At 34.1% G+C, this 288,358-nt stretch overlaps 1 protein-coding gene across 1 annotated transcript; it reads left to right on the forward strand.

Annotated features, from left to right (window-relative positions):
* Positions 1 to 6,854: 6,854 nt before the first annotated feature.
* On the forward strand, positions 6,855 to 141,847 carry LOC125939115 (glutamate receptor ionotropic, kainate 2-like). The gene is made up of 6 exons (XM_049654648.1): positions 6,855 to 6,906; positions 13,142 to 13,359; positions 103,789 to 104,014; positions 126,224 to 126,474; positions 137,642 to 137,776; positions 140,134 to 141,847. The coding sequence occupies exons 1-5, from the start codon at positions 6,855 to 6,857 to the stop codon at positions 137,759 to 137,761; spliced, it is 867 nt and encodes a 288-aa protein (XP_049510605.1). The 3' UTR covers positions 137,762 to 137,776; positions 140,134 to 141,847.
* The last annotated feature ends 146,511 nt before the right edge of the window (positions 141,848 to 288,358 follow it).

Consider the following 288,358-nt stretch of genomic DNA (forward strand, 5'->3'; position numbering starts at 1 on the left):
AATGTCTACTCATTTTTTTCTATGCATAAGCTTAGAGTCATTCTAGTGTTTTGCTCATTGTTCAGAGAAAGTTAACTGAATAAAATAGAGAAGTGATATGATTTTAAACACATATTATTATCTCTGGATTTAAGGCAGTAGGAGTAATTCCATCAAGTAGTTTAAATGTGATGCAATCTGGTTCAGGAAGTATATCACAAAAGAGACAGGTAGGGAGAGTAAACAGGGAATTAAGACAAATACTGTTTTTCCAAAGTTGCTACTAACTGTTACTATTACCGCATTGCACCTTGCTTGATAAAATGGAGATTGAAGACCAGATAAATCTTAGCAATTGTTTTGTAAACTCCAGAATACCTTTATACTACAACTAAGAAATTTCTTTGTGCTATCAACTGAGAAACATTGTTGTGATAATTTATTCACTAAGAAAGCAACCCTGTACTGTATCTTCTACATCCAGTTATATCACACATTCTAATAACATTGAACAAAGTGCTAAAGGATCTTATTTCTCTCTATATGCAGACAATAAAATGATAATATTTACTGAGCATTTATTTCATTTCCAGTATTGTTTTAATGCTATAGGGGATATACAATTAAAATGACATACTTGCATCCTTTAAGGAGTCTCTTATCTCAATAAGTGAATTTGGCTTTGAAAGATGACAGAAATTATATTAAATAGAGGAAAATGGAAAGAGCATTTTGAATGGAGGAGGTTAAAATAAATATGGTATATTGCTTCCTATCAAAGGACTTATCATCCAAGAAGTAAATTATGCTTTAAAATATAAATATTATATTAATTAACGGACTGTAATGGGGGGGAATATTGCAACTGTAAAGAACAGTATTAACAAAAGTGTGGAAATGTTAATATGAATGCCATGTATGAGGTATTTATTGGTCTATTTGCATAGATTATAAGATTTTGGGGGGCACTGTAGGAAACATGGTGACATGACTCACTTTTCTAAAGCTTTGAAAATGAGATAGAGGAGAGAGTAGTTTATTTGGAAAGAAATGCTGTTTTCTTGCAGGTAGTTGATGAAGGAACAACATTACAGTTATGGGAAGACTTGCCTAATAATTATATGTAGGAGGGACAAAAGAGATAGGGTTCAGAGAACCAAAAACAGACCTATTGGGTTAGAGATAAAGAAAACCTAAGCTAAAATTATAATAAGGGATTGTGAAATGGTAACGAAGAGGAAAATCCAATAATTATTTTGAAGAAAAAAATCCAGTAAATCTTGGTAATATATTGGATACAGACATTGAAAGAGAGGCGAACACAGGTGACTTCAAGAATTTGTATCTCAGTCATTGGAAAATGCCTAGATTATCTGGAAAATTGATCATTTGTAGACACAGGGTCAATTTGGTATGGGGTGGATAACCAGTTTGGCTTTGGTCATGCTGAGTTTGACCAGCTGTACATCCAAGTGGAAATCTCTTGTAGGCAACTAGAAATTCAAGATGGGGGCACTGGTGAGAGTCAGATGAGATTTAAATAAATAAATATTCAAGTTAATTAAGTGTCAGCAAGAGACTACACTAAAAAAAGAGCACAGAACTAGTTTTACAGTGGTAAGAGTAATGATAACTGCATGAAGAGTCTATTGATACTATAGTTCTTGCAGTATGGGCATTACTTTGATTTAGAGTGTGAAGTCATGTTATTTCAATGATTTTTTTTCAATTGTTACTCTATTTGGACATCTTTTGACATAGTGGTAACTAGCTAATATGTTGCATTAGAGTTTCTGTACTCATCGATTGGGGTAATAAGTGTATGAAAGATAGATTATTCTTAAGCCTTGACCTATATTTAATTGAATTAAGTATATTTATGTTTAATTATGTTTGTTTTTTTTAATTATCTTTCTAAATTGCAAACTCATGTATTATTTCCGAGTTTATATAATAATTTTTCCAAGTGTTTTATTCCTTTCATTTCTTTCTTAACCACAGTTTAACTTCATCCACCTTCAAAACCTCACCCATTATTTTTACATTATGAAGCCTTTTACATCTGAGCATAGAAAGCACAATACAGCCTTAACTAATATCCTGCTCATTAATTTTTTGGAAGGTAATAAAATTGACTATAGCTAAGGAAGTCTTTTTCTTAGAAACCAATTCTTAACGTACTTAATATATGCTCAATTCAAAGAATTCCAGTGTGGGCTGGTGTGAATCATATTCTCATACACACACAATTACTTTTTAAGTATAGCAAATTTAATTTACTGAATAATTAAAATTATTTTGGGGGTATAAGTTTTTTATTGATAACTAGCAACATATAATAACTGCTACAGAATATCAATTATCTTTATCTGAAAAAAATGTTACTTAAATTATAGAAGCTGTTTATTTTAAATGATCACAATACTAATTTTCTGGCTAAGGATCGTTGTTAGCATTAATTATGCACCATAAGTGTTCTGTTTGGTAGTATGGATTCAGAAAGGAAAAAAAAAAAAAACAAGAAAAAAACAAAAAGAAAAAAAAAACAAAAACAAATAAAGAAAAACTAAAAGTTAAATGATACTTGTTAAATATAAATAGGTCAAATCCCATAAAGCAATTGCTGAGAATCAGGTTTTGTATGTTGGTGGAGTCTGCTGCTGAAGACAGCACTGTTTTATTTGCTATAGAGTAAAAGTATTGGAGGAATTGTCTCCATTTCTTGGACTTTTAGTAATATCATAAAAGATAATTGGACAGACCCAACTTTGGAATGTCAAGGGCTTTTACAGAAATTTCTCGTCATGAACCCCTGTGTCTTATATGGGTGTTAGGAAGATAACTGAACAGCACTGTGTTTGACATTGTGCATTTCCCAAAGTCATATGGCATTATCTTTGATCATTGTTTTTAATAGGCCCCCCCCAAAAATTTTAATGTTACTTCTTGATATTTCCTTTTCTGAAATCAAAGATAATTAAAAACAAACAGTTTTGAAAAATAAGCAGTGTACCTTAGAAAGGTTTTTTTTTTTTTTTCCTTTTTCTAATACATTGAGTTAAATTCCTTTACCTTGATTTATTCTGTCTCAAAGATACTGTGATGGTTCACAAAAAAATGCTGAGGCTCTTGCTTTTTAGCCTTTCTTCATGGATTCAAAGAGATAACTTTTCCTGACAGTGTAAGAGAAGCAGTATTATATTCCATGTGCAAAAGTTAAAATTAAAGTGGCAATAGCAAAATATAGAGCAAAGATAATAGTGTAAAAAACTGTTCAGACTTCAGATAAATTTGAACATCCTTTTAGGATTTTATATCTACACATATATTTATTATTTAATTTTGACATTTAAATATTTATATTACTAGCCTTGGTATTGTGGTACATAGAAAAACAACATTAATTTTGCAATATTTCTGAATAGAGAAATCATATGGCAGTTAATGCATTCGTTAACTAAAACATCTTTTGTTGAACATTTGTAAATATTATTTTTGTGCTCCAATGACATCAAGTCATTACGACCAAATATTAATTTTTCAATGCTTTCAGTGTGCAAAACTTTACAGAGCACAGGGTATAAATGTGCTAAAAACAAAAGTGATGAAAAAAAGAGTATTTTTTTATTCTGCATGAGAATCAAGCAGTTTCTCATTGACCAGAGAGCAGGCAAACTAGAAATAGTATTCTTCTATCATTGGGAACTGAATTAGATCCTAGGAATTCCCTTTTCTTTTTTTATGGGAAATGATGAAGACTGAGCACTGACTGAAATAGGCAGTAGCAATAAGAGGGCAGGGATTTGCTTGTAGGACACCTTCATTGCACAGGGGGCCCCAGCCTTCCGTGCACTCTTGGGCAGATCCCTATTGTTATTTTTAATAATAACAATTTTGATCTTTTCTTGGGTTATTTGTTGCAGTTCAAAATTAGATCTTACAACTGGGTTTGTTTTTATAATCGTCAGGTATGACGCAAACATAAGGAAATATTGTAATTATTCATTGTATGCCTCATTTTCAATAGGCTATTATTTAAGCTGGTCTTATCTAAAATACCTCAACTGGTCTTTTCATGCCTTGTTTTAACTCTTCCTTTAGTAGAAGGCAACCCTGCTTTTTTAAAGGCCTGAGAAGTTCCCACTTTATGTCTGCTCCCACCAGGGATGTCATCAATATGGCATCATTTTAGCAGAACACGCACACTTTATCCTTTCTCCTTCTGAATTTTAATCTATTTTTCTATCTAAGTATGATAGTTCTTATAGCTAGTTCTGTTCAGGGTATTCCTGAATTAAACTCATAGTAACTTTACTTCTGGAATTAGAGTAACCCTTGTGACTCTTTAGATCCAATTTATAGAAATACTCTCCCATTTCAAGCTATCTGCTTTCATGCTGAAGTTGTTGATAGTAGCCACTTCTATGTTCTGTTTCTCAAAAAAATCCAGAATTAGATCAGCAATTTGTCACCAAGTACAAAACATACTTGTAGCTGGAACTCAAGTCTTCTAGTCCCCAAACCTGTAGTCATTTTATTATGCCATTTATAGGCATGGAGGTAATACAAATATATTAATAATGATAATAAAGTTAATAAAAATTCCATCTCTCAATGACCTCATAAAACTTTGGGAATACAAAATTGGTACATAAAATATCAATAAATATTCCTTTCGAGCATAAGGGAGTAGATAATATATAGGGATTTGAAACAAGCAACCTTTGCAGAAAAAGTAAATACTATGGAATTTCAGAAAGGCATAGGATAGTAGCTAGCTGGGTGAAATAGCTGAAGAGATGACTTTCCACTGAGGAACAGCATAAACAAAGACATAATGAAACAATTGGCCAGTCTACATAAGAGTCTGAATAAGGTTAAAAATACTGAATCATATTATGTAGAATTTGGAAATTCAGAAACTTAGAATGTTAAAAGCATTCAATAGCTAATAGAAATTGACTGATTCTAGAGAAGGGAAGTTACATAGTGCAAAACTAACTATGAAGATGATTTGCAAGACAAAATGGAGAAAGGGGAACTGAGTAGGAATTGATTTTGAAAATCCATGATTCAGAACTGAAATGAAAGCGCACTTGAATTTGACAGGATAAAGCAAAGAAGCATATAACACAAAAGTTGATATGACTTAAGCATATTTGTTAGTATTTAAGGAAAGAGATTAAAAGAAGGTGGAAACCAACCTTAAGACTTAAGAACTCAAAGAAGCACCATAATATTTCAGAAACAGAGACTATGGGAAGGAGAGCTAGTATGAGAGAAGTTGTCAGGTTCAGTGTTAAAGCCTTTGAAGTATGAGGTAATAGTGAGCTGCCCAAGTAGGAATATACAAAGATGGATGGAAAGACTTCGAGTAACTATTGATGGCTATAAGCTGAGAGCGTTTTGAAATGATCGGCTAAAGCTAAAGCCATAAGTGTGTTAGGTCATCAAAAAGGTAGGAAGAATCTGAGAGCCAAGACTTAGCCAAAGGGGCTCTCCCATTAGTGGCACATAGGGTAGAGAAGAGAAATGCATGTCACAGAAGTTAAAAGGAAGGTATCATAAAGTTGGTATTCAATAATAGTTTTATTCGAACCTGCAAAATAGTTAAAAGATCTTAAAAAAAAAGACAGTGGGTCCATCCTAAGGGGAAAAGACAGTGGGAAAGGGAGGAGAAATAGAAAGAGCATCAGAACAATTTAAAATGCTTTAAATGCTAACCAGGTTTGAAATCATGTGCTAGATATTGTAGGAGACACAGGGTAAATCAGAAACTGTATTTGAATGTATGCATTTACAATCTAATAGAAGAAGGGAGATATGCATGCATTAATTTGTAGTGAAGTCGGGCTATGTAGGTATAACTTGAAGCTCTTAGTGTTTTAGACATGAAGAAAAGAGAGAGTAACCTGAGTCATTCAAATACAGGTTAAGCTTCTTTTTCAAAGATAACCAAAACACAGTGCTTTGAGTCAGAAAGCATTTTATAACTCTTACTTCACAGTCCAGAGGAGTACATTCAAGTCTGGTGGCACAGCCCTGTCATTCTCAACATAGGGCTTCTAATTCATCTCTAGTCATCACCATCTCCTAAAATTTGGAGAGGGAAAAGAAAGTTCAAAGCAAACATCCTTATGGAGGATTCTGAGAAGTTGTACACATCATTTCTGCTCAGATCCCAGTGACTCAAATTTAGTTGCATTCAAGGGAAGATGAGAGGTATAGTTTTATTAGCTGAACAGCAATGTTCCTGGTAAAATTCAGGACAGTAAATACTGAGGGGTAGTCACCAGTCACTACCTTAGATATCCTCCATGAAACAACCAATTAAGACTATAACTAGATGATGGTATTGTGTTGGAATTGAAGGGTTGGGTGTAGGATTTAAATATCTATGGACTGGAGGATAGAGAATTATAGGCTGAAGGACAATATGAAGAAATAAGTAATTAAAAACCAATATTGAATTTTTTATGTAAAGTGACCCATAGCCTAGGTGGTAAGAGAAAAAGTAATGGAACATAATCATGAAATAGTATTTGGATTGTGATGCAGAGGATCTTGAATTCCATGCTTAAAAGTCTGGATATTTTATATATAGACTGTGGACATGATTGAAGGGTTTTTTTTTTTTTCACCTTTTATGAAGTTTACTTGTTTTGAGAGAGACAGTGACAGCATGGGTGGGGGAGGAGCAGAGACAGAGGGGGAGAGAGATTAAACAGTGCAAGGCCTGTAAGTGAGTGAGTGAGTGAGTGAGTGTGTATGTGTGTTTGGGAGTGAGTATGTTGTTTGGAAGTAGGAATTTAAGGAAGAAAGGAGTAATTTACATTAGGATCCACCATTAGGATATGCTAATGAATCAATTGGAGATGGAGGAAAAGCCTCCTGAATGCCACTATGAGGAGCAAATTGTGAATTCAAGTTAGCATTTTACTTGGCTAGATTTGCATTTTGGAGACTTTGTCCATCCTAAGGGGAAAAGCAGAGGACGTGGAGGATGTGAAAAGTGTACATCATTCAAATTTAAGTATCAGTTTACCATACATTTTTCCCCTCTTTCAGATAAATTATGTGAGGCTCCCTCACTGAAGTAGATATTAGTCATTTGAAATCAGTGCCAGAGATTCTAGATTATTTCTATACCTTTCATTTTCTCCTTTCTTCTTTTCCTCTTCCCTTGCTTCCTTTCTTCCTTCCTTCCTTCCCTCCCTCCTTCCCTCCTTTCTTCCTTCCTTCCTTCCTTCCTTCCTTCCTCCCTTTTCTTATTTTTCTTCTTTATTTCCTTCTCAGAGTTAAAAAAATGTATATATAAATTTGGAATGGGAGGGAAAGAATTGCATATTTATACTTTTACTTCTCCAATCTTTATCACCACATCTTTCTTCTGTCCTTTCATGGAATCCATTGAAGCACCTGTATAAAACTCAGCGGCTCGTGGAATCTATGTAAAAACTATTGATCTTAATCAGCCAAATTATGTGTCTCACTAGCTATGTTTCTATGATTTGCCACGTGTGTAAACTAAATCCAGTTTTTACAGGCTAGCTTTGTGTTTATAGGTAATACACTTTCAGGAGTGGGGAAAGAATAGTTAAATTATGAAGAAGTAAAGACAGCAGTAAGAGTATATAACAACAGGCAAAGTCACAACATTTAACAGTATTTAATAACAGTATTTAGTAATACTCCACTGTGTCAAACTGTGGAGTAATTGCTGTTACTAGGACTATGAAATCATGCAGTCCTCACAACACCTATATAAACGAGCTCTTACTACCATCCTTCTTGTTCAGATAAAAGAACAGCACAGGGAGGTTATGCAATCTGTCAAGGGCATGGAACTGTGCAATGTGGCTAGATCACATTTCTTCCGATGAGCAATGCATTCATTCGATGGTTAATTAAAATTGGTGATATTGTTAAAGAAGACATTCTTGTGTAAAGACTGATGGTCAAAATCCTGATACTTGAGAATACTTTTAAAGATGCATATAATTATTTTCACTAGAGTAAAAGTAATAAGGGAATTTAAATAAAAATAAAATGTTTACAACCAGAGCTAGCTCTACTTCAGTCAGAAACAACAAATCAGATCAGAACATTTAATTACTATCCAATCAACCTTTCTGTTCAGTGTGTCAGTTTAACTTAGAGAACCAAACAAAACATTTCTTTGTTTGTCAAGGATAGGCCATTAAAACAGGGGTGTTCTAAAATTGCATTAGAAAGATGAAAATGGTTTGTTTGATCTTCTGAATTTTAATATGTCAGAAAGATTATTGTGAAGAAAATTGGGCTCTCTGAAGTGACAGATACATTATTCAAATAACTTTGATTGAATGTAAGATTTTTTAATGCTTTCATAAAGGGCATGCACACTAATTTGGTTTATAAAAGAGTGGCTTTAAAATTTGAGATATTAGGGGAAATATTTTGTTAGTTTAGTAATTATACTAAGTATTTTTAATTAGGTTGGTGATATTTTTGGATAATACCATTAATTAATAAATATATCTGGATTATAATTAGAATAAATTACTTTATGTGTACAATGTAGCAAGTCCTCAGTTTGAATTATTTGAGAGGTATTGCCAACATTTCTAAAACCATCTAGAACTAGCCTCAAAGGTTAGATTTGATTTTCTTTGTCTTAAAACAGTCATTCAAATGAATTATAGACTTGAAACCAAATAATAAGTGGAAACCAATCAGCCTCAATACATAGTTCTGCTTCTAACGCTGCTTTGATATCATGCATTTGCCATAACCTCTGAAACCTATAATTATGTCAGAAGCACGTATTAGAATGCAGTTCATTCTGATTTGGTTTTCTGTTTAGAGTGGAGTATGTTAACACAGAAAGATACATTGTACTATTTTCTTATATATAATTATTCATTGATCATTTTAATCTCGGTCACTTAAGTAATTTCTATTATAAAAAATCTTAAGCTGACTTCATATTGTTTCTTCTGTCTTTCAAAATTTTTCTGCAGTTTTAAAAATGTTTATTTTATAACTAAATTTGTTTTCTTCTTTAATGATTTTTTAGTCTTATTTATTTATTGAGTTTTATTCTGTGCATGAAAAAGCCTAAGTCTTAAAAAATGTTCTTGGTTTACTGATATACAGATTTTCCTCTCACAAGTAGTCTATAGTAAAGAAATGCCATTTATCGTTGTGGTATGGGAATTAGCTGATAAGGATAGGGATCCTTAAAATTAGCACTTGCTGTCATGTATATGAAACTGTACTATAGGAATGCTTATTTCTGGTTTCTACTTAATCTTACTTGTCTTTCTGTTTCTCTTGCAGCAAAAATGCTGGATAGAATTTCTTCTCACTGCCATTTAAATATATTCTCTTCTCTGTCAATTACCACAGGTTTAGTCCCTATGAGTGGTATAATCCACACCCATGCAATCCTGACTCAGACGTGGTGGAAAACAATTTTACCTTGCTAAATAGTTTCTGGTTTGGAGTTGGAGCTCTCATGCAGCAAGGTATACGATTCAGCCTGCTATTTTCCTTGGGCACCATGTCCCACTCTTTGCTGGGGGTGACAGCTCTCGCTGGCACAAGTCGCTTGCATGGGTGCCTCTGTGCATGTAACCATAATCCAGCTTCTCCATCTACCTAATGCATTTAGGTGTTCTCAAATCCCGTCCAAGAGAGATTCTGAGAAAATAACTAGCTTTTGCAAGTGCACATACAGTATACTCATTTAATTTTTTTTCTTAACCCACAGTAGGCACATTATTTCATAGATGACCAAGCTAACCTGATCCATTAGCTAGTAGCTGCATTTACAGTACTACTAAGATTACATCTTCTTGAGACAAGAATACAGTGTACTGCTCCTGTTTCCTGACTCATTTGGATGTAAAAAATTATTTCGTATTAATTCTTGATGGTTAGATGCATTTGTACTGCATGACTAATAAATCTACTGCATATAAATGTGCAAAATCAAAATATTTAACCATTTAGAGTTTCCTTTATGAGTAAAATAGTAGCTGCATCTGATAGCATATGAGAATATAAAATAATGCATGCTCAGAAGTGCATGCAAAATTACTCGTTCATAATTATTTAAAATTTATAACATTAATGTTAAAAGTAAAAGGCTCTATTTCTTAGAAAATGACATAATACATGTAATATATCTTAAGGGTTTTTATATCACTATGACTTCATTATTTTAGTCTCAGTTTTCCCAAGTTGAAATTATTTTTATTTTTGCTGCTATGTTTTTTAAATTAATCTTTTAATATTTACATAAAGTTCAATAAAGTGATATTTCAGACCTACTACTCACAAGATTCTGTTAGCCAAGATCTAAGAATATTTTATGCATTTAAAAAATGTAATGTTTTTTAAGTTGTAAAATTAGCAAGTAAAGCAAAATGCCCCAAATTTGAACAAATGACAATAACTGGATTAAGGAGAAAACATACTCCTTCATAAGAGTTACTGTACCTATTGTAAGTTTACCCTAAGTTTCAGTGGTGTACTTACTGTCCACTTTGAAGAAATGATTTTGGTAATTGCATTACAGATCTGAAGTGAAAATTAATTGTTAAATTATAAAACGCTGTTTATAAGTAGATACTTTGCTCTTGCATGTTTAATATTATGCATAAATCTCTTAATTCATTACTGTTTCATTTACAAACTATTTCCTAAAGTGAGAATAAATAACTACATATCAAAGAAAAAATTAATTTAACAAATACATGTTGTAAGCAAGGTCTACTAACTTGAAACAAATTTTTCTTTTAAAGACATGAGCATCCGTATATATAACTTTATAGATATTTAAATCTAAAACTTGAAACTTCAGCAAAAACCTTACATGAACTAACTTAAATTTGTGGCATCTATTTCTAAATAAAATGAATAGTCAGTAGTTATATTTTCCCTTTCCTACATTTTGGGCCCAATGTTTTTCTTTCCTTAGGCTTACTCGACAGTTGATAGACAATATGGGAGTTCTTACGAAATATTAGAAGTTCATAAAAGCCTGTCTTATGAGATAGACATCTCTTACAAGTAATACTGAGTAATACGGTTCACCCAGGCAAACTCCTAGTCACATGCTAATAACTAACCCTAATAGCCTGGAGTAATTTATCCTGATAATAAAGGCACAAACGTAACAAAGAATATTAAAAATTATGTTTGCTATTACTTTGAAAAAAAATTTTTTTTCACTTATCTTTTCTGAAATATTTGGAGTTTTTTGAGAATCCGCATACTGATTAGATTAACTTGATAGCTAAAAAATCTAGCCATTAGAATTCAGACTATATTTGATAGCTCTGAAAATGATAAGTAATCCAAGCAATGAAAAATTCAAATATACATTTGCTTTGCCACATAACTACTTCACTGCTGGTGGATACATGAAAGAGGAACCCATACTAAACTGGCTGATGCCCAGCTCCCCAGGAATTAGTGGGATATAGTGCTGGACATGACGTTACCTTGAGTACATGACAGTCAGCCCCTAACCAGGCTCTGATTCACAAACCTAGGAGGTACTCTCTTTAAGTCCTTGGGTAAGATACGAACTTGTGGTAATTGGGCCTTTTTTGTCGAATGTCTCCACTGTTCTTTTCCTTCCCGGTCTTGTTTGACTTTACTGGTGCTGTTGTTAAGGAAAAAAAAAAAAAAAGGTAGAATGGGCAGCCAAAGCTGCTGCTGATCATCTTGGGAATATTTTAGTATTTCAGTGTTCGAGTGTGTGTCTGACAGGGCCTAGGAGCAACTACATCAGAAAGGTACTTTTCTGTTTTGTTTTGTTTTTTGTTATTTTTTTCCCCTCCCACAGAATGGTAGGCAGAGTCTGGAGCTGGAGTTGGCTGTCATGTCCAAGTCTGTCTGCTTTTTAAAATTTTGTTCGTTTGTTTGAAATTACAAGGGTAAGATGAACTGCAGTGTAAGATGGGCTGTTTTGATCTATTCTGGTCACGATACCGCTTTTTTTTCAATGTTAACATGAATGATTTGTTGCATTTTTCATTCCATCCAAAGATGTGTTGCCTTACTGCATCAGTGATTATATGAAAGATCTGACTGTCAACAAATCAACAAATGGAGTCCATCTTTGCTTCATTCCATTTTACTCAAACCCTATTAAAAATTAATTTGTAGCCAATGCTTTCTTGATTTTGGATTTAAAATGATTAAAAGTGCATAGTAATATATTACATATATTCATAAATTTAGTATACTTTTCTTATTAAAAAAATCATGCATGCTGATATGTATTCATTTACACATTAAGACTGTAAATAGTGTACATAATTTAAACAATGTTGTAAAGCTATAAGGCTTGATTTTAAAATTGTCAGGATTTTATTTTAAAATCTAAATTAATTAAATTAATAATAATCAAAAGTAAAATAGAATTCTTGGATCCCGTTCTCTTATTAATAGCATGAGCAGGCAACTCCAGCCATGTTTGTAATATATTTATGAAATATCTATATATATGTAAAAATAAATTTGTGACAATATGTTTATTCTGATTCTGATTCTTCTCATTGAGGATAACTATAGTGATGGGAGACATTTGTTTGTACATAAGGAAATAATTTACTACCTTATTTCAAAATAAACCTGGACTAAAACCTCATATCTCAAGGAATATAGGTAATTGAAATTTATTTTTGTAACACATAATTTTTTTAAATGGCAAAATAGACAAAATTTATGCTTTCATGCACATCAAAAAATGAAACTTTATATAAAGCGTGTTAAGAAATGGGTTTGAATGTGTGTTAAATCATTTCTTCTAAAACCAAAGTAATTAACAAGAATATGAAAAGCCATACAAGTAGTTTATAAACTAGAGATATTTTTTTTCTCCCTTCTAATGCTGTTTTTATAAGGGTTATTACTAATGTCCTGTCTCAGATAGAACTTAAGTCTCCTGCCACTATACTTAACAAGTGTCCTAAGAGACGGTTTATTATCTGAAATTAGCCTCTGCTCTCCCAGTGGTTGTTGCTTGCTTCCTAAAGCAATATGTGAACCTATGATTTAAGCTTTTATTACACAGTGATTCCATTCTGCCACTGTGACCAAAAGTACCTGACTGCTGATCAAATTCTCTGTATTCGTTTCACCTTTTCCCCCCAATCTCTGTTAGGTTCTGAGCTCATGCCCAAAGCGCTCTCCACCAGGATAGTGGGAGGCATTTGGTGGTTTTTCACACTTATCATCATTTCTTCGTACACTGCTAACTTAGCCGCCTTTCTGACAGTGGAGCGCATGGAATCCCCTATTGACTCTGCTGATGATTTAGCTAAACAAACCAAGATAGAGTATGGTGCGGTGGAGGATGGTGCAACCATGACTTTTTTCAAGGTAAGTCCTACTGATTGTCTACAATTTACATATTAAAATGAGAGAGTGCAAACAAATCTCCCTCTCTTAATGGATGTAAGGATGTAGCGACACTGTAATTTGTGAAGAATAATCAATAGTCAATAATCCTCAATAATCAACAATCAATAATAATCAATAGTAAAAAATAATCAGGAATCCTCAGGGGATGGAGGGGTATGTGTACAACTAAATACAGGGTCATTAAGGCAAAACATTTTAATACTTGCAAATGGCAAGGAGTTCTTGCTTTGCAAGTATTCCCTTTTTGTTCGAAGGCAATTCTGCCCACGGCAACATTTTTTTTTCTCAACAAGGTTTTATCTTCGAATGTAAATGTCTGTACATTTATTAGTATATATTACTATATTAGTATATTAATTACATTAAATATAATATAGTTAATATATAATATATATCAATATATGCCTAATGTAATAAATATATTAACACAATGTATTGATTATATATTAATATATATTGGTTAATATATATTAAATAGTATTAGATTCAGACTCTACCAGGCTTAGCTGTTCCAGAGGAATAGAATGATTACATACATACATAATATTCTTATATACACATTTCTTTCTGTTAAGGTGAAACAAGGCTTGTTTACAAGCCTACAGAAAAAGAAGGAAAATAAATGATAGAAATAAGCCAAAACAATTCTTGTTGATGCACATTCATCTAATGTTCTGTAAGGCACAGAGTTTGAAAATGAGCTATAACACTGAACTCATAATGGTTTCCAGAGGGACAGCCCTGTGGAACACTTGAATGGAAAAGTGCTTGAACCAGGTTCCAGGCATATAGAGTATCTTACCCTCTTTATTTTCCCTTTCTTCTTACTCCAGCTGATCTCATTGGGCCAAAATACTATACTCTAAATCGGGTGATTTCACTTCAGGGAGTCAATATCACTCCGTAATTTCTTTTATATTGTACCAAGTCTTTTTGTTTTGTTTTGATGTTGTTATTGTTGTTGTTGTTTTAATATGCAATTTATTGTCAAATTGGTTTCCGTACAACACCCAGTGCTCATCCCAACAGGTGCCCTCCTCAATGCCCCTCACCCACCCTCTCCTCCCTCCCATCCCCCATCAACCCTCAGTTTGTTCTCAGTTTTTAAGAGACTCTTATGTTTTGGCTCCCTCCCTCTCTAACCTTTGTTTTTTTTCTTCCCCTCCCCCATGGTCTTCTGTTGAGTTTCTCAGGATCCACATAAGAGTGAAAACATGTGGTATCTGTCTTTCTCTGTATGACTTATGCTAAGCGTACTAAGTCTTTTTAAATTCCTTGTATGTCAGGCAAAATTTTAAGCATTGGTATTTTCCGTCACTGTTCATACAAATGTAATAGGAAGTTTAAGTATGCAGAAGTGGTAACTTTTTTAAATAGTTGAATCAAACTATAAAATAAATTCTCTCATCAAACATTCATCACGTACCTGTTGAGTACCAGAAATTGCATTACATATTGGTCTTCTAGAGCAAATAACATCTATTTCTCACTTTTAAGGAGATCATAGTTTAGTTGGATGACTATATCAACAATCATGGAACTGGGTTTTATGCTACTTAAAACACAAACTTTGCCAAAAATTATATAATTTTTGTTGTAAAAATTCTCACAAAACTAAATCATCTCTTTTTCTAGAGTTCTGGAGGACATAAATATCCAAAGAATGAGATAGATTGATTGTTTAGTCAAATCTATATAATTCTTAAAATGTAATTATTTTCAGAGTGAATATCTCATATGGCTAGATGAAAGCTTAAAATGTGTATTTTACATTTATTTGGAAAATCATTATTATTTAATCAAATTTGTTGAGTAACCAAAAATGAGCAAAATATTATGATCAGTAAGTGCCATTTGACTATATTAATTACAACTGATCAATTTTCCCCATTGAATATTCAGAATTAATAAAGATAGCTTTTCTTATATAACGTTTTTTTGTTTTGTTTTTTGTTTTTGTTTTTTTTTTTGTTTTGTTTTATTTTTGTTTTTTTTTAGAAAAGGAAATCATCTGTTGAAATGCTAAATGCACATTGTATGTGTCAGTAACTTTGTAGGGAGTGAATGTGGGATGCATTAAAATTATTATAGTATTCAAGAGACTTTTGAATAGAGTTTGTTAAAAAACACCAAGTATCTAAACCAAGTGATTTGATTGACATCAGAAGTTACTATTTCTGTTTCAAAAATACATCAGAGTTTTCATTTTATTTTTTTTATTCCAGAAGACTCAAATATCTTGTTTCAAATTTCTTTTATACCATGAGCAAGGTTTATCTCTAGAAAATCAACTTAAAAAAATTATTTTTTTCTTATCTTTCAGCTTATTCTCTTCCCCTTTATTTTGTCTTTTCAGTCTTTTCAATTTTCTCTTTCTTTTTAAAAATTATTAAATAATTTTTTTTAATTTTAATTTTTTTTAGGTAAATTATGCAGTATTAGTTTCTCTTTTTTTTGCCTACCTTCACTTTTCTTTGCTATTGACTTTTCTTCTTACTCTTTCAGCCCTTGTTTTCTCTCTCGCATGCAAGGGTACCTCTAGCACCAAGAGAAAATTGGCATAGAACAATTTTCTGTTTCCAACAGCACAGACATTCTTTCTGTAGAATTAAGGCCTTCTGGAATCCATACTAGTCACAGTAAAAACCACACAGTGATAATCACTAAGTTGACAATTACCTTATGTTGATAACCTTATCAGATGCTGAATTCTTACTTTAAAATTAGAAAAAAAAATTAGAATTTAAAAGAATACATTAAATATTGACTTCTCTTTAGTTATTTTAGTGTACCCCTAAATGATACTAATTTCAACTTCATATTTTAGTTTGTTAAATTATACACTTATACCAGCCATGGGTGTAAAATTTAAAAATATATATATTCCTTAACAATCTGGAATTAAAGTAATTGCATGCTCATTTTTCAACTTCACAATGAACCAGGGACTAGTGTGTGTATTCTATTTACATTTGATACCATTCTTTTATTTCTTAATTAACAGCAATGCATACAAACACTCTAGGAAGCACCCTTAAGGCATTGATTTCTAAAGGAATTTCCATCTTGTTTTTACAAATTTAACAAGACCCTGCTGTTAGTTAATTGTTCTGGAATGCTCAGTTCCAGAAAATTATTTTAAAGAATGGTATAATTTTGTTACCACAAGCTAGAAGAGCTGGCTCAAGATACCTGACCTTAAAGGGGTAAGTCCTCAGTATTGCAAAAACACAGAGTTATGCCATTCTATAATATTAAATAATCCTTTTTCCAAAGAACATGCTTGACTTTGTTTATTGAGCTTACGTGTATATTGTCTTCAAGAAGAGTTCTTTCTTCTCTTCTTTTATATCCATTACACTCCATGCGCATTCTTCCCAGGGATAAATGTAAAGTCATGACTGGTAAAGTAACTCAAAATTGAGCAGATGGTAGTTCTTCAGAGTTATTCTTTATAAACAGCAGAAAACTGTATGACATCACCAATATATATTCTTAATCATATTTTAATGATAAAATAGCTGAAGGCCCAGGGATTTCATTGAAAAACAATAAAGGAGTTGTCAAAACCTTCTCGGAATCTGGGGACTTGGTGTAGTACAACTGAAATCTCACCCCAGAGCGGAACACTACACAGAATGTTACTAAGCAACAAGCACATTCTTTTCTCCCGAAGTATAAAGATTAGGAGAATGAATACATATAGATTACATGTTCAAAAATAACTCAGTGAGAGCCTGTAGGTGTTATGGTTTCTTTTGAGAATCCCTGTATTTTCAAAGTGAGTCCTATGTTTTACAAAGTGGTGCTGAATCACTTTGCTTCTATGCAACGCATGACTCAGGTTTTCCAATTCCTGATAATTCTCTCTCTGGGTTTGGTCTACCTGAAATCTCAAGCTTGCTATGTATACAAATACAGTCTGTCCTTCCAAAAAAGATGGTATCAAAGGAGATACTTTTTTATGGTTATTTTAAAAAGTTCTGCCATATATTGTAAGAAATTTAAATAGTATCAAACATACAATGCATATCACCTAATGCTTCTGAAAATAAAATCTAAAATTCAGAATAGTTGTTATGAATGAAAAAAAAAAAACTGAAATCAGAGAAACTGGGGCTTGATTCCTGGCTCCACCACGTATTGGCTGTATTTAGGTAAGATACTATTACTTGTAAACCTCTGACGCCTCATTTCTACATTGGAATGACTAACAGGACCATTCTGAAACTATTATTTGAATATTAAATGAAAGCTGTACACGTTTGCTAACCATCTAGTAAATGCTTGACGGAGGTTATATATTAGGATCACTAAAATATATGGCTAATTAAAAATATTCAGAAGTTAGGATGATTTTAAACATAGTCAAGTAAATTATGTCTCTATGGCCCACAGTAGGATAAATAATTTTGAAATAGATTTAAGAAGAGATCACATCATGTTTATCTAATTGAAATTGCTTCAGTCTTCTGATAATTATTGTCATGAAGAGGATGTAATTTGGTAAGTGAAATAAAAAGAAACTATGAGAGCTCTTTTCTAGACTGTGTAGTTTGAAACGGTATATTGAGGTGCATTTAACAATTCTTTGGGGAATTTATTGCAAACCATAGGTAAAGGGGACTATAAAAATATTTAATATAAAAAATATTTATCCTTAACTTTAACTTTTTTTTAACCTAATGACCAAGATGTCTTATTTTAGGCAGTATTGCCATTCACCTTATGTTCTCAATTACATGTTCATTTGTAAGATATCAAATTTTTATTCAAGAAATAATTACCGATCATCTCTTATGTGGTAAGAACTGTGTTAAATCTTAAACATATTTCCTATATCTCCAAGCACTGCCTGCACCTGTCCATTCTATCTCCTATATATCTATTTCCTTTACTGTTTCCTTTACAGTTTACTGTTTACTGTTTACTGTCCTGGTTATGAAAACTAGTGTCATCTCTGTCTAGGGTTTTGTAGTAACCATTTAACTTTTCTTTCTCCCAATTTTGTCTGTATTGTTCTCTATGCTGCTACCAGAGTGACTTAAAGTCCTCCAAAATTGCCCTCTCCCCTTTGCTTTAGGGTATAAACCTGGCTTCTCAGTGTGTTTGTAGACACCTCATTGTTGAGAGTCTTGAGCGAATGGTGAAAAAGGAATCCTTGAGACGTCTTTGGTGCAAAAAGATGATTTTATTAAATATGGGGACAGGACCTATGGGCAGAAAGAGCTGCCCTGGGGTTGATTATATACTTTTAAGTTAGAGGGAGTTAGGGATAGTATAAGTCTCTAAGGAATTTGAAAGCAAGGCTTTCAGAACCTTGAGGGGCTAGCTCTTGTTAAGATTAGGTTACTTCTGGTCTTCAATAAAACAAACATGAAGTAGGGCATGAAGTAGGGCAGCCATGAGTTCTTTGAGGAAGGTCACGCTCTACATGTTTCAGGTAAGTGTCAGTGGGCTGCAAGCTGTAAGGAGATTTAATTTATGTTACATTTTTCTTGCCTTTGTTTGCCTCATCATCATGGTCTGGCTTCTTTTATAGCCACTTGCTCTCACACTTGCAGCTACTCCCAGGTTTGTCACAAGTAAATGATGCACCTCCTTCTCCAATGCCTGTTACACATTTTTTTTCCCATCCCTGTCCCTTCTTATAACCAAATTGGTTATATTCTCTTTATTCCTTAGATACTAATTCATGCCTCACTTATCAAATTTTCACGATCCTTCCCCTACCTGTTCTACTCAGTTTGGGTGAGGTACTCCTTTATATTCTCTGAGCACCTTTTACTTCGGTCCTTATTGAATTTTCAACCCAAGCTGTCTTCTTGGTTCCTGTGTTTCTATACCACACTGCATAGCAGGGATTGAACCTATATCATTCACGTTTGAATCTCTAGTTCCCTGCACAGGCTTTGCATATGGTTTGGGCTTTATTAGTTATCGACTGCCACAATGATGTTGCTTGACAAACAGCAAAAATCTCTTAGTGGCATGTAACATAAACCTTTATTTAGCTTACAAGTCAGCAGTCCTATTTCTAGAAACTTGGAAGGCCAGAGACTTTAGTACATTTTGAACAGACTCTGTTTCTCTTACACCAGGGTGACAGTGCTTTTGCCAATACCATTTTGGCTAAACATTTGTGGCCTTCAAATGTATCCAAGTGAGTCCATTTATAATCTAAAACCACAGGGACAGTACTTTTTCAAATGTGCCTCTCTCTAAACTAATTGTTACTTTGGAATAGAAGCTCTTTGCTGGAGGAGAAAATCTACAAGGCATTGCCTTAACTTTTTCAGAGGGCTGAACGAAGTACCTTGAGCAACGTGCATAATTTGTTCTTTAGTTACGAAATGGTGCCATGTTGGAACAATTCAGAGAACTTTTACTGACTTGAGACACTGAAGACTAGGAATGCTTAAAATTACCCAACCATGCAAATTCTAACTCTACAATATCACCTCTAAGTACTGGTTGCAAACAGCCCAGTTCTTTTAAATTATTTCTTCCCTCTCCTCCTTCTCTTTGTTGTTCTTCTGATGAGTGATCTCTTTCTTGTACTACCTTATCCCATGTAGCTGGAAGTAACTAGCTGATTCCTTGAATATTTTGTCATTTTGTGTAGACATTTCTTTGGCCAAGTCCAAAAGATTATTACTGCATTTCAATCTTTTAACTTACTACAAGGCACACTTTAAAAATATTATTTCCCCTTATTTCATTGATTCCTATTTCCCAATTTTCTCTCTAATGATTTCATTGTAATTTAGTATGTGACCCTAAATTAGTGTTTCATATTTAGGTTCTCTTTATGGCACCAACTCACTTCTTTTACCTAATTCTGTACAGTTATCCCATGGCACAATGACTATACCATCCATTGATGGAAAACCTATGACAGAGAGTTTTAGGTAGATTGTGTGATTATTTTCAAATTTTGCTAATCTGTAGAACTAAAAAAGTTTTTTTTTTTTTTTTCAAAATATGTAGCTCTCTATGGCATTTCCATTTTTAACTTTTGGTTAAAAGTCAGTTTATTTGGAAGTATAGGTTGTAGTGTTAGGAATATAAGCAAGTGGATTAATCCATCTGGAGGAAAAGTTTTATGTTTTGGTACTTAGCCACAGAGGATTTTGTTTTATTTTTCTTTGTGCATAGTCTCCCTCTTTAGGAGAACTCAAAGTACTTTCTAAATGCCAACTCATTAATCTTTACTGCAACCCCTGAGGAAGGTAGGAAGCAATTATCATTATGCTCATTTAACAGATGAGGAAACTGGGCCATGGAGAGGTTAAGTGACTTATTAATTATGAAAGCAATAACCAAGGGACTCGTAGTATCAACAATAAAAGTAATAGCTAAAGATATGATGGCATAACCATCATTACTCAGAAGAATTAAGTGCATTAGTCATTTTGGCTCACCCACATGACCCCAACTGTTTGATCATATTAAATTTCTAAAACATTTGCTTTAAGCCACTGGGGCAGATATAGTTATAACATGTTCTTTATAATCTGCTCCTTATTCTGAGCTTATCAGTTCAATGGTCTTCTAAAATTAAATTATGCTGGGATGGCAGTATAGGTTTTTAAGCCTGAATTGCTTGTGTGGCATGCCTGTAATGATTTTTCAAAAGCTTGAGTGAGTTTTGCTTCTTAAATGCCAGAACAGAAGTAGTTTTTGAGTTGAGAGATAGAATGTAAAAAAATTTGGCAGTTTACTGCATGTACTTAATAAATGGATTTAGAAACATATACCATTCATTAGACATTTTTCATATTATTCTTTATTTCTCAAAAACATAATTTTTGTTTGTTGTTTTTATTTAAAGCAGCAGTAGCAATGAAAGTATAATATATTTACCATGAAAAGATTTATACATTGCAGAAGTAAATTTTCAAAATGGCATCTGTAGTGTACTTTTCACATTGCAAAGGGGTTTTTCTGAAATGAGTCTTTAGTTTCCTTTTGCTATATTGGTGGTACAATATTTTGAAAATTTCATTTTGTATATGCATAAAATTGACCTAAAATAGTTACAACGACGAGAAAGACAATCTAAAATGACTTTTGAATTCATTTTATTTTTTATTGAGATATAATTGACTTATCTTGTTTAAGTTTAAGGTGTATAATGTGTTGATTTGATGAATTTATATATTGTAGTATGATTATCACTGTAGCATTAGCTAACATCTACCATCAAATCATTATCACAATTGAAATCTAGTCTGTTAGCAACTTTGAAGTTTATAATACAGTATTCCTAACTTTAATCACAATGCTGTATATTAGATCTCCAGAACTTATTCTTTAAATGCCTTTCATAGTTTATGTAGTATATTCCCAGTTAAGTATGGTCATCACAAAGAAAGGGTTCAATAACTATTTATCTGCATGTGGATAGAAACTGGATATGTCTTTCACTGCATACCAAATTTACTACTATATGTATTTTAATTATTTTCCACCACTATCCAGGAGGGATTCTTTGACAATATAATAATTAGAAATTCATTATCGTACCTCAGTAAGTACAGGGATTATTTCTTACATATTTGCTTGTAAAAGAGTTGTCCCGTTTATACAGGTGTTACTAACTTGCCACCTAGTTTTGCTTTCAAGTCATTTTTCTTTACTTGGAGTCAATTTATGCTTAGCAATGACACTGCCCTTTTCTCCTCAATAATTTAGATCTCAAATTTCAGCTTTGGGTTTCACATGGGGGCTATAGTCTCTGTGCCTAGAAACTAGTTTAAAACTGGAATATTAATATGAGCACATGTATATTGGCATCAAAGTTTTATGACTTAACAGTTTTTATTTGTTGATAAATAAAGTTAGCGATACTGACTACTTATCCGTGTCCTCAGTTAAAGCACTACTTCAGCTTATGGGGCCAGTCTTTTATCTATCAAAATAGTAGATGTGGGTGGGCTGCAAGCATTGGGACTGGACAGCATGGATGTCATATAGGAATATGGTCTTATCTGTGGTAGGCGATCACGTTATTCTGACAAGCAAGAAGATAGTCTTGATTTTTACGTCAATTTTTCTTTTTCAAGGGATAGTTATTATTTTGTCCTATTTGGGTATATTGTTCACTAAGTTTCAAAAATCCTTAAAACATCCCTTTGTTCAAATCAGTACTCTCAACCTGCTTGCACATTAGAACATTAGAATGATTCTTAGAGAATACTGAGGCCCAGACCCATCTCCAAGCCAAGGAATTAAAAATATTTGGAGGTGAGATTCTTGGTATCTGAGTTTTTTTATAACTTCTTTTGGTGATTCCAGTGTGCAGGAAGGGTTAAATTAACCCTGTCTGAAATATAAATAATCCCTTCATTATTGGCATCTGTATTTAATAACTAATTGCATTTACTTCATTTCTTTCATATTAGTTTGGGTATTCTTTTGTTCTGAAACCCAGAATTCACAAAATATCAGACAGAAGCATGAAATGATGATAAATCTGTTGAATGTACTCTTACTTCTTTCAAATTATTTATCTTTTGTTCAAAAGAGATTTGCTGAGAGTGAATAATCTAATTACATCATTTCTGACACTGTTCCTGGAAGTCCCCAGTTGGTAGGCATAAGGATTGACTTGTAGCAGGATGAAGACAGCTAGAGCTTTCTCCTTTCTCGGGGAATTATGGTGGAGTAAATCCTGACCTTCGTTGTGTCTCTGAGTAAAAGTAGAGAAAATATATATTCTGTGGTAACTAGGGAGTGAATACATTCACCTTTTCTTTGTAAGTCTTATTGCAGGTTCGTCCACTGTGCGGGAGGGAGGAGAAATTAGAGACCAGTAAGCAGGCACATTAAAGTCTTGGAAGGATTATTATATATGTGACTTTTGTGTTTATAATTGGGACCAGATTAAGAAGCAGTGAAGTACCTTACTTCGTAATTATATATCGAGTTAGATTCTGCACAACAGTTTGAGATTTGGGCTCCTGTAGTTTTGTTTCCTGAGCTGACAGGACTATTCTGTAGTATTTGGTGAACTACTGTCACTCCTTCCTTGTGGAAAAAATGCACCTATGTTAACTGATGGGGACAAATTATTACGCAATTCTAATTGATATCTTTTTTTGTGTTCCTTTGGAATTCCTCATTATCTCTCTGCATATCTATACTGAAACCAAATACTCATCACACATGGCTCTAATGTGGGTGATGGAAAACCAGATATACTTAAGTTTCCAAGCCAAAACTGTTCTTGCCAACTTGCTTGCAAGTTACTAATTAAGTAATGACTCAATGATTACATAGAAAAAATAGAAACTTTATTTTGAATTCTTTGTTTCATGTATTCAAGTTCACGTATAATCTGGTTTATTTGATTTCTCTGCATATTTAATGAAATATGAAATCTAAAAGAAATATCTTAGCAAAGATTTTTGTAGCCATACCATTTCTCTTTTCTCCCAAATATTTTTTTTCTTCATTATTGCTTTTAAGATATGAGTTATAGGTAATGGATCAATGTTAACATTAGGTTAAATAGCAAAATTTTGTTTAAAAAAGCAAAGTTGGTATTTTAAAAGTGTTGTTATATTTTTATTAGTATCTAATATGGTTTTGATATTAGTCATGTTTGAAATTAATATTAAACCAATTTTTTATAATACATTTAAATTATTGGCATAATAAGGGGGTTACTTTCACCCAGGGAGATTGTCTCTCTCCCCCATCCTCACTAACACACAATTTATTGTATGTGAGGCCTGATCCTATGTTTATTACAGGGATTTGCATAAGGCCTACAGGAAACCAACACCATTTTACTATGTTCCCATTGCAAGAAATAAAATGGTGCCTTTGAGTAAAGCTGCTTCATCAGACACTAGTTTAGCATGCCAAGTTACAGCTATCAATGGTGAAACAGCAGATGTGAAGGCTAGTTGGCATCAAAGCATATGAGTTGAAGACTTTCCTATGGGAAAGAAAGTGCTTCATTACACTTTATCTATACTAAGAACATTGGTTCTATCAAGCTGTTTGGGAAAATTAGACGATGATGGGTTTTATTACCTTAGCTCTGCCAGAGTGAATTCAATAGTTAAAAAGTAAGCGATAACACCATTTGGGGAATTATAAGAAGTTATTAGAGTTTCAGTGTATTTAAACTTCGAAAGAGCAGCAACTTTTATCTCCGCTTCTCTAAAATGTCTGAGGGACAAAAGTTTAATCCCTCTCTAATTTTCAATATGTACCAATGAAGCTTTGGGACTCTAATTGAAGAAAGAAGTTTTGTGTTTGAAGTGTAAAATCTGAGAAACAATGTTTTAATTGCCTTGAAAGGCAAGTGCATGAGGCTGTTGTCATTCCAGGATACACTGTGGTTCTGTCTCTCTTCTGCCCTCCCTCCTCCACTCTGTGCAGGGACCACTCTTGCTGTTTGTCAAGTCAGCATGGCAGCTCAAACACCACATTGCACCTCATCAATCTTAGCCTAGAGGGCCCCACAGGGAGTGAGAAAACTCAAAGTCAGTTAATAGAGCAACGTAGAGCTGGCCTGTCAAGTACTGCATAATGGATAATTGTCACTGTAAGAGTTTATAGCCACCGGTTAGGCAACAATTTGCAAGGGACTTGGAAAGGCATATTTTTGGACGTAAAAATGTAGGCTTAGATAAATATAAAAATTGTCACTTAAAACTTGTAATGTTTTATTTGTTAGTTAAAAAATTAAGATGAAAACTTCTCTTCTATGTAAGTTGCAGCATAAAAGCATCATTCGGTATTTCTAAAACAAATGTACAAACAAACAAAACACCCAGTTTCTCTGCTTTGTAAATTATTTGAGGAAATTATTTTAATTGGGATTGTGGCTAAGAAAGATCTATTAATCATGTTTAGTGTGTGTGTGTGTGTGTGTGTGTGTGTGTGTGTTTGTAGGGGGGAATCAAACTTTAGAGTATCAACAAAAACATATTATCCTTTTAGATTATCCATTAGCTAAAGTGAATACTGTGAAACTTGTACTTAATCCAGAATACCCTATGCCCTTGGCAGTTAATGTTCTTGATTTTTCATGCACCATGATGTCTTTTTCTTTTTTTTTTTGGTGGGGGTGTGTGTGCTATTTTCTGTTGTTGCAAATACACTTTAAGCTAATTATCACATTTGGTCAGCTGAACATTCTTTTGTTCATTTGTTTTCCTATCTCTTTTCCAAAAGTCCTAATAGCAAAAATACCACTTTGTTCTTTGATATTAAGAGCTGATTAAAGACATTATATGTAGTTAAGTAGGTTCTCTCATTATATCATAAAGAAAAATGAGGTTTACTGTTACTACTGCTTCCATCTTTGCTGTATAGACTTTCATTTAAAGACAAAATAGAACTGCTTTCTCCCCTTGGAAGTGTGCAAAATGTAGGATCATCAGCCCTTCGATAGTGAATCATCTTATTACTTCATCACTCATATTCACCAATAGCAAACACAGCTCATAAAGCACCCTTTCTTTTTTATACCCTTTTTCTACCCCAATAGATCGGAAAAAAGACAAAATAAATTTTAGAGGTGTTGATAGTTGCAAACTGAATATAATAGATTCCTCAAAAATATTGCTTTTCAAAAAGCAATATTGACTAGATTAAACATTAATGCTAAATGACTTCGTCATAAAGAGGTCAGATTCTGAAGTAATTCAAGTTCTTTTGCTGGGATATTATTGACTTTGACAGTGCCTAGAGTTGTAAATATCTAATGGATACTGTTAAGCACTTTCATTGACCTCCTGTGTTCAGAGAGAGTCCTTAACATTTTCATAAGTAAAGAACTTTACAGATGAGGGAATGTGTCTGCATGTGTATGCACATGCATGAGTGAGTGTGTTCTATAGGAATAAGATATGCTACCTTAATTGGAATTAAATTATGAATGGTTACATGATTTATTTTTCTTATATCCAGTTTCCATATTTTTTTTTTTTTAAATTTTTTTTTTCAACGTTTTTTATTTATTTTTGGGACAGAGAGAGACAGAGCATGAACGGGGGAGGGGCAGAGAGAGAGGGAGACACAGAATCGGAAACAGGCTCCAGGCTCCGAGCCATCAGCCCAGAGCCTGACGCGGGGCTCGAACTCACGGACCGCGAGATCGTGACCTGGCTGAAGTCGGACGCTTAACCGACTGCGCCACCCAGGCGCCCCTATCCAGTTTCCATATTAAATCTGTTTTAGTGGAATAATAGTTCAGGGCTGGCAATAAATTGTAATTTTATTTTTCCTGATAGCATTTGAATAATACTTTTGATTATCATTAGCCTATTGTATATACCACAACACTAGTGGAGTTCAGTGAAAAGATTTGATTGTCTCTAAAGGTAGGTGTTTCCTTTATTAAATATTGTAATTACAACTAATTAGAGGTTACACAATAAATTAGTTTGCTTTGTAGGTCCCTTGACTGCTTTCAGAACACTGTGAGTTTATGCTTCATTATAATTTATTACAAAAACAATTAAATAAAGACCAAATAATTAGAAAGTAGCATTAATAGTGGATATAAATGATTGTTGAATCAATACAATGCAGTTTAACAAAATGATTAAATGCATAAACTAGGTTGTGTCATGAAATCATATATCTATCACTTGTTAGGAATTTACTTAACCTAGGGCTTCTGTCTTTTTATAGCTAAACTGGGGGTTTAATTACCTGTTTTATAGATTGTTTACATAAAGCACTAAACATGTAATAAACTCCCAGTGTGTACTTACTGCTATTCTTATTTTAAGGCGCTTAATAGTTGAACTGATAAACTCTGTAGCAGATAAAACCATTTCCCTCCAAATGAATGCTTGCATTCCTGGAAATACATCCAGTTTACCTATGCTTAATGCCAAAAGCTGGTACTCAATTACATTTATGTTTGCTTTGTGATTTAATCTTGATTGTAGATTATTAAAAAATATTCTAGATTACTCTCTTGCACTGCTGAAAAGATAAACGCATCATGAATCCAGTTCCATCCATACGTCCAATTTTAATTAATGATCTTTTTATTAATGGTTTTTTAATTAACGGTCTTTTTATTAATGTGTGAGATTTACTTTGACAAACAATTCATGCTCAGAATTAATGCTTAAATAGAAGAAGAACTCCCATTTTTAATTGCTCTTCCTCTCCATAAATATTAACCATTGTAATTTTAGCAAGTTTCTTTTTCTCTTATAAAAATAATGCATATGACTCATGATAACTATAGAATTTTAGGAAAACAAAGGAAAAAATGTCAAAGTCCAACCTACAAAGACAAATCCTAATATCCTGTAAAAAAAGCCTCCAGTATTTTCTCACTATATTTTGTTTTTCTCTTGTTTCAGTGTTAAAGACTTTTAGCCTGTATATAGCTTTACATATCTCATATTTCCACTGAACACAGGTAGTGATGCTCTTTTCAGGAATATGCTTTAAAAATTCATTATCAGCATGCTCACTTTGGCAGCACATATACTGAGATTCATTATCAGTAAAATAGGGTTATAAGAATGTGCTCATGATACTTTCAGAAATATTTTTTTCTTGAGATAAAGTCTAAAACAAAAAGCCACTTGCTAATTTCCAAACCCATTCACCTAGTCATTGCAAACTTCTTTTTATTGTTTATTTTATCTAACTTTCAAAATATGTTTGTATATAAACACACATGCATAGCAAAGAAATCATTTATATCCTAAATACCTAAGATAACAATTGAGATATTGATTTTCAATGTTTGTTGCATTAAACTATCAGAAATTTAATGCTTTCATATATTAAATTTAATAAATGCTTTTAATCAAACCTTGAAGGAAAATTGGTAGAGAGATAGTTTTAAGGTTGTCTGTTTAGACTTCTTAATATAATTTTTTCTTCAAGTGAAAAAGAAAAAAAATCTTGGAATAGAAATATATAGGAGTAGTTGTTAACCTTTTTCTGTTGAGCCATATTAACTTATATTTAGAAGAATGATTATAGAAATATCTTTCTTTATCTACATTAGCTGTAGTTTATTCAGTCTTTCCATGTCTATAAATGAAAAAGAACACTTGCATGGCTGTACTGTCACATAGAGTTGACATTGAATGCATGTAGTCTGGAATTCCATTCCTCAGTTATTCCAGGATGCCCAAGATACACTAGTGTCAGGGGAGTCTATGTTAGCTCATATTTTTTAGGTATTCACATACAGATATTTTTATCGTATCAGCCTTTTCTTCCAACACTAGAAGAAACTAACCCAGCCTAACTCCAGCAAATATAATTTAGTGGAGTAAATTAGGAATCCATATTGTTGGGTGTGAAGACTGTCTGGCTGCGACATGTCACCCCATTGATCCCTGGAGTTGATTCAGCTGATCTGACTGGCTAGGCAGGTATCTCTCTCCCTCACCGCTCCATATGCACCCCTCCCAAAGCTGTGTGCCGGGTACAAGAGGAAACGAGGGCGACTTTCCCCAATAGAGGAGGACTTTCTTTGGTCGAGGGTAAACGAGCAGCTGCACTCCCCTGCTAGAACCTCCAAACAGGCTCTCAAGGTCCATTAGTAGGAGAACATAGGGTGGTCAAGCTTCCAAGACCCCAGACACATCCAAATGAGGTGCTGCACGTGGCAGTCTGCCTTTCTTTAAAAATAAAATACAAAAACAACAACAACAGCGGCAGCAGCAGCAGCAACAACAACAAGGTATCCATATTGTCAAAATAGAAGAAAATGACTTAAGAGGCCATGACTAAGAAAGGAACATGTCTAAAAATAACAATTTTTAGATCTACCTGATACATCCTAATCTTTAGGAAGATGTTTCATAAAGGACTACCCAAATTTGATGACAATGATGATGATGAAGATGATGATGTTGATGATGTTGAAGAAGATGTTGATGTTCCTGATAGAGATCTGCCTTGGAATCCAGGGAAAACACTAGAGCAATTTATGTTTATGAATTAAAATAATAGAGGTGACTTTAAGAAAACCAGCAAAATTTATTCTAAAGAAGTCAAGTAAACTAGCATTAGCAGGAGGGTAACTTCCAAAGTCAGAAAGACATCTTTATTTAAAGGTGTCTGAGAAGTAATTTTTTGAAAACAGGAGTCCTGAGATCATGGGATGTAACCTTCATAATAATGAAGGAGCTTGTGCATGGGCATCAGCCTGCTGGGCTTCACTTTCAGAGCTGCTTTTTCTCCGGGGCCCAATCATTGCAAGTTGCCACTTCCATTTATTTCTACACTGGTGCCCTAAAGATGTAGTTCTTAGAGTAAAACTCTTATGGGCAGAAGAACAAAATTAATTGTATTTTGAAAATAAAAATGGTAGCTAAACTCTTCCTTTATCTTTTTATGTGTGTTGTCAGTAGACAGGCAATAGCTACCTTACCATCCTTCTCACTCCTCCTTATTAACCATTGTTTCTTTCCAAATCTCAGGCCTAAGTTATTATACCTGCTATCTCTTAAAAATAAGTGTGCAGTGATTTACTGTTACTAGCTCAAAAGAAACACTTGAGTGTTTTGCCTGACCTCCTTTCTTTGAATTTGGGAATACTTTTAACAGTGTCCGTATCAGTAGTTCGCTACAAAACGCTTCAAAGAAATTTCACTATCTCAGGCTAACAAATAGGACCGGAGTTGTGTTTTGTTATGGCTTTTACTAAAATGTGAATGTCTCTTAATACATGAAATGTGGCTAGTGCAACCAAGGAACAAAATTTCTTGTTTTAAATTGAAGTATAGTTGATATATAATATTACATTAGTTTCAGGTGGCCAACATGGTGATTAGATAAGTCCATACGTTATGCCGTGCTCTCCCCAAGTCCAGCTACCATCTGCCACCACACAACACTATTACAACACCATTAACTATATTCCCTATGCTGTACTTTTCACCCCCATTACTTATTCATTCTGTAATTGGAACAGAATTTTAAATTTTATCTAATTTTAATTGATTTAATTGGGAAAATTTGAACCTGAGGCAGTGTAAGACATTTTCCCATTAAACACAAAATTATATTTTTGTTTTCAATTTTGTGTCATGTTGGATATTGTATTATAGAGCATGTGATCAGTGCCTGTGTCATTTGTAGTATTGCTCATAAACACATCATTGATATCAGTGGCAGTGGATTGATTCAGTTCAAATTATTTCTTCTGTGTACCGATGTAACATTGTAATGCGTTTGTTTAGCAGTCTATGCATATGACACAAGTTACAATAACTATGTAAGCCTTAACTGGCAATTCAATTGAAATATATACTATTATTTTAAACAAAGTATAATTAAATTATTTTTCTAGTTTAAAAAGTACATATGGGCGAGTTTTCAAATTTAAAATGAAGGTATAGTATTGAAGCAGAATTGAGTAGAAATGGAGAAGCAAATACAACTGGAACAGTAAAGAATAAAAGTCTGGGTGAAGGCATGTTACAGATTTCACCATAAATGGCAATTGCAACTTACTGAGGCAGAGCTAAGTGGAAAAGCTGTTTGTTGCATAAAAAGATTTTTAACAACAACAAAGTCATTATCAAGAAACATTCTCAGGAAAAGCATAGTGAATTTGACAGTTTCTCTTAACAGTAACAAGATAATCAATGAAATTAGTTGCTTGAAATCAGAGTCAAATGTTCTAAGAATTTAAAAAGATTGTTAGATGTTTATAGCAGAATTACCAACAATAGCCAAATTTGGAAAGAACCCAAATGTCCATCGATTGATGAATGGATAAAGAAGATGTGATATATAGGTACAATGGAATATTACTCAGCCATCTAAAAGTAATGATGTCTTACCATTTGCAATGACGTGGATGGAGCTAGAGTGTATTATGCTAAGTGAAATAAGTCAGGCAGAGAAATAAATATACGATATGATTTCACTCATGTGTGGAAATTAAGAAATGAAATAGATGAACATAGGGGAAGGGGGGAAAAGAGAGGGAGGCAAAACATAAAAGACTTTTAACTATAGAGAACAAACTGAAGATTGATGGAGGGGAGGCAGGTGGGGGATGGGCTAAATACGTGATGGGTATTAAGGAGGGCACTTATAAGGGTTGCCTGGGTGGCTCAGTTGGTTAAGCGCCTGACTTCTGCTCAGGTCACAATCCCACAGTTTGTGGGTTCAAGCCCCATGTGGGATTCTGTGCTGACAGCTCAGAGCCTGGAGCCTGCTTCTGATTCTGTGCCTCCCTCTCTCTTTGCCCGTCCCTAACTCGTGTTCTGTCTCTCTCTCTCTCTCAAAAATAAACATAATTTTTTTTTAAATTTACTGAACTGTTAACTCTACTCAAAATTCTCATAAAAGAAATGGTTGCCATATTTTTAATAACCAAAGATTAAAAATGGTCATATGTTTTAGTTTTTTTCACTAATATCTCACATTGTAAAAACTTAAATTCCCAACCTGTTTCACTTTATGAGTTTTCAGCTGTTTTATAAATCTTAGTCTTACATCACATTGGGACTGAAAAATATGTTCCCACATTTTTCTCCTGTCGCTACTGATAAGTCATTTTCAGAAATATGTTTTTTTTCTTTGAATTACCAAGATGACACTTCTTTCTATATTAATTGATCCTACTTGAACGGTTTTTGGTTTTCCTCAATCTAAGTGAGAAGAATTTGATGGTGATTTGATCTCGACCACAAACCAGTTGAACAAATCTCTGTATCCACTACAGCTTGAAAGCAGGATTGCATGCATAGTTTGTAGTCCAATTTTCAGTATCCAAAAGTGTTTTGTTTTTGTTTTTGTTTTTTCTTTTTTTCTTACAGAGTTCTCCTACTGTCAGAGTCTCTAGCTTTCTAGCATTCTGAACAGAGAAGAAACTCTGCTTCTGCTTTTCTAGTGGGCCCAACATTTCCATGACAAATGAGGACTACTCAATCACCTGCCTCCCTCCCACCCCTATCTCTGGCAGATAATCCCCTCTTATCACTGCTTGCCCAGTTATTTTCTAGCATTTGTAGCCCCTAAATTAACACAGAAGTCCAGACAATAGTGAGAACGAGGAAACATACTCTGCCTCTCAAAATTAGTATCCACAAAAACAAAGAATGGCTGTTTACTGGACAAAGAGAATTTACAAGGAGTATCGTGTACAGGTTGAAACAATGTTGTGCCTATATCCTTTCAACTCGGCAGCAGCATTTTATTCTAATAAGCGTGGGCCATTAATTTATTTTTAATACAATTGAAGCATCTTTGTAGTTAAAAGAAATTTCTCTCAGGGATGCCTAGGTGGCTCCGTTTGTTGAGCGTCCAGCTCTAGATTTCAGCTTAGATCATGATCCCAGGGTCACTGGATCAAGCCCCATATTAGGCTTGCTGAGCATGGAGTCTGCTTGAGATTCTCTCTCTCTCTCTCTCTCTCTCTCTCTCTCACCCTTCCTCTGCCCCTCTCCCCGGCTCATGCTCTCTCTCCCTCTCTCTTTCTCTCTAAAATAAAAATAAAAATAAAAACAAAAAAAAAAAAACAATTTAAAATTAAAAAAAGAAAAAGAAAAAGAAATTTCTCTCAGACTCCAGCAATAAGATGTCTGTGTTAATTTTCCATGTTGGGATACATCTTTTGGTGTATCTTAGCATATTAATATAATGTACTGTGATGTGACTAGAGAAATTATTGGGCATAGTTATTCAAATGCTTTTTAACTGGAAATCCATAATCTTTATTTACTTCTAAATGTACTCTGTATATACATGAAACTGTCTTCTAAAGTATCGTTATTATAACTCTTGAATTGTGAAGGAAAACTTCTGCATCTTCTGTTCACTCATTAACATGGTGGATATAAGGCATTTAAAAGAATCGAATACATAATTAACATCATAATTAATAGTACTATAATATGTACTTAAAGTTGCTAAAGGTGGAGATCTTACATGTTCTTACCACACTTTTTGAATATGATAAATAGTGCTGCTATGAATATTTATGTACATGTTTTTGAATGGACATATGTTTTCATATTTCTTGGGTACGTATCTAGAAATACAATTGCTGAATCATGATAACTCTATGTTTGGCTCACTGAGGAATTCCTAGACAGATTTCCAAATGGATGCATGAATTAACATTACCATCAACAGTGTATAGAGGATTCTAGTTTTCTTCACATCCTCACCAACACTTTTTATCTTTTTAATAATAACCATTCTGTTGAGGATGAAGTGGTGTCTCATTGTGGTTTTGATTTGTGTTTCCCTGATACTAATGATATTGAGCATTTTTATATGTGCTCATTGGCCATCTGTATATCTTTGGAGAAATATGTAGTCAGCTTGTTTGCTCAATTTTAAATTGGATTATTTATCTTTTTATTGAATTTTAAAAGTTCTTTACACTTCTTAGGTACAAATAGCTCATCAGAAATATGCTATGTAAATGCTTTCTTTCACTCTTGGGTTGTCTTTCAACTATCTTAATTATGTCCGTTGATGCACAAAAATTTTTAATTTTGATGAAATCTGATTTAAATATTTTTCTTTAGTTGCTTGTGATACTACTAGTACATCTAATACATCTAAGAAGACTTTTTTTTTTTTACCTAAGAGCCTAAAGATTTAATACTACATTTTCTTCTGAGGCCTTTATAATTTTAACTCTTACATGTAGGTCTGTGATCCACCTTGAGTTAAGTATTGTGTATGATGTGAGTAACAGGGACAACTTACTCCTTTGCATGTCAATATCCAGGTGTCTCAGCACCATTTGTTGAAAACACAATTCTTTCTCCATTGAATAGTTTTGAAACTCTTGTGAAAAGCCAAATGTTCATAAACATAAGGATTTACTTCTGGAATCTTAAGTCTATTCCACTAATCTATATACCACACAAATTTGAATGCTCTAGTAAGCTTTGAAATTAGGAGATGTGAGTCCATTATTTTTTTTTTTTCTTTTTAAGATTGTTTTGACTGTTCTGGGCCTCTTGTATTTCTATATACATTTTAGGATAACTGGTCAATATTTGCAAAAAGCCAGGTAGAACATTAATAGAGATTGAGTTAAATTTGTATATCTATTTGGGAATAATTATTATCTTAACAGTGTTAAGTCTTCTGATCCTTGAACATGGAATGCTTTTCCATTTATTTAGGTCTTTAATTTCAGAAATGTTATAAAGTTTTATTATATAAATGTTGTGCCTCTTTTAAAAATGTATTTTTACATAAGTGTATTTTATTCTTTTTAATGCTAGTATAAATAGAATTGTTTTTATAATTTTATTTTCAGATTGTTCATTGCCAGTTTGCAGAAATAGAATTAATTTTTTATATTGATCTGATATACTGCAACTTGCCTAAACTCATTTATTAGTTCTAATAGTTTTTTAGTAGATCGCTTTGAATTTTTTCATATAAGATTATGTCTCAAAAAAAGAGATAGTTTTAATTCTTCCTTTCTAGTCCAAATGTATTTAATTTCTTTTTCTTGCATTATTCCCCTGACAATACAAGAAATTCCAGTATAATGTTAACTAGAAGTGGTAAGAGTATACATTTTGTCTTGTTTCTGATCTTAGGGATAAAACATTGTCTTTCACTCTTATTGTGATATTAGGTATAGTTTTTTTTTTAATAGCTGTCCCATATCAGAATGAAGACAATCTACAATAGTTAATTTTATGTTTCAACTTGACTGGGAAACTGGGTGCCCAGATTTCTAGTTACATATTATTTCTGGGAGTGTCTGTGAAGGTGTTTCGGGAAGAGATTAGTATTTTAGTATTTGAATTGGGGGACTGAGTGAAGCAATCACCTTCCCCACAGTGGGTGGATATAATCCAATCTGTTGGGGGCCCAAATAAAGCAAAAAAGGCAGAGGTAGGTTGAATTCTATCTCCTCCTAGATGCTCAAGCTGAGACATTTGTCTTTTAACCTCAGACTAGGATTTACATCATCAGCCCCCCTTGTTCTCAGACCTTCAGACTCAAACTGAATTATACCACTGGCTTTCATGGATCTCCAGCTTGCAGATGGCAGATCATGGGAGTTCTCAGAATCCATAACCATGTGTGCCTATATATATTTTTTTCATAGTTTTGAATGTTTTTATCTTGATGAGGTACTAGATTTGTCAAATGCTTTTTCTGAGTCTTTGAGGTGGTCATGTTGCTTTTATCCTTTATTCTGCTGATAAGATGTACTACAGTAATTGTTTTTTTGCATTTTAAAACAACCTTGTATTCCTGGAATGGGGAAGAATTAGAAAAATACCATAAAGAAGTGATGCCCCAATAGATTTTTAGATTGACAGAATGAATAGGGATTTGAAAAGACTGAAGGGAATTTGTAGAAGAAGATAAGCACACTACTAAATCCACTCTATTTTAATTTTTTGTTTGGCTCCTAACTCCTCTAACAAGACATTTTGAGGATGTGGATGTTTAGTCATCTCATTTTCCTGAGCACATAATGTAATGAATGGCATATCATAGGTGCTCAAGAAACTGCCAATACATAACTGATTCAGTGAAGGAGAGAATGAGATGAATGATTTATAACTAATACTTAACTGAGTCAGATAAGCAAGTGAAATAGTAAAAACATTGAAGAGCTTAATTCAGTACTTTATCCATTGAATAAGTCTTTTGCTCAGTGAGTTTGTTTACATATTTATAAAAGAAAAACACATTGCAGTACTCAATCAGTGTTCTAATATACTTCTTTGTTCTTTCATCCACTATATTACAGGGATGTGACAATTTTTGCCTATATGAGCTCTCCTACTGACTTTGTATTTTATATACATTTTCAGGATGGAATATGACACTATGGGTTGAGGAAGGAGACTTCTAGATGTAGAGAATATGACCCTGATATTATCAAAATATATATTGTTGTGATAGGAAGTCGTGTTGGGGCACCTGGGTGGCTCAGTCGGTTAAGCGTCGGACTTCGGCTCAGGTCATGATCTCACGGTTCGTGGGTTTGAGCCCCGCGTCAGTCTCTTTGCTGACAGCTCAGAGCCTGGAGCCTGCTTTGGATTCTGTGTCTCCCTCTTTCTCTGCTCTTCCACTGCTCATGCTCTGTCTTTGTCTCTGTCTTTCAAAAATAAATAAACATTAAAAAAATAAAAAAAAAAGAAAGTAGTGTTATAAGCAATATACATGCAAGATAAACTGTTAGGAGATATCAAGAAAAATTAAATGTTGGGGGTACATAGACACTTTCCTAAATATTGTAGTCCTAAAGAATATTTTTTAAAAGTTAAAAATATGACATTTATGAGAATATAAATGAACATGTATCAAATATTTTATTTTTAAGATTTATTCAAAAAAGAATTTGAAGCAATTGGAAATATAAAAATGAATTTGCTAATATATGTAAAATTGGTTGATTTCTTATAGTTTATAAAATATAATGTTTGAAGTAAACTTTTCTATAGGTTTTAAATCATTGTAACTCTAACATATAAACTTAATTTGCATTGTTATAGACAAGAACTATTTATACCACTATCAGTTTTGTCTAAGATAATGTTTATGTCTACAGGGTTCTTAATATCTTAGTATAAAATCAGACAATGCATACTCTTATAGAATCAGATAATCCCTAGATAATCCACTAGACAGTATCTAACCCTCCACTGGAAGAACACCCAGGAATCCTTCTATCCATTTCTAAGTCTTGGGCAATATTTTCTGAGTGTCTCCCCCTTTGTTATACTACATAGCTTCTAAATATTATTTTATCACAAAAACACTAGTCTCTTCAGTTAGGCCAGATTACTTACATAGGTGTAGCAAAAGTCTTAATTAACTATGTAGGCTTCCTTGAATTTGCTTTATAAATCTAAAGCTAGGAATCATTTTCCAGCTGCTAAGTCATAGAATTAACTTTTAACTGCAAGTTTTTCTATGTAACCTTGTATCACAGTTTTAAAACCTGATGTTATTTGACCAAATTAGGAAAACTTCCCTCCAAATTTCTCCTGTGTCAATGAGTTTAGGTAAATTCCTCTATTCTTAAGGTTCTCTGAATTTTTTTTAGGTTTCTTGCCCTAGGAGGAAGTTATTTTCCTTTCTACTGGTAAGGCTAGAACTTTTAAGCCAAATAACAGGCCTGTTTTCCTACAAGGGTTTTGTAGGTATAGCTTTCATGTATGAAGTCAACTCTTATTTTATTTTTATTTCATTTTTTTAAAAAATATCTATTTTGAGAGAGAGAGAGAGTGTAAGTGGTGGGGGGAGAGAAAGAGAGAGAGAGAGAGAGAATAAAAATCCCAAACAGGCTCTGTGCTGACAGATGCAGGACTCGAACTCATGAACCGTTAGATCATGACCTGAGCCAAAATCAAGACTTGGCCACTTAACCAACTGAGACACCCAGGCACCCCAACCCTTATTTTTAAATAATAGGCTTGTCATACCTGATTAAATGAGAATTATTATTAAATGTGACACTCCAGATATGTCTTGATTGCAAAATTGATTTGTCCAATTATTTGCTAGTAAAAATGAAAATATATTCTTTTAGAACCTATGCAAATAATTTATTGCCATGAAGAATAAGAGGACTTAATAAGAGTTTCTGAATTTCACAGAATGAGTCAGAACCATTTAAATATGTTCATTTCCATTTACAAAACCAAAGTCTACAAAATTGAATGTTTGCAATACTCATGAAGGAAAATAAAGAATTTCTATGTATGGCCATGAAAACAATATAAAAAACAAAGTCGACAATATTCTGAACAGACACGATTAAATTCCTTCATTCATCTATAATTAATTCTTGTTCTTTTAGTCATGGAAGAGGAATCTGTTTCCATGAAGTATGCCTGTTTTGGGGTGAAGAGACCTGGAAATCCTGATTCAGTCTGTTGTTAACAGTCTGAATATTTTCTAAGTAATGTCACTTTGAAACCTAGACTTTATTCTTTAAAGTATGAGGAATTCAAAGTACTTGGTACAGCCCTTCCATAAGGCTTCAAGAAGCTCCTTTGTTAAAGATACAAACCCTTGGGACACCTGGGTGGCTCAGTCAGTTAAGCATCTGACTCATCTGATCTAAGCTCAGGTCATGATCTCACAGTTGGTGAGTTCTAGTCCCATGTTGGGCTCAGCGCTGATGGTGCAGAGCTTGTTTGGGATTCTCTTTCTCTGCCCTCTCTCTCCGTGTCTCTCTCTCTCTCTCAAAATAAATAAATAAAGTTTTAAAAAAAAATTTAAAAAGATACCAATCCTGTCCTTTAACATAGTAAGGGGCTTTAGACAAGCATTAGAGTCTAAGTAATTTGTTCTAGTTAACCGATAATATAAAAAAGGAGAAGTATGAAATTCTCTATTATGTAATACATAACTATTCCTAAAAATTTGATCAATATTTCCCTTGAAGGTAAGAATATTATGTAGATAATGAGGGTACTGTAAAACTTCCAGGGCTTTTAGTCAAACTTTAAATTACTTTGGTAGTTATCCTAATAATAGGTAATCTGTACAACCTAAGTAAGGAAGAGTGTCTCTAATTTGAAAACCCTCCATTCAGCTCTTCCCAGTTAACTCAGTGCTTAATAATCAAGTAATATGGAGTATACAGGTGAACCTAATCATTCTTCACATTTTTTAAAAATAATGTGAAAGGACAAATCTGTCAGGTTTTCTAGGAACCATTTGGTAACTCCCAAAGATAGTTTTCTTATAAAATATATTCTGATAATTTATTTATTAAAACATTTTATTAAGTTTCAATCTGTTCTTGTAAAGTCAAAATTAAAAGAGTTGTCAGAGAAGATTTGGTCTCTTGATAAAGATAAGGTCATAGACATCTGAGGAACAATACCTAATTATCAATTAAAATTTTTTTTTAATTTTATTTATTTTTGAGAGAGAGAGATAGAGCACAAGTGGGGAGAGGCAGAGAGAGAGGGAGACACAGACTCTGAAGCAGGCTCCAGGCTCTGAGCTGTCAGCACAGAGCCCGACACGGGGCTCGAACTCACAAACCTTGAGATCGTGACCTGAGCCAAAGTCAAACGCTTAACCAACTGAGCCACCCAGGAGCCACCCTCCCCATTATCAATTTAATAAAAGTGGCAATAACTTATTTTAAGTGAACCTAAAGATGTATCATTGTATCTTCACTTTTCAATAAGAACTTTTTTCTATTTTTAAAAATAAGGACATGATAAAATAAAAATAAAGCTAAGAAAGTTATTCTTGTAAGGTATAGAATCTCTGCTACTTACGCAAATTATACATCTGCAGAATAATCTTTTATATCTTTATTTAGAACTATAAAACCAAATTATGTTCATTGGACATCTGTGTGTCTTCTTTGGAAAAATGTCTATTCAGGTTCTCTGTCCATTTTTTAATTGGATTATTTATTTTTTTGTTATTGAGTTATATGAGTTCTTTATATCATTTGAGTATTAACCCCTTATCGGATATATGATTTACAAATATTTCCTCTCATTTAGTAGGTAGACTTCTCATCTTGTTGATGGTTTCCTTCACTGTGTAGAAGCTTTTTAGTTTGATGTAGTGCCATTTGTTTATTTTCATTTTGTCACCCTTGCCTTTGGAGTCAGGTACAAAAAGTCATTGCCACCAAATTTGAGCTTTCCATCTACATTTTCTTCTATGAATTTTATGATTTCAAGCCTTAATATCAAACTCTTAGTCCAATTTGAGCTAATTTTTGTGTATGGTATAAGGTAGTGGCCCAAGTCTGATTCCTTTGCATGTGGCAGTCTCATTTTCCCAACACTATTTATTAAAAAGACTATTTCCCCATTATATATTCTTTCCTCCTTTGTTATAATTTAAAAGACCATATATGCATAGGTTTATTTGGGGGCTCTCTATTCTATTCCATTGATCGCTGTGTCTCTTTTTATGAGAATACTGTCTTGTTTTGAGTACTATGGTCTTGTAGTGTAATTTGAAATCAGGGAACATTATGCTTCCAACTTTGTTGTTATTTCTCAAAACTGCTTTGGCTATTTGAGATATTTTGTGAATCTATATAAATTTTAATTGTTCATCTTGTGAAAAATGCTATTGGAATTTTGATAGGGATTGAATTAAATTTGTAGATTACTCTATGTCATGTAGGTATTTGAATAATATTAATTTTCTCAATACATGAGCATACAATATCTTTCCATTTATTTGTGTATTCAGTTTTTTTCCTTGATCCTTATAGTTTTCAGTGCACAGATCTGTCACCTCCTTTGTTAAATTTATCTCTAGATATTTTATTCTTTCTGATGCAATACATGGGATTGTTTTCTTAACTTTTTTTTCTGATAGTTTATTGTTAAGATATAAAAATACAACAGAATTTTGTACATTGATTTTATCTGGAAAATTTACTAAATTCATTTGTTAGTTCTATTAGTTCTATTAGGTGGAGTCTTTAGGATTTTCTACAGTTTTACTTATTTCTTTCCAATTTAGATGTCTTTTATTTCTTTTTTTTTATTTAATCATTCTGGCTAGGACTTCTAATACTATGTTGAATAAAAGTAGTGAGAATGGGTATACTTGTCTTGTTCCTGATCTTAAAGGAAAAGCTTAACTTTTCACTGTTGAGTATGTTAGCTGTGGGACTATCATATATGACTTTTATTATTTTTAGGTACTCTCTATGTGCACCCACTTTATTGAGAGTTTTCATCATAAACAGAAACTGAATTTTGTCAAGTACTTTTTCTGCATCTATTGAGATGATCATATGATTTTTATCCTTTATTTTGTTAATATAGTGTATCATGATTTGCAGATGTTGAACCATGCTCACTTCCCTGGAATATATCCCCCTTGATGATGATGATGTATGATCCTTTTAATGCATTGTTGGATTATGTTTGGTAAAATTTTGTTGAGGACTTTTACATCTATGTACATCAGGACATTGGCCTGTAATATTGAGTGTGTGTGTGTGTGTGTGTGTGTGTGTGTGGTGTCCTTGCCTACTTTTGGTATTAGTGTATATACTGGCTTCATAAAATGAGTTTGGAACATTCCCTCCTCTATAATTTTTGGAAGAGTTTGAGAAGGATGAGTATTATATCTTTGAATGGTTGGTAGAATTCACCTGTAAAGCTGTCTGGTCCTAGACATCTGCTTTTGTTTTGTTGTTTTTGTTTTTGTTGTTTTTTTTTTTTGTTTGTTTGTTTGTTTTTGGAGATTTTTGATTAAACTTCTTCATTCTCCTTACTAGTGATCACTCTATTTAGATTTTCTAGTTTTTCATAATTTAGTCTTGGAAGATTGTGTGTTTCTAGGTATTTGTTCAGTTCTAGGTTGTCCAATTTGTTGGTATGTAATTGATCATAGTAGTCTCTTATGATCCTTTGTATTTATTTGGCATCAGTTGTAACTTTTCTCTCATTTTTAAATTTTATTTATTGGAGTCTTTTATCTTTTTTTTGGTGAATCTAGTTAAAGAATTGTCAATTTTGTTTCACTTTTAGAAGAACCAGCTTTTAGTTTTATTGGTATTTTATTTTGTCTTTTCATTCTCTATTCCAGTTATTTCTTTTCTGTTTTTTCTTATTTCCTTCTTCATACTATCTTTGGGTTCTCCTATGTTGGGTGCATAAATATTTACAGATGTTATACCCTCTTTTTGGATTGACCCCTTTATTATTTTGTAATGCCCATCTTGGATTTTATTAGTATTTTTTTAAAGTTTCTTTTGTCTGATATGAGTATAGCTACACCAGCTCTCTTTTGGTTTCCATTTGAAGGAAACATTTTTTCCCATCCTTTTAATTTCTGTCTGCATGTCCTTACTTCTTATGCGAGTCTCTTGTAGACAGCATATAGATGGATTTTATTTTTTAGCATTTATCCATTCTGTGTTTTGATTGGAGAATTTAGTCCATCTGTATTTAAAGTAATCATTGATAGCTATGGACTTAGACTGCCATTGTGTTAATGGCTTGCTGACTCTTGTAGTTCCTTTATGTTCTTTTCTTTCTCTTGCTCTTTTCCTGGTGGTTTGTTCACTTCCTGTAGTGTCTTGTTAAGATCTCTTTCTCATTATCTTTTGTATGTCTAGTACAGGTTTTTGCTTTGTGATTACCATGAGGCTCACATGTAATAGTGTATATATATACATATATATGTGTATATATATATAGTATATGTATAGTATACATATGTATACATACACACATATGCATATATGTCTATTATAAGTTGATAGCAAGTTAAATATGATTGCATTCTAAAACTCTACATGTTTACTCCCAGCATCCCCCTTTTCTGTTTTTGTTGTCATATTTTTCATCTTTTTCTTTTGTGTATACTTGATGTACTTATAGCTATTTTCACTTTTGTTTTTAATAGCTTCACAATAGCTTTATAAGTAATCTATCTTTACTATATATTTACCAGTGAGATTTTTACTTTCATATGTTTTTTGTTGTTGCTGTTGTTGTTGCTAATTAGTACCCTTTTCTTTCAGCTTAAAGAACATTTAATGTTTTCTGTAAGACCTGTTTAGTTGTGATGAACTCCTTTAACTTTTGCTGATCTGGAAAAACTCTTTATTCTTCCTTCAATTTTGAATGATAACCTCACCAAGTAGAGTCTTCTTGGTTGAAATTTTAACAGTCACACTTTGAATATATCATACCACTCAATTCTGGCCTGCAAAGTTTCTGCTGAGCAATCTGCTGATAGTCTTACGGGGGTTTCCTTGTACATAACAAGTTTTTTGTTTGTTTTGTTTTTATTGTCTTTAAGATTCTCTATCTTCATCTTTTGACATTTTAACTAAAGTGTGCCCTGTTGTGGATCTTTTGGGTTTCATCTTCTTTAGAACTCTCTGAGGTTCCTGGATCTGGATGTCTGTTTGTTTCCTCAGTTTTAGGAACTTTCTAGCCATTATGTCTTCAAATAAATTTTCTGCCTTTTTTTCCCCTCTCTTCTCTTTCTGGAACCCTATGAATGTTTTGCCATTTTATGTCATTCTGTTGGTCCTTTAAGCTATCTTCACTTTTTAAAATTCTTTTTCCTTTTTGCCACTCTGTATGGGTAAATTCCACTGACCTGTCTTCCAGCCCTCTAATTATTTCTTTTGCTTCATCTAGTCTATTGTTAAAACCCTTAGTGTATTTTTTTTAGTTCAGTTATTGTATTCTTTTTTTTTTTTTAACGTTTATTTATTTTTGAGACAGAGAGAGACAGAGCATGAATGGGGGAGGGTCAGAGAGAGAGGGAGACACAGAATCGGAAGCAGGCTCCAGGCTCTGAGCCATCAGCACAGAGCCCGACGCGGGGCTCGAACTCACGGACCGTGAGATCGCGACCTGAGCCGAAGTCAGCCGCTTAACCGACTGAGCCACCCAGGCGCCCCAGTTATTGTATTCTTCAGCTCTATGACCTCTGTGTGGTATTTTTTTTTATGTTTTTATCTCTTTATTGAATTTCTTACTGTGTTTATCCATTTTTCTGAGTTCCGTGAGCATGTTTATGACCATCACTTTGAATTTTTTAACAGGTGAAGAGTTTCATTAGCTCTGAAAAATATCAGAGTTTAGTGTACCATGACTATGTAAAATGTTACATTAAGGGGCACCAAGTGAAGGGTTTACTGAAACCTTCACAGTGCATAACTATATGAATAGGTATTGTTTTGTAACACTTGTTTCAGTTTTATATATGTGTGTATGTATTTCTTCTGGTGAGTATCAGTAAAAAACAATTTAAAAATTAAAACCCCAAATTATGTTGAACTCTTTTAATCCTCCAGATAGTTATTTGAGGAGTTATTATAATCTCCATTTTTCAGATGAAAAAACTAAGGCAGGATGAGCTTAAATACCTGTTTAGGGTCACACAAATTCTTCTAGAACCAGGGTTGGCAAATTTTTATGTAATAGACCAGACAAATATTTTAGGCTTTCTGGGCCACATGGTTTCTGTTACTAATATTCGACTCTGCTATTATAGCATGAAAGCAACCACAGACAATACATAAATGAATAAGCATGACTGAGTTACAACAGAACTTAATAGACTGAAATTTGAATTTTATATAATTTTTGGGTGTCATGAGAATGTATCCAATGGCTAACCATTCTTAGCTAGTGGGTTATTAAAAAAACAACAACAACAAAACAACAAAACAAACAAAACAAAACAAAACAAAACAAAAACAGGAGCTCACCATGACTATAGGACAAACCAGTTCTGGGCTGGGTCCTGGTATGTTTTTAGATTGCAGAGTCCCTTCTGTGGTTATTTGTAAATGCATCATAGATATCATTTTAAATGGTTTTGTGCTCTTCTAAACTTATTCCTTCATGCTAATCTGCTTGTACTTAATGTACTTATGCAAACTTTTAGATTTCAGTTTCAAGCACAGTAAGCTGGCTTAAACAAAACAAAACAGGAAACAGTATTGCTGTAGTTGTTTTGAACTGGCTGAAGGTGCTGCTTGCTGTCCAAACTGTAGGATTGCCTAATGAATATAATCTGAGGCTTAACTACTGAAAGCCAAAACAACTAGAATGTTGGTTATATATATATATATATATATATATATATATATATATGTATATGGTAGGTTATATTCATATGTCTTTCTAATTACAATCTATTTATAATTAGTTTTGTAGTTATTCTCTGCCCCAGAATTCCCAATATCTGGTTCTGGAAAATAAGAAATTTACAAAGTATTTGAAATCCTGCCAGATCTAAGGATCAATATCAGGATGTAAATGTGCTTTCTGTAGATACAGATTATTCAATAATAAAATGCTTTTAGGATTCTGTTTGTTTGTTTGTTTGTTTGTTAAGAGTTCCATTATCTCCATTAATTAAGGTTCCATACCCCACCCCCTTCCAGGGTTTTATCTTGTTTTTTAATTTGGAACATATTCTTCTGTTTTCTCTATTTGTTTGACTCTCTGTGTCTGTTTCTACATATGAAGCTAAATAGCTACCTCTTCCAGTCTTGAAAGAGTGGCCTTGTGTAGGAGATAGGCCTTATCAAACCTTGGCCTAGCTGTTGGTTGTTTCTTGGACCTTTGTGATTGTCTAGGAAGCCTAATTTATTCTTGATGCATCTCAATTCAGGGTGTGCCAAGTCCTGTTAGTGTTCCAGATAGAAGGGTCCCAATCAGCACTTACTTTTAGGCTGCCTAATCCCTCATACAGCAGTTTTTAAGATATGAAAATATATACAGTCCTTTGGGGACACAATCATAAGCTGTGTTGGCTTCCAGACCTAATGATCTGGGGCTATCCCTTTGGTGAGTGTTACAAGAATTGGGTTTCCAGATGAATGTATTAGCTTCTTTCCATGAGGTAACAGTGAGCTATAGTGAGGCCAAGAGAGAACGCAAAGATGGTGTACCCTGACCTCTGTTCCCTGAGAGCACTTCCCTGAGAGACTCTAGATGTATGGTAAATCTGAAGCCTGCTTCTCAGAAGAAGCTAAAGAACAAGTAAAGAGGCCTTTTCACAGGAAGACTGGGGTGTGTTTTATACTGTCTATTCAGTATCTTTGGGGTGGTAGCCTGCCACATACTGTCTCTGATTGTTTCATACTTTTGGGGCCTAGAAATGCACCCCCCCCCCACCCCGACTACCATACCCAGGCACTCAAGAGGCTTCCCTGGTGCAGGCTGTGTGTATCACTGGCTTTGGTGGGACTTTGGGGGTGGCACAGGAGCAAGACACTTGACCACTGACTTTACACAGGTTGCAGGAATGGTGTAGTGTTGAGGTACGCCCACTGGCATTAGCAGGTTAGAGAGTGAAAAATGGCCCTCACCAACACTGTCACTAACAAGGTAGACTGTAGCTGATGCACTACACATTACAAAACAAAATTATTATTGATATAAAATGCTTGAGAAAATTATAATTCAACTTATTTTAAAAATTGTTCTTTATAAAGCTAATATTTATATAGAAGTATTTTTAGTTTATTAGTAAACCAGTATAGTAAACTTTCATAAATTTAGATTAAATAAATTTTTCATGACAAACCAAATCTAAATCTTATAAAAATGAAATTTTTATATGCTGTTGCATACAACATAACATTGATAATTTGTATAAAGTCATATAGTTACTTTTTGTTCTTTAAATAATAACTATTAATCCAGGATGATTATTATTTTTATAAAAAATGTACTTTGTGCAAGCGTCTTTTAGTGGTTATCATAATTCATGCATTAGAAATTTTATTTGTGTTTTCTGAGTATTTGAGATTATTTAGTTTATATAAACATGTATGGATTTCTATAAACTAATAAGAACAGTGATTTTTTTAAATTTAAAAGATGCTATAATTTATTAATATCCTCTGGAAGGAGAAGTAAAGACTTTTCTCAGTTGGAGTTGCAGAGATACATAGTCAGAAGGTACCTTATAGCTACTGTCCTACTACTTCAGCCAAGGGTCAAAAGTAAACTCAGAAAAAAATAAAAACTTCCAGATTCAGATATCAGATAAATGTTGTTCTTCTCAGTGGGCATGAAAAATTTTCCTAATGAACTTTAACTCATAAGCAAACAAATAAAAACACTTATAAACCAGATTCTCAATAATCTTTCATCCAATACAGATTTCCATTATCCATATGACAGAGATCATCAAGTGGACAGAGCAGAAAACCAAATCCTCAATCATGGCTGTCATCAGTGGGGGATAATTTACATGTCAGGCAAGATCTAGAAACAGAAACAAGACATAAAAACAGTAGAGGGAAAGGAATAAACAAAATTGAGAATCAGAGAATCAGAAAAGTTAAAATTCTATTGACACACAATTAACTGGTAACCAAGAAAAGATGTGCCTTAGTTTAAGTAGCCCCATAGGTACTCTTCTCCAGCAATGCAATTTATTTGGGTCTGTCAGGTAAATCTACTTGGATATCATGATAAGTGAAACAAAAATGCTGAAGTATAATTTCCAAAAAGTTAAAAAGGTGAATCTCATATAAATAGAAACTGAATGCATGATGAAGACTTTATTCAATTATTAATTATTCAGAGGAGAATTTGAAGAACATACACACATAGGTACACACAATTAGGAATGCTGAAATGAAGTTGCTAATAGATGTAAAGCTAGTTAAAATCCATTGAAGCAATACATTTAAATGTTTGGGGTTCATTTATCTATAGAGTTGACACCAATTTTTTCTCTACTATATAAAATAAATTTGTGTTGATATGGGTACTAATAATTTGAATTACCATTAGTTTTTTACAAGATAACTTTTTTCCTACAACATTGCTAATCGTGTGGTCAATAAAAATGTCTGCCAGGGGCACCAGGGTGGCTCAGTCGGTTAAGCATCTGACTTCACCTCAGGTCATGATCTCACGGTTCGTGAGTTCAAGCCCCACGTCGGGCTCTGTGCTGACACCTCAGAGTCTGGAGCCTGCTTCAGATTCTGTGCCTCCCTCTGTCTCTGCCCATCCCCTGCTCACAGTCTGCCTGTCTGTCTGTCTCTCTCAAAAATAAATAAACATTAAAAAAAAAAAAAGTCTGCCAAAGGAGGATGCCAGATAGAATCAGATAATCCTCAAAGGGTCTGCTAGATAACACCCAGTCCACCTCAATATGAAAAAAAAATAATTTTAATATTTCTAGCTCCTCAACTTCAATATGTGTGTTTCCTAACACTGATTTACCTGAAAAGAAACCTATAGGTACAAGCTCTATGTTTATTCTTTCTTCTTACTTCCCTTTCATACATATGCTTTTAGAACTTAGTACCAAAAGAAACAACAGATAAAAATAAAACTAGTCTCATGGAAAATATAGATGAAAAACTTAGAGAAGCAGCCAGAGAATTGGGATACTCACCGGAACAGAGAACCATGAAGATGAAATGAGAAAGGCATGACAAAGATTTTTCATGGTGCCTACATGGTTGTTTCAGTATAAAATGGTATTGGGTAGAGAGAGCTCCCTGAAACACATGCCAGCCTCAAGGGAATTTGCAATGAAATTGTTGAGGCACCAAGTAATTAGGAGACACTAAAAGCTTTTGTTCCTATTTGGGAAATGATGACTTTTGGGTTTATTTTTGTGTATGGTGTAAGAAAGTGGTCCAGTTTCATTTTCTGCATGTTGCTGTCCAGCTTCCTAACACCATTTACTGAAGAGACTATCTTCTTTCCATTGGATATTCTTTCCTGCTTTGGCCAAAGATTAGTTGGCTATACATTTGTGGATCTATTTCTGGGTTTTCCATTCTGTTCCATTGGTCTATGTGTCTGTTTTTGTGTCAGTACCATACTGTCTTGATGATTGTAGCTTTGTAACACAACTCGAAGGCCAGAATTGTGGTGCCTCCACTTTGGTTTTCTTTCCAAACATTACTTTGACTATTCAGGGTCTTTTCTGGTTCCATACAAATTTTAGAATTGTTTGTTCTAGCTCTGTGAAGAATGCTGGTGTTATTTTGATAGGGATTGTACTGAATGTGTTGATTGCTTTGGGTACTATCAACATTTTAAAAATATTTGTTCTTCCAATCCATGAGCATAGAATGTTTTTCCATTTCTTTGTGTCTTCTTCAATTTCTTGCATGAGATTTCTATCGTTTTCAATGTACAGATCTTTTATCTCTTTGGTTAGGTTTATTCCTAGGTATTTTATAGTTTTTGATGCAGTTGTAAATAGGATAGATTCCTAAATTCTCTCTGTTGCTTTCTTATTGGTATATAGAAATGCAACTGATTTCTGTATGTTGATTTTGTATCCTGCGACTTTGCTGAATTCATATATCAGTTCTAGCAGTTTTTTGGTGGAGTCTTTCCAGTTTTCCACATAGAGTATCATGTTGTCTGTGAAGAGTGAAAGTTTGACTTCTTCTTTGCCTATCTGAATGCCTTTTATTTCTTTTTGTTGTCTGGTTGATGAGGCTAGGACTTCCAGTACTATGTTGAACATAGTGGTGAGAGTGGACATCCTTGTAGTGTTCCTGACCTTAGGGGGAAAGCTCTCAGTTTTTCCCATTGAGGATTATATGAGCTATGTGTCTTTTGTACATGGCTTTTATGATGTTGAAGTATATTCCTTCTATCTCTATTTTCTTGAGGGTTTTATTAAGAAAGGATGCTTTATGGGGCACCTGGATGGCTCAGTCAGTTAAGCGTCCACTTTGGCTCAGGTCATGATCTCACAGTCTTTGAGTTTGAGCCCCACATTGGGCTCTGTGCTGACAGCTCAGAGCCTGAAGCCTGTGTCAGATTCTGTGGCTCCCTCTCTCTCTGCCCCTCCCCCCTCATACTCTGTCTTTGTGTCTCTCAAAAATAAACATTAAAAAAATTTTTTTAAAAGAATGCTTTATTTTGTCAAATGGTTTTTCTGCATCTGTTGGGAGGATCATGTGATTCTTATTCTTTTTAATTTTTTATTAATGTCATGGTTCACATTGATTGATTTGCAGATATTGAACCAGTCCTGCAGCCCAGGAATAAATCCCACTTGATTGTGATGGATAATTCTTTTAATGTATTGTTGGATTCGATTTGCTAGTATCTTGTTAAGAATTTCTGCATCAATATTCTTCAGGGATATTGGCTGTACTTCTTTTTAGTGGGGTCTTGGTCTGGTTTTGGAATCAAGGTAATGATGGCTTTACAGAATGAGTTTGGAAGTTTTCCTTCCATTTTTCTATTTTTTGGAACAGCTTCAAAAGTATAGGCATTAACTCTTCTTTAAATGTTTGGTAGAATTCCCTTGGGAAGCATTCAGCCCTGCACTCTTGTTTGTTAGATTTTTGATTACTGATTGCAGATAAAACTTTAATGTGTATATCAGATAAACCCAAATGAAGTATAAATTAGAGTAATGGCAAACAGCAACACAAAAGGTTTGGCCAGCAACTGCTTGGTTTGAGAATGGCAAGAGGGAGACTGGGAGTTATAACAATACCTCTGTGCTTATAATTTCCTGATTAGGTCATAAAAAAGCTTCATCATCCACAATATTACCTGGAAATTTTGTTAAAAATGTAAACATTTGGGCCTTTTCCCCAGTTTACCGATTCAGAAACTCTACCATTTGTCTCAAGCCTCCACCTTTAGCAAACACTCCAAGCAGTGTTTATGAATGCTATATTTTAAAGCCAGAACTCTTTAACAGTTGACACCTACTTTTAAATAGTTATGTTTATAGTTGCAAATATGCATGACAGAGTAAGCATTCAATCTCACTAATAATCTAAAAATCCAAAATCCATGTTTTTTTTTTTAATAATAAAACATATATTGTCAATAATATTCCTACTATCATCACCTTTCTGGAAAAGGTTTTTTGTTGATTTTTCCTTAGAAATTTAGAATCATTAAGGTTAAAAGATTTTTTAATTTATTTGTTTTTGAAAGAAAGAGAGAGAGAGAGAGAATGAGCAGGGGAGGGTCAGAGAGAGAGGGAGACACAGAATCCAAAGAAGGCTCCAGTTTCCCAGCTGTCAGCACAGTGCCCAACACAGGGCTTCAACCTATGAACCATGAGCTCATGACCTGAGCTGAAATCGGATGCTTAACCGACTGAGCCACCCAGGTACCCCAGACTCATTAAGATTTTTCAGAATCTTTGGGAGCCTCAAAATGTGTCCTTTTTGATCTCTTTTTGAACATATTTACCAATTGTACAGTTATTTGTATTGAATAATAATTTTAAAGGACCAGGAATGTGTTAATATTTGCATATATAACATCATCTCCCAATGGCTTCTAAATCATCAAATTATCAATGTTACCCAAAGAAAATTCTTGGAACACTATTCCTTAGGATACAGTATGAACCAAAAGCTTTAGAAGGATTAAGTAAATTTTAGAAATGTTGCATTATACAGCACATCTGAGTACAGTGAGTCACAACGCATATTAACATATCAAGGCTCTGAGAAATCTCAGAGTGCTGCATTATGTTCCGGTACTGTTTAATTTAACTAAGATATTTGTTAGTAATATGGTATATAATGAAGAAGTATACTTTTGGATGCACTAAATTATGTGAATCATAGAAGTAGTGTTTCTTCATTGACACTCAGCATATGCCATATTAAATTGTACTAATTCAAATTCAGAAAGTTATCATTAGTAATTGAATATGTATATATGTAACAGTTATCTATCAGTCTGGGAGGTTTAGGGTAGGCTTGCTTTATAAATAGGCATTTAAAATGAAACTTGAAATAAAAATAAAGTTTGCTAAGAAAAAAAATATTGGTAAAATGTAAGAGAAGGTTGGTTCAAGAGGAAAGGAAATTTAGGTGGAAATAGTCCAAAATTGAAAGAATAGTACTGATTATATCATTTGTTTTTTTGTAGAAGTTAGGGGAAAGGAAGGAGACAAGGATTATATCTTGGTTCTATACACTAATTTATAAAGCCCCAAAGAGATGGAATAGAGAAAAATCATAATTTAAGCGTGGATTCTATTAACTTTGAAGTGTTTTTTGAGACCTCCATATGGAGACGTATAGAAAGAACATAAGAATGGGGGTCCGGAGAGCCCAGGTGTGACAGTTATTAACTAATGTAATTAAAACATTGGGAATAGATAATATCACCTAGAGAGTTGTAGGGTAAAGAGACAGGTGTTTAGGCAATGATATGTGGCACTTTATCAGCCGATGTTTCAGAGAACAATGAACCAAAAAAAAAAAAAAAAAAGAAAATTTGAGAAAGAACAGTCAGAGAGGTAGGAATATAATGTGGAATGTATGGTGTTGGGGAAACCAAAAGGGCTTGTCCTGAGAAGGAAGTTGTGATCAACAATATTAAGTGCTGCTTAGAGATCAAACAAGGTAGAGATAGGGAAGAATCCATTGGACTTCATCACATGGAGCCCATTTCAGAAGCACAATTGGAGGGAGGGAGGAAAAAATGGAGCTGAGAAAACGAGACAGTATGAGTGGAGAAATGGTTTGGTTAACTGCCAAATAGTGAGAAAAGAGTGTCAAAGATAAAGGGGAAGAGGAATTAGTGGGGTCAAGTAGTTATTCGATTATAATTTCACTTTATGTATTTATCTGCTGCATTTATTTTTTTCTCTTGGGTTAAATTATAAAAGAGAAAGTATAAAAGAGATTGAAGAAAATAGAGACACAGGGAATATTTGATAACATCCTTGAAAATGTTGAAGAGGATGCTATATAGAACAGATGAATTATTTAGCTTTGAATGGAGGGCAGAGGTAGGGATGTCTCTCACTGTATTGAAAACAGAGGAGGGAAAGAGGTCAAGGTGAATTGGAAGGTGGGAAGGTCCGAGACTTCAGGGAAATGGAAATGGGGTTAAGATTAACTGTGAGGAATTACAGAAGAACTGGTTGAGTAATGGTAAATAAGCAATATTAAACACTGTGAAGGTTGGTGATATTGAAGGTATCTATCTTGTTCGGCTCTGGGACACTTTTTTCCCACAGTGGAATTAAGCAGCCTAAATAGAGTCGCGAAATAAATAGTCATGGATTTATGTGGGATTTTTAGATAGGTGTGTGAAAAGATAATGAAGCAGAGGGGTTTTAGGTTTCTCTAAAAAAGATTGTTTCCAAAGTGGTCTGTGGAATCTGAGTTTGGAGTAGAGGTAAGGGATCTTAGAAGATAGAGAAGACACAGGGTATAAAAGAAAGGCTGGTGGGCAGACTGACCTCCTCTCCAAAACAAAAGTGCACTGGAATAAACTAGTAGCTAACCAAGAAGGATAAGAGTTTGTAGTTATACAGTGGGATGACTTCCCAAAGGAGTGGGGAGTGCTGCAGAATAGCAGAGGATATTTGTAGAAAACAGAGGGGTTTTATAAGCCTTTAGTTGTCTATATGGACATAAAACTGCCAGTGTTGTATCAAGAATTGGAATGGAAAACACTGTGGCACAGTTGTTAATGTCTTACGTAAGTGAAGGGGTTATAAATTAGATAGTGATAGTAATGAGGTGACAGAGGAACATGTAAACCATATGGTGTGAACTAAATAGGAAAGGGACTTTTTATAAGAGAGGGTGTAATGGGGGGTGAGTAGAACATAGTGTGTTCCTATTCGTGCATGTATTATGTGGATGAGTTTGAGTCCTCTGTGAAAGACACCAAGATGAAATTAGAGGTACCAAGATTTGTTTGGCAATGTCTGTGAGGGATAAAAGAGAAGAGGAGGAGCAAAAGCAGGCCAGAAATGCCTTCAGACAGCAGTTCAGTCCTGACGTGTGTAAAGGGATAAGAGAAAGGAATTAGGATTGGGTAAAGAGAGTTTAGGACTGTGCAGCAATTCTGCAAAAGCCATAGCCCAGCCAGTGGAGAGTCCTCAAGCAAATGTCACTCATTGGAAGAGTCCACATCAGGCAGGCATGATCCTGACATAGAAGCCACACAAAATTTAGTCATTGGTTGTGAGCAAAGCATAGGAAATGTGGCTTTGGCGTGAAACCATGGTGGGTGCAAATATGCAGCAGCTGGAGGCTGTCAGCCAACTCTGCTCCCACAGAATTTTCTCGAAAAGAGATCTGAGCAGAAGACTTTGTCTATATACCTTGTGTTCTTGGGCGTCCTATTGCTTCCACACAGACCTTTAGATCTTCTTTCTTCATTGCATTTATTTTGTTTGATTTTTTTTTTACCTTCCTTCCTAGAAATAAATCTATCCAGAAAAAAATATCTGCTAAACAAAGGTCTTTGAATACCTTTCCTAGAGGTGGACTACATGATTAACACACTCGAAATGGCTCAAACAGTTATTCTTGTGAGTTAGATGTAGCAATATATCTGGTTGTTTGTAGAAGAAAGTGATTTTAAATACATTCTAGATATAAACATCTTTTAAAAAATGATGACAGTTACATTCCTGCTGATGTAAGGTTTTCCTGAATTCTAAATATTTTTGTCTCAGAGACTTAAGACCATAAGCCTAACTACCAGTTAGCTTATTATCTTCATGTCGAGGATGGCTTAGGTGTCAGTGTGTTAAGGATCAAATCTGATGGGTTAAAATTCTGAATATCCAGGTGTTTCAAGATTAAAGTGGGGAGGGGATTCCTAATTAGAGAAATGCTGATTGATGATTGTACATTTCCACCCCAGTTTTGAGGAGTTTAAGAAGTGTATATCCATATTTCTATCATGCATTACCTGGATTTTTTTTTTAAATGGCATTTGTGGGCACCTGGGTGGCTCAGTTGGTTGAGTGTCCGACTTTAGGTCAGGTCATGATCTCGTGGTTTCTGCGTTTCAGCCCCGCAATCAGGCTCTGTGCTGACAGCTCAGAGCCTGGAGACTGCTTTGGATTCTGTGTCTCCCTCTCTGTCTGCCCCTCCCCAGCTCGCACTCTGTCTCTCTCTTTCTCAAACGTAAATAAACATTAATAATTTTTTTTTAAAAATGGCATTTGTTACAAAATGACTGAATATAGAATTATTGGTGTTGAGTTGTCCTTTTTTGATTGTCAGATAGTAACCCCATGGTATTTTTTTTTAATTCTGATTGGCAGCTGTTGTGTACTTACACTCATCTTACTTTTTCTCTTTGAATATTGCTCACTTTAAGCTCATTATATCTTCAGTATCTTTATGTCGAAGAATTGAATCAATCGGGCAGTTTCTGACAGAAAGAAGTTAGAATATAAAAGCAAATTTCCCTCAGTTTTTTCTAGTACTATTGCTGATACTTCTACAACTATATAAAACGTTATGAAAGAGTGGTTGAATTAAACATACCAATGGAGCATAAATATTAATAATCAGTTCACTTGTATGGAAAATATGTACATAACATTTAGAATCATTTACTAACAGCCGGTTTTGCATTCATTAGGAAAAATGTATTTATTTACCCTTTGTAAATAAATGACAAATATTTTACAGCATTAGCTGCTGACTCTAAATCTCTCCTCCCTTCTAGTTTCTCACACTGCTTAGTGGTATAACTATGGATATGTCTCAAGTGCTATTTTGTTCTTGCTTCTGTATGTTAATCATGAGCCAGAACATCTCTTTCCCTGTTGTCAGTTTTGGGTAACATCATATTTTCAACCAATTGGTTGTATCCAGTAGTCATGTCAGCAGGTATTTGCATAGTAAAAAAACAAAAACAAAAACAAAAACAAACCCAGCAATACTCTTCCAAATTCAAGCAGTTATACTCTCCAAATTCAGTTAGCATGGGGAAAAACTTACTCCTCCTAAATACCATTTGGGAATTATGAAGTTGAATAAAGTGTAGTTTAAATTAAAATTTATTCTATTGAAACAGAATTTACACTCTGAAAAGTCTTGTGATCAAAAGTATCAATTAAATCCATTGGACAACACCTCCCTGCCCCCCTAAACCCATGGCTCTTATTTCCTTATATACCATTCCCTCTATTCTCTCCACATTTCTCCCACTTTGTGTTATCTGTACTTAGAATATCAATAAATTCAGAACAGAAAATTTGAGAGATGATTGAGATGAGACCCAGTAGCCAGCACAGAAAGAACTGTTTTATATTTTGTTTTGTTTTGTTTTGTTTTGTTTTGTTTTGTTTGGGGGTAGGGCGGACAAGGTTGTGTTGGTTAGAAATAACACGGAATTTTTTTTTTTTTCCTTAATGGTGAGGAGGGGTTAAGAGAAAGACACATATACACATACCCACCATAGCTGGATACCTAAATTTCAGTGAAGTCACAAACAAGTTGTCTTGTGTTAATGTGACTTATTGGCATAACATTACATAACTTATTAGCACAGTAGAGATAAGGATAGTTTTATTTTGTTATGTTTTGCTTTGCATATGGGAGAAATAGAATGTGTATGCTAATGGAAATAATCTAGTAGAAGGAAAAGGTAATGTAGAAGGGGGAGGAACTTCTGAAATAATGTCCTTGAGTAGGTGATGATATCTAGAAAAAGTAGAGTGTCTGACTTTGTGAGCCAGTAAAGGAAGAGAATGCAGAATGTGTTGGTAGATACAAGTAGGTGGGTGGCAGTAAGTAAGATTCACCTGAGGTTTTTGGTTATTAATTTAAAATGAGAAATGCTCTTGTGGTGGTGAATTTTTATCTAACCATGTTCAGCTGTGTGGGTGCAAGCAGTTAGGCAGAAAGCCAGGTATAACCTGGGTTATGGTTTTGCTAAGATAGATGAAGTATAAAAAGGGTAAGTCAACTGTGGTCTACAAATGGGTAATGACTTTTATAACTAAGCAGAAAATTTAAGCAGTGTAAGGAAGAAAGAGAGGGTATTAAAGGATAAGACACAGTAATAAAGTGTTAGAGTTGAAGGATTGTTAGAAAAATTAAAAGTATCAATATGAGAGCAGCATGCAGGAATCTGATTATGAAAGGATTGCATTTTTTAGTGATGGTAATGTTTATGGTATGATTGTGGGAGAGAGACTGGCTAAGTTGCAGAGCAAAAAAAAAAAAAAACACAAAGGCAAGTTCAAGAACTTTGAGTAGAGGATATTGGAATTATCATCGATGAGTGAATATACCAAGACTTAAGGGAGAGTGGCTTAGAACAAGGAGGCCAACTCATTGAAAAGTGGGTGTGGGTAAAAGGCAGCTCTGAGACAGAAAAGGTGAGATGATTTGGTGATATGAGATTTTAAAGCATGGCACAATTAGGGAAGAATAACAGAAAATGGTGTGGAAAGGGCAATGACAGGAAAAGAAAGACTCAGAAGCACAAGGATTGTTGGGAAGAACAGCTACCACTGGAGAGATCCATGAGGGAAGCACACCTTTAGGAGAGAACTAGACATCTGTTAAAGCTAGAAGATGAACAGAATGTTCACTGAAGAAGTGGAGCATGGAGTGGCATGTGCTGAGTGCCTGAAGGCACACTGGAAGACTTTTGAGTGTTGGGGTATAAGAAGATCTGGGTATGAAGAAGTGGCTCCCTCTTTGTCCCTCTTGATAAAGTTGCCCAGGATTCACATTTGCTGTGGGAAGGGATGGATTTATACTGCATGTGAGGTCCTGGTGGAGCTGGTTTTTACTTCTAGCGGGTGAGCTCCCTCTTCACCTTGGTGAAGGTGAAGGATCCTAAAGAGTATAATTTATTTTTTAAGCTAATGTTCTCTATGTCTTAAGCCCCTAAGTAACTTTCCTTCTCCTTATTCTCTCAGTAGATGTTCATTGAATCTTTCCTAAGCATCAGGTGCTGTAGTGAGTGCTTAGTCTCTTCCCTATTCTAACCAAGAGCATAGGAAAGAGACAAAGGCCGTTATTTCACAAATAATGACCAATTAAAACTTTGGGGATTTCCACAGAGGAAAACTGCATTTGTCAGCAAAACATATAACTGGGGATCTGGGTTTGTTTTTGTTGTCAGAGGGGCTTCTTTGAAGAAGTGGCATTTAACATTTTTTGAAAGGATGATGGTGAGCTGAGCAAGCATGTCAGGAAGAAGAATATCCATAGAGAAGGAACTTTGGTAGCTCTGACTTGATGCTTTTTATGCATTCTGCAAAATATCCCTTCATTTCCCATTAAATCTCATACCCTCCCCAATACACATAGCTTCTGAGATTATCAAAAAAAGCACAATCCATTTGAAAGTTTTTAAGAGAACTTGACCAAGTAGAAATGATTATTTTCAGAAGGATGAAGGGAGAAGGTTTTACCATTGTTCACATTTCTCCTACTGTTTTTCTTGAATCTGAAGAAAAAGGATAATTCTTTCTGAATGAAGTAGTACCTCAGATGTCCCTGGGTAGAACTGGAGATTGCTATATTTCTAAAGTAATTTGTATTGTTAGTGGTAGAAGAATTGAAGAGAATGGAAGGAATGTAAGAGCAGTAGTATGACTTACTCAAAGCCTTTTCAAAACCATTTCCTCTTTTTTAGAAGAGACATTGTACAGTAAAAAGCAATATTTACTAATTCCTTACTGTGTGCCACCATTGCTTTGTTCGGTGTCACTTTTTAAAAGATATATGTATGCCTAAATAATGTCAGGATTTCTGGATTTACCTCATTTGGATTCCTAAGTTTATAAACACAAACTTCATGTCTCTGATACAGATTATTGATGTTTCTCTGAAATAATTATCGCACTTGGATTTGTTTAAAATCTTTGGATGAGTTAAAAGAAAGTAAGCAGAGTATCTTATCTTGGGATACTGTAACAGAATACCACAGACTAGGTGGCTTAAATACCAGACATTTATTTCTCACAGTTATGAAGGCTGGGAAGTCCAAGATCAAAGTGCTGGTCAGTTGAGTTCCTGGTGAAAGCTCTTTTCCTGCCTTCTAGATGGCTGTCTTCTTGCTGTGTCCTCATATAGAGGAGAGAAAAAGAGAAAGCTCTGACATCTCTTTCTTCTTATAAGGGCACTAGTCCTGTCATGGGGGGGCCTCACTTGCATGATGTCATTTAAACCTAATTACCTCCCATAGGTCCTAACTCCAAATGCCATCACACTGGGACTCAGGGCTTCAACATATGAACTTTAGAGGGACACAAACATTTAGTCCATAATGCAGAACATGTAGTAAATAAATTAAAATTAATTTTCTTTGAAATAGAAGATGAGAAGCAGCAAATTAATCATGACTCACCCCCACCCCCCACCCCCCTTTTTTAAATCCAGAACAGGCAGCTTGATTCTGTTCCTGGTCAGTCAGTTGTCTCTATGCCTGAGTCCCCACTCAGGCAATTTTTTATAAACCATATCTCCAGGCAATAGAATTCTGCTTCAATCTGTCATGTTAAACAGTGAGCCAGGCTCCATTCTGCCACCTGTCTGGAACACATGTGTTCTGTTTACAATATGAGTCTGAATTCTCAGCTATCCATGCTTGATTCCTGATGCAGACCCAGGCAGGTTGTTCTCTATCCACCTTTTCTACTTTGTTTTGTTTTATTTTGTTTGTTTTGAGTTCATAAATATATTTGTCTTTTCTTAGCATCATCATGGATTTAAAATTTTCTTTTTTCATATAATGTTGCCTTTACCAGAAAATTCTGACATATTTACTAACTTATGAATTAGTCTAAAGAAAATACATGATATAAGGCAAGTTGACTAAAGTTTAACATCTTAGATGCCTGGGAAAGGCTAGCCCAGACATTTACTTGAAAGCCCAGGGATATGGAAAGTTAAAAGGTCATATGGTTCATTGTCCATATCATCAACATCATTCAACTCAAAAATCATCAGCTAGGCATCTTTAATGTTCAAAATCTGTTGGACATTAATAGTCAATTTAAAGAGGTGAATGATCCTTGACTTCAAAGATTTTACAGTTTATAGAGGTGTCATCCATATAAGTTACAATACCATGAAGGAAAAAAATAGTTACTACAATGATGATACACGCAAAGTTTTCTAGGAATCCAAAGAAACAGTGATTAATTCTAGCATGGGAAGTCAGAAAAAGAGGGAGATTGGAGTAGATTTACACAGTAGTTACCATTTGAACAATGCCTTGAAAGGAGAGAAAATTTCCTTGGGAACACTGAAAAAGAAAATGCTTTCTTATTCCTCTGAGATGAAATGGGAAGAGGAGAAGTAAAGTTGAAGTTAAAAAGTATTTTAAAATGGCAATGCGACAGTAAAATTCACTTAGTTAGCCCTGGTTTTATTATGTGAGCAGATGGAAGGCAGAGTTATATGGTCAGTGAGATTGAGGTAGGGAATCTAAGATGGGAAGGTAGTTTAGTGGATGCAAAGGTTGTTGGACACACGGAAGGAAAGAAGTATAGAAAATCTGGAAACAAACATTTATTGAATTCTTAATCTCTGCGAGGCAGTATATTTTCACATATGCTATTTCAAGCCAAATTGAAGATAAAAGACTGAAATCTTAGAATTTTGGACGAGTCAGGAAGATCCATTTATATTCATTTGTCATCAAATTCCAGCAAAAAGAATTAGTTGGTGTTCTTTTTGATATTTAACCTTGACCAAATATTTTAGGCCTAGTCTTCTCCTATTTTAGAAGGAAAATAATTCTCATGTTATTCCCCTCTATCTTTCTCTAATTACTCTGTTTTCTGAATGGTTTCTTCAGAAATAACTTTTTCTGGAGTGTAGTTAAGCTACAACACAATGATGTTTGCATTTACGGTCACTCTACCATGATATATGGTAGTTAAGTTGTTCAGTTTTAACCTGGGTGGTAGACTGAATAATCAGCCATTTAATCTGAAAGTGAAAGAAGACAAACTCAAGGGTCCTTCTCTTCAGTTTCATCTAAATCATAGATGTAATTAAAAAAAATTTTAATGTTTATTTGTTTTTGAGAGACAGAACAAGTAGGGGAGGGGCAGAGAGACATAGAATCTAAAGCAGGCTCCAGGCTCCAAGCTCTCAGCACAGAGCTGGATGCGGGGCTCGAACTCACAAACTACGGGGCTCAAACCACTGTGAGATTGTTACCTGAGCTGAAGTCAGATGCTTAACTGACTGAGCCACCCAGGTGCCCCAGTCACAGATGTAGTTTAAAGCAGAAAGGAGGAAAGCCTTTCTGATCCAGCGTAGTAAAATTTAAGAAAATTAAAAAGCAGGAATGGAAATGCAAAAGCCTTGGCTATTTTCTCATCATTAACTGCTGCAACCCCCTCTTGTGTTGTATATTAGGAACCCAGAACTTTTTCAATGACACATCAGGGATAAAAGGTGACTGGATTAGACAAAAACTGCAGGTTATAGCAAATGCTTCAGAAGGTCCAAATGGCACCATTTGCACATACCCCAACTTAAATGAATAGCATCTCAATGGTGGCCTGTAAGAATGGAGAAACAGCATGGAAATCAGACCTCTAACTTCATTCTCACAGACATAAATTTGCTTCCTCTACATTCAAATGCTAGATTTGGAAACAGAAGGAAGAGGAAAGATCCCTTGAGGGGGGAGAAGCATCTTTAAAAGGTGGAGTCCAAATATCCAGTTTTCCGACGATAGTCCTGATCTTCACCTGTTTAAATCAGTTAAGTCCTTTCAATTATTTTAGCACCCTTTCTTCATTCTCAAAACTGTTCTAATTTGGACAATAAATGGCCACCTTGATAACAAGGAGATTGATCTTATAATTGATTTAATATGTACACTAGAGTCACAGTTCTATCCTAGAAAAGAGTAAAATTGGCACATTTAGTCAGCTGTTGGCTTGTGTTGTTTTGTTTTTCCTTCCTCCAAAATTTCCCGTATACCCACTGTTACTGGAAACTCACACTGCACAGCATAATGAAGTTCATTGAAGAAAATCATGGCAGGGGCGCCTGGGTGGCTCGGTCGGTTAAGCGTCCGACTTCGGCTCAGGTCACGATCTCAGGGTCCGTGAGTTCGAGCCCCGCGTCGGGCTCTGTGCTGACAGCTCAGAGCCGGAGCCTGTTTCGGATTCTGTGTCTCCCTCTCTCTCTGCCCCTCCCCTGTTCATGCTCTGTCTCTCTCTGTCTCAAAAATAAATAAACGTTTAAAAAAATTAAAAAAAAAGAAAATCATGGTGATTTTTGCACATTAGTTTAAGTGTTTACATTCATACCTGCTGCATCAATCTTAGGGTCAGTGTGAGGGGAAAAACAGTACTGCTGCTATGTCTCTGATTGCTGTTTTCTTGTCATCATCTTTTAGGGGATCCACAGAAAATTTCTAGTGCAACCATAAACCCAGAGTTTCCCTCTATTGCTAAACCCACTTGTGCACTAATAAGTGTCCTGTCAAAATCTTACTGATTTTCAATATTACATGACACATTGGCTTAAATTACTATATTATATGTTAATGTAATTGTTGGTTTAATGATCAAAATATTTTACTTGATGGGAAATTTACTTAAGATCACTCTTTCATTTCATATGAGGTATGTGCACACAGAGATATTAATTTCTTTCACCTGAGAGTACCCTACAATTTCCTATCAATCTCAAAGAGAATATGTTGTGTTTGAATAAAGCTGTCTTAGCAATGTATAGTTATCATTTATCTACAATCCCTTAAACTAGGTTTGTTGATTATTTTTAAACCTTAGGGTTTGAATTCATGAAATCCATATCCTGGTTTTATTTTGGGAGGATAAGCTTGAGAATTACCATACTTTTTGAAAATTTGGAATTTTTGTTTGTTAGATTGCTTACAACAGACATCTGTTGTCATCATTCTGAGCAAAATAAAAGCAAGCTAAATATTTTTGCAGACAGAACAAGGCAAAGCTTAAAAAAATCTTATATGTTCTACATATGGTACCGTTACATGAAAGTAACACTTCATAAGTTGAATTTAATATACATATATCAACTGGGTAAAATTACTAAAAAGTCCCAAAATGTTTGTTTAAAGTTATTAATTAATCGATAGGTGTTTATGTAATGGGGAAACAACAGAAACTGGGAACCCAGAGCTTTGGCTCATATTCAAGTTTAAATGATAATCATTATAGACTGGAGTGTTTACCATCCCCAATAGAAAATTCATTTGGAAATGTATGGAATGAGGTTTATTGTTTAGCTATCATCACAGCACAGAGATGATAAACCAAGGGTGCTAAACTCCCTGTACCTGTATGTGGAATAGTGCCTGGCCAACAAAGAATTGTCCCACACAAAATGTATCTTTAATAGCATTTCACTTGACTGGAACATTAGAATTCAAATTCATTTATTTTCTCTGGGCCTCCAGAAATCTTCAAAGATATTAGCAGTTCTGCAGTCCCTCAGCAGTTATTTAGAAAGAATTAAACTGAAACAGTTACCCTCATAGAATCACAGATATATTTGTGGTTTATGCATATACGAATATATGTCAAACACACGCACATGCACACATACACACGTCTTCATTTTTAACAGTACTTTTTCTGTGATGGAATTTGATAAAAGGCTGTTCCATTTCAGAATCAATCTAAGGACAATTAGTTATGGAAGCATAGAAGGGCCTTCTCATAAGATTATTTTCAGGAAGATGATTTATAAATCAGACCCCAGTAATGAAATTAAACTACATTTTTAGAGCAGTAATTTTAAAACATACTTTTTTTCTTTAAAGAAACAAAATACTCTTCCCAAATAAAATAATATATGGATATCCAATATATAAAATATATGGAAGTTGAGCTCTTCAATTGTCCCATCGTCTATACTTTCTCCACACCCTGTCTTCCTCTCCAGAAATTCTAGAGATTTCTCTATTAAAATCCTGGGACTCCATAGAATACTGTAGAAATGTATTGCTGTGAATTAGAGGTTCTCAAACTCAGTGAATGGTCAGATAACAAGCAAATGAAGTCAATATGCCAGTCCTGGATAATCAAAGTGGTAAGATTGAAGAGGCTTTGTACCATCCTGGAAAGCATGCAAATTCAGTGTAAAAAGTGTGGTTCAGAGAACATACTTTAGTAAACCATATTTTGTCCTTGAGGGGTGCTTTTTTGCTAGACCAGACATTTTACACCATTAGAAGAACCTTGTTCATTCACTGTAAGTGGGGGCATATAGCCAAAAAGCCATCATGCTCTTAAATATTTCAGATCCAGTAATACAATAAAGCCCTAACACCTTTCATCTATCTAGAGAAATAGTTCCACATCTCTCTGTGACGTTCTGGCTTTTTTGTATGCCCTCTGAACACAGAGTATAAAATCTCCCATGGATTTTGGAAAGTGTTTACTTTCTGATATAAATCTGCATGTTTTGGACCTTATCATGAATATGTGTTTGTTAGCTACATTTTGTGGAGGCGAGAGGTGGTCAATCAGTAAAGTTCATTTCTATCAGACAAACTCTAGGACTGTAAATTTTCATTATATTTTTAGCCCTTAATAAAGGAAGCCAAAATGTAATCATGAGGTAATAAAAAATATAAAGTAATAGCTCAGGATGGCCTTGAAAGGAAGTTCTTAGGATTTATCAGAGAGCATACATTGGAATAGAAGAGTGTGGAAGAGAGGAAAAAAAGAAAGTGGTAATGAGATAGAATGGAGAACTTAATTTATAACAAATTGTGTGGTATATGTAATACTTTGCCCCTCATTATGTAGTTACGTCATTTTTTTTCCTGTCAAAAAAGAGAAGATATGAAACCTATGGTGTATTTTATACTCATGCTATTGAGAAAATGTGTCTCTCTTAAAAGTTCATGCCATATGCATTTTATAGTATGAAGAACTGTATTTGAATATGAATTTATGCACTTTTATCTCAATATCTGGATTTCAATCTCTTTAAAATTAGCAATTAAATTGAACTAAATGCACTTTTGATATGATTTAAATGCCATTTGATTCTTTTTCAGAGCACTCATAAATATGATGATTTTATTTTAGTGAGTTACAATTACAAATTCAAAAAAAAATGAAGACTTATTATTTTTATTTCTTCAAGTGACAAAGAAATACTGAACTCAGAATCAGAATGATGGAGATTTATCCTTAAATTATTCTTTTAATTTTAAATTCATTATATTTTAGTGTATGCATGAAAGTTGTGTCTCACACTCAGAAAGAGAAGAGTGCTTTAGCAATTGGTGAATATGTTAGTGTGGATTGACTGAATACCTTACCTGAGCTGATCATATGTTTGTCAGTTTTCTTATTTTCTTCTGCATAGTTTGACCTTGTCAATTCTCTTTTCTCATTGCAATAGCCCTGATAAAAGTCATAAGAAGATAAAAGCATCTTAAATGATATTGCAATGAAAAATTTGGGAGATTATTTGCTTTTTCTATTAGGTAACCTTGAGCATGGATGCCCCTATTTTCCATCTTGTTTTGGTGCATTGGTATTTCACTTCTGGCATGAGTTTGTGAGTCTGTGGTAGAATATTATGTCTAAACATGATTATGATATTGCACCAAACCATTAACAAAGAATCATTCTATTATAATTCATGCCTGAAACAGTGCCTATAATTCATTGAATGAATGGATTTGTCAAATAAAATCTATTATATATACAACAAAATTTAAAATCCACCAGGCTTAATAACTATATAGTCTGCATATCACTATGTGAGAAGTATATTGTTACTCATTTTATACTAATTTTTTGGAACACTTTTATATGTAAAAGGCATTAATGAAGGCATAGATGGCTACAGAATGCCTACATTTTAGTGGTTCTTTAGAATTACAGCAAATGAAGTCCCAATAGTAAGCAAACAAAACAAAACCAAAAATTTAGGTGGTAAACCTTTAGTAATTCCATAAGTAATTACCTTATTTTGTTTTAGTAATTGTATTATGTCTAAATTTTAAAGCCTAATGCTGATGGATCTTTGACTATTTTTAACAGTAACCTTACCTTGTGTATAAATGTAATGAAAATGTAATTGCTTGTTAATTTCTATTAGATATGTGATAGCTAATATAAGACATATGAGATTAATTAAATATGTGCTAAGTCCAATTAATGAATTCCAATTAAGCATCATTAGTTTCTTCTATTATGATTAGTTATATATATATATATATTAATTATTAGCATAAATAAATATATAAGTAATAATGTATAGTTATATTTCATTGTATAAATATATTTATAGTGATCAGATGATACTTAGGTTTAATTTTAATACTTTCATTTTTCTAAATTCCAATGCATGTAAGTTGGTGAAGTATATAATGTCCATATATAATCAACATAAATCCATTTTCCATAAATTCTTTTTTTCTGTTTTTTACAGACTTAATGCTTCCTTTCATTTGATTTGCATTCATTTTTATGAAATGGTAGCATTAATTTCCTTTTTTTATCTGGGGCTTAAAATCTTCTGTACCTCTATTTATATATTCCAAGTCCATAACCAGTTACCTTGGAAACTATTTAAAGAACATCTTCTCTTTACTATTTGTTTTATCAGATCATAAAACTGCCTTCTCTCTCCTTCATCTGCTGCTTCGAATAACTCAGTGCTCTGGGAACTGATAAGCTTAGGGTTTATGCCAGTGTTAGGTCTGAGTGTATATGTGTATGTGCATGTTTATGTTTTGTGAGTGATTAATAAAAACTTAATCATAATGATCTTGTACATTGCTCCATATCATTATTATTTGGGGGAGGGGCTACCTGAGTGACTAAAAACTGGATTCTGAGATAATTTATTTTATGAGTATTCCAACATTTGAATCTGTAGTATGTTCTATTTCACCAGTAAGATAAAAACAATATTATAATAGTTTACATTAGGTAGACAGTTTTACCTCTAATCTGTTCTATGAGGGAATGCAGACTAAAATCACAGATTGCAAAACAATATATTAACAAAGAATGGAGTTTCTGGGGCTGCACTGCCTAAATTTGAAACCCATTTCTACCACATAGTAGCTGTTTGACCTAGAACAAGCTATTTAATGCTTTGTAACTTATCTACAAAATGGGGATAATAAAAGAACCCACCTTATAGAGTTATTATGACTTAATTATTGTAAGCACCTAGAATATATGGCACATGCACATTATAGATCAAACCAACCGACTTGAAAATAATTGATCTTAAACTAAAACCTACGGTAACACATTGTTGATGATCTGAAATTTAATTTATATCTCTAAATTTATAATCTGGGTCTTAAGTGTCAGTGAAATCTGATACTGAACTGCATATATACCATGCATTTATTTTTCAGCCCCAATTTCAAAGTCAAAGTATATTGAATGTATATACTTTTATAAAGGAACCCTAAGGAGCTTGTTAATTATTTTTGGATGTCCTTGCAAACATTCCATTTCTATTGCACACCTCAAAGCTTTTTGTACAGAAATACTTCACAGTGGTTTTGATGTTTTCAGATTCTTATTTTATCAAAGACATTTATTAATTAAGTTAGAGTCTTGAAGTATGTTAACTACCTTATGCATTGAGACACATATGCTTAGATAGAACATTAGATTTTTAACTCATCATATCATTTAGGACTTTTTTTTTATATTACATCTAGTCAATTCATTTGGAATAAATGAATTATGAGTTGGAAAAATCAATAGGTAATAAAATTTGGGATTAGCAATGAGTTTGTCCAAATAAAAAGAAAATTCAGTTACTTTAAGAAAGTACTCTTTATTTTATGAGAACTCACAAATCTTTATTTATCACTTGTGCTACCTTAAAAACATTGATTCACCTGGGCCTCAGCTTCCTCAGTACGCCACAGGGCTCAGAATGTCTGCCTTTCAGGATTCTTTATACCTGGCAGTTATAAATAAACACAACAACAAAAGGCCAAGTTCCTCATTGGTACACAATAAATGTTAGTTCCTTTATTTCTTTAGTGGAAACCATGAAGTTTAAAGAAAAATAAAGTGTTTTACTATTTTGGGGCATTTTCATAATATTAGATTGTGAAAGCTGATGTTTACTAAATATGATTACAACAGGCAGAGGACTTAATACAGTCTTAAATTTTGCTTCATGAATGCTCCTAAATCAATAGAAGAAATGTGAGATTGATTCAAAGAAATAAACCATTTTCCAAGAATATTTTTCTAAATATATAGATGTCTATTCCTCTCTATATTTGTTAATATAGATATAGCAAAACGTATTACCTTTGATTTTATCGTGTATAGTACATTAAGTAATGACAATATTTTTAATTATATGGGGTCACCAACATGCGAATTTCCCTTTATTTGGAGGAAAGATTTGTTCCTGCCACTCTAATATAGCAGTGAGTAGCACTATTTTATTTTATTCACTGAGTGTTCACTGTACATCAGGCACCATGTTAGACACTTTTCATGCATTTTTGTTATATAGTCCCCACAACCAAGCTATAATATGATATTCCTTTTACCTACATATAAAGGTAAGGCAATTAAAATCTGTAGAATGAAAAGACTTGCTGAAAGATATAGATGTAAAGTGCCAAGCCAAGAATTTGATTTATAGTATTAATACAATATATTTAGTGTAAATATGAACATATTTATTTATGAAAACATTTATTTACTAATAGATTTTTAAAATAAATATATTTAATATGATATATGCCATGTATACCATATTTCTATATACAATGTTACATTTATTAGTAGAAATTTTGCTGCCTTTGAATTTGTAGAATTAGTAACTTTTTTCAGTTAAATCAGTGCCGGTGTCCTTATAGTTAATAGTGTTAATATTTATGTTAATTAAGAGATAAATATAAGGAGATCAGTCAGTTGCATAAATCAGCTGTAAACAGCGTTTACACAGAAATTCAGGATGTTGTTCTTAAGGAAAGATACAGTTACATGACCTCAGATTAGTCTCTTCCCTATTATTTGATTTTTTTGAATAAATAGGTTGCTCTATGTTCTCAAAGTAAAAGGGGTGATACATTCTAATGTTGCTGTAGCATTTGAAATAGTGTAGATAAAAGCCTATTTAGGGGGGCATAAGATCACCATAAGCCTCTTGTCAGTTTCCAGTGAATTCATACATATCAAAAAGGACTCAAAGAAAAATAACAAAGAGGAAGGATAATGAGCCCGTCAAAGCAAATGCTTAATGCAGTTCCACTTTGGTATTAATCATACTGTATGTGGGTGAGGGTCAAAGCAGCTGAGGTCAATAGAGAGGATTTTGGTAAAGGCAAAAAGAAAAACTAAGCTAGTGATTTCAGACAGATTGAAATTTTAAAAGTGGGACATAAAGGTCACAAAATCAGATTCAGTTTGCAGAAGCACAGTGGGCAAGTTTTAATGACTTTTTTAGCAGAGCTTTTTAAGAAAAGCACTCAAGTTTGAATTATTCAGACAAACTAAACTTTTTTTTTAATTGACAAGAGATGGAATATTCTAAAGATTAAATGAAATTATAAAAGTTGCTTTTATTGAGGGAATGTTACTACTGTAGGTGGTTAAAGTAGTTTCTTTAAAAAAATAATTTAAAATGTGTACAGGATTTATTCAGAACACATAATTTAGACATTGTTTTATATCTCAGAGGAGCAATATATATGTATACATATACATATATATGTATATATGTGCATATATAATTTTAAAGATGTATTTATAAGATACTTTCCATAATTAAATTAGGAACTTTTCATATTTATAAGGATTTTTAAATATTTCTGTAAATTGTATCCTCTGAGCTTGCTAAATCCCTTTTTGACAAATACTGAGAGAGCCAATGTAGTTCTTTCCTGAACCCCATCCACTCCATTTGCACTCTACCTTTAAAGACAAGAAGAAGGAGGACCAGGAGGATCAGGAGGAAAACGGAACAGAACACAAAATCCTGTTGTGTATAATACAAATAGTTGTTAATTCTCTTGCTGAGTACTAAACAAGTTCAGTTTTTCTCAGAATTTCTTTTCAAATATTTTTACTATTATTCAATTCAGTTGTTTATTGAAAGTTTACCTGGTAAGGTATCTTTCAAGGACTAGAGAAGGCTCAAAGATCATAAAATATATATTCTATGTTTTACAGTCTAAGGTAATTTTCACAAGTAGTCATAAACTTGGACATTTTGCGTATGTAGAATAAAATAGCACTTATGCAAATTGTACTTAAAGGTTAATACCATAGTCCTGTGCTAATATAACTTTCACTATTCCTGGTTCTTGTGCTTTAGAAATGGAAACACATTTATCTATCTATACATGTATAGTATTTTGTTTGTTTGTTTGTTTTTAGTATTTCCTGAATTTTAATTGAATCTATTGATGGTGGCATGTGTTTGAATCATATTAGGCACTACTACATAGATATTTATTGTTTTATTTTACTAAGCTAATGTTGCAGTCTGAACTTCTCAGTGATCTTAGGTTAAATATCCGGTTTTTACATTTAATTACATTTCTAGCCTCAGTTATTTGCTTTTGCATTTTTGTGCATAACATTTTATATAGCACTGCTTATTAGATGAGATAAGTCATAAAGAATGAAAAGATGTCTTGTTCTTCTTCATGCATATCTATAGTTTTTAACTAATAATGATGAAATTATCCATTGTTCTCTTATTCCAGAATCACACAAAATTACAGTAAAAAATGAACTAATTTTTAAACATATCTTTGATTAGTTTGGCGTATAGAAAGTTCTCAATATGTATTAAGTCTTCACAATCCTCTTGAAAATTAGACACAGGAGGAGTAAGTATTCTAATTTATAGAGGGGAAACTATGATAAGGAGACTTACCCAAGATTTCTTCCCTAGTGAATGATGAACTAGTAATGTCATCTGATACACCTGACCATGAATCCTTCATCTTTTTCCATTAGAGATAGGATGTACATAAGCCCCAATCTTTCTAGGAAAGTCTCAACAAAATACTTGGTATCATGAATCAATCATTAATTGTGCCTTTTTAAACTCTCTGTAGTATCAATAAATGATATGGTCACCATAACTATGGTTCACAGTGAGAAACAAGGAAAAAAATCAGAAATAGACTGTACCAAAGAAAAGTATTTTGATGTCAATGTTGATCAGATCATATTTGTTTATGACTATTAATGATGTAAAAATCTTCTTTAAATGACGCATGGGATAGAAAACTTATAATTGTTGTGACATAGATCCTTATTATTTTATCTATTGTTTGGAAATGACTTATCTATGAGTATTTGTAAGTGTTGTCTAAACAATTTTAAGATGTTACAATATGTGAAAGTGGACACATGGCAGATCCAAACTAGTCAAGTTCGACATGCCACCCAGCAGACAGGATGGGGAAATTGAGTCACTTGCTTTATGACAACTGAGTCAGGTTGAGTTAGATGAGAGAGCCCACATCTGGTTCATCAGAATGCAAGTCGGATTATGAGAACACAAGTCATAATGGGCATTAAGCTGTGTTCCTATATAAATTTATAACTGACTACCAAGACAACTAACATTTTTCCAGTTTTCTTTGATCTAATAACTTTAAAACTGGCGGTGTGAAAACTAAGTGTATTTGGATAGATGCTTATTTTCTTTTATAATTCATTTATATCTCTTCAGAAATAAACTCTCAATATTAACAATATTATTTCTTTTGTCCAGTTTCAAAAATCTATTTTGTTAAGAAAGTTATAATTATTATTACTATTCCACAGCAAATAGACTGCATTGATGCTCCTTCATATCTTTTCAAAATAGGCCATTTTAAAAATCTATTTCCAAATGTGGAAAGATTTGACAGAGATTGAGATTTGTTCCAATTTATTAAGCCCACAATATGTGTATGATGTATATGTGAGAACTGAGAGGAGCGTGTGTGTGTGTGTGTGTGTGTGTGTGTGTGTGTGTGTGTGAAGGAAACATAACCCCTCCAAAGAACCTAAAGAAAATTGTTCCTGACAATCCTATTATGGAGAGCACAGGACAGGAATGAAAAATCCATGAACATGTCTATTCATTTAAGTTTGGTTTGAAACAAGACACTGACATAACTATTCTTTTTATATCATCCCAGATAACTATTTTGGCTTAAAATACATACATCTATTTAGATAACTTTGTAGTATTTTTAAACTGGAGATATTTCAAGGAGAATATGTAAACTATAGGGTCCATGTAGCATTACTGAACGTGACTAGAGTGAAAATCCACAATGAGCTACCTAAATAAATCTTTTTCAGCATTGATTCTTTCAACTATTATTAGAGATGCTGCCACATATAATATTATAATATTACTTGATTAATTGCATTCTTAAAATTATGGGAAATTTCTCACTGTGCTGAAGTTAAAAATCCAAAGTAATAGAAGTGAAAAGTTTGGTAAAAATTACTTTAAAGATTGTCCTCATTCTCTCCTTTTTATTACATTAGATTTTCTATCAGGAAGGGTCATTTAGTTTGAGGGAGAATGCTTGACAACAGAGTGGTTAAGGCTGATTATTTCAAATAGTGAAAAGTAATTTTTCCCAACTACTACAATCAGGTTTCTTTCTTTCTTATTGTATTTGATAATTGTGGTCCAGTTATTCACTAGTTATTTTTGTACACGTCTAAAAAATGCTCTATTTCCACTAAAATCTTTCAGCAGGACAATATTCATGTGCAGGATGTGCACAAAGCTATTTTCATTTGCTTTGAGTGTTAACTTGACAGTGCTATTTTTTGTAATTGCCAATATAAAATGGAGCCTCACCAGTGACAAGAAAGAGTTTATTATTGCTGAAGATTAGGCATCGTAATTTACATCTGCTTATGCCTGCATGAGAATGCCCTTGCTTCAGAAAGCAGACACAGAGGAATAGAGTTCTTTAGTTGGTCCTAGTGTTCTTTTGGTTGCTTGGATATGCTCCCCCAGAGATCTGTGCACCTTACACTTATTCATCAAGGCATGACCATGGATTGTTTGCGTTGAATCAGTACTTAGAAACTCAGTTTCCTCCATCATTGGTCTATTTTGATGAGTATTGCCAATGGTAGAATTTCTCAAATTTTCAAGTATCTTGAATTATTTTAATCCTTAGATTTAATTCTGTTAAAAACATTACTTTTAGATATATTTTTGTGTGTCCATAGTTGAGCTCCATGAATAACAAGCTAAGCATAGTTAATAGCGCTTTCCTTTCCATACTATTTCATAGAAATGTTTATCACTTGCTAAAATTATTAGCGGTTCCGTTCTTTTATCTATGTAAAAGGCAAGAATTCTAAAGGAAAACTATACTAACCAACTAGGGTAAGAAATAGTTCAGTTTGTCTTGTGTCTTTTGTTTAGGAGGATGGTGAGTTAGATCAATCTTACTTCTTGGTGATGCTACCATTATGCTATGCAAGGATTCTATTTTATTTTGATGTTTTAAAAATATGTATGTTTTAAAATTTACATTTTAAGTTTCTATCATTTTGTCTTATCTTTCACTCAATATGATTATTGTGCATTGTTTTACAATTTCTACATTATTTTATATAGTATGTATCCATCACATATTATTTATTCTGCTAATGACAGAAGCTACATTGTCTTCAAACTGTCTTGGTATCACAAACTATTCTTCAGTAATCATCTTCATACATTGATATATGTTTTCTGACTGATTTATGGTGCCACTTATATCATATATCAAAGTATCTGTCTGTATCTATCTGTCTCTACCTATCTATCATCTATCTATCATCTATCCATCTATCTATGTGCCTATCATCTATCTTCTATTATCTATGTGTAATCCAAATAGATTTATTTTTGAAGATTTAATTATATTTCATTGATATTTTGATGTGTTTTCCCAAGTTATTTTTACTAATATATATTAATGATACCATTGGCCTGTGAACAATATAGGTTTGAGCTGTGTGGGTCCACTTCTATGCAGAGTTTTTGATAAGTAAAGTGCAGTTCTGTAAATGTATTTTCTCTTACATTTTTAAATGGCATTTTCTTTTCTCTGACTTATTTTATTGTAAGAATAAGGTATATAATACATATGACATACAAAATATGTATCAATTGGCTATGTTATCAGAAAGCTTCCAGTCAACAGTAGACTATTAGTAGTTAAGTTTTGGGGGAGTCAAAAGTTATATGTGGATTTTTGACTGCACAGAGGTCAGGAACCCTAACTGCCACATTGTTTAAGGGTCAACTGTATATAATAATGTTTGATAGGGTGAATAGTTTCTTCTTCCTTTCTTGTTAAAAATTAGCCTTTCAATAGAAGTTTTTTATGATATATAAACTTTGGAATAAGTCTGCTGAAGAAATTTTAAAAAAACACACAACAAAGCCTGCCTGATTTTGTCTTTATTGAGCCAAAATTAACATACAGCAGAGTGTGTTTAAAATGTAAATTTGATATTTTTGACAAATGAATATACCCATGATACAATATCATAGTTAGCATAAAACTTAGTTTTCACTCCCAAAAGTTCCCTCGTTCTGCTTGGTAAATTGTTCTCCCTACCTCTCCTCAATAACAAGCCAAACTCCTGGCAACTACTGATTTTCTTTCTTTCAATACAGATTAGTTTATATTTTCTAGAATTTTATATAAATGTAATTGAGAGTATGTGCTATTTTTTAGTCTTCTTTCTTGAATTCTGTGTAATTATTTTGAGATTCATTCATGTTGTTTTCTCCTACTCTGTGACTTGTCTTTTTACCCATGTTTAGTGGTGGTATCTTTTTTACCCATGTTTTAGTGGTGTTTGGTATTCTTTTAAAGAAATCTGTGCCAAATTTAAAGTTACAAATTTTTTCTGCTATGTCTTCTTTCAGAAGTTTTTGTAGGTTTAGGTTTAAAATTAAATCTACAATTCATTTAAGTTAATTTTTATCCATGGTATAAAGTATAACATGTCAATGCTTTTTTTTTCTTTCTACATATGAATATTCAATTATTGCATCACCATTTATTGAAAAGTCTATTCTTTTTTCATGGAATTTATTTGCATAGTCTAAAAATCAGTTAACCATATATGTTGGATTTTTTTCTGTGGTCTTCAGTCTGTTCCATTTGTTAATGAGTCTATGTTGATGCTGCACTGTCTTGAACAGCATAGGTTTATAGTAAATCTTGACATAAGGTAGTATAAATCTTTAAACTTTGTTTATTTCAAAACCATTTTGATTATTTTAAGTCCTTACCTTTATATATAAATTTTAGAATCAGCATGTCAAATTCTACAAAAATGCCTACTGACAGTTTCTTTGGGATAACATTGAATCTATAGTTAATTTGGTTGGGATTGGGAAAAATCGATGTCAAAATACTGAGACTTCTAATAAACACAGAATATTTTTCCATTTATTAATGTTTAGTTTCTCTTAGCAGTGCTTTTTAGTTTTAGTGTCTAGATCTTACATACATTTTCTCAAAATTATACCTAAGTATTTAATAATTTTAATAATGTTATAAATGATATTTAAAAATTATATTTTCCATTGTTATCATGTAGAAAAAATTGATTATTTTATAGTGGCTCTGTATTCCAAGATATTTACTAAACTCACTTATTAGGTCTAGCATATTTTTTGTAGAGTCCATAGAATTTTCTACATAGACAACCATGTAGTCTGTGAATAAAGAGTTTTAGTTTTTCCTTTCTAATCCAGATGATTAAACATTATTTTTTTGTGCTTTAATGTATTGACTGAAATATTCACTAAAATGTTGACTAGGAGTAATGAGACCAGGTCACTTTTTCTTGTTCCTCTCTTTAGGGGGAAACATTTTGTCTTTCATCAAATGTGACATTAGCTTCAAGGTTTTATAGAAGCCTTTTATTAGGGTGGGGAATTTACCTTTTTCCTAATTTACTGAAATTTTATTTTTAAAATCGGAAATGGAAGTTGAATTTTTCCAAATGAGTTTTTCATCTGTTGAAACGATCACATGTATATATGGTAAATGACATTGTTTTTTACTTTCATTCTTGGAATAAACTCTATCCTTTTTATATATTATTGGATTCTATTTGCTAAAACACTTGAAGAACTTTTGCATATATGTTCATGAGGTATTTGGTCTACAATTTTCATCTTATGTTTTCTCTCATTTTAGTATCAGAGTAATGATGACCTCATAGAAAGTTATGAGTATAACATTTTGAAATTTCTGAAGAGTTTGTTTAGAATTGGTATTAATTCTTTCTTAAATGCTTGGTAGAATTCACGAGTGAAGTTACCTAGGCATAGAGTTTTCTTTATGGAAAGGTATTTAATGACAAATTCTATTTTTTCATAGGTACAGATTTACTCAGGTTATCTATTTTATTTTTAGCGAGGTTTGGTAGTTTATGTCTTTCATGAAATGTATCCATTTTATATGTTTTTGGATTTATTGACATAAATTTCTTCGTGATACTGTTTTTTGTTATTTTTTTTATAGCTATAAAAACTGTAGTGATGCCAATTTTCTCATTCCTGATACTGGTGATTTATCTCTTCTCTCTTTTACTCTGATCAGCTGGCTTGAAGATTAGAAATTTTAGTGACCTTTGAAAGAGGTAGATTTGATTTCATTGACTTTCTCTGTTGTTTTTCTGTTATAGTTCACTGATTTCCCCTCTCATCTGTATTGTTTCCTTCCTCTGCTTACTGTTGGTTTCATTTGCTCTTCTTTATCTAGTTCTTAGGGTGGAAGTTGCAGTAATTGATTTGATTCTTTTTTTATTTTGTAAAATATGTAGATGTAGTTCTACTTAATCTCTAACCAATACATTTTGATACATTTTATTTTCCTTTTTCATTCAGATTAATATACTTTTCTCCATTGATTTCTTCCTTCATTCATGGGCTATATGGAGTTGATACTTTTTAAATATTTGATGATTTTATTATCTCTGTTAATTTGATTTCTAATTTAATTGCATTTATCAGGGATTGCTTTTGGAGATTTTCACCTTACATTTTACTTTTATGATATGGTAGCATTTAATATTTCTTTTATGTGATATAATAAAAGTTCTATTTCTGTATATATATAGATAATTCTATCAGCTTTTCCTTTATATGCAAGATACATTTTTCTTTTTATTTATGTTTCTTTTTCAGAGAGAGAGAGAGAGAGAGCGACTGACAGAGTGCAAGTGGGGGAGGGGCAGAGAGAGAGGGAGACACAAGAATCTGAGGCAGGCTCCAGGCTCTGAGCTTTCAATACAGAGCCTGACACGGGGCTCGAACTCACAGACTGTGAGCTCATGACCTGAGCTGAAGTCGAATGCTTAACCAAATGAGCCACCCAGGCATTCCCTGCAGGATACATTTTTGGGTACATGTAGAGAATGTATAGATTTATACTTGTTATATTCTTTTGATCTATTTTTCTCTTTACTACATAGCATCCAAGTTCCTATTTTATCATTTGCATACTAAAATTCTTCTTTCTTTCTTTCTTTCTTTCTTTCTTTCTTTCTCTTTCTAATGTTTGTTTATTTTTGAGAGACAGAGCACTTTGGGAGAGGGACACAGAGAAGGGGACAGAGGATCTGAAGCAAGCCCAATGTGGGGCTCGAACTCATGAACATGAGATCATTACCTAAGCCAAAGTTGGATGTTCAACCGACTGAGCCACCCAGGCACCCCCTTAATTGTCTTATATTTGAATTGCTATCTCCTTATTTTTAATCTTTCCTTGTAGACAATATACACCTAGAATTTGTTTTCTTATCCAATCTGATGTTAGTGCCTTGATCATAACTTTAGCCTAGTTAGATTTATCATAATTACTGTTAACTTATGATTTACCATTGCTTTTTCATTTTATATTCATCTATAACTGTTATCTTTTTCCCTTCAGCTTTTAATCCTTATATGGAAAGTGTAAAGAGGTTTTTAATTGACTTGAAACATATGTATTCTATATTTATTCATGCATGTATATATTTTCATGGTTATGTACTTCATTTATTCATTACTTGGCATCATATTAGAACTCTCTGGTTCTTAAATGCCACACCATTAAATACACATATCTTATTGATGCTATATAAAATGTAATTTTCTATGGTAATTATCGTACTATTTTATATTTTATTTTTTTTAAGTTTATTTATTTTTTTGAGAAGGTGGGGCAGAGAGAGAGGAAGAGAGAGAGAACCCCAAGCAGGCTCTGCACTGCCAGCACAGAGCCCAGTGCAAAGCTGGAGCCCATGAACTAGGTGATCAGGACCTGAGCCAAAATCAAGAGTCAGACACTCAACCATCTGAGCCACCCAGGCACGCCTGTTGTACTATATTTTAAAATATTGTTTCTTACTTTCTGTTAATTTTGTCAGCATTAATCTCTGCCATAATTTATGGATCCTTATTGTTCATATTCCAAATCTATATGAAATACTGAAATTACTTTCTATAGTACATTGTTCACATGCATTAACAAAGAGTGTCCTTATATAACAAAGACTTTTATTTTCTCATTGCATTTATCTGCTAACTTTGGACAAAAATTTTTAGGTTATAATTTTTTTCCTGTCAACTATTTAACATTTTACTCGTTTGGCTTCTCATATTTAAGGTTGTTTTCATGAAGACTCATAAACCTACAATACTTGTTCCTTTCAATTGATTTGATTTTCTTTTTGGAAATCTACACAGGGCAACTAGAAGTAGATTTTTAAACTTTTATACTGCTTAGCATTCTAAAAGCTCTATTAATCTGATTTACTACATTATCCAATGACTAGGAATTAAAGTTTTGTTTTTGTTTCTCTTATTTCCGCCCCAACTTTTTTTAGATCAACCAACTTGTTCTAGATTACTTCTAATCATGTAAGCTTTCTTTAGTTGTAGGTATACATTTATTTTATCCATTATTTTAGTTATCATGTTTTATGATATAGGACATCCAATCTTCTTTATATTTTCATTATACTTGATTAATCTTCCATTTGCTTTTTGCAAATCAACAATTACTTAGTTCTATGCACAACTCAAAGGAAAAAAATCTCTTCATTGACCCAGCCTTTTCAGATAAATAAGTTTTATTATTGATGTATTAGACACTTCTCTGGTGCATTAATTTTTCTATTGTATCATTTCTTAGAATGCTAAAGCATAACATTTTGTCCCATAAATTGACTTTAAAGCTTCAGATATTAATAAATAAAAATATGTTTTTTATCTTACCCAATTATATTAGTTTGTATGGCTATTACAATAAAATGACACAGACTGGGTGGCTTAAAGATTAGAAATATATTTTCTCACAGTTCTGGAGGCTTATGTCCAAGATCAAGATGATAGTAAGGCTGTTTTTTTTCTGAAACCTTTCTCCATGGCTGCCTTCTTGTTCTATTCATGTGGTCTTCCTTCTGTGCCTGTGATCCCTGGTGTTTCTATGTCCAGATTTCCTCTTATAAGGATGATAGTCATTAAATTAGGGCCCATTTGAATGGTCTCAATTTAATCAACTGCATAAAAGCACCTATCTCCAAATACATTCACATTTTGAGGGTTAGCATATAGATTTTGAAAGGACATAATTCAGTTCATAATATCAAAGTTTCTACTAAGTAAAGATTTTGCATAACATTAATATAAAAATTAGAATTGTGTCATCAAGAATAGCACAAAACTTAAAAATTATTTATTTTTGATATTGAATACTCCATTAAAATAGAGGAATCTATCTTCAATTATTTTTTTGGTGCAATCAGTCAGGAGATTTTGGTAGAAAGACTGTCTGATTTGACACAGATAATATGGCTTCTAGACTCAGTATCATTTCTATACATTAGTGATCCTTATTAAGATCCTTGACATCTCTAAGTCTTATCATTCTTTTTCATATTTAATAGAGAGCAATGTATGAGAAGATCAAATGAGTTATGGATGTGCAAGTTGTATTATAATTGTAAATAATTATATATTATCATTTGATATGACTATCATAATTACAATTATCTCATGTTTATGCAACATATTTTTGATAAAATAATGAATATGTTTTGTGGGTCATTTTTAAAAACTTTTTTTTAATGTGTATTTATTTATTTTTGAAACACAGAGAGCGCAAGCAAGGGAGAGGCAGAGAGAGGGAGACACAGAATCTGAAGCAGGCTCCAGGCTCTGAGCTGTCAGCACAGATAGAGCCTGGTGCAGGGCTTGAACCCACAAACTGCGAGATCATGACCTGAGCTGAAGTTGGATGCTTAGCCAACTGAGCCACCCAGAAGCCCCTGTTTTGTGTGCCATTTTAAATGAAAATAATTAGTATTAATTTTGTTGGAAAAATTTATAGGAATTTTCAATAATTTGAAAATTTTACAGTATCTGAATTCTGTGGAAATCAATGAATATTTGCCAAGTACCTATTATGTATAAAATGCTACCTTGGGTGATGTGCATGGCACAAATGTGAACAAAACTTACCTTCAGCTTTTAAAATAATTGTTTCTAGCAAGACTTGCATATCAATTTGAATATGGAAATTTCCTTAAAGGTAACACTCCATGGAGTGTGGTTATAGCCCATGAAGTTTTGTAGAAACGCATGGTTTTATCTGTTTGGGGCAGTGTGGGGATGATCAGGAAATATATTTTAAGAAGGTAATTGAAAAGGAAAGACATTAGAGGAAACTAGATCCATTTAAGAATTCATAGGGGCACCTAGGTGGCTCAGTCCACTGAGCATCGTGATCTCCTGGTTCACGAGTTTGAGCCCCGCATTGGGCTCTGTGTTGACAGCTCAGAGCCCGGAGTCTGATTTGGATTTTGTGTCTCCCTCTCTCTCTACCCCTCCCCTGCTCTCTCTCTCTCTCTCTCTGAAATAAATAAACATTAAAATTTTTAAAAATATTTAAAAGAATTCATAGTATGAGTTTGAGTGAGAATTAATCTCCCTCTCTCTCTACCCCTCCCCTGCTCTCTCTCTCTCTCTCTACATCTCTCTGAAATTAATAAACATTAAATTTTTAAAAATATTTAAAAGAATTCATAGTATGAGTTTGAGTGAGAATTAATAAGGTCCTGAAATAAAGTAGCAATTCAGGAATATATAAGGGAAAAGTAAATGGCAGAAACACTTAGAAACAGGGTTTGTAATCTGTTAGAATGTTATTTTCCTGCCCTTTCAATCTGTGGATCTGCACAATCTACTTTGTATAACCCATATTTGCATTTCTCTTTGGACCTTCCTCTTAGAACTTAAACTACATGGAGGCAGAACATTGTACTACATTTATTTTTGTCATATAAATAGCATGAAATAATTTACGTAAGACATTCTTACAAAACTTTAAAAATTAAATTGTATTGAAATGGACAGAATCCACAGTTTTGCTTTCAGGTGATAGGGAGAAAAGAAGAAAGAGGTAATACCATTTATAAACACAAGTTGGGAACACAAAATTTTCTTGGGGAAGATGAATTCACTCTGAGCCAGTCCAAGTTTAAGAGGCTAGAATTACGGGTAGATGGTGATGTTAAATAAATTATTAGACATGTTTTGTTGACTCATAAGGGAGACATAGATGAGAAAAACAATGCCATTGGCATATTACTTTTCAAATTTTAAATTAGTAGTTTCACCACAGGTGAAGTCAAGAAAAAAAAAAAAAAGCATTAGAGACATGAGAAAAACCAAATGTCAGAAGGCAGGAAAAAAGAAAAGAACACCTTAAAGTGGATTAGGAAGGAGGAACCAGGAAAGTAAAGTGTTATATAATTCCAGAGAGGCGTGCACAAGTCAAGAAGACATGCTGAAGAACGTGAGAGAACTATTTGCGACTTTTAAGGTTCAGTGTGCAAAACGAAAGGAGACACTTGAAAGAAAGAGACAGAAAATACAAGGAAGAGAAAGCATACTTGTTGAAATGAAGACTTGGAGAGGTAGAAGAACACATGAGCAACAGCACAGCTGGATAAAACATCCAGGAGGGAATAGTTCTGGTAACGTACAAGGAGGACATAAGGAATTTGAGGAGACTGACTTAAATGGCTTCAGCAAGGTTGGAGGCAAGGTGATCTGATGACAGAAAACAAGTAAAGTATATCAGAAGAATGAATTCTCTACTAATGCAAATTACAGAAGAGCAGATTTAGATCAAATTATTTAAAATCAACATCACAAGTGGTTATTTGTTTCAATTAAATAGAACAGTCTGACCAGTTATTTTGAAGAATTTCTATCTATGTATTACATCAGTTTTTGTTTTGATTATTTCACAATTATGTAGATACATATACTCTATATTCTCTAAACACAAAGAAATGAAAAAGAATTGGCAGATTCACCTAATGAAATCTTTTTTTAAAATTATTGTGTAGTTTAGTACCATAAACTTACTTTTATTTGACCCATTGTGAATAGTGTCCCACTTTACCTTCATTGAAATGGCTATTTTGGCAGGGCTTTTATATAAACTCCAAATTTATTCAGTCTCTGCTTACAGTTGTTTAAATTTAAGAGATTGTGTATTTCTATAATCTTATACTATTACTATTTCTGGCTTACTAAATATTAGGTCAATGCGATTTTTTTAAGATAGATTTCTTCATTTATTTACATTTCGCTGTCTGTGAAATTCCTTCAACAGACATTGTGAAAGAGTAGAAATTTCTCTTTCCCCACCGGCGGCAGTAAAGGAAACTTCTAGATTGATGAGGCCTTTGAATGGAAAACAATGCCTTCAGATTACTACCTAAAACATCACATACAGAAAAGTTCATAAGTCTTTGATGTCCTAAGTTCCTTTGTTGAATTAATGAGCATTCTCTTGCTTACACATATACCCCTGCCCTTGGCTTCACTTCTGTGAACTTTTTCTGTATAACTGTCTAACGTCTGTTATGTACTGGCCACATGGGCACACTGAAGGACACTAAATACTATTTTAGGTAGAGAATAATGTCCCTATGTGTCAGATGCCTAGTCAAATAGTTGCATGCAATCTCTGAAGACGAAACTACTAAAAAATCCAATACTTTATTTAGAAGACTTCGGAAATCATGAAATGTAAGAGCAAGGCCCATGAATGCATATTTGCTTAACTTGAGTGCAATAAATAACTAAGCTTTATGACAGCTAAAGCAATATATTTTTAAATGGCAACATTTCCAGGAAAGATTTTGAAGAAAACTTTATTTCAATTAATTATTTGAATAATAATGCAACTTATTTTCTAAAAGTAAGCAACACTTAAAATTATTCAGTGAATCATTGCAATAGTATTTTCTGTTGCTCAAAATAAATTTTCAAACATTTTGGTGGTTTTTCTTATAAAAGGACTTTAAGAAATATTTTTTACTGTTTTCAGTTGGCTATATACCTAAATTTTGCAAAAAAAAAAAAATTTGACTTGGCTTCATTTACACTTGATCTTAGCCGAAAGGCCGAGAAGCGACTGACTTGGCTTCTTTTAAATAGATATTTTGTTAGTAGCACTTACTTAGGCAAATTAATTGGTTATGCGAGCAGTTTTGCTTACTTTAATCAAGTCAAAAAGATGTTATCAGTCAAAATTTAGGGCTGGAGTTCGTCAGACTGCCATCTCAAAACTTGTCTTTACCATCTGGTTTGATGCCTTCTTGACATAATATCTTTTTGATGGATGGTGTAACAAGAAACTCTCCATCAGCAAAGACAGCATTCCTCAACATCTGCGACTTTTTTAGAATCAACAGGATTCTGGTGAAATAGCTGTGACATCTACCTCAGAAATGCTGAATTTGTGCTAACTGGAAAGCAAACTGCCTCTTCCCATGGCAACCGCTTTCATGGGCAAACTTGCTATCACACTGGCTCCAGACTGACATTCTTACTCAGATGCCTGCATTTCACCCTGGGGTTTTAGATGCCTCTCTGCCACCCTGGAAATGGATGCCATTACTTCTCAAATGTAGGCTTTTACTCCTTAGCTTTCCTAAGTGTGTGAGGGGCACCGGTGCTCTGTGTCAACCAGTGAAGGGGATTTGGATCAATCTCTTCAAATTCTTGCCTCACAACCAGTTTGGAACTATTAGGTACATGCTATATGTACACCCCAACCTGAACCAAAGCAAAAGACTATTGAGAATCGCAGCCGGAGAATAGCTCTTTCTTAAACAACCTGGCCTTAAAATACCCATTCTTAATCTTTCATTATCTTTCTATATCCCCTTGTGGAGCAATCATCAATTGCTTCTAGATCTACTATGAAATGTCCTCATGGTTGTCTATTTCACACTTTACGTATTGTTTTATGTCAATTTTTTCTTAGTGCCTCAAGTGAAATGTCCTAAAATTTATCATTCTGTTACGCATACAGATGTTATAGAGATACAGGAAGATCTACTTTTTTTATAAACATATTTTTTGCTAGATAAATCAAAATGTTCACAGTAAAAAACTTTTTGTTAAAAAGACCACATTGTGTACCAATCCTGTAGATTGTGTGTAGGAAATGAATACCGTCACACTAAGGGAACAACTCAGGAGGCTGCCTTTATGTTGTGACTGCTAAGACAATTTTTAGAACTTCCATTTTGGAATTGGTTTTAGGATACACTTACATACAACACAAAAAAAACCCAACTCCTTTACTTTATTGTTATCTCTGCTTTTAGAACAACAAGAAAAATAGTGTATGGCTTACACATACATATTTCACTCCAAATGTTTTGACTTATTTTCAAAAAGAAAATCTACCCTTATAATTAAGATTGTTAATAAGGATATTCAAAAGTATATGGTGTAACACCTGAAGGCAATTCCAAAAAAGAATTTTAAAAATGCGAGCAAATTTAAAATAAAGTGACTGTTCTGAAGATGCAAAAATCATTTGCATGTGTTAATTTGACAATATCCATATAAAAAGTTATTGTTTCATTTTCTCTTTAAAGAGAAGTATGTGCTTTCTGGACAAGGTCAGGAGCAGTCACATGAGAAGTAAATGCATTTTTACAAATACATTCTAGTGAAAAGATGAATATTTTTTAAGAAAGACTTCTCCTTTTTTGTTTGTTATCTTAGTCAAGATAGAAAATCTGGCAGGGAGAGATAGATAACTAAATCGTAAAAGTTGAAATAACATTGCATGATAATACTGTTATTGTTATTATTATCTCCCTGGCTACCAAGTATCAGAGTAGAGAAGTACTTTGTTTTCATAAAATCCTTAAATGCAAAAGTGAATACCAAATTATTATTACATATAAATACTGAGGGTAAAATAACCATTCATCTTTACTTTCTCAGATAGTAATTAAATGGTTAGAATTATACTATTTACAAGATGAATACTTATGTAAATATATTACAAATAAAAAGTTCATCTATGTTATGTTTACTGAATTTTAGTTTCTTTGGAGATGGTTTTTATATCATTTATAATGTAATTTTCACTAATGCTATTCATTAGCTTTCACTTACAAATTGGTTCATGTATATTTTTATAGAATTATAATGTTCATTAATAATAGCGGAAGTGATGACCTAGAATTTCAGTTTTATCTTTTTAGAGATTTATTCGTGTTTTTACTCCTATTCCTAAGTTAGTTTTAATTTTTCGTTTTGTTTTTAAAAAATTTTTTTTTAACGTTTATTTATTTTTGAGACAGAGAGAGACAGAGCATGAATGGGGGAGGGTCAGAGAGAGGGAGACACAGAATCTGAAACAGGCTCCAGGCTCTGAGCTGTCAGCACAGAGCCCGACGTGGGGCTCGAACTCACGGACCGTGAGATCATGACCTGAGCCAAAGTCAGCCGTTTAACTGACTGAGCCACCCAGGCGCCCCTTAATTTTTCGTTTTGTACCATATTTGCAGTTGATGTTTCTCTTATATAACTAAATTCATCCATATCTAATTTAATGCATTTTGAGTCACAACTGAGCTCCTCTGGTATTAAGAAGGTTGAATTATGGTTATAATTTCTTTGAAGCGATCTTGAAAGTTCAACCTAATCTGAAATGAATTTTGAGTTGTAAAATGGTAATTTTGTGAGTGTGAATTAGTTTAGTTTGTGTTTTAAATAGTAGATTATACTTTTCTTCATTTCTTTCAACCACAATATAGCCAGACTGATGCCAACACATTTAAAGATAAAAGTTATGGATATAGGTATGTCAGAAAATTATCTTGATTTTTATAAGTATAAGTAGATTTGGATATTTATCCAAGCAATCCATATGGTTTTTTAAGTTCATTGGCATTGTCAAGAATCATTCTCCTCACTTAGCTCTACCTCTTACTTGCCATATGATCTTTGACAAGTCAGTTTACTCAGCTTTAATGAGAGGTAAAATTTTATCCTGCTTATTGCATTGTTGTGAGGATGGAGACAGAGAGAGAGAATGATTCTCCTCTCTAGTTTTTAAAATTAATATTTCTTTTCCTTTCCCCCTTAATTTTTTTTTGTTTTTGTTTTAATTTGACAAGTCAGTTATCACATAGGTAGGTAACATTTCAAAATAAAGTCCATTAAAGTATGATACAAAGCTTTATGTACTTTGTTAAATGAATTATAGGAAAGATGGATTTTTTGGTTAAGTAGTTATTTTCCATTCCAAAATTTGATAAAATTGGCTGATTAAATAACACACAAACATCACACATATATTCACTGAACTCTACTTTGGAACCCTTGTTTATTTGTTTTATTTTTCTCTCAATATTTTGTACCTTGTACTTTGATAATTCATTCTAAAAATGTAAGCACTCCATCCAGAAGAGAAGTTGAAAATTCAATGGATTATGTAGAAGGTTATCTATGATCAAATCAAGTTCAAGGTTGGACATATTTGGAAAACAACATAGGTCCCTGGTATAAAAACTTTGGGTTGGTTTATTCTTCTTGAGTGACTGTGGTGTGGTGAAAGAGATATCTGGCACAGAAATCCCTATTATAGAACCTACTGAACAAAAATAAAGCTTGAGATATGCAAACAGAAATGAAATTGAATCAAACTCATAGTTACTCAAGTTATGGGACTCTAACTCGGAGATGAGGAGTTATTTTTGTTTGTTTGTTCATTTGTTTTTAAATAGGTATATGTTAAATTGAATACCTGTATAGAAGAAGAAGCAAAATTAATTGCCAGTGTGATTGACACAGTGCAGAAAAAGACAACATAAAAGTCTATAGTTTACTAAATTGTAATGACTATTGGAGGATAGGATGTGAATACTAATTAGAGGCATCACTGCAAAAAGCCTGGCAATTTCTACTCAGAGGTATAGAAGGAGAAGATTCTAGTAGTCTAGTTTGTGTCAAAAGAAAGGATGAAGTCATGAGGAAAGTAATTTTAGTTAAATATAAAAGTGTTGAGTAGAATGCATGAAAATTGTTTCTCCTGCTGTCTTTAATGGATGGCAGTGTAAAGTGATAAACCATATAAACCACTTTGCCTCACCTGTTGTTGTTGGCATTGCTGCCTGGGAGAAACCCCGTGCTGGAAAAAGGTGGATATTTTTTCATGTTCCTTGTAAACTGGCCTGGGATTAAATCATTTTTAGCCTCTAGCTTCCTAAAATGGTCCTCATGTACTCTCCAGTGGATTTAATCCTGCTCAGTGGATATAAAGGGAGTTGAACAGGTTGTCAACATATCACACACACACTTACACACCCACTCGCACAACCAAACTATTCTTACCATGCTCTAAAGATTAAAGTTAGCTTTATTTAGAAATCACTTAACACATACTAGGAATTATCATTTTTGGAATTAACTTCAAAGGATGGTTTTTAAAAGCTACCAACTTAGTTGTACTATGCATATAGTTCTGGGTTTTGTTTTTGTCATTCGTATTTCTACTAGATTTTTTTCTTTTGGCATTTCTTTAGCTTTCTTTACATATTTTATTCTTCTGCCTAATTATTTAAGGTATCTGTTTTTTAAAAAAAATTTAATGTTGATTTATTTTTGAGAGAGAAAGAGAGAGAGAGAGCAGAGGAGGGGCAGAGAGAGAGAGGGAGACAGAATCTGAAGCAGGCTCCAGGCTCTGAGCTGTCAGCACAGAGCCTGACATGGCGCTTAAATTCACAAGCTGTGAAATGATGACCTGAGCCGAAGTCAGACTCAACCAACTGAGCCATGGGGTGTCTTTTTAAAAACTTACTCTTGTTTACTCTGTTAGCCTGAATCTATTGTTTTGCGTCTATTTTACTTCATCTTATGGTAGCTATGTTGGAAAGTGTATGTTAGCTTATCTGTGAATCACCTTAAATAATCACCTTAAATAATCACCTTAAAAAATCACCTTAAATAATACCAAAGACTACAGAAAGGCAATTTCAACAAAATTATGCCTATTATTGTAACTCACAGCAACTTGCTTTTGCATACAAGTTAGGAATCTACCTTAAGCCTTGGACTAGATGTCTAATTACCCTCATGTCACTTTTCTTGTTTTCGTTATGAGTCTCACAAAATGTATCTCACAGGAATATGAGAGTTTAAATAACATCATGTTCTTAAAATGATCAACATAACATTTTGTATGCAAATTCTCGGCTAAAAAGTTTTAAGAAAAGCAGCTAAGAATATGTAAATATATATATATATATTATACACACACACATATATATGTACACACACACACACACATATACATACATACATATATATATATATATATATATGTATGTATATTGTCAGCAATATTGACCCATCTTCTTTTAATGCATTCTAATGTTGGTGGTGATTAGTGTATTATTTAAATTTATCTGCATGAAAATGAGATTTAATAAATTCTCACAATTGATCTGAATATTTCCTTCAATTATTCTATAACAACATTATGATAGCTAATAACATTTAGACTTTATATAATTAAATTTTAGAATTAAGAAAATTCTAATTATGGTGCATGTTTCCTTATGGTGTATTTTTTATGAATTTCATACCTAATTGCCTATCACTTCATTAAGTGCATTTTTTTTCGTTCTTTCAAATATTTATGGAGAGTCTTTCTGTCAGTACCTGTAATAGGTGTAGAGATGTACCTTCACACCATAACCCGGTAAGAGTCATGAAAAACACAGCTAATCACTAAATTGAATGTATAATTAAAATCTACAGATGTTGGCTTCAATGTGCTGAGAACACAGAGTTAGTCTAGAAAGACCTGGGGAGCATGCCTATTGAATCAGCCTTATAGAGAAGATTTCACCAGAAGCTCCATTAACAACTTCTGATTATATCACTGGGCAAAAATGGGTCACATGATTAAATTACAATGAATGAGAGGATAGCAAATGTATTTCCTGTTAGAAAGAGGTTTGTCAGAAAAGAATAAGGAGAAAATATGTAGACAAATGGTTTTGTCTGTTAGAGCTTTATAGCTTCAGTTATTATCATCTTTTCAGCTTAGGAGTAACAGAGAGCCTTATCACTGAATTAATAAAGTGTGGGTTGACATGACCAAGCTTGAGATTCAGAAAGATCATTCTGGCTCAGTGTAAAGAACAGGCTGAAAGGGGCAGCAGTGGATATGAAGAGAGCTGTTGATAGAGGATGTCAGGTGCACGAACAGTTAAGAGCATTGCATGTTGGAGGGTGACAGGTAGCCTGAAAACAACAACAACAAAATTTAAATTTTAAAATATGGAGGTCATTGGTATAGTTACTCAGATTTATTAAAAAGAATGTAACTGGAAGACATATTGGGGTGGGTAGAGGACTAGGTAGGAAAATCAGGAAACTGAATAATGAAGGCAACTCTGTTGTAAAGAGAAGGAAAGAAAAAATATAGTACTGTCAGGTGAAAGAATGTCAACAAGACAAAGGGAAGTTAAGATCTAAAAGACTCAAGCAAGCTTAAATGTTGTCAGTTGAAGGGCAGTAATACAAGAGAAATAATTATGTAAGATTCCTGTAAAAGACAAAAAGGATGTGGCAGAATCCAAACCACAAAATGAAGGATTCACTGTGGGAACAAGGGGAACAGAACAGAAAGAGAAGAGGAGAGCTTGCAATATATGATATAAGGAGATTTTTACCAGAAGGTTTTTGGATTGGTTCTTGAGTTTGTTCCTATAAGTGATTTCATTTTTCACTGTGAAGTAAAGGCAAGGTCAATTGCCGACAGGTGAGTGAGTCCACAAAATGTTTGGAGTTTCAGAAAAGGAGAGAAAGTTGAAATAGGCATCATGGAGAATAAGTTGAGATAAGTATTATACTTTGGATAGTACTGAGCACCTACTTTAGCTTTACTTTTTGTAGTATGACTTTTTCTAGCAACACTGTGCTGCTTTGCTACAGACTTAGAGGAGGTGGATAGTTGGTTTTATTCAGGATTGAGGTTAAGTTAGCTTTCCCAAAGAAGAGAGAGAGGTTGGTGAATTTAGGATATTAGCAACATTAATTTTGGAATTACAGGTCATGAGAGTTCACTTGAACAAAGTGGACTATAAAGAAGTAGGGAGTATTGATGAATTGGAATATAGCCCATCAATGGGCATGAAGAAACAACGAGCTTGGAAAATGTAGACAGTAAAAAAAAAAAAAAAGAAATGAATAGGCACTCTAGAAAAGAAAGAGCTGATAATCATGCAGTAGGATATTTGAGAAATTGATTCTGAAAGTAAAGAAAATGTAGGTGTTGATAAATAACCTATATGACCATGGATATGGGTGGCTAAGGCTCTACTAAGAAAGTCTGTTGAAATGATTGTCAAATAACATGAAGTCACTCAGGACTTCCAGTGAGGGCTATGCAGTGCTGTTATTGGAGCTGGCTTATACTGACTTGCAGGAATTAAATTTTCAAGAATTTTATAATTTGGTTTATATCATGTCCATAGCTTAAAATGGCAATAGTAGGGATATTTAAACTATAAAAACCAGGAAACTTTACAAATCCAGGCCTTTTCCCCTTTTGCAGAAAGCCAATTGTTAAACATTTACTAGTCCATTACTAATAGAAACAAACATCTGGGTACTACAATATACTAAGAATTATAGAAATATCCAGAAATGAGTAGAAGACTATAGTAAGAGGAATTCGATAGTCAGATTGAATGGTATGGGTCTTAAAAGTGTAGGGTTTTATACCTTGGTTTGTTTTCAAAGGGGTTAGGACAGTGATGATTTGGAACTGGGGAAAGAACAGAGAAGACGGTAATCCTACTGCACATATCTTCCTTGAGATGTGTGGAATGTGAAATACATTATAGTATTTTTATTAATATGTATAAACTACATTTTAACATTGAAATGAAACTTAAAATTATTTATGCAGTGCAATAATGTGGATTTCTTTATGCTTTGCTTTAAAACTAGGCCAGTGGTATTCTTTTCCTTATTAAATTAAACCATGAACAGAACAGAAAGAAAGAAGTAAATGTACCTAGTTATTCTGCTAAATATGCATAGTTATACAGACCTACTCTGATGAAAGATATCTTAGCATTTATATGGTCTAACCCATTTGTTTTGCATATGAGCAAATTGAGTTCCAGCGAGATGAAATTACTCACCAAATACCACTTAGCTTGGTAATACCAGAGCTGAGACTAATACCTCTGTCTTCTATTTATTTTTACTTTATTTTTTTAATGTTTATTTATTTCTGAGAGACACAGAGAATGAGCAGGGGAGGGGCAGAGGGAGAGGGAGACACAGAATCTGAAGCAGGCTCCATGCTCCAAACTGTCAGCACAGAGCCCAAGGCGGGGCTCAAACTCAAGAACCATAAGATCATGACCTGAGCTGAAGTCAGATGCTTAACCAACTGAGCCACCCAGGCTGCCCTGTCTTTTAAATTTTAGAACAATTGAAATAATTCCATTGTGTGCATTTATTCATATATCTATGCATCTTTGGGGCTCATTTACTCAATAAATACCTATTGGTATTATGAGGCACTGTTCCTGGTATAGAGGCCGTTTTGTCCAGACTAAACAAGAAAAACATGTCCATTTTCATAGTTTATCTCATAGTGGATGGAGATAGAAACTGAACAGATGCATAGATAAAAATAGGAAATATACTACCTAGTTATTAAGAGCTATGGATAAAAGTAAAGCAGGAGGCATATCTATGGTAAGTCGGGAGTTGGAATTATTAAATAATATAAAAAGTGGAAGTTTTCCTTGAGAAGGTGGATTTTGAGCAAAGACTGGAAGGAAGTGAAGAGTGAGGCACACAAATATTCAAGGAAAGTGGGTTCCAGTCAGAGAAAACAACAAGTTCAAGCCCCTACGTTAGAATGTGGCTCTTCTAATTAAAAGGTGCCTCAGGTTAAAGATTCAGGTAGTCATTAATACAGTTACCTTATACATATTAAATTCATGAATATTGTGATCAAGTAGGCTTGTCCAGTCAGTGGATGGAGATGTTAATAAGGCTGTTCATGTCTTCGCCCTTAAGTCCCTGGGACTCAACTAAGGCCATTTATTTACTATTTATAAACAAAGCATTCATTTTATGTATAGTTTAATGTAATAAGGTTATAACAATACAGATATTATGTATCTTTAAAATACTTTGGTGAGATTTGTATAATCTCCTAATAAAATTATGAAACCCTAGAAAAGGTACTGGCTGAAAATGAGAATGATGACTCTTTTAAAAAGAGTTTCCAATGTTGAGGGGTACCTGGGTGGCCCAGTCAGTTAAGGGACTGACTCTTGGTTTGGCTCAGGCCATGATCTCATGGTTCGTTGAGTCCAGCCCCATGACCAGCTCTCTGCTGACAGCATGAAGCCTGCTTGGGATTCTCCCTCTGCCTCTCTCAAAAGGCAGATTCTCTCTCTACCCTTCCCTTGCTTGTGCAGGCTCTCTAAATAAATAAATAAATAAATAAACACATAAATAAATAACAAACATTAAAAAAAGTTTCAAATGTTGAGGTTTTTATTTTGGAGTGTGTGTGTGTGTGTGTGTGTGTGTGCGTGCGTTTCCTACATCTATTCATAGAGCTCAAGCAGGGGAGCGGCAGAGAGAGAGAGAGGGAGACACAGAATCTGAAGCAGGCTCCAGGCTCTGAGCTGTCAGCACAGAGCCAGATGTAGGGCTCCAACCATGGGATTATGACCTGAGCTGAGGTCTGATGCTTAACTGAGTCACCCAGGCACCCCATTAGTGATTTGAATCTTAAAGGAAAGAAACTTACTTCCTCTGACTTTCTGTCATGTCTTTGGTTCCACCTTATCTGTCATTTGTCATGGCACCTATCGCACAAAGTAAATTCTTAGTTTACTTGTCATGTACTATGAGACTTAAAGCTTTGCTACGACAGGGGCCATGCTTTGTTTTTGGCTAGTCTCTGCATACACATCCTGGCATGAGCAGTTCCACCTGGCTGGTGCTCAATATATATTAGATTGAAAAAATAACTGAGTAAATGACTAAGCAAGTGAATGCTTCCATATTTCTAAAAATCATAAATTGTTCTACAGGTAAAGGCATATATAGGGTAACACAGTGGGCAAATGCTTCAGTCATAGTATAGAGTTACTGTTTCTCCATTGATTGATTACATAAAACTTGAGATAAGAATACAATCTGATACCTTTAGAGAGCTTGATAGCTTGTCAAAGTGACTTCATATTTTTTTCATCTATTCATCATAACATTTCTGTGAGATTTGTAGGGAAGCTTTTTATTAGATATAGCTAAGAAATTGGGGCTTATTCAAGGTTTTCCATTGACTTGGTGAAGTTGTTTCCTAATTTTATTTAAAATTGGCCAAATGATAGTAAAATATATTGTTGATTACTATTATTTATGAGAAGAGAAAGCATTTGACCAGGAAAGTTCAGGATACCTCATTTAAAGAATAAAATGCTATAACAGAAGACTCATTATATCAGGGATTCTCAATAGTGCAGAATGAGTTATCAAATACTGGTTAACCACCTAAAAATAATAACTGCCTTTAACTGCACAAGATCATTTTAAGTTTGCTGCCCATCATATCATGCTTGCTCAAAATGTCATCTCTTATTCCTCTATTAACTCTCAGTAACACAAGAAAAACATTGTTTCATTGTCCTTCTCTTCAAATTTCCTGTTTTAAGAGATTGCAGATGCTTTGAGATAAAACTGCCAGAATTATTCCAAGGACTGACAGGTTTGCTAACAACCAAATGCTTTCAGATCACTGCACTAGCCTCAGATCCATCTTTGATATGAACCACATATGGCTTCAGTCCTGTTTTCCTGAATTAACTCTAATTTCCTAGTGACCAAGGTCAGATGAGTCCAGATAGGGCTCAGCTGTTCTTACCTAGCACATATGTTCCAGTATTGTTGGTAATTTATTTACTGTAATAAAAAATTAAAATGCAAATCTCAGCCAAATTCTCCTTTACCAAGGGAAACCTTGAAATAGGCTATTTCCAAACCTTGTATTAGGGACTATTACATGTGACTTTTTCATAACAAATAAGAAATATTATGATAGCACTTTTGCCCAAATATTTAGGTTAATATTAGAAACAAAATTGGTTATGTGGAATTTATTGAGAAGGAAAAACTTGAGTAAGTGTCCAGTACGACAAATTTACTTTGCTAATGATAAAAATTGGTGAGAAATAATTGCCTCTTTTTTTAGTAATTTCACCATATTCATCCATACACCAAAGTCCAACTAATGCTGCCAGACATAATGGTTTAGAAGATAAAACATTTTTCCTGAATGTTTTTTTAAATCAAAATAAGTGGATTCTTAATAGAAAGTGTTCTTTAGATTGTTTCAAGGTGTTTTGGGTCTTGTACCACTTGATTAACGCTGTTAAAGAATCTGAGTTGTAGTCAACACTTCTAATATTATGTATAATAGACCATCTCAAAAATAGTATGGGATTGTCTTTGTGATCCTGATACTTTGTGGTTATGAAAGTTCAAAGAAGATTAATGTTAAGGAGTTGGAGTTTTATTCATGAAAATAAAGTTTAACCTAGAACATACTTAGAAGTTAATTTTAAATTCTTGCTTCTGGAGGTCACACAAATATTGATAATGATATTTTCTTATCATTTTTAGGCTGACAGGTTTAATGAGCACAATAGGGTTTCCAAGTTATAATTTGTACTTGACAGCAAGCAAAACGAATGAAGGTGAAGAATTTGTTTGTGGGAAAAAAATTCATTTGTGTACTAAAGAATTTAAGCCAAATATTTTTTTTAAGAAAAGAAGGTGGCTTTGTATTTGTACAATGTGTTGCTCCCAGTAAGAAAAGTTCTATGCAAATGGTACAAGAGTAATTCTTGCTTTATTAGCTTTCATAACATTTTATAAGAGATAGAAACAAAACTTCAAATCACTATCCTTATAGTAATCTTACCACTTCTAAAAGTCTCTCTAAAAATGCTCAGGAAACACTGCCTAAAATCATTAGTTATTTGAGATCTGCAAAGAGCCAAATAATTTCAAGTTGTAAACTTTGAGTTCTGTCAGAAACTAAAACAAATATATTCTTAAATTGTAAATCATTAGCTAGCTCTATGTTTAAAATATTTTAAGTATTTATACCGAAATCTGTTCTTAAAGCACAAATCATTTGGCATCTTCGAGTTTTTAAAAGTATTGTATCTCTTACTCTTTGTAAGTTTATTCTTGACAAGAATATTTTCTTTTATCCTTCTGTTGATGTTTCATAGCCCATAAAACTATTATAAAAAGACAGTGCCTTATGAACTAGTTTCATTGGTTTTGTGCTGATGTAGCAGAAACCAAATCAGCTTACAGACCTCAGCATTTTGATAAAACAAACACGGCTAAACATTGACATCCTAAATGCATCCGATTTAACATAGAAGAAAAAGTGTCTTTAAGTGGGGCACAAAAACAACAACAAAGAAATGGATTCCATTGTTCGGAATCACAAGGTAAGTTGCTTGAGAAAATAAGAAAATTTTAAATGTGCTTTCCTCTGTAGTGCTTTGACTTTCGTATGCATTTCCAGAAATCTCTTTGAGTCATGATTTAATTTATTTGCTTAACTTTATCTAAATTATTATGTACAACATAACTATAAGGATAATACTTAGCAATGTTTCTCATTTTTGCCAAAGAATTAATTACCTTGTTATGTAATTAAAATTCTTCTGTAAAATTATGATGTCATAAATCCTATCATCACTTTTCTCTTTCCAAATCTATGTTCACTGGTAATTGTTTTTTTTCTTATGAATTAGCCTTAGTTCTCTCATCTGTGTTAAGTAAAGGAGTAAAACAAGATTTTTCCCCCACTAATTCAATATTTCTTTTACTTGGCTAAACTCTATCTGAACAGCTTTTCTCTTATGCTCAATTTGTCATTATCTCAATGCTTTCCTTAAAGAGAATTACATTATTTCATGCTTAGCTTATTACCTGACTTTCATTTTTCATATTGCTTTAAATAATACATTCTTCTTGAAAGTCTTTCCTAATCAGTTAGCAGCAGTAATGCACAGGGCCAAGCTATGTCTCAAGTCCTGAATCATTCCTGGTGTCCTACATTGATCCTTTCCTCTCTGTAACACCAAAGCTAGGAAACCTGCAGAGACTGTACATTTTCTTCGTTCCTATCCATGATTTTATCCTGTCCCTTGACAATAGTTGGTAATGACTTCATTGAAAAAAACCAATCTTAATCATAGTAGATTAAACAAAACATGGTACACTTGGTTCTTTCAATGTGTCCCATCTTTCACCTACAGTCTTATGTGCAACTTGGTATGTCCTTTCTTCTGAGTTTACATACAACTTTCACACTCAGTGTACAATATTTTATTGATTGTTAATTTAATTTTTAATTATTTATTTAGAGAAAGAGATCATGGGAGGGGCAGAGAGAGAGAGAGAGAGAGAATCCGAAGCAGGCTCCACACTGTCAGCACTGAACCTGGTGAGGGGGTCAAACTCACAGACTGTAAGATCATAACCTGAGACAAAATCAAGTCACACCCAGGCGCCCCAATCTATTTTTATTCCTAATGTTTAATTTGTACAGCTTCTATCTATTGATTTTGACCTTAAAGTTTCCATAGTATATTTTACTTTTAAAATGTTCAACACTTTTCTATCTTACTATAAATAAATCTGGCTGAGGCTTCTTATTTCCTCGTTACATAATACGTCTCAGAGTGTCAGTATAATTCCACATATGTTTAACACAAATATTTTGAAATCACAGGTCAAGCCAATTGCAGTGTTTTAAATCCTCTTTTATTCTACTAGAGATTCACCGTACTAAAACTAGGCATTATTAATTGTCTTTCTTTTTCTGGCTTTTTAAACCTCTCTTTTCTCCTGAAACCTCCTTATTGGCATTTAAACATGCTTCAATCTCTTTAATCTTTGAAAATCTTACCTAAACCAAAATATTCTTCTATCTACTGCCATGGATCTCCTGTTCTTTAGAGGCCTAGTTACTGATATACTTTTAGTTTTCTTTTTTGGCACTTTCTGGCTCTACTTTACTTCCTCCAAATCCTTCCTTAATCCACTTCTATGTGTTTTCTAAATACTTCACTATATTAGCTCTTGCTAAAATAACTAAGGAAGTCTTTCTTGCCAAATCCAAAGGAAATTATTTCATTCTCATTGTATGCATTTTTTTCTTTTTTTGGCAAATCACTACAGGTAAGCATTCCCTCACTAAGTATCCTCTTGCCTTCATTTCTGCAGCACCACAGTTTCCAGATTTTCTTTCTTAATCTTTGTTCACTTTTTTTTTCTTTTTGCGTCTCATTTTCAGGCTCACTCGTCTCTGCCAGCCTCTGAAATTCAAATTTTCACTAAGTTTGATCTTGGTATTCTATAATTTTTTTTTTTTCTCATCTATCCACTACTTGGTCTTCTGTATCCAAGAAGACTCCAAAATCTTTATCTTTAGCTTGACCTTTTCCTGTACTCCAACTTCACATGACCAATTTATTTAGATGTTTCTTAGGTACCTCCAACCAACCTACTAGGTATAATCCTTTCTGTCAGCCTTCTTTTGATGTTTTTGTTTGTTTGTTTTCTTTCTCGGTGCCTCTCTAGTTTAAGCCAGAGACTAATGATTCATTCAACCTAAACATCATCTTACTTCCTAGTCCAATAATGACCAAACATTATTCGTAACACACACACACACACACACACACACACACACACACACCTTGAAGTCTTGGTTTTTCTATCTCCAACAGTACTTCCCCAGTGCAAGTACTGTTACATAGACTTCTGCTGTATGCTCCTAAGAGTTGTGGTATTGGCATCATAGCCGTCTGTGTTTGTTAATTGGCCTTACCCAAAGGAAATATAAACTTTTAGTGTCTTCATGACAGGAGGTAGTTTTATAACTTAAAGTGCCCACATAAATTAAGATCTTTGCTTCCCAGAGAGACTGGACGGTAGAGGTGCTTATCTTCTTTGATGATTATATTTCAAGGATGGCTTCTGGGTCCTTGAGAAAGATAGCCCTGGACTATAAAACTGATGAGAGGCTTTTAAAAAGATTTGCATGTCAAAGATTCAAAATAAGAATTTACAATGACATAACTTTCTGAAGTGAATAATCTAAGAAAGAAGAGTGAAGGGACTTCAGTGGTTAGTCCATCTGAATTCTGGAAAGGCCAGGATAAAAGTGAGGTCAGTGGACTGTATACAGAAAGAAAGTCATCTAAAGTTGAGAAAGCTGAGGGATCCCTTATCTTTTTCTCTATCATCGCTAGCCTCTTCTAGTACCATGTTCCTTGACTCTGTGTGCCACAGCCAAAGTGTACTTCCTTCAATTATGTCAACCCATCAAATTCATGTCCAAGATAGCATCTCTTAACTGATTTTCCCTTGTCTAGAAAGTTCACCTCTCATTATGTAGTTGACATGGACTCAGCCTTCAGGTATCACTTCTTTCCTTCTTTCTGTCTTTTTAACTTTTTTTTTTTTTTTTTACTACTTTTCTGGAGATTTCTTTAAACTTTATTTTCTAAAATTTTCCTTGAGGTTTTCATTTTTGATATCAGATTTCTATTTTTTTAATTTTTAAAATGTTTATTTTATTTTTGAGAGAGAGAGAGAGTATGCACACAAGTTGGGGGAGGAGCAGAGAGAGAGAGGGAGACAGAGAATCCGAAGCAGGCTCTGTGCTGACAGCAGAGATCCTGACATGGGGCTCAAACTCATGAACTGTGAGATCACAGCCTGAGCCGAAGTCCAATGCTCAACCAACTGAACTACCCAAGCACCCCTTGATATCAGAAAATTGGTAATTTTCTTTCAACAGAGTCCATTCAATTTTTTTTTTGTTTATATTTAACTCTCTGAGAACACTTATGCTATATTGCTTGTTTTATTCTTTATATTTCATGTTAGAGGCTCCCTTCAACTATCTTGTTATCCTTGGTTGTTTGATGATATATAACAGACTCTACAAAGCTCACTGGAAACTCTGGATGATTGCTCAAAGCTGAAAAACTGTGAGCCTTGCTAGAGGGTGATGTGGTAGATCATTTTGTTGGAAATCCATGATATGTACCCTAGATAGAATTGATGTAGTGCAATGATTAAGAACATAAACTCAGTAACTAATATGCCAATGTTTGACTCCTGGCTTTGGCATAAAGTAGCCACATCAATTTGGGCAAATTATTAACCTATCCATGTTTCAGTTTTCTCATTTGTAAGATGACAGAAAAGATACTTATCACCTAATCAAAATCTTGTAAAATTTGAATTATTTAATATTTATAGATAATTTAGAATAATACATCACACATGCTGAACTTTATCTGAGTTAACTGATATTATGATGATGATCATCATCATCATCATTATTATATTTCTGGTGCAGTCAGTTTTGCTTGAAAAAATCTTCTGTGGTCTCTTCTGGAAGAATTCTAAGAACCAGGACAGAAAAAGACCTGACATTGGTTGTAGACTCCAACTTAAATTTCTTCTGGTTTCAATATGTCCTCCCTGGATCACCTGTGTCCAGTGTGTTCTTGTTTCCTCTCCAGGGAATAAAACCTCTAGTCTTCTGCTTGGGTGAGATGGAGCAGTCACCATGATGCTCAGAGAAAGGGAAGGGGGAGGAATGGATCAAGGATCAAGGATCTAACATTTTTAAAGACATTCTTTCAATAAATTTTACTTTTTTTAGAACTTTGGTCATCTGGGTTTGAGAAGCATATAGAAATTCCAATTTGAGGGTTGATGGGGGTGAGGGAGAGGGGGAAGTGGGTGATGGGCATGGAGGAGGGCACTTGTTGGGATGAGCACTGGGTGTTGTATGGAAACCAATTTGACAATAAATTATATTAAAAAATAAAATGTTCACAAAAACTAAATAAAAAATATAAATATAAATAAAAAATTAGAAAAGGAAAAAAAAAGAAATTCCAATCTCTGAGACTTCTGTGGGAGAAATAGCGTTATAAAAGTTACTTAACTGAGTTACAATTCACCTTTCTGCTTTCCAGCTTCCAAAAATTAATTTCTGTTGTACATTCTTCTATTGTTTTGTGCCTTGTGGATTCATGCCATAGGAGAGAACATGTACTCAAAGGCGATAGTCAACCTGCCATCTTTGCCATACTTTTGACATTTTTTAGGAAAATTAACATATAAGCATTTGGTGGTAGTATGCTCTCTTTTGGAAAAATAATCAGAATTATAAAAATATCATACTATTGCACAGTGTGCTCACATGTAGTGTCTTATTTGAGCCTCACAAGAACACTGCAAAGTTGGCAGAGATATTTGACTATTATGCACATTGAAATTCAAAGAGATTAAATAGCTTGTATAAGAACATAGATTCCATTAATAAGAGACATACAGCTAGTGATCATTACTCCTGTCTCAGTCTGAGTATATTCAGAATCTACATGTTACTTAAGTATAGGTAACCGATTATTTCCGAGTGGTTAGGTCTGTAGAGAAAAAAGCATGCTAAGCTTCCTATTCAGCTTATGAATTTGTTCAGATACTTTGTTCAAATGCGTTGCAAGCTGTCTTAGCTGCTTTAAATTTGAAGGTTTCAGTAAAATTCATGTTGTGGAGTCCTTTTGTTTTTAAACCAGTGATGCACTGGATCCTCTTTGCTACTCAATATAATAGAAGTAATAAAATTGCCGGGAGGTGCTAAAGATTAGTCTGCCTTTTCAACTTGCTGTAGAAATAGGTGAGAATTGAAAGGCATCTCCACCCTTACCACACACACACACAGAGTCTGCAGGCGCAGTGATGATTTTTAATCACACTTTGGGTTTTACAGTTGTGTTTTACAGCCATCAATGGGAGGTGCAAAGAAGTGACTGTGCTAAACTAGAAATTGTGATCAAAGAATGACAACAAATCAAGCAAACAAGCCATATAGAATGTATATTTCTAAACTGAAATATCTCTTCTTTGGGTTTTTATTTTTATTAAGAGAAACAAAAAAAATTTGGGTGACTTCTGTATCTAAACCTATTCTACAATTCTAAGAATAAAAGAAATACTTATATCTTCTGCCGACAGGAAAAATGAGTAAAGCTATACAAAAATTATAGACAATAGATTTCTGGAAATCAGAAGTAAATCAATGAGAGATCTTATATAGCAATGGAAGATTGGAAATGATTAGTTTCAAAATGATTATCAATAGTAATTTCTAAGAAGTGCTCATAAGAATAAAATATAAGTGCAGGAAAACATTCAAAGAATTTTACATGAAAATACATTTTGTAAAATTCATACTTGGTCAATTAAAGTTTCATTTTATAGATTAGATATTTCAAATGTAAAATAATACTACATTCACATTAATTTAAAATTAAACTATATATATCCATAAAGGATAGATTAGAAATAGTCTTTAGTTTCTTGGTTTTCAGTTGTTAAAAAAAGTTTGATCTGTTTACACAGCAACATATTAACTGTTAAAATAGAATTTTATACTGTTATTATACTGTTAAAAAAGAATTTCTCTTTTTTAAGTTGTTTGTGTTGTATAATTTTTAAATTTGAAAGTACTATTAATATTTTAAAATTTATATTGCATATTATAACATATATAATACTATAAAAAGTGGAAGATATAATGATGTATGATTTTATAAATATATAGACATATTTAAATGATTATTGCTATTATAAACAATCTGAGTCCTCCTCTATTTGGGACAAAAATACTACTTTTCAAGTTCTTTTTAAATTAACTTGTGTCAATGGATGGAATGTGTTATCACTAATTGGAAATCATGTAACTAAAGCAATAAAACATTAATTGTTAACGTTCTTATAACTGAAACAAAGGAGAGAATTTAGGCAATTTATGACCACATTAGGTAAAAATAACTTTTTGTATACTTTCTTATCTCTGCTTGGTTTAGGCCTCAGAGAGTATGCCCATGTTATGATACTACACGGTAATATCATATTACCATGATATTTCATTATCACTCCTTGATAAAGAGTTACTTTTTAAATTATCAAGTCATGAGAGTGCAGTTGATGACCTACATTTTAGAATTATCATTTATGGGATTTTATATCTATTTGTTATCAGCCACAGATTTACTAAATCAAAAAATATGTCCAACTTAATTTTTTATTAAAAATCTCCTTAATCTGCAGGTGAGCTTTAATTTTGATTTTATTTTGTATTTAGGTCTCGTTTGATGCAAAACATTAGGAGAAAAACTTTTTATCTTTGAAAGGAAGTGAGTTTGTTCTGGCTATTGTCATTATGTAGTAACATTTGGGAAGCCAAATGAATCTATGCAAAATCTCACTATTGGTGGGGTGCCTGGGTGGCTCAGTTGGTTAAGCATTTGACTCTTGAATTCAGCTCAGGATATGATCTCATGGTTTGTTGGTCTGAGCCCCGAGTTGGGCTCTGCACTGACAAAGCAGGGCCTACTTGGGATTCTCTCTCTCCCTTACTCTCTGCCCCTCCCCTGCATGCATGTGTGCAATCCCTCCCTCCGTCTCTCTCAAAAGAAAAGAAAAAATATCACTATTGGTCTTAACTATTCCAATAAGGATTTCATCATAACCTTAAATATTCCTTTCATTTTTCTTTTCTACTTCCAACATATGATCATGTTATTTTAAAATAATTGACATGCCACCAAAGCTGCTCAAATTTGTAATCCTATCAATCTTATTCTAGACTTTTTAGCTGCAGTCTTTCAAACTTTGAGCCACTGGCCTTTTGGCATGCCTTAGTGTTTCATTGAAGAGCAAAGGTTTGAATTTTTACCCTCTCTTAGCCCTAATGCTATACTTGTTTTTAGAAAACACTCATTATTTTGTTCCCCCAGCAAATTTAAGGGTTTTCTTCCTATTTCATCATTGAAATAATGCCATAAGTTTTCTAAATATTATTGTGCACCTGCTTTTAGTGGAAGAAGTAGTAATATCTCATTTATGACCTGGCATATGTAGGACTAAATACATGCTTAAGCTGTAAAAAGATTGCATATTTATGCACTTGAAAATAGTTTCAACTTTTTATGACAGTGCTACCAATATAGTGAATATCCTCCTTGTGTTTATAGCTTCAGTATTATTTTTTGTATTTGTGTAAGAGTTTAAGTGACATAAGGGCTTACAGCTGAGCTTTCCATAAGCAGATGCTAACCTTTTCATGTTTATGTTTTTACCAGTGCCCTCTGAACAAAACCCATTTCATTCCTTTACTAATAAAACCCTAGTAAAGCCTTACTGAGAATTTTCATTTGGATATAAAAACTATTCAATTTTATTGGTCCAGGAAACTTTAGTTAGTTTGTAGATCTTAATCACAGCTTTCCTGAAGCAGGCTACCAGAGGTTCTGTGGCGTCTGGATTGCGTTTCAGTGGAGAATTTTACTTGTAACAAACTCCTTATATTTGTTCAACCTATCTATATATATCCTTGTGTATTCTTGGAGGATGATGTGACTTTGGGTGTCACAGTCAACCAAACGAGGAAAAAGAAAAAAAGAAAAAGAAAAACCTCAAGGTTGTTACAGTGTCAGTTGGTGTCCAGTGTCTGTCTCTTCCAAATTTGATGTTATAGTAATGTTGAAAGATAAAATTATACACATGAGATACTCATATGAGATACAAGCACAAAAGTTCCTCCTTATTAATATTATTTTCTCTTTTTTTATTGGCTTCTATGATTTACTAGCTGTACATTTTTTAACATGATTTTTGATATGTCTGTTAAATAAATTTAAATGAAATATAGTAAGTTCCATCTAAATATTGTAGGATCACATGGAAACTAAGGAATATATATTCTTACCTGTTTCATTTCTCCCTAGAAATCAAAAATATCTACATATGACAAAATGTGGGCCTTTATGAGTAGCAGGAGGCAGTCAGTACTCGTCAAAAGTAATGAAGAAGGAATCCAGAGAGTCCTCACCTCTGATTATGCTTTCCTAATGGAGTCAACGACCATTGAGTTTGTTACCCAGCGGAATTGTAACCTGACACAGATTGGCGGCCTTATAGACTCCAAAGGTTATGGCGTTGGCACCCCCATGGGTAGGTTTTATGTCAGTCACTTTTCTTTGTTCTTGAGTCTTAGTTGCTGTGAGGAGGAGGAAAAACAAAGCCTCCATATGCCTTTGGGAATTTTCTTTTTAATAAATCTATCTTGCTATGTTCGCTTACTGTATAAAATCAGGAAGCAATTTGGACATCCGCTTCTAAATAGGTAAGTAACAAAAGAAAAACTGATTTCCACCAAAATGGTTGGTAGACATTTTTACTGAATCGGTGTTGAAAAAACCCGCAACGTCAATGTAAAAGACCTTCTCAATTCTACATTATAAATGTTTTATGAATCAAATAGTTTTTGCATTTTATTTTTTTCAGATTTTTGGCTTAATGAGTATAGTATTTGAGTAGTATTTGAGTTAGAAAGTTAGTTAAACGAATGAGCCACAAATAGTTCATTTTTTCCTGTGGATATTCGCTTTATTGTTTAATTTTAGAGAAAATATTTTTTTAATTTATTTTTTTAAATATAATTTATTGTCAGATTGGTTTCCATACAACACCCAGTGCTCATCCCATGTGCTCTCCTCCCTGCCCATCACCTACTTTGCATTCTCCCCTAACCCCCATCTACCCTTAGTTTGTTCTCAGTCCTTAAAAGTCAATTATGGTTTGCCTCCCTCCCTCTCTGTAACTTTTTTTTTTCTCCCCATCTCCTCCCCCATGGTCTTCAGTTAAGTTTCTCAAGATCCACACATGAGTGAAAACATACGGTATCTGTCTTTCTCTGCCTGGCTGATTTCACTTAACATAATACCTTCCAGTTCCATCCACATTGCTGCAAATGGCCAGATTTCATTCTTTCTCATTGCCAAGTAGTATTCCACTGTGTATATAAACCACAGAGAAGATATTTGTTTTAAGAGAAATAGCAGACTGTTTTCCAGTAACATATCTAGATCATTTGACATCTGGTTTAATTATTTATGACATCCTTTTGCTTTCATATGACAAAATTATTCTCTATAATAGTCATGAAATGAAATAAAGGATAATAATTGCCAGAAAAGGCAAACAATGGACATTTTGATTTATTGGACTTCATGTATGTGTATAATATATATGAATATGTATATTCATCTGATAAATAAGTGTATTAACATGCAGTATTACAGTACATGTGTATATGTGGTGGGCTTAATAACGGATCCCCCAAAATATCCACAGTCTAATCCACAAAATATGTGAACATGTGACCTTATATGACAAAGGAGATCTTACAGATGTGATTAGTTAAGGATATTGAGATAGGGAGATTATTTTGGATTAACTAGGTGGATCCCTATAAAAAAGTAGCAAGGGTCAGAGTCACAGTTAAGGAGACATGACAATAGAAGAAGGGAAAGGAAGAATGTCTTAGTCCATTCCAGCACATGTGACAAAATACCAGAGATTGAGTAAAGAGTAGAACTTTATTTTTCACAGTTCTGTAAACTGGAAGTCCAAGATCTAGGTGCCAGCTGACTCCTTGTCTGGTGAGACCTGCTTTCTGTGTAATAGATGGGTATCACATGACAGAATAGTCAGGGATTTCTCTGGAGTCCCTTTTATAAGCTCATTCATGACAGCCACATCTAATAATGAATTTCCTCCCAAGAACCCCACTTCCAAATGCCATCCTATTGAAGATTGGTTTCAACATAAGAATTTGGGTGGTCACAAACCTTCAGACCATGGTGTTGGGAAGTTGAGGGGGAAAAGAGATGGAGAGAAATTTGAGAATGCTACCTGCTGAACTAAATATGGAGTAAAGGACCTGTAAGAATTAGTTTAGAATGCAAGAAAACATACTTTCTTAGAGGCTGAAGAAGGAATGCAGTCCTGCAGACACATCACTTTTAGGACTTGTGACCTTCGAAATATTAGGCAATACATTGGTGTTGTTTTAAGCCAATAAATTTATGGTAATTTGTTACAGCAGAAACAGAAAACTAATATTATATAAAAGGGAAAAAATAACAGGTTAACATGTTTTAATTAGCAACAGTGTAATTTTTGAAATAAAGGGGAAAACAGCTATTCACTGGCCCATCACAATAGCAAATAATAACTTTAAATTTTTCCTTAGCCTTAACTTCTGCAAATTTGTCAATGACCAGGCCAAAACTGATCTTCATGTATTCATGTTTAATAAATAGCATAGTCACATTTGTCAATTTATCTTCACTCATAAATTTAAGTTAATTTTGAAAATTTTCTTTGAAATGAACTAACATGTATACAATAGTTACAAAGTGGGGCATAGATTTATAAAATCCAATTTCAAAATAAATTCCAGAAATTACAATACTATAAAGAGTCTTTGCTTCTTTGAGATCATTTCTAGCAGCTTTCAAATGTCTGGTAAATCCAAAACCTTTCCACCTTATATAATGACTTCACACACAAAAAAATTCTACACTAAATTCTATCATATTAGATGAAGTTTTCTCTAATTTGTTATGTAATTCAAAATAGTTTGAACTAGCTTTGAGAGAATTTTGAGATACTATCTCCTGTAATACTACAAATTGCTATATTAATATAGTAGACCCCAAATAATGCTTCCATAGTAACTATAGAAATGAAAACAAGAAAACAAAAAAACCCTCAAAATCTTGGATTCTTATTCCCAAAGTATGCAAGCGTAGCTGAAATCAGATGTGTTGGAAGTAAATTGTATACTGGGAATTCTCCAAATTAAGTAGAATGTTATTAAAGAATAAAAAATTAAATGTATGTTAATTCAAACCTTAATAGAAGTTGGGCTATTAAAACTCAACAGTAATTGTTTAGAACTTAGATGCACAGAAAATATTTTTGAGGTGGAATATTTTATTTTTAATGTGTTTTGACTACCTAGTGTGCGGTGATAGTTGATATTATTGTTGTTTATAAATTCTGCACATAGAACTAACCACTTTTTTGCCTGAAACAGAAAAAAAAAACCTCCCAAAGCCTTGCTGTTGTTATGCCAATGTATGTATTAATTCCAAAGTTTTATAATTAACTCTAATATATGATAAATGTTTATTAATGATTGAATTTTCATAATTCCTGCTTGAGGAGCAAAGTTTTTGTGTTGATGGAGTCCTCAAACTGTGGCATTCACCATAGTTAGATCTGGTATGATTCTTTCCCTTGGTAAGAATTATATAATGAACTCACCAACTTCATGAGTTCGTGTACCATTTATCTGGAATTTGTAATGAGTGATTTCTTTGCTAACTTTTCAAGTATACTTTCATTCATTTATGAAAAGGTGTATAAGCAAATTTATATTTTCGGCAATAGACCAATAATGTGCTATTAGAAAGTATCGTCATTTGCAACAACCTTGCAATACGTGAGAGGGGTATTATGCTAAGTGAAGTAAGCCAGAGAAAGACAAATACTGTGTGATTTCCCTTATATCTGGAATCTAAATAACAAAATGAACAAAGAAATAAAAACAGAAACAGACTCATAGATACAGGAAACAAACTGTTGCTTACCAGAGGAGGGAGAGGTAGAAAGGCAGGTGGAATAGGTGAAGGGGATTAAGAAATAGTAACTTCTAGTAATAAAATAAATATCATTAAGATGCAATGTCCAGCATAGGGAATCGAGTCAATAATTGTAATAGTTGTGTATGGTGTCAGATGATAACTAGACTTAACATGGAAATCATTTTGTAATGTATAAAAATACTGAATCGCTATGATGTACAACTAAAGCTAATAAGATTTATGTCAATTATACTTCAATTAAAAAATGTCATCATATAGTATTATGCCCAATGATACTCTTTTTTTCCCCCAATGATATTCTAATTTAGCCTTGTCTTTTAATCTTGGGCAAGTCACTTGAGTTATGACTTCTAGATTTTTTTTTAAATTGGTAAAATTAGGTTATACTAAGAAAACTTAAGGTCTATTTAATTTAAACTTACAACAATTTTTCTGATAGTATGCTTGACAAATTCAGAGAGTTTGTTCTAAATTGGGCTAGAAACTACATGGAGAAATATGGTTCACTGATGTCTTAGAATAAATTTTAAAACTTAAGCACAGTTGTAAACACTTATGAGAGCTGTGAGCAGTAATTTGTTAGGCTCTCATTGGCTTGCAGTTTCATTTGGAAAGAGCTAGAGCAAATAAATGTATTTTTCAGTGTTGTTTCTGAAAGAAGTGAAATTCTCATATGTCTTCACCATCTTCTGCTGCTTTATATTATCTGGATGAAGGCAGAGATTTTTGTTTCTTTGTTGTCGTAAGCCTACGCAACTGCACCTGCATTCTGTGGACCCGCTATCATTTGTTGAGCACATAAATTCTACATCTGAAAATATGATCGTGCAGCAAGATTTATAAGCAGAGAAAACAAGTACTTTTTATAGCTAATAATAAATGTGGCATTTTACATTATGAAATGTGATGACCTCAGTAAACTAACTTGAGAAATCCAGGGTAATGGGAAATAAGATTTGAGGAAGTGGTGTGAGAACTTTGCAGACTAGCACAGGTATTTTAGTTAGTGATAGTTACATAATAGCACTTATAATTTTAAAATTTCCAAAATAATTTTGACTTCTACTTAATATAAAATCTTGAACTTGAAATATTTTTGTTTCCTTGGTTGTTTGTTGTTGTAAATACAATGTACCAGTGTACCAGGAATGTCTCTATCATACTATCTCACTTTGAGGAAATGCTTACTAAAAGTAAATCAAAATAGTGTATTATACAAATCTCAAAAACCCACTGTGTTATTTCAGGTGTGAAAACTATTTTAAAAAGAAAGATAATAGTTGAACTAGTTCTCTTTTTTAATTTAAAAAAAAAAATGTTTGTTCATTTGTTTATTTATTTATTTATTTATTTTTGAGAGAGAGAAAGACAGAGCATGAGCAGGCAAGGGGCAGACAGAGACAGAGACATGGAATCCTAAGCAAGCTCCAGGCTCTGAGCTGTCAGCACAGAGCCTGATGTAGGGCTTGAACCCATGAGCTGTGACATCATGACCTGAGCCAAAGTCGAACACTTAACCAACTCAGCCACCCAGGTGCTCCAATACTTGAATCAGTTCTAAGGAGTTCTCTGTTATAATTTATTGAAGCATACAAAAGGAAATTTTCAATCCCTCTTTACCCCTGACACTGTTAACCCCTGATACCTTTTATTAAAAGGTAGAGACTTACTAAGGAAAATATAAAACAGTTCAAAATATTGATAGATATACAAGCTATATTTTAATATAACTTTTTGAATTGAGGAAAATATACTGGGCACAGCACTTAGAATTTCTATTTCCTCTAATTTAAAGCTTATCTTTTAGATAAGATGAAAGAACAAAACAAATTAAACTATAAGCCTTAGGATGTAGTTTTTTTCTTTTATCTGTTCAACTCAGCTGATCAGATCAACTTTTGCCCTTCTGAAGAAAGCTGAGTTATTGTGGAAAATATTCATTGATTTTGGCAAGGGCACTTGCTTGAGAAACTTATAGATATCAAGTTGTATCTAAATGGATTCATTTCTTTGTAGTGTGTAGATAAATGGGGAAATAATAGTATGTTAGTGTTTTCATTAAAGTAATTTTTTAATTAGGCAATAACACATGATAAATTTCTAACTTTTATAGGACATTCTTGGAATGTTAATGTAAAATTATCAATACATGGGAATAAAAATTCAAAATCTGAAAAATACTATGATACAGTAAAATAATAGACAAAGAAGAATATTTTAGCACATTCTTCTTTATAGTCAAAGCCAAATATTAACTTTAATTTACTAAACTCTCATATCACTAAAAGTTATTTAATGCATGTAGCCTATATTTTATTTTTAGTCTAATTCTGAATGAGATAAAGTTGAAAACAATAATTTAAAGGAAAAATATTCAAATCATTCACCTGCATGTATTGCAATATACTTTTTGTTTCTCTTATTTAGATAACTTGTTTTCTTCTGTTTGACCGGATGTTAAGTTCTTTAGTGAATTGTATTTTATTCATTCATAACAGTGTAAAATAAATTTTGAGACTCCATACATTGTAAGTGAATCTTAACTCTCATATCATTTCATCAGAGAAGTACAATCTAGAAAGAGGCATTTCATACTTCACTCCCTTAAATACTTGACTTCTGAGAAAAAGATTCCAGGGAGTAATTTATGATTTGCTCTGCCATACTTCTACTAGAAATATGGCTTCATGAATTATTTATATTTATTTAGTCATTAATAAACACAAGGACATGCAACTCTAGCAATTGAATGAGATTTCTGACTTCCCATAAACTTTCAGCCAATATCATAATCTGCATTTTCAACTAGTTAACTAGCATTTGCTTATTGTATCATCATTGTTCAAGTATATTAAAGATTATTGCTAATATATTTACTTTGAAAATTTTGTTTAAGCATAAATCAAAAAAAAATCATTCTTGTATGAAAACGTTAATTGAAGCTCTTGTTCTTTTCACAGCAAAAGTTAATGAGGTCAGTATATTCAAAGCAGAGACATGTGGGCTCAGGTTCTGAAAATTTAGATCAGTACCAGAAATACCTCAGGATTTTGAGTGCATATTCTGCAGGAGCCATGATCCATAGGGAAAATTTCATCTTTACAAATACCGTAAATGTGATCAAAGAGAGAGGAACTCTCTTTGCTTTTAGTGTTGTTCAGATGGTCAGACATTGTCAAAGAGGCACGTGTGATTACGTGCAGGAGGTTAAAACAGAAAAAGACTTTGTCTCTTTTGGAGTGAGAAATCAGAAATGTTTCAAAAATTATATATATTTTCCTTTGTCCCCCAATAGCCCATGCAACTTCTTGTTAGCCTGCAAGGTAGGCCTCCTCTGGTGTGACTCATCCAGGGGCAACCCTCACCATTCATCATTCTGAGTATGATGATAACTGCCCAAAGTGTGCTGTGAAATCGCTGAATGACTCCGGTATAAGCTATTTAATTAGGGAAGCTCTGTTTATGCAAAAATACCTTAGTGGAGCAATCAACAATGATGTGAAGGCAAATGCTCAATAAGCAGATGCTGGTTTAATTAAGCTTGGGGTGACATCATATCCCTTTCACAGTTTTCCTGACGGCAGCACTGTTATTTCAACGTAATATTTACTGTATGGTAGGTTTTTGAAGTTGTAGGTGTTCTTACTCTTAAGTTAACCGAACTTCCTATGCCATTCAAAAGAATTAAATTAAGAAACACACACACACACACACACACACACACACACACATAACAACTCTAGATGGGGTAAAGCAAAAAAGCAAATCGCAGCAGTTTTCATTAAGGAATATTTAAAATGTGTGAGCAGTTGCAATCTTGACTTTTAATTCACCATAGGTGATAATCTATTTATCTGAACAGGGAGCATTTCTACTTAATGGCATTTTCTACTGCATTGCCTCCCTTCTTACTGCCCAGACTAAAAGCCTTCTTGGTTTCTCTCTTTCGAATATTGAATGCACATTGTACTTTGAAGACTAGTCAGACTCAGCAGTCCATTCGCTGGTAGGAAAGCAGCAGTCTCAAAAAATCCATTAGAGCCAGTTGGTGTTATTTTGGTTTGCTGTGTTCAATTTGGTAGAAATATTATAAAGTGACTGAACGGTCTCATTAAAACTATTTCTATTTTTAACAAGGAGTTAGTAGCATGCTTCATTTGTTACTTCCTCATGACTTTAATCACATATATAAAATATGTGTCAGCTGAGAAGGGGATGGAGGGATGGTGTTCATGTCTGTGCATATTGTTGATGCAAAAGTTTTCTATAATATAATTTGTTCCCATTTTACTTGTGGGCTTAACTCATTAGTAAGTTTTAAGCAGTCAGTGAATAACTATTTCTGTGAACAAAATCCAAATTAACTCAGTCATATCATAGTCATACAACTACTGAAATAAGTGTAATACATGAAGATGTAAAGTGGAAATATAAAAATGAAGAAAAGATTAATGTAAAGTAGATATTTTTATAATGCTTTTGAACACTAAGGTTAGATTTAAAGATCATTTTATCACACACAAAATTGTTATATACATTTTATTTCTGTTATATTATTTAATTATAAATGCTAGGATATATTCCTATTTGATAATAGGGTTTTAATTTTACCTTTGTAAACTGTTTTATAACAAGTTTTATGTTAATGAATATGAAATAGTAGTAATCCTATTAATGATTCTCAGGTAACTTTTATCTCATTACAATGCTCTTACCCATAATCAGCCTAAAGTAAAAAATGTTGCAAGAGGTTGTATCATTGACTCTTTTTAAAAAAAAAAAAAATTAACATTTATTCATTTTTTGAGAGACAGGGAGAGAGAGAGAACAAGCAGAGAAGGGGCAGAGAGAGAGAGGGAGGCACAGAATCCGAAGTAGGCTCGAGGCTCTGAGTTGTCTGTACAGAGCCTGATGCAGGGCTCAAAACACAAACTGTGAGATCATGACCTGAGCCCAAGTCAGACGCGTAACCGACTGAGCCACCTTTATGGTAGAAGTATACAACTTCAACATATGAACAATGTAAAATTTCTTTCTTCACTTCTATTTTCTAATGTTAAATGCGTGAGATCTCACTGCTTGCTTTCTTTTTCTTTCTTTCTTTCTTTCTTTCTTTCTTTCTGTCTTTCTTGTTCTTTGATGAAGTGGGAGATATAGATTTTGTTAGGAGAGGCATGTTGTTTGTTTAAGGCAGATGCCAGTGTTTATAAAAATAGAAATCAGTATTAGAAGCATGTTTTTTTCTCTGTTTTGCTCACCATCCATTTCTAAAATTCTCAATCCATCATATAATAAGTACTATAATATTCATCATTATAGATGCATAAAATCGCTGGCCTTCAGTTCTTCAGCTTTACTGAAGTGAATGAATACATTTGTCTTCATTAGTTGAACATAATGCACAAAAATTGATGCAAATTATTCATCTTTCTGCAGGTCAAACCTTCCATTAAAATGCATTCTATCTTTTCATTGCCTAAGCAGCATAATTTTAATGTTGGTGAAGCGATTTTGCAAGGCTAAATCAAGATCTAATAATTTTCAGGGCCTGAATTAAACAAAAACAAGTCAAATTACACTTGTAGAAGCTGTATATTTCTGGCATACTGTTAAAGTCTAGATTTCCTGTCACTGAAAACAGATGAGAGTCTCAGTAAACTATGCCTGCTCCACAGATCATCAACAAACTCTGTGTGCTAGAATCTAGGAAGCTTCCAGAGGGAATTTGATGAATTGTAAGCACCAGTGTGAGCAGTTTTCATTAATAGTATAAATGCTGACCAAATGGTGCCCAAACAATGCATAAATGGATAATTTTCATGAAAACAGAGCTAGTTCTGATAGATTTTATATGCAAACATTGGATCATTTCATTCATTTAATTAGCGTCTTGTGCAGATTTGTCCAAGGCCATGGGTTCAAACTCTATTATAGATTAGTTAGCCAGATTGACTATGCCAGATTGTTACCCTTTGGTTTGTAGGACTAAGTAAGATCAATCATTCTTACAGGGGAAAAGAGTCAAAGCACAGAGGTAAAATGTGGAAATACTAGATTCCAAATATGGCTGTCTTGCATTTGAGGGTCCTCATGTGAAGGGCATTTTCTTAGCATGCTGTATAGAATGTGGGGCCATTGTAGTCAGGTGACTTATGTTCAAACCCATTGGAATGTCATAGGTGTCTTAGTTGATGTCACTGAGCCTGTCTGAGACTCAGCATCCTCATCTGTAAGTGAGGGCAAACATGTCTACATAATTGGGTTGTAATAAAGATTGGGGCGCCTGGGTGGCTCAGTCCGTCAAGTGTCCAACTTCAGCTCAGGTCATGATCTCACAGTCCGTGAGTTTGAGCCCTGCATTGGGCTTGGTGCTGACAGCTCAGAGCCTGGAGACTGCTTCGGATTCTGTGATTCCTTCTCTCTGCCCCTCCACCTCTTACGCTCTGTCTCTCTCTGTCTCTCTCTCAAAAATACATAAACATTAAAAAAATTGTTTTTAAATAAAAAAAGATTGAACATATTATATTTGTAGTATTTGGATCAGGACACATGCACCACAAAGAATTACAAAGGAATGTCTTAAATGTTTTATCATTATTGAAAGGATGTATTGTGGTTTTTAAGTTATTTGTATCTTAGGTTTTTGCTGTCTATTCTTTAAGTAATCAGACATCTCAAATATATTGTAGATAAGGCAGATTGTTAATATAACCCATTCCTAACCACATGGAAATGTTTGCCTATGGAACTTAACTAGGGTTTTGCCATCACGTAATCAGTATACTGTAGTTAGCTAACCATCATTTTGGGGGGAAGAAGGTGATTGATATCTACTCTATAAAGATGAGATAATTCCTATTGTAGACCATTATATAAATAAATAAAATAAAGTTTTTCCTTCCAAGCATTTCTTGAATGTTTAGTGAACAGAGTCCCAAGATGTATTCAGAGAACAGTATCTCTAAAGACATGTATTCTTCCTTTGTATTTGGTTTATCTATAAGAAATTTTATCACTGTACAACCTGCTTCGCTCTGTAAAATAATGAATACAAAATATAGATATACAACATCCCCTTTCTTAAGGAGACATTTGTGAAAAAATAAATTGAACACAAATTATGGAGAATACAACCTGGAAAGGTGGTCTGTTATATAACACAGGGACTCAGTGGTAGATTTCAGTGAGGAGAAAGCAGTCAGATCAAATTGCAATCAGACTTGAGCTCTACCTTAGAGGATAGATACTTACTCTTTTCAAAAATACATCCTCTCTCCCAATTTTGGGGTACTTGATGATTAACTACAATGATGACTTTATTTAAAATGGTCCAACTTTTGTAATTTGTTCATTATAGTTTGATATTAGATTTGGAATGAAAACATCATACTTAGAAAAGTATTGCTGACATTTCCATTCTTATCACTATTCAAATGATTACTATGCAGATGAAAAATTGTAAGGAAGGCAGGATTCCAGTATAAAACTATTTCTATTTTCATACTTAGTGTCAGAGTTTCATGATTTAATACCCAGAGAAGAAATGTGACCACAAATCTACTTCACCAGCTACTTTTTAAATAATATATATGAAAGATGTCAGAACTAGTGAAAATAGTTTACTTTTTCATAATATGCTGATAATATTTGCCCTTCTTATTCTTTTCACATAAGTTAGAGACTATTCAGAATATGAATAAAGGGCAACTAGCTAAAACTCATACTGTATAACTTGAATTTTTTATTAATAGACTTTTTTGTGCTTCATATAAGCATCTCCTGTTGTTATTTTAGATACTTGAATGTTCTCCTGAGGATTCTGCAAATAGTCTTTCAAATAGAATACATTTACATTGCTTTTCTATAGAAGTCATAAAGACATTGCATTTTGAGGTCTACTGCAAAGGGAAAAAAAAAACCACAATCTCTATCAAATTTAAGCCAGTTATTGATTTTGAATATACATACTTTAAAATTTGTTATATCTATGATGTCCTTGGTGGTACATCCACTTGATATTTATATACACATTTGCTCCCTAAATGCATGTAGTCTCTGCCTTATGGTTTTTTACTTTTCCTCTCTCATTTCTACTTTAACAATGCATTTATTTTTGGCTCCATTCCATCATGACCCTGATATCTTATACCTAATTCTATCTTCTGTATCTAGAAGAAATTAACTAAGTGGGTTTGGGATGCTTTCACTATCATTTTTCCTTCCCATATATACCTTCCTAAAACAGAAATGTGATAGAAAGGAAATAGAAGAAATGTAGGCAAAAAGCAGCAAAAGAGAGTTATTTTCCTGACCCTTATTTTCAAAGCAATGCAACCTTTTTTTGTACCTACTCAGCAGACTAAGATAGTTTCATCTGTTACAAGACTATATAATATTGTGTTCTTCATTATAATGATCCTCATATTTATAAAATGTTATCCAATATATGTATTTTTTGTTACAGTGAAAACTCTAGAAAGGTAGTGCTCATGTGACATTATTCATCACTATATGCCTGGAATCTAACACCTGTGATAAGTACTATACACACCTGTGTGTGTAATATAGTAAAACAAAACAAAACAAAACAAAACAAACCATGATTCAGACATGGTCCCCCCCACCCAGGGCATTCATATTATCACTTAGTAGGGAAAGAGACATGGAAAAACATTAGAATATGATATACCAAATGCCGTCCTAGAGTATCTGTAATGCCATTGCACCAAAAAAGAGGGATCCTGTATATCTCTGTGGCAGTCAAGAAAAAGTGTGCAAGTATAGTGAAGGATGAACAGAAATTTATCTGAATGAGAAGAAGTTCAACCAGAAAATTGGAGGAAGTGTAGAAATGTGGCTCCCCAGGCAATGGGAAGTACATTTAATGTGTATTGCTAGCAGGTTAGATGTAAGGAGAAGTGGATAAAATAAGAGAAGAAGCCTGTGATAGATTGAAGAAAGGATTGTGTAACACATTTAGGAATGGAGATTTTATTCTATAGCTGTAGAGCACCACCGGAAAATTTTAAACAAGGAAATGATGGTCCTAGATATCCAATGCAGAAAGATTACAAGGTATCATGGAGAATGGATCACTTTTATCTGTTGTTTACCATTCTGTGATTATAATGTTGATAATTTGATTTCAAGATCAGATTACTCTTCTATTTCTATGATTCTAATTAATGGACTCCTTATACTCCTATCAAATTGAAGGGTTTTGGTTGGATGCCTAGAAAAGAAAATGTAAAGAGGGAGATAGAACTTCATACCAATTTAGCTGTTATCTCACAGGAAGTGTGAAATGGGCCCCATGAAAGTATTTAGTTGCTATATATATTAAAGGCTTCATTTGAAATAAATATATTATAATTATTATATATAGATTAAAGATCTAGGTATAGTTTGGGTTCATATGAAATGACTAAAGATAACATTGCAAGCACGCATGACCAATTATTTAGTAATTAATATATTATTTTATTTATGCATGTGTTCACCCAACAAATATTGTGTCCTTATTGTGTGTTGACAAAGCAAATAAAACCCCTGCCCTTGTGGAATTTATAACTTATTAGTGTAAATGAGCATTAAATAATCACAGAAATTAATTTTTAGTTACAAACTGAGACAAGTTCTAAGAGAAAATGAACAATGATGCTATGGTACTGTATAACAATATTATTGACCGAATAAAATGGGAAATGAATAAAATAAGTAAATAGAAACACTGAATAAATCTGGAAATATAGAAATATAAAATTAAATCTGGAATGTAAATGTAAAATTTGTCTTAGCACTTCTTAAAAACAAATATGGGAAGGAAAATGTCCTTTGAGATAATAAAACCCATCTTCTGCTGGTGCAAAGGCTCTAAGAGAATGTGCTCTGGTTCTATCTTTATTGGAAGATTTGATGGAAAGAATGGTAAAAAATAGATACAGCTCTAAAAGCACTCAAAATTTGTTGTGCATTTATGGCACTTAGCACTCATCTCAGGATAGGGAGCAGGGAGCCATTTCATAAAATTTCACATTGCCAACAGCACTGTAATTTAAGAATGGAAGTTGAAATTCCAGCAGACACCCTCAGATCTTCTGGGCTAGCTGCTCTTTTACTTATTAAAGCACTGACCAAGGAAAACTGCTGGCTGTTGATTAAATGCAAGGAATGCATAAGAATTTATAAAGTGACCTGTTGACCAAACTTATTCCATAAGGTCAATATTAGAAGTGTGAAATAAGGCTGTTTATGGACTCTACTTATTCTACTGATTTTAACAAGAGCCTTAGAAGATGTCCTATATCAGAAGCTCTACCCTGACTTATTTTGGCTATATCATACTCTATATATTATAATTGATTGAATATTCATTCAAAAAGAATTTGTTGAATGCTTGCTGTGTGATAGGCACTGTGCTAGATGATGGGTGAAATAAGGTGAATAACGAATGCTTGATTACCAATAACTGACAAGTAGCCTTGTCTTAAGCCCACACTTAAAGGCTTCAAGTTCTTGGGTATATGTTTCAGAAACATTTATCAGATGAAACTCTTTCAGGGGCGCCTGGGTGGCTTAGTCAGTTAGACTTCCGACTTTTGATTTTGGCTCAGGTTATGATCTTGTGTTTCACCAATTGGAACCCTGCATTGGGCTCTGTGCTGACAGTGAGGGACCTGCTTGGGATTCTCTCTTTCTCCCTTTCTCTCTTCCCCTTCTCCGCTCTCTCTCTCTCTTAAAATAAACAACAACAAAAAAGAAAATGAAATTCTTTCAAAATAAAAGGAATAATTAGGGAATTATTAAAGTTCTTTGAGTCAAGCCCTTGAAATAACATATGCTTAGTGAATATGGTATAGTCTCATACCCACAAGATATGTACATAACTGTATTTCATAAAGTGCACAATATCTTGGAGTAATGACCAGCTAGAAGAAATCTAAAATTATGAGTAGACTTCAGAGAAATATCTTCCCAGACTCAAAGGGAGCAACTACCAGAATGTTACTTAAGTCTGTGCCATTCCCAGCACACAATATCATCATAATGATCTGGATAACTACAAAATATAAAACAAAAGAAGTTGAAGTTCTCTAGGACATTGATGGAAAGGATTTGTCATTATGAAAAACAGCACTTAGCCAGCCCCTCCAGATTTTAACAAAATGTTAAAAAGATTTTAATGCTGTTAGGAAGAACAAAGGCTGTGTACTTCCCCCTCCCCACCCCAAATTGTTTTTTTCATCAATTTTAATATACAAATATATTTAAATAACTGTTACAACTCTTGATCCTCAAAAGTATCTAATAAGGGGACTCAAAAGCCAGGTGTGGAGACATGTCTTAAGGTGAGCAGTGTGATATGAATTTTTATGAGCTGATGCTTCATGAAGCATATAGATCATTAGATGAAAAAGAGCATACAAAAAAAGAAAATGCAACTTGATGAGCTATGGTGTAATGATGTGTAAATTCAAAGCCAGGGAGGAAGATATCTAAGCAGGGACAAGCAGAAATATCTAACAAGAAACATAGTTTTGATGGAGAGTACCGATGTAATAAGAATAGTAATTATTGGGGGCACCGGGGTGGCTCAGTCGGTAAAGCATCTGACTTCAGCTCAGGTCATAATCTCACAGCTCATGAGTTCAAGCCCCACCTCGGGCTCTGTGCTGACAGCTCAGAACCTGGAGCCTGCTTCGGATTTTCTGTCTCCTTCTTTCTCTCTGCCCTTCCCCGTTCATGCTCTGTCTCTGTCTCTCTCAAAAATAAATAAACATTAAAAAAAAAAAGAGTAGCAATTATTGTTATCTAAGGCAGTACTTTTCAAATTGAGATAAAAATAAAATAATTGAAGGGACATTAATAGATCTACAGGGAAAAATTATTTCCTTAAAAATAATTTAAACATTTTATGTATTTATTTATGTATTAATGTATTTATTTATTTATTTATTTATTTATTAAGTTATTTATATTTAGAGAAAGAGGACAAGGGAGAGGAAGAGAGAGAGGGTGACAGAGAATCCCAAGCATGCTCAGCACTGTCAGTGCAGAGCCCAATTCAGGGCTTGATCTCAGGAACCCTGAGATCATAACCTGAGCTGAAATCAAGAGTCAGACACTCAACAGACTGAGCCACCCATGTGCCCTAATCTGATCATTTAAGCAATTTTTTTTAAACTTTTTCCTTTTTTTAATGGGTAGATAGAAGCTCGTATTTTGCTATCATATGATGTGAATTTATGAGAAGTGCATTTGTGATGGAGTATTCTTCAAATATCTGACCAAGGAATCCTTTAAAAATGAACCATAGATGTACATTTACCAAAAAAGGAAATCTGTGGAGAAAATCCAGTTTTGGAAATATTGGTATAATGAGTTTTAGAATGAGATATTTATACAAAGCAAGGGTAATCTTGTTTCTGACCTTTGTAATTAAAGCATATAGAAGCCTGATTTGAAAGAAAAGAAAATTTTGGCAGGATGGATAGGAAATTACCAGTGTATGGATATAATTTTAGCATATTTCACTGAAGCATGTCAAGTATCAGACAACTTGCTGTGCAACCTTTAAAGAGAAGCTATTTATCAATCAATATGCCTGCTCAAGAATTAAACATAATGCTGACCTCATTCGTTTTATCATTTCTATGCTATCTAGATGTTTTGCAATAGGATAAGGAAAACATTGGTACATACTTAAAATTGTGAGTTTGTAAAGAATATGAAAATGACAAACAAATGGGCAGATCAATAAATTGTGTTTAGGCTTAGAGCCAAGTACATATAATAACATGTGGCTTTCATCCTGTAAGTAAGAAATTTAGAATAGTAGAAAGGAAGGGAAGGAGGGAGGGTAGGGAAGAGAGGAAGATGAGAAAGGGAAAGGAAGGGCAACAGGGAAGAGAAGTGAAGGAAAAGAAGGAAAGGAAACAAGAAGTCAAGAAGAACAAAAAGAGAAGAGTATGAGAAATAGAGGAGGAAAGGCAAAGGAATGAAGAGCTGGAAGGAAGGAAGGAATCAACTCAATTTCCTAAGCCCAGGAAGTTAGCTCTGAAATACTTGGTGGGACTCATATTAATTGTTTATAACAATCAGTTTATTTTCCTAAGGAACTTTTAATCTATCTGTTGGGAGCGATGTTACTGAAATTATAATTTTATGTAAAATTCTATTGTCAAAATTTGACATTTAAGGACATTTGGAGACAGTAATTCTTTTATTGAGGAAATTCTGAATAGGTGAATTTCTAGTTTTTATTTATGCCCATGCATGTACTATTACTATGTATCACTTGAGGCTGTCTCTGTGCCTCCTCAGTGCTCATTTTGAGCCCCAAGTCTTAGGCATCTGACATGAAGGGATATCACTATGTAATAATAATGTTTTCTTTGCTTCTTTTCTTCATTCTTTCTTTCCTTCTTTCTTTTCTTTCCTCCCTCCCTTCTTCCTTCCTTCCTTCCTTCCTTCCTTCCTTCCTTCCTTCATTTTATAAGCTACAACCTTTTCTATCTGGTAAATGGGATCCTTTGGAAAATTGTAAACACACAAACACACACACACTTTATTTTTTTTTCAATATATGAAATTTATTGTCAAATTGGTTTCCATACAACACCCAGTGCTCATCCCAAAAGGTGCCCTCCTCAATACCCATCACCCACCCTGCCCTCCCTCCCACCCCCCATCAACCCTCAGTTTGTTCTCAGTTTTTAACAGTCTCTTATGCTTTGGCTCTCTCCCACTCTAACCTCTTTTTTTTTTTTTTTTTCCCTTCCCCTCCCCCATGGGTTTCTGTTAAGTTTCTCAGGATCCACATAAGAGTGAAACCATATGGTATCTGTCTTTCTCTGTATGGCTTATTTCACTTAGCATCACATTCTCCAGCTCCATCCACGTTGCTACAAAGGGCCATATTTCATTCTTTCTCATTGCCATGTAGTACTCCATTGTATATATAAACCACAATTTATTTATCCATTCATCAGTTGATGGACATTTAGGTTCTTTCCATAATTTGGCTATTGTTGAGAGTGCTGCTATAAACATTGGGGTACAAGTGCCCCTATGCATCAGTACTCCTGTATCCCTTGGGTAAATTCCTAGCAGTGCTATTGCTGGGTCATAGGGTAGGTCTATTTTTAATTTTTTGAGGAACCTCCACACTGTTTTCCAGAGTGGCTACACAAATTTGCATTCCCACCAACAGTGCAAGAGGGTTCCCGTTTCTCCACATCCTCACCAGCATCTATAGTCTCCTGATTTGTTCATTTTGGCCACTCTGACTGGCGTGAGGTGATATTTGAGTGTGGTTTTGATTTGTATTTCCCTGATAAGGAGCGACGTTGAGCATCATTTCATGTGCCTGTTGGCCATCCGGATGTCTTCTTTAGAGAAGTGTCTATTCATGTTTTCTGCCCATTTCTTCACTGGGTTATTTGTTTTTCGGGTCACACACACATTTTAAAAACATAACATGGGGCACCTGGGTGGCTGAGTTGATGAGTGTCCGACTTCGGCTCAGGTCATGATCTCACAGTTCGTGAGTTCGAGTCCTGAGTCGAGCTCTGTGCTGACAGCTCAGAGCCTGGAGCCTGCTTCAGATTCTGTGTCTCCCTCTCTCTGCCCCTTCCCCGCTCATGCTGTGTCTCTCTCTGTCTCTCAAAAATGAATAAATGTTAAGAAAAAAATTAAAAAAAAACATAACAGTTTCTGTCAGTATGGACTATATATTTAAATAACTGAAGAAAATTTCATTGTGAGCAAGAATATAAAAGAACCAAAAATCAGACATTACAAAGTGAAAATGGAAAGGCCAAATTCAGGACTAAGAGAAATTTGGCATATCCTGCGTGATTTAAAAAAAATGATTTAGGGGCGCCTGGGTGGCGCAGTCGGTTAAGCGTCCGACTTCGGCCAGGTCACGATCTCGCGGTCCGTGAGTTCGAGCCCCACGTCGGGCTCTGGGCTGATGGCTCGGAGCCTGGAGCCTGTTTCCGATTCTGTGTCTCCCTCTCTCTCTGCCCCTCCCCCGTTCATGCTCTGTCTCTCTCTGTCCCAAAAATAAATAAAAAACGTTGAAAAAAAATTTAAAAAAATGATTTATTTGCCAACATTTTAATATAGAGAATTTTAGATAGAATGTTTCATGTGTTCACACACACACACACACACACACACAATAAAATATCTGGCAACCCTATGTTGAAATTCTCGTAGAGTTTTACTAAAACTGGAGGTGAAAGTTAACCACTGGGATGTTGCAATTTTTCAGATATTTTTGTCTAAAGTGTTTTTTCACTCATTTATGGCTATCTGTCCTTTTAAGCATTTGAGGATTGACTTTTAGTACAATACTTTGCATTATAATAGATATATTTACAATTTCCTCAGTAGTTTTCTAATCAATCTTAAAATCCTCTTGTAAAAATACACATCTTCCTTGGAGGCAGCCTTGCCATGTACAAATGGCTTCTCTCGTTGCCACTCAGTGTTCTCATGGTTCCTGCCTTGCCAGCATTTGGATTGAGTCTGGGTTGGAGTTTGGGCAAAACTGAAGCTCTATCTATCTAACTAATAGCTGTTCACTTCATTAGAGCTAAGCACTTGGCTGTTCATGTCACAAGGAGGATGAAAGATACTTTTGTTCTTTGATCTCAATGTATCCTTGAGATTTTTCAACTAGATGAAATTTTAGTCCATGCTTGACTTCAACTAATATCTGTATAGAAATTCTTCCCAAGGAGCATCAAATGATATACCAAAAGAAGTAATGATTTATTATTGAATTTTTTCTTTAAAAAATAATTACTTAAACTAAATCAGTGACAGAATGATAAGTAAAACATGGCAAGGATTTACTTTCATCACTTATGTTCCCTATATTATCTTGTTAAAGACCTCTAAATGAGGTATATTAACTTTGTAGCTTTGATTTAACCCAAATTCTATTTACACATTACTATACTTATGTTGGAAACAAGTATGGGGAGATTTGCTAGCAATGAGAAATTTTCAAGTTTACAGTAAGTGCTAGAAATAGGAAGCACAGCCAAGCAAGAAATTAAAGCGTGTCTATCATTTCTTGAAAAGTGGGTTGCTTTTGTCTGTGCCTTATTTTGAGAAAGTAGGGGGAGAATATTGTGTTTGAAGATATTAGAATAAACATTATAATGCAGTTTAATGGGTATGGCGAGTTGGCAATAAAATGGTATTCTTTCAGTATTGTTCAGGATGAGAAATAAGCTGACTCAAAAATATTACTTGGCTAGATCAAGACTTTTTCATATTTGAAAGTCTACTTTTCAAGTCACTATCACCCCAAATTTTGCTTACAATTGTGCTTCCAGAAAAGAAACCACATTTAAATTTTTTAAAATTTTTTTAAAATTTATTTTTGAGGGAGAAAGGAGGGGGAGGGGCAGAGAGAGAGAGGGAGACACAGAATCTGAAGCAGGCTCCAGGCTCTGAGCTGTCAGCACAGAGCCCAATGCATGGCTCTAATCCACGGACCATGAGATCATGACCTGAGCCGAAGTTTGACGCTCAATCGACTGAGCTACCCAGGGGCCCCCAAATCACGTTTTATATTAGTCATATGTGGCCATTTTCACAAGTTCTATCAGCACAAATTTGCTTCAGATGCTATATTTCTAATTAAAAGACATTTAATGAACTGCAGTTCTGCTTAAAGGAGATTTTTTCCCCCTCAATCGAACATTTATTTTGCTGAGAATACACATGGTTAATCAGAATGGCAATTCAACGTAAAAGTGACCTTGAAGCTGGTGCTAGGTTAGATGCAGTGAACTAATGAAAACTTGATAGCCAAACAGATGGCCTTAATTTATGGTTTTTAAATACATGTCAGAGAGACTGAAAACACTAGGTTTTTACTCTTACATTATGTTAGGAATGCCTCAGTCAGATATTATGCTCCCCATAATATGAAATATTTATTGAGAGCCTATTATGTGAGATGATACATGATAGAAATAGATGATAGATAGATATACATAGATAGATAAATATAATCTATTCCAAATAGTTTATAATCTACATAGGAAAATAAGTCTCATCCTGAAAGGTAAATGATAATAATAATAAGAAGAAGAAGAATAAAAGTGACCTAGGCTGAGTGTCTAGTTAGTGATCAAAGTAGAAAGGGGCATCCACTGAGACCTGAAGTGGCTGAGGGACTGATTTTAAACTAAATATTTTCATCAGAGTGGCATTTGGAAGAGAGCACAGCAAAGAAGCCAAGAGGCAGACATTCCCTTATTATCATGAAGAATTAAATGTACAGTGAAAATAAAATATTTGAGTTCTAAATATAGGAATGGATAATGTCCCTTTTTTAGGAAAGCTGGAGAAATGTTGTATAGAAGCATTATAGTTACACATTTCTTCTGACTAACAGTAAGGATTACGTTAAAGAAACAACTCACCAGCTGGATTTGGTAGATCATCACTCCTCCAACTTTTTCAACAGGCTATTTACTGCCTATGATTTCCCTAGTTTTTCTGCTTTTAGCCTGACTATTCTTGCGAAGAGAGTGAGGCCGAACTGGTCGTGTTATATTAAGCAAGTAAAAACAAGATATATAGTGGTATCCCTTTTGAGTCAGAAAAGTTTCCTGATGAGGTTTTTAATCACTCTTAGCAAAAATAAAGTTTCAGTATAGGTCCCTGTAGGTATATTTAAGTAAAAAAAAAAAAAAAGGTATCAGAGGCAATATTGAATACAAACTAAAATTAGTATTCTTATGTAAGCAGAAAAACTTATCAATGAGTATATGCAGAAAAATGGAATGTGCAGTATAGTGTTTGAGGAAAGAAGATGAAACTTTAGATACAGGCTATTTCCGGGTGGGAAAAAGAAGGAACACCAATCCCTTGAGATGGGTGTTGAAAGATACTTGTAGTTCAATATTATTCTATGCTTCTGGGCAACCAATTAGAAAAGCTATTACTTATCATATGATGGCTAATGCAGATTAATATCTACCCCCATTACCATATATACTAAATTTCATCTATACTGTTGCCACCACTGAAAAGAACATTTCCCTCCAAAGCACAAAATAATACATAAACTGTCCAAAAATCTTATGCATTGTCATTATGATTTTTGAATGATCCATGTCCTGTACAAGCTTTTTTCTTTTATTCATATAAAATAAAAAAAATAGAAATGATTACCTATGATTTGCAAAGTATTAGCTATCCCTGAATACAGCTTGTTAATCATAATTGCCTTAAATTATTGCACTTATTCATGCGAAACACAATTTTCCCCACAACTTTCCTAAAAATAGAGATTACTGGTTTATGAATGTTCTGTTTCAATGTGGAATGATTCCTAAATATTAGCGAACTATCCTGGCACTCTATAATGTCTTTTTTAGGTTTCTACCTCTGCTTTACTTATTTTCCAGTGCTGAGTTGTCTGCCTTTTAAAAAGAGACATTTTTTTCCTTAAAAACAAATTTTATTCTATCGTTCAAAATCAGAAAGGGACTACTTTATCTTGTTACTTAACTGTCTGTTCTTTGTCATTTTCCGGTTGTTTTTTTCTGTTGAACATAAATACTGGATTGCTTTGGAGTGTCTGGAAAAGTTCTGCCCTCCTCTGATCATGTTAACCTTTAATTATAAAACCCCAGTTTCCTTGCAATAGCTAACCTATCTTCTCTCTTCTTAGGTTCTCCATACAGAGACAAAATCACCATAGCAATTCTTCAGCTGCAAGAGGAAGGCAAGCTGCACATGATGAAGGAAAAGTGGTGGAGGGGCAATGGTTGTCCAGAGGAAGAGAGCAAAGAGGCCAGTGCCCTGGGGGTTCAAAATATTGGTGGCATCTTCATTGTTCTGGCAGCCGGCCTGGTGCTCTCCGTTTTTGTGGCAGTGGGAGAGTTTTTATACAAGTCCAAAAAAAACGCTCAATTGGAAAAGGTAAATGTCACTTTTTTACAATTTAAAGCAATTGTTGTATTAATAAAACAAACTATTTTTGATCTTTCCAACCAAGGGTAATTCTTAGAACGGTGACCGCTAATTGTCTTCTGCCATTCATTATCTAACAAAGGTTCACAGAAAGAATCGTGATCAGCTTTGTGCTTTTTAATTTAAACATGATATGTTTAAATCGAAGCCAGCTTCAGAACAAGTGGCTATTTCTCCTTTTACTGAAGCCTGAAAAGGAAGAGACTTTGGCTGCTTGAAGTTCTTTGTGGTTAGTTTAATGGAGGAATATAGTTAATTAATGAAGGAAGCAAAAATAAGAAATTGTAATATGAAGAGAAGTACTTCTCTGCAGATAAAAAGTGCTTTAAAATACAATCCTGAAGAACAGTTTCAATTTAGAGGGTAAATGAAATTTTTGTTTGAAGATTTTTAGTGCAATAAATTTCTAATGGAAAAAAGAAATCTTAACTTGCATTGTGGAAATAACAGCTAATTTTCTAAATTAGTGAATATGTGAAAATAGTGTGGTTCCTTTATTGCCATTTAATGTTACGTTTAATCCTTTATTCCTTTGCACCAGAGTCTTTAGAAGAATGTATATACACACCTGAGATTATTGCATATTTTCTTGGGATTTTAATACATTTAATATTTTGTACAAATGTCTTTCTGTTCCATTCTTGAAAAACTTGTGAATCTCATTCAAATTATATATTTATAGTGCTATAATTTCCTCAGTTCTATAAATATGAAGAATATTTATAGAAAGATCTCTTTCAGATGGTACATGACACGTTTTGTATGTAAATTTATAGCTCTAAACATGAAATACTACTTTACCATTTTTAAGTCTTCTGGCATTTCATTTACTTTTTGTATGTAAACATCTCTGTTTTTAATTTTTTTAATGTTTATTTATTTTTGAGAGAGAGAGAATGTGAGCAAGGGAGGGGCAGAGAGAGAGGGAGACACAGAATCCGAAGCAGGCTTGAGGCTCTGAGCAGTCAGCACAGAACCCAACATGGGGCTGGAACTCGTGACTGTGAGATCATGAGATCATGAGCAGAAGTCAGATGCTTAACTGACTGAGCCACCCAGGGGCCCCTCTTTTGTTTTTAATAAAAAAAACATTTTTTAGGGCTTAAGTTTTTAGACCTTGTGTCACGGTGATATTATATTCTCGTTCATATTCAAAAGGTTTATTAATTTTTATTGGTAAATATGAAGAGTAAAAATATGAAATTAAAAATAATATCATACATTAAGGTAAATGTATTCTGCAAATATTCTTTGAGCACTTACACCTTTAAAACTATTTTTGAAAAGCAAAAACGTTTTCCTGTGTCTTTGGTAATTTATGTTGCAATTACTTATCCTTCTGAAATCAAAATTTTGGATACAACATTTCTATATTTTTACTTAACTACAGTATTTAACACTTCAAAATAATGTTTTTATAAATGACTATTTTGATAGTCTCATTTTATCCGTGAGGAAAGTAACCGATTCAAATTTTGAAAAATCCCCCCCACAATATCCAGGATGGCTATATGTGCTGACTTAGCTAAGTCAAATATTTGTTGCGACTGACAACTAAGTCTAAGTACACTTTTTATGTTATGATCCTTTTTGTAGTGTCAAAATGAGTTTTAAAGTCAAATCCAAAGAACTGATCAAAGACAAAATACATTAACTCATCAATTTCCATTTTTATTATAATTTGCCAATAAATGTGTTATTTGGTTAGATAATGCTTAAAATGAGTCCAAAAATACAGAAGGAATTTGGGTTTTCTAATTGGAACCTCAATCTCTCAAATCTTCTATATGTATTAAAGATATATCTCAGTATTAAAATAAAACAAATGAATTAATCTCTTTAAACATGCGGTGTTCTATTGCTCTTGTCTCTTTGTCCTAGTCATATGATTTGCCTAGGCCATGTCTTTAACGCACAATTAATGTATAAACATTCTGTTAAAAAACAGAACAAAAAACAAAAACAAAAAGCAAAGAATCTAGGGATTTAATTCTGTAAAAAACCTTCTTCAATATTATTATAAAAAACTAGTTTAGTTGGATTTTCCACATATCAACCAGCTCTCCTGAATTTCTATGGACCTGTAGGACCTAAAAAGTTAAGGAAAAGGAATCTAATGTACCCTTTTTGACTGAAATAGATGAAACATTACGTTGGAAAGAAACATCTATGTTGGTATTACATGAGCATTATTAGTCATATTCCCCAATGCTTTTCACACCCTGTCTCCACATAGCTTCCAAAATGAAATCCAAACTCACTAGCTTAGCACATGAGGCACTTCGGGATCTGTCCCTACCATTGTAGTTTTATTTTTTGCTTCTCTCCAATTTGTACCTTTACTCTGGCCAGACTAAATTACTTTCAATTTTCCAAGGTAATTCAGCTTTTTCAAATCCTCTTCCATTTCATTTGAACAAATCTTGACCATTTTTCTACCTGGCAACCTCTCACCAGTCATTTTAGGTTAGGCATTCAAGACTAAGTATCAACTTGCCCAGAAAGCTTTCCTTAATCAATAGGATATAATGGATTTGGGTACATAACACAGTTATTTCCACAAGATGGTGTTAGGTTTTCATTTCCTATTTCAATGAAAAAAATATGACATGTACATTTTACTTTTTTATACTTAGGTGATTTCAGGTACTGTCATAATTCCAAAAACAGTTCCCCCCTCCTTTGAGAAAGCTGGGAAGGTGTTTTGCCCATTTAAACCGCATCCATCATTAAGTCTAGATATCTTTTTTTTTCTGTGAAGCTTCTGCATATCTCCATTCTCCCTTAGCACACTATTTTAAGCATTTGTAGCTTTTTCTGTGTGGTTGCCTCCCTATTAGACTTTTAGTTCCTTTCGTCAAAGACCTAGTGTCTGGTTTGCATCTTTGAGGTCCCAAATAGTGCCTGTTGACATAAGGTAGATTGATCTATCATCTATTTATTTACCTATTTCTTTGTATTTAAATTAATAATGAAGTTCATTCTAGTGAACTGTTTTAAAAAGTGTATCATAAAGAATAAAAAAGAACTGGGGCGCCTGGGTGGCTCAGTTGGTTGGGCGACCGACTTCGGCTCAGGTCATGATCTCTCGGTCCGTGAGTTCGAGCCCTGTGTCGGGCTCTGTGCTGACAGCTCAGAACCTGGAGCCTGTTTCAGATTCTGTGTCTCCCTCTCTCTGACCCTCCCCTGTTCATGCTCTGTCTCTCCCTGTCTCAAAAATAAATAAAACGTTAAAAAAATTTTTAAAAAGAATAAAAAAGAACTATGTTTCTACATAGTTCAAAAGAACTATATTTATAAAACGAATAATTGTAGGTTTATTAAAAGTGACCCATTTTATTTAGTGTGATAAATTAGGTTCTTGGGCTCAATTCTTCTTTAACTTTCTTGAGAAAAAGATTTTATTTAGTTATACAGTTTGTTTCGCACCTTACTTAATTTATTAACACTAGCCATAAAATATTCCTAGATTTTATCATGAAATATGCATGAGGACATATAGAAGTTCACAGTTTATTTACACTTATAATTGTGCCTTTAATTACATTTTAAAAATAAGGTAAATATTTGTGAAATCATTCATTTACTCAATAATTAGTTATTGAGAGCCAAACATGCGATGAATTATATTTTTCACATTGAAGGTAAGCAACGATATATTATTCATAATTCCATAATTCTTTTCCCTTCTCTTTCTCCATTTTCTTCCTTCTTTCTTTAGGCTATAGTATTCCAGTATTTAAAAAAAATGAAATTTCTTCTCTTTATCTAAATAGGCTGCCAGATACAATATAGACACAATTCTAGTTGAAAATGAACTTTATGGAAAAATTTATGAATATCTAATAGCTTCCCATGTCAAGTCTTACCTCTAATGAGGATAATAAAATTAATAGGTATTATTATTACTATATAAAGTGGAAAATAAGATGTCTTTTATAGCACATGTTTTATAAAATATAAGTGGAACAAATAGGTCTTGATGACTATAACTTTATATTTTCAAGTTGTTTGATAATTAAGAGTAGTATAAGAAAGTACCATTTTTAAATGATGGCAGGTTAAATTGGAAAACAGAAGAAAATGCTGAAATATATAGACTTTAAAAATTCAAAAACTGTAAATTGCATTCCTTTCAGATAACCACAAGATGGTGTATTACAATTTTCATAATAATTCATGGTTTTAATTTTGATGCAGATATTAATGCATCAAAGATACATTGCTTTTCATTTATTCAAACTTTTAAAATAAATAAATATTTATTTTTCTGATTTTTCCAAAGTATAACTTGACCATTTGGAAAGATCCTCGAAAACGTTTTTCTTTTTCTATTACGTCTGAAAAAGTAACTAATCAACATGTGAATTTTCTAATTTATTTCTTCTTGCCTTACCTTTTCCCTGATTTAAAAAATATTACTACTTAAGTTTCATTCAGTAAGAATCCAAGAAACTGTTGTGTATCTGAGGCAATTATCCGTGCATTTCAGGTTACATGGATATGTTTGAAAGTCCTGTTTCTCTCTAAGTCTTACTGTATAACTGAAAAAAGCTACTTAATATACAGAATTTTGTTTTGCCCGGTAGTATGTATTAGAGTATATTGGTTTTGTAAGCATGAATTAGAAGTGATTGAAATAATTTTAATTTTCATTAAACTATTTTATGACATAATTCATTTATGTTTAAAAGTACTCATTTCTTAAATATTTTAAGATGTCCTCTTTTAAAAGATGTACATAATTCTGACTTCTTTTGATTTCCACAAGAATAGTAATATAACTTACATAGTTTAATATTTTGTCTGATTTATATACAGAAATATTTTCTTTCTTGTGCAATTGAAATGTATTTGCCTGTAAAGATTGTTTTTGTTGAATAGTTTGAACATGAATCTTTGAGTTTCCTGACATGAAAAATCTTAGCAACAAAAATACTCTTTATTAAGTATAAACAAAATGTCTTAAAAATGTCTGAGAAATAAAAAATATAAATTATTGCTCAGATATTGAATTTGTATTGATTTGAGTTTTCCTTTAAGATGATTGAAGTACATTGTAAGAACTATTTTGTATTGTTGTTTTCCATGATATAGTACATTTTAGTCAATGCAGTTCTTTGTATTATAGAATGCTGGTATATCATACTCCAGATAACCTCTAAATAATGATGTTTTTTCCAGACACTGAAAGTTAAAAATGTTTTTGAGAGCACATACAATGCTCTTTGGTCTAGAGTTGAATAACAAATGTAAAAGGAAGTTGTAACTCACAGAAAGCCAAAGGAATGAAAACAATGCAATTTGGGGGAATGATAAAGAGAAAATCAGGGTGGTTTAGTTTAAAGCTGCAAGACTAGGGATCCTAGAGAAAAGAGTATGTATTAGGAAACACTTTCAAAGCTGACTGAATCTGTATTTCATGGAACCATAAGAATGAAAACAGGTTGTTGCTTTCAGAATGCCGAAGAATTTTGTTCCATCAGGAGCAATGCTTTTTACAAGAAGTCATTTATTGAATAAGATATAGGAGTGCAAATACTCTTATAAATCAACAGTACAGATTTCAATATTTACCTTTTGCAAGTAATGCCTATTAACAAAACACAGAATAGCTGTGCCTTTCATTGATTTAATGCATGAAATTTTAATGACATTTAAAATTTTAGAAGTTAAAAGTTCTAAGTAAATTTTCAGTATAATAAAATTTAGCCATAAAACATGTTGCTATTCAAAAGTTAAAAGTTGCAAAAAAAAAACACTTTGGACAAATAGTTCATTATGTATTGTCTTTAAGTTACTGCTTTTCTCTGAGAGCAGAGCATCTCTTCATTTCTATAAATGACCTAAACAAAGATTAACTGGATGGCTTTTAAAAATGTTTTTAAACATAAATATAAAATCATACTTAAAAATGAGATGCCAATCTTTATTTTATTCGCCAACCTAGTTCCAAATCAGCAAAAGGATTTTTAAGTCATTTGTTTATGATGAGCCATCCTGTTTATGCCCGTAAATGATGTTTTAAAATTGTAGCTTGACTGATAATAATTTCACTACCTTGTTTTTAGAAATGACTTTAGAGTTTCTGAAGAGCAATGTCTCATTTGAATACAGTGTTACCCTGAGGAGTGTGCAATGATCATTATCCATATTGTGCAGATGAGGTTTTGTCCCAAGGGTCAAGTGGTTCCCAAAGTCAAAGATGCCTCGTCTTACACGACTTAAGCTATAACATATTGCACAAGTGGCGACAGCATATTTAATTATTTCTCCTAATAGTTTTCCTTCCTGAAGTTGCATTGATGAAATGTGTGGAGTAGGAGTTTAAAATAGATAAAAAGACTGTGGGCTTTGATCATAAGCACTGTCTAGTTATTTCACTTTCCTAGACAATTAAGCATGAGTTTTGGAATAAAAAAAAAGATTTGAGGTCACTTCTCAACTTTATTCAACTTTGGATAAAATTATTTAATCTTTCCATACATCACTTAAAATACACAAATAAATGAGTTATGAATATAACATAGATGAAAGTTTTAAAAATTAAGATTGTTGGGGCGCCTGGGTGGCGCAGTCGGTTAAGCGTCCGACTTCAGCCAGGTCACGATCTCGCGGTCCGTGAGTTCGAGCCCCGCGTCAGGCTCTGGGCTGATGGCTCGGAGCCTGGAGCCTGTTTCCGATTCTGTGTCTCCCTCTCTCTCTCTGCCCCTCCCCCGTTCATGCTCTGTCTCTCTCTGTCCCAAAAATAAAAAAATAAAAAATAAAAAACGTTGAAAAATTAAGATTGTTAATATACATGGAAGTTTTTGCATGTGTCTGGCATATAATAAGCAGCAGTTGCTATAACATATTTATTATTATTCATAAAGCTGATATATTTTAACTTCTGGATCTTAAAAAGAGAGAGCTTTCCTGGAATTAGGCATTAGATATTTAGATGTTATATGTTTGTTGAAAATTGTATGAGTATGACAACTAGCAAGAATGTGATGATTAACATTGCTTTTTCTTAAAAATGCATTTCATAGTTATATTGACCAAGGCGGTGTTGAAGCTTTTCAGACTTTATTTATTGATTTTTCTAGCTTAAGTAGGGGAAGTATAAAAATGTATGATGATGCTTCATCTTTCTGTGTCACTGTATTTGCTAAATGCATTATAAAATATTCAGCAATTGTTTCTGTAAGAGTCAAGGTTTCTGAGAATATTTTAATCTTTGGGTAAGTTTATCATTGTAAAATAATCCAGGCTAAAGCATAGGATGCTTTGTCATTTTATTCATTAAAAAATGTATTTCTTTTTGCCCCATAATTTTTTGTCTGATTTATTACTTATTATTCAAAAATTAACATTTATTAAGAACAGCATCCAGGTAAAAGGCTCTACTGAAATTCAAATCACTGTTAATGAAGCAAGCTAAAATAATAAAGCATTCGTAGAATGGTAATCAAGAGAACAGCATTCTTCTTTTAGTTCTCATGCCAGTTACATGCATAACCTTAGATAGATAACGACTTCTTGAGTTTGAGTTTCTCTAGCTCTAAAATTAAAGTGATTAAGCAATAAGATCACTACAGAAACTGCATGTAAAAAGTCCCGTCTGACAGCTGCAAAGCTTATCTAAATAACATATTTTTTTTCAAAATGATAGCTGCTCTAGAACTGAATATCAAGATCAAAGTTGCTATATATATTTTTGACATGAGTGTATTAACTAGTCACTTTCCATCTCTCATTGCTTCACTGTTACATTCATATAGCCTTAGGTCAATTTATACTTCTGATGTACAGCATTAGCTCTTTGATATTTTAAAAATACTGTTAATTAAAAAGAGTATAAATCAAAAGGAATGTGTCATATTAAATGACAATTATTTTCTCCATTTAACAGCAATGCCTATATAAAATATTGCATCTTATATTCTTTATACTTTTATTCCATTTTAGTTATTATTTAGTTGATTAGCTATTATCTAATATGGGATAATTGTATGCAGGGATCAGTGACTGGGTTTGTCTTCACTATATGTGATTTGGACTTCATGGTCAAATGGCCCACAGCATAAAAATTAATTAGAAAAGTGTCTGAGAACAGACTGGTTATCCATGACCAGATGACAAACAATTTTATTTTATTTTATTTTATTTTATTTTATTTTATTTTATTTTATAGTTAATTCATTTATTATTTCTGAGAGAGAGAGAGAGAGAGCACACAGGCGCACAAGTGGGGAAGGGGCAGAGAGAGAGAGAGGGAGACACAGAATCTGAAGCAGCTCCAGGCCCTGAGCTGTCAGAGCAGAGCCCAACGTGGGGCTCAAACTCAGGGCTCAAATTCAGGAACCGTGAGATCATGACCTGAGCCGACGTTGGACACTCACCCAATTGAGCCACCCAGGTGTCCCCAGATTACAAGCAATTTAAAGGACAAGCACAAAACAAAACAACTTAGGAACACCTAGGTGGTTCAGCTGGTTGAGCTTCCAACTTTGGCTCAGGTCATGATCTCATGGTTCTCGAGTTGGAGCCCCATGTTGAGCTCTGTGCTGTCAGCACAACAACCCTCTTGGGATCCTTTGTCCCCCTCTCTCTCTGTGCCCCTCCCCCACTCACACTCTCTGAAAATTAAATACAACATTAAAAAAGGCAGATTAGTTGATATAAGCTAGTATATATTAGAATATTGAGCTACAAATCTGATAGAAGTAGCTTGAATATTTTAGATGGCATTTCAAGTAGGAAATTTCAAGTATGCAAAAATGGTTGGAAATTATTCTGAATGAATATTAGAGTATCATTTATACTATCAAAGAATAGACAGCAAGACATGTAAAATAGTTTCCGCTTTAAAAAATAAATACTAAATACAGACTTGATCGTACTGTATAATATTTTATGATTATTTCTCCTCTGGGTGATAAATGACAACATATTTTCAAGTTGAAAGTGACAAGCTTCAAAGTTTAAAAATTCAAATTGGTTATTTTTCATCAGTTGCTGTTTTTAAAAAAGACATTGATAGATATAAAGGTCTTAACTTAAAAGTGGAGTTTATGCCAGTGTCCAGTGGGGAACATATTTACAACTAGATTTCTAATATTAAAAAAATTATGTGTTTTGCCAAGTGCTGTCACATCATGTGATCATATAAACATATCTGTAAATTCGAAAGTTAAGCTATTCAGAATAAATTATTCTATACACCAATAATGATAATCGTGGAACATTTTTTCTGTGGACTATTTATGTTGTCTTATTATATACTCCAAATAAAAATACAGCTTTATTTTAAAACAATGTAAATATAGCCACATTTATACTTTTAAAGTTTCCGGACCTTCATCCTTTATAGAATTAGAGATGTGTAAATACAGGTTGCCTCATTAAATATAGTGAATTTTATAATGAGTTTTACTAATTTAAATGCAATTATACATGCTAACAGCTCAAAGATTTAAATTTTCATTTTCAGGAATCTTCTATTTGGTTAGTGCCACCCTACCATCCAGACACTGTTTAGTAAACTTTTGAAACTTACTAAAAGAGGTTTTTAATAATGGTTAGTATCCTTGTGCCTTTCTTTTTTCTTTTTGTAGTCTGTTATATTAATGTGGAGAAACATTTTTGTTGTTGTTTTCACCCTAAGAAAGTTACCTTATTTAATGACACAATTTGTGGTTTTCCATTCCTAAGAAGTGATTTGAAAAGCAACATAGTTTCTTTCTCTTCCTCTCACCCTCCCTATTTGTCTTCCCTCCCTCTCCACTTCCTTCCTCCCCTCTCTATTGCTCTCTTTTTCTTTTATTCTTTATTCTGCCTCTCCTTTCTCCTCTCCTCCTCCCCACCCCCTTTTTCTTCTTCTTTATTATAATCCAAGAAACTCCTGTTACATGCACTTGGGTTTTTCAAAACCTTATTTAATATTTCAATAAAAAGGCATTTTTAAAGTTCCAATTATTATATGAAGTAGGAAAGACAGATGGTCTCTTGAATGACATTAGAACTTTATTTAAAAGTTAGTAATTTTTTGGCAACATACGGCACAGGGAAACAACTATAATTCACAATCATTTCTGAAGTTTCAACTTTAGATTTTAACACAGATTACAATATGGAATTTGTATTCTAAAGCTTTAAAAAAAAAGTAGAGAATATGTTTTTGTCTTAGTGCCACAAATGAACAGTGTTTTATGATATCATCAAATTCTTTAAATTTTCCATGTAGATTCTAAACTCTTACTGAGATCTAAATTTTTCATAGTTTTGTGAAGGATTAAAAATATTCTACAAGAAGAGAACCCATGGTTTCACGGTGACTTTATTAATAACCTAAAATAAAACTATTTTCCAGGTAAACATACACTAATAGATAAAGAGAACTGGTAAAATACCACTCATTCCAAGAAAAAAATAGTAAAAGTAGTAATTTGACATTAAATAAAACCAAGCTATTGGTTGGTTGATTAAAGGCTGCTTGATTAAAATGTTCACTTTCTAATAGTTTTGTAGACTAGATAAAGCCTAAAATAGTAATGGCGGGGTCACATGCTTATAATTTTCAGAACTTCTAAATTTGTAAATATAATTTATTTAAGATAATTTTCATTTGTAAAAGGTGATGGTATTGTGGTTTTTGATTGGTGCAGACTTTTTTAACCTACATTTTATATTACTCAACAATATAAATGTTATATAAAATTACTTAAAAGAGTTTTATATGCCTTTATTTGTAGTCTGAAGTTAAGTATAGGGTACTAAATATACTTTACTCTTTCACTTACTAGAAATAAAATTGAGTCATTTCATAGTTGAATGGGTATGTATATTTATAAAATTTTTTTCTCAAAGGAAATCAGCTGTTTAGGACACTCTTTTAGTATGGACAAAAAATAATAATTAGTTTATTTGAACTAATGTATTCAAAATGTCTAAAAATCGAGTTTGCCAAGAAGAGGGTTTTATTTAGCATTGCAAAATTTATTCATTTTAAATGAAGGCTTATTTCAAACAATTCAACGTTTTTCACATCCTATAACATTTTAAAGTGTCAATGGCATCAAGTTCTGACCTTGTTTTATTATCTAATCAATTCTTCTGTTAAATGTTTCAACAGAGAGCCAAGACTAAGTTACCTCAAGACTATGTATTCTTCCCCCTTTTGGAGTCAGATTTTTCCATTTCTACAGTGTTGTCATCATCACCATCTTCATCATCATTATCATCATGTTCTTAATAAGTACATCTAATAGTAGGTATTAAGCAATGAGAAACACTGTGTCCATCTACTGGCTGTCAGTGTCATATAAATCCTTTAATAGAAATCTAATTCATGAACTTCTGAACTGTATAATTTAACACATTATAAATAATGCATGGCAGTAACTGTAGTTAATGGGAAATCCATGTGTAGCATTTAATCATCACCCATTACAAGTACTAATAAATTAATATTTTTACTAATTTAATGTTATTAAACAAATGCCAAAGTTTTACCTGATTAATCAGATAACTCATAGACATGCATTTTACTAAGCTTCTGAAAAAACTTTTAAGCAAATGAATTAAATGCACTGTAAAATTAGAATTCAAATATTAGGGTCATGTGTAGCTGTTGTTAAAATTCAGTCAACATTTAAAGAATACATGTGTGCTCATTCATTGCCATGAGAATTTGATTTCTGCTCTTTACAATTTAGTGAGAAGGATACACAGAAGACAGTGAGGCCAGATAGAAAAACATGACAATGAGTGCAAAATGCTAGAGGGACAAAACCACATTGAATGAAATAACGATTCTGGTCATTTGGAAAGTGATTTCTGAATAACTGAAAATATGAGTCATGTCCTGAGATAAGGGATAAAGTTGGATTGATATGAAGGGTGAAAGAATTCTGCAGGGCACTAGAGCAAGAAGCAAAGGAGAAAAAAATCCTGAAGGTCCAAGCAGAGAAGAGTATATGTAGAGAAAAAAGAAATGGAGAGGGGAAAGTGAGGAGGAAGGAGGAAAGCTGAATCACAGAAGTCATGATGGGGAAAAAACAGGACATTTGGATTTTATCTGTTTGTTGGACAAGGAAATGCTATTAATAACTGGTTTAAAAATAGATTTTTCTGTTATTTGTGAGCCTTTGGAGAAGGGTAGCCTAGACATTAGAGTTGGGAATACCAATAAGGAAACTGTTCAGGAACCCATAGAAGAGAAATGAAGATATAGCCAATAATGGACAAGAAGATACTAAGGCAGGGTCAAAAATCACAACATTGGGTATCAGGATATATTGCTGTAGTCTCAGGTATGAGCCACAGAAAGTGATTTATTTGCCTTTTCTCTGAATCAGATTTCTGTCACATAGATGCCTACTTTAGTTCAAAGTATTAGTTTGAATGACACAAAAGATTATGCATGCAAAATATTTTTACAAACATAAGGCACATATATGGTATGAAATATTTTATCCTGTATTATTTTGGAATTAGCCTAAACTGATAAACGATAAAGCAGCAACATCTAAAGGAAAAAATGTCTTCATACGCAAACTTGATTAGGTTTATTTCACTGTTTTCATATCACTGTTAGGAATTGTATAAACTTTTCATATTTGTCCACATTTTTGGTTGTTGTTCGTACTTTTAGTGCTTGCACAGAAAGAGCCTAAGTCTCAGCCCATCTGAATTCCAACTACAATATGGAACTTGTCCATGAATCTGATTCATATGTAACTAATACATGTGTATCTCAATTAACTGGGGAAGGAGACTAACAAAATTTTGTTTCACATATATGACTCTGTAATAGGAATTGTGAGGAATGTGTTATAATGAGCCCCAGATATACAGAATTTCTAACAAAATCTATTGCCAATGAAATGGGAATTAAAATAATATTTATAGGGTCATTTTTTCTTCATGGAATAACTTATTTGCCAGCTTTCAGTCATGAAGCCTATGTTGACAAAAAAATTAATATTCATGTATTTTTAACGTGCTACAGTTTGTCACTTCATGATTAAATCATATCTGTTTGTAATCATCATTGATAGCTTTATAGGCATAATCACACCAAGATATGATGAATACCAGAAATTATTTTCCATGTTTTTATGTCTAAATGTGTGAGTACTATTTTTGTTCTGTTTTGAGATGCACAATGTAGAATCCATGTTTAAAGAAAATTTTCATATTTCACGTTGTGATTTAAAAGTAGTACATTTCTTCTATTTGTTAAAAAATCAAGAATGGATTTCTGGTTATTGATTTGTGTATATGTGTATTTAAATTTTAAGGTAGATTTATATTTCACGATGTTAATAAATTTTACATCTGAAAATCTTATTCAACATATACGTACTATATGCATTCCTTGTTGGCAGTTAATTTCACTGTCGGGTGGAGATTTTCTTTAAACTAGCCCACTTTGATAAAAATATTTGAAATATCATGAGTTGTTTATTAAAAGTGCAACAACTGTTATAATCTTCTTAATGAAATATTTCAAACCTTCAAGGCTTTTATGTTGACAAGCCTGTTGAAAATGAGTTTAATATTATTTCTGGGCAGTTGCAGTGTATCTGTTTTGTAATATTTCATTCTCTGTGTTGTTCCTAGAGGTCCTTCTGTAGCGCTATGGTGGAAGAACTGAGGATGTCCCTGAAGTGCCAGCGACGGTTAAAACACAAGCCACAGGCCCCAGTTATTGTGAAAACAGAAGAAGTTATCAACATGCACACATTTAACGACAGAAGGTTGCCAGGTAAAGAAACCATGGCATAAAGCTGGGAGGCCAAACACCCAAGCACAAACTGTCGTCTTTTTTTCCAAACAATTTAGCGAGAATGTTTCCTGTGGAAATATGCAACCTGTGCAAAATAAAATGAGTTACCTCATGCCGCTGTGTCTATGAACTAGAGACTCTGTGATCTAAGCAGTTGCAATGATCAGACTTGATTTGCAAGCATCACGGATCAACCAAGTTACACTGGGTTACACTGTTTATCATGGGTTCCTCCCTTCTTCTGAGTGAATGTGACATGCGCATTTTGTGGCTGGTTTCAAATGCAGTCCAGTAGGAAATTACAGGTTCCTTTTGAAGTCCAACTGTTGCCAGGAGGTGGAAAATCGATGCCCCAAGGGTAACCAGTAAAAAAAAAAAAAAATCATTAAAGAATAAAAATACTTGGAATCAGCAAAAACTGTAGTGATACAAGAAACAGTACAGTCTTCTGACACCCAGGTAATAGAGGTGATGATGTTACTAGCCCCCAGCTACTCAGTATAATATCATCTGAATAGACAATATGTGTTTATAGGATGTGAAAAAAAATGTAATGCAAAACAAATCTGAATTTCATGGCAAGTGGAATATAAAGCAGATATTCATCAGTGTTTTTCTTTCTTTCTTTCTTTCTTTCTTTTGACAGTCTGTGTCACTGATTGAGATAGAAATGTCAATTACCAAGGCAATAATGTTTTTCTTAAATTTACTAAAGCAGGAGATTTAGCATACAACTCTACCAGATCCTTACCCTACCCCCTTATACCCTTTCCCCAATCCCATCCCCCGAATAAAAGGGCAACAGTTGGTTCAGAGATTCTGAATGAAAAAGGATGATGTTCTGCAATCTTTGTCTTAAGTCGTAAAAGAGGGCTGAGTATTGATGGTTATGTGGAAGACTGAAGCTTTCATTCTAACATTCAGATATGTTCATCTAAACCCTCGTTCCCGCTCTAAATGAACTTGATGGAGCCTGGGCAGATCTCAGTGAAAGGAGAAAGGGGACTGTTCATCTATAGAAAAGTATGTGTGGAGAACTTCGAAGCGGACTGCATTTATCAATACAGTCACAATGTTAAATGAACAAAATTCTTGAGCAGTTTTTTTCAAAAAAATGTTCAGGTTTATTTGTGGAAATGCAAGATTTCTATGAAAATAGTTTTTGTATGGAAATTTTTGTAATACTTTTTATCAACAAAATAAGAACATGTGTTCCTGTCAGGGGTGTGATGCCAAGCATGAATGGTAGTGCGTGTGCACCACCAACGTTTGGTGAAAACTATTTTTATCAAGAAAAAAAGGAATCATAGAAGAGAAATATTTTCAAGTTAGATAATATAAAAGCTAGGTGCACTACCACCACTGCTTACCATGCCACACCCCTGGTTTCCACGAGGCTGATAACATACTGTAATGAACAATTGTGTGTAAAATGGTAAAAGACACAGACCTCTTGACAACATTGTGATAACAGTTGAGTGCACACAGTTTGCTGTTTGAATCCAATGCACAAAATTAAAAAAAAAAACATTAAAATTATGTCCATTTTACTTTCAGCTTTGACTTTCATTTTTCTCTTGTATGTGTAAATGAATGCACAATATGTTCATTGCATTCAGGGAATTCAGGGATTCCTGAATCCTTCTAGATCATCAAGGATGGCCACTTCCCAACCACCTGGAGAAAAGAAGAAAAAGGCTCAGTGATGAACTACACAGATGTAGGAAAAGCTGGACTGGGCTGTAATGTAATCTCTAGGTTTATGGCAGTTTAAATGAGAAAAATAGCTGTTCTAGAAGCAGCAGTCATGATCTTACTTTTTCCACGAGTAGATATTGACTATATTCATAGGGTTGTGTAAGACTGTGTAATGTTTACTAATAGTATATTTGAAGTTTAACCCATGTCCAACTTAAGAATTCCTTGTGCATTGATAATTCAGCAAAAGGAGAGGAAGAGATAGGCTCAATACCAACAAATTAGTAATGATGTGGTTTAGATGTTAACATCCTGACAGAACTTTGTTTTAAAGCAAAAAAGGTAACCATTTAAATTAGAAGTGACCAAAAAAAAAAAAAAAAGAAAAGAAAAGAAAAAAGAAAAGCCTCTGTATTTTTTTAAACTCAGAGAAGTTGAATAATCAAATTGCTGATATCTAATTAAATTAAAAATTAAATGAACAAGTATTTTGAAAATTTCTAGTATCAGTTATTTTAAATTAAAATTCATATTTCCATGATGATTTTGTTACCAAATTTAATTTTGGAGAGATACACAAGCCACTCCTAAACATCCTAAACGTCTCAGCATTGTTTTTTTTTACATGGTAAATAGCCTCAACATATCTCATAAAAATGTTCAGATTTTGGATAATATTAAGTTTTTTTATTGATTAGATTCTCATCATATTTTAAATCAGTTTTTAATTTTAATTCTTCATTATATTAAACTAACTTAATAATAGACAGGAAATTACAACTTTAATTATTTGTAAGAAGTCAGGAAATAATGATTTCAATTTTTCATAAAATGTGGCAGTCATTTTATTCAAGTATTAAAACATTTTGAAAAGTGTAAAAAAACCTTCTGTATTTTAACTCTAATGGTAATTTAGGATATATAAACAGTGTATAATATTGAATTTTTATCCATTTCCTAAAAGGTTTCTACATTATTGCCAAACAGATATTTCCCTACTTAATAGGTACTTATGCATCTATGAGATACTATTCTTAATCTTAATAAAATCTTGGTTACTTTAAAAATAATTTCAACCAGTGAAAAAATGTGTCTTCTCTCTGGGAAGGTAGTATATGGAGTAAGCATTTTTCTCTAGCCTAGTATTTAAATTGTAAGAAGGACAGGAAGAGAACACCTGTTACAATCAACAACATAACCTGACAACTTCAGGTAATCAATGGAGGTACATATATCATAAGTAACTCCAGCCACTATGAAACACTAGCGGTGTGGATTCACATATGCCATAACTAAATAACCCTAACCAGATTAAAACACCAATGATCTATCATCTATCTATCTATCTATCTAATCTATCATCTATCTACCTATCTATCATCTATCTATCTATATTGAGGCTATATAACCCTAACAACTATGAGAATACCAAATCCCAAGGAGAATTCACATATTTACAGATGAACAGCCCTAACCACTAAGAGAACACCAAGGTGATATATTTTATCTTACAAATATGTAAATTGGATAAGGATATTTTGTGAGTTAAAATGTTTCTAATATTTTACAACTCGATTACATTTTTAATACATGTTCCTTGTTATTATTGAATGAGTATATATCCTAAACACTAATGATTTAAAAGTATTTTAGCAAAATGTTGCTTTTTAATATTTGTTTATTTTGAAATATACATACAACAAATTGTATACAACAGAATTATGGCATCTAGTTGTTGTGTACACCAAAAATTGATCACCGGGAATAGTCTGTTCTATATATTCTGTGACTAGGCTCCTTGTCTCCACCTCCAACTCTGAAATGTAAATTTAAGCAGAGTACTTTCATAGACGAGAGTACCCAGCTGTTTCAGGAAATAGAGCACGAATGTACAGCAAAAACATCATCAGTGTCTGATCAATGAAAGCAAAGTGTGAATAACAATATGAACTAGGATCACCTGAGAATTATGTTTTCAGGTTTAAAAGATGGTACAATGGCAGTGAAGATTTTGGTCATGACAATCCTGAATGTATCTATAATTTGAGTTACACTGTCCCAATGTGGACTTATGTTTGGCCCTCTGTATGAGACTCCTCTCTTCTGCCTGCTGAGGATCTTATTCTCAATCATGTTGAATCTCCTGTTGCCTCTAATATATATCTTCTCTCTTCTAGATGTATCACTAATTATGGTGGCTTCTAGAGAAGAGGTCCAGGGCGGTTCCATTTTATGAGATATTTCTGTATCTCTGATTATGTCTGAATGCTTTTATTCTACTTTCATTAGTAATTATAAATTTTGCTGGGTATAGAGTTCTAAGTTGAAAATAATTTATACCTAGATGAATTTCAAGGTGTCTTTTCATTGCTTTCTTACTTCTAGTCTATTGTAGAAAAACCTGAAATCATTGAGATCCTTGATGCTTTGTGGTTTTTTAAGTTTTCTCTTAGGTTTCTTTGATCTCTTTGTCCCTAGTGTCTCAAAATATTCCAGTGATAGGCATGGATCTACCTTTATCCATCATGCTGGGCTTTTGCTAATTTTTTCTATTTAGGTACTGTTGTCCTTTGGTTTGGGGAAAACTTTCTGAATCATTACTTTGAGGATTTCCTTTTCTTTACTTTCTCTGTTCACTCTGCTGACTTCTCTTGACATTAAATTATTTTAATTTTTATGATTTCTTGTTTTATGGCTGCAATATCTTCTCATATCTCTGAAAACATCAATAGCAGTCCTATTACATTCCCTTCTTTCTGAAAAGACCTGTTTCATCCAAGTTGCATTTTTCTGTTGGTTTCTTTGGATTCCTATCTTCTATGTTAGAGGTATTCTTCAAATTTTTGTCTTTAATTCTTAGCAGCCTGTTAATAATTAAGAAAAGCGGGGAGTGCCTGGCTGGCTCAGTCGGTTAAGTGTCTGACTTTGGCTCAGGTCATGATCTCACAGTTTGTGGGTTCAAGCCCCGCTTTGGGCTCTGTGCTGACAGCTCAGAGCCTGGAGCCTGCTTTTGATTCTCTCGATTCTCTCTCTCTCTCTCTCTCTCTCTGCTCTTCCCTCATTCATGCTCTGTCTCTCAAAAATAAATAAATTTAAAAAAATTAAAAAAAATAATTAAGAAAAGGGGACTAAAATATGAGTTGGGAGTTCTACATGCACAGATGTGTAGGAGAAAATATTTATCTTACTTGAGCTTTGCCATAGATTTATCTAGATGGGCTATTCATTGATGGATTTTTCAAAATGTCCCTATCTTTGGATATTTCCTCTTAGTCCTGTTAGATTCTTAACAAAAAGTTTCTTTTAATTTCTTGCCTAGAGATTAAGGCCCTGATGGTCAGTGTTTTGGTAATCACTGTTTAAGAGAACTGGAGATCTCCACATTCTGAATTCAGAACGGAGGTCACTTAACCACCTGTTTCAAATATAGTACTTAGGCTTTCAGCTGGACCTGGCATGCCCTAGCCTGGAGTACTGCATTTTTAATCTTTTCAGAATAACATACTGTCACTGGTGAATTGGTGAAAAAAGCAGGCTCCCAGAAGTCAAGAAGAGGCAAGGGAATATGGAGATCCACTGTTTTAAAAATAAATTAAGTCCTCCTGATTGTATTTTCCCTCCTCTATTACTAGTTCTTAATGTACTTTGTACAGCTGGTTCCTGTGCCTTTAAGAATTCTGTGATACAATCGGATTGGTTGACAGCTTCTCACACTGCCCACTTCACATTCTAATTTTCTGAATCTGCTTAGTTAACTATCTTTTGTTCATATGCCTGCCTCCTTCCAAAATTTTGTTGAAATATTCACCTGTCCTCTTTATTCTTGGAGTTTTATGCATTAAAAAAATCTGTTTACCATAATTTTTAAGGTTAAGGAGCAAAATTCAATCATACATTCAATCCTTAACTCTTACCTGAAACAAGACCATTCTTTTTAAAGATAATATTATGCAGAAATACAATATATGAAGCAAATAAAAACCAGAACTGCTCTGGTTCAAATAGAGAGGTCTGGTCAAACAGACCTTGCTTTTCTAATTGTAAAGAACATACTGTTGCCAATATTTTCTTCTTATGAAATATTTTTTCTAACTCTGTATGTAAGGGGATACTTTCACCATAAAAATGAATTCCACAGAATGGAACCTAAGAATATTTCTGAAATGGGGAGTAGTTCAATTTTAGTATCTGTCAAATAATGCTAAATTTGGAAGCCAATGTAATTTATGCCCTAAGGGCTTAGGTCTAATTCAAAACATTCCAATTTCTATTATATAAAGCTCAAGAAACATGTGTTATAATGTAGATAAGGAACACTTGGTTAGTGAACCATGCTGAACTGTAAGATTTTAAGAATTTCTCTTTAATATATTGCCTTACACTGTATCTTACTTTCACATTTATTATGAGGGTAACTTAAAAATTATTTTTAAACAAATATATTCCTGCCTGTTTACAAAGGAAAATTGCTGTTTTCCTACATTTCAACTGGAAATTTCTATAATATTATACTTCCAAAAATATAACACTCTCAATTACCAGTATAGTTTACCATAAAGTCAATATGTAGAGTTTAATATCTAATCCAACATTATTAATGCACTGAAATATCTATCATAAATCATACAGTCCACTTACCTTGATCAATATTCATAAGTTGAAAGGGGACATAAAAGACACACTGCACATATGCTCCTTCTATAATATTTTAAAAGTATTTTTTTAACATTTACCTATATCTCAGCTCCTAATTTAAGGTTTTCACATGGTTTAGGAGAGCTGCTACAGCTCCCGCCCCTGTATCCACATTTCTACAAGGAAGAAGGACAAAAGGAAACAAAAAGTTCTCATTCCTTTCTTGTAAGGTAACATGTGACAAGGTGTATGTTACATTAGTCAAAATTGAGACATAGTCTACACTTAGTTGTAAGGTAGGTTAGGAAAGGTAGACTTGAATTCAGGGATCCATGTGCCAGCTAAAAGTCAAGCGTTTCACTACTAAGGAAAATGTATAAACAGGCATGGGGAAACAAACCACAATCTCCCCCATCCCTGGAAGTCTACAGTCTCACCCAGCCCCCCAACCCAACCTTGTTCTGTTAACCCCCAATTTACCCATTTCCACTCATGTGCCATCTACCACTACTTCTCTTGCTCTTTTTTTCTTTATCAGATATTCTCATATCTTACTGCTTTCCTTTATATTCCTATATCTCTTCCCCTAGTGGACCTGGGTTTTCCCTTGTGACATTATTTTTCTTGAAACTCAACAAATGAGAAAGTAGTTGGCAATTTCTTTGCTCTGCACAATGCCTTTCACTTGTATTAACTATAACTTTGATTCCCAAGAATTTTGTTTAAAAATTTGGGCACTTTAGTTAGAATTGGTCTGTTACCCTGTAGTCTGCCAACACGAATCAATTAAATGTGTGCCCATTTGTTTATATTTAAAAAAAAACAGTGAATTCGCATTATAAACCAAGTTTTGTGTTAGATATTGGATATGCGAAGCTGATTGAAAAAGAGACATAGTGCCTGCTTGCTGTCATATTTTACAGTCTAGAGGAGGAGGCTGACCTTAATCAAATATGCTAAATACCTAAATACAAATTAAAAAGTGCTGTCAAAAAAGTGTTCCTTTGTGTTAGATTCTGATAAATAAAGAGACTTCCCTCAGCATCTCTCAAGCAGCACAATTTAAGATGTAAAAATATGAAAATTGGTTAATATTTATTAAAGATGCACGGAGAAGCATATATTGCTATAATGAGACATATTACTGATTTGTATCTTCCTCCCAGGAGTATATAACTTCTATCAACTTCAAACTTTCACACAGGGTAGGAGTCTTCCAGGTGTGTAGGACATAAACTGTTAATTATGTTGTTAGCACATTACTGCCATACTATTACTCAGGGTAGAGATTTCTCATTATATGCAAAATATGCCACCATAAATTTACCTAAGGTTTTCTTTGATCCGTGCTATTCCCATTTGTGTTGCAGTTTTTTTTTTCCTTTGTCCTCACATAGGTACAAGGAAGAAATTTCACCAGTGGTCTCCCTCTTTTTCAGAAGTTCCTTACTTTTCTTGCAGGGTAGATGTAAACAGCGACCTAACAATGGATTTATAACACTGATAGCATTCTTGTTGAAACAGGGTGAAACACAGTCAAATATCAATTATTTAGTCCCTGTCCAGAGTTTACCCAAAAAAGGCACTTGAGTTTTTCTCACACAGATGATGGGAAATAAAGGTACAGTATTTTATGAGAGTTTTTAATAAGGAACCTTATTTAGACTAGAGGATTGGGGCACACTTCTCTGAGGAAGTCATGTTTGCACTGGAATAAGAATGATGACGGGTGCCTGGGTGGCTCAGGCAGTTGAGCATCTGACTTTTGAATTTGGCTCAGATCATGATCTCAGAGTTTCCTGAGTTCGAGGCCCACATCAGTTTCTGCGCACCTGCATGGAACCTGCTTGGGATTCCCCCTTGCCCCAACCCCCACCCCCACCTCTCTGCCCCTCCCCTGTTCATGCTTTTTCTGTCTCAAAATAAATGAATAAACTCAGGAAAAAAGAATAAGAAGCAGTTATTCAGCAAAGAGAAAAATTTCACAAGCCTGTGACAAAGTATATGTAAAAGTCCTGTGACAGGAGAAACCATGGCACATACTAATAGTGGTAATGGAGCACAAAGAAGGCATGGGAATATGTAACTGGGATATATTTAAAATATAGCTAGGAGTCAGGGACACCTGGGTAGCTCAGTCAGTTAAACGCCTGACTCTTGATTTTGGCTCAGGTCATGATCTCATGTTCAGGAGATCAAGGCCGATGTTGGGCTCTGTGCTGAGAGCATGGGGCCTGCTTGGGATTCTCTCTCTCCCTCCCTTTCTGCCCATACCCTACTTAGTCTCTCTCTCTCGCTCTCTACCTCTCTCTCTCTCTCTCTCAAAAATAAATACATAAACAAATAAACATTAAAAATATATAGATAGATAGGACCTTAGCAAGGTAGCGCAGGTGACCTTAATGATTTATCTTCAAAGAGCAATGGCAAACCTATTTAAATCTCTTAAACAGAAACAAGATCTTAATTTTTCAAAGACCATTCTTTGGTCTTTGCATCCATTTGGAGCACACTTCATGTAGGTACCAGAATAGGTATGAGGAGGTTAGTGAAGAGACCGTATCAATAAGTAGTCAGGGTAAAATACTGTTAGTTTAGATTAAACTAAATTGGTAACAGTAAAAATGAAGAGAAAGAGATTCAAAAGATATTTAGCAGGTAAAAATTCACATAATTTCCTGGTGAATTCAACAATAAATATAAAGGTTGTTGTACCATAATTTACAATGAGTGCTTTATATGAATTACCTCTTCCAACACTTTGAACAACCCTCTGAGGATAGGACTAATACTATCACATTTTATGGACAAGAAAACTACTGAGGAGAACTTAATTTAGAAGGCTTACAGCTATCAAACCCAGGCAGAATAACTCCAATGTTGTTTGGCACTATATTTGGTCATAGCAACAAACAGCAGTGACATCTCAATGGCTAATCAAAATAAAAGTTCATTTCCTATTCATGAAAACTCTACTGTGCATTTTTAGGTTTTTGTTTGTTTTGTTTCATTTGTTCATGTCTCTCTATGGCTATTACCTTCCCTGTGGTAATTCATAGTCCAGATTGGTCAATCTTTTAGTACCCTCATGAAACCTCCTACAACACCTTTAGAAAGGCTCTTTGGTGGATCCAATTGCATGGTCCTGACCTACTTTAGGGGGCTCACAAGTGCTGTAGGGGGTTGCAGTCTGGAAGGAGAGGAAAATTGGTTTTGTGAGAAATAGTAGTATCAATTATGCTGTGCAAATCTATATAGGATATATGGCTTTCTCAACTAATTGTAATCAACTCAAATAGAAATAGAAGAAAGTATAAGAAATTTCTAGACTTATGAGGAAGAGAATGCATGTAGTTTTTGACACAGGTGGAGATATCTCTGAAAGATCCAAGTGGAAATTTCTTGTAAGCAATTCATTATACACGTATGAATTAGAGTCTGGAGTAAATGTATAAATATTAAAGTCAGCATCAAAAAGATACTAACTGAAGTAGTGAATGTGAACAAGAAAGTCTCAGTAAAGAGCACTAAGAAGAGATGAGAGTCTAGGACAAAGCCTCACCTACCTCTAAACTTTAATTATTGGATAATGACTGTAGATTTGTAAAGGAGATAGCTAATGCATTGTCAGAGAAATAGGACTATAATGTTAAAAAAAACTTTACAGTCTTTCCATGCAACCCAGAGAAGAGTCTATAGAGCTTTGTCTTAGGTTAATGTCTGCAGCCCTTAAAGTCCTACGGATAGGAAATGAGAACATTCTCAAATTATTTGCTGCAGAAATGTGATTAACTTACACTAGCTTTGATGACTAGAAGAACAGTAAAGATATAGAGATTGTAAATCAAGAGTACTTGTGAGAAGCATCTGCTGGCAGCTTAGGCCATTACTGACACTGTAAGTCAAGCTGACATCAGTTTCATATATTCCTGGAATACTAGCCAGCATGTGATAGTAAAGTTGGTTGGGTGCTTCACTTCTGGAACCTTCACTAACCAAATCCAAGCAGAGGCAGTTTTTATCCCAATCTCCCCTCAGTTGCTCTGAGTAACATAGGTCCATATTTTATTTGAACCTTGCCATCCTGTACCATAAGGAAACTCAGTGAATCTAATGTAATTGATGGCATCCTAGGAAGTCTTGCCCATGTGGTTCCATTTCCTATGAGCATCCATGAATGTTATGCTTGATCTCTGTTTATGTGGAGATCAAGAGATAGAAGGGAAGAGCAGGACCCTGAGGAAAAGGCTGTGCGCATGAGGGGATTCAGAAGGAATGGACCACTCCAACTCTTATACTTTCTCTTACCCAAGCAAGATTACATATGAGTTTAAAGGTGTGCAGGGGTACCTGAAATGGCTCAGTTGAGCATACTACTCTGGATTTCATGGTCTCACGATCATGAGATCAAGCCCCACCTTGGGCTCTTCACTGGGCACAGAACCTGCTTAAGATTCTCTCTTTGCCTCTTCCTCTGCCCCTTTCCCACTCACACACTCTCTAAATAAATAAATAAACACGTGAGTAAATAAGTGAATAAATAAATAAATAAATAAATAAAAGTGTGCAGATACTTTATCTGCTTTTTGGGCAGTTCCCTACAGAACACTGGAGTGTTCCTCTTGTGATAAAGCATTGGTGTGCAGCAACCACTTTTTAGGCTATTGGCTAGGTAAACACAGCCATGGCATATTCTTCAGTGTTCAGACAAGTTCTTAAACAGACTATGATATAAGATTGATAGAAAATAAGTCTTTTTAAAAGCAATCAAAGAATAAACTTGATCTACAATAGGGACCCAATAACTATCCTGAGCCCCTTTGATCCAAAGTACTTTTAGTAACCCACATATCTAGCTACATCCTTGCCTTCAGTGGCACAAGGAATGAGCCCTCACTTCCAGATATCAAACTTTGAAATTACTGTCTCAGAACAACAGGCCTTTTTTCCACTTCGTTTCCCTGGAAACATCTTTTACTCCTATTTCCCCTAGTTCTTGTCATTCTCAAGCTTTTCAATGATTTCAGTAGTTCCATTACATCCTTCCTTCCCTCTACTTACCTCCGGACAATACACAGTGGAAATAAGAATTTCCACAGAGACAGAGGGATAGCAGAGAGAGAACAAGCATGATATTTTATGTCTTCTGAGACATCCTATTAAAATTGTGTTGCTAAAATTTGTTCATTGTTTTTCACTGCTGTATATAATACTTATTGACTAAATCTACCATAACTTATTTGTTCTCTAGCCAGTGACTACTAGAATTTTTTAAGTTTTGTATTGTGCTGGTATGTATATGTTTTTTGGTTTTGGTACCCATGTGTTAAAATATTTTTTAGATATACATATTCTGAACCTTGGGGTATGTCAATGTTCTACTCCACAACCCTGCCAAATCTGCACCAGTCAACACTTCAATCATCAGTACGTAGGAGAAGCTTTCCTCTCCAATGCTTGGTCTTTCTCAGATTTTTTTTTTTTTAATTTTGTTTATCAACTGTGTCAAATGCCACTGTGGTCTTGATTTTCAGTTTCCTGTTATCTAGTGCTATTGACCATCTCCCATGTATTAGCTACATGTGTTTCATATTCTTTCAGAGGGCTACTCAGGTCTTTTACCCACTTTTCTATTGAATTATTTTTCTTAATGATTTCTATGATCCTAAATACTGTTGATATTATCTGATCCGTTATTTGGTTTTGTTTGCTGCACACATCTCCTCCCCATGTGTTACCTATGTGTTTTCACTTTTTTAAAAGGCTGCTTGATGGACATGAGTTGCTAATATTAATGCTGCCAAATGTACCATTCTATTACTTTATGGTCCATACTTTTGAAATTCTGTTTAAGAAATGCTTCCTTTATTGGTAACAGAATGATTTTCATCTATATGTTTTTCTAAAACGTTTAAAGTTTTACTTTATGGTTTTAGTTTAACTCAAACATGTACATTCTCTTTTCTCTACCTGTATAAACATTTTTTCCCCTCATTCAATTTGTTGAACAGTATCTCCTTCTCTCAGTGATCTGCTATGCTACATCTGGAACCTATCAAGATTCCATACATGAATGGGTCTGTTTCTGGGTTTTGTATTTAATCTTTCTTATTTTTTGTCTTTTGAAGGATCTTATTATATCACCTAAATTTCATAATCAAGCATTTAAGATACACACACACCCAAACATAACTGTTGGAATTTTAGCCAAGTGAAATGAAATCTTTGTATCAATTTGGAAATAATTTTTGTGTTTATTTGATATTATCTTCTTACTCATGAACACTTTCTTGCCTTCTTTAATGTCTTTTGCAATTTTTTGCATATAGTTTTCACATATTTGTTTCATTTATTCCTAGGTAATTTATAATTTTTGCAGTTATTATAAATGGTGTCTTTTAAAAATGTTTTATACTGTTTGTTCCTTGTATATAAAGATATATAAGGCTATGTTATATATTCAGCCACCTTTCAAAACTTTTTTTTTATTTCTACACATTTGTCTCTAGATTATTTTGCATTATCTGTGTAGACAGTCACATGATATGCAAATAATGGATGTCTTCAATTGCTTTTGTTCTTAAGTTTCTTCTTGTCTTACAGAGCTATGAACTCTAATGCAATGTTGAATATAAAGGTGGTAGGAGACATCTTTGTTACTTCCTGACTTTAAAGGAGATGTTTCCAACCTATTTGACAGTTCTCATTTCACTTCCGCTGACACTGTTATCTCCAGTCCCCCTCAGCAGTTGTCTAGATCTGCAACTACGATTCCCGAGACTGTGCTGATCTCCAAGTTAAATAGATACATATGAACCACATGCTGTTCCCAGGGAGAGAGTTTCTGTAGGGGAGCAGAAGTAAACAAGTAAATGCCCTTAGATATTTTGGATTCTTTGTATATGCCTATACAGAGCCAGACCCTCATTATCTTTATCCCAATGTAATAAGCACTTTATATCTAGTTTTCCTGTTTCCAATAGGTTGCTTTTTAATCCACTCTTCACACTTCCAATATATTTGCTTGCAAAATGGTACCTGATAAGTCATTTGTTTTCTGCAAAGACAGAAAATTGTCTTTAATTTTTTTTCTGTTACCTACAATATAAATAATAGCTTTTTGACATATCATTTAGAGACACTTTGAACTCTACACAGACTGATTACAAACTGTCTTTTTAACCCCATTTCATTACTGTGCCCCTATACTCTATATTTCAAACACATCAAGTAACTGATTAATAATTTTGCCATGAATTTTCTCATTTCTTGTACTTTCTATACCTGAAATTTTTCATCTCCTTCTCTCCCTGTCAGAATTTTCTGCTCAGTTTCATGGTCTAACTCACAGGTAGAAATGTATCTAGGATCTCTTTTTGAAGTCTTCTAGGACTCAGCAGAGTTTTCCATATAGTATAGTAGGTGCACATTATTTTTATACACAATTTTTTCTTTTGGAAATATTTTTAATTTATATTTTATAGCTTGAAAAATGTAAGCAAGTTAGTTTTAAAACTAGTTACATTCCAGCCGAAGAATGAAAATAGAATTTAAAGAAAAATATTCTTGTGATTGCAGTAACAATAGACATAGAACTGATACACATGATTCATTTATGGTAGTTTCAAATGTATAAGGATATGTTTTAAGGATTTACCTCTACATTGTCATGTTTATGGTTCTATTACTCAGTCTTTACTGAAGTAAACTTTGTTTGTTACATGTGTCAGTAATATTTTTGTTAAGACTAGTTGACAGTCCATAAATTATGTTTTAGTATTAACTTCATTCTAAAGAAAATAACTTGAAGCATGTTAATTCCACAAATGCTCCCAAACACGTCTTGTGAGCCAGACATTATGGTTATTAGGTAAGGATTGAATGATTAGCTAACAGACTGAGTTTTCCTGTGATACAGCTTACAGTATAATGGGGATGCAAACATTGCACAATTACACAAATCAATAAATTGTTACATCTTAAACCCAGTAGAGTGAGTACAGAGCATTACAGAGGATGCAGTTTACATTCATGACCAAAGATAACTGAGTAAATGAAATTTTAGGTTAAATTATGAAAATTGTAATTGGACCAAAAGAAATAGAGGAAGGATGATAGTTCTAGGGAAGAACCACCTAAAAAAGTGTGTGAAAACAGAGTCAGGGAAGAGTGAAGACTGCTGTGGCCAAAACACAGTGAGCAAGGACAAAATGATGTGACAGTAACATCAGCATTTAACCATAGACTGACTCATTGGAGGCTTTATTGCCCATGTAAAGTATTCTGTATTTTTAGTACAGTCAGAAGCACTAAAAGTGTTCAATTAGGGAAGTTACATGATCAAATCTGCGTTTTTTCACAGGCAATTTTGACAACTGTGATTCCAGGAAGAGCACCCAGAAAACCCTTAGGGCATTCATGAGCCTGTCACCTTAAACAAAATGTTGGAAAATCATGGATCTACATTTGCAAAGACTTACTTTGCTGAGTTTTCCAGTTTAAATAAAATCATATTTCTACTAGTAGGGAAAAATCCTTCTTGATTACTCAATAGGCAGCTAGGAGACAATGTCCCATTACCCTTCACATAACTTATTTTTGTCTATTCAAAGGTTAGATTATCAATAAATGTTTGTTGAAAAAATGAGCAGTAGTATCTCAGGGAAATAATAAGTCACCAATTAATAGTTAAAACTCCACTGGAAAAAAAGTGAGTGAGGGAGAGAAAGCTGTGCTGGTGATCTGGTGGTGGTCAACAGTTAGGAGAATCAAGTTCAAAATTAAAGAAACTATGGTAAATAGTATCAAGAAAATGCAATATGAAAATTTTCATTAATTTTCATTAAAATTACTAAACTTATTGGGAGCCTGGGTGGCTCATTCAGTTAAGCATATGGCTCTTGATTTCAGTTCAGATCATGATCTCATGGTTTGCGGGACTGAGCCCCACATCGGGCTCTGTGCTGACAGTGTGGAGCCTGCTTGAGATTTTTCTCTCTCCCTCTCTGCCCCTATCCCTTTCATCCTCTCTGTCTCTCAAAATAAACATTAAAAAAATATACTAAACTAATACTAGAAGCAGAAAGATGGAAGAAAACATGGTTACCAGTATAAGTGCATCTTTTAATTTAACTTTTAATATTAAACTTTGAACTGAAGAAGAAATGAAGATATGTAGGAACATTGTCCTTCTTATCTTTCTCCAGGAGTATTTCATACAATTTCTTTGCTGAAACTACTATCTAGATTTCAATGACTCCACATCTATATTGAGCCTAGAATACTTCTCTGACTGCCAAACACCTTTGTGGAACTACTGTGTGTTTATAAATTTCCCCCAAATCTCCTCTCTCTGTATTCCATATCCTGCTAAAAGTCACCGCTAAGCACTCTGCTAGATGCTGAAGGATGTAAATTAAATATATCACAATTAACAGATCAAAATCCTATTTAAAAAGTACTCTTCTAGGCTTGTACAGGATTTTATGACTTTGTGGAGAAGTTACCTAATCCAGATGGGGGGAAAACCTCCCCAGGAGCTGGTACAGAAAATGACCAGGTAGAACCAACATAAACAACCAGGCAAGGCATGGGGGTTGGGATGGGAGTGTTGCCAGTAGAGGGAGAAGTCTAAAGAGAGAAAGGAAATATAACACACTTTATTTTGAAAATTATGGAAGCTTAAATATAGTTCAAAGTTTACATTTGAGGTGGTGAGTATACATGGGTAGGAGAAAGGAAGCATTCTACATTCTAAAGAAATGCCATTCTTAGGAGTTTCTACTTACCTGTTAGGGAAAGGACACGCACTGAAATATAAGAGAAGAGTGTTTGATTATAATTCATATTTTAGCTAAAAAAGTCACCTCAGTGGAAGGGTAAGAATTGGTTTGAGGAGACGTAGATTAGAGTCTAAAAAAAGGTGGTTGTTATTTAACCCCTGCAAAGGAAAGCAAAAGCAAAAGAAAAAAAAAACCCTAAATCAATAGAAATGGGGATGAAGAAATTTGAACAACTTTGAGACAAATGAAAGAGAGTTGTAAGATATAATAGTGGAGAAGGTATACAGGAAGAAAGAAACGTGACTCCCAGTTTCCAGCTTGGGCAACAACATGGGGGAGTATGTCTTACAACAGGGTAAGAGAACCGAGGAAGGAACCGATCTGTGAGAATGCTCTTTCACATCTCATTCTCCACCACCCCTACATTAGGTTATCATTAAACTACTAACTTTTCATACCATTTCTTTCCATTCAACAAGTGATTGTTTAGTTAAATAATATATTTGAGATAACATACTAAATGAGTCAGTACCTATCCTCAAGGACTTTATAGTCAACTGTCCTATTTTTAAATTTCTCTTCTTCCTTTACCTCTGCTACTGCTTTATTTCAGACTTGGTACATTAACTTACTTTCTGTCTCCAATCTTCATGTCCCCTTAAATAACCCTCAAAATTGCTGAAATACCTTTTTAAAATCAACTAGAACTGTTTCCATTATAACATTAATGACATATTGAAATGATGTTCTTGCATGCATACCTCCACTTTTGAGCTATGAGATTCTTATAGGAACAATCTGTATCTTCCTTTTCTTTGTATCTCTTCCTCCTACCATATCTTATACTCAAAGCTTTCTGAATGACTGAATGGAATAAATGAATCCATGACTAACTTGAAGAAATACATTCATATCTGTTGAAGTTTTAGAGAGAGATGTCAGTGAGAAATGTGTGTTTCCACAAGACCTTGATGTTTTCATCACAGTTAAAAATGTAGTCATAAGCTGGGGCACCTGGGTGGCTCAGCCAGTTGAACATTCGACTTTGGCTCAGGTCATGATCTCATAGTTCATGAGTTTGAGACCCACTTTGGTCTCGGAGTTGACAGTGCAAGGCCTGCTTTGGATTTTCTGTCTTCCTCTCTGCCCCTCCTCTGCTTTCCTTTCTCTCAAAAAATAAAATAAAATAAAATAAAAATAAAAAAAAAAACATAGTCACAGCTTAAGAAAATACATAAGTTTTTTTTAATCTGTATTAAGAGTTGTTGGTCTTTTTGGAAGATGTACCTTTAAGTAAGATGATTTTTCCGTATAAATGCAAGTTGTTACACTATTTACAAATGTTTGAGGCCATTGCTATAGAGCAGCACTGAGCAGTAGAAAGCTCTGTGATGAAGGAAATGCTCTAGACTTGTACTGTGTGATAGTCACTAGCCACATGTAGTTATTGAGCATTGAAATGTCCAACTAATAAACAGAACATTTAATTTCATTTATTTTAAATTTATATGTGAATAGTAGCATGTAACCCGTGGGTACTTTCTTGTGAAACTCTAGAATAAGAAAGGAAATTTTCTCCCATGTTAATTTATTGAGTCTTAGACTCTAGTATATAATTACATATTACTTTCACTTTAGGTTTTGCATCTAGCTTTGGTTTGCCTGATTTGTCAACCTGCCTTCTTTTATTGTACCTAATACACCTATCTTGGATCTCTTCCACCACCTCTGTCAATCTCAGTTGCAGAGAACCCCTGACATTAAGTACTGCTAGTCTGACATACTGTATCTGGTTCTCAACTGTAGCATCCCATCTCTGGCAGCCATGTCTTTTCTAGTTGTGGATTCAGATTGTGCCAATTAGCATGACGCAAAAATCACAATATGTTTATGTTTTAATCTGAATGAAAAATAATAAGTGTAATTGAAACGTTCTATAGATGCATATTGGTTTATAGGTATTCTCTATTCTTTAAGAAAGTTGAGAAGTGGGAAGGAAATGGGAAATCAATAATTATTTTCAGAAGTGATACAAGACTTGCTAGTGAGATGAAACCCAGATTATAGCTGGTGAGTTTTATGACTTTAAGCTGGGAGCATCAAGTTACCTTTTTCCTGAAACTTCATCAGGGATCCTCTGTGAGCCTGCCTGAGAAGGGAACGATCTCTCCTACTAGTGAACCCTACATTATCTCCTGGGAGAATTCTGGAGGCACATGGATTTTATTTTAACTGGAAATTTCCTTTTTCCATGCTTCAGGTTGACTAAGACTCCTTCCTCTTATACTTTCTTTCTCCTTCAAGGAAAAACTTTTTAGTTATATAGTTCCAGTCTGGTTTCCCTGTCAGAAGGTATCTTTATTCATAAGTTCCAAGTTCTTAACTTTTTCAATGGCTACCGTCATGCTTACATATACAATATTTCTCAATTGTTTTGATTTAATGGACTGATGGATCAGGCAACAGTCATTAGATTTAAATCATCTGACCTATCAAGTAATCTTAAATGATTTAACAAATAATTTAAAAAACATTATTTAAACTAATATTGCTTATATAAAAATATTAAAAAGATATAATGATATTCACATTGTACTATCGCTAAGACACTAATGAAATCAGCTGCCTAAATTAATGATGGATTTATTAGAAAATAAAACAGAATGGCTTATTGATAAAATCCTAATATTAAATATTGTGGTTGTCATGCATCACCAGCATTATATGTGTGAAAGAAATTGTCACCTAGTTGACATGCCACAAAATATTTTGCTTTTTAGTTGGTTTAAATCTCTTACATGCTCATTAAAAATTAACTATTAGCATGTTCACAATTCATACACATTGAAAAATGCTTTCTGACTTTTTGCTTTATTTAATATTGAAAATTTATAAACAGGAAAATAGATTTTATTAAATACATATGATTGTGTAAGCCATATTGTATATGTGCAAAGGTGTCAAGTGATCAGTTATATTGGGACATTTGATAAGAAAGTGTATTACTATGTGGAAGAAAGCTGTTTCTTAATACTAGCACAAAGAAATTAGTTGATGCCCAAAAACATCCTTCCTATTTTGATTCTAAAAGATACACTTCAGATTTCATTTGGAGTGGTTATTTGCTTCTATTACTTAGTGATTTGATAGATTCTTGTAATACTTGTACTGTGGCTTGAAACTGCACGTGTCTACTAGAACTCAGGAACTTTCAGGAGATGGGTATCGTAATACAAAATGGACAACTCTTCCATTTAACAGAAATCATCATAACATGTAAGAGCAAATCCCAAGGATATTATTTTGATAAGTGACCCACAATAAATAAAAGGCAGGTTGAAATAGAGATGAAAATAAAATACATAATAATATAACGTATATATTTCAGATATATGTATTACATATTGCCTATGTAATACATGATATTAAAGAATTGATGACTATATCATTATCAGAAGGAGTAGAATTCAAAACAGGAGTGCTACTAAAGAAAAGAGGGATGTTATAATGCTAAAAGGATGAATACATTCAGAAAATGCAATATTAAATGTGCATGCACTCAATAACAGAGCAAAGTATTCTTAGAACTAAGGGGAGAAATAGACAAATTCAATCAATAATCACATTTAAAAATAAGCTGTTCAAAAAAATCATATTAGTCACAGTTCAAATCTTTATTTCAATGCCCCTTTCTGTTAACTGATAGAATAAATAGACAATAGAGACACAGTAAATATAAACATTATCTATCCATTTGACCTAACCAACTGTTAGAAAACACTACCTGCAAAAGTTACAAAATACCTATTATTTTTAATGTACATATGGAACACTCACTAAAATAGATCATATGCTGGATCTTAAAAATGTTTCAATAAAATGAAAAGGTAATCTCTGGCCACAAGGGTATTACATTAGAGATGAAGAGTATCCATTAAAAATAAATGCCCAAAAATCTACAAAATCTGAAAATGATTGCGAATTTACACACATAAATAACCCATAAATCAATGAAAAAAATCATAAAAGAATTTAGAATATATTTTATGCTCAAAGAAAACAAAAACAAAATATCAAAGCTTGTGGAATAAAGCTAAATACATCTTTTTAAAACAGTTTATTTACTTTGAGAGAGAGAGACAGAGACAGAGAGGGAGAGAGAGAAAAAGTGGGGGAGGGCAGAGACAGGGAGAGAGAGAATCCCAAGTAGGCTCGGTACTAACAGTGCAGATTTCATGAACCGTGAAATCATGAGCCGAAATCGAGTCAGATGCTCAACCGACAGAGCCACCTAGGCGCCCCTGCTAAGTAAATCTTTATGTGGAAGATTATATCTTTAAATATTGATATTAGAGAAGAAATACTTAAAACCAATGATCTAAGTACTCACATTAAGAAGCTCAAAAATGAGCAAATAATATCTAAAATAAATACAAAAATAATACAGGTACCATTGGAATCAATGATATAAAAATAATCATTAAGAAAATATTTAGGGGCACCTGGGTGGCTCAGTTGGTTAAGCATCCAACTATTTATTTCGGCTCAGGTCATGATCTCATGGTTTGTAAGCTCCAGCCCCACATCGGGCTCTATGCTGACAATGTGGAGCCTGCTTGGGATTCTCTCTCTCCTTCTCTCTCTGACTGCCTCTCTCTCTCTCTCTCTCTCTCTCTCTCAAAATAAATAAACTTAAAAAAAGAAAATATTTAAAATCCAAGAGACAGTTCTTTGAAAAAGTTAAAAATATCAATTAAACCCTAGCAAGAACACAAAGAATACAAATGATAAATACCATGATTGAAACACATTACTAAAATTTTTACAGAATAAAGGTGATACAAGAATTTTATGAACAATTTCATGTGAAAATTGGAGGACATACATTACTTAATCTTAAGATGTACTATAAAACTAGATGTAATCAAGAGAATGTGAGTTTGGCATGAAGATAAATGGAACAATTAAACAGAATCAAGAGTCCTTAAGTAAATCTACAGTTGATGTTTTGACCAATTTGCTAAGTTGATTTGATCAGTAGAAAGGATTTCTTTTCAGGAAATGATGTTGGAATCACTAGAAATCCATGTAAAAAATTGATCAATCCTTAACTCACTCTGTACCCAACAATTAACTGAAGATTGACCACAGACCAAACCATTAAATCTGAAACTATGAAGATTCTAAGAAATTATATGAAATTATGTTTGAGTTTTTACAGAGAACATGCATAATGTAATTAAATATAAAATATGGCTTCATAAGACTTCATTGAAATTAAAGTTTTCTGCTTTTAGAAAGACACTACTGAAATTTGGGAAGACCAGCTATTGAATATGAGAAAATATGCACAACCGTGATATCTAATTCAAGTTCTTGTGTGCAGAATATATAAGAAGCTTCAAAAAATCAATAAAATAATACAAAATAGCTAAAGAAAAAATAAGCAAAGTATGAAATACATCATAAATAAAAATATAAAAATGACTAAATAAAGAGATGAAAGGTGTCCAGCTTCCTCCAGAAATTAAATGTTTACTACATCTTACTCACAAAAATGGCTACAAATAAAAAACTTAAATTCTGATGAAAGCAAATGGTAGTGGGGTATTTGGAGAAATTTACACAGTATTTGCTGGTAAGACTGTCACTACTTTAGTAAAGTATTTGGCAATTTCTTAAATATTTAAACATACGTCTACCCTATGAGGCAGTAATTCCACACATTGCTATAAAGAAATCAAAGTATAAAGTATACATTCAAATAAATTTGTGGGTAAGATGTTTGTAGCAGCTTTCTTCAGAATAGTCCACAACCAGAAAGAACTCATATATCCATCAGTAGGCAAATGGCTAGACAAGGTGTTTTATATTCATACAATGGATTACAAAGCAATAAAAAAAAAAACCTACCAATATGTACAAAAACATAATTGAAACTTAAAAGCATAGCAAACAAAAGAAACTAGACACAAAATACTATATACTGTATGCTTTTCTAAACTTTGATAGCAATGAAAAGTAATTTATAGTTAATGAAGATGAAGAGTAAGATATTCTCATTCAAAAGATCCAATGATTTTCAAATATCTTCGATGTCCCAGAAAAAATCTCAAGAGCATTTATAGGAACACAAGAAATATTCAACATCTAAAAAGGTACAATTTGTCTAGCATCTAATAAAAATTAGCAGGTATGTAAAGAAGCAGCAGGAAGCACCCAAGTGAGAAGAGAACTCACTTATAGAAATGGACCCACAAATGACACACATGATGAAAACATCATAAAAGGCATTTAAAACATTTTATGACTATACTCCATATGTTAAAGAAACTAGAAGAAAGGTTGAAGATCTTAAGATATTCTAGAGATAAAAATGACAATGTTTGAGTTAAAAAATAAAATATACTGGATGGAACCACATTAAAAATTACACATTTCAAAAAAAAGTTTAGTGTACTTGAAATATAGCAAAATAAAGTTTCCAAAATAAAATACAAAGAGGGAAATCACTTGAAAAAACAACTACTGACGATCTGAGAGACAACTTTGACTTGCTGATTGTATATGTGAGTAGTGTCCCTGAAGAAAGAGGACCAAAATTATTTGAAGAAATAAAGGCTGAATTATCCAAATTTAGTGAAAACTATTATTCAAGTAGTTAAAAGAACTGAAAAAGCAAGAGATATGAAAATAATTACACCAACAAGCATATAATCAATTTGCTTAAAATTAGTGATAGAGAGAAATCTTTAAAACAGTAAAAGAAAAAGGATAACAACAACAACAACAACAACAAAGTAAGGACTATAGCTGACTTCTCTTCAGAAGTAATGCTAGATAGAAAATATTGGAGCAGCATCTTTAAAGTAATAATGGAAGTAACTGCCAACGTAGAATTTTTTGTCTACGTTGAAAGTGAAATATCTTTCAAAAATAAAAAATAAATAAATAATGCCTTATACAGACAAAGAGAGACATTCATTACAGGAAATCTTAGAGTCCTTTGAAAGAAAGAAAAAATAATAGCAGAAGGAAGGCTAGTTCTACAAAAGACAATAAAGAACACTGAAAATGGGAACTACATGAGTAAATATAAATACTTATTATTATTTAATATCTTTAAATGATAATTGACCAAAACAAAAATAATAAAAATGTATTTCAAAGCATAAAACATATGTAGAAGTAAAATGCATGACATGAATAATGCCAAATCTTGGAGAGGAGAAAAGTAATGAAACTACTCTAATGTTGTGATTCTAGAAACATAGAATATTTACCAAGTGGACCATATCCTGGACCATAAACCAGTATCATTAAATTGAAATGTGTTTAAATAAAACAAAATACATTCTTTGCCCACAATGGAACTGAATTAAAAATCAAGAATGCAATTTTTAGCCAAATATGATAATATTTTGGAAAAATACCATGCTTCTAAATAATTTATGAATCCAAGAAGAAATCAAAAGATAAATTTAAAATATTTAGTATTGAATGAAAAGGAAACACAATATGTCAACATTTGTGAGGTGGTTATAGCAGAGCCTAAAAGGAAACTCATAATGCAAAATGCCTTTTTATTTATTTTTTAAACATATTTTTAAACATGATTTTTTTTCAGAATGAGAGTGGGAGAGGGCAAGATGGGGAGAGAAGCAGAGGAAGAAGGAGAAAGAATCTTAAGTAGGCTCCAGGCCCAGTGAGGAGTTGGGACCGGGGCTTGATCTCACAACTTTGAGATCATGACCTGAGCCAAAATCAAGAGTCAGATGCTTAACTGACTGAGCTACCCAGGTGCCACCAAAATGCCTTTTAGAAAGAAATAACATCTCAAATCAGTGACCATGGTTTCCACCTTAAGAAATAAGAAAAGGGAAATAAGACAAAAACACAATGTAAAAGAAAGAACATAGTAAATGTTTAAAATATTGAAAAATAAATGAACAATATTTTCCCAGTGGAGAAAATAAGTGAAATTAAAAATTTGTTCCAACATCCATTCCTGATAAAAAATAACTCTCACCAAACAGGAAATAGAAGGAAAGTTAGCCAACTTGGTAAAGGTTATCTGTAACACTAATAGCTAATATCATGTTTTGTGATGAAAGACAATACCCGCCCCCCCCAAGATCAGGAACAGAACCCAAGATGACTGCTCTTTATACTCTTACACCACATTGTTTGGGAGGTGATGGGTATGTTCACTATTTTGTTTGAACTGATGTGTCACCAAGTGTTTACAAATATCAAAACTTGACAAGTTGTACATTTTAAACATGTGCATTGCATTGTATGTCAATTATACCTCAAGAAAACTGTCAAAATCTATGTATTACATGGCATCTAAATTATATCATAATAAAAATTACTAGAACAAAATAACATGAGTGATTCCTATCTTAGGAAATTTTGAGAGACTTATTCAGTGCCTGTACAAAGAAATATTTTTTTATTCAATAAAAAAAAAAAAGTGAAGAAATAAACATGCCTTGGAGAAGAGAATATCAAGTCTAAATCTCGGTCCAAAGATTCCCATAACTGTTTGCTCTAGACTATATATTTGTATATCACCCCCCCCAAATTTATATCTTAAAACCCAACTTCTCCAAATGATCATATTTTGAGGTATGGCCTTTGGGAGGTGATTAGGTCATGTGGATGGAGCCCTCATGAATGGAGATAGTGCCCTTAAAAAAGAATTTCTTTGTTCTTTCCACCATGTGAGGTTATAGCTTATGGAGAGAAGACAGCCTTTATTACCCAGGAAGCAAGTGCTCATCAAATACTGAATCTGTCAGCACATTAATCTTGGACTGGCCAGTTTTCAGAATTGTGAGAAATAAACTTCTCTTGTTCATAACCTACCCAGTGTATGTGTTCTGTTATAGCAGCCTGACTGGACTAATTGGCCATTGAACTAGAGTGGTTCTTCTAAATGCTAATTTGAACATTCCAGCTCCCGAATTTAATGCTTTTCCTTTGACTCCACATGACAAACCTCTTAAAAATGACCTATAGATTCATGTATTACCCCTGTTTAACTCTGTCTTTATCTCTCAGTAGTATTTAAATTGCATCTTTCAACCATCCCATTGTTTCTCTCCATCCATGGCAAGCTGAGCCCCCTGCTGTCTGAACATATTTTAGATTACACTGTACAATGTCTTATTTCAGTTTCTTTAAAATTATTTTTGTCTGCCTGGAGAATTCGTCTTCATTGTTCATGTTTCACCTTTGATACTTCCTCTAGTACTTTGACCCTTCATATTAGATTCTTTTGCTATGTTTCCTAAGTGGAATGAATAGCTTTATATTCATGAAAGATAATTTTTTACCAAGAACATTATATAGAGTTGAATGAGGGAAACAGCATAATATTGCAAAATTTTAAGTAAGAAATAATGGTCAAAAGGAAGAAGTATTTTAATTTCAATTCCTACTCGTCTGATTATGGGTTAGAAATTGTGTGTAAAGATTAACGACCTTGAGTATTTGAAAGATAAAGGATTGCATCCTACTAGCTCAGATAACTCAAATGATGGCTAACATGAGTTTGAACATGACTCCAAATCCCAAAATTTGATAGCTCCAAACTTATCTCTTCCACTTCCATCAATAACAGAGGGTAGTGTTTAGAATCTCCCTGGAGCTATATTTTGATATCCTTGAATAGGAGCTCATGCAACAATCTTTTACTGCCTAACACATTCATATTCATCTCAAACAACTGGAGATAATAAATCAGGGGTACAGAGCAAGGAGAGTCATAACAAAAACGGAAAAAAAATTCATTTCAACTTTATTTTAGAGCAAATAAAAATGATGTTGGAAAAATGAAATTTAGAAAAGATTTATTTACTCATTTAATTTAGAAGGATGAAATGGAGAAATAAATGTAGAGTGAGGTAAAATAACTACCTAGGGTAGTAGAATTCAACAAAAGACATTTTGTATTTTTTACTCAGATTAAAATAGGTATATAGCCTTTATAGGATTTTAAAGAATGCAAAACATTAAAAAAAAGAGAGCAGTTTTCCCAAATATTTGTCTGCATGAAAATTATGTAGGAAATTTATTAAATTGTAAATTTCTGAACCTATTACTTCATAATTTGAGGTCAATTGATATAACGTGTGTCAGGAGCCTGAATTGAAAAAAACAAAAACAAAAAAAAACAAAAAAAAATCAAATGATCTGTATGTAGTTGATCCTGAACCACACTTTCATAACCATCAAAGTGGATGGATATCATTCAAAATTTTGTGTCCCGCAAACAAATCCCACTAATGTTTTAACATATGTTTTAGCGGAGTTTTGTGGTCTGCATATATTTAGCTATTTTATTTTAAGTCTTAGTGTAGTAAGGCATTTGGGTATGTGCTGTGGGAAGGACAGAATTGATTTTTCTATAGGCCTAGTGGTTAGGAGCAGATTTTGTGATAGCCAGAAGTCTGGGTCCAAACTTGGCTCCATTGTGATCTGAATTTAATTGAGTTATTTAATGGTCTCATATCTGATTTTCCTAATCTATATAATGATAAAAAATTACTTAATTTTTATAATTAAATTATATATATATATATACACACAATATATATATATAAGTTCTTGGCATAGTAAATATAGTTAACACAGTATACTAGCTATCATTATTATCATAGTAAAGATTTGCTTATTTTTTCATATAAAAACAAAGTTCATACTTTAAATGACAGATTTTAGTCTATTTGATTTAAGAAATAATAAATTAAATACAAGTATTTATTACTCTTTACATTACTCTTTACATGTAAGACATTATTTGCAACCAAGATCCACCTTCCAATAATATGAGTGAAATTATACTTTGTTTTTAAACTACTAATATTTACTTTGGAATTATCATCTAGGATCAGGATGTACAAGACATACAACTATTTAAATATAATATTGCAATATATAAACTTTTTTTTTTATTTATTTTTTAATATATGAAATTTACTGTCAAATTGGTTTCCATACAACACCCAGTGCTCATCCCAAAAGGTGCCCTCCTCAATACCCATCACCCACCCTGCCCTCCCTCCCACCCTGCCCTCCCTCCCACCCCCATCAACCCTCAGTTTGTTCTCAGTTTTTAACAGTCTCTTATGCTTTGGCTCTCTCCCACTCTAACCTCTTTTTTTTTTTTTTTTTTTTCTTTCCTTCCCCTCCCCCATGGGTTTCTGTTATGTTTCTCAGGATCCACATAAGAGTGAAACCATATGGTATCTGTCTTTCTCTGTATGGCTTATTTCACTTAGCATCACACTCTCCAGTTCCATCCATGTTGCTACAAAAGGCCATATTTCATTTTTTCTCATTGCCACGTAGTATTCCATTGTGTATATAAACCACAATTTCTTTATCCATTCATCAGTTGATGGACATTTAGGCTCTTTCCATAATTTGGTTATTGTTGAGAGTGCCGCTATAAACATTGGGGTACAGGTGCCCCTATGCATCAGTACTCCTGTATCCCTTGGATAAATTCCTAGCAGTGCTATTGCTGGGTCATAGGGTAGGTCTATTTTTAATTTTCTGAGGAACCTCCACACTGCTTTCCAGAGCGGCTGCACCAATTTGCATTCCCACCAACAGTGCAAGAGGGTTCCTGTTTCTCCACATCCTCTCCAGCATCTATAGTCTCCTGATTTCTTCATTTTGGCCACTCTGACTGGCGTGAGGTGGTATCTGAGTGTGGTTTTGATTTGTATTTCCCTGATAAGGAGCGACGTTGAGCATCTTCATGTGCCTGTTGGCCATCCGGATGTCTTCTTTAGAGAAGTGTCTATTCATGTTTTCTGCCCATTTCTTCACTGGGTTATTTGTTTTTCGGGTGTGGAGTTTGATGAGCTCTTTATAGATTTTGGATACTAGCCCTTTGTCCGATGTGTCATTTGCAAATATCTTTTCCCATTCCGTTGGTTGCCTTTTAGTTTTGTTGGTTGTTTCCTTTGCTGTGCAGAAGCTTTTTATCTTCATAAGGTCCCAGTAATTCACTTTTGCTTTTAATTCCCTTGCCTTTGGGGATGTGCCGAGTAAGAGATTGCTACGGCTGAGGTCAGAGAGGTCTTTTCCTGCTTTCTCCTCTAAGGTTTTGATGGTTTCCTGTCTCACATTCAGGTCCTTTATCCATTTTGAGTTTATTTTTGTGAATGGTGTGAGAAAGTGGTCTAGTTTCAACCTTCTGCATGTTGCTGTCCAGTTCTCCCAGCACCATTTGTTAAAGAGACTGTCTTTTTTCCATTGGATGTTCTTTCCTGCTTTGTCAAAGATGAGTTGGCCATACGTTTGTGGGTCTAGTTCTGGGGTTTCTATTCTATTCCATTGTTCTATGTGTCTGTTTTTATGCCAATACCATGCTGTCTTGATGATGACAGCTTTGTAGTAGAGGCTAAAGTCTGGGATTGTGATGCCTCCTGCTTTGGTCTTCTTCTTCAAAATTACTTTGGCTATTCGGGGCCTTTTGTGGTTCCATATGAATTTTAGGATTGCTTGTTCTAGTTTCGAGAAGAATGCTGGTGCAATTTTGATTGGGATTGCATTGAATGTGTAGATAGCTTTGGGTAGTATTGACATTTTGACAATATTTATTCTTCCAATCCATGAGCATGGAATGTCTTTCCATTTCTTTATATCTTCTTCAATTACCTGCATAAGCTTTCTATAGTTTTCAGCATACAGATCTTTTACATCTTTGGTTAGATTTATTCCTAGGTATTTTATGCTTCTTGGTGCAATTGTGAATGGGATCAGTTTCTTCATTTGTCTTTCTGTTGCTTCATTGTTAGTGTATAAGAATGCAACCGATTTCTGCACATTGATTTTGTATCCTGCAACTTTGCTGAATTCATGTATCAGTTCTAGCAGACTTTTGGTGGAGTCTATCGGATTTTCCATGTATAATATCATGTCATCTGCAAAAAGCGAAAGCTTGACTTCATCTTTGCCAATTTTGATGCCTTTGATTTCCTTTTGTTGTCTGATTGCTGATGCTAGAACTTCCAGCACTATATTGAACAACAGCGGTGACAGTGGGCATCCCTGTCATGTTCCTGATCTCAGGGAAAAAGCTCTCAGTTTTTCCCCGTTGAGGATGATGTTAGCTGTGGGCTTTTCATAAATGGCCTTTATGATCTTTAAGTATGTTCCTTCTATCCCGACTTTCTCAAGGGTTTTTATTAAGAAAGGGTGCTGGATTTTGTCAAAGGCCTTTTCTGCATCGATTGACAGGATCATATGGTTCTTCTCTTTTTTTTTTGTTAATGTGATGTATCACGTTGATCGATTTGCGAATGTTGAACCAGCCCTGCATCCCAGGAATGAATCCCACTTGATCATGGTGAATAATTCTTTTTATATGCTGTTGAATTCGATTTGCTAGTATCTTATTAAGAATTTTTGCATCCATATTCATCAGGGATATTGGCCTGTAGTTCTCTTTTTTTACTGGGTCTCTGTCTGGTTTAGGAATCAAAGTAATACTGGCTTCATAGAATGAGTCTGGAAGTTTTCCTTCCCTTTCTATTTCTTGGAATAGCTTGAGAAGGATAGGTATTATCTCTGCTTTAAATGTCTGGTAGAACTCCCCTGGGAAGCCATCTGGTCCTGGACTCTTATTTGTTGGGAGATTTTTGATAACCGATTCAATTTCTTTGCTGGTTATGGGTCTGTTCAAGCTTTCTATTTCCTCCTGATTGAGTTTTGGAAGAGTGTGGGTGTTTAGAAATTTGTCCATTTCTTCCAGGTTGTCCAATTTGCTGGCATATAATTTTTCATAGTATTCCCTGATAATTGTTTGTATCTCTGAGGGATTGGTTGTAATCATTCCATTTTCATTCATGATTTTATCTATTTGGGTCATCTCCCTTTTCGTTTTGAGAAGCCTGGCTAGAGGTTTGCCAATTTTGTTTATTTTTTTCAAAAAACCAACTCTTGGTTTCGTTGATCTGCTCTACAGTTTTTTTAGATTCTATATTGTTTATTTCTGCTCTGATCTTTATTATTTCTCTTCTTCTGCTGGGTTTAGGCTGCCTTTGCTGTTCTGCTTCTATTTCCTTTAGGTGTGCTGTTAGGTTTTGTATTTGGGATTTTTCTTGTTTCTTGAGATAGGCCTGGATTGCAATGTATTTTCCTCTCAGGACTGCCTTCGCTGCATCCCAAAGCGTTTGGATTGTTGTATTTTCATTTTCGTTTGTTTCCATATATATTTTAATTTCTTCTCTAATTGCCTGGTTGACCCACTCATTCGTTAGTAGGGTGTTCTTTAACCTCCATGCTTTTGGAGGTTTTCCAGACTTTTTCCTGTGGTTGATTTCAAGCTTCATAGCATTGTGGTCTGAAAGTATGCATGGTATAATTTCAATTCTTGTAAACTTATGAAGGGCTGTTTTGTGACCCAGTATATGATCTATCTTGGAGAATGTTCCATGTGCACTCGAGAAGAAAGTATATTCTGTTGCTTTGGGATGCAGAGTTCTAAATATATCTGTCAAGTCCATCTGATCCAATGTATCATTCAGGGCCCTTGTTTCTTTATTGACTGTGTGTCTAGATGATCTATCCATTTCTGTAAGTGGGGTGTTAAAGTCCCCTGCAATGACCACATTCTTATCAATAAGGTTGCTTATGTTTATGAGTAATTGTTTTATATATCTGGGGGCTCGGGTATTTGGCACATAGACATTTATAATAGTTAGCTCTTCCTGGTGGATAGACCCTGTGATTATTATGTAATGCCCTTCTTCATCTCTTGTTACAGCCTTTAATTTAAAGTCTAGTTTGTCTGATATAAGTATGGCTACTCCAGCTTTCTTTTGGCTTCCAGGAGCATGATAAATAGTTCTCCATCCCCTCACTCTCAATCTAAAGGTGTCCTCAGATCTAAAATGAGTCTCTTGTAGACAGCAAATAGATGGGTCTTGTTTTTTTATCCATTCTGATACCCTATGTCTTTTAGTTGGCGCATTTAATCCATTTACATTCAGTGTTATTATAGAAAGATATGGGTTTAGAGGCATTGTGATGTCTGTATGTTTTATGCTTGTAGTGATGTCTCTGGTACTTTGTCTCACAGGATCCCCCTTAGGATCTCTTGTAGGGCTGGTTTCGTGGTGACAAATTCCTTCAGTTTTTGTTTGGGAAGACCTTTATCTCTCCTTCTATTCTAAATGACAGACTTGCTGGATAAAGGATTCTCGGCTGCATATTTTTTCTGTTTAGCACACTGTAGATATCGTGCCAAGCCTTTCTGGCCTGCCAAGTTTCAAAGGAGAGATCAGTCACGAGTCTTATAGGTCTCCCTTTATATGTGAGGGCACGTTTATCCCTTGCTGCTTTCAGAATTTTCTCTTTATCCTTGTATTTTGCCAGTTTCACTATGATATGTCGTGCAGAAGATCGATTCAAGTTACGTCTGAAGGGAGTTCTCTGTGCCTCTTGGATTTCAATGCCTTTTTCCTTCCCCAGTTCAGGGAAGTTCTCAGCTATAATTTGTTCAAGTACCCCTTCAGCACCTTTCCCTCTCTCTTCCTCCTCTGGGATACCAATTATGCGTATATTATTTTTTTTTAGTGTATCACTTAGTTCTCTAATTTTCCCCTCGTACTCCTGGATTTTTTTATCTCTCTTTCTTTCAGCTTCCTCTTTCTCCATAACTTTATCTTCTAGTTCACCTATTCTCTCCTCTGCCTCTTCAAGCCGAGCCATCGTGGTTTCCATTTTGTTTTGCATTTCGTTTAAAGCGTTTTTCAACTCCTCGTGACTGTTCCTTAGTCCCTCGATCTTTATGGCAAGAGATTCTCTGCTGTCCTGTATACTGTTTTCAAGCCCAGCGATTAATTTTATGACTATTATTCTAAATTCACTTTCTGTTATATTATTTAAATCCTTTTTGATCAGTTCATTAGCTGTTGTTATTTCCTGGAGATTCTTCTGAGGGGAATTCTTCCGTTTGGTCATTTTGGAGAGTCCCTGGCGTGGTGAGGACCTGCAGTGCACTTCCCCTGTGCTGTGGTGTATAACTGGAGTTAGTGGGCGGGGCCGCAGTCCGACCCGATGTGTGCCCCCAGCCCACTGCTGGGGCCACAGTCAGACTGGTGTGTGCCTTCTCTTCCCCTCTCCTAGGGGCGGGATTCACTGTGGGGTGGCGTGTCCCGTCTGGGCTACTTGCACACTGCCAGGCTTGTGTTGCTGGGGATCTGGCGTATTAGCTGGGGTGGGTAGGCAAGGTGCACGGGGGCTGGAGGGGCAGGCTTAGCTCGCTTCTCCTTAGGTGATCCACTTCAGGAGGAGCCCTGTGGCAGCGGGAGGGAGTCAGATCCGCTGCCGGAGGTTTGGCTCCGCAGAAGCACAGAGTTGGGTGTTTGCGCGGAGCGAGCAAGTTCCCTGGCAGGAACTGGTTCTCTTTGGGATTTTGGCTGGGGGATGGGCGGGGGAGATGGCGCTGGCGAGCGCCTTTGTTCCCCGCCAAGCTGAGCTCTGCCGTCCGGGGGCTCAGCAGCTCTCCCTCCCTTTGTCCTCCAGCCTTCCCGCTTTCTGAGCAGATCTGTTAACTTATGACCTCCCAGATGCTAAGTCGCGCTTGCTGTCGGAACACAGTCTGTCCGGCCCCTCCGCTTTTGCCAGCCAGACTCGGGGGCTCTGCTTGGCCGGCGAGCCGCCCCTCCGCCCCGGCTCCCTCCCGCCAGTCCGTGGAGCGCGCACCGCCTCGCCGCCCTTCCTACCCTCTTCCGTGGGCCTCTAGTCTGCGCTTGACTCCTGAGACTCCCTTCTGCTAATCCTCTGGCGGTTTTCTGGGTTCTTTAGGCAGGTGTAGGTGGAATCTAAGTGATCGGCCGGACGCACTGTGAGCCCCGCGTCCTCCTACGCCGCCATCTTCCGGAACCTCCAATATATAAACTCTTAATGTGATTATTGAAACATTTTCCTACACAAAGCATATAAAGTACCCAGAGTATTTTCTTACACAACAAATGTACATTATGTAGTAAATGTTAGTCATATTTACTGTTAGTGTACATAATGTGATTAAAAGGAGGATTTATTGACAAAATATTATCACCAGCATTTATTGTAAATACTACATTAAATTTGGAATCTAAGCATAAACAAATAACATTCAAGTAAAGATAAGTAAAACTGCTATAGATATGAAACAGGCCAGTGTTTGGAAATGTAAATTCAATGTAAATATATTGGCTTATCAATTAAAATGATAAGTATAAGAAGCAGAGTCAATATAAGAATGGCTATCCAATTAAAACTATGATGATACATTCCTAAATGCACTTAAAAGATGGATATTTCTTTTAGGTAATTGAAAAAGAAATGAAGAGCTATACTAAATGCATGGTTTCACAGCAGTTTGAAAACACAAACTTCACGAGGGAAAAGGAAGAAAATTGCTTTTATATCAGAGCAACCCTGGGGAAATTAGTAGGGTGTAAGTATGTGTGTGTGTGTGTGTGTGTGTGTAATGCAGAGCAGCGGGGTGGTAGCTTGGAAGGGTTTATCTTCTGGCAAACACTGCAGTAGCCATTTTTTGTTTTTTAAGGGCTAAGGCTCACCTGAAGGAAAAAAAAAATCACAAGCGGTGCTTTTGAATAAATTTCTATTTTCCAGATTAATCCTTGTTTTAGTTGAGGTCTATTCCTTAATCTGAGGTGTTACTGTGAACATAAACCTGACCTCTCTGGTGTGAAATACAAACAGCTTTCAATTACTGAACAATCTGTAATAAAGATTAAACCTTCTGCTTAAGCAATTAACTTTGAGAAAGTAGAAACCATTCATGAATTTTTAAAATTGTTCTTCTCTGCTATGGATTCTATCTTGTGACCATAAAGACACAATGTGACTTTCAAATCAACATTAAGTGTGAAAAGTGATTTTCTGTAAGTGCAAAATTTAATACAGAGTTGGTAAGGTAAGTCTAAGATGACAATAACTATTAAAGTGATGGAAGAATGTACATTTTAATGTAAGTGTACAAGTGATTGGCTAGAAAGACATTTTTGTCCCTGCTATGTACTTATTTAATGTTATTTCTTCATTTAAAATCTTATTAATTATATTAATTTGTTTTTATTGAGCAAGCATAACAGTTGAACTCCATTGAGTTTTGAGACATATTTTTCATAATAACAATTCTATCATAGGCAAATATCTAACCTTAGGAAATCAAATGTTTTGAAACTCTGAATATGGTGTTAGATAGCATGAACTCCTTGAATCTATCAGAGTGAATGATAGCAATATCCCTTGCTAATTAACAGAACTTCCAAAATGTCATTTTTTTAAAAAATGGCACCCTTTATATGATGAGAAGTCTTTTCTCACAAATACATCTGTAAATGTGTTATGTTACTGATGCTCAGCCTTGTCAGACACCTTGACTAAGGCACCCTAGGCAACAGGGCAGAGGTCTTGAGTAATACACACCTAATTATAGATATAAGGCAATATGGAAAAGAGAAATGAGAACAGGGCCAGTTGGTGGGTTATGAACTAAACATTAACCAACAACCCCTTTCAACTTTCCTTTACATTGTCAGCTCTTCCCTGTTTCTTCACTTATGCAATGCTCTTAACTTAGTTGATCACCAATACCACTGACATTGTGGTTAAATATACTGTAAAAATCAGCTAGACCAATAGGCAAACATGAAGAAAATTGTATATCGTAGTTGCCGGGGATATATGGGCTCTATAAAGGCTACTCGTAATCTGACTTGATATTCTGGTGTCAGGTCCTTTCAAATTCTGTGCCCAAGGATATAAAATATAAAGAAAATTACTCAACTATGAAAAAGAATGACATCTTGCCATTTCTAATAACATGGATGAACCTAGAGGGTATAATGCTAAGTGAAAAAAGTCAGTCAAAGAAAGACAAATAATATATGATTTTACTCATATGTGAAATTTAAGAAACAAAACAAATGAACAAAGGAAAAAAAAGAAACAAGAAAGCAGACCCTTTTTTTTTTCTTCTAAAAAATTCTTAACATTTATTTTATTTTTAAGAGAGAGAGACAGAGCATGAGCGGGGAGGGGCATAGAAAGGGAGACACAGGCTCCCTGAAATCAGGATCCAGGCTGTCAGCATAGAGCTGATGTGGGGCTGGAACTCATGAACCGCGAGGTCATGACCTCAGCTGAAGTCTGGCACTTAACCAACTGACCCACCCAGGCACCCTGGAAAAAAAAAACAAAAAAACATGCAGACTCTTAAATACAGAAGACAAACTGATAGGTTCCTGAGAGGAGGTGGTTGTGGGGGGCGGGGGGGGGGATAAAATAGAAAAAAAAAATGTTTAAAAAAATGAGTTTCAAGCACTATAAGCCCTACTCTCCCCTGAACTTAATTCACTGCAGAGAAATAATTATATCAGTGAAAGTCAACAAGCAGGTATTGCACTTGGGAACAATATAATCATTGGAAGAAAGTTTCATGATTAAAACATAATCTGCATTTCTTCTGGAATCTCTTTTTAACTGTATTGTATACAAAATTCAGATCTTATTTTGTTTCTTTCTTGAAATCCTGAGATCACTATGCTGTGAGGAAGTCCAGCCTAACCTACTACAAAATGAGAAGTATTGTAGGAGAGAATTAAGGTACCCAGTCTATAGCCAGTACCCATTTTTAGGCATGTAAATGAGAACATCTTTTTTTTTTTTTTAACATTTATTCATTTTGAGACAGAGAGAGAGCACAAGCAGGGGAGAGGCAGAGAGAGAGGGAGATAGAATCCTAAGCAGGCTCTGTGATGTCAGCGTAGAGCTCAACCTGAGGGCTCAATCTCGTGAACTGTGAGATCATGACCTGAGTCCAAACCAAGAGTCAGATGCCACTCAGGCACCCTGATAACATCTTGAGCCCTTCAGTCCCAGTAGAGCTGGTCAGATGACTACAGATACATAAGTAATTCCAACCTACAGGATTGTAAAAATAATACAGTGTTGTTTTTGGTTATTGTATTTTTTTTAAGTGTGGCAATAGCTAACTGAAAACAATGGGGAAATCCATAATCTTCTTTCTGACTCTGCACTCTGCCACCATCCACAATCTACAATGAAGCCAGTATCATCACCACACATGGAGGAACTACTGGATTCCTTCCATACTTCATGGAAGGGAAGGGACATAAGAGCACCAGCTTATGCCATCCATTTGTCTATGTAGTGAGAGACAATGATGGGGCTGACTAGTACTTGTCGATTTACCCTTGGGCCTTTCTGATTTAAATAACCTTGTTGAACCCCTTGATTTCTATTGGGTAAATGTTCAGTTTTTCATACCCCTTCTCTGTCACCTCCTCTTCCCCAAGAGGGCAGTGAAGTATTGAGAAAGAAGGTATGATGGTACTGTTACAGGGGCATATATATCTGCCCTCTGCCCTTTTTCCTCTTCTCTGATCTCTGGGCAAGGTGGCTTGTCTGTTCTGTAAGATAGTATCCACTATAAAGCCCAAAGCTGGGAAATTTGTTGTTCTCTTGGTTTGGTAAAGTTCACTGGTTACTTTGTGGTCACTCAGTACCACATCATCTGTTGTGCGTGATGTAGAAATTTTTCATGTTTTGTTTGTATTTGATGCTGATCCTGAGTCTGGTTTCAGAAACACGTTTTCCCTACCATAGGTAATCCTGTTCTTCTATTAGCTATCTTCTTATAACCTCATGGAGTTTCTGCAAGATCCTGAATTTCCTCTGTACCTCCTTGGGGCCAAAGGAGCAATTGGAGTGGGAAGAGTGCAGGAGTGAGGGGGCTTCGGCTTTTCTCCCTCTGCCAGTCATGGGATGTTGACCCTTTACCCTGAAGCGACTGCTCTGTATTGATTCAACACAACTCTACACTCTTCTCTTCCCAGATAGTGAAAATAGAGAATGAATATTAAAGACTTTTTGTTTCTCCTTTTCTGGCACCAAGTCTATCTCTAGAAGTTCCTCCCAGATGGGACAGTAAGGATGAGCATATCTGACCACTCCTTGTTTTGCTTTTAATCTCTCACACAGATGCAAGATTTTTCTTACATTTACCCTTCGTATCAGTCAGTGACTTTGCCTACATTTTATACTCCTTTCTTGCATGTTATTTGTGCCTTTCATTTTCTAGGTCAGTGATGTTGAAATGGCTGCCAGGGAACATGATCTGTCTCTAAGGAAAATGGATATTTTTTTTTCAAAATAAAGCTATTAGATGCATATTTAGCCTTTTCCCATTTTGAGAATAAAATTCAAAATCCTTGTATTAATAAAGCTCTAATCAGGATGGTACTCCATTTAGTCCAGCCTCCATGGGAATGCAACTTGTTTGTTTTTTCTGAAAAATATGGCTATTGCCCTCCCTGGACTACATAGATAAGTTAGGGAATAAATCTGAAACACTAAAAACAAAAAAAAATAAATCAAAAGCCTTGCTACTTTATCTTCAAATGTAAATTTCAAACCCCTTAACTGCTTCTTTTGTCCTCCTCTGCCTATAATGTATACTCTTTTATTCTATTTGACCAACTTGTTTCCATTCATTTATATTTAACTCCTCTAAAAATGTCACCTCCTTCAGGAAACCTCCCTTGATGTTCTTTACTGCCTACTCCTAGCTCCCATGGCTAGGTGCTCCCCTAGCATCCTAAATAGTAATTATCTCTCTCACTTTCTGTCTCTGTCCCTCCCTTCCTCCTTCACTCTCTCCTCCCTCCTCTTTCCTCTCTCATCTCCTTCTTTCTCCCAACATGGCTGTGAGTTGTATGAGAGCAGGATCCATCTTAGTATACCCAGTGCCCATCGTAATTCTTGACACATGGTACGTGTTAAATAAAAGCTGAATAAAAGAGTGAGTGCGCATAGCTCTACATGAAGGGTCAAAAGACAACCAGAAAGCTGATTGATAAACACAATATTAGAGCTCTACAAGAAAGTTGTAGATGCCAAATGATTAATATTGTTATATTGTGATTATCATATACATTCATCATCATAATACAGTGAGGACTTTGGTATGCTTAACACGTACAAAAGTGTCCTGATCCAAGACATTGCGGCACTTAGGTCATGCTTGCACAAATAGAATCTGTGACAATGATTTTTCTGGGCTTCTGTTATTCACTAATTCTTTTCTGATTGAAATTGTGTTTCTTTAGCCATGCTATTACCTTCTAATCTTTTTATTCTAACTTTAAGATGTACCTATCTGTCTCTGATTTGATCCATTCTGTTAATTTTGTACTTTAACTCCCTGATGACAATCTTATTGCCCTCATTTTGAGTTCTTTTATTTATCATCCAAACTAACACACTTCTGAGAATGAGCTGATGCACTATTAATATTTATGACAGAACAATAGGCATAAATCTATTCGTGGTTTATGGACTGCTTGGCAAACTGAGATGTCACCTTACTTAATGCCATCTCTTAGAGGCCATTCACAAGGGTACAGATTGAATCACTGGCCAACACCAAAGCCTAAGGGCAGGGTTTTATATTTATTTTCTTACTATAAAAGACACAGAGTGTTTAGGAATTGATGGCGACACTTAATTATAGAAACTGAACTTTACTTAAATAATTTAAGAAAGCATAGAAGATATGAATAGATAAATAGTTAAAGTAAAATAAGTAGCTATAGTATTAAGCACTTAAATCCTCTGAGACAGTTGATATCATATCATATAATAAACAAATACACAAAATGTGACCTCACTTTTTGAACTTATTTGGATGTCTTCCACAAAGCTATAAATTCTATTGATAATAGGGAAGTACTTATTTGTTTCTCCTTGTAGTTTTCCAAGTTTAATGATGATTTGGCCTGTGTCTCTTCAACTCCCATCAATTCAAAATACCTTTTGTAGAGGTGTTGGGTGGCTCAGTCAGTCAACCATTGGACTCTAGTCTTTGGCTCTGGTCATGATCTTGAGCTTCATGGGATTGAGCACCAAGTGAGGTTCCATGCTAACAGCACGGAGCTTGCTTTGGATTCTCTCTCTTCCTCTCTCTCTGCCCCTTCCCCGCTACTCATGTGCTTTTCCTCTCTCAAAATAAATAAATAAATAAACTTAAAAACACTTTTATTGTAAGAGCTTCTTTTCTCTTTCTTCTTCATGAAGTTCAAATTATTCAGTTTCTAAATACCCTCTAGTTCACCTCTGCTTGCACTATTATGATTTTACTTTCCTACGCTTTGGGAATGACAAACAAATACACATTCCCCACACAGGTGCACAGAGACACATATAAATACATATTTACACTCTCCTTCATGCATTTTCCAACTCCTTTCCTCTATATAACTAGATACTTATCTTCACTGTTTGAGATTAAAATAAAAAAAATGTCTTTAAGTAATATAAACTTCGAGAGTGAAACTACCAAGTCAAAGTGGAGAGAAATTATGTGACATACATCCAATTATTGAATTCTAAGAATTAAAATAAAAAGCAAGTCAAAAGAAAGAAATATCTAAATAAATATGACAAAGTGTTGAAAGACCAGGGATTATGTCTATATACTTTGAATTACTTGACTAATATTCAGTATAATAGTGATGGTTAATTTGACTTCCTTGAGTTTACAATAGGCATAGGAAGGAAGGAGGGAAAGAAGGAAAGGAAGGAAGGAAGGAAGGAAGGGAGGAAATAAAGGGAAGAAAGGAAAGAAAGGAAGAAAGAAAAAGAAAGGAAGAAAGAAAGGAAGGAAGGAAGGAAGAAAGGAAGAAAGAAAGAGAAAGAGAAAGAGAGAGAGGAGGTAGAGGAGAGAAAGAGGGGAAGAAAAGAAAAGGGGGAGGAAAGAAAAGAGGAGAGAAGAGGAGGGGAGAAGGAAATAATTAGGGTCAGTTCTTGTCAAAATTTTTCAAGGTCCACTGAGACTTAAAGTCAAAGTGAAGGGGCACATGGGTGGCTCAGTGGGTTAAACATTCGAATCTTGATTTCAGCTCAGGTCATGATCTCACAGTTCATGAGTTTGAGCCCCCATTGGACTCTGCTGACAGTACAGAGCCTGCTTGGAATTCTTTCTTTCTCGCTTTCTCTCTGCCCCACCCCTACTCGTGCTCGTGTACTTTTTTTCTCTCAAAAATAAATAAATAGACTTGAAAGAAAGGTCGAAGTGATAAAAAAAAAACTGATTAAGAATATGGGCAATTTGATTTATAATTTTATTTGTAGCTCTTTTAGGATATTGTAAATGGCTACCATACGGAAGCATTGCACTTTCCCCTCCTTTTTTGTATTCATGTTGTGGTATTAGATGTGGCTTTAATACTTGATTTAGCTGCCTCTGCTGCCCAGATCTGGTGTTGCCATCTGAGCCCATTAGCCACATCTCCTCAACCTAGGGGCTATCTCAGAGGCCCCTCTTGCCTCCTGTGGTAGGATTCTGAGGAGCTCTGGCACTCAGGCCTGCCCTCACGGGGCTTGTGGAAGCTGACTTCTCCCATCACTTCTGGACTTACATGAAGTGCCTTATTCTGTACATGGATCTGATGTGGCCAGAAGCTGTGTAAAGGATCCAGGAAAACATTCTTGGAAGCACAGGAGAGTTAATGCTCCATGGGAAAACCTTGTGCAGTGAGAAGCAGAAGATGGGAAAAAAGGATAAGCCTCCTTTTTCTCCCACCACCAGCATGTTGTGAAGTGTAAGGTTTCCTCCACACCTGCCCTGTGACTGAGCAACCACCCATGTTCCTGTGAGAACTGGGGCCAACTCAGCAGCTTACCACTTTGTTTTCTTTCCAACCCCTTTCTTCTCATTGTTGTCTTTCTTGTCTAGGATCCAACCACCCAGTAAAACCTTTACTTTGCATCAAGCTGTATTTTCTGGGTAAACCACCCTAAAACTGTGTATATCAATTATTTTAAACTTCTAGAAATGGGAAGTTTTGCTTTTATATGGATTTTTATAGATTTCAATGAATTTATTTTATTCATTCATATCAACTTTTGGTCATTTTTATTCTACGTTTCTCTGAAGTCCGTCTCTTCCTGTACACTCCTACTTATGGGCTATCATCATCTCTGTCCTGGAATGTATTATCAAGATTCTATTTACCAGGTTCTACTTTAGTTCTTGGATTCAGCTTCCATGCAGCTGTCAGAGTGATCTTTCTAATCCTAATTGAATATGATTTCCCTTTACTTTAAAACCTTTTAATATATCCCTCCTTTGATAATAAGTTAAATTCATATCTCTAAGGTAAGTACACTATGCTCTGGGATGTATTTCTAGTTTTTTGTATCTTTGAATCATTGCTCATGTGACCTCCTCTGCCTAGGACACCTCACCTTCCCTCTCTTAACTTTGCTGACATTCTATTCATCCTTTAAGGCAGTAGTTCTTGACATGTTGGGAGTCATGGACCTTTTGCTATTCAAGGGAACGCCATGGAGTCACTCTTTCAAACAAAACAAAACAAATCAAAATGTACACACATATTTTGCCCAACACTTAGAAGGAGAGTGGACCTTCACCTTGCCCCCAAATCTACTCTCATTCAAAAGTTCATCTCCTTTATTTAATTACCCTTAGACTGAAGTGCTACCCTCCTGAGAAATCTTCCTGAACTATTGATGTTATTGTCTCTGTCATTGAGATCACCTTGACAATCCAGAATGTGCTTCTCTTATTTCTGATTCCCCAGTGTCTGTCACGTAAAGGAAAAATGATATATATGTGTTGAATGAATGAAATAAATGAATTTATTTGGTCCTCCCACTGGATATTTGAAGCCCTCAGGACATAACTGATGGAATTCATGAGACACACATAGCAAAAAGTTATTTTACAGATGGAAGAAAGACTTGTAGGATGAGTGACTGGATTCAATGACGGAGCTAGAACCAAAACCACTTTCTCTTGATTACAAGTTCTTGAATGCATGCTTATGTATTTAGAATGAAACAAAACAGCTTTAACCTGTTTCCTTGACTATTTTGCTTTGACTCTTTCAGATTAGGAAGAGACAAAATTTTATCCTGAAAACATATCAAGTCTTTTTTTTTTTACTGACCTCCAGAATAACTTTGGTAAAAAGTAATTTCTAATATGAAAGATACGTGAGAGACTCTAGCCCAGATGCAGTTTTGCTTACTGAATCATAAGACCATTAAAGTTAGCAAACATTTTAAAATGGCTTTATAGAACCGTACCTTTCCATTTGGGAGTGTAGGCAAACAGCTTTGTTTTTGTTTTTGCAATTGACGCCATAGTTTACATTAGGATTCAGAATCTATTATCTAGGCTGGCTGGCTTTGAATACATTTTCCCCAAATTTATATACTGCTAATGAGGTTCTTCTTGAAAACATTTCAGGGTCCTTCGCTGAGGGCTTCTCTGAAGAATTTAATTATCATTTTATTTGAAGTATAGAAATCATTTTTGTTTTATATTACAGAAGTGAGCTTGTTTTATTTTTTCTTTACTTTTATAGTTCTTACAACTCTGTCAAAAGCAAAGACTTTATGATATAAGCAATTAACTTTTGTTTTTCCCAATAATAGATCATCATATGTTTAATGTTTTCAGCTTATTTCTCATAAGGCATTTCATTGCCTGAAAGTCTATTCATAATAAGCACAGGCCAGTGCTTCACTGTTCAATGGCCAAATATATTATCCCTAAATGATTTCTTTGGGGTGGGCTGAGCAAGCATTTCTTTTCTTTTCTTTTCTTTTCTTTTCTTTCTTTCTTTCTTTTTTTTTTTTTTTTTTGGTTAGGATTTAATAATCTCATAGCAACTAAAAATTTCCTGTCATTCTGCATACAAGCTAAGACAATAAGCACAGAGAGTATAGAACCAAACAAGGCAAATTAATATATATTTATTGCATTAATAACATACATAAAAATATTTTAAAAAACTAAGAGAGAAAGCTGTGTTTTACCCTATTCTAACCACTAATAAAACAAAAGTCCCTGGACATTGTGTATTAAAAACATAAGAGGATTTTGAAAAGGGGAAAGAAGGAGGCAGACTAGCTTGCGAACATGGGACCCAAGTAATGACAAAATGTGAGTTTCCTGGGTTTTCTTTTTGCTTCAAATATTTTAAACTTGGAGCTCAAGATCTAGCATACCAGGAAGTTCAGTAGACATTGACACAAAAGGTCCAAGCAAAAGCTTGTTCTCTTTAGCCAAAGGATAGGAAAGTCTCAACCTAACAAAACAGAAAACTCTTAAACAATTAATTACCTCTGTACTCCAGGAAAACACCACAGGAAAAAATCTGTGGCTCCACAGTGCCAGCAAAGGCTGAGTGGAGAGTTTAGATTTCTACTCTTGCAAGGTTATAATGAGGTCTCTCAACACAACTGCCAGATAGTGTCAGAGAAGGCCATAGAGGAATCCAGGACTGTCATCCCTGCCAGCTGATAACTCTCTTCATGTTGGTGGAAACTATATGAGAAACCTGGATTTCCACTTTCACCTGACAGTTTCAAGATGCCTGTTCCCCTTCGCCATTGGATGGTGTCAAAGAAAGCTTAATAGAGAGTCAGGACTTACACTCCTCTTCAGATGGAGTGGGGGGACCTTTACCACATATCAGTATAAACCATGTGAAGAGCTTGGACTCTCATCCTGTTCTAGCAGTTATGAGGAGTTCTGCCCTGCCCCTGACTACAGTGTCACTGGAGGCTAATTGGTGAAAGTGGATTTCTGTGTTCCCTTGACACTTTAATTTCATCATCTGAATACTCCTAATAGTTGGATCACCCACTCTTCACTCATTCACATTTACCAAGTGGTTTCCAGGTACCAGTATGTGCTCAGGTGGGAAATACAATGGAGGAAAAATGGTACCTGTTTCTTAAAGATTTTTGAGAAGGTAGTCCCCCTTCCCCTGTGGGTGTGACCATGGTGTCAGAGAAAAACAATGAAAACAAAAGGTTGAAATAAGACCCAGAGACTCATAACATAATATGAAAATATCCATGTTTCAACTGAAATACATCTGTTCTGTAAAGAAACAGGAAGACTTCAAGCTGAGTAAGAAAAGGCAATGAGTAGATGCAAACACAGATGTGACGGATGTTTGAATTACCTTAAAAAATTTAAAGTGGCATGATAAAAATGGTCCAGCAATTATGACCATTCTTAAGACAAATGAAAAACAAAAATCTCCATGAAGAAATAGCAAATCTCAGCTAAGAAATAGAACATAAAAAAGAGAACCAAATTTTACAACAACAACAACAACAACAACAAAAACACCAATTGAATGAAAACTCAATGGATGGGCTCAACAGTAGAATGGAGGGGACAGAGGAAAAAAATTGATAAACCAGAAGAGAAAACAATTAAGTTACATCACCTAAATAACAGAGTAAATATTAAGTCCTAACATTGGTCCTTCAAACAGCAAAGAGACAATAACAAAAAAAACCCCAATTTTCCCTAATGTTATTTTTATCATTTTATTTAAAAGATCCCATTAAACACTGAATTTTAAATATTCAGCTAGTTATGTTGGCATTACTTTATTACTGTCTTAGTTTATTTCTGTTACTTTCTATACAAAGAAAAATCAGAACAGAGAATATATCCATATTTTGAGAAAGTTTCACTGTATAGGAGTAATCTGAAGAAATTATTTTTCTGCCTTTTAATACAAACTAGAAATATTTTAGTTATGCTTCTTTTTAAATCCTTAAAATAATGAAGCAGACTCAGGGATCTCTTGGGCTACTTTTTATTCCCTCAAACCACAGGGTGAGTATATTTAAAGATAACATGTTGACGTTTCAACAAAATTATGTATAAACCCTGGTGTTATTGTCCAAAATTTACAGACATAAAACTAAATGTCGAAATTCCTTCGACCATGACCATATCATTTTGTATTATCTATTAAACCATTCTCAATACACCATAATCACAACAAATTCTAATTCTTCAGCTTTTATTAGAATCCCTAAGGCAATTTTCTGTCAATTTTCAAATAATCTCACAGCATGGCCTTGAGAATAAAATTAGAAAACGTTTGGTAAATTGAAAATGCCTGTCTGTAATGTGACAATCTGTATATCCCAGTTCTTCATACAGAGATAAACAGGCTAAAAAATGCATAGTACGATGTGAAGTGATAATGTGTAAAAGAACCTTACTAGTGGACACAGATGCTTTTTAATTCTAGAAAAACCTTTTGTCATTTCACCTCTCAATATACCAGTTTTTTTCTCAAAAAAATCTTTACGAAAGCAGAGACTCCATCCTTCACCATATCTTCCATGTGAGCACATGTTGACACATGTCAGTCACTCCGTAAATGTGTCGTGTGATTGAGCGAAGCGTGAGCTACTCAGCTTTTAGAACTGTCCAGATAATTAAATTCAATGGAGTAATATTTAAAAGCATGTTGTAAACCACAGAGTACTATTCAACTAGCTGACCTACTTCTTGTTCCTGTTTCTAAATCAAAGTCATACTCACTTGCTTCACTTTTAAAGCACCCAGATTTATTTTCGTTGTTTTTAAGATTTATTTTTAAGAGAAGCTTTGGATTTACAACAAAATTCAGAAGAAGGTATAAATATTTCTCACATATCCCCTGCCACCATAGATGCATAGATCCCCCCCATTATTAATACCACTCACCAAAATGGTACATTTACCAAAGACAAACCTACACTGACACATGATAATCAACAAAAGTCCATAGTTTATTTATGGTTCATTTTTTGTGTCATAGAGTCTATGGGTTTGGATAAAAGTATGATGATATATATATGCATCATTATGATAATATACAGAATATTTTCATGGCCTCAAAAGTTTCTGTGTTCTATTCATTTCTCCTCCTCTCCCTCTGGCAACCATTGATCTTTATTGTCTCCATAGTTTTGCCTTTTCTAGAATGTCATATTGCTGGAATCATATAGCTTGTAGCCTTTTGGTTTACCACTTTCACTTAGAAATAGGAATTTAAGATTCCTCAGCACCAAAATGTTAAATTCCTGTTGCAGAACTGCCACCTGCTAAACCTTTTTTCAGTCCATGGAATTATTCCTCTTCATCCCTTACAGTTTTTAGTTCTTGCAGCCCCACTGAAATCCAACTTTTTTGCTCCTCTGTGCTTGAATATAAACATGAATGGAAATCATAGAAAAAATACTGATTTTCCTAACTTTAAAATTGTGATGACTAACCTCAATGGAGCTTTAAAAGATACCCTTCCATTATGCCTAGATCTACTCCTTTTAAACGCTGATTTAGGAGACCATGTGCTAGATCAACAGAGCCCCTTGTCCTCCCGCCCCACTTTTGTTGTACTTTTCTAATGTTTACTTATTTTTGAGAAAGAGAGACAGAGCGTGAGTTGAGGAGGGGCAGAAAGAGGGAGGCACAGAATCTGAAGCAGGCTTCAGGCTCTGAACTGTCAGCACAGAGCCCAATGGATGAACCGAACTGAGCCGAAGTTGGACGCTTAACTGGCTGAACCACCCAGGCACCAATGCCCTGCTCCTTTTAACTTCTTTTTGGATTTGAGCCAGGAGGCAACTACAGGGGAAAAGGGAGTGTACCATTGATACTTTCAAGGAAGTGTACTCTTCAGAACCTTTTTCTCTCGTTTTCGTAACTTTTTTCTGTCTCTTTGAGACTAGAGGTGAATGCTTGACAGATACTAGCCCTGATTTATTGCACTATGCATTAAGGTTGTCCCATACCTACTCCTTTGTAAATAATCTCATTGTGCTAATTCTCTTTGAATTATTCAACTTCCAGTGTGTCATCTGTAACAGAAAAAAAATCCTTAACGTTGTTTGATGATGACATGTTTCTCCCATTCTCTTATACGTTTAGTTTCTACTCTTTCTAATGTTCTCAAATGATATGCAATTTTTTTTCTATTCTCATTCTCAGTTCATGAGCTTATTTCCTACTTCTCTGAAAAAACAAAAAGGCAATCTCACTAGAAAGGTTATAATCTCCCACTTCCATCTACAGCTATCCAATATACCTGAATCCAACATTGATACTCCATGGTGTCAATACTTCATGTATTTTAGCTGATTTGAAGTAATCAATATGATGCCTTGAGGCTGGGACAATCAGTTTTCACCACCTATGCTAGCCAGCTCTGGCACAGCTCTGTTTAGGCAGGGATTTGATCTGTTTGTTCACTGCTCTATGCCTGGTAGATGATTAATAAGTATTTTCTGAACAGGATAAAAATAGTAGTTAACTACAATTAAGTATTTGGTTGACAAATAATTTCTGAATATGTCTGAGTAAAAATGATTATGGGTAGACCTTTGTGTATGTAATTTAATTTAAATTTATCTGATCAGGGTCGCCTGGGTGGTTCAGTCAGTTGAGCATCCGACTTCGGCTCAGGTCATGATCTCACGATTCGTAGGTTTGAACCCCACATCAGGATCTGTGCTGACAGCTCAGAGCCTGGAGCCTGTTTCAGACTCTGTGTCTCCCTTTCTTTCTGCCCCTCCCCCACTCTCGCTCTGTCTCCCTTTGTCTCAAAAATAAATAAACATTAAATACAATTAAACTTATCTGATCAGCTATTACTTTAAAAACATGTATGCTTTAAAATTCTCAACCTTTTCTAAACTGGAAAGAAACTTCACTTTTCAAAGGTCATTTATTTGTACTGCCAACATGAGTATGTAGAATAAAATGAAATATATTTTTTCTCTACTTTAGTATATGAACTCTCACACTTTACACAGTAAATAGTAATATTAAGAGACAGAGCATATGTTGATAACCGATCCATAGCAAGAATATACATGCCATTGAGTTAAAGTTGAGGCTGTGTTCTCTGAAATATGATTAATTGTGTTTATTACCAGGCTTAGAGCAGAAGCTGAGGCACCAGGACAGGAAAACACCCAGTTGACCTCACAGTATTTTATACAAACATTTATTTACTTACTTGAAATATTGCCTGTTTCTTAAGAACCTTGCTGATAATTTTCTTTCAAGGCCAAGTGGTGTGATAAGCATTGTTAGAGGAAATCCATGAAGGCAGAAAATCCCTGGACTCTAGATTAAAGTATTTTCCTCACACTTTATGAACTCTATAGACTATAAACTCTCTTTGAAAGCTCACTTTACAGTCTTTCAGGGCATAAAGATAGCCTTCAAGCTGAAAATCAGTGTGTACTATAAGCAGAAGGTAAATTTCCTTCATTTGCTTATTAAAACTGCTTACACTTACTGTTCAGTATATTTGGGATTATGAAATAGAATAATACATATTTGGCTGACAAAGCATGGAACAAAAGTAGATCAATTATAAATTTACCAAACTCTTCTCAGGATACTAACAATACTTTGGCAATTGGGCTTGTGGTAAAAAATAAGTTACATTATAGATTTCTACCTGGTGCACTCTACAGTTCATATGGGTTTATTGTAGAAAGAATAGACTCCTCTTCTGAAGGGCAGATAAAGCTTTACTGATTTGCAGACAGCAGTTTTGTATCATATGTCCTCATTTTAAAAGATAAACAGGTACTTCTTGTGGTAGGTTGAATAATACCCCCTGTCCCAGACTCTCCATGTCCTATTTCTTAGAATCTTTTACTGTATATGTGATAATGAGGGATAAAAATATGTGATTAGGTTAAGGGTTTTGATATGGAGAGATTATTTTAGATTATCTGGGTTGCATCTAATGTAGTGAGAAGGATCCTTATAAAAGAAAGCATGGAAGTGACATAGAAGAGAAGGTGATGTCACCAAAGAAGCGTAAAATAAATAGAGTGATGTGATCACAAGTCAAGGAAAGCCAGAAGCCTCAAGAAACTGGATGAGGCAAGAAACAGATTCTCCCCTGGAGCATCTAGAAGGAAAGAGCTCTGCTAACCATTTGATTTCAACTGTGTAATACTCCTTTTGAATGTCAGACCTCCAGAACTGTTAAGATAATGCATTTGTGTTGTTTTAAACCATTAATTTGTAGTAATATGTAATAGCAACAACAAAAAACTAACATGCTTCTTTTTTCTCAAGTGATAAATTTATTTATAGAAATGTTTCAAGTAATTTAAGGTGAAAACTATGTGTAGTTATTTTATATATGTTACATATATGCTGAAAATATATATGTTGAAATCTGTGTATGATGAAAGCATCTTTGGCACATTATGAGTAGGAAAAACTTTGAACTTTTTAAAAGTTTATTTTCTTGAATGATAAAAGTATTTCATAAAACAGCAAGCTTTGTTGAGATAGAGCATATACAGCTTTATTTAAAACCTAGTATACACAATTTATTTTTAATGGTTTTAATAAGCATTTTCATTGAAATATGTGGTCATTTTGATTTGTCATCTCATAGATTAAAAATATATAGATATAATAAATATTAATAAATAACATTAGTTTGTTTACAGTATTACAATGTTTTTTAACTATAAGCTTTTTTTTAAACTATATGTGTGCCTGAACTGTAGAAGAAGAGAAACAGAAAAAGACAGTAGTAGAAATTATATGAAGATGATGCATTGTTTAATGATAAAATATAGCCATATTATCATATATTAGCAAACATATTAAAACTTGAAAAATAATTTATGATGAATAAAATCAATATTTACTATTAGGGATATGAGATGGGGAAAATCTTACAATATTAAATTCCAACATCACTAAACTTATACAGCAATTTTTTCTACAAAGGTTGATTATGCATTTTATCTTTTGAATAATAACTCCCAGTTAATAAGTATTTTTAAAAGATTAAATTATGAGCCTTTGTTAGTTGATAATTGCCATAGTGAATAGTTATTAATTTAATTATACACAAATTAAAAACATTTTATTATTTCAAATGTATTAATATGGATCCTACTGAGAAAGTCAAAACTTTTCCTTTATAAATTATATTTTTAGAGAAACGAAAAGGAAGGTGTTTCAGCAATCTGTGGAGAATCTCATGTGAAGCTACAAGGTAATTAAATTAAAAGCAAGTGTTTTAAGGCATGGTGAAAACATGAATTTATTCAGGGGAGAAGAAACAACAAATGACCTCTAATTACATGAAAAAATAGTTAAGACACTTATTAATAATGAAAGAAATACGAAATTAAAATATTTTAAGATCAAATGTGTTGCTTATCAAACTGGGAAATTATTTTTAACATGATAATGAGCAGATTTATTATAATTTTTTTGAGAGTGACACATTTCCATCTGACAGTATAGGCAGGAGTTTGAAATGGTACAAACTTTCTTGAGGCTAAATTGGCAATACTTTGTGTCACCAGTTCCTGGCAGATATTTGCTTTGGTATTGACTAAAAATGAAATGAACATACAACAATACTGCCATTTTAATAGAGTGAGGATATTCTGGGAAGGTTCCAGTACCTTCTTTTATCCTGATACGACCCTATTCAGTTTCTATGATATTGTATGAGCAGTGTAATAGTGATCTTTCTCAACTACTGTATGAGATTATTTGTAAATATGATGGCTAAGGAAGATAGTGACAAGCCAATTTGTCTCATATTGTAACAAAGGACCAAAAATGAATTAACTAAGAGGAGTTAAGAATTAGACACAATATTTCTAAAGAAGCAAAGGTAATGGAGAGTGTGATGCTTTTAATAACAATCATAAAAAATCCCATTGGCGTTACCCTGGGGTATATTAAAATTATTTGTTTTCCACTAACATGAAAGACAAACCAGGTCTTTTAAGTAGCTGGATTTCATGTACCACCTACCATGCTGTGCCTAGCACAGGTCCTTTGAAGTGTTCACTCTCTTCCATGTAGAAGTAAGTCATTAGTATTTGTGAGAGAGAAAGATGAATTTGCAGGGAGGAAGTATTAGGAAATACATTTTTTATTTATTAAAATATTGAACCAAAATATCCAAATTTCATGAAATGTTTTAAATTCTTAAGATATAAAGTTAGAGAAACGCCATCCGTTTCAGTAGTCTTACTTTTTTTTAAAAGCTATAATCTGTATCTTTTTAGTTTAAGAATTTAGTGTGTTCTTTCATTTTCTCCAGGATCTGTCTATGTGGGTAAGGTTTGGGGGACTCAGACATTGCATATAAATTAAAGGTTGAAGAAAACACTGGAGTCTGAAAACTTTCTAAATGACTTATATCAATTGCATAAACACATTGTAATTAACACTAGCACTGCTTGAAACATAATAAACCATAAAACCTGGCTTGCAAGTAAACTAGAAGCCCAAGATTTTTTGTTTATTTTGTTTTGTTTTTAGTTTAGTTTTGTTTTGTGTGTGTGTGTGTGTGTGTGTGTGCAAATAATATCCTACTGCCTTACCCAGATCGCAAGTATCAGTCCTCTTTCTTTTCTTTTTTTAATTTTTTTTATTTATTTTTGAGAGACAGAGACAGAGAGACAGAGAGACAGAGTGTGTGTAGGTGAAGGGCAGAAAGAGAGGGAGACACAGAATCTGAAGGCAGGCTCCAGGATCTGAGCTGTCAGCACAGAGCTGGATGTGGGACTTGAACTTATGAATCATGAGATCATGACCTAAGTTAAAGTCGGACCCTCAAACAACTGAGCCACCCAGGCGCCCCAATCATCCTTCTTATTTAGATTTAACATTGCATTGACTTCCTATTGCTGTATAACAGATGATTGCAAACCTGACTTACATAAATTTGCTATCTCACAGTTTCCATGGGTCTCCTGTGTAGGCATGGGTTCACTGGGTCCTGTGTTCAGTGTCTCACAAGGCTGAAAATAAGTTGTTGTTTGGGTTTCTTTCCTTTCTAAAGATTGGATCCTTTTTAAGCTCACGTGGTAGTAGAATTCATCACCCTGAATCCATTGGCCGGTTAGATGCCTCTGCTCTTTGATGGTTGCCAGCCAGATCCTTGCCACGTGTTTCCGTCCAATCTACGGCTTCAAGGGATCATCTGATTAGAACAGGCACAACCAGATAATCTCCCTACTGATTACCTCAAAATCAACTGATTGGTAGCTTAAGTATGAGAGTAGTATCGTTTCATATTCTTCATATTCACGGGTACTGTCTGCATCCGTGGGGTGGAATTAAACAAGATGTGCACACTGGGTGGTGGAGGGGGAGAAGCTTGAGGCTATTTGAGCACCTGTGCACTCTCTCTCTCTCTCTCTCTACTTTTTCCTCAATAATTCAGTCATTTAGGTGTAAATTGGAGATATAATTCCCCTTTTCTAAGGCAATATTTTCTAAGGCTGATCTAATTTTCAAAAATTATTCTTTCTCTAATTAGGCACAAATAATATTTTTTTTCATTCTTTTTTTTTTTTTTTTTTTTGCTACTGAGACCATATTGAGTAAAAATATTTCTTCCACAGACAACTGTATCATTTTTAAAAATTTATATTTTAAAATTCTTCGTTAGGTCTTATTATGGTTCCCCAGATGGCTTGGGGTGAGGATGCTGCTTCTTTTCTACACCTGTGATAGATTGCTATTATCCCTACATTTGTTATTATCCCTGAATTTTTCCCACCAAGTTCTGAAAAACATGTCTGCTTCTGCATAATGGAATCCCTTCTCTTAGACATTGTGTTGTACCTACATTGCTGCCTGTCCAGTATATGCACATAGTCCATTTTAAGAGCTAATGATCTATTATTTCCTAAGTATGTGTAACAGTACACACTTAAGGCTGATTAATATTAATATGTACATATACACACAAAACACATCTTCTTTATCCATTCATCTATCAGTGGGCACCTGGGCTGTTTATATACCTTGGGCTCTTGTAAATAATGCCGCAATAAACATAGGGTAGGTGCATATCTTTTTGAGTTAGTGTTTCCTTTTAATACCTTTCTTTACTACTGATCATAAATACTGCCTTGTTATATATCAAGTTTCTATATATTTCTGAATTTATCTCTGACTTCTCTATTCATTTCTTTTGATCTATGTGATGATCCATATGCCACTAAGAAGTCAGGTCTTGTTCACAACATCAGACTGCCAGCAGTAGAGACCAATGGTAGCCCCTCATATAGCACTACTCACTGATGACACCAACCAGATATGAACTGGCTATTTGATTATGTTGCAGTCTTTCCACCCAACCTTCTTTTCTCGTTCTACTTTACACAGGTGCCAGACCTGTATCACAATTTGAAAACTCCTCCCAACCGCTTCTCCTAAGCCTTTTATATTTCACAGGTGGTTTCTCAAATAAAACCTTTGCTAATATAATCTAGTCTTGCCATTGTTGGCTTCTCACATGTCATGAACTGAAACTTATGTTCCTTCTGAGAGAATTTGCTTATATTTCTTCCAAGCGTCTGAAATCCCTACCAGCAGATGATCATTTTAGACTAAATTCTTAGCTTGGATTATTTTGAACCATAAATTTTAGGTAATGGAAACACAATCTCAGTTCTAATTATTTCCCTTTCATCTGCGAGGCAATACCTGTAGAAGCAAATTTCCATAGTGTTCCCCTTTGGGATAATATTTTTTTTTCTTCTTTACCCTTCCACAGAGGATGTACATTTAGGCAGCCCCAGTTTTATGCAGATGTCTTCATTCTGACTTTTCACTTTTCTGTCTTTTGTCACCTCAGTTAATCCATTAAAAAGTTCTGCATCAAATTTTGCTTCTGGTTCAATATGGAATAAAATGACCATATTATATGTTTTGATATATATTAGAATTCTAGGAAATGAGAACTAATCTGTAGTGGTTGCCTGAGAAGGGTGGTGTGGGACAGATATAAAGAAGGGACTAGAAAAGGGTCACAGGGAAATTTTTGAGGAAATAGATAAATCCATTTTTTTAATGTGTTTTTTTTGGTGGTGTATACATTTGTCAAACGTTGTCAAATCATACACTTTAAATATGTACAATCTATTGAAATGTCAGTTATACCTTAATAAAGCTATTTGAGGAAAATTGGGTCTGGCTCCTGAGGAAATAAATTTTTTGCCTTATAATCTTGAAAATAAAAATATGTTAAAAACATTTAGCCGTTATTTTAACCACTTTTTAGTGATGAGATTTTTGTTTTGTTTTGTTTTTAGGATTAAAGTCTGTCATACAGCCAGAAATGGAAGGCTCTTCCTGAACTTTTTTCAACACAATCTCAGCCATGAGTATTGAAGAAATATTGCTTTCTAAAACCAAAATATAAGAACCCATTACACCTGTTAAATATCCCTAGTTTTGTTCCATAATAAAACTTCTGCTATAATTTTGAAATCTTTGTCAACTTTTTAAAAATCACAACTTATTACCTAAACTTTCCACCCTTTTGGAAACTGCCTCTATACTATATATTTCCCCCACAACTGCATTCTATTCATCAGAAAAATTCTAAATAGGACAGAGATAGGGTGAAAGCCATCATAACCCTAACAAAGTTTACTCTGAGTTGAAACTGAAGCACCAAAATATTTGTTCAGTTGAATCCCAACTTGACTAACACACTATTGCCCTATTCTTTGTAGAAATTTACTTATATCGTTATCTTGATATACAAATTTATTAATTCTTTGAAAAAATTTAATGCTTATTATTTAATTTTGAGACAGAGAGACAGAGTAGAGAGAGAGGGAGACACAGAATCTGAAGCAGGCTCCAGGCTTTGAGCTGTCAGCACAGAGCCCGACACCGGACACCGGGCTCGATCCCATGAACCATGAGATCATGACCTGCGCAGAAGTCAGATGTTTAACTGACTGAGCCACCCAGGCACCCCTATTAACTCTTTAAAAAAGAGAGTGGATTCAATTACTACTTAAACAACTTCCAGGGTGCCCTAAATTCATCTATTTAATAATAAACTCTAGAATTTTGGAAATTTTAGATGCTAAGTCACTTTTACAATTTCATAAGTATTTTCTTCCTCCATTCTATATATAGTTTGTTCAAATATTATCAATAGTATTTCTCTTATCATCTTAAAGCTCTTTGCCTAGAGCAAAAATAACCAAACCTACAATTTTTACCGTCGGGGTTAACTCAATGCCCCAGGTTTAAATTTCATGACTTCCTGAATACTCTTCAGTAATAATGACAGTCACTTCTCATTTGAAAAACACTGTTGTTTTACTGCCAAATTCTTAGTCCCTTCTGTGCATTGAGTATGGTATGAGATTTTCAATTTAAAATTAATGTTTGGGGGGCGCCTGGGTGGCTCAGTCGGTTGGGCGTCCAACTTCGGTTCAGGTCATGATCTCGCGGTCCGTGAGTTTGAGCCCCGCATCCGGCTCTGTGCTGACAGCTCGGAGCCTGGAGCCTGTTTCGGGTTCTGTGTCTCCCTCTCTCTCTGACCTTCCCCCATTCATGCTCTGTCTCTCTCTGTCTCAAAAATGAATAAACGTTAAAAAAAAAATTAATGTTTGGAAGGTGAGTGAGGGGATGGGTTAAATGGATGATGTACATTAATGAGGGAATATTTTGGGATAAGCACTGGGTGTCATATGTAAGAGATGAATCACTGGGTTCTACTCCTTAAGCCAAGACTACATTGTATGTTAACTAACCTGAATTTAAATTTAAAAAAATTTTTAAAAATAAAATTAATTTTTGAGGGCACCTGGCTGGCTCAGTCAGTAGAGCACGTGACTGTTGATCTCAAGGTTGTGAGTTCAAACCCTAGTTGGGCATGGAGCCTGCTTAAAAAAATAAATAGAATAAAATTAATATTTGTTTCTCTAAAGTTTGGTTAGATAAATATTTTTTATTTACTTTATCGAATGTATCAGGCTTACATATTAGACTATTTCCTTCTATTCCAATGGATATTTTGATGTCAAAACCTGCTCAATTTTCAACTTGCTATACATACACAAGAATTTTCGTCTTAAATGATTGAGAGGGGGTGATAATTTATATTATGTGTCCACTTCTTTGGTCCGTAGGGTGCCCAGAGATTTGGTCAAATTATTCTGGGTGTTTCTACAAGGGTGTTTCTGGATGGAATTAACATTTTAATTGGTAAAGTAGATTTTATCCTCTATAATGTGAGTGGGCCTCATCTAATCAGTTGAAAGTCTGACTTGAACAAAAAGCCTTCCCCTCCCCCAAGTAACAGAGAATTTTCCAGCAGACTGAATTCAGAATTCATCTGCAACATTGACTCTTTCTACCTCATGACCTTCCAACAACAGTTCTTCCTTAGTCTCCAGCCTGCCCAGCCCACTTGGCAGCCCCCATAAGTGTGGGAGCAAATTTCTTATTTTATACATATAAGGATATGCATATTATATATATTATAAATATATAAATATTTTATATAATCTAATGTATTATATAAGTATATATTATAATATGTATAATGTATATGTATATATCTTATTTTGGTTATGTTTTGTTGAAGAGCCCTGACCAATATAAGGGGAATTTACCAAAATATGGAGACAGATACAGAAAATATTGCAGGCTTTCATCACTTAGGATAATTAATTTTATCACATTTCTAATTTAAATTTCCTGAGTAGAATTTTTGTTTGAGATGGATTTGTCCAGGTTTTCCTCTTTATAATGTCTTTCTTCTCTAGATAGAGGATATGGACCTTAATAATTTTAAAACCTTTATTTATATTAAGATTACTCACATTTCATGAGTATATGTTATGGAATTTGAGTTACAGCATTTTTGTGCTTCCTGTCTAAAGAGATGTATTGAATAAAATAAACCATCTAGAAAATAAAATACAGCATCTTTTGTTATTTTATAAAAACTATTTTAATGCTTAGCCCCAAGCAGAGATGGTATCTGTATTTAATAACAGCTACTTCAAAGATATGCAGAAATACATTTGCATATGCTATGACTAGAAGAATTTATGTGCTTAGTTCACGGATATTAAAATTAATTGTAAAATGCCACTAAGGGAATTTGTCGTTTGATGTTCTCTGTAGGGGAAAATTTACGTTTTGAGATTAACATTAAAAATGAAAAAAAAACAGAAGAATGTATATTTTCATCCTGTGATTAGTGGGTAGAGCACAGATATATCTCAACACATTATTAATTGAGTGTTTTCAAAGATCTGTGTTTAGACTATGCCAGAGGAATGTATTCCCAGTACTTTATGAAGAACTCAATTTCTCTTCTTAATAAATAATGTCATGTGGCTTCCTTTTGCTGTAAAAGAAATTATGTCAGGTATGTGAATATTATGGAGATATTTACTGGTAATTCATCATTTAAAGGTTACAAAAGGCTTTTAATTAGTAAATATATAATAAGAAACTTAATAGAGTTGCCTGGGAACTTTATTTCACATAAAAAGTTTTTTTTCCATATTAATAGGAGTAAAAATCAGAGGCAAGTTGACCTCTTGCCCTAGAATCATCTCATCCTTTTTCATAATTACTTTTCCAAGTCATTTAATGGCCCTTAAGTAACACAATTCTTTGGGCTCTTAGTTCATGTCTAATTTTCTCCCTTTGGTGTTTCTGGAGAGTTCTTCAGTCTCAGTGGACATGGCATGATAATGTCTCAGCGAAGTTCCACCCGTGCTGGTCTCTGGAAGTGCTGCCATCTCACATGCGGTGCTAAAATAGCCTCACTGAAGTGTGTTGATAGGACAGATACAGCCCCTTTGTTAACCAGTAGTTGCATTGATAAAAAGGAAAAGAAATAATAAGAGTATTTGAGATGGTGGTTATGAGATGCAAAATCACCTACTTAAAATAGGGAAGTACAACAAACATTAAGGCTACAGTTCCTTTGAGGTTACCATGAAGGCATAAATATTCACAGGGAGGGAGAAAATGAGAAGGGTTGCACAAAGCAAGAGGAAGGTAGGGAGGAAGAAAAGAATAAAAGGAATAGGTACACAAATGAAAATCAGTAGTATGACATAGGTAGTAGATATTCTGATAGAAGTGTCTGGCCCACTATGCTACCTATCAGATTAAATATTTGACTCATGCCAGTAGTTTTGTTGGGGTCTTGAGTCCTCTGATATGAGAACAAGTTATGTCAAATTTTATCAGGAAAAGGACAGTAAAAATTGATGAGGATTGTTTCTGATGGTTTGTAAACTATATCAAAGGCCTTCTATACTTATCTTGCTAGTAGGTGTCAGGGGTGGATAATTAGTTTCCTAATCCAAGAAATTGGTCTGTTACTCTAGGGTTTCCATATATTCAAATATAATAACCTAACATGAAATATATGAAATAAAGTATGTCTAGGGAATACCAACTGATATGTCATCTTTAGGCAGGCACTTCCCTCCACTCCCACTTAATCAGTTGGGAGGCCTTGAAGCAGAGCTTAGTCTTCCCAGATGAGAGGGAGAGAAATAGTGAGAGAGCAAGAGAGATGAGACAGAAAGGAAGAAGAAAAAGGAGAGAGGAGAAGGAAGAGTAGGAGAATGAAGAGAAGAAATGACAAAATGAAGTTCAGCTTCAGCTCATACCCATGGAGTTCCATTCTGCCTATATTATTTTCCTGGTGGATTTTGTACTTGCTTAGCCAACCTCCATAATTGCATAAACAAATTCCTTTCAATAAGTTAAATATGTCATATATATAGTAAAACATATAATATGTTATAAGTTATATATGTATATGTATTTATGTGTATATACATGTGTTGTATTCATTTTGCTTCTCTGGATAAACCTTTACTGATACATTTGCTTAAGGTGAAATATTCTTTCTTTACTTCTTCACTTAGTCCCTACCCACCTACTACTTACTACCTGGCATAGAAACACAAAGGTGAAGTGGGACTAACAAGGGTCTTATAAATAAGGACAACACACTAGAAGATGACGGAATTAAACTTCATTCCTGAAAAAAACAATCCAAGAAACTAAGTTGTCTCCCTATCTTGGTCTGCACACCTAACCTTAGAATGTTATAGAAGAAATAAACTTCTATTTTGTTTGAGACTATGCTTTACAGTTCAATTTACTTATTACAGAAGTTTATTTTGTACCTAATTACTACAGGAATGTGCATTTAATGGATAAAATCGCATTTTGGTCAGGTATAAGGAATCATGTATTGTCAGCTGGATCAGAAGGACTGAAAATGAGGCAAGGTTAACTGGCATAATATTGCCAGCATGTTTGTTGGCTATTCTTCATAAAGTCCCTTTCAACTACCAGGCATAGCATCTTTATATAGAATACTGAAATATTTCCAATGTTAAACGCAAAGGATATCAAATATGCTCAGAGGTGGTTGTATAATCTTACTCCCTCTACAGTTCTGGAAAGCTGGTATGGACACTGGGCAGGGGAATGGGTTCAAACTCTGGCTCTGCTGCTGTGTTACCTTTGAAGGTGAATTCACTTATCAGAACTTCAGTTTTGTCATATCATAAATAGAGACTAAAGTCCTTTTACATGACGTTTTTCTTTATAGTGATGTATAAGAGATTTGGGAGGAAAGGGTGTTAAGGATTGAGTGCCTATAATTATGATTATTGCAAAAGGGAAAAATATTCCATATGAAATGCTAATGTTCTTGTGGATATACTAAAAGTTTGCTTAATTCTAGGGAGGCATAGAAAAAAACATGTAATAAATAACTAGAAACTTAACTCTAAACTAAAGTATATCACAGTCTATAATAATTATTATTCATGGCTAGTTTTTCAACATTGGAATTGTTTTTTAATGAGTTCAATTATCAAAATAATTAATTTTGCTTCAGAGAATATAATGCTTAAGATATACCTTTAAAGTTGTCTACCCCCAGGGCCACCTGGGTGGCTCATTCGATTAAACGGCCTGACTCTTGATTTCAATCTCATGGTTGTGAGATCAAACCCCCCCCCCCCATGTCAGGCTCTGCACTGGGTGTGGAGTCTGCTTGAGATTCTCTCTCTCTGCCTCTGTACCTCTGCCCTGCTCATTCCCCCTGCCTCTATCTTTTTTTTTAAAATATTATCTACCCCCCTAAATCCAAGGAAGGGAAGACCAGAGTATAGACATATTTTGCAGTTTCCTAATTTGCTCTGTATATTTCCTTTATTCTAGGCGTTGTGAATGCTATTTCTTTTTCCTAGAATATAATTCCTCCAGAGTAAGATAGCTTTTTATATCTTTGAGACATTCCTGAGGTAAGTTATTATGGCTTCTCCCCCATTGAAATTGGGTTAGGGATCCAGGCCCTAGATTGTAGTCGTCTGTACTCTTCTGTGTGAAGCATATACTCTACAGTAATGCAATGACCTATTGCACATATGTGATTGGACCACCCAGGCCTTTCTATTGAAAACTCAAGTAGAAAGCGACATGTTAAAGAAATGGAATGTTAATGTGTAATTGTGGTACAGCAAGAATTTCCTTAGATAGACTGTCCGTCTAAAGGGGTATAAGAGACAGTCCTCAGTTTGGGGCTGCTCTACCTAGAAGATTTCTTACTCCTTATTCACACACTTAGAACTTTGAGCTCATTTCTGTAAGGAACAGGGAGGCTTTGATGGTCACTTTCTGTCACACATCCTTTTATGAACTCTTGTATGTTCTGTGTTGGTTTAATAATAGACAAAGCAGAACAAAACAACAACAAAAACAAACAATGAACAGAACCTAAGTTGTTATTTTTATCAGTGATAGCCTGTGGAGTTTGTTTTGGCTTATGTTGCTAAATTGTCAGTCTCCAGCAAAATACAGAGAGTGGATTTCATCTTATCCGTTGTCATAGCACAGACCTTGGTTCAGTATCTGTCATACTGTATGTCACATTAAATATTTATTCAGTAAATTATGAATTAATATGGCCATACTCCTCACCTTCTTTCCAATAATTTACTAGCAATTTCCATATGATGCCTGATTGGCATATTAAATTCACTATTTCCCCAAATTGACTTACTATCAATTCCCAAACTTCTGTGCCTTCTTTATGATTTGTTATCCCATTAAATGGCAACATAGGACTCAGCTGCTCAAACTAGAAACACGAGAGTCCTCTCCCCCAGTCCAGCCATCTTCTTCATTTAGTCACTAATTTCATCAACTGGGGTTCAGCTGAAGGGATGTTTATCTATATCTATTATCATCTATCTATCTATCTATCTATCATCTATATATCTACTTACCTACCTATTCATAATTTTATCTAGTTCATTATGAAATTCGTACTGGGTATATTAATGGCCTCTTGGCAGAAAAGCTAATAAGCATCAGAATTGCTATCTTCCCAGGGAGTGTTAAATGGTTAGCACTATAAATCATTTGCACTTCCTCCTATTACTCTTGGCTCTTCAGGAAAATAAAACAAAACAAAACAAAACTGGCATTCCAAATCCTTGCATAAGGGACTATCCTTTACAAGTAATCTTGGTTAAAGTCGAGTCTAACTAACAACACTTGCTATTAGCTCTTCCAAATTATCATTCAAATCTACATAAAAACTTAAAAATTAAGAAAAAAACAATGCAACCCAAAACTATATATGAAATTCAACCTATTAATAAAATTTAGGAAACGTTTCTACTAATGACAACTATGATGATCTTGGTTTCAATACTCAACAACCATAAAAATACAAATCATATCACATATAATAAGGACAAAAATTAGCATTTCTGTTTCTTGAAAAATAATAAATGGATTCACTTCTTCCTCATGTCTTATCTTTGGCTCAAAATAATAAAAAGGAGAAATGAATATCAAAAAACCTATAGCATTCCTGTAGTGCATAAACTGTGTTTTTTAAACTTCCTTTTTTAGGTTTATTTATTTATTTTTGAGAGAGAGCACAGAAGGAGCAGAGACACATGGGGAGAAAGAGAGAGAGAGAGAGAATCTTGTCACCATCAGCTTGGAGCCCAATGTGGGACTTGAACTCACAAAACGTGAGATCATGACCTGAGCCAAAGTAGTATGTTTAACCAGCTGTGCCACCCAGGTGCCTCCATAAGCTTCATTTTAAGTTACTCAGAGTGTTTTGTCTTCAAACCACCATCATTATCCCCATTGATATCTCTGAATAATTGCCTGGAAATAGATACAAAATGCACTTGGACAAGACAGCACAGTGGATGGAAGATTGGGTGAAGTGGCCTGGGAGTAAGTCACTTCTCCCAAGGCTTCATACGCACAATCATATGCTATAAGTTGGGGCAGAAGTCAGAGGAGTCCAAGTAAAATAAAGTAAAGTAAAGAGGAGACAAGTAAAGTCCAAGTAAAGTAAAGGAGTCCAAGTAAAGAAACCATTCTTCTCATTTTTTCTCCAATTAGTTTTAGAGAGTCAATGAATGGTGGTATGGGGAAAAGCATAAGAATAGTAGCCAACACTTCTGTAAAACTTCCCATGTAAGAAGTTTTATTTTAAGCACCTTATGCACATTAACTTAGCTAACTTTCTTAACAACCAATAAAGTGTTATGTTATTTTAATTTTTAATGAGGAGATTGAGTCACCAAAGTTTTAAGTAACTTGTCCAAGTTCAAATAGCTAGCAAATACACTCAAGCTCTGGTTTCAAAATCCATACTCTTAGCAACTACACTGTACTGTTCGGATAATCTTGGTCCAAGAACACTCACTAGAGTCTAGAAATAAAGCTGGGAGTTGTGCACTTCAATGGGTTTATAGTCTGTGTATGTGAAGGAGACTTAATCAGGACTCACCTGGAAAAGGACTCAGAACGAGTCCTGTACAGATTCCTCTTTTGTTAATAAGCAGAGCAGTCAGCAAACTATACTGAACACACAATAATGGAAATATAACCTTGAGGGCTTACAGTAAGATCACATAGCCCTCTAAAAGCTATTTATTAAGGCTTCAATAATGATTCAGAAATTTATTAGCCTCCTCAATAATGTTTAGAAGACCCATCATGAGAGAGAAACAAATACTATGAAGAAGATATACATTGAGATGAAAAAATACTACTAAGATATTATGTGTGAAATGGATGACTGAAAAGAAATGAAAAATACAAATATCATGGCAGTATAAAGATGAGTAAGCAATGTAGAATATTGAGTGATTAGTTTGGAAGTGAAATTTATTTCTTAAGATTGCTTAAGAATGAATAAAAATAACCAATGAGAAGCTAGTATATCTGGAGGGAAAAAATATCTGAGCTGAGAATTATATGTTGTCCTGTGGAAACAGAAAATTTGGGATGGAAGCCATAATCAAATGCATGAATGAAGAAAACTGCAGTGAAATGAATAGCTCAAAGTATGGAGACTAAAAAGACTGCAGCTCACAAAAAACTATTAAAAGATGCCATTTTCAATCTGTCCTAATGCAGGAAATTTGCTAAATAGATAAAAACATAAAAAACCTATGAAATTATTGCCCAGTGAAAGCTGTTTTAATATATTATATATACTAGATATACATATAATTTATCATTCCCTATTCATTGCCTTTCAGCCTGGATTTTTTACTTAAATAATTTAACATTTCTGTCTATTACATACACATTCACAAGAACAATTTTTAAATTGTTGGGACATTATTTATTTAATGAATCCTCACATTAATATAAACAAAGGCATAGTAGACATTCTTGTAGTTACATTTTGGCATATATCCATTAGTCTATCCTTGGAATACATTGAAATTAATAGTTCATATTGTGTGTGCATTTGTAGGGATGTTGACATTAATCCTGAATATATTTAAAATGGATCAATTTTTTAACAGAAGGATTGTCTTAGCATCCACTTTTCATGTGAAATATAAATACGTATGCATAAAAGAAGTCAAAATACAAGCACTGTTTTTGTTGTTTCTGTTTTGTTACCTAAAGACAAGGAGTATCAGTATACAGGTTGAGGATAAATGTTTATGTTTATTTTAAAGTTATAAGTTCTCTAATAGTTGGTATAATCAATTTCTATATACTTCACTATATACATCACTATAGTGCTGAACCTCATAAAAATAATTTTTCTGTACTCCCTTTGTCAGACCATAAACACTCCATTTATCTTTCTCATAAATCACTTAATCAAATGCAAACGTGTATTACTGTGCATTACACATTCAGGAATTTTTTCTAACACATTTGTATAAATCTGAAAACATTAATAAATCTGATATATGGTTGCTGTCTAGGTGCAATTGGTGTAAATAGCACTTGTATATTTTAAAGGGACCTGGAAGCACATATTCATTTGTAAGCTAGGTTTCTAGAATAGAATACTTAGCAAGTAGAGCATTAGACAATTTTTATATTTGGTGACTCGAATACATTAAGATATACATTTTTTTTCTTGTAACTTCATATTAAGTTGTAAAAAAGAATATATAAGAGCATGTATTCTCTGTCACTCCAGAAGGTAGAAATATAATCAAGAATACACAAAACGTATGGAAAAATACGCCGGCTCATGGTAAAAAACAAGCGACAAAATACTTTCATTCTTCCTGACACCACTGAGTCTATGTGCCTCTACAGCTCTACTTCATCGAATATTTTCTAAAATTTTTCCGAAATTAACGTCCCTGAAGTTCTCTCTGATTATGTCATTTTTTTTTGCTTAAAAATTTCGATAGGTCCTCAATCCACACATCATCTGCTGGGTTCCCGGGTTCGCTGTAATCTGACTGCAGTCCACATATTTTATCTTATCCCCTCACAGTCATCTTTCTTGAAATGGAAACACTTTCGTCGTTGATGATCTAAGGTTTCTTTCGGGTGGCTTTTGTCCATTTTATTCTCTCATGATTTTTTTCATCCTGCCTCTAACTCTACTAATCTTCCTATTCCCTGAAGATTGCCAAAATATCATAGTGTGAAAGTGTTGGTCAGAAACAGACTTCGGTTTAATCTCCAGTTCCAACACTAAATCACTATGTGGCTTTGAGATAGCGTTTGACATTCCAAGCTCTGATTTCTTCATGAATGCTAGGTAGATGATGACAGTCTCTGCCTCTCCGAGCACTTTGCACTCTTACGTGGACAGTGTCTGACACAGAGAAACGAGTCAAGAATGTTAGTTACTTCTTCTAGATGTTTTACCCAACTCATCATTTTTTGTTTGCATTATGCTTATGTGCATACAAGCATTGTTTTTGTCCTCTGGAATCTGAACTACTGATGTCACCAACTGTGATTTATTGCTCCTCATTTTGCCCGTGGTACACTAAATTAAATACTAACTTGGATAAAATAATCACTGAGTCTCTTAGAGTTGCCTAATCAAGTAAAATTTGTCTCACAAAGTTTCCTGCTACTGAAAATGTTCAAGGAGAGAGTGGAAGGATGGATGTGTAGAGTTACAAAGTACAGGGAAGTAGTACAAGACGATTCTCAGACACAGTCTAATTCTGAGACCCCAAGATAAACGCAGACAACTAAGCACAGTTAAACAAAATAGAACAGAAAACTATTGCATGGCTATTCGATTATCATGAGGGCACAATGGTAATTTAGGTGAGGTGATGGAGTTCGAGGGAAGGAGAAGTCATGACTTTTGCATTATTTTAGCTGGGAATTGTATTAAGAACACACCATTTTCATACACGATGCTTGCTTACTAGTGCCCACCGACAAACCATGGACGGGTGGTCATAAACTGGGAATCCTGAAATTCAGCTTGGCCATAAACTAGCTGGGTGATTTTGAGAAAATCTCTTAAACTCTCAGGATCTGTTTTCTCATCTGTGAAATTTCTGCTTATACTAAATAATTTTAGAACCTAAAATCTATAAGAGCTGTGAGAAAACTCTAAGGTCTCCCATATACAGACTGTTAAATAGACCAAAAAAAAAATGCATTTTTTAAGAATTGTAGAAATTTAGAAACACATAAATATTCAGCAAAAGATGTGGCCAAATTCCTGACAAGCAAACTCTGGTGTGTTTTCTCGTCAACCTAAATTAAACTGCAATTGTACCCCAAACAGCCCTCTATGTCTGTGGGCTCCTGCCAATATGCAGTTGGATCTCTCTTCTGCAGCTGTCTGTGATGCTCCGAAAAGACAAGTGAATACTGTTGTCAAATTAAAAGTGTAGAAAATGGCATCATTAAAGCAGAATGAATAAATTACGATAGTCCTATAAGAGCTTCTTTAACAAATGAACATAGACAACAGCTGAAGCATAAACTTATGATTTTGAACAAGTACAGCTTTAAAATTTAATAAGTTATTTTAATTCAAAAATAACTAATTTTATTGTAGTTCCATACATCAGCTCGGCCATTGTTGGGCAGTCATTTTCATTTTATTAAAACACGCTTTGAAAATTAAGTTTAATGAAACTATTCCTGATTATGAAGTCAGAAAATCTGGAAGTGTAGTTCTTTCACTGAGGGTCTGTGTTATGTAACCTTACTAGGTCTTGATTTCTTTATGTGGCAGTTAAGACGAGATCATATCCAAGATTCTTGAAAGGTCTCTGATTCTCTGATTCTGTGAGTATTCTATAGAGTATTGGATATGTATGCCAAAATACTTTTTATTAACCTGGCATGCATTACAAAAAGGTGTATATTATTATTTTCATATAATGTAAATTAGTTGAGGTTAATTTGAATTATTAATGGCAACAGATTGGTAAACACAGACAAGTTAAATATTTCAGGGAAGTGGAATCAGAAACTGAAGCAAGCGAAAGATTTGAATGTTTGCTGCAGGTGTCAGACAGGAGCAATGCAGAAATTATTTACTTCAGAGTTGGAGTCACGGGAACGAATTAAGCATTTTTATGTTTGTCGCAAGTGTATTTGAACCGTATATTCACCTCAGATATTTAAATGACTTGGCAACACTGGTGATTGTTAATAGCAAGAATATGAAAACCGGCAGAAATATTTAGCAGGTAGGCATTAGGACAAAGAAGCACATAATGGGCACTTAGCATTCAAATGAACAGGCACATGAACTGTGCCATTCGGAAAAGCTGTTAGGTTGTCTGCTCCCCTCAGACTACTCCTGAAGGTTATGTTAAGAGAACAGAAGAAAGAACAAGGTGGCAGGTGGTCAGAGGAGGCAGCACAAGTAGTTTGTTTTTTACTTGAAATGATGCATAAACAGGCAGCAAAGTTGGAATCTGAGCCTGTGGTGCAGGTGCTAATTATTCTTTCAGTGGTATCAACAGAGGTCAGGGAAGAGAGCCTGATTTATAGCCTATCTGGGCTACTACTGACCAGGAATAAGTAACTCTGGATGCCAAATGCAATGGGGGCAGTGATGGGGCTCAACAATAAATAGCTGTGATAAATTTTTAGATGAAAATTGTTGCACCTCTGTCCTATTACTCTTTTTGCTAAGTAAGGATTATTCTGAGTTATAGAATGTGGATTTGTGCTGACATTGACTTTAAAACTTGTACTGCATTTCAGTATAGCTTTACCAAATTTATTTGTCTTCTTTCCACCCACACCCCGCCCAAGTATCTCACAGTCAATTTAGATCAGGGGTAAACATCTCATAATAAAATAAGTCTTTAAGTAATGGAGCAATTATAATTTGCATCCTTCTTCTAAGAAAATAAACATAGAAAACAAAAACAAAAAAAACTGTGTTTCAGAATTTTCTTTCCTTCTTGATTCACTTACTGAATTAGTACATGAAATGGAAGGTTTGACTTTGATACTGGGTACTATATGAGGTCAGTATGAGCCCTTTCCCCTAACCCTATACCCCCAAGTTAACCACATTCAACTTTTCGTTGTTAGTCTTCCTTGATAGGCCCTGAAATCCTGGTGGCAAGTAATTTATTTCAATTTTAAGTGTCAAATGAATGGATGAATACATGGATGGCCCGGTTGGTAGATGGATGATGTGCTTATCCCTACTACCTTGATAACCAGTGATAGCAGGTATAGGTTGTGGGTTCAAAATGGCGGCACAGCATGAATGCTACAGTCAGTAGCTCTTTTTTTTTAAGTTTTTAATGTTTTTATTTTTGTTTTTGAGACAGAGAGAGACAGAGCATGAGCAGGGGAGGAGCAGAGAGAGAGGTAAAATAAAGTGTGTAAGATTGCAAAATACTGACTCTGCTAAGTCTTTGCTTGTGTGTTTGTTTGTTTTTTATTCTGACAAGAGGAGCACATTATAGAGGGACATATTTTCTAGAGCTTCCTACTAGGAGTGACTTGATTGTTCTATAATATTTCATGTCAGTTCTGGATGACATGTTATCCAATTTATGAAACAGGTAAACAATAGGACTATTTCTGTTGAGAATCATCATCTATACATTGTTAAAGAAAACTGAAGCCCTAAAGTAACATCATTTAGACCAAGTTCCCACACTGAGGCTTAATACATAATCTAACTGAAGTTTCAACTTCCCCCAGAAATGAAATCTTGACAAGTCAGTCAGGAACTTTCAGATCAGTGCTAGAGTCTGCCACATGGGCTCTCTCCATCCCCCAGTGGAAGATGAGGTAACTTGTATGATAACACCTCTTGCTTTTCCTAGGGGCTATGACTAGAACAATCCTTTTTTTATGCTAATAAATTTCTTGCTCTACCCTCCTTCTCTAAGAACCTATCATTTTGGACAAGTCCCCAGAGCTCCCCTCTAACTGCTATATGGGGTACTGCCTGATTCATGAATCATTTAATAATGCCATTAAATCTTTAACATGTACTCAGTTGAATTTTTGTTATTTGACAACATGCATAAGTATAACTATGCATCAAACTCATTCTTATTTAATCCTCAAACAATCCTTTGAGGGGTAAGCATTATTACACTGAGCTTTCACAGATATGTAAACTGAAACTCAGACAGTTAATTAACTTGCCCAGAGTCATACAACACAGCTGGGATTGGAACTCAGGTTTCTTCCACTGTACTGCCTTGTTTTTCACAAGCAAGGCACTTGGGATATTAATATCATTAAGTATGAATCATAAAGAATATTCTTAATGTTATAATGAAAGCCCAGTGTGGGAATTTTGCTCTATGTGGTTTATAATTAAGTTTACCCATTTCTTTACTTGTGCTGAGACATAAGCAAGAGGAAGAAGGGAAGTGACATATTTGAATGTATTTTACTGGCTGAACAATTAATATACACGAATACATTTAACTTAAAAAAATCCTGAATGATAAGCACTATAGTAACTATCATAAACAAGGCAATTTTGATGAAAATAGTAACTTAAGTCCACATAGTTAGGCAGCATTGAATGCAAAAATCCAACTCTATCTGATCACAAAACCATTTAACCATATTCATCCTCCCTACAATGGAAATTTCCTTTCTCAAACATCAGGGAAAAACAAAATTAGAAGTGAGTGATTTCTGAACTATTCTGAGAGGGAAAAAGATGACCAAGAGTGAGATGGAAAGTAGTAAGTTGGAAATGAGAATAGCATGAAACAGTGGAGAAACGTGAATGCAAATTAAATGGCACAAATTTAAACATTGTTAAAATGACAACCTTTTCAAAAAGGAAAGCCTTTTCAAAGAATTCTAAGAAAATTCAATGCAAACAAAAATAGAAATAGAAAATTAAATATAGTCCTGTGGAGCCTGAGAAGATAGTAAATACTCTGACCTATCATGGGTGAGATAATGAAAGGAGTGGTCAAGAAAAAATTGGTCATGGAAGAAAAAAAAATAAGATAGAGAGGGGAGATTGGGCATCAGTAAAAGCAAAGGTATGAAAACACATGTTCTGAGAAGGACATTTGGGGGTTATCAAGAAGATGGGCAACACAAATATTTCAAAGCCAAAACTATCCTTTGGAATTTGTTCTGTGCCTATCTTTGGGCACCAGTGGAGGGCTAGTGTGTTGGTCTGATGGAGAGGCAATGAATGCTTATAATAGTGAAGATCACCAAGAGGGAAATATATCAATTTTTTTTGAGAAAATAGAGTCAATAGTTTTTTGTTCTTTCTTTCTCTCTCTCTCTGTCTCTCCCTCCCTCCCTCCCTTTCTCTCCCTCCCTCCCTCCCTCCCTTTCTCTGTCTCTCTCCCTCCCTTTCTCTCCCTCCCTTTCTCTCTCTCCCTTTCTTTCTTTCTTTCTTTCTTTCTTTCTTTCTTTCTTTCTTTCTTTCTTTCTGTTTCTGCACCACATATGGGAAAAAGGGAGAAAGAGAAGAAAACCAAAGATACAACCTTGACAAGTGTGCTGAAGATGGGTGAAGAAAGTAAGTCATCATCAAAGAAATAGAGGAAGGTATACATGAGTGCTGGGATAATCCCAGTGAGCACTCTATTTTTACATATGGTAAAATGAACTTTGGGTCATTACTAAGAATGGAATGCCCATGTTTTTCGAATTCACATTAAAATAGATATGTGATTAGGTTTTCACAAAGAAGGCAATGATTAAAAAAATATTCCAAAATCAGCAGGCAAATACTTTGATTTCAAATGTTTTGTGGGGAAAGAACACAGAAGACATAGCAGTGCCCCAGGCGGAAGAATAAGCTCTTGGCCTCCACATCCCACTACTTTTAATGTCACCTACTCAGAGTGAGGATCCCACCAACCTGCAAAACATTCCCCCTTGTCCTTCCCACAGTGGGTTTCCATCCTTCTGTCATCTTCCAACTTTTTTGAAGACTCCGTTTTTCCATCTCTCTGCCCACCCCTTAAGCAAGTCAGTGTTTACAACACCAGAGACACTACTGTTTTTCCTTAAGGAGAAATATCCACATTTACCATTCTTCTAGGTTTCCAGAAAGGGAATGTCTGGTTCACTTCTTAAAATAACTTAAAAATTGTCCTGTGTATCACAAAGCCACACATAGATTATAGAGACAATTTATATAAAATTGATAAAGTACTAAAGGGAAGGAAAAATTCTTCTCTACCTTCAAGATCTACCAGCTGGACTAAGAATTAAATTTAAATAAGACATATTAACAGGAGGGGGAAAAATAAACAGTTTTATTACATGCAAATGGAAGCCCAATAATGAAATTAAGACCCAAACAAATGACTGAGGCAGGTAATTTTTTTTTTTAATTTTTTTTCAACTTTTTTAAATTTATTTTTGGGACAGAGAGAGACAGAGCATGAACGGGGGAGGGGCAGAGAGAGAGGGAGACACAGAATCGGAAACAGGCTCCAGGCTCCGAGCCATCAGCCCAGAGCCTGACGCGGGGCTCGAACTCACAGACCGCGAGATCGTGACCTGGCTGAAGTCGGATGCTTAACCGACTGCGCCACCCAGGCGCCCCGAGGCAGGTAATTTTTAAATGTTTAGACAAAGTGGTAATAAATCTGTGAGGAATTGATAGAGGACGAAGAAAACTTTGGGAGCTTCAATTAATAAGAAACTCTTAAACAGATTTTGACCTGGGGTGGTAAATTTGTATAAAGTAACGAGGGTTGTTTATACAGGTTTCTTGGCTCTAAATTTCTCATCTTTGGTGATAAGATTGTTTCTTATTGTTCCTCCTGGTACAGGGAAGTTACCTTTCTCATGGGAGATTTATTTTCTGCTTTCAGGGGACAGAGGAGGGTCCGAGTGTCCTTCTTGCATAGGCTGCCTCTTAAGTAACTTTACTTTAAATAATCAATATGCCAAAGTGGCACTTTTTGGTGCAGCCTGCCCTTGGCCCCTGCAGTACTTAAACTCAGAAGGAAAGTAGTGTGAGGCTTTTAAAGAACTACATCCTGGACTAAGTGCTGCTTTAGATAAAACAGGTTCATTATTAAGAACTTCATATACTAAGGGAACATTTAGACTACGTTTACAATCTTGGATTAAATAACTGTTAAAAACCTTGTAGTTTTCTATTTTATCATCACTTATAAGAACAAGTGACTCATTTCTTCTAGTTATTTTTTATTTATTTCATTTATTTTTTTAATGTTTATTTATTTTTGAGAGAGACAGAGACAGAGACACAGCAGGTGAGGGGCAGAGAGAGAGAGAGAGGGAGACATAGAATCCAGAGCAGGCTCCAAGCTCTGAGCTGTCAGCACAGAGCCCGACTCAGAACCAAACCCACGAGCTGCTGTGAGATCACGACCTGGGCCAAAGTTGGATGCTTAACCCCCTGGGTGCCCTGTCATTTCTCCCAGTTATTTTAAACAAAAGTCTTGTTTTAAATTAAGAAATTTAAATAAAATCTTCAGTTACTGATTGTACTGGTGTTGTTTTTATCATTATGAATATGACTATGATTGTTTTCATTTCCCAATCACCCAAACTGGAAGATAGACAAACTTATACAACAGTGCACTCTCAATGGGCATCACTAACTAATGGGTAGCATTGCCTGGGATTGAAGGCCTTGAACCTGAAACAAAAAACCTCACTGTTTGGAGAGAGTTTTAGAGGATTACTGAACTTTCTCAAACCGCATGCAAATTATTAGGCACATTTGACACATTTTTTTAAATTAGGGTATATAACTTTCATCAGAATTGCAAATTGACTTTTTTGGGTACTCAGTATTGAAATACTGGGGAAAAAATCCATTTTGTTGAGAAATTCCTGGCAAGAACTGACGTGACAATATGTACTTCACTGACACAGTAAGAAAAGGTCAAGTAACGGGCTTCACACTCTAAACATTGCACGGATTCAGTTCCAAGGTAGCTGCAGAAGGATCTGTAATACAAATATTCAGACATTACACATTGTATGTTTACAAACACAGACCAACTATAAGAAACCAGGTTAAGCCAAAACCATTTCTACTTGAGTCTGCTTATACTAATAAATCCTACAATTGACAAGGCAGTTGCTAAGGAAATGTCTCCTTAAAAACTGGTTAACAATGAACACTAGAGAAATTTCAGTAAATTGATTCGTAAATAAAGTAGACATGTACGTATATGGAGAGGGAGACAGGTGTCTTTGGATTAGTTACTGCAAGTGTAACTTATCTGAATATGATGAATGGCAGAATTTGTTGGTCTCTGGAGTCAGATTTTGAATTGATATAGTTGTACAGGGCTTCAACATACAGTAGGCTGATTTGGATTTTATTTTCTATAAGTTTTTAGAAGAGCAGCTGTTTCCGTTAGAGAACTGAGTTCACAACTTTGCCTAGGTAGCATATCCCAAGACAGTCCTGTGAAAATTGTATTTTAGTTGATGTTGTCATGCCTATCCTGTTCTCTACACTTAATGAAGTAAAATAGAATACTCATTTTTCTGTTTTGCTCACTCCTTTTCACAGTTTTCTCAAGGGCACTTGAAACCTCCTAAGAATCGGTGTTAGAATACTGGTATTAGATCATTAGAACATGGTCCTTGGAGAATCTCAACAGGCCATGAATATTATCAAGTGCCCTTGAGTCAGTCACCACATACAAATGAATTTGAGATTAATGTGCCACTACTTCCCCAATTAGTGCAGATAATCATGAATTGATTGCAACATTATGAGAACAGAAATCTGGGTTTTGGGAGGACAGCTGCAAATAGTTTTTATGTTAAGATTTCTTTCCCTAGAGAATTCTGCTCATGCTTTTTCTATCATTTTTTTTCTCTATAATGATTTAGTTCATCACCTCCACAGCAATTTGACCTTTGCCATCTCCACCTGCCATTGTTATAGGCCCCAAATTCAGGCAAAAAACAGAAGATGCACCTACAGAAAAGGCAGCGAACCATGAATTTCTCCTGTCATTCGATGGAGACCTCTCTTGCTGTGAAACTGACCTTCTTTTTTTCCATGAAAAACCCATTATAATGTTCCTTAAAGAACTTTCAAAGCTTTTAGTCAATAGTGGTTATGAGTTTGCTATAATGTAAAGTAGGATAACTAATATTACATTGATTTTTTATTACTTCTTCTGACATTTCTAAAACACTCAATATTTGACTTTTTAGAGTTTACTATAAAATATTCAGTTTATGTGAACCACAGTATTATTTTATATGGAATTACATTCTCTTACACTGAAGCTCATGAAAAATAATAATTTTTAAAATGTTTATTAATCTGAATCTTTGTAATAGGTATCAAATTGATTTATATGCATCCAGCTTCTGCCTTAATATCTACCCAACTAATGATTGTCAAAATGACCTTATAAAACCACTTGGATCTGATTCTACTGCACAGACTCTTTCAGATCATTCATATCATTAAAGTAAAAATTAAGAATAATTTATAAGACTCTTCAGAGTTTGACTCTATTGTAGCTTGTAAAATCTTTTTTTTCCAGACTCTACTCATTGTTTCTATACTTTATGTTTTGCCCAACCATAGCCCCACACTATATCCCATAGATGCCCCTGTATACCTGTCCATTCCGTCTCAGTTGTTCTTCTTGTTCATAATCACATCATAGCTTTCACTTTTTCTTTTGACCATAGTAATTTCCCCTTTCTAATAATCTTATACGTATCAGTTATTTGCAGTTATTGCACCTGCTTATAAACCATAAGCTCCCTAGATGAACTTTATACTCTTTGAGGTCAGAGTTGTGTCCATTTTACTTTGTATCATCAATAGAAACTATCAAATTACTTCAAATATTGTAGGTATCAAAGCAACATATGCTCAAAAAAAGATTGAGTGTAATGTATTACTTATAATGGTGAATGATGACATCATTCATTTATTCACTAATTTAAGAAGTTCATGAGGTGCCCTCTATGTCCTAGGAATTGTTTTCCATGTCATTTAGAACCTGGCCATGATGTAGATTTTATCTAGAAACTCTGACTTACTCACACACTTCTCTGCTTTCTAGGACCTTTCGTATTGTTACTGCCATCTTTTTGTATTTCTCTAATTAAACTAGATACACCTCCTAATCTATAACTTAGGGAAAAAATGCTGTTGTGGAAAATGGCTGTTTTACAGTAATCTCTCCACACGTGTTACTCTATAGTCTTAGAGAGAACATTGTTGGCCACTGGTGTTAGCCTGGAAGGTATTTGAATTCTCTATGTCTTCCTGTTGAACTAATGGCCTGATCCGGCAGGAAGACTACTATCCCTCCACCAATTTCTCTGATTCTCATCCTGTGGCAATCATAACCTCATCTACTCTTTCTTACAATAAATTTTGGCATGTCATGCTATCTATTTCTGTCATACACTGAAATTTTCTGAACATATTATTGTAGGGAATATTTATGCCTTTAGAATTAGACATTAGCCAGAATTAGGAGTCATAGTCCTATTGTATAGGTAAAGCCTGATTTAACATAATCTTTGTCTCAGTGCACGGTCACACAGGTTTTGTTTGTTTCAGAAGACAAGTACTTCAGCAGACCTGAATTTGCTAATACTTATAAGAGTGCCTGGTGTATGGTAAATTCTTAATGCATATTTACTGAATCAATGAAATTTGGTGTTTTTGTGTGTTAAAGAGCAATGAGAACAAAGAACACAAAAGAATGGAGTTTGTGAGTGTATGTGTGTGTTTATCTCTGTGTATGTGAGTGGGTGTATGTGAGTGTGTGTATGTGAGTGTGTGTGTTTCTGTGTGTGTCTTCTTTAGCTATAAGACTACTGAAATTTGTGACTCCTCTGTGTTTCTGGCTTCCACTTTCATTGGAATATCTCTGTCTATTTCCTGGCTGTATGCATGGAATTAATGTATCTGGTCTTTTTTTAACTTCAAAATAAGGGAAACAATCTCTAAATTCTCTTCTCACTTTAAATCTGAGAGTCCATGGATTAGGTCTCCTTATCCTATTCTATTCCTTTGTTATTATTTTTATTCTTGGATGTATTATGCGTTTCTTCTTTCCACAAGGCACTAAAGCACTATTTACAAATACGTTCATAGTAGAAAGCATATACATGATTAAAAATATTCTGCTATATAAATGTAATGATGCATGAATGAAGAGATATTTTTTAGGACTTTCTATTTCAAAGTTTGCTTTGAAAGTAGATTATTAACATACTGCTCTTACCAGCTAGCTACTTAACTGAGGAAAAGCAGAAGCTGATGATAAAATAGTCTCATTAAAGTGCGATTTGGCTTTACTCTGAATGTCAAGTGTATAGATTCAGGCTTAGAGTAAATCTAGGCCCTTTGGCAGTTGCAGTATCTATGATTTTACTCATCCCTCTGGACTTTCCTTCTTCTCTACTTTGTACTGGTATTTATTTCCTCACTGCTTTACATAGCCTAATTATGAGCTCCTCAAAGATGTGAATCATGTCTATATTTTAATTAAAGCTTTCAGTAAATTCAGGATGCTCCCATAGAATAGCAATCATTCAAAAATGATATTAACTATATCAATTAATTTTAAACTTTATAATCCTTAAAAGTTTGCTGATAGGCAATTTAATTTGAAGGAGTCCATTTGCTGGTAACCAAAATCAAGAAATCTTGTGAAATCTTGCTTTTTAATTTGTGCCCTCTATTTTGGCACTTTCTCTTAGTTATAGGTGTGGAGACTTAGTCGATCTTCAAATGCATTATTTGTCTCTTGGCAAGGATTCATAGCAATTGTATTGGTTACAAAGTTAGAATCTTCCCACGCCCCTCATTTCCCATAATGTCTTTCTTGATCTTGGAAATCTCACACACTCTCACATAAATCTGAAGGCAGACAAAAGGGTTTCCTTTTACAAAGTTAGCTTGTACTGTAAGTTCTTAATTACTCTCAGGCAGGCCATACCAAAGAGGACAATATTTCATGAAGAACAACTCTTTACAAAAATATAAGCTTCTTGTTGATGCAAAATATTTTTTAGCAGTTTAGTTCACTAATATTTTCCAAGTCCTTAGAGCAGATACTTGATATATATGAGCTGGTTACCTGCTATTTTCTACCAATAACATTAAATATCCAGTTCCTATGGTTAACTAGGATGAGCCTTAGAGAAACTAAGCAATAGCAAACAGACTGGTGTCTGTCAACCCACTCTCAGGAAATCCTTTCTTGGGTGTACCAGATAGTCAGCTATATATTTTGAGATTTGGTATAGTTGAAATACTTTAATTTCTTGTATTTGGAGTTGCATTTCAGACAAAACCACTTAAATGAACTTGAGAAATAGCCATTTTAAAATAATGATTCTAGTCTGTCTAATGGAAGTCAAGAATGGGATCTGACATAGCTTTCAGGAAAGAATGGACTCATGTACTTAAACAATGTCAAGACTTTCCACCTTTTGTCTCTATCTTCCCTATGCATCTTCATCTTATCTATCTTTTTCTGTAGACCCCACTCGTTCCAAATTTTGGTCCATAGTTTTCATTAGTCAAGAACAGTTCCAGAATCTTTATCTTGCAGCTTCAGTCACTTGAGAGTTTCTCCTATTTGCCTGGGTTCATCAGAACCATGCCATTTTATTTTATTTTTTATTATTTTTAATTGTTTAATGTTTATTTATTTTTGAGAGAGAGAAAGAGAGAGAGAAACAGAGAGTGAGTAGAGGAGGGTCAGGGAGAGAGGGAGTCACAGGATCTGAAGCAGGCTCCATGCTCTGAGCTGTCAGCACAGAGCCTGATGCAGGGCTTGAACTCCTGAACTGTGAGATCATGACCTGAGGTGAAGTTGGACGCTTAACCGACTGAGCCACCCAGGTGCCCCAGAGGCACGCCATTTTAAATTTCCAAAGTATACTTTTCAAAAAGTTGAAAGAATAATTCTCATAGAAATATAGAATAAACACATGTCAAAATGTCTTCAACTTCTTGACAAGAAACCTGCAGAATGGTAAGATTGCTTTAAGAAATGTAAGAAACATAGTACTCCATTGTGTATATAAACCACAATTTCTTTATCCATTCATCAGTTGATGGACATTTAGGCTCTTTCCATAATTTGGCTATTGTTGAGAGTGCTGCTGTAAACATTGGGGTACAAGTGCCCCTATGCATCAGTACTCCTGTATCCTTTGGGTAAATTCCTAGCAGTGCTACTGCTGGGTCATAGGGTAGTTCTATTTTTAATTTTTTGAGGAACCTCCACACTGTTTTCCAGAGTGGCTGCACCAGTTTGCATTCCCACCAACAGTGCAAGAGAGTTCCCGTTTCTCCACATCCTCTCCAGCATCTATAGTCTCCTGTTTTGTTCATTTTGGCCATTCTGACTGGTGTGAGGTGATATCTGAGTGTGGTTTTGATTTGTATTTCCCTGATGAGGAGCGACATTGAGCATCTTTTCATGTGCCTGTTGGCCATCCGGATGTCTTCTTTAGAGAAGTGTCTATTCATGTTTTTTGCCCATTTCTTCACTGGATTATTTGTTTTTCGGGTGTGGAGTTTGGTGAGCAATGAGAAAGAGTGAAATATGGCCCTTTGTAGCAATGTGGATGGAACTGGAGAGTGTTATACTGAGTGAAATAAGCCATACAGAGAAAGACAGATACCATATGTGTTCACTCTTAGGTGGATCCTGAGAAACTTAACAGGATCCCATGGGGGAGGGGAAGGAAAAAAAAAGAGGTTAGAGTGGGAGAGAGCCAAAGCATAAGAGACTCTTAAAAACTGAGAACAAACTGAGGGCTGATGGGGGGTGAGAAGGAGGGGAGGGTGGGTGATGGGTATTGAGGAGGGCACCTTTTGGGATGAGCACTGGGTGTTGTATGGAAACCAATTTGACAATAAATTTCATATATTAAAAAAAAAGAAATTTAAGAAAAAATGAAGTATTTCTATTCAAAGTATGTCTTTTCTATTCAGAACTACAGAGTACTGAAATAATATTTCTAATCATATACAAAACTGGTTGATGCCCTACTGGGCAATAAAAAATAAACAAAACTTTGGGGTGAAATTTTTAGTATGCTTATATCCCAATATACTTCCCAAAATCAATGTGTGTTGTTATTTGCCATGAAGTGCTTGCAGTACTATCTAATACAAATCAATAACTACCCTTACAGAGTATTTAAATCCTCAATCAATAGTAATTAGTAAATAAAACAAAATAAGTAAAATAAAATAAAATATATATAGCACTGGACAATTACAGAACTCTTGTCATGTTATACAACAATTCTAGGGAGACATTGAATGGACATATAGTCATCATCCACCTATTTTCAAGTTCTGGATGTATTAAAACAATGCCACAAAGATTCTCTGCTTGCATTAGGTAGACTTAATGAGAACAAGTGTAGAAAATGTTTAATGCAATACTGGCACAAAATAAACTCACAATATACTTATTTTAGATATTATATTTATTAATATTATGTTGCAAAAAATATAATCCAATATGGGTTTATGAGATTTTTGCCCGAGACTATTTTATTTTACTATATATTAAAACTTTTAAGTAGTACGTTTGTTCCTCCTTTCTTTCCTTCCTTCTTTGCTTCCTTTCTTCCTCTCTCCCTCCCTGCTTTCTTCCTTCCCTTCCTCCGTTCCTCCTTTCCTTCTCTCTGTCAAAAATCCTGAAACAGTAAATTTTAAAACCAGGTCAGGAAAATAGTATTTTGTAAGAGCCTATTGTGCATATAAGAACGCTTCGTAAGCCGGGAGCCCTCAAATCCAGAATTGATATGAAGCTCAGAGGCTTAACATTATAGGATGGCTTATAAGGTGAAAATGTGTAAAGTGTTTAACCTTTACAATGATTAGTTATTAGTATGGATGTTCCAGACATTAGGAAATTGGTTAAAATTTATTATATTATACCTGTTTAAAGAAAATGATGTAAGTTGTTTTATAATTATTGGAAACATTTGGAAGAAATAACCTAAGTTTTGTTTGTTCATACAATAAGCTACATTTAATTTTGCTTATATGACTTGGATGGTTTGTCAGTTTGGGGGTTTTCAAGTCTGGTCTACATTTTATTTTATTTTATTTTATTTTATTAATTAATTAATTAATTTTATTTTTTAATTTTATTTTATATTTTAAGACTTACCCTCCTTACCTACTTCCCCCTTCTTTCTCTTCCTTTCTCTCTCCTCACTTTGCTCTCTTTCTTTTTTCTTTTTCTTTTCTTCTTTCCCTCTCTTTCTCTCTCTCTCTTTCTTGCTTTTATTTCTCTCTCCCTCCCTCACTTTCTTTCTTTTCTTCCTTTCTTCATTTTCCTTTCTTTCTTTGTTTTACTTCCTTCCCTCTCCTTCCTTCCTTCCTTCCTCCCTTCTTTCTTTCCTTCCTCTTAAATTCTGGCATCCATTTGTTTAGCTAAGCTATTTGTCTCCACAGAATTAAATCAAAATAGTCTACTTCATCTTTCTGTCTTCAGTTCCTGCTACTCTTGCCCTGCCTTACTCTGTTGCAGACACGCTGGCCTCAGGACCTTAGAAATCTCACACTGATTCTCATCTCTCCTGGAGACTCAGATCCCAGCTTTTTCCAAGCCTTATTCCCTCACTTTCTTAAAATCTTTTTTCTCCCCAAATCATCTTTTCAGTAAGATCTGCTTTATCTGATTTAAAATAGAAACTTCTCCCAACTCTATTTCTATCTCCTTTGCCTTGATCTTTTCCTTCCCCTTGTGGTATATAACCCATCACAGGTATCACGTTACTTAATTTTATGTGGTTTTTATTTTTTTATGTCTGTTTCTACTGCCTCCCACCAAAAGATACATTAGAATGTAAGCTTCATGAATATAGAGATTTTCATCTGTTTTGTTTGCTATTATATCCCAAGTGACTAGAAAAAATTCCAGCATATAAGAGGTGATAGATATTGATAGATATTTGTTGCAGATTTGTTGAAAAAAAATGAATAAGTCACAATAGGAAAAGAGCCTTTCAGAGGAAGTAATTTGTTAAAAATGCCAAATTATCAATGAATACCTGTGAGATTCACTATTCCTGTTTTGGAGTCTATTAAATACTCTATTTTGGACTTAGTGGTCAAGGCAGGGAATATCTCTTTTTTTGGATGGAATTTTTTACTATGTTTATTTGGAATTATTTTCCACACTTTGGATCGTCTATCTTGAAAGGGGTTAAATTTATTATTTAGAACACTAATTGTCAAATTATAGTCTTTGGGCCAAATCTTCCCTGCTGTCTAGTTTTGTACAGTCTGTGAACTGTGAATGGTTTTTACACTTCAATAGTTAAAAAACATTCTGAAAATAATAATATTTCACAGAATGTGAAATTATATAAATTCAGTTCAATGTCCAAAGGTAAAGTTTTGTGGGAACACAGCCATGCTAATTTATATATGTGGTGTCTGTGATTGCTTTTGTGCTACAATGGCAGAGTCGAGATGTTTTAACAGAGACCATATCACCTTCAAGCTTAAAATATTTACCAACTGGTCTTGTGAATTAAGTTGGTCAACCCCAGATTTAGATCATATGTTTCAAGAGAGAGAAAATATAAATCAAGAAGGATTGAGACTACAGAGAATGTGGGTTAGGAAAACACTGGCCCTGTGACACTGTGGAGTCACAAACTAAACATGACATTACAAGGCTCTTCCAGGCAAGAGGAGTGGATTTGGTTTTGGTTTTTGGTTTTGGTTTTGAGAAACTGGATTTAAGGTTGGCTGGATATTTTGAGAGTTTTGTATGTGAAAAATCAGGGGTTTTATTATGCTGAGAAAATGCAACATGATGACCAACAATGACAATGTCAGACTAGTACCAACTCAGCACCATCTTCATTATCAGTTCTCCTGTATAAAAGAAGCTCAATAAAGGTCTAAAATATAAAATTCCAGGGCTTAATGTGTGCTTGTTTCCTAACATGTGAAACAGATAAATAGGAGAGTGGCCTATATAAAGAAAGCGTGATACAGAATAAAGTAAATGAAGTTTTTACTCAAAAATAGAAAACAGTGATGTAAGAAAACATGTAAAAGTGTTTTCAGATTAATGGTTTCAGATTTATGGTTCTAGTGGCAGGGAAAGTCCAGTTGTATTTCTTGCTTTAATGCCATATAAAATTCTCCAGGATCTTAATTAATAATGCCCCTTCTAATGGGAAGGAGAGGAAGTAACCTAAATAACTTTAAGAAAGAGAGTTTTGAGTGGATATTAATTATAACTTAAGACAAAAATCACTATACTCTAGTTGGCAAGTTTGTTTCCCACAGGTCTATGGTTAGAAGTTCTGAAGCTACTTGATTCGTATGTTGGGGCTCAATAAAAATAAATATATTATAGATAATGAGAGACAGATTTTTCATTGTCTAAAAAAGTAGTTACATAAGAAAAGAGAAAAAGCTAAAATGAACCCCATGGTGCTGCACTGAAATAGAAAATATCAATATAGACTTCTTTAGGTAGGCAGATCAATAAATCAATAGACATAAATATGGATAGATAGATGATAGATAGATAGATAGATATAGATACATACATTGACTCTTGGATAAATACTGGTTAATGTACACATGAGTTAGTATATGTGTATATGTATGTATATACAGATATTTTGTCCACTAGCAGAGGGTCTAGAAGCCCTAGACACCCTAGTAACAATGAGTGAAACTATGGCCCAGATTTTGGGTTTTAAATACCACTTTTCATGAAAAGGAATCAGAGCTCCTTGGAGAAATGACTGATTCCAGAAGTGAGTCAGGGAAAATATAAGATGTGCCTGGAGCGTCTTATGATGCTTGAACATAAGGACGTCCTAAATTTTTTTAAAGACTGATGAATATTAAAAGGGCACATGAGCCATCCTGAATGAGCTCTCAGTGACCAAAGAAAGACCTTGAGCAACAAAATAAATAAAACATGTACCGAATTCTAACCCCAAAATAAAATACAAATTAATGCGTCTGTATGATATAACAAATAACAAAATAAATCAAGAAATAGAGAAGAAGAGACAAATATCTCCTCACAAAAGAATTTCAAATATTAGTGGTAGAGGGAAAGCAGTAAATGGAAAATCACCAATCCAGCCATGGATGCATAAATTAGTGGACAAAAGTTTAAGTAGAAGCAGGATATTTGTATAGTCTCAAGGTAATAGCTACAGAATATTTAGTAATAAAAAAGAAAGGGAGTAACTGCAGAATCCTAGCAAACATCACTCTTGCATTAACATCTTGTAATTAACATCACTAGTAATAAGACATATGGACATCATGTATCCCTGAAATGATGCACTGAGAAAGTCATATGATCTCTGAGATATCATTTCTAATAATGTATAACCTCAGTGTAGTCAAGAGAAAACATCAGGCAAACCAAAACTGAGGGACATTCTACAAAATAACTGACCAGTCTTTTTCAGAAGTGTCAAGTTTTTGAAAGACAAGGAAAGACTGAGGCATTCTCCTTGATTGGAGAAGACTAAGAGGACATGCCAACAAATGCAGCGTGGGACCCTGTGTTGGCTCTGGAACGGAAAAAGAGCAATAGTAGAAAAAAAGAAGTTCACATAAATTATGTATTTTATGTTAAATGGCATTGTATTTGTGTTAGTTTCTTAGTTTTGATAAGTATTCTATGGTTATATAAATTGTTAGCATAAGGGGAAGTGAGTTGAAATGAATGTAAAGACTCTATGTACTATTTTTGCAACTCTTCTTTGGATCAAAAATCACCTAAATGTAGAAAGTTTTAAAGAATGCTCACTACTACTGTCTTCTTTGTCCAAAAAGACCCCAACAGTACTGAGGACAATGACAGTTATTCCATGGTTCCCTACTGAGCAGGCAGAGACTGGAAAAACCAGCCCAGATAACACATAAGCTGCTTTCTAAGCTTCCTGACACCTTCTATTCCCTTCAGGAACTGACATAGCCAGAAGAAAAAAGAGAAAAAAAAAAAAAGAAGCAGAAGGAGAAAGTCAGAGTGGCTTATCCTCTTTTCATGCCCAGAAGGAAGAAGAAAGGCAGCTTTTAGAAACCAGAGAGAAAAAGTGAATAGTGTATTATTCCCACACTTTCTCTATTTCATTTTAAATAATAATTATTTTATTGCCGAAGGAATACTCTCCAAACAATAAAATCTAGGCATTGTATTAAATAGCAATTCAAACAAGAAGTTTAGCATATTTATCATTCTACTCTTGTTCCTCATAGATGTTTAAATAGAATAAAAGCAAATGGCAATCTGATTCCCTCATGTACAGGGAGATGATAGGAATAACATTGTCTGTAATATTAATTAATGAAAGTTAGGTTTCCAAAGAGTAGAGATGATATGATTTTTAAATCATCTTATTAGAACATCGAGGAAAGTGTTTTGATTTACATATATATTTCAGACTATAAATTACCAATAGTTCCTTTCTTATTCTCATCTAACATCAGACGGGATAGGAGTGGGTATGGTATGCAAGGGAAGAGTAATGTGACTATTTGCATTCTGACCTACTGCTATCATCAGCAGGTAGTTTAAGCAAAAGTAAAATTCACTAAGCTGCGAAATAATTAATGACAAATCTCCACCTAAATCACTGGCAATTTCTTGTCATCTGAAGTGGGTGACTCTTTTCTCGCTAAGTCCCACAGCAAGGATAATAAATTTCAAAACATACAGGGGCAGCAGATAAAATAATTGAGTGAATTAGGCTATGGTGGGCACTGTGGCCAAAAGAAGAGCCCTTGTCTTTGCAAAACAGCAGCTACTAATAAGTAAGAGTTAATTGTCACCGTGCCAGAAAGTAAGCACACTCTTTTAAGATTTCTTTTTTTTTTTTTCAAGACAAGGCAAAACTAAGATTTTTATATAAAATCTCCCCAGCCTATGATTTCTTTCCCATGGGATTTTTAGTGCTACTTGGCATATAAAGCCCTCGCTTCTCTTCCAATAGCAGAATAGGCCATGAGGACACTGAGCTCAAGAGGGTAAGAGGGTGGGTATCTGTCTCTAGTGGCAGATGAAATACTTGTAAATTAAAAAAAAAAATTCCTTCAAATAAGAATGAGTAATGAAGGCTTAAGACAGGTTTTATTTTCTATAGGACACCTTAAGTATAATTTGTACACCAGAACACATATATAAAACTCCACAAGGAGACTATGACAATCAATTTTTTCCTAAACGTACGACAGTATTAAAAGATATCTCATGGCTTTGGGAGAAATGCTACGTATCTAAATACATCTCCACATTTATATATACAGTAAAACCTTGGATTGCGAATAACTTGTTCTGTGAGTGTTCTGTGAGACAAGCAAACATTTCTAATAAATTTTATCTAGATAAAGGAGTGATGTCTTGCAATACGAGTAGTACGTGATGCCGAATATTGCATGATCACCACTGATCCAATGGTTCTTGAAATGTGCTTTGATATACCAGTGCTTTGGATTACAAGCATATTTCCAGAACAAATTACACTCATAAGCCAAGGTTTTACTGCATATATGATATAACATATACTTTTGAAGAATGTTTTATGGGTATTTCTGTACACTTGAACACACGTACACACCTATGTATTTTATTTGCCTTGTCATGCTTCAGAATTGTCCTTTAAGTTAAAGTGTGATCAGCTGATTTTCTTACCCTGGGTAAATGGGAATAGGAATCTTGAATTGCGTTAAAGCAGATGTTTGCAGAGCCCTTGCTTACATTTCTGATTCTGGTACTCCAGCCTGTTCTTTATGCTATGATTATGTCTTAGCACTCTATAATCATGCCTCATCAACCATGCTGGTTCAGTGTGTCTTTAGCATGTTTCTTTTGTGAACCTCACTTGTCGTTGCCCTACCCCAGCTGGATTTGCTAGCCTGCTGAGATTCAATTCTCTGCACGTGTCCTTTGAAGAGCAATTGTCATTACAGTGTATTTAGATAAATTTATACACGTATATATACTTTTGATTCTGTTTGCAACGAAACTTATATGCTATTGGCAGTCAAAATTTGACTTGCCTTACAAGTAAAAATCTCACTGAGATGCAATGAAAGATTTAACTGATAATCAGGATATCCTGACTTTAGTTTTTGCTTTGCTGCTTGTTGATAATATATAACCCATATTGAAACCTTTAATTTCTTTATTTGTGAATAAAGAAAATCATACTAAAGTGTGATTTAAAAGTGTTAAGTGTCTTCCTTCAAAGTGTGTTGCATGCAAAGGCAGTGGTTTTAAAATTGAGATTGCTTTAGAATCACCTGTAGGGCTTGTTAAAACACAGATTGCTGGGTCCCAACCCCAGAGATTTGATTTAATAGTTCAGGAGTGAGGATCATGAATTTGCATTTCTAACAAGTTCCTAAGTAATGATGATGGCTTTATAGACTACATTTTTGCAGCACTACTCCATGAAACATTAAGTGTAAGATTATGCTATATCCAACTTTGCGTAACATGCAGTCTGAGTAACATTTCCTGGTTTGATATGACTTTAATAATTTTCCAAGATTGCGTAGATTGGGCACATAATGCACAACAATATAGCAGTAACAGTAAGGGCTTTGAAGTCACTTATAGTTGAGGTGGAAGCTCATTTTTATCTCTGTAAACTCTTGAATCTCAATTTATTCATTTCTAAATTGAAAGGATTAACACTTGCTTCATGAAGATGTTTTAAGGGTTAAATCATGTAAATATGTGTATTATATTTAGATTTCAATTCCTTTTCACTACCTACTTCCCAATTCCCTGTTCTTCTTTTACTGCAAAGATCAAATTGGTAATTCAGGTGGCTAACACAGTAAGTTTAGTTATTCCAATATTTAATAGATGCCTATTTGTCTAAGCATGTGATAGAGGCTAGGTGATCAGAAAATATAATGAAAGTGAATAATACACACCAACTGTTTTCAGAAAGCTTCATTCTCATAGATGCAGAAGAGCTAGGAAATGTACATAACCCAATCTTGCAATTTGGGAGGGGGTGAGATGGCAGTGTCAGAGAATGCAACTTAGAATATTCTGCTTTAAAAAGAAAAAGGAAGGGGACAACTAGGTGACTCAGTCAGTTAAGCGGCCGACTTCAGTTCAGGTCATGATCTCACAGTTCGTGAATTCGAACCCCATATCAGGCTCTGTGCTGACAGCTCAGGGCCTGGAGCCTGCTTCAGATTCTGTGTCTTCTTCTCTCTCTGCCCTTCCCCGCCTAGTGCTATCTCTCTCTGTCTCTAAAAAATAAATAAACAAAGAAAAAGGGGAAAAAAGAAGTTTATGCTTTTGCTTATATTTAAAACGAGTGTCAGTAGTCAGCTAAGGATGGTCTTTCAGAAAGTGATAAGAACAGAATTAAAATAATAGAGGCATGAGCTATGTGTCTTTGGAACTCAAATATATATATATATATATATATATATATACACACACACATATATATACATATATACACATATATACATATATATGTATATACATATATATGTATGTATATATATACATATATATGTATATACATATATATACATATATATATATGGCTTGTTAATCACATATGTATTTTTAATTTTCTATCAATATGTAGCAAAATTAGTAAAAATTATCATTTACTTGTTCATGATCTTACCTTAGAGCAGATTTTGGCATGGATGGCTCATCTGCTCTAACAAACAACACTCACATGGCTGACAATTGGAGCTGACCCCTGGCTGGAATCCAGCTGGAACTGCTAGGTAGGGTTGTGGTTCTCCTCCCCATCGAACTCTGCATGTGGCTATTCAGGCTTCCTCACAACTGGATTCCAATAATCGGTGTTACCACCAAATGTGAAATCAGAAGCAAGAAATCTCTTTAAGTCTGGCTTTTGGGTTTGAATTATAGCCATCTCTATAAAGTCTTTGAGCTCAATTTTATCTATAGAATGTGACTAGTAAGCTTATCTCATAGAGATGATGAGGGTTAGTACAGGTGAACCAATGGAATGCACTGAGATGTTAGCTCAACAGCATCTCTTCAGCCCTATTTAAATGGCGAAAATTCAGTCATGAAGGTATGGTGATGACAGCAGCACCAGACTCCACCTCTCAATGGGAAAAGTACAAAGATTTTATGGCCATCTATCATGACTACAATCAGATGGAGAGTATTAGGGCTAAGTATTGTGACAGGGATTAGAATTAAGAGAACCGTATAATGATGTTCAAGGTCTAGATTTTATCCTGAAACTGAAAAGAAGCCATTTTAAACAGTAAAGAGACAAGGACACCTGGGTGGCTCAGTTGGTTAAGCATCCAGCTCTTGATTCCGGCTCACATCATGATCCCAAGCATGGTTGGTGGGTTTGAGCCCGAGTGGGGCTACGTGCTGTCAGTGCGGACCCTGCTTAGGATTCTTTTTCTTTTTCTTTCTCTTTCTCTTTCTCTTTCTCTTTCTCTTTCTCTTTCTCTTTCTCTTTCTCTCTCTCTCTGCTCCTCCCTCACTCATGTGCTCTCTCTCCCTCTTTCAAATAAATAAATAAACAAACAAAAAGAATGGTAAAGTGACATTAATATATTTGGTTTCTAATTAGATTATTTTGACAGTATTGTGAGCATGGTTTGGAGAAGGGTACCACTGGAGTAAAGGAGACCGATTTTAAGCTGTTACAATTTTTTAGATACCGAGGCATAAAAACTAAAGTTGGAGAACAGTTGCAACAAAGAAAGTGACAGAATAGAGATAGAGTTGGGACATGAAGGGGTTAGTTTTTGGAGACCTCTAGGGAAGGCAGACTGAACAGACCTGGTGGTAAGGAGGATGAGGAGCTGTGGAAAGATGATGTATTTAATTTTGGACATTTGGGTTTAAAGGTGAACGCAAGATTTCAGAGATATTAGTACTATTTTGAGCTGAGACTTAACGTTGAATTCCTGCTTCATAGTCAGATGGTCCAGAAAGAAAATATAACCATGCAAAATAGTTTATTATTTGTGAACTAGTTAAAGGATATTTCTTTTTTGTTTTTTGTTTGTTATTTTTGTTTTAGAAAAGTCCATATTTTATGGAGTTAAATTTCTAAAAGAGAACAGCTAAAATACACCTAGGTACTAGGATTAAGAGAAAATATAGTACTTCTCTATTTGTTTAAATATTAGCTGCTAATTAGCACTTTGTGAATTTACATTAATCTGTTCTGAGGAAATGAGTGTGTATTCTTATAGAGACTTCCTTGTTAAAGATTCTGTTAAGGTTGGTACCAATGGGCTAAGTTTATTGCCCTTAATTGGCTTGTATGTCTTAGACAAAAGAGATATCAAGATTCCTCCCTTTGCTCTGTCCTTGACTATCCAACAAGTAGTTTTGTGTTTCTTCAGCAACCAAAACAAAAGGATTGCTATTGACTTCCTTTGAATGATTTTATAAGGAAAAACTCACATAAAACTGTCATATGTCAAAATGGATTGATCCCCATTGTCTTTTAAATCTCTTAACCAAGAGGAGTGCCTAGGTTGCTCAATCCTTTAAGCATCAGATTTGGCTTAGGTCATGATCTCAGGGTTGGTGAGTTCAAGACCCACCTTGGACTCTCTACTGTCAGCACTGAGCTTGCTTCAGACCCTCTGTCCCCTCCCCGACTGCCTCTCCCCATTCCCTCATCGTGCTCCCTCTCTCAAAAATAAATATTAAAAAAATGAATTTATTAACCAAGAAAAGAATATTTACATTACAGAATTCCTTTCATATCCCATTTTACACTGCAAGTTTTCCAGTCAAAAATCAGTCATTTTTACCTTAAATGTTTTATATATTTTATTAATATGTCACATGTGTATACTAATAAATTAAATCATATCACTAAGAACTTCTGTAAAATCTAAGACCCTCCTGCACTTCCTTCCTCTGACTCCCCACCATTCTTACTGGATTACCTAAAGTACCTACCCACTTACCTGAAGTAAATTCATTGGCCTATTTGAATACAGTTCTTCTAATTGATATCTCCAAAGTGCTATTTTTGTTGTATTAATTTTTCAAGCTTGAATGAGATAAAACTGACATATAGCATTGTGTAAATTTAAGGTTGTAAAAAGTTATGATTTTTTATGTGTGTGTATTGTTCAATGATCACCATGCTGAGGTTGTTTAACACATCCATCTCTTCACATAGTTACCTGTGTGTGTGTGTGTGTGTGTGTGCGTGCGTGTGTGTGTGGTGAGAACTTTTAATATCTGCCTTCTTAATTTCAAGTGTAAAATACAGTACCGTTAACTATGGTCACTGTGTTGTACATTATCACATTCCTAGAACTTATTCATCTTCTAACTGAAAGTTTGTACCAATTGACCACCTTCATTCTTCCACCTCTGCCCCTGGAAGCAACCAATTTTCTCTCTGTTTCTGAGTTTGTTATTTTTAGATTTCACATATAAGTGAGATCATACAACATTTGGCTTTCTTGGTCTGACTTATTGTATTCTGCATGATGCCCTCCAAATCCATGTTGTTACAAATGGCAAGATTTCTTCATGTTTTTTGGCTAAATGACTCTCTCTCACCTGCCCCTGTCTCTGTCTCTCACATGTTCTTCATCCATTAATTTGTTGACTAACACTTAGGTTATTTTTGAGTCTTGACTATTGTAAATAATGCTTCAACGAGCATGGCAGTGCAGATATCTTTTTAAGACAGTGACTTCATTTTCTTAAGATACTTACTCAGAAAAGCAATTGCTGGATCATATGGTAGTTTTATTCTTTAGTTTTTGAGAAGCCTCAATACTACTTTCAGTGGTTTTACCAATTGATATTCCCCAAAGCAGTGCACAAAGATTCCATTTTCTCCAAATTCTTGGCAGCATTTGCTACCTCTTATCTTTTCGATAATAGCCGTTCTTACAGCTGGAAGGTATTATCTTGTGGTTTTGATGTGCATGTCCCTAATGATTGTTGATGCTGAGCATCTTTACATGTACCTGTTGCCCATTTCTTTATCTTCTTTGGAAAAAATGTCTATTCAAATTCTTTGCCCATATTTTAATCATATCCTTTATTTGTTATTGAATTATATGAATTTCTTACATATTTTGGAAATTAACACCTTATCAGATATGTGATTTGCAAGTATTTTTCCCTTTTAATAAATGGCTTTTTCATTCTGTTGATTGTTTCTTTTCCTTTGCAGACCCTTTTTAGCCTGCTGAGTTCACACTTGTCTTTGTTCCCTGTGTTTCTGGCATCATATTAAAAAAAAAAAAAAAACACTGCCAAAAACAGTGTCAAGGAGTTTTTTCCCTTTTTCTTTTCTTCTAGGAATTTATGGTTTCAGGTCTACATTCAAGTCTTTAGTCCATTTTGACTTAATTTTTGTGAGTGATGTTAGGTAGGGGTTCAGTTTTGTTCTTTTGCCTGTGAACATCCAATTTTCCCAGCACCAGTTGTTAACAAGACTATCTTTCCCCATTGATTCTTGGCTTCTTTTCAAATATTAGTTGACCATATATGGATGGGTTTATTTCTGGGATCTCATTCTGTTTCATTGCTTTTTCTGTCTTTTTTTTTTAAATCAAGTACCATACTATTTGATTACTGTACCATTATAGTTTAGGGTGACATCAGGAAACATGATGTCACCAGCTATATTCTTTTCTCTCAGGTTTGCTTTGGCTACTTTTGTAATCCCATACATATTTTAGATTTGTTTTTTCTATTTCTATTAAAAAAACACGCCATTGGAATTTTAATGGGAATTGCATTGAATCTGTTGATCGCTTTTGGTAGTATGGATATTTTAACACTGGTTCTTCTGAATTATGAACACTGGATATCTTTCTATTTGTGAATTCCTCAAATTCTTTAAGCAATGCCTTATAGTTTTCAGTTCCAAGTTTTTCACCTTGTTTATTAAATTTATTCCTGAGTTGTTAAATTATTTTTGATGCTGTTGTAAATGGGGTAGTTTATTTCTTTTCTGCAGATTTCATTGTTAGTGTACAGAAACACAATTGACATATGTATGCTAATTTTGTATCATGCAATTTTAATGAATTTATTAGTTCCAACAGTGTGTGTGTGTGTGTGTGTGTGTGTGTATTTGTGTTTCAGTTGAATCTTTAAATTTTTCTCTACATAAGGTCATGTAATCTGTAAAAAGAGACAGTTTATTCTTTTTCTAATAAATTCCTTTTATTGTTTGTCTTGCATAATTATTCTGGCTAGGACTCCAGTCCTATGTTGAATAGGAGTAATAAGAGTGGGCACCCTTGTCTTACTTCTGGTGTTAGAGGAAAAGAACTCAAGCTTTCACTATTGTATATGATGTTAGCTGTGAGCTTCCATATACACCCTTTATTGTGTTGAGGTAGATTCCTCTATACTGAATTTACTGAGAGTTGATATTATGAACTGATGTTGAATTTTGTCAGTTGTGTTTTCTGTATCTTTTGAGGTAATCATCTGAATTTTGTCTTTCACTTTATTAATATGACATATCACATTCATTGATTTACATATGTTGAACCATCTTTGCAACTCAGGAATGGATCATACTTGATTATATGTATGGTCCTTTTAATGTGCTATTTAATTTGATTTCCCAGAGTTTGTTGACAACTTTTGAATCAGTATTTATCAGGTATATTGGCCTGTAGTTTTATTTTCTTCTTGTGTCCTTATCTTGCTATTATATCATAAAATATCAGATAATATAATTTTATGATATTATAAAATAAAATTAGAACATTTCTTCCCCCTCAACTTTTTGGAAGAGTTTGAGGATTGATGTTTATTCTTCTTTAACTGTTGGATAGAATTCACCAGTGAATCCATCTAGTCCTGTCCTTTTCTGGTTTTGGATGTTTTCAATTACTGATTCAATCTCCTTATTCATTAATGGTCTGTTAAAGACTTTCTGTTTCTACGTTATTCAGTCTTGAGAAGTTGTATGTTTCTAGCATTATCCAAAACTTCTGGGTTGTCCAATTGGCTGGTGCTTGTTTGTTGTTAATAGTAGTCTTTTATGACTCTTTGTATTTTTGTGGTATATGTTGTAACATTTTATTTATAGTTTTATTTATTTGAGTACTTTGTATTTTCTTTGGTTAATCCAGCTAAAGTTTTGTCAATTTTGTTAAACTTTTCAAATAACCAAATCTTAATTTATATTCTCTGTTACCTTTATTTCTACTCTAATCTTTATTATTTCATTTGTTCTACTAAGTATTGACTTAGTTTGTTCTTTTTCTAGGCTGGCACGTGTAATATTAGATTGTTTGCTTTAGATCTTTCTTTTTTCTAGATATATGTGTTTATAGCTATTATTTTTTCTTTATAAATGTTTAAGTGCTGCAGTGTTAGGTCCATTAGTATTTATAATTGTTATATCTTCTTGATGAAATGACTTTTTTTATCATTATATAATGATCTGCTTTGCCTCCTGTGTCCATTTTTTTGCCGAAAGTCCATTTGTCTGATGTAAGTATAGCTCCCCCTACATTCTTTCGGTTACCAGTTGTTTGAAATATGACTCTATCTCTTCACTCCCAGTGTATAAGTGTCCTTAAATCTAAAATGACTGTTCAGCTATGGATTTTCAAATAATATTTAGATTTCAGTTCCCTGTCTTACTACCACTTGCCTCTTTGAAGTCCCAGTCATCTTAGGCATCCTTTAGCCTTTCTGGGGGTTAGAGGTTCAATTTCCTGAAATCATCTTCATCAGTAACCCTTTATCCATTCACTCTCCATATTCCACAATTTTAATGAAACGACATATTTAATTATTTCATATCCTGTTCTAATTTTGGTGATTATTTTACACACTTTGTTTTATTAACATGTTTCAGTGGGGTCTTAGGAGGGAGAGAAGATGAGCATGTGTGCTCAGTCAGTCTAACAACTTGACCTAGTTCTATTTTTTTTCGCTACAGACTTTGTTAATATAATTGTTCAGTTCATCAAATATTTGTTAAGCAAGATTAGCTGCTTTATGCTTGATAATATGAGCTCAATGATAATTTCAATAAGAGATGAGTTCAAAGATCATTAGATAACATGAATTCAAAATTCCTTCAGAATTTTGTAGCCTAATATGAGAAACACATGTATAAATATGTATTTATTATTTACTATAGCACTAATACTAACTAATTTCAAGCACCTAATACATGTTAAGTATTGAAAGGTATGTTATCTTTGCAATACTTAAACCTCAGAATAATGATAGCTCATCACACATCTTTCAGAATACATATTTTGTAATCAATTTTATGAAGTTCATTGAATCTGTGAAGTCAAGCTATAGGACCATATTGGGTCAATAGATCCCAGTTTAAAAGTCTCTAGTGGGGGCACCTGGGTGGCTCAGTTGGTAAAGCATCTGACTCTTGATTTCAGCTCAGGTCATGATCTCACAGTTGTGACATTGAGCCCAGCATTGGGCTCCATGCTAGGCATGAAGCTTGCTTAAGATTCTCTATCTCTCTCTCTGTCTCTCTTTCTTTCCCTCTGCCCTTCCCTCATGCGTGTGTACACACACACACCCATTACACACCCGTGGTCTCTCTCAAAAAAAAAAAAAAGTTTACAAAAGTCCTTAATATATTTAATCCATTCATTTGTTTACTGGAAAATATTTATTGAGCACCTACTAAAAGCTGGGAATTGTTCCGATATGGGGGAGATTCAACAGTCAATGAAACAGACAAAAAGTCTCTCATTCCCTAAAGTTTATTATCTAGGGAAGAGTATATAATATGGTATATCAGATTATGGTGGGTGCTATGGAGGATAACAAATCAGAAAAGGAGTTTGATGCATGATTGAGAGACTCAATTATAAACAGAATACTCAGAGAAGCCAAGCTGAGAAAATGACATGAGTAAAGACTTGAATGAGGTGAAGGGGCCATACTCATGACCCCTTGACTTGACAAGTCATGACACTCATGACTTGAGTGTACCAGGAGATGGAGCAGTAATGGCACACTTCTTTTCTGAGAAAAGCATATGCTTGGCATGCTTGAGAAAGTGAAAGGAGGCTAGTGTGGCTGGTGTGGAGTGAGAAGAAGACAGTGAGGTATGTGATGGCAGAAAGGTGGCGACACATGGGTCTGTCCAGCAGAGGCTTGCACGTCAGCATTAGTGAGATGGGAAGGGTTTAGACAGATGGCACAGAGTACTGATATAGTTTGACTTCCTTGAGAAATAAAGTTTAAACAAATGCATGCCTCATAAACCTTCGGTTGACAACGGAGGAAGTAAGAACATCCCAGGTAGAAGGAAGAACATGTGTGAAAATACAGTCTTTTCTTTAAGGGAATGATCCTCATTGATGATTTCTCTCTGTTTCTGTTGGGAGAAGGGAGTCAGCTATGAGATAAGGTATAAAGGTCTTTCAGTGAGTTTTGTTTGTTTGTTTGTTTTCTTCTTGATAATGGAAGTTAGCAATCCAGCATAAATTTCCTAGTGAAGGTATTCACACAAGCTCTTAATTAAATGATGGAAACTTAAAAGAGAATCAGCTGAAGTTGTAAAAACTGAGGCCTTATTATTTGAGTCAACATAAAATTTTTTTTTTCAGTGAAACTGCTGCAAGCACAAAAAACGTTATGGACTCCAAACTTCTAACAGCCAAAGCAGTATGAAGATTTCTAATGACTAGCCATAAACAGCTATGGAATGTCTACATTCTGGCCCATGCCCAGAGCTAACTTTTTTGTTTTGTTTTGTTTTTCATTTTAGAAGCTTAGTCTTCTAAGTCTTAGTTGCTTCAAATTGAAAAACAAAAAGCTTTGGAATAATTCTTTCCCCTTAGTAAAAAAAATCTTAAAAAATATTATTGAATGAATGAGAAAAATTTAGTAGTTTGGTTTTTAAATTTAAAATTTTTATTTTAGAGAGAGAAAGAGCAAGAGACAGGGACAGAGGGACATAGAGAGAGAATCCCAAGTAGGCTCCATGCTCAGCATGCAGCCCAACTTGAGGCTTGGTCCCAGAACTTGAGGTCATAACCTGAGCTGAAATCAAGAGTAGGACACTTAATCAACTGAGCCACCCAGGCTTCCCTTTAGTGGTTTGTTTTAAAAATAAATCTTTCTTCCATGGGTGAATACTTAATGATGCAATTGCTGGACCATAGGGTAGTTCTACTTTTAGTTTTTATAGGAACCTCCATACTCTTCTGCGGAGTGGCTGCACCAGTTTGCATTACAACCAACAGTGCAAAATAGTTCTCTTTTCTCCATATCCTTGCCGACATCTGTTGTCTCTTGTGTTGTTAATTTTAGCTATTCTCACAAGTGTGGGGTGATATCTCATCATAATTTTGATTTGTATTTCCTTGATGATGAGTGATGTTGAGAAACTTTTCATGTGTCTGTTAGCCATCTGGATGTCTTCTTTGGAAAATGATCTATTCACGTCTTCTGCCTATTTCTTAACTGAATTGTTTGTTTTTTGGGTGTTGAGTTTGATAAACTCTTTGTAGATTTTGGATACTAACACTTCATCAGATATGTCATTTGTGAATATCTTCTCCCATTCCATAGGCTACCTTTTTAAAATTTTTTTTAATGTTTACTTATTTCTCAGACAGAAAGAGACAGAGCATGAGTGGGGGGAGGGGCAGAGAGAGAGAGGGAGACACAGAATCGGAAGCAGGCTCCAGGCTCTGAGCTGTCAGCACAGAGCCCAATGCGGGGCTTGAACACACAAACCGTGAGATCATGACCTGAGTCGAAGTCAGTCACTCAACCGAATGAGCCACCCAGGCACCCCTCCATAGGATATCTTTTAGTCTTGTTGATTGTTTCCTTTACTGTGCAGATTTCATCTTGATGAAGTGTCAATAGTTCATCTTTGTTTTTGTTTCCCTTGCCTTTGGTGATGGGTCTAGTAAGATGTTGCTATGGCTGAGGTCAAAGATGTTTCTGCCTGCGTTATTCTCTAGTATTTTAAATAAAACTACTCTATGATGCAGCAATTGTGCTATTAGGTATTTACCCAAAGGATACAAAAATACAGATTCCAAGAGGTGCATGCACCTCAATATTTATAGCAGCATTATGAACGATAGTCAAACTGTAGAAAGAGCCCAAATTTCTATTGACACATGAATGGATAAAGAAGATGTGGTATATGCGTGCAATGGAATATTACTTAGCCATCAAAAAGAGTGAAATCTTGCCATTTGCAATGATGTGGATGGAGCTATTATATATTATGCTAAGCAAAATAAGTAAGTCAGAGAAAGACAAATACCATATGATTTCACTCATACATGGAATTTAAGAAACAAAAGAGATGGACACATGGGAAGCAGGGAAGAGAAGAGTGGAAAATAAACTTCAAAAAGGGTCTTACTGATAGAGAACAAATTGAGGGTTGATGGAGAGAGGTGAGTGGGAGATGAACTAGATGATTAATGGGTATTAAAAAGAGCACTTGTAGTGATAAGTCCTGGGTGTTATATGTAAGTAATGAATTCCTGAATTCTACTCCTGAAACCAATATGTCACTGTGTCTTCCCTAACTAAAATTTAAATTTAAAAAATTTATAATAAAAAATAATCTCTAGTGGAACTTTTAGTATAATTAGACACTAATATTCTAATACCAATAGAGGCATTTTTTGTTTCACATATGTTAATATTCCATATCTTAGAAAAGACTTTTTCTATATTCTATTAAATAACATCCATCATTATTTCATGAAAGCTCTCTTAAAGAAGATATAAAGTTGCAGAGAGTTGAAATAAATCCAAAATGAGTATGCCACACAGATTAAGTTATATTAAGAATTAAAAAATACTATAAGAATATATTGCATACTGACTCATACATTACTTCTTGATTTTTACTTTTATTGAAAACTCTATGACATTGATATAGATAAATATTTTCTTCTTTACTTATAAGAGAGCAAATTTCAGAAATTTTCAATTATGTTATTTGTACTGAGGCAGAAGTTTTCCTTTTTTTCAATCACAAAAGGGTGCTCAGCTTCTTACAGATATATTTTTGATCTTATATTTTATTTAGATACATTTGAAATCACAATAAAATTTAATTGATGCAATGCTCATATAGGAAATAACGATAAGCTTAAAGTTCAGGGTAATTGTCTTTGGTAATTATTTTAGTAATAACTAAATTTAGATTTTCATGTGCATATATACATATATAAACACATGAAACACACATACACAGTATGTACACACACACACACACACGCACACACACACACACACACATATATATATATATAGAGAGAGAGAGATGAATATGCACATACATATATATTATATATATGATTTGTACGAGATCATTAAAATACCTATTAAACATAGTTACTTGTGAAAGACAATAGGTTCTATAGTTAGGAATGCAGAATTTTTATTGTATGCATTTTTAGAATTTGATTTTTTTTTGTTTTTTGTATGTGTCCTATATATTTTATATATTATTTTCAAACAAAATAATATAACTTTAAAGGAAACTTCCTTAATTAATATATATATATATATATTTTTTTTTTTTTTAAAGCAGAGACTTCTATGATTATGGGAAATAAAGGAACTGAATCTAAATTTCCTGGATGACCCTTTATAACAAACTTGTATTCATCTTCACAGACAAGAAGATAGACTTTGAGAGTCAATAATAAGGTGGAATTTAATCTTTGCCCCTCCTTTCCTCCATACTTTTTGGAGACGATGAAACTTGGCCAGGAAGTTTTTTCCCCTTGCTTTTAGTCCTTGGCAGGGTGTTCTGTTGAAGGAGTTAGTTGTAACTACATTTCTTTCTGAAATCTACATCTTCACTAGCTGTGTTCTTAGGTAAATTAATTACCCTTTTTCAGCAGTGATTATTTTTTTTAAAGCATAGGTAATAGCATTGTACTGGTTGATGCTATGAGTAAACAAAGCAATGTAGATGAAGCATCTAGAATACAGTAGTACTTAGTAAATATATTTTATCCTACATTAAATATGATAAATATATTATACCCCTTATGTCATTAGGATTTGCTTATACTAAATGTGCTGTGTCTTTCATATCATTAGGACATCCTTCCCCCTGGGTCTTCTATCTCTACAGCTTTCTGATTAAAGAGAGATCGTTATTTTTTGAGTCTTGCTTCAGGCACATGGTCACTCAAAGTTATGTGAACTTTCTCCGCATAGTTTTAAGAGAAAGACATACTAGAAAGCAGGCTATTGCCAGAGGATGTTATGAAGGTGGGTTATTCCCTTTCTCCTTCCCACCTTGGAGTGTGAGTAATCACAGCAGTGTCTATAGTTTGATTCAATTAAAATGAGACCTCAGCAAGACTCTCATGTTTACTTTAGCACCTTTTCTGGGAAGCCCTCCTTGTTCCTCATTCTGTTGACAGATTTAGTGCTTGTTGTATTACATGTTGTGTATTTTAATGCTCATTTTGTGTCCTACAGATTTTAGGAGGCACATCCTAAATTCTATCGCTTTATTTTACAAAAACAAAAACAGCAACAAAAAACCCCTATGGTTTTACTGATATCTTCACGGGTGAAACTGAGATTCTTACTAAAAATTCTCATGCCAAATATTGTGCATTTAGTCTGCACAATGCTTGAAGAAACTTGAACTATTTTCTAATAATTAAAAACAGGGAGATTTTATGTGAAAAATGAAAAAGCCACATCCAGCTGAGCCAATAATGAGCCAAAGCTCAGTGGCATGTGTCCTTCCTTGGAAAGAATGTGCTATCCTGTTCAACGTTCCTTCAGCATGGCCCTTTCACACATTTATGCTATTTTCTGGTGGGGCGAGGCATTTGAGTTTGTGATCATCAATGTGGAGAGATTCATTTTACCATTTCAGCATGGAGAACATTCTGTTTAATTAGATTTGTTAAATTGCTTAATGTTCATTGAGAATTGCATAAAGATACCCAGGTTCCATTGGGCAAAAATAAGTAAGCCTGTAAGTGTAGATGTATTCTCAGAAAACACACAGCTTTCAAATCCATATAACACTTAAGCTATTCATACATATCACAGAGTCACTTTAATGTGTGGAGGCTCCCAGAGCTAAATGTATCATCTTCCAGGAACCTGACTGTTCAGTGGCTGCTGTGATAGTATCATTGTCATTACTCAATCTGTCGTCAATCATTCTTAGACTACCTTTATATGGAATGAGCTAAAAAGTTTGCTTTGAATTGGTGTTGCTAGGAAATAGTGAAGGGTGTTGTAAGAAAAGCATACCTAATCAATAAAGGAATTGAAACATTATTGCCCTTATCAAATCTATTTCTGTACTTGCAAGAATATCCATACTATTTGGATTAAAGGTAATCTTTTTGTACAGGCTTCACATTATAGACTGAAGAAGTCACAGAAATAAAAGACACAATATAGAGAATATAGTCAATGCTATTGTAATGGCATAGTATGGTAGCTACGCTTGTGAACATAGTATATTCTACAAAGAAGTTGAATCACTATGTTGTACACCTGAGATGAATGTAAGAGTGTCAACTATACTCAAATGAAAAATATTTAAAAGTGGTAATGTCTTTGAATCTATAAGAATTGCTTTTCCATTAAACAATAAAATTCTCATTTTTAATTACTATATTGGCTTGAACTTTATATTCCAGACAAGGAATTTTATTGTTATCCAGTTTCTGTTTATATCCAACTTTGAAAATGGAGGCCTTGAATTTATGTTTTATGAAACATCAGCTACATTTGCATTGTGACACTGGTAATCCATAAAAGAAAAGAATATTTGTGACCAGAAGCTTCATAATCAGTCATTATTATTTTGTAAGCTATGTAATGTGAAAATGTGCTAATAAATATCTTTAAAATATGCAATTTTCCCAAGCTAAACTTTGAAACTTTTGATGTTTCTAAGTTATTATTAATCAGTTATTATTATTCAGTTATTATTATTTTGTAAACTGTGCAATCTGAAAATGTGCTAATAGATACCTATAAGTATCTGTAGGATATGTAATTTTTCCAAGCAAAAACTCAAAACTTCTGATGTCTATTTAAGAATTCTTTATTAAACCTAGTAACTTTTGTTGTTTAAAGTTTCTAATATGTCTTTTTAAATGTATTTATAGCAATTGTAATGCTACTGTATATAACCTAAATTTTCCTCTGAATGTTTTAAAACTATTTATAGTTTTTATGTTGGGAGATATAGTTATTAGTTATTTTAAATCAGTTTTAAAGCTGTCCACATGACTTAACTCTTACATTGTGTCTCCTTAGTTTTACAGTTGGTATTCTTGGGTTTTCTTAAGAGACACTGTCAAAATCTGCACCGTGATAATTTTATTTCCTTCCTTTTAACTCTTATATTGATTGTCACATTTTTCTCCATCTGTATTAATAAGAACTACTGGAAATGTTTTAAATAATAGCAGTGATACAAAAGCTTAGTCTTATTCCTAACTTTAAAATTATCTGTACCTTATTTAACCTAAAATTCTGTTTTTTTGATCAATACACATGGTGAATTTTATTAGATTCATTTTTGTCTCCATCAAGATTTTTTTGCTTCTTGTTGGACCTTTGACTAATATAAGATTTGCATTTTATTTATTTATTTATTTATTTATTTATTTACTTATAAGAGAAAGAGCGCATGCAAGCAGGGGAGAGGGCCAGAGGGAGAGACACAGAGAGAGAAAGAGAGATGATTTTTGGCAGGCTCCATGCTCAGCGGGGAGCTCAATGCAGAGCTGGATCCCAGGATCCTGGGATCATGACCTGAGCTGGAATCAAGAGCCAGACGCTTAACTGACTGAGCCACCCAGGTGCCTGTCAACTATGTACCTTCTACTACTAGAAAGGCTTTAGTTTACCAGCCTGAAGTGGATAGTATTTCTGTAAATTGCTCAAGGATATTTAAGAAGCAGTTATATTCTCTTTTGCAGGATTTAGAACTTGATATAACACTAATTTTTTATTTGAATAATTCAGATTTGGTGACTTCTTATTTAGTTAGTTATTAATTTATTTATCCAGGGGGAAGGAGATGTATGATAAATTTTTTTTTTACCACAGAATTTGTGTTAACTTCTTATTACATTTCTAAGATTATTATTTTCTGGTGTTCACTTTTATTCTGTCAACTCTTTGTGCAGTTTGGGAAGGGTGATGGTGTTATATCTGCATTGTAGATTATACACTTTATAAAAAATCAAATGAATTCACCTTTTAATGAGTTTTGCCTTAATTTTATTATTTTTTGTGTGTGACAGTATTACAGTAATCCAGTTTACCTCTGGTTGCATTTGCCTAGTATATATTTTCTATTATTTCATACTTAACTTTTATCACTCAGTTTGTTCTAAGTGGGTCCCTGGTAAATAATAATATGTGGATTTTTAAAACTAATTTGTGAGGCTTTGATTTCAATGTTTATTTTATTCCTTTTATCTATTTTATAAAAACTGCTATTTCACCTCACAGTTATTATCACATAATTTATATGCCTGTTATTAAAATATAGTTAACACATATTCTGCATACTTTATGTTTTCATCCTATTTTTATGTCTGCTAGTAATGGCACTTAACAAATACATCACTGATCTTATTTTTTAATTAACGCTAAAACAAAAAGATATCTCAAGTCTCTACTATATACATCAAAATATTAATCATGGTACTTTTTCCTGGGTCATATCACACATTTCTGTTTTTTACTTTCTTAATGTGGGATTTCAGACCTTTACTGTTATTTTACTGTTTTTTATGTTCTCATTGTTAGATACTTTTGTTTGCAAGAGTTATTTATTAAATTTTCAACTTGTTTAAAACTATAGTTTACTGTCAGTGGTTTAAAAAATATCTCTCAGGGCGCCTGGGTGGCTCAGTCGATTCAACCTGTGTCTTCGGTTCAGGTCATGATCTCACAGCTTCTGAGTTTGAGCCCCACATCAGGCTTTGTGCTGATGGCTCAAAGTCTTGAACCTGTTTTGGATTGTCTCTCCCTCTCTCTTTCTGCCCCTTCCCCACTCGGAATCTGTCTCTGTCTCTCAAAAATAAATAAATGTTAAAAAAAAATTTAGGGGCATCTGGGTGGCTCAGTGGGTTAAGCGTGTGACTTCGCTGGGGTCATGATCTCACGGTCTGTGAGTTTGAGCCTGGCATCGGGCTCTGTGCTGACAGCTCAGAGCCTGGAGCCTGCTTCCGATTCTGTCTCGCTCTCTCTCTGATCCTCCCCCATTTATGCTGTCTCTCTCGGTCTCAAAAATAAATAAACATTAAAAAAAATTTTTTAATTTAAAAATATGTCTCTATCCTTCTTCATAAGCTGTGACTCCCTAATTTTATATCATTTGGCTCAGATCTGTATCAACTGTCACATAATCATAGGTAGACTCATAATCAGAAGTAGATTATATTTTTTTTAAGTTTATTTATTTATTTTGAGAGAGAGAGATAGACTGTGGAGGAGGGGCAGTGAGAAAAGGAGAGACAGAATCTCAAGCAGGCTCTGCACTGTCAGTGCACAGGACTTGGGGCTTGATCCCCCCAACTGTGGGATCATGACCTGAGCTTAAATCAAGAGTCTGACTCTTAACCAACTGAGACACCTAGGTGCCCCAGACTCTACTCTTTTTGAAACTTTATTAGAGAATTATTTTGGAAGGTAAATATCTCCATCAGTTAGTTTTTATTTCACACAAATCACTTCAAAACTTAGTGGTTTAAAACAACAGGTTACTGGGGCGCCTGGGTGGCGCAGTCGGTTAAGCGTCCGACTTCAGCCAGGTCACGATCTCGCGGTCCGTGAGTTTGAGCCCCGCATCAGGCTCTGGGCTGATGGCTCGGAGCCTGGAGCCTGTTTCCGATTCTGTGTCTCCCTCTCTCTCTGCCCCTCCCCCGTTCATGCTCTGTCTCTCTCTGTCCCAAAAATAAAAATTAAAAACGTTGAAAAAAAAAAAAACAGGTTACTTAGCTCACAATTCTGTTACGCATTTCTTTAATCATGAGCCATACTCAGGTAATCTAGGCTCGTGTTGTTCACCTGGCTAGATCTGGATGGCCTTACTCATATGACTTACAATTGCTTGGCTGGAAGACTGTGTGCCTGAGATCAGTTGTCTCTCTCTTATCCAGTAAAGTAGCCCATGCTTCTTACAGTGCAGCAGGGCTCCAAGAGAGGATAAGCCCCAGAGCACGATCACTTTTCAAGTGCTTAATCATTTCCTCATGTCCCAGCAGAAAGCAAATCACAGGACAGAGCAGAGTCAGATTGAGAGTGCTCTCAATGTTTTATAACAAGGGTCGGTAGGGATACAGGCATAGCAGTAATTACTGGCATTTTTGTAACTATTCTGTAAGCTTGCACACTATTTTACTTCCTTTTATTGTGTGTAATTTTTTTATCAACTAAACTGATTATCCATTCTTCTTTCCCTTTTTCCTTCTTTAATTCCTGTTTAATTTCTCTTGAATTTATGTATATACCCCACCTTGCATATATTAATAATTTTTAATGGTGTGTTCTTATTGAAATTTCCTCACTGTTTACCTAGCTGCTATTTTAGCACTCTCCTCAGATCTTAAGCTGGAGGGCTTGTTGATATAAATTTACATTTCCTGTACAGCAATTTAACAGAATGACTCTAGTAGCAAGGGAACCATAGCTCTGGGCAGTTCCAGCAGAGGAACTTCATTTCTGGATTGTTTATTCACTGTGTGAATGAGGTGGTTGCCCTGGGAGCAAGGTTTCTGCATTCAGTTTTATGATTGACCTGGCTTTCTTGCCAGCTACCCTGTATCTGTTTCCGAGCTAAAACCTCCTTTCTGGTGCATCAGGGAAAACCCCAACCACTTGTCAATCACTGCATAATCTTGGTTCTTCTCTATTCAGTGGCTATTGCATGCTTTTGATGCTCTGCAGGTAGAATACGTTCCAATTGTCGTGTTCCCTGTGTGGCCTGTGGTCTACCCATGCCTCCAGGCATATGTGTTCAAAATTAGGAAAAGTTAGTGTGACCCTGCCAGGCAAGATATCCTGCGCTTCCCTGAACGATGTACTTCTTTCACAGAAAACACACTACAATTTGCTTCTCTGTTTCTCCACACTAACCCTATTTCTGCCATGCTAGTAAATATCTAAATATACCTCCCTGGATCAGGTTCTATTGGTTTATATTTCCTCACCAGGTGATTTTATCCACCTCAATGGCTTTATCCCCTATAGTCAAACCAATCATAAATTATTACATTCATTCAATATCTTTCTTATGAATGAAGAGCTGGCAAATTGGCATTTCTTTTGCACATTTTAAAACCATCACGGCCTGCCTATGTTTAGAACCATACTTTTTGTCTCCCTTCCTATTTACCATCCTTCCCCCATATCCATGTAGCAAGTAATGGGTACTGCAAGGCACCTGCTTTCTCTTTTTGAATTTCATTTTTATTTCACAAACAGAAACTACAAGTCAAGTACATTCTTGACATTTCCTCTCCTCTTCGATGCTTCATGAGTAACCCATCACAATATTCTGTTGATCTTTATGTTCTAAGCATTTTTAAAATCTCTCCAGTTTTCTTCATGTCCATTGCCCTGATGCAAATAGCTAATTTCTATCCTGTTCACTGCTTAAGTAATTTCCTAAGTGCTTTACTTGAACTTAATTTGTCCTAGATCTTATACTCTTTAAATCATTTCAATAAAATTGGGAAGAACCATTAATAACTTTTGCCTCGGTGTCTCTAATTTTTAATAAGGCACATGATATGTTTTTCTAAGAACTGCAGTTTGTTGGACTCTGCAGCTTTTTTTATGATTTGTATGTATTGCCTTGACATGTGTACATATTGCAAAATGATGAACACAATACATCTAGTCACCATACATAGTTACAATTTTTTCCTTGTGATGAGGACTTTTAAAAATTTACTCTCTTAGTCACTTAAAAATATGCAACCCATTATTATTATAGTAACCATGCCGTACATTACACCCCCCATGTCATATATACTTTATAACTGAAAGTTTGTACCTTTTGAGTCCATTCACCCATTTTGCACCCCCCCCCCCTTCATCATCTCGGGCAACCACCATTCTCTTAGGTCATCATTTACCTAAAATTTCAGTGATGGACCTGGAACTTAAACCTACATCTATTCAGGTCAAAATTCTTAGCTATTATTCTTTACCATTTATTCACTTACACTTTATTATTCAGTCATTCTATTAAGGTGAGCTCAAAAAAATAGTTGCTGAACCAATTCTATGTTCTAGGTACAATTCTAGGTGACAGGACAGTAACAAGCAGTAAAAAAAACAAAAACAAAAACAAAACAAACAAACAAACAAAAAACCTGCCTTCCCAGTGAAACATGTCAGAAAAAGCTTAGAAGGAACTAAAGTGGGGGATGGGGAGAGAGATTTGGGGGTTGGAGTATTTGTAGTTTTAGAGAGTTGGCTAGTGAAGGCCTACCTAAAAAGGAGATAGCTAAGTAAAGTTTAAAGACCGTGTGGGAAGAGGCCATGTGAATATTTTGAGGGAGAGAACTCTAGGCAGGAGGGAAGAGTGTGTAAAAACTTCAAGGCAGGAGCACGCCTGCTGTGTTCAAGGCACAGCAAGGAGTATAGTATAGTTGGAGCAGAGGGAACAAGAGAGGAGCAATGGGAGATGTGTTCAGAGAGATAATGAGGGGCCAAGCATGAATATCCTTATCGTTGGTGGTAAGTCTGATGTTCTGCTCAGAAAGATTTGTGGAATACTGAAAAGTTTTGAGCAGAGCATTAACACGAACTGGCTTATGTTTAAGAAGATCAATGTGACTGCAATGTTGTGAATAAACTGAAGGGGGGAATGTACAAACACAGTTCACTATTTTAGTTAAAAATAGTATTAATTTTTAGTGAAATACATGGTAAAAATTAGAGTGGAATGTGGACTATGGGTTAGGACAAGAATAGACTAAAAGCTGTGGAGTCCAGAATCTGGATAGACATTTTCCCAAAGAAGACATACAGATGGCCAACAGGTACATGAAAAGATGCTCAAGATCACTAATCATCAGGGAAATACAACTCAAAGCCACAATGAGATATCACCACAAACCTGTTAGAATGGCTATTATCAGAAAAACAAGAAATAACAAGTGTTGGCAAGGATGTGGAGAAAGGGAATCCTTGTGCACTGTTGGTGGAAATGTAAATTCATGCATATATATATATATATATATACAATATCTGCATATATATATATATATATATACAATATCTGCATATATATATGCATATATTGATACAAATACATATATATATATATATATATAGAGAGAGAGAGAGAGAGAGAGAATATGAGCAGGGGAGAGGAACAGAGAGAGGGAAAGACTGAATCCTAAGCAGGCTCCATGCTGTCAGTGCAGAGCCTGATGTGGGGCTTGAGTTCATAAACTGTGGGATCATGACCTGAACTGAAACCAAGAGTCAGATGCTTAAGTAAGTGACTGAGCTACCCAGGTGCCCATTATTTTTTTAAATTACAATAACTTTTATTGTATTGAAGCATTTAGCCTATAAAATGTCAAGGGGAGCCTGGGTGGCTCAATTGGTTAAGCATCTGACCTCAGCTCAGGGCATGATCTCACGGTCCAGAGGTTCAAGCCCCACATCAGGCTCTGCTGACAGATCAGAGCCTGGAATCTGCTTCAGATTCTGTCTCTCCCTCTCTCTCGTCCCTCCTCCACTTGTGCTCTGTCTCTCTCTCTCTTTCCCTCAAAAATAAACATTTTTAAAAATTAAAAAAATATATATCAGAAAGATATGTGTTCCTCTATACAGTCCTGCCAAATTTTCTTAGGGGAAATATTTACCTTTCTTTGAGCTCACTTTAATGGAGCTCCATTTAATGGAGTACTTTAATCTCATCATATAAATGCCTTGCCCTTTTGTACAGAATATTATGTTTCTTTAGTTTACCAGAAATAAAAATACTATAATTTTTAAATTGTTCACTTCATTGCAATTTAACATAACATTAAAATGCATTTTATTTGAAAAAGGTATTATAATTTCTTGACACATATTTGGCTTATAAATTAAAAAGTGCTATGTATAGATATAAGGTTTAAGAAATGAAAACTTACGGAGAATTTGTTCCAATATAAGCAATAATCTGTAATTAATATTATTTGGATTCTGCAGAGGCAAATATATCTTTCACCACACCAGAAAAAAAAAACATTCGTGCATTTACATTTACATATTTTCATAAAGAGCATTATATAACAAATCTTGAATTTTCATTATGTGGAAAATTGTACTAGGCTACTATTACTTTCATAACTACAACAAATCTGCAAGATTTATGAAATACATCATTCTTAACCAAAAGGTTTTGCTGAGCTAATTTTTCTATATTCTCAATCTTTAACAGATATTAAAATTGGTTTGTTCTAGATAATGACCATTAATACAATGAAAAGTAAATAAATGTACAATGATAGACACTAGAAGAAAATTCAAAGAAGTATTTTTTCCTAGAATATAATAGCTTGTATTTTATCTTTTTGGTCATTAAAATAAAATCTCAAAAATGGCTTATAGTTTTCTTTCTTGGCTTTGGGCAGGACTGCACACAGAGATGACCTTCTCTTTTACCCTATTTCCTGCTCCATTGGTAGAGTTTTGAAGATATCTGCTTTGATATCTTTTTTTAATATCTTTTTTGGGTTTTTTTTTTTTTTTTTGCAAGTCAGGCTTTCTCAGTAACTTTTCATACTTTCTGTATCTTTCTTATAATTATCTTTCATTTTCTTTCATTTTTTTCTTTACAAAAGAAAACGAAAGAGGAAAATAATTTCTACTCTATTATATATACTATTTTTTGAGTTGGTATTTTATTTTTCAGTTACAAACTGTTGCAAGTAGTTCAATTCCAGATCTTCATTTCTATCTCCACAGAAACGTAATCATATTTCTACAGTGAAAAAAAATTCAAGTGTGATTTGACTAAGGTACATTTCTCTTTAATCTGGTATAAAAACCTTAGACTTAAGAAACAAATCTCTAGCTCTTGGGTTTCCAGAATTATTATTATTTTTTAATTCATGGAAATATCTGAAAATAGATGATATAAGTGGTCATCTATTGTACATTCCTGCATGCCAACATCTCTGATGTCATTTATGGCAAGGGTCCCAAGCAGTGGTGAGTACACTGGAAGGATTTCTTTAAATATCTTTATAAATGTTTTTAGTGGTCATTATATGGCCATGTTTAATATAGTATACGTCATCACTTCATTTTCATGTCATTTATTAAAACTTCAAAAAATTTGCAATTCCAGAAGAATACACCCTCAAAAGTAAAAGAACCACTCCTCTTGATCCATTTTTATACTTCAATAAACATTATAACTAGTCTTAGTAAGCAACTTAACATGTATTGTGGTTTCTGTCAAAAATATGTTGTCATTTTCAAAATATACATATTAAAAATGAATGTAATTTTGTTCCCTTTTACATTACTTCTTCTCTGAACTCTTAATAATATATTTTTAAAACTAAGCAAATAAAAAACAAAAGAAGCTTGCTAGAACTTTCCCAATGTAAATTATAATGTGCTTGGATACATGAATGAACAGGCATTTCTATCAGAAAATCATTCTGTGATATCAAAGAATAGACTGACAAATTTCTCCATCAATTCAAAGTTAAATGTTTCTGTAGTTTTCTAATATCAAAACATTGAAAAAATAAGTGTAGAATACATGTACATGCTCATCATTAAAATAATTTTTATAACCATTTTGAACACAGCATAGAAAATTAGAGAAAAATTTTACAATGGTCTGATAATTCCTAATTCATAAATTTTTATACTATTCTTATGTAAATAGTAATATATATGAATAAATACGGACTTGCCTAATCCATATCAATTAAGATAAAAGAGAACAATTATTAAAGATTCAAGTCTGTTGTTTGAGATTAGCATATCTACAAAGATATCTAAGTGCAAGTAAAAATAACAAATAATCAACTCACAAATTCTGTTGCAGATAAACCCCAGCAATCCTGAAATTCTCATATTACATCTAAATTGGTGAAAATAAAGTCAACTTTGAATGTTTATAAGATTTCACAGCATTAGTTAACGTTCTATAAAAAAAGAAACCCACAATACATTAGTTCAAAAGAGAAAAATACAAATTCTCAAATTAGTGTCAAATTAGTAATCACAGAAGTCATAGTCTATGTTTTTTAGTCTCATCTGGGTTTGTTTGGAATTCATCTCAAAACAAAAGGTGAAAAAATAATAATGGTGAAAATTTCATTAAGACATTTTCTTCCCCCAATATGCATGGCATATTCTTTCCAAAAAAACTTATTCATTCTGAAATTATTATATATTGTGAGGAGATTGGTCACAACCAGGGTATAGATATTTAAATAAATTTAATATAAAAATAAATAAATAAATAATAAAATAAATAAATTTAATATAGACAAAAGTAAAGTAGGAATTGATATTAGTCATCATTATGCATATACTTACTTTTTTAAATTTATATTTGTAAGAGGCTTATAAGCTAGTAGGAATATTTTCTTTTAAACTATCTCAAATTTAATTGAAACACCTAATTCTCATAATTGAAATTACCCATTTTATCTGTAGTTTCACCTTACAAAAGTTACTTTTATTTTTTTTATTTAAAAAAATACTTTCAGTGTTTATTTATCTTTGAGAGAGAGAGAGAGACAGAGACAGAGCATGAGCATGAGCAGGGGAGGGGCAGAGAGAGAGGGAGGCACAAAATATGAAACAGGCTCCAGGCTCTGAGCTGTCGGCCCAGAGCCTGATGCCGGGATCGAACTCACAAACTGCAAGATCATGACCTGAACTGGACAGACACTCAACCAACTGAGCCACCCTGGCATCCCAATAGTTACTTTTAGAAGACAACTTTTAAAAAATTCATTTCTTAAAATAGATATTTGGGTTCGATGAATGTTTTTTGTCGTTTTGTTTCTACAAAGCAATAGCCAAATTATAAAAGAGGCTGCAGATTTTTAGGAAATGTATACAAATTTGTTTAAAATATTAACAAATATGACCACAGTAACGTTTATTTTTTAATAAATTAAACCAGTAGTATAAAGTATGAATGATTGTGGCTAACACTTTAAGCTATTTAATAAAAAAATAGTAAGAGCCAACTAAATTCTTCTGTCAGGTGTATTTATTTTTGTATCACAGTGTGTACATTTTACTACCCCTATTGATATTTGTAACATACTTCTGAAAGCTTGAAAACAGTATTACTTCTGCCAGCTTTATTTTTATCTGCTACCCAAGAAGAATTTATATATTTTTTACTAGAGCTAAAACACAAAATTTGATAATGCTGAAACTTGCCAATGTAGCTTACATATGCTAAAGTGATTAAAAACTTTTTAGAGGTTTCCACTAGAATATAAGGAAGCTAAATTGAATCTCTAAATTGAAGTTTTTGTTTCAAAAAGAAGGGATGTCTCTGCATAAAAAAATCCAATTCAATAAATATTTACCATGCTCCTCTTATACGCTAAATCCTTGAGGAGTTCACTGCGAAAGGAAAAGTATTTTGTTCTTTACTATATTTGCAGCTGGTTCTTCAAAGTTAGCAGTTTAATGTCAATATCCAGTGATTTACTGCTGCTGATAATACCCGAAATTTCTACTGATAAGTTTCTTGCTCTGGGCTCATCCAATGTCCAGTTCAGGTGAGCAATCAGAGAAAGTTGATGATTTGCTCTTATTTCAAACTACATTTGTTAAATATATACTGGGAAGAAAAATGTTAAGGAGCAACTTGGGATCCATTTTACTCTAATCCCTAAGGCTGGGGGGCTCACTCAGATAAAAAGACAGCAGTTGATCCTGATCTAATTTCTTTATGAACATAGTGATAACTGAACTTCTGGCAAAAAAGTAAGATATGTGCCTGCAAAACGGTTTCTATGACCATAAAATATATGCTCCCGAAAGTATATCAAATGCTGGATACCCATGATCTAAGATTGCTTATGATAAACAGACCAAGAATCTATAGATGAATAAAGCATTGCTCCCTGAAAAATGTGACATAGGTTGTATACCTATCTGAATAAAAATTGGGGATTTTTATAGCCGAATTTGATCCTGACTTAGTCTATAAGTGAGGAGCTTACACACTTCCCCACTTAAGACTTCAACTTTTTAAGTGGACAAGAGGGTACATCCTGTGTGGGTAGAAAAACACTCTGACTATACTGGACCGCTTCCTGCATCACCAACGCCTCTTAAAAACTTATTTACTTGGCATTCTTCATAAAGTTTGAAATTAAATGAAATATTTGATTTGTGTGAGTTGGATTTCAATCTGATCCTTTGTGTTAACTCATGTGTAACAAGTGTTTAGTGGGATTGGCATGACTTATTTCCTAATAATGAAAAGTATACACAAAAAAAGATTTCCTTTGGGGAGCTTGGGTGGCTCAGTCAGTTGAGTGTTAGGCTTTTTCTCAGGTCATGACCTCATGGTTCATGGGCTCCAGCCCCACGTGGGGCTTTGTGCTGACAGCTCAGAACCTGCTTTGTATTCTCTTTCTCTCTACTCTCTGCTCCTCTCCAACTCGTTCTCTTTCTCTATTTCTCTCTCTCTTTCAAAAATAAATCAACATTAAAAAAAAAGAAACTTGTTTCCTTGTCCACCTTTCTTGTTTTTAAGAAAATCTATAGGCTATTTGCTTTCTCTTTAGATTCCTTTAGAAAATTTTCAATTTAGATAATATTTTGGAAGAACTGAGATGTCTATGATTTAGGTAATAAAGCTGATCACTGTTTCAGCTTAACTAAAACCTACCATGTGACATTTAGTTTAATAATCCATTTGAGAATTTGTATGCCCATTGCAAAATTAATCAGGCAGAAATGAGTTTTCTCTATGAAGATTTGCTCTTATTTGTTTTCTTGTGCTTATTTTAATTTCAGTCTAAGAACAATTTCCCCATTGTTGAAAATGTGAATAATTAGCATGCTTGGTGAATGTATTACCTGTGTTTAAGTGCCCCTCAGGAACACTGGGCAGCTGCCTTCCCTTTATTGGTTTTGCTACTGCCCTGGGCTTTCCTTGCACTGGAAGCATTTTCATTGAATATCTACTTATATAATTATTCCTAAATTATAAAAGACAACTTCCATGGGTTTGCCTGAACCCATACCTACATTCCAAAATGAGAAATCTAAATGTCTAATATCTTTGTAAATTATTTTCAATAATCTATGAACACGCAATGTGGTATAGAAGAAGGATAAATTTATGAAAAGTAAAATGTATATTACATAGTACAAATTAGCTTAGCAACTAACTTAGGAAATAATTGCAACATGTATTTCAGGGAGATGATTTGTTGGATGAATGACTGGATAAAAAGTCTATTTTTAAATGAGTCGTTATTATTAAGCTAACAATGTAAAAACAAACAAAATAAACAAAACACTACACAACTACATAAATAAGTAAATGATACAAGTGACAGGAGTAACAGGTGCTCTTTTTGACCAGTGGGTCAGGTATGGTGACTAAGACCATTTGTTCAGTATACTCGGATGTTCTATCGACTGTTATGGAAATTTAGCCAGATAGTTGTTTGAGTTTCCCAGTTCAATTTTGAAATTTTGAGTGACATTTTAAGAAAGTGTTACTGGTAAGGTTTTATTTCTCTGAAGCAGTTATTAAATACATTTTGACTTTGTAATCAGTACTCTGAGAGATTAGTTTTGTAATTCTTTTCCTTTGAGATGAGCCAGATGGTGGCATCATTTTCATTCAAAATGTAGCTTTGAACTTTATTACCTGAATATTTTGGTTATTTCCATACCATTGGATTCTGATGGGTGTTTTTATGTAGATTTCAGTTTAAACAAATTTATCAAATGTCTGCTCTAGTCCAGGCATGTTGCTAAGAGATGGGGATAAAAAGATGAATGCTGCTTGCCCTTGAAAAACATATTTTGCTTTGGGAGGCAAAACTTTTAAACAAATAATTCCAATTATGACTTTAATTATACTATTCTTGAAACCTATAGAAATCACAAAATTGATACAAAATACAGGGGTTATCACCCTATGTTTCTGTCAGGGAAATAAGGCAAAGCATAAAGAGAAAATGAGACCAGACTTGGCTTCTAAGGAATAGGTGTTTACTAAACAAAAGGAAAAGATATTTTGGATAGAGGTGAAAGTTTGTGTAAAGCCATGGAAGGAAGCTATAATGCTAGGTTGAGTTTACATGTAGAAAAGTATTATGAAAAACGAAAATAACAACTGTAAGTATGCTATCAAGCTACAAGGTCAAATAAATGGTCAGAAAACACACACATCAGGGCTAGTGGAATAGTAATTATTGGGAAAAACAATGAAACTGGATCTGTGGTAAGAATGTGGATCCCCTGTCATCCATTACATTCTGGGGTAGAGCTCAGGAATAGAGCAGGACCAGCTGCCATTCTCTGGAGGACTTAAGCATTGGTCTGTGAGGTTATTTAAACTGCAAGGATAAGAAACCATCCTCCCTGGTCTGACAAGGAACTGGGACTGAATAACACTGCAAAGGACAGAACCTTGGCTCCAGTCTAGATGCCCCAGGTCAGCATCCATGGTTGGAGGAATACCAGTGTGGGGACCAACATGATAGGTCAGCAGCTGGATTCCAAACCTTGTGTTTGCATCTCTATCACGTGCCAGGCCAGCGTCATGATCCCCCATTTCAACCTCATTCAGGGTTGACTTTCTAAGAGCTCAGTGGAGGTTAGCTTCCAGGGAAATTTGTAGGAGACCAACCAGCAGGGGATCCATCATAGACAAGGTAACCCTTAGGTTTCACATATCCTAAGTGTTTACAACAAATCCTGGCATAAAAATAACCTCTGAATACTTTCATTATTATCTTCTAATTATCCTCAGTTTGTGGTGGAGCTAGCATTTAAAATCAGGCCTGCTTGACTTTTCAGCACACATTTTTAAAAACCATGCCATGAAGACTTTAGCATCATTCTGTGTATATTCATTCATGTTCAACGTTATCTCCAGTTGCTATGGAAGAATAAGGTGATTATTTATTTATTTTTTTATTTGCTGCTTCTTGGTAGACATAAATGTACCAGAAAGTAGAAGAAAGAGATTATTTTTTCTGTTTATAACACATAAATGAAAGAATGAAACAACATATTTTCTAAGTACAAGTGTTGACTGAGGATAATATACAAAATCAAAGACTACAAAACATATTGAGCATATTTTTGTTAGAAAATATATTTATGTAACTACCACAGTTGCTGCTAATTGGGTCTGCCTTTTCCAATCTTTCTTCATGTAACAAAACTTACACATGGAGCCTTATTAATTAGCCTATGATTGTGGTCATATGACTTAAAGCAGAGAATCAAAGATGTTCTGAACATATTTCCTTTTTTTAAGTTTATTTATTTATTTTTGAGAGAGAGACAGAGAGAGATGGCTGAGTAGGCGCAGGGAGAGAGGGAAAGAGAGAATCCCAAGCAGGCTCTATACGATCAGCACAGAGCCTGACATGGGGCTCAATCCTATGAACTGTGAGATTATGACCTGAGCCCAAATCAAGATTCAGACGTTCAACTGACTGAGCCACCCAGGTACCTCTCTTTGTTACTGTTGTTGTTGTTGTTGTTGTTATTGTTGTTGTTAAAGGGAAGATTGTCAAGTGGAGTGAAATAGAATAATATTATCACAAAAGTTATAAGTGATTCAGAACCTCTGAGTGCAAAAGTGGAAAAAATATGAAGGTGAAAATCAGGATAGTATCTAAGGTTTTGGACACGGGGACTGGGTACATTCTAAAGACACTAGCCAAGATAAGAAATGGATAGAAAAAAACATATTTTGTTGTGAAAATGATTGGTTCCACTTGTGATATTTTGTGGTATTTGTAGTATTTTGAGGCAGTCAGATGGAGACTTTAGTTGTATATATAAACCCAAAGCTAGATGAAGAATCAAGACTAAACTTTAGTTTCAGATTAGGAAAACACAAAAATAATAAGTCATATACAAACCCTAGAGGTGCAGGAATATCCAGGGAAGACATATTTTCCACTTCAGGAAAACACAGCATGCTGAGATCTACATATATATTTTAGATGACTAAATTCTCATATTTAAAAATATGATTTGATTGATTTTCTATTCATGTCTATAATTTGTACCTCAATATGTTCTAAAATATAACCAACCTAAGCTTTATCTATAACAACCACTATTTAGCTGGGCTAGATACTCAAAGTTTCTGAAATATCTTATACTTATTAGCTGAAATTTGTGCACCTAATCCACATATCAATCTTTGAATATATCTGAAAAAATTGAAACTCTTTATAGAGTTGTCTTTATAGGCAAAAAAATTACTTAAGAAAGACTGAATATTCATGAAATGAGAATTTGGTGTACACATTTGATACAAATTTAATTAATACATATATATGAGTATAGTTATAAATATGCAGATAATCCATATCTATTCAATATTTAGATATATGCTATGTATCTATAATGCAAACACTAGATGGAACTAATATATACTATAATCTTTTGGTTAATATTAAATCTTAGACTAAGTTACTAAAAAAATAACACAAGGAGCCAATGGAATTCTTTCTGTTCTAGATAATTCTGTATCCCTGTCTGTTTTTGTCCATTGTTTTGCTGTTCCTTATTCCCATCTCTGATTACAATGCTGTTGTCATTTCTCTTCTTGCTTATTGCGGTCACCTACTGCCATTTGCCTTAACTTAGTCTTCCTTTGGCCTAGAAATTTTTTCTACCTGAGGAAGAAATGATCTAAAACACTGATCTGACCAGGGAGTTATTAAATTTAACTTATTAACAATGTTCCTTTTCCTCTCTGAGGGAAACATTTGGCAAGTACCTGCCATGTGGGAGAAATACAGAAGAGTCTCACATGGATTAACTGAACTTCAGTGACTCATTTAGGTGAAATTGTTATGGAAAAACAAATATAAACAACAGGCTAGCATGGTGAAAGAAACACCTGTAAGAAAACATATTTTGTGTGTTTAGGAACCAGATGTTCAGACTGCTTCATGATAGAAAAATCAAAACAAACCAATGAATTCAAAGATGATGCAAACGGTGTTTAAATCACAGGAACTGTGATAAATCATACCAATCTATACCAGGATAATTTTTCCATTTTTTGCTTTATTTTATTTCTCTTCTCTTTTCTCAGGGCTCTATGCTACAGATTTTTTCTTCTCACTCATATATTTATCTGTCTTTCTTCTCAACAGGATTTGAAATAAAAAATTAACAGGATTTTTCTTCAAGTTAAATTCATTTGATTCTTTCTAAAAATTTAAAAAATAAAATAGATCAATCTCCCACTTGATCTCTGTTGGCCTTGAAACTACTGCACTCCGTCTCCTTTTCACAGCCAAGCATTCAAAGAGTTACCTTCCCTCACCTCCCATTGGTTTTTCAAACCACTCCTTTCTAGCCTTCACCATTAACACCCTCCTGAATGTGGGAAGTCTCACTAATTGTTTCAGAGGCCTTTGTTACTAAACCTCTGTAACGAAACCCAGAGTCAAAAAATCTCTCTCATTTTAGCTTCTCAACGGCACTCAAACCTGTTTGCAATTTCCTGTATTTGGAAGTATTTTCTTCCCTTAGGTTTATGATGCCAACTTTTCCTGGAAAGTCCTTTGTAATTATGTCTACACATTATCTTCCTTTCATTAGAAGATGGGATTCTGCAAGTTGCAGCTTAGCTGTTAATCTTCAACTAGTGTCGGTATTTACACTTCTCTGAAGACAGACCACAAACTGAATTTTTATCTAGACCAGTCTAGCTCTACAGAATATTCTTGGCATTCTTCTATATCATGGAATTCTTCTATATCACTACTGGCCAAACCAGTAGCCACTAGCTACATGTAGCTGTCAAGGACTTGAAATGTGGCTAGTGAGACTAAATTTTTCATTTCCTGTACTGATTAGACGGTGCAGATCGAGACCTCTCAGTGATCTACTTGGCCTTACCCCTTAGAATCTCTGAAAACTATGACTAAAGAAGCAAGACTGAATTTATCTTCCTTCTATCCAACATGTCTTCCAGATTACACTCTTTGTCTAGTTAAGTAAGTAGAAAATCCAAGAGTCATCACAGTCACTGACCTCTTAAATTTCCCTATAGATATTCCCTTCTAAAGATCTCTCAGATCAGTCCACATGCTCTACACTTCCCAGTAACCAACCAGTCTGCCTGTTTTGCTCCAACATTGTCTCTTACTCTTCTCTAAAACATGCTATAGAGACAGCCACAGTAATCTTTTTTTTTGTTTTTTTCTTTTTCTTTTATCTTATTTTTTAATTTATTTTTTTATTTTTTATTATATGAAATTTCTTGTCAAATTAGTTTCCATACAACACCTAGAAACTAGACCACTTTCTTACACCATTCACAAAAATTAACTCAAAATGGATAAAGGACTTGAATGTGAGACAGGAAACCATCAAAACACTAGAGGAGAAAGCAGGAAAAGACCTCTCTGACCTCAGCTGTAGCAATTTCTTACTTGACACATCCCCAAAGGCAAGAGAATTAAAAGCCACAGTAATCTTGATGCAATACAAATCTTCTTGTATCCATTGCCCTAACTACCCAGTTTGAAGCTTTCAGAAAGTTACATTTGCTTTGTGGTATAGAAAGAACTTTTTTAAATGGCCTATGGGGCCTTACATTTCTTACACCATCTCCACCCCACGGACCTCTTCTCTAGCCATGCTTTTCCTTGCTCAATGTCAGGGCAATATCAAATATACAATTATTTGCAGTATTTGTGTACTTTTTGGCAGCTTATAAAACACTTTTATAAACTTTATCCAAATTAATGCTCACAGTCTCCTAAGCTTTCCTTCCTCCAGACACACAGAATTTTTTTTAGTTCCTTGAACACACTATACTGCCTTCAACCACAGGATCCTGGAGCACATTTTCCACTTTTCCATTGTATCCATCTTCATCTAATTCCTTCTAATATACCCCCATTTTTTTCATTAATTTTTTAAGAAGTTAATGAAGTTTAAGTTTCAGGGACTGTCACTTACATGGGCTGCTTCTATGATGCTCTATGCCTAATTTGAATTATTTTCCTTAAAGTGGGTCTACAATTGTATACGATTCGAGTCATACCCAACCTGGCTCTAACAATGGTCATAATATATAATAACTTTACTTCTAAATTTGTTTTTAAAGCCTGATAATGGGGGTGCCTGGGTGGCTCAGTAGGTTAAGCGTTAACTTCAGCTCAGGTCATGATCTCGTGGTTCATGAGTTCAAGCCCTGCATCAGGCTCTGTGCTGACAGCTCATAGCCTGGAACCTGTTTCAGATTCTGTGTCTTTCTCTCTCTCTGCTCTACCCCTGCTTGCTCTCTGTCTCTCTGTCTCTGTCTCTCTCTCTCTCAAAAATAAAGAAATTGTGGTTTATATACACAATGGAGTACTACGTGGCAATGAGAAAGAATGAAATATGGCCCTTTGTAGCAACATGGATGGAACTGGAGAGTGTTATGCTAAGTGAAATAAGCCATACAGAGAAAGGCAGATACCATATGTGTTCACTCTTAGGTGGAAACTTAACAGAAACCCATGGGGGAGGGGAAGGAAAAAAAAAGGAGGTTAGAGTGGGAGAGAGCCAAAGCATAGAGACTCTTAAAAACTGAGAACAAACTGAGGGTTGATGGGGGGTGGACGGGAGGGGAGGGTGGGTGATGGGTATTGAGGAGGGCACCTTTTGGGATGAGCACTGGGTGTTGTATGGAAACCAATTTGACAATAAACTTTATATATTGAAAAAAAAATAAAGAAAACATTGAAAAAATAAAATAAATAAAATACAGATTTTAAAGCCTTATGATGATTGCTTATTTGTGTGAATTCTGATAATGAATTAGGATATATATGTATATACCAAACATATATATATATTATTTATATATATATATATATATATATATATGTTGTATACCTAAACATTTATATATAATTATATAATTACGTCATATACCTGGACTCACACAATGTTATATGTCAGTAATATCTCAATTTAAAAAAATAGAAACTTTTCCAAAGAAACCAGCTAGTGATTCTCTAAGTAGAATACTATTCTTCTCCTTCCTAGCAGAGTGTTCTTTCATGCTTTGTACCTCAGAGGAGAAACTTTGAAAGTATTGGTACATTATTCTTTTGTTACAAAACGTTGTCACTAAAATATTTCTACTGCCAAAATTTTATTTCTTATAAAATAATTTCTAAAACAAAATTTTGATAAATACAATGTAACATGCATTCATTTTGCTGATAAAATGCAATAGTGTATATTTCAATAGTAACATTTATATATGTGTTTGAAATCAGTAAAAAAGAGAAAATATGCCCACTAATGTTCATCAAGTGATATTATCATTTTAATCAGATTATGGATTCAAATGTTAAAAGGGAAAGATCAAACATATTTCTTCTATTTTGTTTTAAAAATCTTAAAACTAGCTTGCAAATTCAAAGCAATAAACTCTTCTATCCTTTAATCCATTAGATTACATAGCCATGACAGTATTTATAATGTTTCAATTAACTTTTCTTCCAGTGTAAACACTGAGTACCACTTTTTACATTTGGGGAATTTTTGACATATAACTTGAAATGTGTGTTCTCTATTGAATATGAGATAGTTTTGAAGAACTGATTTTGAAGGAGCAAAGGCATAGGCTGAAATTTTCATTATGAGAGTAAAGGGTAGAACATGAAAGCTATAAGTTAATAATTTGTTTAAATCCTTATGTATCTGTGAAGGGTATAAAAGTATACAATACAGTTCTTCACAGGCAGAATTCTTGAAGGTACAAATTTAACAGGCAAAATGAGAAAAAAATAATTCGTTCCAAAGTTGCAATTTTATTCAGAAAAAGAAGCCTTCAATTTTGTTGAAAAATATGGCAATTCCTTAAAGATTACTTAGCTAATATTTATAGATATTTTGATCATTGGGTATTTCAATGAAAACATTAAGCAAAAAGGAAGAAGAGAATTTAAGATATGCCAGAAGAAACTATAGAGTTAAATTTAGGACTTTAAAAAATAAACTTTATCCTTCAATGTATTTTAGTTTCTCTTTGTATGATAAATTTCCAAGTGACTGTTCTAGTTGAAAGCATTATTCTATATAAATGTTGACCAATCATCAGTTGCCTGTAATGAAATCTAAGTGGTAACATACCAAAATCAATAAAGGAAATGAACATTTGAGGAAAAGTATAAAATAAGTCATGATGTATCATTCTTTTTATGGGGTCATCTATATGTTTACCCAAGAAAAACAATTTGAGTGTTCACTCAGAACCATTTCTTAAAATTAAAAATTACTGAGGAGTACTCTACTATGGGGGCACTTAATATTATTGAACTTAAGCTTTTTGTTTTTTAAGAATCAGTGCAAGAATCAGGTTGTTTGGTGCTAAGGAAACTATTCATTCTTCTAGTAGTGGTGAGAGAGACACAATGTAAAATATTTTTTACTGAATGTTCACCTGGAATGATACCCTCATTACCTAGATGATGGAATCTAAGAACAAAAGTGTTAAGTGACTTGTCTGAGGACCAAAGTCTTACAGCTGCCACTTCAATAGTATTTTAGAATACATGTTGCCAAAGGAATGAACAATACTAAGGCTCTTTTGGTAATATAGAGAGTTATGTAGTTGACCACTAGTATCTATCAAGAAGAGACTAACCATTTTGTATATTAACTCCCAGACACCACAGCTGAAGCTGAACCTTTGTTTTCGTAAAAAAGACCATTGATGTTATCATGACGGAAGCTTCTCTGTATATTTAGTAACTAGCATAGTGCCAGGTACACAGCTGATGCTCACTAGTTGTTGGATTATTGAATATATCTCTTAAAATTCTGAAGTTTGAATATTTATTTTAAACTAGTTATTTATTAACATCACAATTAGGAGGATTTAAATAATTAGATTCAATGACTTTTCTTATAATACAATATAGATTTACTTTAAAAAGCTATAATCCCTCAAATCTCTATAATTATATATTTCAGAATTTAAAACTGCATTTAGTTTAAGCAATTCAAGGAACACAATAAGCAACGATACTCTGTAGAATATATACATTTAAGTAAGTCAAATTACAAGAAATAAAATGAGGTAATAGGAAAAATTATGAAGACAGATATGAACATTGTAGTTAATGTCTGTCATGTAGCCACTGAAGTTGTAAAAATGCTTTTTCCCCTGTTAATTGGAACACAAGAAGTGGGGATCTCCCTAAGGTCAGTATATGAGGGAAGTAAAGTATATGAGAGAGAATCATATTGGATTTATATTGTAGAGAGTAGAAAAGGTATACTCTATTTCAATTCAGATTTCAAATTGTCTTAGGGATTTTTTTCCTTTGGCAGGAAAAACAGCTTTTATTGGCAAAAAGATTTTTTTGTGAAAATAACTGAAATGTCAAGAAAATGATGAAAAGGAAATTGCTTGGAAAATTGCAAAAAGATAGCACAGACATGAAAACCTGAATAAGTTTCTTAAATGGCATAAAACTTGAAATTAATGCAAAGGTGGGGGTTCTGCTAAATTTTGTCTCCCTCTTTATATACACAAAAATTAACTTTGGATTCCAATTTTGGTCGATGTTTCATTATTCACTTTTTATTATTTCCCCCTCAGAACATTTGTGGGGCTCTTTCTTCATTTAGTTTTATCCTTGTATATACATCTCTGCTGTTTTAAATGAAATATTTGAAAATTGATTTGTTGAATTTGAGGCAATACAAATAATAAACCTTTCATTAGGCATACTTCCCTGGCTTGATTTTGGGTTCAAATGAGGCAAAATAAGTTAACAGTCTTTCCAAAATAAAATGTAAAAATTTTTGAGGAATTATTTTTATTAAGAAGCCTAAGTATTTAAATTAAAATTGCATAATTCTTCAATGGTCATCATGTCTAAACTGCCTTTAAAGAATATATAATATTCAAATTATTTTTTCCATGGTATTACTTTATTTTTTGTGAAAGATTAACATCCCTTAGATTGGATTATTTGTGAAATATTAAAGATATTAAAACTTATAAAATATTAAAATTTTGCATTTACTAAAAATTACCGTTTTATTTCAAAAGATAAGATACAGATAAAATACAGTAAGATACAAAAGATAACCATACAGACAGGTTTAACATTAAATTAGCTTCTTCATAAGGTTTCCTGTTCTTAATTTTCCCCAAATCTATTCTTCTAGGGTGTTTTTTGTTTTGTTTTGTTTCATTTTGCCTATGTTTCTTTTTCTTAAAGAAAAAGAAACTGTTTAAAATTGGGAGTGTATCTGCTCATGTATAAAATAATATCTGGTCATCTAGAGATGACAAACTCAAAAAATGGTGTTTTTTTTACTCAATATTCTACTCCTTTGAGCAAACTAGGCAGCCAATAGGTATTCTTGATGTCAGGCTGTGTATCCATTGCACATTTGATGTGAAAACTTTCATTGGCATGAATTTCACTACAGGCAGTTTTAATGTAAACAACTGGTAAATGAGAGTACTGCTTATAAGACACTGCCAGTGTTTCCAGAATCTTATTTAACTTGATATTGCAAGACAAGAAGAGGCATTCTAAATATTTTTTTAATGTTTATTTATTTATTTTGAGAGAGAGAACATGCACAAGTAGCAGGAGGGGGAGAGAGAGAGAGAGAGAGAGAGAGACAATCCCAACCAGTCTCCATGCTGTCAGCACAAAGCTGGACATGGGGCTTGATCCTTCAACTGTGAGATCATGACCTGAGCCGAAATCAAGAGTCAGATGCTTATGTGACTGACTCACAGAGGTGACCTCATTCTAAACATTTTAAGAACAACATATGGTACTAAACTGCCAGAAACTCAATCAATGGCTTTGAGTAAACCTTTTTTTTATTTTTAATGCAGAGTTAAATTTTATAAAATGCCAAAAGTTACCTTCAGAAAGCAGAGAGACATTAATATTTTAAAAGATTGAAGAATTTTAAATAATTTACTATTAGCATAAAACATTTTGGAAGGTTATATTTTAAATTTACATGGGCATTGGCTTATTTTGTAACTTTCAGGGAAAAATGGAGATCCCATAACAGAATAAAGTTGGTATATGATAAATATAGTTATCACAAAGTGTGTGGTTAATTTTTTTGATTTATCAATTTTAATTGCAAATGCTACAATGAATAAATATTTAAATCCACATCAATACTTAGAAAACTAATAATAAGTATAATAATAGTAAGTGCTAAAATTATTCAGATATTCAGACTCTGAAATAATAGAGGTAAAACCAAGAAGAAACTTTTTTCACTTTCTCTACTTATACCTCTTCAAAATATTTTCAGACAAAAATATTTTAAATATGTATTTACTTAAAAATTGATGTATTTTCCTTTATAGTCACCACTCTTCTTTTATCTTTTTAAGGATGTGTTTTGTTTCTGAGGAATTTATAAATTAAAAAAATATTTTATTTATTCATGTTTTCATCTAATGTCTGACTCTGTGACATTTTTCTAACCCAGAATTTAATTCTTATATCCATTGGGAATTTATTTGGGGAATATGGTAAGATGTACAATTTCTTCTAAATAAGTAGCAATTTATCATGATAACATTAAAGAGTATTTTCCTAAAAAAATTAAATTAAACAAATTTAAAATAAAGAATATTTTTTAGCACACTAAATGGGAAATGGCACATTTATCATAAATTAAAATCACATACATATGCATATACATGGGTACGTACCAATCCACTTGTCTATTTTGCTCAAGTACCACATAGCTACAAATTGATATCTGAAATAATATGATCCCTTATAGGAATCAAGTATAGAACTCTGATTCATAACACGGATTATGGATCCAGAGTTTGATTAAATTTCTACTCTACCATTTGTTAACTATGTAACTTTATGCAAATTACATAATCTATTTTCAGATTTTCAACCTACCAAATGAGAATAAAATGGTATTATTACATAATGTTATTAGATGTATTGAATTAATGTATGTATAGTGCTTGGAATGCTTGTCAGCATACATATATGTGTTAACTCTTTCTTGGAAATATATTTTACATGCTTAAATATTTTCATGAATTTTCTTTTTAATTTAAATTTGGGGATCCATAAAAACCTGTTGGAATTTTTATTGTGATTATATTAAATTTTAACATTTATCTCACTTCATAAGTAACCCTTAAATTCTTCTTCCTTCTAAGAATGCAAGCATTAAAAATAAAGTTATATTCCTTTGATTAGAGATCATTTGGAATGTACCATTGTAGATTTATTTTTCTATACATGTAAAGATGTACATCTGTGGCCATACATGTTACGTTATATTGTTGGTATTATTTTCCTTTTACATAAGTGGTATCTAGCTATAATTCATCTTGGTTGCTCAACAATATATCTTCCAGATATTTCTACCTTTTTTAAACATCTACTTATTATTCTGTATAGTTTACTGATAAACATATAGAATATGCACCTCAAGTGTGTAAAATATGCTGAAGTGAATATAATTTTCATGCTTGCTTTTGTGCATGTTTGCAAGTTTTTCTCTTGGTTAGATATCAAAGAACAGCATTTACTGGCATTTTGAAATGATTAAATTTGTTTAAAGACAAAGGGCAAGAGTTGTGGAGAAGGATTTCTTGGGACCTAAAAGGTATCACATATGAGAAGGAATGTTTAGAACATTCCTTGTTCTAAACACGTGGCCTGAACCAAGTGCTGGCTGAAGGATTCTGAGTAAGTTATGCACCCAGAGGCTCTTTTTATTCTCATTTAAACGTGTTTATTATAAAATAAGATTTAAAAAATCATGCAAAACAATACAGAATTTAAAGAGAACATACGTGTCATCACCACCTAGGTCAACCCCCCCACCCCCCCACCCCTCACATCCCACCCCCACACCCCGCTTCTGGACCCTCTGTGTAACATTTCACAAATCCAACTCCCTCCTATCCTCCCAAATTAATCATTATTCTAACTTTTATATTAATAACTTTCTTTCATTACTTTATAGTTTTCACCTCTCAGTCTGAAATCACTAGACTTTATAGTTTAGTCATATGTCTCTCACTTTTGTGGATATTTTCTTAATAAGTCGGTCTAGTATATCAGCTTTAACTTTATATATTCCCTCTTGAGCTCATTCTTTTCCTACAATTTATTCCTTAAAGGCCTCACGGAATTTGAATGTAGGGTTGAATTTCTAAAACTAATACCCACAATCAATCTTACATGAAGCTATTACAAATGCAAGTTGAATTAAAAATCTCTTGGGATGCCTGGGTGGCTCAGTTGGTTCAGTGTCGGATTCTTGGTTTCAGCTCAAATCATGATCTCATGGCTTCATGGTTTCCAGTCATGGTGTTGGGCTCTGCATCAGACTCTGTACTGGCAGCTTGGAGCCTGCTTGGGATTCTTTCTCTCTTCTTCTTTCTCTCTCTCTCTGCCCCTCCCCTGCTTATGCTGTCTCTCTCTCTCTCTCTCTCTCTCTCAAAGTAAATAAACTAAAAAAAAAAAAAAAAAAAAAATCTCACAAAATCTCTTACATTTAGGTTCTGGCATTGATTGGGAAGAAGTAGTCCTTAAAACTCAGCATAGCAATGTGTGTACAATCTATTGAAGCTTCAAGCTTGAGCCTGAAGCCCTGAATTTTGCTGAGCCTTCTTTTTCCATAGAACTACCACCTTTTCCATTACTGGAAGAAATGAATCATTTTCTCTGAGGTAGTTTCCTTGCTGATCATCCTTAGAACCTATCCCCACGACTTAGTTTCTTGACCTGTGACCAGACACAAATCCCAGCAGCACTTATGGGTCCAATACAAAGGGTGAATAATTATGAAATACAATATAAAAGAAGAATTACAAGATTATACATATAATAAATAGGGTCCTCTAGTACACAGGATCTAAAGAAGGGTCACCTCTTGACTATCTTCTCTGGTCCTAAGAGTGTTAATATGATCCAATCTGCTAGGGATACATTCCTCTGATTATGATAAGGTTGAGTATTTTCTTATTATACTCATTATTTATTTCAAATTTTCACTTGTAAATTGTCAGTATGTACATATTATCCATTTTTCATTTGTTTCTACATTTTTCTTGTGCATTGGAAGAGTTTCTTTTATCCTGCATACTGGCCCCATCTCCCACCAACACATAGAGACACCTTTCTTCTCCTCTTCTTTTAGCAGTTATTGTGAATTTATAGGATTATTGCTTTGTGGTCTTTAGGCATTGCAGATGACTCATTAGGATTGATAATTCATCAATTAATTTTGTTTGTGTTGTTCTTCACAGAAAAGAAAAACACTTTTATTTTTTCCTTATCATTGAGCTTCAGGGGTATCATTATAAGAAATATTTTCCAACCCTAGGGCTGGAATTTTTTCTATTAATTTTTTTATATATCATTCACAATTGCATGACCATTTAGTTTTTAATATATTGGGAATTTAGTACTGATATTTTATTTTATCTCCGTGTAGTGATCTCATTATGCAGGACCATAATTATTGCCCCCACTGATTTTTTATGCATCATTTATCAGTTTTAATTTTTTTTAAATATGTGGGTCAATTTATGTGCTATTTTGTTTTATCTTTTAGTTCCAGTATAATATTTTTGTTATTATGACTTTATAGGATATTTTAAATCTGTTAGGCTGAACTCCTCCCTGTATTTTGTTTTAAAAATTGTGGGCCTTAATTGTGAAGTTTAATTCTTCCACATACATTTTTCATTTAGATCTTATTGTAATATTGCTGGAATTGAGTGGAATTTCTTGGAATATATGCATTTTAGAATCAAAGTTATTGTATGTATAGTGTTATGTAATTCAGTCCAGGTACATGAAAGTTTTGTGTTTATTTAGAAAGCAATTCTAATTGCTTTATATATTTTTTACTTTTTTTTAATTTTACATTTACTTATTTTTGAGAGACAGAAAGATACAGAGAGTGAACAGGGTAGGGACAGAGAGAGAAGAAGACAGAATCCAAAACAGGCTCCAGGCTCTGAGCTGTCAGCACAGAGCCCCATGTGGGGCTTGAACTCACAAACTATAAGATCATGACCTGAGCTGAAGTCAAATTCTCAACTGACTGAGCCACCCAGGCACCCCTATATTTTTTGTTTCTATAATAAATTGTTTTGCATTTTCTATTCTATTTCCTAGTTGGTTATTTCTGGTGTAGGCAAATTCTATTGATTTTTATGTTGTTGTTATGTATAACAACCTTATCAATACTTTTGTATTTATTTGTTACAGCTTCTTGGTTCTTGGTTGATTGTGTTCTTGGTTAATGCATGTTTTCTGCAAATACTGTTCTTTCAATGATATACAGACTCACTTAGTATTTATAACTCAGTACCTAAAACCTCCAAATCCCACACAGAAGAAAATCTTTCACTTGTTTTTGTTTCCTAATTCAGATCCTTTTCCTTTACTCTAATCCTCCTTATTACAATATTCTGGAATTTTATTTCTTAATGATTTTTAAATACTGAATCAACATTTTTAATGCTAACTATAACTTTTACTCTTTGCCCGTATTTTAGAGCCCATGTCTTCATTTACTTTTGATTAATTTTGCTGTGGTGTTCTATCAGTTATTAGTTCTCTTTAAAAAGGAACATAAGAGGAAAACCTAAAATATCTTTATGTACCTTTATATATCTTTGAAGAGATTTGTCTGAACTCATCTAACATCTAGTGCTGCTAACCTTATTTCCATTATGCTTAGATAAATTATTTTTATTTTTATTTTTTGAAAGATTTTATGATATTTTTCATTCCTGTCAATCTCTTTAGCAATTATGTATAATTTTAGGTCTGTTATGAAATTTCCTAATTTCCATTTTTTAAAGAAATGGATATGCTTGTGAATGTAGATATGAACATGCAATTATCTAGTCAAATATATATTTTTAAAGAATCCAATGTGTCTGCTTATTCTCCATCTAAATTCCATCTAATTGCTTATGTTCAGACATCAATATTTTGATTTTTATAACCCAACAGATTTTCATCAATAACTTTGAAAATATGTCATAGAATTTCTTCAAATAAACATTTCTTTTCTTTTCTTTTTTTTTTCCTGCTATTCAATTTCAAATCATATTGTTCAGTTGAAAAACTTATAAGGCTTATTTTATTTCTCTCCTCACCTAGAAACTTTGATTTGGGACCTTTTTGGCTCTCTCAACTTCCAAAAGTATTGCATTTCTGCCTTCATTTTTAGTTTATCTTTCTTCTTCTGTTTCCTGAATGTAGATACTTCCCTTGGCTGATGCTTTCTAATTTTTTTCATACCATGGTACACATAGAATTGTGGTGATATTTATTGTGAACTATGCAATACACTAATAGGTCTGCCCTGAGACTGCAGGAGATCCAGCCAACTCAGATGCCACCATGAGGGCTGAGGAGATATATTCAAACACTTGTCACCCAGTTTTGGCAAACTAATTGGGAAACTCTCTTAATTGTATAATTCCCTATTTCTTTCCATGCCCTTTTGGAAGTTTACCTATGTGGTTAACTTCAAAATACCTTAAAAATATATATCTGTAAGCTGTGTTCTTCCTCTTTTATTCCAAGCCTTTTAGTGAGAGAAGGTTAACTGCTTTTACAAATAACTCTGAAATTGCAAAGCTATATTCAAATAAGGTTTGACACTTACATCCTAGGGAAGGGCTTTATCTAAATAAGGCTTATTTCTCATTTATGCCATAGGACAACGTGCACTGAATAAGGGGAATACTCTACCCCATGTCATCATTCAGGGACGTGGTGACCTTTCTTCTACTGATCCAGGTTTCCTTATGGTCTTCAAAACTCTTCCCAGGACATTTCTCATTCAGCAAGTAGAAGAGTAAGGAGAGAGCATGAGAGAATAAAAAAATACAGATTTTTTTTCAGGGGGTGAGAGAAAACACAAGCAGAGGAGAGGTGCAGAGGGAGAGAAGAGAATTTCAGCAGGCTTCACGCTCAGCACAGAATCTGATGTGAGGCTGGATCCCACAACCCTGGGATCATGAACTGAGCCAAAATCAAGAATAGGACACTCAACCAACTGAGACATCCAGACGCCCCAAATAATGCAGAATTTTTTAAAGGATTAGACAAACATGTCCCCACCAAACTGGAGAGAAGTCTAAGGAATATAATTTAACTTTGGGCCAGGGAAACATTAGAAAAGAGGTTTAGTGAACAACTAACTAGGCTCTGTCTCAGTTTCCCTTTCTTGAGACCAAATGTGTCAGTATGGTTAGATCAGAAAAACAGAACCACTGAGAGTGAAGTGGAATTAAAAGTATGTTATTGAACTTAAATCTTACACATTTCTTGAAATAGTTAGAAATATCCTGGAAAGAAATGTTTAGCAGATGTGGGAAAATACACTAAGGACTACAAAGAATACCTGGAGAAGTCTGTAGAAGGCTTCTGGCCTGAAGTTGTTGTATGTCAGCAGAACGAGTACAACAAGAATAAAAGCTCCATCCAAAATAGAGAAAACAGAACACTCTGGACCTGTGAGGATATGCCAGACTTCATCTCTGCCCCCCACCACATTTTAACCCTGGTGATACGATCTGCAAAAAAATATGCCCCTATTCACAGACCCATGTACATGTGTAGGCCAGGACTCAGACTGAAGGAGGTGGTCTTGCAGAGTAGAAGGGCTTGTGATCCAGCTATCTGCACTGTGAGCAAGGAGATCACCAACAAGATGCCTATAGCTTGGCTCTGATCTTCAGGGAAACTGGCTACTGCTTTGCTTCTCCCTTTCCAATGCAACACAAATTTCTCTTATGGCCATGCCTAACCCAGAAACACATAGGGAACAAACAATATATTTCCAACTTAGCTTCGACTTATCATAAAATAATTTACAAAGTGCCTTGAAAAAACCCACTGTACAGCTATGGCCTTGCAAAATATAATGGTAAAAAGTAAAAGAAGTTTTTACTGAAGTTCTGCATATTAATGCATTCTTACACTATGGACTGAGTAATGCATGTCGGGTATATAATTACATGCTAAGTCCAATTAAAATTGTCCAAGGGATGAAAATAATATATTTCATTTCGCTTTAGAATCCAGGTAGAGAAATATCATTGACATGGGCAGAAAACCGTAACAATATCTGATTATTTTATTAACTAAAGGTTGTAGTTATTTTCTTTAACACTAATTTAAAATTTCCTGCAATTTTAAATAAGGTAAGGCTGTAGGCTCTTTAAACTTTAAGTTCAGCAAACTTAAGAAAGTTTGCTTGTCAAGCAATTTTTTTTTTTTACCAATTCTCACAGCTATTTAAACTTAGTTCCTTTTTCAGTATGTGACCTAAATGTGTTTTCTTTAAACAGAAAGAACCTAAAGAACAAGGCCTCAGGGATATGGTACTACCTGAGTCATTCACTCTGAGCCAGGAAAACATAAATACATTCTTTTCAAGGTAGTGGGGTTTTGTGAGGCACTGTAAATTGTTTTGTGATAGATGAACCCCAGGAAAAGACATCAATTCTGTTAAAACAATCAAAGAAACAATATTCAAGGAAAGAAATACACCCTAGAGTACACAGAGACATTAAATTATGAAGCTAGTGGGTGTTGACCCTTCTATCTATAGCACAACTGAGGCTACAGTTAAAACACTATCTATGGGGCTAAAGAATCTGAAAAATGCCAAACTCTTAACCAGGAAAATAGCTTTACACAAGAGGTGGTCAGATGACCAAAATACCACAGAAAGGTAGGATGACAAAAGATTGATTTCCAATATAAATGAGCATATCACAATCTCCCAGTTCTGGGGAAAATGCACGATTTTATGTAGTAGCTGTAAAATGATCTATTTTGCACAAATTTCCTGTTGCCTGGAGAAGAAAACATTTGTCATTCATCCCAGGATTCTCTTTCTGGATTTGTAGGTTACAACATTCATTACATCTGATGGAAACAGAAGGAGGGGAAATGTTTTCCTACACATTTTTCCTATGTTTTCTTTTTGAGGCAATCATCTTCTTTTATTTTGAAATTTGACTATATTTTATGAGTTTCTTATCTAAGTACAGTTATATAATTTAGTAGTTGAGTGAAAATGAGAGAAAGGAGGAAAAGAGGATGGTACAAATGCAATAACAATAATAAGTATAAATTTGTATATATATAAATAGAGTAATACATGTAATGCAATATAACTTTTACAATTATATATTATATATTAATACATATAGTTATGTATATGTAACATATAAACAGATAAGTATACAAATTTCTAAATATTTATATAAACATATATATGTTGTATACATACATATATAATGCAGAAAAAACATATATTGACTTCCTTCTTCAAGTATGTCTTTTTAAAAAAATGTTTATTAATTTTTGACAGAGAGGGAGAATGAGCACAAGTAGGGAGGAGCAGAGAGAGAGAGAAACAAGATCTAAAGCAAACTCTGGGCTGACAGCAAGAGAGCCTGAGCCTGATGTGGGGCTTGAACTCATCAACCGTGAGATCATGACCTGAACCGAAGTTAGACACTTAACAGCTGAGCCACCCAGGTGCCCGTTCAATTATGTCTCTTGACCTCTCTTTTTCTGTATTCACCTGGCTCAGTTTGGGGTGGTAGAACAACAAAAATGAAATAACCAGGGCACTCGTGACTACATTTCTAACTGATTCATTGCAGAGTTATTTTTTGGGGGTCATTTTGTTCTGATTTGGTTTTCACATGAATGGAACTGAACAGAAATGACTTCTGTGTATTAGAAAAGAGACTGATAAATACACTTGAGTAGGAAAGAAATTTCCTCTTTACTTTCTGTGGCGAGCAATGTTACATAGCAGGAAGTAAAGGAGGTAGCTTCTCCTCAGAAAAGTACTGATAATACGATGTTGTCATCACACAGTAATAGAGAGCATAGATTGGCTTAATAATCCAGGAATAAATCTTAATTCATGTAAAATGTTAACATAGTAATAAGAGAATAATTATTGAACAAGTGAACCAATAATTTTAAAAAGAAATGGATCCCCAGGTCATCAGGTTAAAACACACACACACGTATGCAAGTGCACACAAAATACAGAAGGTGTCAGAGTTATACATATATGAATTTAGAAATGTTTTTGTTTCAGAGCAAAATCAATATCAAAATAAGATATTGAGACTCTTAAAAACTGAGAATAAACTGAGGGTTGATGGGGGGGTGGAGGGAGGGGAGGGTGGGTGATGGGCATTGAGGAGGGCACCTGTTGGGATGAGCACTGGGTATTGTATGGAAACCAATTTGACAATAAATTTCATATTAAAAAAAAAGAATTGATGTGCACACAGTTAATAGGCATTTTGTTCGGATATCAACAAATAAAACAGACAAAAAAATTTTAAAAACATATTCACATATTTATCTGTATAAAACCACAAAGCTTTCTGTCAAAACAAAAACCATAGAACCTCAACAAGCTTATAATTAAACAGGTTTAACCAGTTTAGGTAAAAACTTTGCTACAACTATAACAGTAGATCAATACACTTAAGAAAATATAGGGGCGCCTGGGTGGCGCAGTCGGTTGAGCGTCCGACTTCAGCCAGGTCACGATCTCGCGGTCCGTGAGTTCGAGCCCCGCGTCAGGCTCTGGGCTGATGGCTCGGAGCCTGGAGCCTGTTTCCGATTCTGTGTCTCCCTCTCTCTCTGCCCCTCCCCCGTTCATGCTCTGTCTCTCTCTGTCCCAAAAATAAATAAAAAATGTTGAAAAAAAATTAAAAAAAAAAAAAAAAGAAAGAAAATATAATATCAATCAATAGAAGTACTAATGTAGTATCAACTGAAAAAAATGGCAAAAAGCAAGAGAACATTTAGGTTAGAAAAGAAACCAAAGGGTTCCAAAGATTTTCTCAATGTTTAGCTACAGTATAAACAAATAGGTAAATACATAACAACAAACCAAAATCCCTTTGTCTAACAAATTAACAACTTTTAAGACATTTTAATATTGCAATATTCAATTCCAGTTAAGAATGTTTAAAAAAAGATAGTCTTAAGCAATATTAGCAGAAATTATATTGGTATAATCCTCTCAGAAATTTTGCATTAATTAATTAATTAATTAATCTACTCATTCTGTCTAGTATAAAAAATTTTTCATACAGTAGAACTTACTAATTTTATTCTTGAGATTTACTGGAATCTATTTTTGAAACTAATTGGAATTGTTAAAAAGTGTCAAGATCAGCATGTTAATAGAATTATTCTATTATGCCAATATTCTTTGGTATTTCTTTTTTTTTTTATTTTTTTTAACGTTTATTTATTTTTGAGACAGAGAGAGACACAGCATGAACAGGGGAGGGGCAGAGAGAGAGGGAGACACAGAATCTGAAACAGGCTCCAGGCTCCGAGCTGTCAGCACAGAGCCCGACGCGGGGCTCGAACTCACGGACCGTGAGATCATGACCTGAGCAGAAGTCAGACGCTTAACCGACCAAGCCACCTAGGCGCCCCAAATATTCTTTGGTATTTCTAGAAGGAAAGTTTTGTGTGTGTGTGACTTTTTTATTTTTTGTGATTTTTTTTTTCGTGTAACTGTTTTTTTTTTTTCCTGTGACGTGTGTGTGTGTGTGTGTGTGTGTGTGTGTGTGACTACTTTTTTGTGTGACTTTTAAAAAGTAATCTTTAAAGGGGACCTGAGTGGCTCAGTCAGTTAAGTGTCCAACTCTTGGTTTTGGCTCAGGTTGTGATTTCACTGTGAATTAGAGCCCTGCGTCAGGACCTGTGCTGCCAGTGTGGAGCCTGCTTGGGAATCTCCCTCTCTCTCTCTGCCCCTCCCCACACACTCTCTTTCTCTCAAAATAAATAAATAAACTTAAAAAAAATAAATAAAGTAAACTTTAAGCTGAACGTGGGGCTCAAACTCACCACCTCAAGATCAAAAGTTTCATGGTCTACCTACTGAGCCAGTCAGGCACCCCATGAAAATTATTTTTGTTTTCAGATCACTATTAGTGATGACTTGAAAGAAAGGACTTGGAGATCATCTTAATCTGTTTTTATGCAGACACTATAATTCTTGTTCAGTTTCATTACTTAGTTATTTTTCTGACTATGTGAACACTACCTTGCCAGAAGAATCATCCTGAAGAAATCACTGAGCCATATCCTTTTAAAACTTAAACATAGACTCTTTTCTATCTACATGAAAAACTATAACTTTGTCTATTAATGCAGGATTATAAATCCATTTTTCAAAGTGTATCTTAGTCTTCCAGCCATTTCTCTCTTCTTTTTATAAGACCAAATAGGAGTTATAGAAAACCAATCATTTAAGACCATTCTGACAAGAGAATTATAGAATGAGAGCAAAGAGAAGTACAAAATAATATTGATGAAACTTGATAAAAACATGAATTTTTGAAATAAAAGTAATTGAAGAAGTTAGTACATTTTTATATATGAAGTTGGGATTTTAATGAGGCATGAAGAGTGTCAGTGTTATATGGGCCCTGAAATCATGGAATGACTATAGAATTATGTACCTCATTTATAATTATTTTGTATATAATGACATATGTTACAACTATATGCATGCACCCTATAATTATTTATATACAAACTGTTGTATATATGTTGCAGATGTCACACACACACACACACACACACACACACACACACACATTTCCATATATAGATATATGGTTCAGTTTCCCCAAGTTAGCTTCCATGAAATAGTAGCTTATATGTTTTCAGAAAATGGGCAACTTTCTGTTATCCTGTCATACTGTGGTATAGGTAAATATCTTCATGCCTCAGTTTACTTACAAGGTAATTGGGACTTGAATGTGTTTAATATTGATTAGAATTATATCTACAAGGTAATGGAGCTGGAGTTTAAAATTGGAAGTGAGTGCAGTAGAGTCTATGCACATTTATCAATTACTCTGACCTCACCTGTTGGTAGAGGTTTAGATGCAAGTGTCCACAGTAAAATTAGTTTGACACACAGGAAGAGTTAGACATTAAACATGTTGCTTTATTGCTGAAATTCTCAAAGCCTTGATAAGCTAATACACACTGTGTATTAATGTACATTATATAAGCATATAATATTCAGACCTGATCAAAATTATTGATCAGAATCAATAATATTTGCAGTATCAGTGTTTCAAGGAATTCATCTGCAAGCCACTACTATAACAACATATATAAAACCATGATTATTGGAATGCCTTTATTCCATAGCAGCAAATAAAATAATTACCACATATTTTTAAAATATTACTATTTGATATACTGTCTATGCATATACTAGTTGGGCAGTTCTAGGAACAAAAATACAACAAAAGGAAGAGCAATTGTCTTTTCTCCTGCTACTGGCCTTGTTTCCACTTATATCTCCATTGATTCCATATACATGCTGCTTTTTGGGAAAATCTGGTATATTCTAGATCAGAGTTTTTCAAATTATAATAACAGTCACCTCAAAGAAATAGTTAAAAATGCAGATTCTGTTTCATAAGACTGGGGTGGAGCACAAGATTTTGCATTTCTCGTAAGCACCTACGAGATGTTTATTCTCCTGTCTGAACACATATTTAGTAACAAGAAGTTAAGGCAGCATCCTCTCCTAATAGATGTATTTTGAAAAGATTTTGAGAATAATTGAAGTATGTACCTACAAAACTCTTATCTGATATAGTTTTTCTACAGGAAAAAAAAATCTGAAATGTTTCCTAATTTGGTGAAAATATATGATACTAATTGCTTTTCCCTCTTTGAATATTTGTATTTTTACAAGACAATAACACATTTTAAAAAGAAATCTAATTGGAAACTTTTTTTCTGTTTTGATAGTAATTGCACTGCCTTTATGCTTGTGAAAAATAATAATTTAAGGTATATTAAAAGGAGAGAATCATAAGAATACTTTGAGAGAATTTGGTGAGCAGTATATATGCTAAACTGTGGCCCCACGAAAATAAATTCATATTTTAAAGTCCTAAACCTTAATACGTTGGAATTAGACAGTATTTGGACAGAAGGCCTTTAAAGAAGCAAAGTTAATGAGGTCATTAGTGTGGGTCCTAGTCCAATATGATTGGTATCCTTAGAAGAAGAGAAAATGTGGACACAAGCTTGCACAGAGAGATGACCACGTGAGGTGGTCTCCAAGCCAAGGAGAGATGCCTCAGAAGAAATCAAACCTGCTGAAACTTTGATCTTGGACTACTAGCCTCCAGAACTGTAAGAAAATAAGTTTCTGTTGCTTAGACTACTCAGTCTGTGATGTGTTATGGCCGTCCCAAGAAACTAATGCAAGTGGAGTTCATACAGAATTGGTGGGTATATTTTTATTAAGATTTAATTCACTCCATCGAAGGGTCTGCAAGATTGCATCTAGCAGACATAATGTGTATCTCATTGTAGAGTACTTGGCACAGGGAATTTCCACATATAAAATTAAAAATGATATGTTTGAAAAATTAATTACGATTTTTGGAATATGTTCATATGCATGTGAAATATTACACTCCAAACTTTTGTCCTCAGGTTAACACATGTTTTGAACATTTCCTGTTTAATTTCTTCATCTGTAAACTGATGGTAATAATAATCAGCTAAGAAATTTGGGGGGAGATATAGAATAAATATCAAATATGTAGCATAGTGAGTAGAAAAACCATGTAATTAAGTGAAGTTATCACTACTCATCCCCACCCAGTCAGCCCTGCTTTTGTTCCTACTTAAATTCTAACTGGTACAAAGACCTATGTATTTGTAAGATGTTCCCTTGCTAGAAGGGCTGTAATGACTTTAAGCCAGTTTCTTTGCCATTGTCTTCTGTAAACATGCTACACTTTCATTTTCTCATCCTTTTGGCAACACAGCATTAGTAATTATGCTAGTCCAAATTGTCCTAAGGGATGGGGAAGTCAAAATTAAAATGTAATTTTAAAGAGTAACAAGTATACTCTTATCAGTCCTCTTCCATACAATAAATATGAAGCAACATGGACAGTAATAGGGCACCAATGGATTAGTTTCACTTGTCCAACTATTAGTAAACTAGATAGGAAAATTGGCACATTACCATAAAATAAAAGTGAAGAACAGTTCAAATTCTAGTACATCACAAAAAGAAAAAATAATGAGATGAAATAAGAAGAAGAAGGAGGAGGAGGAGAAAAAGAAAAACAATATAGATATTTCTTCAAAGAATAAATTTAAGGAAATTCCTTGGGCCAATCTCTTATTTTTATGGATAGAAAAGAACATTCATCAATATGTTTTTGAATTATTAAGCGACGTTTCCTGGTTTGCATGGAAATGATGTGCCTCCAGTGTGATTTTGCTATCATGAGTCTCACTATCATTTATTAGTTCCCAAGATTCTTATCCTACAGAATTTTGATCATCATGATAATGTTTCTACTTTACACTGCATTGTGAATTATGATAAGCAGGCATCATCCTTTTGCAAAATCACAAATATTGTACTCCTAAATATTCATCTCTACAGCACTTATTTGCAGATGAACATTTGGATGAAAAGGAAGAAACCATATTCCTTGGCTGGAGCAGTTCTAAATTTTATAGTTAGTGAGCTGAGATCATTTAACATAGGTAGGCTTACCTGCAATATATTATCATATCATTGTGGAAACATGAATGTGATAATGTGGAACAGCCTTAGTTGGATACTTTTGTATTCAGAGTGTGGCACAGTTGGCCATCTTGAATGAGACCTCATTTAGTATCTTTAATTAGGGTTTAACTGTAAGTTTAAAAGCCATTTTTAAATGGTTAGTCTTATATATTCATATGCTCTTATAATACATTCTAAAATTCAAATTCATTTTTGATTAAAGTCACAACATAAAATTTAAATGTTATCTCATGGACAATAATTTTCTTTCCCATAACTAGTCGTGTGACTCTACGTTTCAATTCTAAAGCTTCCCCCTCCCTTTTTACTGTAATATATCTTGAAAGATTTAAATCGCATATTCAAAAAATAATTGCCATTTTGAATTGAACTTAGAGCAGAACAAACCAATTACTGTAGTTGCATCAATGTAAAGCATTTTACTTTACTCCTGGCTCTAGAAGTGTGCATACCTCCTCCATCACAATTCCTAGCACATTACTACTGCATTGCTATTCACCTCCTGAAGTAGACTAAAGAGCTTCGGGGGGAATGAATATCCTTGAAGTTCATATTGGATTTTAATGGTCTTATTTGACATAATTTAAAATATGAGAAATCTACAGTCAAATTAATTTATATTCATCTTCAAAATCTTTGAGTTCTGATAGTGGAAACAGTAAAAATTAGCATACACACACACACACACACACACACACACACACATTTCATAGTACCATTTAGCCATAAGCAATACAGCTGTTTAACTAAAGAGATCAAAACTGTATATACTTAGAACTACTATTGAAAAAGGACATCTTGATACTTTATGTTTTATTTATGACATAATCAGTGAAAAATACAGAGAATCTGACTAATAGTATTTTGTTATTATTTTTTAGTTTTAAATCAACTTCATTGAGCAATAGTTTACCCACAATAAAATGCACCTATTTTAAATGTATACTGTGATTCATTTTGACAAATGAATACAATTTTGTAACCAGTAATGAATGCAATCAAAATATAGAATATTCCCATCACCCAAGAAAATTCCTTTTGACTCTATGTAGTCAATCCCACTTCCACCTATGACCCTTAATTATTGCTACTCTATTTCCTATCGTTATAGATTAGTTATGTGGAGTTTGGAATTTTATAGAAATGAGATCATACAGTAGGTATTCTTTGGGGCCTGGCTTCTTTTGTTCAACACAATGATTTTGAATTTATTCATGTTGTATTTGTCAGTAGGTCACTGCTTTTCTTTTTCACATTCATTGTATGATTCTACCAATATTTGTTTATCCATTTACTTGATGATGATTTGAATTGTTTCCAGTTTGGAGCTATTGAAAATAAGAGTACTTTAAACATTCACACATAAGTCTTTTGTTGAGTCCATTTTTTCATTTCTTTTGGGAAAATACTTATGAGTGAAATTGCTGATTCATAATGATTGAGTGTATGTTTAACATTATAAGCAACTGCCAACCAAAGTAGCTCTGTAATTTTACAGTCCCATAAATAATGCATGAAATTCCAGTTGCCTTACAACCTCACCAATACACTGTAAAGTCAATTCTGGTGGGTGTGTTGTGATATTTAGGTTTTTGTGTTAATATGCCTTTCCCAGATGACTAATGTTTAGCATGTTTATATGTGTTTATTATATGTCTTCTTTTATGAAGTGTTTGTTAAAAATATGTTGACCACTTTATTGGATTGTTTGCCTTTTTATGATTGAATTATAAACTTTCTTTATATATTGTAGAGACAAATGTCACACTGACACCACAAGCCGTAAGAGAAGCTAAGAAAGCAATTATCTGTCTTTTTATAGCCTTTATAATGGATAAAATGGCAAGGCAAAAAATTGCTGGTTATAGCAGTTGCATTAGCCAGTCAGCATTGTTTTCCATGTTTATGACACTTAACATATTTATACCACTGGTAACGCTTAACTGAAGTGATTATTATAATACGACATGCAGCAATACGTGTTGTTACAAGGGGATATGTGTACAAATATGCATATACAGTTATTATATGTAATAGGTAGCACTGAGTGAGGAACTAAAAAGAATAATACCCTATTTGCTTTCTGATTAAAAACAAAATGAGCAAAAAAGTCAAACAAGAGAACAATAAATAGTTTTACTATCTTTAATGATCCTTAATGAAGAAAATGTTTCACTGTGCTCATGTATTTGCAGTATTACTGAGATACAGGCAAGTACTGATAGATACAGAACATAGACTTCACACCTCCTTAAGAAGAAATGTGACATTGTATGATTCAAAATCACAAGCAATAAGATTTACAGTCATTTATGGTGAGAGACACCAAATAAAGAATTGTAAAGTATGTGTGTAATTAAATAAAAATTAGTAGATTAAAAACAGAAGAAGAAAGCAGTTTTCTTTGTAAAATTATGAGTATAAGTAAGAGGGGTACATTTCTCCCAATTTGTTATTATGTGTACCAAAGTGATTCACATTCTTTTTAGTATTTTTTGGTATCTATCTAGCTATATGCCAAGAAAGAAAGGTTTAGGGGAAATTACAGAACACTTAGCATTTGGAACCATGCAATATCATTAGTCAGTGTTCTCCAGAGAAAGAGATCCAATAGAACACACACACACACACACACACACACACACACACACATAGATACAGAGAAAGAGATTTATTATAAAGAATTGGTCATGCAATATCAAAACTGAGAATTCCCAAGATCTACAGTTGGCAAGCTAGAGACCCAGGAGAGCTGATAGTGAGTTCTAGTGAGTCTGAAGGCCTGAGAACCAGGAGAACCAATGATGTAAATCCTAGTCTGAAAATCAGCAAGCTTGAGACCTAAGGCAATAAAAGACAGATGTCCTACCTTAATTTAGTCAGGCAAGAGAAGTTTACTTTTCAGCCTATTTGTTGTATTTAGGTCTTCAGTAGACTGGATGAGGCCCATCCGCAATAAGAAGCTGCTTTACTCAGACTGATTGAGATGTTAATCACATCTGGAAACATCCTCACAAACACAACCACAATGTGTGACCAAGTGTTTAGAACCCTTCGGCCCAGTCAGGTTGAGACATAAAATAATCATCACAATCACATTCTTCCTTCAATAGATGGCAAATCTCTATATCCAACCCTCGCTTATCTCAAGTTCAGTATACAAAAATGCAATAAGTGTACATTGTGTAACATTTTCCTCATTTAGGACACATAGAATATAATAGAGTTTGTTTATATTTGTTGTCTCCTGGGCCTTCTGGCTTAAAGAGACACATCATGTGACTCTGCTTTATGTTTTACTCTCTGTTCAGTCCCCCCCACTTATCACATGTGTGCTTTGTTATATATTTCGGTCCATCTCCTTGTATTTATGGTTTTTTGAGGTTACAGAACATGTCCCAAAATGTGTATGTATTTTGTCCCAGTGTCTAAAATAATTCTAGGTACTTGTTGTCACTAAGTCACTCTCTCAGGATAGTTAATTTGGGTGGTAATTAAACACGGAACAGTAGAAGTGCCAATTAATATTACTTCTGTATGCTATGGATAATGATGACTTACAGGGTGTGATCACTATTGCCGGATACTGAAATTCTCATTTGGTATTCAAGAAGCCAGGGCCATATCAACTACTGTCTTCTCTCTTTTTTAATTTCCTAAACTTGCCACTTATGATTTTCCCTTAATCCCTGTTCTCTTTCTGATTCCTATTAAAAAAAATCAATTATCTTCATACTTCTATCTCCCTGGCCTCCAATCCATTTGGCCATTTACCATTGCAGACTCAGTCTCTCTATAGGATTTTTCTAATGTATTGTGGTTGGAATAGGATACCCATTCTAACTCAACTCATGCCATATTTTCAGCCTGGTTATGCTATCCTGTATATAAAATGAGGCCATTTGTTAATTCTGGTTAACAAAGCAAATATAATAATTACTACAATGTAAAAAAGAAAGGGATGAGGAAGATACCTCAATCAAAGAATTCATACTATGTGTCCAGAGCCATTGTGGGGTTTGAAGCCTGGAAAAGGAGTCTATAGAGTCCATAGCACAAACAGGAGAAAGTGTAAGTATGAAAGGAGCAGATACAAGCAGCTTCTTTCATCATTTCTCCACTGAGAAAGCATTATTTTTTATTTTATTTTTCATCTCTTTGGAGATGCTATTAGTGTTTTGTTTAAATTCTACTCTGTTGTATAAAGTAATGTTTGACCCTCGAAAATGAGTACATTGTCAGTGACATTTACCTTTCTATGTTTCTGTCTATATTGACACTAGATCCAATTCACTGTGGAGTACTGGATTATTTTACCTCTAACTTATCTCTCAAATATTTGTCATTATCTTTTCCCCCACTGTATGCATTTACTACTATTTGCCATCTCTCATTAGAGTCCATTGCCTATTTCATTTTTTATTATCTATAATAATACCTGTTGTATCTTAAAATATTTCTTGTCATACTGATATCATTAAAAATATCCCCATTGAAAATAGTTATATAATACCTCCTGGAAGTACACTGTTAAATAAAATGTGGTCCCTTTTGTTTAATGGGACTGGATATATTTTTTGATATCAAGTGTGACAGAGTAATTTTATACTTCTCCTATATAATAATAAGTTGAGTAATAATACTTTTTTACATGTATATCTATAGAGTAATTACTATCAATGGTTATTTAGTACGCATTATCAATCTTTTTGGAGCGTCCAATTTCTGTTAATTCCTGTTTTGCTATGGTTGTTTGTATGCTTGTTTCTTTTTGTGATAAAAGAGAAAGGCAGAAATGGCCACAAGTCCAATCCTGTATGGATACAAAGACTTACTTGGTCAGAATATTTGTACACATATACACACAAAATTGGAATCTGATTGACAAGATGATTTAAGTAATAGATTAAATGGCATTCAAAATGACAAATTAATAAATATTTAATGAAGTCTTTACCAGTGAACATAAAAGTGAGCAAGGCGGTATCTAAATTTAGAGGTTCAAACATAAAAGTGAACCAGGTGGTATCTAAATTTAGAGGTTCACATCCTAGGAAAATGATTAAGTAGGTTCTATATGAAGATAAGCCATATGAATACCCTTTCATGTCAGTAAGAGTAGCTGAGGTGGGATGATTGGTCTTCACAAAGCAGATGATGACATGCGACCTAGCTCTTGACAGATATCTGGACATTTGTCAAATGAAGAGAGTAACAAAGAATTTTCTGTGTAAATGGATAAATGAACAGAAGACCCTGGTATTTAAAAGACTCTACTCTGCCACATTTGGCAAAGCAGTTGGAGAAGTGGAAACACTTGAGATGCCTTTTGTACTCCTTGAAGAGGAGTTTGAGACTCATTCTTTCCAGTTTCTATAAGGGAGTGATGTGCACACCTCTACCTTTATGCCAGGTGACTCGAGTATTAACATGAGAGACACTGAGGGTGTGGCAATATTGTAACATTGTCAAGTGAACGACCTAGAATACAGTTGTACAAAAAGGATGGATAAAAAGAAATTTTATAAGATGTTTGTGTTAGATTTGAGATTATTCTGTGGCAGCCTGGATGAAAGACAAAAATGACAGATAGAAATCAAAGATGAGTTTAAGGGTCTACCTTGAACTTGAGATGATTTTATTAACTAAGATAGACAATACCAAAGTAGTAGTAAATGTAATGATTTGTTGGAAGCAAAAGAATAAGCACACATGAAATTAATGAAGCTTAAACTTCAAGACCACATATTTTCCCATATCTTTTCTAGGACACTGGGTGATGGGCTTAGCAGCAATGTGTTCACAAGAATATACATGGTTTTTTTTTTTTAATTTCTTATTTTTGTAAGATTTGCTTGAGTCACTCAGATCCAAATTAGTTGAGATTGGTATCTTTCCACTCAGACTTCCCCTCTGCCACACCTCCTTTGATTTCTTTTTATGCTGGCACATATTGAACAGGCTGGAGGATTATTGAGATTTGGCTAAGGGGAGTTTGAGTTGGGGATACAGTTTATTTTTAGCAGGACTTGTGACATTTCCATATTCAGATAAACTTCTATGTTCATAAACTTATTGTTAACCATCTCCTTGTGGGAAGGACTTCCAGAAATAGTTCTACTGTCCACATTGTGCCCACCCACAATGGGACACAAAATCATAGATTTGAGGCTGCCTTATATTATCATATTCTATGTAGTTTGGCATCAGTAATATATAGTCATGGAGGAGAAACAGGATTTGAGATGTACTGACTCAGAGCTTAATCTATGGAAAATTTGTCCAGTCATCAGATGTATAGAGTTGTAAATGGGGCATTCAGGTTTTTTTAAGTTTTGATTTTTAATTAAAATATAGTTGACATATATTAATTTCAGTGTGTACAACATAGTGATTTGACAATTGAGTCCTTATTGATGCCTAACTAAGGTATCACTTTTCGTGTCAGCAATACACTCAATAATGTAATATAAAAACAAGTAATATGCTGTATTTCCATATACTTTTTTCTTTCTTGATGAGTAAATATAAAATTTATAAGGATTCCTCTGTTTGTAGATCTCCAAACTGTAGCAGTCCTATAGTAGGAGTTTCATCTGTATGTAACAGTTTGTGAATGAAATAAACTCAATAAAGATTTTCCAAAATTGGATAAAAAGTTTTTAAATGGTTATTTACTTATTTTGAGAGAGAGAGAGAGAGAGTGCAAGCATGAGTGAGGAAGGGGCAGAGAGAGAGGGGGCGAGAGAGAGAATCCCAAGCAGTTTCCACATGCTTTCAGTGCAGACAGAGCCTGACCCCGGGCTTGAACTCACCACTTGTGAGCTCACTTTTGTAAGCCAAAATCAAGACTCAGGTGCTTAACTGACTGAGCCACCCAGACGCCTGGCAAAATTGCATAAAATTTTTAATAAAAGTTGCATATGCCCAAATTGTCCGTGAGAGGAGTGCTATTGTAAGAGGCCAGAACTAGTACTCTGCCAAGCCCTTTCAGTGATTAGGACCATCCTAGGGAAAGTGTGTCCTTAGCATAAATACAGTGGTAAATTAGAGGGATGGTAGCTGGCTATCAGTCAACTATACTCTCCAAAGTAGTAGATCTGATTGGCACATCTCTATGGACTCTATGGTTAACAGCATATGCTGCAGCATCTCCTTTTCCATATGAGTTTGAAGACTAGCTCCTCCATTTTCCCATGAACCTCTCTTACTGAGTAGAAATTTAAAAGAGGGAGTTTAATAGGAAGACCTATAGATCTCAGTAGTGTAGTTGACTTTGGGATACTACTGGTATCCTCTTCCAGTATCCTCTTCCACCATCACTATTTATCCAAAAGTCCTCTGACCCTCGGCTGCCATCTGGTGATGTGATCCAAACCAACAGTCTTGGGAAGCCTGTGGCAAATAATACCCTCTCAGGCTGGAGGTCCTGCACTTACCTATTTATAGATATAATGGGACAAGTACCAGGAGTTTCCTAAATGAATCGCCTGAGCTCCACATATATTCTTCCATGTACACACTGAGTAAAAGCGGCCCTACTCCCACCTGCTGGTCAAGGTAAACTACTCTGGCAAAGATGGCAACTTTGTTATTTATCTGATAGTCTTTGGATTTCAGCAATCCAAAGTATCCTGGTGGCCGTCATTGCATGGAGTTTAAGTGAACTACTCCTTGCTGTGTGTCCTGGATAAAGTTTGCCCTCTTTGGAGATAAAACTGCAACACGGCAGGGCTGAGTTGCAGGGATTAGAATTTTCCCACAAATTTCCCCCATGAATTCAAAAGGAGGGATAGTAAGAGAAGCTACTTATGTTATCAGTCCTTAGTTCTTGGAGAAGTATCTTATTCTTACTCAAGAGAGAACATCACATAAAGATTGCTGATTTAATGAATGCACAAAATCTTGCAAAATGGTACTTCTTTCTTTCAGAGTATTGCCTTCAAGCTGTAGCTTCAACTACACCTTGAATAGGTCATTCCAAGGTACTATATGGCTGGCTGCTTCTGGATGGAATAGCTAATGGGTCATGGCTAACTCCTACACATCCTTCACTGTGAAGTGAGTAGCCTACTCACATGCTATGCCTGCACCTGCACATCAGGTGTTCCCTAAGAACATTGAATGATGTCTGCTAAGGCTCTAAAGACAAGAATAAAACCTATACTTAGAATATATATTCATCCCTATGAAGACAAACTTTTGGCCCTTGCAAGATGGAAGGGATTCAATTTAGACAACTTGCAACCAAGTTACAAGTTGATCTCTTCAAGGAATAGTTTTGTATTGAAGTCTCAGTATTCATCTCTGTTGCTCACAATTTATATGTTCATAGACCACAGTACTTATATTGGCATTGGTAAATTGGAGTCCATACTACTTGGTCTATATATAATCTTTATCTCTGCCAGTGTGGCCACTCTTTCATGGACTTACCATGCTATCTGTGAGTGTTTTCTTCTTTGTAGTTGAGGATGCAGCACTTATTTATTTGGTTTTTACATCAAAGAGGATATCTGATATGCCCTTGAATATTGAACCCCTAAAAACTGGCTGCATTGGAATGATTCCTAAACTTTGTAAATCTATCATGTATCTTCTGGATGTGATGTCTCGCCAAATTCTCTACTGTACTAATCACCTCTTGCATGGCATTTCAGATCAACATGATGTCAATCAATATAACGGATCAATGTGATGCTTTACACCCAGTATGATACCCAATTTGTACAGATTTCTCTAGACTATATTATCATAGAATGCAAAATAAGCAATATAATCCTCAGGCAAAACAGTAAATGGCTATTATTTCTACTCCATATGAATGAAAAGTGTTTCTGATTCTCTTCTGTAAGTGGAATGGAAAATAATGCAGTCGCCAAATCAGTGGCTGTATGCCATGTACCTATGCATACCATGTACCCTAGTAGTCTTTCTAGCAATGATACTACAACTGGCACAGTGGATGCAATCAATGCTTCTACTCGGTTGAGCTTTTTGTAGACTACAGTGATTTTCCAGGATTCATTTTGTTTCTGCAGGGGCCAGAATGACAAGCTAAACAGCCACTTCATAGGAATTGATACTGTATACTTTAAGTCTTTAATGGTGGCAGTAATTTGATCCATCCTCCTGGAATGTAATTTTGGTTTTAATTTTGTCTCAGAGGTTTTGCTTGACCTTTCCCACTATCAAACTTATTCCTAAAGGTCAAGGTATATCAAATTGCCAGGTATATCAGTTCCAGCTATATACCCAGACTGAGAAAATGATCATACAGTGAGTCCATGGAACAAGTGGGTCTACTGAGATGGATTTTAACCAGAAATCCATTTATTGTTTGGTCCCTGTAAGTCCCCCCTCGCAAGTAGGCCATGAGGGTAGTTGAGTTTCTTGATATCAGTGCCCACTTAGTCGCTGTGCCCTATAGTCCACTATGTCTGGGTATTTGCCTTAGAGTATAGAGTCACCCAATAGTCTTAGACCCCTTTTGGGAAGGACTAGGGAAATCAGTACTTTATATAGTTACTCTGCTATTTCAGGGTCCTCTTGCTCTGGATACTTCTTTAATCAACATATTTCAAATCTAAAACTTGTTTCAAGTCTGGGAAGTGAGCAAGGGATTCAT

Source organism: Panthera uncia (assembly GCF_023721935.1).
Source record: "Panthera uncia isolate 11264 chromosome B2 unlocalized genomic scaffold, Puncia_PCG_1.0 HiC_scaffold_24, whole genome shotgun sequence".
In the NCBI taxonomy this organism is placed as follows: Eukaryota; Metazoa; Chordata; class Mammalia; order Carnivora; family Felidae; genus Panthera; species Panthera uncia.

Excerpts from the sequence above, each read along its gene's own strand:
- LOC125939115 (XM_049654648.1), top strand. The coding sequence starts at position 6,855 with ATGGAGGAAAAGCCTCCTGAATGCCACTATGAGGAGCAAATTGTGAAT. Across the intron at positions 13,360-103,788 it reads CAACCATGACTTTTTTCAAG|AAATCAAAAATATCTACATA; the intron begins GTAAGTCCTACT and ends ATTTCTCCCTAG. Across the intron at positions 126,475-137,641 it reads AAAACGCTCAATTGGAAAAG|AGAGCCAAGACTAAGTTACC; the intron begins GTAAATGTCACT and ends ATGTTTCAACAG.